Genomic DNA, 204,450 nt, shown 5'->3' with positions numbered 1-204,450 from the left:
TTTCCCCTCACTTTGCTTGGCAAAGTGTGTGTTTCGGTTATTGGATTACAACTTTGGACTTTAATATCTCATATTGGACATTGTTTTCCTGGACTATATTTGACCTTTCCTGAAAGGTCTACTTCTGAACTATATTCTACACTTGTTTTTATTAACTTTATATATTTCCTTAATAAAGATATTAGATAGATTCTGGTCTCTGCGCATGGTTATTGGTGTTCTGCAGCCTGGGTCTTGACAGTTTGACTCCGCCACCCTAAGCACCAATTAACCTAAGGCCAGAATGTCTACGGGAACCGGGGCGGAAGACCAACCGCTCAGCTACACCATTTCCAAGGAAGAATTCGACCGGATCCGAGATACTCTCCGAACACAGGAGGGTGAGATTCTGGGCTTGAAGGAACGTGGAGTGCGCCTCCCTGCCCTAGCGCTTCCAACCAAGTTTTCTGGAGAAGCCTCCAAGGTTCATGTTTTCCGTCGCCAGTGCCAGGCGTACATAGAAGCCCGCCAAGCTGAATTTCCCCACAAAGATGTCAAAGTGGCGTGGATTTATAGTCTTCTGGATGGACCAGCGGCTAATTGGGCGACGCCGCTGTATGATGCAGGTTCCACGCACCTAAGCTCCGCGCAAGGGTTCTTAAACCATCTTAGGAGGACCTGGGGAATCGAGGACAACGAGGAGGCGGCCGGCCATAAACTCCGACGACTCCTTCAAGGGGACAGGCCGTTGTCCCGGTACATAGCCGAGTTCTGGGTGCTGGCTCAGAACACCGGTTGGAACGATATCGCCCTCAGAGGGCAGTTTCGTGAGGGCCTTAACTTCGAGATGCAGGAAGAAATTTCTAAGGTGGATCCCCCAGAGACTCTTGAGAGACTCATTAATCATTGTCTACGAGCCGAAGTCCTGCTTGCCAACAAAAAACAGTGGCTCCGAGGTCAGAGTGGAAGAGCCGGGGTGAGACCCCCCGCTTCTACCAGTATTCAGCCACGACCAGTATGGAAATCTCCACCGCCAGCCCCAAACCCCATGGGAAGCGAGGAAGAACCAATGCAGCTGGGCAATGTGCGCCCCAGACTGGATGTTGCCGAAAAGGCCCGCCGCCAACGTTTGAATTTGTGTTGGTACTGCGGAAATGGGGGCCACCTCGCCAGAGAATGCCCAGCCAAAAGAAAGCCCGCCGCCCGCCTGGCAGCGGCGTCCTCCGTGGAGCCGGAGACGGCCGAGGCGGCTGGAGCCAAGCCGGCGGGGGAAGCCAGCGACCAGGCGTAGAGAGGCTCGCCAACCCGGTCAAAAACCCCACTCAAGAGCCGCAGACGGGGGTCCTATTTCTCCTAGTGGTCACGTTGTGGTCAGAGAAAAAGGGGCCCGTCATGATCCATGCCATGATAGACTCAGGAGCAACAAACAATTTCATTGATAGAGAGTATGCCGACTCTCTGGGATTACAATATCATGATTTCAAGAATGCCCGAGTGGTGCAGGCTATAGATGGTCGTCCCCTAAAGACGGGTCCAGTGAGTCAGTGGACCGAACCCACCAGAATGTGGATAAGGGAACATATGGAGGAGATTTCCTTCTTCGTCACCGAGGTGCCCCACTTCCCTGTGATTTTGGGGATTCCATGGCTGACACTCCACGACCCAAACATCTCCTGGACCAACAGAGAACTACAATTTGCTTCAAAGTATTGCCAAAACCATTGCCTAGTAGCCAAGGTCTGCCATGCCACAGACGCAGAGCCCATCATCACCTTGCCCAAAAAATATTCAGACTTCTGGGACGTTTTCAATGAAAAGGAAGCCGAGAAACTACCCCCACATAGACCCTACGATTGTGCCATTGACTTGGTGGAGGGGGCCCCGATCCCGCGAGGACACCTCTACTCCCTGACTGAACCAGAGCAAGAAGCTCTCAGGGAGTTCATAGAGTCAAATCTTCGCAAGGGATTCATCAGACCCTCTCAATCCCCAGCTGCTTCCCCGGTGATGTTTGTGAAAAAGAAGTCAGGGGACCTACGCTTGGTTGTGGACTATAGAGCATTGAATAATATCACAAAGCGGAATCGCTATCCCCTGCCTTTGATCTCGGACCTATTAGACCGGCTTCGAGGGGCCAAGGTTTACACCAAGCTGGATCTTCGGGGGGCTTACAATCTAGTTCGCATCAGGGAGGGGGACGAGTGGAAAACCGCCTTCCAGACCAAATTCGGATTATTCGAGTCCCTAGTCATGAATTATGGTTTATGTGGAGCTCCCGCAACGTTCCAGCACTTTGTCAACGATATCTTTCAGGACTATCTAGATCGGTTCTTGATCACCTACTTGGACGATTTTTTGGTGTTTTCTAGATCACAATCAGAACATGAGAAGCACGTCAGAATGGTGTTACAACGTTTGCGGAATCATGGACTATATGCCAAGTTGGAAAAATGCGCCTTTGATCTTGAAGAGGTTGATTTCCTGGGATACCGTGTCTCGCCACAAGGGCTCTCCATGGACCCGGCAAAGGTTTCAGCAGTATTGGAATGGCGGGCGCCAACCAACAAGAAAGAGGTGCAACGTTTCTTGGGGTTCGCGAACTACTACCGCAAGTTCATTCCAGACTTTGCCTGCTGGTCTGACCCAATCACCAGCTGCATCCGTGGAAAACAGCCTTTCCGCTGGACGGAGCAAGCAGAGAAAGGGTTCCAGCAACTAAAGAAATTATTCACGTCCCAGCCAATTCTACAGCACCCTGATCCTAAAACCCCTTTTGTTGTGCAGGCTGACGCCTCCGATGTGGCAATTGGGGCTGTACTCTTGCAACCAGTGGGAGAACATCTTCACCCTTGTGCCTTTTACTCCCGTCAACTAACAGCCCCAGAGAGAAATTACACTATTTGGGAGAAGGAACTTTTGGCCATAAAAGCAGCCTTTGAAAATTGGAGACATTGGTTAGAAGGGGCCAAATTTCCCATTGAGGTCCATACTGACCATCGTAATTTAGAGCATCTAAGAACTGCCCGCAAGTTAAATCAGAGGCAGCAGCGCTGGGCTTTATTCTTTGAGCGTTTTGACTTCCAGATCCATTATGTAACCCCAGCTCAAACCAAGCAAGCAGATGCTCTATCACGGAAACCAGAGTATGCTGCAGGGCGCAGAGAGACCTTTGAATCCCAATTGCTGCAGCCCGAGAACTTTGCCACTCTCACAGTGGGAAACACCAAATCCACTCCAATTGAATCAACTCCCTCTACTCCAGGGCCCCTTTGCGCTCAGGAAATTAGAGCCAGTCAACAGGCGGATGCCTGGGCTCAAGATCAAATTCGCCAAGGACTACGTTTCCCTTTCTCACTTAAGGATGGATTACTATGCTACAGAAATCATGTCTACATCCCTCCAGGACCAGGCAGAGAAAAGGCTCTTCGCCTGTGTCATGACTGCAAGCCAGCAGGGCATTTTGGACTATTTAAAACCATGCATTTGATCCTAAGAGATTTCTGGTGGCCCAAGATCCGCAAGGATGTGGAAAAATATGTCAATACCTGCCCGGTATGCCAGCGTTCCAAGACAAGAAGGGAGAAGCCCTCAGGGCTACTGCATCCCCTTCCTACTCCATCTCGTCCATGGGAGATAATTTCTGCGGATTTTATCACTGACCTACCACCTTCCCTTGGATTCACCACGATCCTAGTGGTGGTGGACCTTTTTACCAAGTTGGCCCATTTCATTCCCTGCGATGGCCTTCCCACGGCCAAGGAGACTGCAGATTTATTTCTTCAACATGTTTTCAGATTACATGGATTGCCCAAGAGTTTAGTCACAGACCGTGGATCTCAGTTCACCTCTCGTTTCTGGAAGGCACTACAAAAACTATTGGGCATAGACTCTTGTTTATCTTCGGCTCACCATCCCCAAACAGATGGGCAAACTGAACGCACCAATGCCACTTTGGAACAATACCTTCGCTGTTATGTAAACTACCAACAGGACAATTGGGCTTCCCTGTTATCTCTGTCAGAGTTTGCCTACAACAATGGTGTTCCGGCTTCCACTAAGGAAACCCCGTTCTTTGCAAACTAGGGCTTCCATCCACGTTTTTTTCCTCCTGTCATTGAAACCTCAGAAGTCCCCGCAGCAGAGGACTGGCTGCAAGAACTCACAGCGGTGCAATAACTATTGCTCCAGCAACTGGACCAAGCCAAGGAGGACTATAAACGCCACGCTGACAGTCATCGCCAGCCGGGCCCCGAAATCAAGGTAGGAGATCGGGTTCTTCTGTCCACTCGCTTTTTGCCCTCCCACTGTCCCTGCCGGAAGCTAGATGCCCGTTTCATTGGTCCCTATCCAGTGGTGGCGCAACTTAACCCCGTGACTTTCAAACTCCAACTTCCGCGCTCTATGCGCATTCATCCAGTGTTTCATCGCTCCCTGCTCCTTCCGGCGGATGGTGTGCACCCTGATACAGACCGGCCGGCCCCCACTCCTGTTTTGGTGAATGGGGAGGAGGAATTCGAGGTTCAGGACATTTTAGATTCCCGCTTCCACTGCCGCCGCCTTCAGTATCTCATTGACTGGGTGGGTTTTGGCCCCGAAGAACGCTCTTGGGAAGACGCTTCCACAGTCCATGCCCCCGATTTAGTCCGCCGCTTCCATCAGGCCTACCCTGCCAAGCCGCGGCCCCGCACCTCGGGAAGAGGGCCCATTTTTGAGGGGGGCCTTGAGGGCGGGGATAGTGTGATGACTCATGGGCCATGTAGTCCCGTTCCAAGTACTATTGTGGCAGATGAAGAGTAAAACTTGGGTTTCCCACCGTTTCTGCCAGATTTGGAGCCCTTGCACCTGCAAGATGTTTGCCCACAAGAAGACAGCCAAACAAGCCTTGAGCAGAAATCTCCCCCATTTTCTCGCCGGGTTTATTATAATCAAGATAGAAGCGCTCGAGAGGCGACTCGCCGGAGCGCCAGGATAGCTGCCAGACAATTAGCTGATTAAGTCTACTTCCCTTGGGAAACTTTAAGGAGTCATGCATCTGGACAGTATAGGTTTCGTTTCTTGTTCCCCAGAGAAAGTGTTCCTTGGCGGGAAAACAAGATCCTATATAGGTGTTTAGCCGCAAAGGAATCCTTGCGGAGTCAATTCGTCAGCTTCGGGAGTAGATTGTGTGTGGACTACGCTACTCCAGTTTCCAGGACCTTGCTCTTGTTCCAGCCCTGCCTTGTTCCCCGGACCTCGCCACGGATTTCGCCACGGACCCTGTTCTTGCTCCTCGCTTCTTGTTGCCTTGAATCAAGCCTTGTTTGCCAAGAATCTAGTTTGCTCCCCAGCCTTGCATCAAGCTCCATGGACTAAAGGACCTTGTCATTTCCCCTCACTTTGCTTGGCAAAGTGTGTGTTTCGGTTATTGGATTACAACTTTGGACTTTAATATCTCATATTGGACATTGTTTTCCTGGACTATATTTGACCTTTCCTGAAAGGTCTACTTCTGAACTATATTCTACACTTGTTTTTATTAACTTTATATATTTCCTTAATAAAGATATTAGATAGATTCTGGTCTCTGCGCATGGTTATTGGTGTTCTGCAGCCTGGGTCTTGACACAAATACATTTAAAATGATGAAAAAAAAGGAAATCACAAGCAACTAAATAGTTTTAGACCAAAAACGGGCAACAGCAACCGCATTGTCCGTAGCATTAAACAACTCCTCCTCCGTGCATGAGGCAGGACATTGTGGGCAAGCATACATATGCGGAGTTGTTTGTTCTGCTCCACAGTCACACAAGGTGGAGGATTCCTCCAGGTAATGCCACCTTGCCAAGTTGTCTTTAGATCTGCCCACTCCACTTCTGAGTCTGTTCAGGGACTTCCAAGTTGCCCATTCTTGGTTTGCCCCTGGGGGCAGACCCTCATGGGGGGCCATCCAGTTAGAATTGCCAGGTTTAGCTGCCCAGAGGGACACCCTTGCTGTTGCTGGAGGAACATCAAGAGGAGTGGTGGTTCTCATGAAGCCCTTCCTTGATTTGAGTCCGGTGGGAGGAGGCTGATAGTCATGCAGTGGGTGGCTTTCACAGTGTTCAACCTTATTTCTCTCACCGTTAGCAGCAACTTCCCGTCGCACGTCAGGAGGAGCAATGCCAGCTAACTTGTAGAGTTTATCAACAGGTGTAGGTTTAAGGCATCCTGTGAATGATTCTGCATGTTTCATTTAGTGCTATGTCCACCTGCTTCGCATGGGCAGACTTTTGCCAGACAGGACAGGTGTACTCAGCAGTTGAGAAAGACAAGGCCAGGGCTGATGTTCTTATTACTTGTGGGTCTGCACCCCATAAGCTGCCAGTCAGTTTCTGCAGGATGTTGTTGCGTGCAGCTACTTTGTGCTTGGTGTTCATGCAGTGTTTCCTATATGTTAATGTTCGATCTAAGGTGACACCAAGATATTTAGGATGGAAACAGTGTTCGAGCTCTTGGCCTTCCCAAGTAACTTTCAGTTTCCTGTTGGCTGCACGGTTACGTAGGTGGAAAGCACACACTTGTGTCTTGGAGAAGTGCAATCAGTATAAAGATCGAGGATATAATTATGATTATAATGAGGATGGACGATCTTAACCAAAGGCCTGCATGAAGAGCCATGTTTTCAGGCTCTTCCGAAATGCCATCAGGGTGGGGGCTTGCCTGATCTCCCTAGGGAGCGAGTTCCAGAGCCGGGGGCCACCACGGAGAAGGCCCTCTCCCTCGTCCCTGCCAACTACGCTTGTGACGGATGTGGGAGTGAGAGGAGGGCCTCCCACAACAAACAAAGAGATCATGAAGGTTCGTAGGGGGAGAGACGATCACAAAGGCAGGTGGGTCGCAAACCGTTCAAGGCTTTGTAGGTAATCACCTGCACTTTGAATTGGGTCCGGAAAGTGAACGGCAGCCAGTGGAGCTCCTTAAACAGGAGGGTTGATCACGTTATGTTTGTACAGAAAGCAGATCTCAGAGGGCCCCCTTCCCACACTTGGCAGTAAAAATGCAATCCTAACAATAAAAATTACAATTTCCCACATTTTCACGCCACTCCAAAGGGCTGCCCTGAACAACCACCTCATCTAACTTTATGGTAGAGCAGGCCCTACACATCAAAAGGCTTAAGAAGCACTCTTTACTCATAAAAAAGCTCTTCACATTTACTTTTCTTTGTCAATAGATATACAGTAATCGCCCTGAGAGCCTGATCCACTGAGGGGCTAGTCAGAAGAGGTTATGAATCAACGCTTCTTGTGTAACAAGATACCATACAGTTGTTGATTATGCAAGACCAGGACACAGAATATAACGGAAGATGCCCAGAAAGCTTACATATGTTCCTTGGCTGATTAGAGCTGAACTTGCTTTAGCTCTCAAGATGCATACACATTCCAGCTGTCCTTGTTTGCAGGGAGAGTAACAATTAGCTCTCTTTCATCCCACTTTTTTCAGGTGCTCTTTATATGTCTCAATTTCTTTTCCCTCTTCTCGCTTTTCTCTATTCCCAGCTTACTTTGAAACAGAATTTAAGGTGCAAAAATAGCTTGTAATCAACTCAGCAGAGGATGGAACAGAATCTTGCCCTTCCCAATAGGGTCAGGCAAAGACATACTGCAGTCTCTCTTTCAGCATGTCGATTCTCCCTCATTAATAACTTTTATCCTCTTGACGTACACTCTGATGTTGTGTAGCCACATGTCATGATTTTTACCTGTGAAATGTTGGTATGGTTAATGTATTGTCGAAGGCTTTCATGGCCAGAGTCACTGGGTTGCTGTGAGTCTTTCAGACTGTATGGCCATGTTCCAGAAGCTTTCTGGAACGTGGCCATACAGCCCGAAAGACTCACAGCAACCTATTGGTATGGTTACATTAGGATGTTACTCCAGAGTCACAGGTCTCTGTGTATATAGGATACTTCCTTCCCCTCTTATTCAAATCGTAAAGCTATCATGATGACAAAGTCTGACTTCTGCAAAAAAAAGGTCTCCGCCTGATGAACAAAGGAAGAAGAAACAACACATTTCTCCTGGGGTAGCCAAGGTGTTTTTGTCTCAAAGGAATTAGGTAAATTGCAGACAGAACCAGGCAACAGTCTGTGGAATTGTTTATATCTGGAGCTGTGCTTACTTGACCTCAGCCAACCTACAGTACATGGACATTCTGGTATTTTATTTAATCCTTGTAATTGATATGAGGAAATAGATGTAATAAGGACATTAAGTAAACTTTCCTCTTTTCCTTTAACCCCTTCCTTCTTTGTGATATATTTAATATTTGTCACGGTTTAATCTAATAACCTTATCCTCTCCCTTGAGCCGCAATGGCTGCTGCTGGAGCTGTTGCTCACTGGCTTGGTCTAATCCACAATGATTTTTCTGGCTGGACTGCTGACCTAAAGGTTGGCTTGCTGACCTGAAGGTTGCCAGTTTGAATCCGCAAGATGGGGTGAGCTCCCGTCTGTCAGCTCTAGCTTACGGGGACATGAGAGAAGTCTCCTAGCAGGATGGTAACACATCCACGTGTCCCCTGGGCAACATCTCTGTAGACGGCCAATTCTCTCACAACAGAAAAGACTTGCAGTATGTTCTCAAGTTGCTTCTGACACGATTAAAAAAAATCCTCTCCCTTTTTGGGACATTTTTTCTCTTTCCTGTTTTCCCTTTTTTTCTTCTTTTGTTGTATAAATTGAAAGATTTATACTTCCAGCATTTTTTAGAAGGAGATTGAGAAGCTGGAACCTATTAAGAGGAGGGCAACTAAAATGATCCAAAGTCTGGAAGCCAAGCTCTATGAGTAGTGGCTTAGGGAGTTGGGTATGTTTAGCCAGGAAATTTAAAGGGTTAAGAGAGGGTATGATAGCCATGTTTAAACATCTGAAAGGATGACATATTGAAGGAGGAATGACTTTGATTTTTACTGCTTTAGACAGTAGGTCATGAAGCAACAGGTTCAAAGTACAACAAAATAGAAAACATTAAGGACTTCCTGACAGTAAAAATTGTTTGACAATGGAATGTGCTTCCTCATAAAATCATAGAATAATAGAGTTGGAAGAGACCTCATGGGCCATCTAATCCAACCGCCTGCCAAGAAGCAAGAAAATCACATTCAAAGCACTCCAACAAATGGCCATTCAGTCTCTGTTTAAAAGCCTCCAAAGAAGGAGCCCCCACCACAGTCTGGGGCAGAGAGTTCCTGTCAAGAGTCAGACGCCAGTTAACTTACAAAACAGAGTTTATTCCGAAGATAAGCCAGAAAATAACATAAACACAGGAAATATCCTTGAAACACTTCACTTTTCAGTGTTTTGAGAGTAGATTGGACAATAATAACTCAAAAACGAGTCACGCTAATTTCCCATGCTGGCATTCAATAAAAAACTAAATAACGCTTCAATTCAGCTTTGGAAAACAAATAGAGTTAATTGCTGGAAAATAAACAAACTAGAAAAGCAATAAAGCTGCTTCCACGGTGCAGATAAGCCGAAAGCCTCAAAGGGATGATGAATAGCCGTCGTCAGAAGAATCCAAGGTCAGGTCAGGAGGCAGCAGAAATTCCGAAAGACAAACCAATAGTCAGAAGCCGGGAATAGCCGTCAGTCAGAGGGAGTAGACAGAAGCCAGGTCAAATTCAATCCAAAGTCCGAAGAGGGTGCAGTCATCCAAAACAGGTCCACGATAAGACACAGCGAGAGCCAAGCTAGGTGATATCAGCAGATTCAAATCATAGTCCAAGTCCAGTCTTCATGGAAACACAGAGATCCCAATGGCGCCTCAGCAACACCTTGCCACACGCAAAGTGCAGTGGCCAAACATTCCCATTTTATTCCCCTTCCTCCTGGGTGACCAAACACTCACACCCAAACACCAGGTGTCCCAAATCTACTCAGAGTCTGAACTCCACACAGCTAGAGCTTGTGGATCTGGAGTACCTAGCAATTCGTCGGAGTCCCAATCATCCTGCCCACACTTAGCCCCATGAACACTTAAAGAACCATCCTCCCTTCTCCAAGCATCCCAATTGGGATCAGCTCCTGCAGAAACCCCAGGTTCAGAAGTATCCATAGGCCCAAATCCCCAGACATCTCCGGTGGCTGTGCCCATTCAGTGCCCGCTTCCCCAGCCACCACCTGTTCCTCAGCATCCATCTCCCCATCTGAATCTTCCTCAGAAGATCCCCCATATAGCTCTCTAAGTCGCTTCCTGCGCAACTCCTCCAGTGAACCCTCATCACGAGGGTTTTTTCTTCCTCTTCGAATTCCATCACCATCAACCATAATCCCCGAAGGCGCAGTCACAACAGTTCCACTGCTGAACAGTTCTCATAGTTAGGAAATTCTTCCTAATGTTCAGGTGGAATCTCCTTTCCTGTAGTTTAAAACCAATGTTTTGCATCTTAGTCTCCAGGGCAGCAGAAAATAAGCTTGCTCCTTCCTCCCTATGACATATTTATACATGGCCATCATGTCTCCTCTCAGGCTAAACATGCCCAGCTCTTTCAGCTGCTCCTCGTAGGGCTTGTTCTCCAGATCCTTGATCATTTTAGTCGAACTACGAGGGATCGCCTAAGTAAGTACTTCTATTGATATCTGTATCTGTGCATTTCATTTTTTCTGCCTAAGTGGAGTATTTTGCATTTGTCCCTGCTGAACTTCACTTTGTTAGTTTCGGCCCATCTCTCTAATCTGTTATGATTGTTTTGAATTCTGCTCCTGTCTTCTGGAGTGTTGGCTATCCCTCCTAATTTGGTGTCACCTGCATACTTGATAATCATGCCTTCTAACCCTCAAAGTGTGATGGAATCTACTTAGTCCAAGATTTTTGAACAGAGGTCATCTGTCAGGAGTGCTTTAATTGTGTGTCCCTGTATGGTGGGGGGGGGGGGGGCAGTTGGACTGGATGGCCCTGTGGTCTCTTTCAACTCTATGAGCACTGTTGTGGTATCTAGGAGGTTGTATTGGATCAATATTTCCATTTCACCTTCCACTTTGAAGGGACGGCTGTATTCAGCTAGTTAACAGAAGTCTAAAGGAATCACACCAGCTGGATAGTTATTTCTTTAAAAAACAGTGCTTTCCACCAAATAATTATCTTTAGTGTTGTTTGAGTGCAATAAAACATGGCACTAATTCTGTGCAACAGCAATAGTATTAAATTCCATCTGGACACATCAGCTCTCTTTTGGGTAATAAAAAATCAGATAACTATCAATAGCCAAAGAGAATGTGTTTTTAGTGCTCTATGCATTGCAAGCAAACCCCTAATGGGGATGGATATCTGGATTTTATTTGTGTTTAACATGTATCTGTGTTATTGTTACTATTTATTCAAACTCTGCTAGTTTTGGCAGAGAGGTATTCCCAAGGGCATACGGTCAGTGAAAGCTGCATTGCAAAAAGCATCAGTAATTAAACTACAAAGACACCAGCTCAGATGCAGCTCAGCTCCCAGGGTTGGTATACCAAGGACCCATTTCAAGGCTTTGTGGAGGCACAAACTAAGTGGACAAAAGAGAATAAAATCAGTCCTTCACATTTGCAGAAATGATTATTTGTGGATTTGATTTAAAATGTTCCCTCCAGATCCTTCAGAACCCAGATTTTACTGCCAGCTTCTGCTGGAAACTGATCACAGTCGTGTTTTTGTATACTTACATAATGAGCTATCTTGAGAATGGGAACCAAATCGAAACAGGAAATTCATTTGTTTTATATACGCCTTATACCAGGTGGTTCTCAAACTGTTCTCGGGTTCAATGAAAAATCTTTTAAATCTTTTAAAAAAATGTTTATTAAAGTCCATGCCAGAGTATGAAGATCTTATTCAAATTCATTGTACTTGGGTACTTACGTACTAACTTAAGCAATCCCTCGTTGTCCAAGTTTGATGGCCATCCAAGTGTAGTGTCTTGGCAGTCTTCCACAGTGAGGACATCGGTCTCTAGGTGAAAGACGGTCCTGGTCAGGGTTGGCTTGATGCGCCTTTCTCTCAGCACGTTTCTCCCTTTCACCCTCCATTTGTGCCTCTTCAAATTCCACAGCACTGTTGGTCACAGCTGATCTCCAGTTAGAACGCTCAAGGGCCAGGGCTTCCCAGTTCTCAGTGTCTATGCCACAGTTTGTAAGGTTAGCTTTAAGCCCATCTTTAACTCTCTTTTCCTGTCCATCAACATTCCATTTTCTGTTCTTGAGTTGGGAGTAGAGTAGCTGCTTTGGGAGATGGTGATTGGGCATTCGGACAACATGGCCAATCTAGCAAAGTTGATGGCGTAGGAGCATCGCTTCAATGCTGATCCACTGAATGGCTATTGGTAGGACTAATAAACATATAGCTTTCAGTAAACAGAAAGGCTATCCAAGCAGTTCCCCTTCTATTAATGCCAGTCAGGCATTTTAGCTTATGCTTATCCCAAAAGCAAGGAGCCCTTGGTGGCACAATGGGTTAAATCCTTGTGCCAGCTGAACTGCTTATAGAAAGGTTGGTGGTTTGAATCCGGGGAGTGGGGTGAGCTCCCATCTGTCAACTCTAGCTTCCCATGAGGGGACATGAGAGAAGCCTCCCACAGGATAGTAAGCATCACAACATCTGGGTGTCCTCTGGGCAACAAAGCAACTTGCAGTTTCTCAAATCACTCCTAACACACACAAAAATCCCAAAAACAAATTGGATTTACATATTCAGCTATTGGACATAAAGCCCAACTTAAAAACTATTTTAACTGCAAAAATGAAACCATTTCATTCATCACTTTATGTATGAATCCAATATTTTCTTCTGACAAAATAAAGGTGTGTGGTTATATTTAAAATGTTTTCCCTTTATTTCCAAACCTACTACATTATGTAAAATACCAGGCAATAGGAGGAAATAAAAGAAGGAAAAATCTTGTGGGCCAATGCTTAGGGACAGAGATAGGGTTTCAGGGCAGGGGGAGGAGTCTTCTGAAGGGGAAAAGTTGGGGGACCCCTGCCTTATACACATAGGCTGAAGGTAAATTTATACAGTGTTTTAAATATTTTCCTGCATGAAACAAAATTTGCATAGGAAAGAATCATCAGTCATTCAGGCAACTCGTGTCCTCTGTCTTAATGTCTGTTTTGTGTAGTTTAATATGTATTTTATAGAAATACATTTTAATATGTATCATTTATAGAAATACAGTAGAGTCTCACTTATCCAACACTCGCTTATCCAACATTCTGGATTATCCAACGCATTTTTGTAGTCAATGTTTTCAATATATCGTGATATTTTGGGGCTAAATTCGTAAATACAGTAATTACTACATAGCATTACTGTTTACTGAACTACTTTTTCAGTCCAATTTGTTGTATAACATGATGTTTTGGTGCTTAATTTGTAAAATCATAACCTAATTTGATGTTTAATAGGCTTTTCCTTAATCTCTCCTTATTATCCAACATATTCGCTTATCCAACGTTCTGCCGGCCCGTTTACGTTGGATAAGTGAGACTCTACTGTACGTGCGTATATAATTTTTATGTTTTATGTGTTTTAACTATGCTCCCTCAAGCCACAAGGAGAGGCGGGTTAGAATTATTATTATTATTATTATTATTATTATTATTATTATTATTATTATTATTATTATGGGATGCTCAACCTGCATTAAAACCATCCAGAGCATCTCTAGGGGTGTATCTACACTTCAAAATCCATTAAGTTTGGCAGCACTTTAACTGCAATGGATCAATGCTATGGAATCTTGTGGGTTGCAGTTTGGTAAGACAGAGAAAGCTAAAGACTGGGTTGCTGTGAGTTTTCCAGGCTGTATGTCCATGTTCCAGAAGCATTCTCTCCTGACGTTTCACTCACATCTCTGGCAGGCATCCTCAGAGGTTGTGAGGTATTGGGAACTAGGCAAGTGGGTTTTATATATCTGTGGAATATTCAGGGTGGGAGAAAGAACTCTTGTCTGTTGGAGGCCAGTGTGAATGTTGCAATTGATCACCTTGATTAGCATTGAAATGCCTTGCTGCATCAAAGTCTGTCTACTCCCTACCTGGGGGAATCCTTTGTTGGGAGGTGTTAGCTGGTCCTAATTGTTTCATGTCTGGAATTCCCGTTTTCAGAGTGTTGTTATAACACCTCCCAACAAAGGATTCCCCCAGGCAGGAAGAATCCAGACTTTGAAGCTGTAAAGTCATTCAATGCTAATCAAGGTGGCCAATTGCTCCATTCACACTTGCCTCAAGCGGACAAAAGTTCTTTCTCCCACCCTGAACCTTCCACAGATATATAAACTCTACTTGCCTAGTTTTCCAACAGACCTCACAACCTCTGAAGATGCCTGCCATAGATGTGGGCGAAACGTCAGGAGAGTATGCTTCTGGAACATGGCCATACCGCCCGGAAAACTCACAGCAACCCAATGCTATGGAATATTGTGGGTTGTAGTTTGGTGAGAGAGAAAACTTGTAAAACTACAATTCCCAGGATTCTATAGCATTGAGCCACGGCAGTGAAAGTGGACCCAAACTGCATTAATTCCACAATGGAGTTGCAACTTAGTGGAGCATCTACGCTGTAAGGTGAATGCAGGGCTCAATGTTATGGGATCTTTGGAGGGGGGGGGGGGGAGTTGCAGTTTGGTGAGGCACTAGCAGCTCTCTTTGGCAGAGAAGGCTAAGACCTTGTAAAGCTACAGCTCCCAGGATTCCACAGCGTGGAGCGCTGGCAGTTAAAAGTGGCGTGAAACCGCGTTCCTTGTGCAGTGTAGATGCGCCCTAAGTTCGGCCTGGGGCGGAGGCGGAAGGGGAGCGCCTATCTCTGCTCCGCCCTGCGTTACACAAGCCTGCCTGGCTCTTGGCGAGTCCTCGCCCTCCTCTGGCTACTATCGGAGCCTGCCTGCCTGGGCGCCGCATTGTGTTGTGTTGTGTAACCCGACACACCACAGCCAGAAGCGGAGGCTCTCCAGTGCGAACTCAAGCCGGGAAAGGTAAGGGCAGCTCCCAGCTGTAGCACTTTGTCAGACTGGTATGGCTTCCCAAGACTTTGCTCCCTTGCAGGCATGGGCAAACTTGGGCCCTCCCTCCAGGTGTTTGGACTTCAACTCCCGCCCTTCCTTTTCGCTTAAGCAGCCGAGGGGGAAAAGGAAGGGGCCTGAGGCTGTCAGGAAGGGCGGGGGTTGAAGTCCAAAACACCTGGAGGGCCCAAGTTTGCCCATGCCTGGCCTAATAAAATAATAATACATTTTTATTTATACCCCACCCCTTCTCCCCAAAGGGACTCGGGGCCGCTCACAACAAGTAATAATACCCAAATATGAGCAATACATGATAATTTTTTGTGTGTCAGGAGCGACTTGAGAAACTGCAAGTTGCTTCTGGTGTGAGAATTAGCCGTCTGCAAGGACATTGCCAAGGGGACTCTTGGATGCTTTTACCATCCTTGTGGGAGGCTCTTCTCATGTCCCCGCATGGAGAGCTGGAGCTGACAGAGGGAACTCATCCCGCTCCCTGGATTCAAACTGCCAACCTTTTGGTCAGCAGGCCTGCCGGCCCAAGGATTTAATCCATTGCGCCACTGGAGGCTCCATGAGCAATACATGATAAAAAAAAACAATAACCAATTATAATTTAGTGTAATTTAAAATACCATAAATATTAATAATAACAGTTTAAAAGCAATTATCATATAAAAACAATCTAAGTATATATCACCTTTTAACGAGCTATTCCTGCTATCAGGCTACCCAGGGTTATAATTAACAATCTCATGGCCATTCCAAATCCTGTCTAATGGTTGATAATACAATCTTAGCCATTCTTAAAAGCTTGCTGAAATAGCCAAATGTTTAGTTCCTTCCTAAAAGTTAATAAGGTGTGTGCTTGTCTTATTTCCTTAGGGAGAGCATTCCAGAGCCGGGGGGCCACTCTCGAGAAGGCCCTCTCCCTCGTCCCCACCAACCTTGCTTGTGAGGGAGGTGGGATCGAGAGGAGAGCCTCCCCAGCTGATCTTAAAGTCTGGGCAGATTCATAGGGAGAGATGTGGTCACGTAAATAGGCAGGACCCAAGCCATATGGGGCTTTGTAGGTAATAACCTTCACTTGGCACCGCTAAAGAATGGTGATTCCATAACAAACTGCATCTCCTGGGATTTCGTAGCATTGAGTCGTGGCAGAGAGTCAAAATACATTCATTCTGTAATGTGGAGATGCACCCACCAACAACAGAGCAAAAGAGAATGTCATTCCCTCCCAGGTAGAACCCCAGCTAATTGTGACGAACTTGGCCTTTCTGGAAATATGAGAGTGTAAGGATGCGTCTGCATTATAAACTAATTGCAGTTTGACACCCCTTAAACTGCCATGGCTGAATGATGAGCAGTCCTGGGAGTTGTAGTTCTACAAAGTCTTTGGCTTCCTCTTTGCCAAATAAGGCTTGTGCCTCACCAAACCACAGCTCTCAGCTAAACTGGTGTCAAACTAGATTAAAACTGTAGTCTGACACCAGTAGTGTAGATGCTCCCTTAGATTGCTTCTGCAATGTGAAATTAATGCATTTTGACACCACTTTAACTGCCATGGCTCAATGCTATGGAATCATGGTAGTTGTAGTTTTACAAGGTATTTTGCCTTCTCTGCTAAATTGCTCAACTGGTGTAGATGGACTCATAATCTGGGCTGAGCTGCCAATGCATGAAGGACTGCAAATAGCAAATACCAAATTTGATAGCCATCTTCTCCATTTACAAGTATTGTGTGACCATGCCATATCCCTCAGCTCAAAGAGCAAAAGATATTGGGAATCCAGCAACTTTAGAGTATGGAAGTACATGGAAAACAACATCTCCCTACAATGGAAATATCACAAATTCTTGGTTTGATCTCCCCTCTTTCCCACCCATGTGTGTTGTGTCTCACATCTAAAGGTTTTCTACATAGGCTATGAAGAAACTTTTCACTCTCATATTTTATAAAAGAGGACAACCACAATATTGGTTGCTTGAGAAGACACCTGTTGTCCTGCAAGTCCGGGGACTTACTGTCATGTCTGAGAAAACCTTTGGTTATATTTTTCACTGGTTTATGACAGTAATAAATACTAAGAAATTGAAGGTTTTAATCCTAAATATACTTGGAGTCAGTGGGCCAACTTCTAAGAAAACCCTGTTTAGATGATCCCTTACATTAGACATATGAAAGCCACTAAAATAGCGGAGAATAATTATTTGGTTGCTTCAGTCATTCCTACTTGCTTTAACCTATCAAATGAAACTCAAAACATATTAAGTGATCATAAATACATGGCAATGGGAAGTAATGGTGTTTGATTATTGGTTTTCCATTTCAAAGGTGCTGAAGTTCAACAAGAAATTCCTTCAGTTGTCTGGGAACTGGATTGAGGATGTTGATTCACGTTGTTGGCTTCACAGCTTTTCCCCATCTGGGTGGATTTTTTGGCTGGTTCTTGACCCGGAAAGAAGTGCCCACATGGTTTGAAAGTCTGAACAAACCATCATGGCGTCCACCCAATAAATTGTTCCCAGTGGCTTGGACAACACTATATTCCAGCATGGGGTAAGGCTTTTCCAGTATGTCCTTCCTTGTCACCTCAGGTTACAATCTTTAATACGTTTCTTGGAAGGCAGCCCAGTGGGAGCAAATATACAAAGAAAACATGCAGAGAATCAGATTAAGAGTAAATTAAATCCCATCAATTGCTTCCATTGCAACTTTGCAGTAACTTTTTAATTACATTTGTGCACATGATATAATTACTGTTGCCAAAATTACTTCCAATTCCTTTCCAATCTGAAATGCAGGAAGAGAGAGTCACTATACAATTGGCTCTCCACATTCAGTGATACTAGAGTCACAAGACCCTCATGAAATGAAGAAAAAAAATAGAAACAGTGCCTTTTTTAACCGAAGAGAATAACTCTCTAGGAATGTCACTGGAAGGTGACCATAGAATCATACTGGAGGACCTATATATTCTTAGAGAGTTGTTTTCTCAAGGAATCTCTAGGTCCTCCAGTATGACTGCATGGTCAGCTTCTGACAGAAATTGACCATAAAGTCACACTGGAAGACCATGATTTTAATGAAATCTAAAAATGAGATTATAGAACATGATTTTTGTTCCTGAGTTAAAATATCACTTCCTAACTGGTTTTATCATAAAACATGGGAAAGGTTTATTAAACTGCAAAAACATCCTGCAGCACCTTTTGCTATACTTTTTCAATGAATGTCTCATAAAATCTCAACCAATTCAACACAGTTTGTGGCAGCCACAAACACAACATTTCTTGAGTACTGTATAACAACTATTTTCAAAGTAAATACTGCATGATTAGTCAGGAAACAACACTTTCAAACCAGGAACAGATTTTGTTTCCAAATTTTGTTACATAATGTTATTGTTATTCACTGGGTGAGCCAGGCATATGAGAGAGAGAGGGAGGGAGAGAGAGAGAGAGAGAGAGAGAGAAACACCTCTATAGCTTCCCATTAAAATTGTGGTGGAAACCTATTCCCAAGTTCAATAATGGTTTTCAACCACAACCGACAGTTCAGTTTTGAATTAAAAAAATAACAGCAACCCCAAAATCAATAGCTTGCAGTGCTAAAACCTCACTTGCATCAGTTCAGCTAAAAGTTCAGATAAAATTCAATATCTGGTGGCTTCTACGCCTGCCAATTTCATACAGAAAACAACAGCTTGTTGATTTCGCAAAACTGTCAGTGGAATTTATTAGAAACTGATTTTTTTTCCAAATTTTGTTACAGTGTACAAATCCGCAAAAGTCAAACCCACAGATGTGAAAATCCAGCTGTACTAGAGTCCTTTCCACTAGCGGTTGTGTTCAAGGACAAAGAGTAACACTAATCATAAGATTTCCAAGTAACCTCTACTAAAGAACTGTGCAGATAGTTCTGCATAGAGACAGGTCTGGATTTTCAAGGGAGTGTGTATTGTATATTCAAATAGATTATCAAATGTCATGGCCTTTCTTGATCCTTTACAGTGAACCTAGGGCCACTGGGATGTGGCCTGATGGACTTAATTTGTTAGTCTGTTAACCCTCTTTATGTAGCATTACAAGGCAATATGCAAGTAATAAGACTTTTAAGATCCTTAGCCCCCCACTGCTCCTGCTCACTTTCCTAATCTTTCTTTGCCTGATGGAATAATATATGGGTCCAAAAGAAGGCACAGACATATTCTGCTTCCTTGATTTGACCTCATGAAGTTATTGCCACAGAATAAGTTGGGTGCTATAATATTTGTCATTTGAGATAGCTTGCAACAAGGTGTCAAAGGTCAGTAAGTCAACTTTTAAACTGTAATCAGCTGGAGAAAAGCTCCTTTTCAAATATTTGTTCAAATGGGGTGTCCAAATGCAAATGACTAAACTGATTTCTTTTTCTCCAGGTATGCTTCCTACTTGGTATGGAAGGACCTTGGTGGCTTCAACAGTAATGCTGTAGTCCCCCTGGGTCTCTATGGAGCTCAGCTTGCCCTGAACTGGGCATGGACTCCTATATTCTTTGGGGCTCATAAACTCAAGCTGGTAATGTTCCCCTTCCAATTTGTAGGACTACCATACTGTCTTTAGTTTATATACCTAGCTGCACACCTTGGACAAATAATTTTTGGACTTCAACTCCAAGAATCCCCCAGGCAGAATGGCCTTTGGCCATGATGATTGGAAGACACTAAGGATTGTAGTCCAGAAACATAACCTTTTTACACTCTGCTTATTTGGAACCTCTTAGGAAAATGTTTAGGAATCTGGGCATTGAGATTTAGCATTCTAGATTGTTAATTTAAGTATTCAGGTATTTTCTGAGTTTCTGAAAAAATAGCAGGGAGATTTCTATTGGTAGTTTTGGTAGTCCAAAACTTTTCAGTTCCTGACAATTCTCGGTAGCTCCCAATTCTTGATTTCGTGTCCGTATTCCCAAAGGAAGGCAAACTGTACTTCCTCAGAACAAAGCCTGCCGATTAAACACATTCATGGATAATTGTGGTGATAGTGGTGATAATTCGTGAGGTTTTCTGGTTCCAAAATGTTGGAATTGAGATTATTTATTACAGACTTGCATAACTAAAGCAAGAAGATATTTGACAAGCCAAAGCAAAAGGCTTGCATTACTTGTTTGTCAAATATTGCTTCTGCTTTCCTGGCAGTAATATCTTTCCCTTGCAGTTGTGTTTGCTCTGAACATAAAGCAGATGTGGCTGTACAGTGAAGGCTGTGAAGTTAGCAATCTCATGATCTGCATGCTTCAGTTTTCCTTGTTAAGAATTGTGTGTTTCAGATAAACACTTCAGGCACCTCCCTTGACCTAAGGGAGCAGATACTAAATTGTCAGCATCAGCTTGTTATTTCTATGCAGTCGTACCAGCCAAATGACCTTGGAGGTGTCTAAAGACAACACCAGCTCTTTGTTCTAGAAATGGAGATGAGCACCAACCCCCAGAGCCACATGACTTAGATTTAATGTCAGGGGAAAACCTTTACCTTTACCTACACACACACACAAATGAAACCTACCAGCATAGAATATTTTCTTCTTGCCACTGACTTGATCCAAAACCTGTTCTTAATATTAGTGGCAGACTCAGATTGTAGTACAGTTTGACTAGAGTTGAGAGAATAAATCTGAAAATGGGAACCCTCTTGGATTAAAAAAGCTTCCCCCTTCAATGGACATTTTTTCTACTGCGGGGATAATACCTCCTGTCCCGTTTCAGCCCTGTTATTTGGACTGCTACACATTGGTGAAAAAACACAGCACCTGGAAAATGTCTTCTAAAATTGGCAAATGTCTTCTAAAATTTGCTGGGAGTATAGGATATAACTGTCTTATTCATACCTTGAGTCAAGGGGTCATAGTTCTCTTATAGTCTAGCTAAACAAATGATTTTTTCATTATGCCAAATGTTTTAATCACATGGACATTTCTCTCTCTCTCTCTCTCTCTCTCTCTCTCTCTCTCTCTCTCTCTCTCTCTCTCTCTCTCTCCTCCAGGCTCTGATTGACATCGTAGGTTTGTACGGTCTTGTGGTGGCCACTATGTACTCCTGGTATCCGATTAACAAAACTGCCACACTATTGATGGTGCCTTACTTGGCTTGGCTGACCTTGGCCTCTTCTCTTACCTACTGCATCTGGAGAGACAATCCAGAAAAGGGAAAGAAGAGAGAATAAGAAAGGATTGGGTAACATTGGATGATGCAGGACTTTGATCCTTTTGAATTGTACTACAGAAGGAAATGAAAATACAGACCCAAGAGCATTGCCCATTTCAGCACAGTGATAGGCAACAGGAAGGGGGCCATGTTTGTCAGACTGCCGCACAGCTCAACCCTTATTAGGACTCAACATACTATCTTTTATACATCTACTAAAAATAATCCAATAGGCCTTGCTTCCAGGTACATAGGAGCAAGAATGCAACCTCAGCATCACATTGTGTTGATATGTATGGTGATGTATTTAATGAAGCTTGAGATTAACTTTGATTTAATCTATCATTGTGTGTAGAGAATAGCATCAAAGGGGGAAAGGGGAATTTTTCTGAATGCGCATTGTACTCAGAATCTACTTGTATGTGATCTTTTTTTAAAGAAAAGTGAAAATGTGTTAAAGACATGAGGTTTGCTTCACTCACTCTTGTTTGCAGATTGTATACATTATTACATTTTCCTCTTGTCATTTACCCCCACTATGAACATTTACTTGTTTGTCTGATTGAAAAGACCGTATACATTCATATAGAAATGAATGTATTACATATGTACCTAAAAATGTGAAATATTCATGCAACAAAACATAGGTTTGCCAGCCCCCTTGTTTACACATGGGTCTATTTCTAGGAAACTGGGGCTGATCATAGTTCCCTCTTGTTTGGATTCTTTGTGCCATAGTTGTGTTTGCTCCAAAGATGAAATATATGACTAGGATCAGATGCTTGAAATGAGACATTAGTTCTTTGCATCTGAATTCATTTTATGTTCTTTCTTTGTACAAGCCATTTACTACCTGGATTGGTACTTGCAAATAGTATCAGTGATGAAGAAAAGTTTCACAAGCAGATATTAACTTTGAACCAAAGGAATCCAATTTTATTGCCAGAGATCATTTTGCTTTATACTAATAAAGATTGCCTTACTGTGAATTGTGGACTTTTTCTGAATGTATCAATGTGGCTGCCTCTGATTTTAAGAGTGTATGGGGGGAAAACCAGTGATGTAACATGAATACCAGGGATTGGGAAATTTAGTGTTAGCCCTGTTGTATTCATATCAAATAATTAAAGAGACATAATGTGTTAATATAAGTTGTGCATCCCTTATCTGGATTTCTGAAATGTAAAATACTCCAAAGTCCCTCTCTGAACAAATTCTGCGAAGAAAATCCTGTATTAGGATTACCATAAGTCAAATGACTTGAAATATTTTATTTTAGCCTCTCACTCCACAAGGTAAGCTTATAACCCTCACAAGGGGATAGAGACATATTTTTTAAAAAATTAATATAGCAAAGATTCTATAGGTTCTATACTTGGAAATCTATGGGGGAAATAAAGAATGAAGTTTTTACTGACTGGTAGCAAATCATTTTCTCTGGCCTAAAGTGTTTTTGTTATTGTGTACCTTCAAGCAATTTTAGACATGATTTAATGTCATATGGCCAGTCTTCCTTGACACAACTATTAGAGAGCTGTAGTGCCATCTAGCGATATTAAGAGAAGCAGACATTACTACTTTTACAATTTTGTGCTGTCACATCTGTGCCCAATATATCCTAGGGGTTTCTTAACAAGATATATTCAGAGGGGTTTTTCCAGTCTTTCTCTGAGGCAGAAGGAGTGTGACTTGCCCAAGGTCTTCCAGCTGATTTCTTATAAGCTGGAGTCTTAGTTCAACACTCAAACTACTACGCCATGCTGGGTTCATTTTCTGCCTGTTGGGAATTTATTCTTGATAAGAATTAAGATACTGTACTCATGTTACCTCATGGGTAGATCGACCCAGGTTTTTTGGGTTAATTTTTTACTTAAAATTTCTAGATTTATATATGAGTATATAGATTGTACTGTCAGTCACCCATATGAACAATTTTGGAGTATTTTGAATTTTGGAATTCTGGATAAGACATGCTCAACCTATACCAGTTTTAGTTGCTGTGTTGAATATACCCTCTCTTCAGAAGGCAGGCCTTGAACATAGTAATGCTGTAGACCAGTGGTTCTCAACCAGTGGATCCCCAGGTGTTTTGGCCTGCAACTCCCAGAAATCCCAGCCAGTTTACCAGCTGTTGGGTTTTCTGAGAGATGAAGTCCAAAATATCTGGGGACCCACAGGTTGAAAACCACTGCTCTAGCAATATGAAAACTACACAACTGTAATGTACTTATCACAAGGCTGTCTTGAAATGTGTCCAGGATGTTTAGTTGCTGCAAACTGCTGCCAATCTATTGTTTGAAGCTGCCCCGCTTTCCTCTCAGTTTCTGACAGGGTGCATCTATACCAGGCATGGGCAAACTTCCATGTTTATAAGGTTTGTTGTACCTTCTCTGCCTAAGAGCATTATCAAACTGCTAATTCCAGGATTCCATAGCATTGAGCCTTGGTAGCTAAAGTAGTATTGAACTGTATTAACCTTACAGTACAGATGCACCTTGTGTTTTAACATGCTGATTCTCACATTTCAAGTCCTAAACATCTATGAACTTTAAGTACTTAAGTCACCTCCTCAATGTGAGAACTGACTGAGAATCTCCATAGATTCAACCCTCGATAGAAGAAACAGGAGCTTTTATAGCATGAATCATACTTCTCAAAGATGACAGCCCCATACATTGTATCACCTGTACTTTCCAATGCCTATAAAAAGGCCCTTAGGGAAAGCTGAACTCATGATTGCCAAGATTCTGGATCAGGTTGTGCCAGGTGAAACTAAACCATATCTCCTCCCTCCCCCAAATCCCATATTTTAACAGCTACAGCCTCCAAACTTGTCCATTTACTATCTGGTAAAAATTGACAAATGGCAGAAAAATGCTCTGCTGTGTTCCTATAGCAGGCATTCTCCAATGGTTCCAGAGTTCTGCAGATACCCTGGACTCCAAAAAGACAAATAAATGGGTTCTCAAGAAAATCAGGCCTAAACTTCCCTAGAACCCAAGGTGACTGTCATACTTTGGACATATCATGAGCGGACATATTGTTGCATGCTTCTAAAGTCATTTCCAACTGATGGGAACCATCATGGGATTTTCTTGGAAGAATCTGTTCGTAGAGGGATTGCCTTTGCCCTCCTCTGAAGCTGAGAAGACATTATTTATTTGAAAAGGCAATTATGTTTGATTAGAAGACAGTAAGAAAAGAGGAAGACCACATTACAGATGGCTAAGATCAATCTAGATAGCTAGGCTCAATCAAGGAAGGTATTGCCCAGAATCTGATGACACAGTGCCTTGGAAGTCTCTTATTCATAGGCTCATCATAAGTTGAAGTCAACTTGATGATACACAGTTATCAACAACAAAGTTACTAGCAAGATGCCAGCCAATCTCTTGCAAGCCTTGATTCAGTTTCTGCAGCCCCCTGTCTCATGTTGTTTTTAATACCTGACCATTTGATACTGACATGCATCTGAAAGCATCACATTCTGTTTCTGTCTCCACAAAAACCCCACTCATGAGCTCATGAACTCATGAACAGCTAACTTGATCCTTCACTTGATCATAGTCAAAAGCCAGCTTCCAAATTTGCAAGCTATTAAAAGATTTTTACATGTAAATGGTCTTTAGCCATTGGCACCAGTCTTATCCCATCTGGTGCCTGGTATTCTGCTCAGCAATGTGTGTGTAAAGCAGAGCTTGGAAACATTCCCTTTTTGGGACTACACTTCCCACAATTCCTAGCTACCTTGGCCTCAGGGTAATTGTAAGAGTTGAGCTTTTTAAAAGTAATTTTTCTTCACTCTCATGTTTCTGTTTGAGGGAACTGGATTTTACTTGTTGAAATTTTAATGTTGCTTGTTCCTCCCATATCATATATATAAAACTTTGAGATAATACAGTCCTATGCTTACAGTGGAGCAGGTTAAGCCGCTGAGCTGCTGAACTTGCTGACCAAAAGGTCAGTGGTTCAAATCCAGGGAGCTGGGTGAGCGCCCACCGTTAGCCCTAGATTTTGCCAACCTAGCAGTTTGAAAACATGCAAGTGTGAGTAGATCAATAGGAAGGTAACGGCGCTCCATGCAATCATGCTGGCCACATAACCTTGAGGTGTCTACGGACAACGCTGGCTCTTCAGCTTAGAAGTGGAGATGAGCACCAACTCCCAGAGTCAGACATGACTAGACTTAATGTCAGGGGAACACCTTTATCTTTATCTATGCTTACAGCAAGTCTACTGCCATTGCATTAAGGATAGATATGAGAATCACATACATTGAACCTACATAAATATACATAGGTTCAGGTTGTAGGAACCTAGGACCAAGCATGAAGAAGCATGATCACTCCCAACATTTTTAAATTTCTCAACTCTTGCTTTCCTTTTTCCGATCCATAAAATAACCCATCAAAGTTTTAGATAGTGATTAGGTTGCCTCTGAGCACATAGCCAACAAGTTGATAAAACATTTACATGCTGTTCGACACCACTAGATTAACACATTTGCTTGCCTTCTGAAAATCTTAACAAGGAAAACCAATTAGGGGGTGGTTTTGGCATGCAACCAATTAGGGGTGGCCTTGGCATGCAACAAAAAAATATGCAGACTAATTAGATCAGTCTATGCAATGAGTCACTGCATCCTTCTCCTTATATCTCCCCGCATACTATTTTGGTGATTAGTCCTGTTTGACAATATGGAGCAGATCTATACAACAGTATACAAAGTCAAACCAATTTGCCCATTAAATTACTGGAAAACCTCCAGATTTAGAGCGGGCAATGGGTTGCCATAATAGAAAGAAAAAGCAAACGATGTCATCTAAGTTGGTACTAATTATGTTTGTTTATTGTTTGTTTGTTTTGCAATAGTCACAACAGAAGGCACCAAGGAATGGCTGCCAGACAACGTATCCAGGGATATGTTTTGTTTTGATAATCAGCTGTCCTATTTATTCATCCCTGTCTCCGCCTGATACCAACAGTGTCTTATTTCACCTTTGCTTCTGGCCAACTAAATATTTCCTGTGCCTGGGACTGCATATTTCACTTCTTGGTAACAATCAAACTAGACTGAATAATGAATGGAAATAAGAAATAGAAACTATGCTGGAGGGGCACAGTCAGCTGATGTAAAACACACACATAAAAGGAAGTGCCTTTTAAAAGGAAGTTTACACAATCCTTTGAAAGTTATTAAGACATCAATCTCCAATTATAAGAAACCCTGTCAGCGATTGAGTGGAGCTAGGGGCTCATCTTGACTGTTATATGACACTAAATAAGACAGTGATTTATAAAGTAACTTCATTCACAATGGGAAAGACTGTAAATTATGATTAATGACACAATAAAATGGTAGCAATTACTAATGATTTTAATGTGTGTTTGAAGTTAGTGGCACTGATAGGTATATTTGAAGCATCACGGAACAACTCTTCACTATGCAGTAAAAGAGATCCTGATTAATATTAGATGTATACAATGACATGATGGAAAAACTGTATAGAGTAAAAGCTTTTTAAAAAGAACTATAAGCAACAACATCAAAGATCGCTTTGGGAGGGCATAGAAACATTTCAGAGAGGCAATCCTATCACTAAATTTAAATGCAATAATATCTCTTCAGGGATTTTGTTATCATGATTGAGATCCTCTTTGACGCTAGCAAAACATAGAACTCCACCAGTGTACTTTTATAGTAAATTTACAGATAATAAAACTTTATTTATAGACGGTCTTATCTCTCCGAAGGGATAGAAATGAGGGAAATAAATAAATAAATAAATAAATAAATTTTCATACCCATGCAGGAAAGAACTAGAAATTTTAAAACGTGAACATAAGTGAAACCGACATCTGACATCTGGCTTAAAGTTGTCACCTTTCTTCAGAGGAACTTCTTACCATCAAAGTTTACATGATAAGACACCTTAAAGTCTTCTCTCTCTGTTGGCTAGTACCTACACTAGAATTCACATACAAAAATTACAAATGCCATTGAATTCAGGAGGGACAGGCCTCAATGTTTAACAAACAAATGGAATTGACAAATTTCCCACATGTGCACTCCAGACCTTTCTGTGCTGCACGAATTTGCAGAGCATGGCATCACTATTCTCCATCCTGCACGCAATCTTTGTTGTTGCTCTACTACTACACACAGCCCATGGTGGTCTGCCTATATGAATGCAGAGCACTGCCCTAGAAGGAGTTCAGCAGCAGCTGGGAAAGAGAGAGAACCACATTCCAGAGATTAGATTAAAGCTCCGCACTGATCTTTGCAGAATGGCTGGCTCTGGGGAAAGTTTAAAGCAGTAGGAATGACGGGACCCTGATTAATCCAGCAGTCAAGAGCTTCCAAAAATAAAGTGGGTCAGACAGACAGGAGGAGGAGGACAGAGGAGCTATCATTCATCGGCTCAGGATTCCCATCCCCACAATTCCTCCCTAAAATGTCAAGGGTTGGGGTGTTGGTATTTCAACATAGTTACCACTGTGGGGAGAATAACAATACACTTTCGAAGGAAAATATTCCATACCATTAAAATAATCCCCCTGTGCATAAGATGAGAGCTAATGGATAGAATATCCTATAACCTTTGTTGTCACTGTCTCATCTGAAAAACAAAACATCTGAGCAGCAGTATATCAGTTTTACAATGTCTGTTTGTCAGGCCACAGCTCTTTGTTGCTATATGAGTCCAGCTGCAATAAAATGAATGTTGAAGAAATCTGGAACATGCAAATAAGCGGTCTTTTAAAAAAATTATTATTGCTGGAACTACAGGTTGACCACCTCACATCCAGAATTCAAAATTCTCCACATGAATGGCTGAGATAGTGATATTTTAATGTGCGTAAAGGTTGTTTCACACGAAAAAGCATTCAAAATCATGTATAAAATTGCCCTCAGGCTTTGTGTGCAAGGTGTGTATGAAACATAAGCAAATTTCATGGTTAGACTTGGGTCTAATCTCTAAAATTTCTCATTATTATACATAAATATTCCAAATCCAAAAAAAAAAATCCAAAACATTTGTGGCCCCAAGCATTCTGGATAATGGATAATCGACCCATATTAAAAGGAAAAGTTAGAGGTGTGAACATGTGGGCCTCCAGATGATATAGGATTACAGCTCCCATCATTCTTCATTGTTAGTTTGGAGCTGATGGGAATTGCAATCCAACAATATTTAGAAGGGTTGTTGTATGTCTTTCGGGCTGTGTGGCCATGTTCCAGAAGCATTCTCTCCTGACGTTTCGCCCACATCTATGGCAGGCATCCTCAGAGGTTGTGAGGTATGGAGAAAACTAAGCAAAGAGGTTAATATATATCTGTGGAAAGTCTAGGGTGAGAGAGGTCAGTATGAATGTAGTGTAGTTAATCACTTAAATTAGCATTGAAAAGCTTATCTGCTGTCTTCTTCCTGCCTCTGGGGCATCCTTTGTTTAGAGTCGTTAACTGCCCTTGGTTGATTCATGTATGGAAACCCTCTGTTTTCAGAGTATTGCTTTTTATTTACTGTTCTGATTTTTGAGTTTTGTAATACTGGTAGCCAGATTTTGTTCATTTTCATGGTTTCTTCCTTTCTGTTGAAGTTGTCCACATGCTTGTGGATTTCAATGGCTTCTCTGTGTAGTCTGACATGATAGTTGTTAGAATGGTCCAGCATTTTTGTGTTCTCAAATAGTATTCTGTGTCCAGGCTGGTTCATCAAATGCTCTGCTATGGCTGATTTCTCTGGTTGAATTAGTCTGCAGTGCCTTTCATGTTCTTTGACTCTTGTTTGGGCGCTGCGTTTGGTGGTCCCTATGTAGACTTGTCCACAGCTGCATGGTATCCGGTAGACTCCTGCAGAAGAGAGAGGATCCCTCTTGTCCTTCGCTGACCGTAGCATTTGTTGGATTTTCTTCGTGGGTCTGTAGATAGTTTGTAGGTTGTGCTTCTTCATCAGCTTCCCTATGCGGTCAGTAGTCCCCTTGATGTATGGTAAGGACACCATGAATTTCATATAAATATGAAAAAGTAGCAAGACAAAACTATCTTTGTTGAAACTAGGCTACCAAATTTTCACCAGTTTTATCTAGGTATTGCAGCTCTCTGTGTAATACTCTATATTGCTCTCAGAGGACACCACCAGGATCAGTTTGGAGTTGGGAGAAAAGCCACACAAGGGTCCTTTAAGATATTGGGATAACAAGATATTAACACCTAAGAAATAGTGTGTGGAAGGGGAGAAGGATGAAAATCTGAGGGAGCAAGGTTTATATCTAGATACAGTATATATAACACAGGAGCCCCCGGTGGCAAAGTGTGTTAAAGCCCTGAGCTGCTGAACTTGCAGACCGAAAGGTCCCAGGTTCAAATCCCGGGAGCGGAGTGAGCGCCCGCTCTTGCTCCAGCTTCTGCCAACCTAGCAGTTCGAAAACATGCCAATGTGAGTAGATCAATAGGTACCGCTCCGGCGGGAAGGTAACGACGCTCCATGCAGTCATGCCGGCCACATGACCTTGGAGGTGTCTATGGGCAACGCCGGCTCTTCGGCTTAGAAATGGAGATGAGCACCAACCCCCAGAGTCAGACATGACTGGACTTAACATCAGGGGAAACCTTTACCTTTTATATATAACACAAATGCTGCTTTCTATTATTAATATGGTTGCATACATGAGTGGTGGAATTAAAAATCTTTATATTCCAAATCCTACATGAAAGCCATTCCAGAGAGTCACCATCTTCAGAAAGGTTTGAGTAGCTAAGCACAGATCAATACAGTTATTCCAAAGGTATGCTTATAAAGCTATGTAGTCTAGCTGTGTGCTCTGTATACACTTTCAGAATGAACACATGCCTTAGTAAAGTTTCAGTAGCCAAGATCAGCTCACCAAATCTTCCCTCCTCTCAGGTCTAGACCCAATCTGCTGCATTTCAAATCCATTATATTTTAAATAATCCACTTACCATATTTCCAAACCAGCTTAAGCAGACTCCTGTTCTGGTGAGCAGCATGATCTCTACCTTTTCACAATTGTCTGCACATTCAGAACATTCATTTTAATAGCTCCATAACTGTAAAAGTCCTTGATGTTTAATATCAACTAAGCAAAACATAATGTGATGGACTGTACAGAAGCAAGACAAGCACAAACATTTCTAATGTTTCTTTTCAATAAGTGTGATCACCTTGCAAATACAACAGCAATGTTGGTAACTAGGCTGGTGCAGTAATAAGAGTGGTATCCAGATTTGAAAACGTTAGGTTCCAGCTTTTAAAAATAAGTATGTTTTGACAGTCTCAATTTTTCAGCATAAGCCAGATCGTCCAGCCCAACAGATTTGCTAATGCATGAAAGAGACTAAGAAAAAGACCTATCTCAGTAGCAACTGGAATATTATTCCACAAATTAGGAACCCCCGATGGCACAGTGTGTTAAACCCTTGGGCCGGCAGGACTGCTGACCGAAAGGTAGGCAGTTCAAATCCGGGGAGCGGGGTGAGCTCCCGTCTGTCAGCTCCAGCTTCCCATGCAGGGACATGAGAGAAGTCTCCCACAGGATGGTAAACATCTGGGCATCCCCTGGGCAATTGCAGATGGCCAATTCTCTCACACCAGAAGCCACTTGCAGTTTCTCAAGTGGCGTCTGATAAATTTTTTTTCCACAAATGGGATAATTCAGGTGTTTTGTTGTATGATATTGTGTGTTCAAATCATTTTTGACTTATGACAACATTAAAGTGAACCTAACTGCTTGCTTTTCTGGGGCTGAGAATGGGTGACTTATCAAAAATCACCCAATGGGTTTCCATGTCAGAATAGGGAATTGAGCCCTGCTCTCCAGAATTATCGACCAGTGCTCAAACCACTGGCAAGGCCATGCTGGCTCTCTTATTGTATGACACTGGTGTAAAATTAATACTGGCTCTTAGCTTTAACCAGTATTTTAAAGCAGTGGTTTTCATGAGAGGAACACAAAGGAGATCTTAATGCCATATCAAGCAACTGACAAACCAATTAAGAAAAAAATGGTAGTGGCATTGCACCTGCCTCTTCCTCTCTACCTTTGAAGGAAGGGTGTTCTCTCAAGGGCAGCAGGAGGGCACCCTGGCAAGTCCAGAAACATATAGCGGTGGGTAGCTTTCCAACTTTGGATGCAGATTCCTGTCATGGCTGTGGATATATAGGTGGCTTCTGTCTCCAGGATTTTCCACCCATGAGTTAACCCACCCACACAGACCTGTTCGCTTCATATTTAAAATAAAGGAGGGCAGAAAGAGGCCAGGGCCAGAGTGAGAACGAGGGAAAGGCGACACCCGAGATTGCTGGGGTCATCCTAGCCTGCTCCCACCCCAGCCAGGGCTCCCATTCCATATATAGCTCCTGACAACTGGCACCTCTAACGTTCCCCTCAACCACTCCTCCTGCTCTCACATATCTGCTTCTGGAGCCTGAGCAGAGAGAGCTCTTGGCCACAGCGGGGGTCTTTAAGCATCCACTGCAACAGGATGGCTGAGAAACAAGAGCAACCCGCAGCCTCCCAGAATGGTGAAAAAGCAGAAAATGCAGAAGGAGCAGAAAATGCAGAAGGTGCAGAAAATGCAGAGGCTGAAAAGCCAAAGTTAGAGCCTCTGCCACCATTTGAAATTGTTACCGGGTAAGAGAGTGGTTTTCTGTTTGCATTAGATGGAAGCAATGTGCATGAAAAGCAAAAGAAACTTTCCTCGCTTTTGCTCAGGGTTTTACAGGCCAGCATGTTGTTTGCAGGTTTGCTTGGAAAGAGAAATCTGCCTCAGGTTCAAGGATTGAGGTTTTTTCCCCCCGATTAAATGGGGGACATAATTTCTGAGCTTTCCCAAAAAAGGTTTGTGTGGATGTGTGCCTTCAAGTCACCAGTTGATATGGTGATCCCAAGTGTTTTATAATTAGGCAAGGAATACTCAGTGGTGGTTTATACACATTCCATCCTCTGGTGGTGCAGCGGGTTAAACCACTGAGCTGCTGAACTTGCTGACCAAAAGGTTAGCAGTTCGAATCTGGGGGGTGGGGTGAGCTCCAGTTGTTAGCCCCAGCTTCTGCCAACCTAGCAGTTCAAGAACATGCAAATATGAGTAGATCAATAGGTACTGCTTTGGTGAGAAGGTAATGGCGCTCCTGCCAGCCTCATGACCGTGGAGGTGTCTACAGACAATGCTGGCTCTTCAGCTTAGAAATGGAGATGAGCACCAACCCCCAGAGTCGGACACGACTAGACTTTATGTCAGGGGGAAAGCTTTACCTTTACCATCCTCTGAAATATAGCCCACAGCACCCGATATTCATTGGCAGTCTTTCATTCCAGTACTAACCAGGGTTGATGCTGCTTAGCTTCCAAGATCAGACAGAATCAGGTTCCTTTAGGGTACTTAAGCCTAGAGAGCCATAAATGCTATCAAGCAGGATAAGCGCAAAGCACATTAGTGGCAAATCCCTTAATTTTATTATCAATGCCTCTGAAATCACTAGGGGATTTAAGTCATATAGCAAAATGTCTGTCATGCAACATCCTACATGCCTGTGAGAATATCATGCATTTATTTAACTATTTCCACACAAGCCACCCCATTAAAAAGAAGGAAAGACTAAAGAGAAATTCTGAACATTTCTCTTTCTGAGTAGGACTGGAAAGAATTAAGATCTAATTCAGTTCCACAACTGAGAATAATAGCTACCACTTGGACAAAAGGAAGATTTATGCAGACATATATTTTAAGCTGCTCTCCTTAATTATTACAAATATTTGTCTTAATGAAATGCACATGGCATCAAGTTTTCAGTAATATAACTTTATCTTCATTCCCTTACTATGACTGCTTATCCATATTTTTCATTCCGAAGACAAATCTGAATTGGTTATAAACTTTAATCAAAGACATACATGCAATTATATCTTAGCTGGAAATTTGGGTCATCCTCTTTGTAACACCAAGCTCTTCACTGTCTCTCTAGCCATTTTGATCTTACTGGAATTGCAAGGAACAGAATGAGTTCATCCAGAATAAATGCTGATGAAAAGATCTTTCAGCTAACCCTAGAAATCAAATTGTATTCATTTTGTACAATTGCAAACAGTAGCAAGTTATAGTTTTGGACCAAATTGCAAATGTTAACTTCAACAGCACAGATGACTAAATCATTTGAAAGTAGAACTCCTGACTGCAATCCTATAAAACAACATACTTCCCTAGCAACACAAAAAGTCCTTTTGAAGCAGTGGAACTTTAAGGGAACAATTGCATGATCATTAAACCTGTTGCAAAATATTTTTCAAATGGGCTATTGGCAATTGCTTTTGGTAAACTGAGTCATGGCTCAGGATGGCAAAAGTTTGAAGTGTTTAGCTTTGTCAGAATTGTTTACACTGCTAGAAAGGAAAAAGAGCAAAACATTTCCCTGTAACTGAAAATAGGAGATGTTTTTATTTGTTTATGGAATTGCTACTCCATCTTTCCATCAAAGAGCTCAGGATGGACTAAATGATTTGATCAACCCTTTCTTAACCCCATTTTATACCCATAAAACCACAAGGGAGGTTAGGTTGGCAGTGAAAGGTCCAAACATATCTGGTAAGAATGTGAAGCTGGGTTTCACCAGTCAGAGCCTGACATTTGAACTAACCACTACCAGGACTTGGAAAAGTTAGTTTTAGCCAACCAGAACCAGAACCTCCAACCAGAAAGTTCTAATATAAAAAGTAATATCTTTGAGCTTTACTGTTATACCATAAAAAGGAAGGGGAGATGGGGCAAGGGGAGGATCTAGGAGCAATGGGTTATTTCAGAAAGAATTTTCATGGATTACAAGTCACAGGTATGTAAAAACGACGACATGGTTGTGGTTACAGTACATGATCATAAAAGTGGACAAGAGGATAAAGACAGGTGCATACTCTCACACTGGCCATAAACTAGGGAAGCAACTGGTATTTTTTGTTGTTGCATCCTGTTGTACTCTGGAGGTTCTGGTTGACTAAAACAGTATTTTTTCCCACAACACTAACTGTTCTACTATTATATCTGAGTCTTCAGTACTGTAATCCATCAAGCAACTAAAGAATTGGATTGAACCTCACAAACACCAGTGTAGTAATATAGTAGAGTCTCACTTATCCAACATTCTGGATTATCCAACGCATTTTTGTAGTCAATGTTTTCAAAACATCTTGATATTTTGGTGCTAAATTCGTAAATACAGTAATTAAAACATAACATTACTGCGTATTGAACTACTTTTTCTGTCAAATTTGTTGTATAACATGATGTTTTGGTGCTTAATTTGTAAAATCATAACCTAATTTGATGTTTAATAGGCTTTTCCTTAATTCCTCCTTATTATCCAACGTATTCACTTATCCAATGTTCTGCCGGCCCGTTTTTGTTGGATAAGTGAGACTCTACTGTAACTGTGCTGCTATATTATGTTTCTGAGATGTTTGGTGTATGTATGTGTTTTGGCGAAGACTAGAGCTAGAATAGCCTACTGTACAGTATTTAAACAACTTCAACTATAATTGTTACATTTGTTTGTGAGAATTAGCCTCATCAGTTCCGAGACAAAAAAAATACCATGAAGATAATTCAACATTTAAAATAATGCATTAAAATTTGAGCCTGCACACTTTGAAGACAAATATTGCTCTGCCTAGAATATTTTTCCAGTGCCATTGAATTCAACACCTCCAGATAGTATTTTAATATACTTGCGAACTCATCACAAAGGGCTAAAATTGGCGGCATATGCCAATTTTAGTCCAGGTCACTCATGGAACCGCGCGACTCCCATCAGACGATGGAGGGCAGAGCCGGCGCATGCCACCGCCAGGGCAACACGTGTTGCCATAGAATCCATGGGGGGAAGCTGCGAGCTTACGCTCCCCCCCCCCCCCCCCCAATCTGATCACCCTTGGCTGGAGCCAGGCAATGCTGGCCACGGGGTGCCGGATTCCCCACACTCCTCCACACACTTCAGAGAGTAGTTGGTTTTAGTTGATCCTCACAGCAAACTTGCCTTTCAGTCAGTTACAGCTTAAAGAAGGCAACTTTCCAAAGCTCTGAATATTTCCCACATTTTTAATCACTGAGACCTTTCTTTCCTATGGGGGAACTAATGACCTCATCACACTAGAGCAGTGGTTCCCAACCTTTAAGCCTCCAGGTGTTTTGGACTTCAACTCTCAGAAATCCCAGCCAGCTTACGAGCTGTTAGGAACTGTGGGAGCTGGTCCAAAATACCTGGAGGCCCAAAAGTTGGGAACCACTGCACTAGAACATGGATCCACTTTAAATGTAATTGATGCCTCATGCAAAATTCTGGGGCTTGTAATTTAGGAGAGGGGCCTTTAACCTGCTCAGCCAGGTTAAACTACAAACCCCAGAATTCTGCAGGAAGCAGTAACTGGATTTAAAGTACAGTAGAGTCTCACTTATCCAACATAAACGGGCCGGCAGAATGTTGGATAAGCGAATATGTTGGATAATAAGGAGGGATCAAGGAAAAGCCTATTAAACATCAAATTACATTATGATTTTGCCAATTAAGCACCAAAACATCATGTTATGCAACACATTTGACAGAAAAAAGTAGTTCAATACGCAGTAATGCTATGTAATAATTACTGTATTTACGAATTTAGCACCAAAATATCATGATATATTGAAAACATTGACTACAAAAATGCGTTGGATAATCCAGAATGTTGGATAAGCGAGTGTTGGATAAGTGAGACTCTACTGTATACCCATGCTCTAGTGTGATGAGGCAATAAGAAACTCCTACCTGCCAAATGCCACTCAGAGTGCATCTACACTGTAGAATGAATGCAGTTTACCACCACTTTAACTGGCATGGCTCAATGCTGTGAAATCATGGGAATTATGGTTTACAAGGTCTTTAGCCTTCTCTGTCAAATACTGCTGGTACTTCATCAAATTACAACTCACATGGTTCTACAGTATTAAGCTATGGTAGTTAAAGTGGTGGCAAACTGCATTAATCCTACAGTATAAATGCACCCTCAATGTATCCACAGCAAAATGACATTTGGACCTAGACTTCTGTTCCAGTAACTGTTCACTGTACCAAATTGCTTTTAGTTGGTAATTTCTATTTCATGCATTTAGACTGCACAAGATCACTTTCGCGATTCTGTCCAAACTTTGAGCATCTTCAACAGGATAAACTTTTTCCATTTTTTAAAATGCAGTAGCCAAAAAGTAACCTCTATAGCTGCAGGGAGGAACCTCTGTTCAAATTTATCTTCAGCTTCAATCTGACGAGGCCACTAATCCAGTGAATGAAGGAATTAAAAACACTAAACTTAACTGGCATTTTGGTTTAATTATCCCATAATAGTTCAAATGTTTCAGTTGCTATCCTTGGATTAAGAAAGCTTCATGTTGTGTTGCCTTTTATTTTTTAAATGTTGCCAACAGACAGGTGCAGCTATGGAAACTGTTCTGGGAATTTGACCAGCTTTTCCAATTAAGCTCCTTTCTGGAATGTTATGATTTCTTGTTAGCATAGCTAAGTAGATATCATGAGACTCCAAAGGATGCATTCATTTAGAACAACATTCTTCTACAACGGAAATTAAATTTATCTGTCAGTAGCTATAACTCTTTGCAATTGCTATCAGCCAGATATATAGTCATGAATACTTTTTAAGCTTTAAAAAGCATTTTAAAGGTTATTTTATTCACAATGAGAGTACACCACAGAGCAATATAAAGCAAGTAGACACACAGACTCTAGCTACATTGGGTAAACAAACATGGGAAATTACATTTCACTCAGCATTCACGCACATATACATATTCACCCATCATCATGCATACATTACCATCTCTTCTTACTTCTCCTGGAAAAGAGACCTCGAACTAGGCCAGATTGCGTTCCCAGCTATTCTGCAAATACACCATCTTCCTCCATCCCTGGGAGAAGATGGGGAGTGGACCAGAAGATGGCGGGTGGTCCTCCGGTCTACTACAATTTTTGGAATGGTAAAGTGTCTCTTATATAGCAATATTTCTGTTGATGTGGCTCTGAAAGTTGTAAATGAATGACAGGTGTTTTCCAGCTAAGACATCCTAACTCCATCAGATCCTGGACAGATGTTGGTTTTCCTTCTTAAGGAACATTGTATTCACTTCCTTAAAAAGAGTCATTGTATCTGGTAATGTAAACATGTTGTTTTCCACCAAGAGTTAATCATTTGTCTCTGGTCATCAGTGTCAGCAGCTCATCAGCTTTAATTACAGTTCATGAATTCTCCTTTTGTAGTTTTTCAGGCTTCAATCTTAAGATGGCATCTCCACCCCAACCATACATGTTCCATACAATTTCATTCAAACCACTTATCATATTTGTCACAACAACACAGTTAAAAACACATAATTATAAAGTAAATATATTTAAAAAGCACAGAAGATTAAAATGCAGTAAACAGAAGACATGAGTTTTAAAATTCATCATTAAAAATTGACTAGGTAGGCCTGCCAGAAAAGATGTGCCTTCAATTGTCTCTTAAATTCCAACAGCTGATTTAGTTGTCAAGCTGTTCTGACAGGTTGTTCCACAGTCTTGGGTTGGCCGATGAAAAGGTCCTCTGGGTGACAGTGGCCAGTTTGGTTCTAGCTGGTTGGAGTAGCCGTCCCCCAGAGGGCCTACATGTTCAGGGCGGATTGTATGGGAGAAGCAATCCTGTAGGTAACCTGGACCCAAACCATGTAGGGCTTTAAAAGTCAAAACCAGCACTTTGTACTTTGCCCAGAAACGAATTGGCAACCAATGGAGTGACTGTAATCAAGGATGTAAAATGCTCACTCTTTGATGCTCCTGTAACCAATTTTACTGCTGTATTTTGAACCAGCTGGAGTTTCTGAACTTCTTATAAAAGTAGCCCAATGTAAAGCACATTGCAGAAGTCCAACCTTGAAGTTACCAATGCATACACTATTATTTTAGGCCCTCTGACTCTAGGAAGGGGCACAGCTGGCACATCAGCCAAAGCTAGTAATAAGCACTTCTACTCGCATCTACCTGGGCTAACATTTGGAGAGACAGATCCAGGAGCACTCCCAAGCTGCAAAAGCAGTCTTTCAGGTGGAGTGTAACTCCAGAACTGGTTGATACGGTCACACTCCCACCCTCAGATTAGGACCCTTGACGGCAAGCACCTTTGTTTTGTCTGGATTCAATTTTCATTTGTTTTTCTTCAACCAACCCATTACTTCCTCCAGGCATTTAAAGAACTAAAGCTGTTTTTGAAGGCACAGAGAAATATATTTGGTTGCATTTGCATACTGATAGCACTCCATCCCATACGGAAGGAGAGGAAGGCCACGCCTGGGCGGAGGGCGCTGTGGACAGAGGACAAGGAGGGAGGCCCAGGTGTGGCCTTCCTCTCCTTCCACTGCTTTGTCCCCGCCGCCTCCGCCTATTCCGCCTCCTCCTCCTCCTGGCGGCAGTGACTTCTGGGGAGGGGGAGGAGGTCGGAGGGCACAAAGAGGGTGGGGGAGCCAGGAAGGGGGGGAGAGGCAGGCTACACCCTTCCAACTCATGGCGCCTTCAACGACTGCGTAGTTTGCCTAACGGTTGAACCGCCCCTGATCCTATGCCTAGGATTGTTTTGCAAATGCATCTCAAATCATTTGCACAAACATAGAGCCAAAGCCATTTGTTCTGCTTAAATGTGGATGTTTGTTCTACTCCTGTTGTTCATAAATTTTGTTTAGAGAAAAGCCCTTAATTCCAATGTCTGCTAATGCAATTGTTGCCAAGTGGTCTTAGACTCATCTGATTTGGCAGCACTACTGTGAAGATGAGAACTCCATTAGGACTAATATTTCCTATGCCTAATTGGCACATCTTACTACATTACAGTTTTAGAATGACAGAGTTGAAAGGTACTAGAAGGGCCATATACTCTTGCCATAGCTCAATACTATGGAGTCACGGGAGTGGTCATTTTATGTTGAATTAAATAAATGTTGAATTGCAACTCACATGTACTATTTAGGATGACTTCATAATTGTTAAAACTGGAGATGTGGGCAGAGACATCACCCAAGGGGCATCACTTTTAAGAGCATCCACAAATAAAAGGCTGCAGTTCACATACACTGCTGTATAGACAGAAATAAAAAAGGAAGCAAATACCGTATTTTTCGCTTTATAAGACGCACTCCCCCCCCCAAAATAGAGGGAAAAAGTCAGTGCGTCTTATAAACGCAATATGACTGGGAACTGAGAGCGAGCGGGGGGAAGGGGCCATCCTCCTCCTCCTCCTCCCCCCTGGCTGCTGAGGGCGGGCCTCTCTCGCTCTCTCTTGCCTTCGCCTCCCTCCCTTCCCTCCGAGGCAGAAGAGGCCTGGCCGGTCCAGGCCGGGACTGAGCCGCCGCCTGGATTTCTCGGAGTAGGCCCCGCAGGAGGCGCTGGCGGCGGGAGGCGCCCCTCGCTTGTCGCCACCACTGCTGCGCCTGCCTTCTCCTCCTCCCGCCTCGAGGCCGAGCAGCCACCATTGCCAGGAAGCCAGCGGAGGAGGAGGAGGAGGAGGAGGAGGAGGAGGAGGAGGAGGAGGAGGAGGAGGAGGAGGAAGGGCTAGGCATGAACCACCGGCCCCCACAGCAGCCGGCGGCCTCGGCGGGGAAAATGCCCGCCCCACAAGCACCCGCCAGCGGGGAAGACGCGCTGCTCCCGGGCCGGCGGAGGAAGCTGGAGGCAGTTCACAAGAAAGTGTGGGTCATCTTTTAGTTCAAATTATTTTTCCCCATTTTCTTCCTATGAAAACTAGGTGCGTCTTATCATCAGGTGCGTCTTATAAAGCGAAAAATACGGTAAGTTGCCTTTAAATCTATGATGGCATTCTTACAGCCCTTCAGATGTTGTTGGACTATAACACCATAAATTCCTTGCCATTGCAGCTGGAAATTATAGCCCAGCAACCTCTGGGATGTGGGGCATGTGATTCCCACGCTTGATTTAAACAGAAGGATGGGAAGTGAGCAACACTACAAACAGCTACAGTAGAGTCTCACGTATCCAACACTTACTTATCCAACATTCTGGATTATCCAACGCATTTTTGTAGTCAATGTTTTCAATACATTCTGATATTTTGATGCTAAATTCTTAAATACAGTAATTACTACATAGCATTACTGCATATTGAACTACTTTTTCTGTCAAATTTGTTGTATAACATGACGTTTTGGTGCTTAATTTGTAAAATCATAATCTAATTTGATGTTTAATAGGCTTTTCCTTAATTCCTCCTTATTATCCAACGTATTCACTTATCCAACGTTCTGCCGGCCCGTTTATGTTGGATAAGTGGGACTCTACTGTATTTCCAATGGAAAACACTTTTTTAAAAAAAGAAGAGTTTCCAGATCAAAGTGAGCATACTACCATAGTTCTTCAATTACCACAATTCAGTACCACCGACAGAAATAAGACACACCCTGTTTTTAGAGATGTTGATATGGGGAATAAAGTGTGTTTTAGAATTGAAGATTATCTGTCATATCTTTAAATGTGTAAATCCCACTGAACTCTTCTTCTAGACATGTACACCCTTGCTCTACAAGGGTATCCATTTTAAAAACTCAGTGATGCTGATTTGTAGATATTACCGATATTTACTTGTAATCCATAGTTTATCCTCGCAAAGAGCACTATTCAGAACTCTTTTCATATGCTGCTATATTGCCTATTTATATAGCCTTTAATAAAATAAAACATCTTTAACATCATATTTTTAATACAAAGACACCTGATGGTCACTGTTGTTATTCTATGCTCTAAGACTACATTGAGATTGTGTACACTGTTCTCCAGTTGTTCTTGCAGTTTAAGCGGACGCATTATGTGTATTAGAGATGAAAGTCTGAAAGGAGATTACCAACAAAATTAAAGCTCTATATCTGACAAAGATGACTAATTGTAACATTATTTATTATTTCAAAGAGAGGCCAGAGTCCACAAATGAAGTTCAAGGCTGGAAACTCAAGCTTCAGTTAGAAGCACAGCTGCTTGGTTTAAATGATAGATGTAAAAGACACAGCAATTTTTCCATGGAGACAAAGCCTCACAAAATATTGCCAAGTCTTTCATCCTAGGATATTAAGCCACTGTACTAAGCACTTTCAAAACTTAACTTACTCCACGGGCGCTTCAAATATGTGGAATAATTTTTAACAGCTTTGGGTACAGTGTGAGAGATAGAACATGGAGCAGTACCTATTATTTCTTTAAACATTTATATCCCTTTCTATAATTGAGGATCTTTGTCCAGCCTACTATAAAATAAAATGAGGACAGTAAACAACAGTAATAATAATGTCAAAAGACTAAAAATAAAACGATTCCTTAAAACATTTTTTAAAAAGTTAAAATAATGCTGATCATACCACATGAACAAATGGGGTAAAATCAATTGGAGCCCAAAGGCTTTAATAAAAATTAATGAGGGCTAGAAAAGCATTAGTGTTGACACCAATTGGGACTCTATGGGGAGGGTACCCTACCCCATAATTAGTGTGCTACAACCCTCCCAAAATGTATCGTCCCCACTGTTGGTATACAAAAGAAGCCACTCTAAGACTTCAATTTTCATACAGAAATATAGAGGGAGAGATGCTTCTTTTATTGAGATCCCAAGCTATGGCAATAAAATTTAGAAGCACCTAAAATACTATCACCCCACACAGTTCGATGTGGAATGGAAAGATCCTGGTTCACATATCATCTCAAGAAACTACCAATGAGCCTTAGAAAAAGCTAATTATCAACCTCAGCAGTATAATTTAGTGTTGAGTAACAGGAGTGACTCCATTTAAAGGTGTTGTACAGTTATCACCCCCATGCAAAGGATTGTTACCTTGACATGGTGCTGGGGCTTGTGTGCCTCAATGATGCCATAAGCTAAACTGTGAAGGGCCACCCAAGACAGGAAGGTCATGGCAGAGAGGTCAGACTAAATACAATCCCTGGGGAAGGTAATGGCAACCCACCCCAGTATTCTTGCCATGAAAACTACATGGATCAGTACAACTCCCAGGTCAGAAGATGGTCAAAATGCTACTGGGGAGGAACAGAGGACTAGTTCAACTAGCCCCAGATGTGATGATGCAGTTAGCTCAAAGCTGAAAGGAAGGCTAACGGCCGACGGTGCTGGAGGTGAACGACAAATCCGATGTTCTAAAGATCAGCACACTACAGGAACCTGGAATGTAAGATCTATGAGCCAGGGCACACTGGACATGGTTATTGGTGGGATGTCTTGGACTGCAAGAAGATCTAACCAGTCCATAGTCCAGAAATAATGCCCAGCTGCTCACTGGAGGGAAGGTTATTAGAGGCAAAGATTAAGTATTTTGGCCACATCATGAGATGACAGGAAAGCTTGGAAAAGATCATGATGCTGGGGAAAATGGAAGGAAAAAGGAAGAGAGGCCGACCAAGGGCAAGATGGATTGATTGTATCCTTGAAGAGACTGGCTTGACCTTGAAGGAACTGGGGGCGGTGACAGCCGACAGGGAGCTCTGGTGTGGACTGGTCCATGAGGTCACGAATAGTCAGAAATGACTGAGTGATTGAACAACAACAACAAACAGTTATCACAAAATGTATTTGAAGAATGCTGAGCCCTTGGAAAAGCAAAACAGTGGGCCCTTGGTGAGATCTGATTCATGGACACCCCACACAAATACCAACATTGTGCTCAAGTCCCATTATAAAAGCTTGCTTTTTTGGATTTTTTTAAAAAATTGTTCAAGCTGTAGATGGTTGAACTGATGGATACGCAATGTATGCATACTATCACCATAAAGCTGAATTGCTGCTCTGCTCATTATATTGTAGGTTATTCCATAGCCACATTCCAGGACATGTCCAGTTTACCTATGAATTATTCCGAAGACTCAAATCTTCATATAAAATTGATTACATTAAATTATTATCTAATTATTACAAATTATCTATCAATAATCGAGGCTAGGAATTTTGTTTTAAGAGGAAATGGGCACCGACAGAATAAACCGATGCCCATCAAGGGATAATGGATGTTGACACAGTCCAACAAAAAAGTTATTGTTGTCTAGTTTTTCACCCTGTTCCTGGGGTTATTTGGGGTGCTGATTCAGAAAACTGCATTGGATAGACGACGTAAGTATCAACTCTAGTTTCTTAGATACGGTTATCATGAGTTTTTATGAGCAAGCAGATGAAGACTGGTATATGGCATATATTTTGTATCTCAAAAACTAGAGCTGATAGAGGAAAACTGGTGCAATTTGTGGAATCAGCAGGTCAAATATACCCAGAAACAGGGGCAACAAAATGTATGTTGGCCAGTGTAACTGAATTTGACCAGGGGATTTTGTGACTTGTGGTCTAACAAAGTACTTTTTCCACTTTCTAAATCAAACCTTCATGTACCTTTAGTTATAAAGCATTCCATTTGACACTACCAACTTTCATGTCTAATGAAGTCTACAAAGTACATACTTAAAAATGTATTATGTTATACAAATTTACCTCTATGAATTGGTTTTATCTCAGTTCTACATAGAACATAAGCATGAATTTCACATTTAAATGTCTCCACAATACTAATAAATTCTAAACTCTGTAACATCAGTTAAAACCACCTATATATTGAACATTAGGAAAATTCCTTCTTAAAAGATCTAGGCCAGTCTGAGCTAATAGGGAAAATGGTCATAATAAGCATGAACTTAACTCATATAGAGCTTACAAAACCAAAATAGTTTGCTTCTATGGATCAGAAAAATAACAACCACTCTCTCAGCTCCAAAGAGTAGTGTCCAGGGAAGGAAATGCACTGTACAGGGACAATGATGACACAGACAGATGCCTCCAAATCCTTGCGTGCTCTAATTTGTACAGCTGAACTGCAATGACAACTGCTTAACATGCTGGGAACAGGTGAATATCAAGGCAGTGTTGACAGCTTACTTTCCACTATGAAAAATGCTGTACTTTCCTTAGCAGCTTTCTATCTGGAAATAGTAAGGGTGAAGTGAGGTGTGGGGAGAGAAGAGATTCTCGGTGGTCAAAAGGACATATTCTAGATCTACAATTGGTGCTACACAAGATATGCACATTCAAAGCACAAAGAGAAGGCAGAATAAATTCTATATTATTACAGATCCATTGGCATTTATCTTCAAGGAATCAGATGGGATAGCTCATTTATACAACTCATTTCTCCCCAATGATAAATGGGCTGTATCTGTTTCACATACATTTCACATACATATATACACATACATTTTCACTCTTCATTTCCAAACAGAAACACACATACATAAGTTATAGAAATAATCATCACACAAAAAGTAAACATATCAAAAGCACTCAGCTAGATCATGTCTTTCAGTACCAGAAATCCAGTATACTATAAATTTGGATTTGCTGTAAATTTTGAGTTTTTGCTGGTTGAGAAATAAAGAACTATTTAGGAGCAGTTGAAAAGCATGCAAAACTGTCTAAAAGGCAACTGTCTGTCCTCTGTGTGTGCATGTGATGATTTATAGTACATGCAGCTTCTTTTCCCCTTGCCCTTTCAATGATGAATAACTAAGCAATTCAGAGCCACAGGGTGAATAAGCCATCTGGTACAAACTGTGATTTCTGAGACCAGAGACTTCAAAGTCTTAGGGCAAGTTCTAAGGTCTAAACAGTGCATGTGGGCATGCACATGCACACACAAGGATTTGTACACTGTGATTACAGTTAATTGCAATACAACAAAAATAACACTGATTGTTATACTACATATACTATGCTTTTTTGGCTGCATTGGTATGCACAGTGAACAAACTGTACTAACACAAAACCACTTAAAACTCTAGTTTTTCTGCTTTGTTTTAGATACACACTGCAGTCACCTAAATGGTTTTTGTCTATTGAAAAATCTTACCATATAGATATTTAAGTATTTCTATGCCATCTCCCAGCTCACAAGGACTCCCAAGACAACAAAAAAAATAAAAACAATTAGAACAATATAAAAATAAAATGTTTTGAAAACACATTTAAAATTTTTAAACCCAGTCTAAAATGTGATTTTAAAACAAAGCAATTTTAGAAGCAAACTGGAGTTCTTTCAATATGTGTGTTATATAGTCTGTAACATGTACACCCAACAACGCTCTGGTTTTTGCATTTTGCACTAACTGTAATCTCCCCAACACTTTTAAGTGCAGCCTTGTTTATGTGTATTTCTCTGACATTTGATCATTTGTAACTTTGCTGTAGCACACTTTTACAAAAGGAAGGTTGTTGGCAAGATACAAGGCATTCTCTTGTAGAAGCTTCAATGACATTATTCCAACTCAATGCTTGTTAACTTTATCTAAGATCAGCTTTCTAAGATCTCAGTGAGATGTCTGTAGCATCATTTGCTATCCAGTCCATTAGGGTACTGAACCTAGGACTTTCTCCATACAAAGCTCATGTTCTACCAATAAGATATGTTACCATATTTGCACCAGAGATCTTCCCACTAGGCAAAAACTAACAAACCCTGCTGCTTCATGATAGTAGCATTCATAACCTCCCTGAAACAACAATCTCTGTTCCCTCCATGAAAGATATACCTGTGTCAGGTCTGCAATTCTGAGACCAAAATTTGGAAGATAAATAAGTCAGCAGAGCAATTCTTAAACTTGACAAGGAGACAATAGCAAGAAATGTCAGAAGTAGGATCATGAAAATGTAAGAAGGCTTTCTGGTGAGCACTTCCATATTATTGTCCTCCCACTACAAGGCAAAAACCATTTTATTCAGATAATTTTGGCATCTAATTGGGTTTTACTTGAAATTGGTTGCTGTGGTTTTTCAAATCTGTTTTGTTCCCCCCTTGTTTTATGTTTCAACTGTATGTATTCTTTATTTCAATAGTATTGTTGCTAGTTAATTTGAGGATCAGTTTTTTGCAAAATAGAGGGATATAAACTGACTAAAAATACCAAATGCAACTGATGACACATATCCGAAAGAACTACAAAATGGCTATCATATAACAAGTTGATGTACAGCTGCAGAGAAAATTAAATATAATTGCAGTAATACTCCTGCATGAAATTCACTCCTTACTTTAATAAACTTGCAGAATGAATAGCTTTTGCAATGTAATGTAGATTCCAACTAAGAGGCAGGTTTCCAAACTTTGACTCATCTATGACTCAAGCAGAATCTGTACCCAAGCTGCAGAAAGGTCAGAGAAGATTCTTATTCCTAAGGGCAAGGAAAATATGTATTGGGATTAAGTGCTACCTTGCGTGAGTTGGAATGAAGGAGTGAATGGCTGTAATTAATGAGCTGTAATAAAAATGGAAGAAGATACCCATCTTAATATCAAGTTAAGTTGATGAGAATACATTCAAAAGGATTAATCTTATCATTCGTTGTTACTATGTGCCTCCAAATCAACTTTAATTTATGGGATCTTATAGGGTTTTCTTGACAATATGTATTCAGTATTACGTTTCGCTATGTAACTTGCCCGAGACTACCCTTTTGGAAAATAAAAATAGAAGACGGTGGGTGAGCAATATTTGCAAGTCTTGTTGGATTTTTATTGCAAATCTTTATAGATAAATTTAGTGTCTTAAAGCTTAATCTGGAGATATGTTCAAAAATCAGAACAAAGTACTGGTGAAGGACTAATCTAGAGACACACTTTTAGTTTCTATTTGATTGAACACATATCTATCAAGAGACACAACATGTTACTTGGTGGTTTTAGGAATCTAAGACCACACATAATGTTTTTATCCTAGACACATATCTTGAAGGCAGAAAATCTAATTACATTGTGACTAAGCTTATGTAGGCAATTTTCATTTCATTATTCATCGCTTTCATTGTAACAACACCATATTAGATGAGGGAAATGTGTTAAATGGATATGCTTGAACAGGTACAATTGTGTAAATTTACCAGGGTATCACAGATGGCAAAAAAATCCGGTAGAAAATAGCCAAACCAAAACACATCCAAAGTAAGTATACCTTGTAATATTTTAATACCATTGACATTTCAGAAGAAATAAAACACAAATAGTAACGGCATGGGAATGAATGCAGATCGTTGTACCAGCAACCTAACAACAGCTCTTGCAAACACACCCATTAGAACAGTTTGTCCTGGTCTGCTGCCTTCCTGATGTACTGAGTTACAATTCCTATCTCCCCAGCAAGTATGAGCATCAACCTGGACAGCTACTTTAGTTGGAAATAAAACAACCTGGACAGCTACTTTAGTTTGAAATAAAACAAGTGATTATTTGCTGAACTAGTTATATGCTACTTTGTATCCATGGATCTCAGGCAAAGCAATCAGGCTTATAGCATATTACAAAATTTAATACTTAAGTTTCCAACAACTTTGATTAAGAGCCATGTTTTCTCTCACTGTCAAAATGGCCCCAGCTGTCGTGATACAGCCGCCTCTTAAAGAGCCACACACACAATAAAAGTTCTTAAATGTTTATTAGATGATGTTTTAAACTCAAAAACACTTAACTGCAGTGTTTCTTTTAAAAGGTAAAAGTCTTAGTTCAAAAGAAGACAAAAAGCAAGAACAAAAGGATAATCTGGATTATCTGGCTTGATAATCCGCATCAAACATAACACAAACGCCACCAAAGCTGACGCCACATAATGCTGTGGCTCAAAGAGCTAAAGAGGAGCTAAACGCTCCCAAAAGGCAGCAAACAGAAGCGTAGTCGAAAGCCAGGCCGAGTTTCAAAGACCAAAGGAGGAAACTAAAAACGCCAAGCCAGGAGCAAGCACAGACGTAGTCAGGAGTCGAACCGGGTTCAGTAACCAGAAATGCCGAAGTAGAAATGCCAAAGCAGGGACGCCAAGGCAAGTACGAAGCTGGAAGCGCTGAAGCAGGGTCGCCAAAGCGAACATCAAACTGGAAGCGCCGGAGCAGGAAAGCCAATGCAAATGCCAAACTGGAAACGCCGGAGCAGGAAAGCCGAAGCCAACGCCAAACTGGAAACGCTGGAGCAGGAACGCCAAAGCAAACGCCAAACTGGAAACGTCGTTGTCAGGAGCCGAACAGGAGTCAGAAGTCAGGAACACTGAAGCAGGATTCAATCCGGATCATCAGGAAGCTGTACAGCCAGGACCCAAGGAGAACAGGCAACTGCTCTCTATTAGCCCTTTTTCTCCTTCTAGCTGTTTCACCCATAGAACCATTACTGCCCCTTGGCCCAACTACAACACCAGCACTGGTACCAGTTGAACATCTGGGAGGTTGTATTGTAATTTTCTCTCGCAGTAATTCCTCTTGCTCTAATTCCAAGCACAAGCCTCTGTTATTTTCACCGATTTCTATCCTAGACTTCCAGGTAACCTGAAATGGTATGGTGGTTTCTACACACAGAATTAACACACTAAGGACATTTAGCTATTGCCCAGGTCTTATCTTTTTTTTGTGTATCACACAAAGCAATATTGAGAAATTATGTTAATGCAAAAAGAAAGGAAAAAAGAAAGATACCTTAAATTGACCAGTAATGGCTCTCAAGGATTTCAAGCAATAATCGTTCCCTAGCTCTGCCAGAAAATCCCTTTGTCTCCCACCCCAACAGTGAACTTCTGAAAGCAATTAAGATCGGATGTGTTCAGATCAATATATGCTACTGAAAAAAATTATGTATTACAGACTGTGTGGCTATAAATAGTGACTTTGTCTCTTCCACAGGGAACGTCTTCCAGCCTTCTTTTTCAAATTCCAGTTCAAGAATGTAGAATACAGCTCGGGCAGGAACAAGACCTTCCTGTGCTACATCATAGAGATGCAAGGCAAAGAATCAAAAACCTTACGGGGCTATCTGGAAGATGAACACGCAGCAGCCCATGCAGAAGAGGCATTCTTCAATACCATCCTGCCCACCTGTGAGCCTGGGTTTCGCTATGAGGTCACTTGGTATGTCTCTTCTAGCCCCTGCGTGAGCTGCGCTGAACGGATAGTAAAGGCTCTGAAGAAGAACAAGAACCTGCGTCTCTCCATTGCAGTGGGCCGTCTCTTCATGTGGGAGGAACCTGACATCCAAGCAGCCCTGAAGCAAATGAAAGCAGCCGGCTGCAAACTGAGGATCATGAAGCCTCAAGACTTTGAATACGTCTGGAAGAATTTTGTAGAGCAGGAGGAAGGGGAGGAACCAAAGGCATTTGCTCCCTGGGATGACATTCAAGAAAACTTCCAGTATTATGATGAAAAACTAGCTGAGGTTTTACATTGAGATTCATGTAAGTATATGACCTCTGGGAATTTTATTTCTACTTTTTAACATTTCTCTTTTTTAAGGCAGCTTCTCAGACAACCTAAATACAGTTTGGAAAGGTGAGCCCAAGATATTCTGCTGAGTTTAAACAACAAACTGTGACCCAGTTTGCAAGTTAAGGAATATAGTAATAAAGGCTATATACCTTTATTTAGTTATTTTGGCCAAAAGTCCCACCAAAAAAATGCAATTAACTCTAACCTAAAATGAGCTTCTTGAAACAGCCACTGTAGCTTTCACTCTATTGGGCCATCTCTGCATTTTGGTTCTGCCCAATCTTAAAAACAAAAGTTTAAGATGGGCAAAAATGAGAAGACGCATATTCCCACCACCCCATTTCAGAAGAGTCATGCTATGGCCTGCCTCATAAATAATAGACAAAACAAATGCCTTCGGAAATGTTCCTCATAGCATTAATACCATAAACTTCCTGTTAACATGTGGAAGCACTATTGTTCCAGCATATGGAATCAATTTTTCAGGTAATGTCAGTGTAAGTAGCACAAAAGCATTGCAGCTGCCTCACACCGAGCTGGGACACTGGCCCATTTAACCCTTCATTTGGTTGTGACTATATAACCAATAGCTTGTCACCATCTGGTCATGCTGTTTGGGGCTGTCTATAGCCCAACACCATCTGGAGGGCCCTGGTGTGACTCTCCTGAGTTTTAGAAAATGGCTAAGAATACCCCCCAGAGATCAAATGTAGGACTCTGCACACAGAGCCCATACTCTACATCCAAGCTATATTTAGTATATTCTGCACAATATTTTATAAGTTAGAGGTTCTAGATGTCTACTTCAAGAAGTACTGCCTTTCCCGCAGGACAAAGTTAGTGCTCCAACTCTCATCAATTTATATCAGGCAATGAAACAAAGAGGGAAGCTATTTTTCACGCCACATTTTAAATTTATGAACAAAACCCATGGAATCACTACAAACTTCATCTGAAACTTCAACAGTATAAAAACTATAGTCCCACACCAGCCTGATTATAAAAGTCTGAAGAAAATCTGGAAGAGTTATACAAGCCCAAAAGGAATTCTCATTTTCACATGAATATTTTTTCGTATTTAGAATGAACACAGGGGAAAACGTCTAATCTTCATCCCCGCTTCCCTTCTAAATAAAGCAGTTTTGTATCATTTTGTCCATTTCACAATAAGCATAAACTGGTAAGAAATTGATTATTTTGAGTCACAAAACTCCAGACATTTTTAAAAAGTGAAACATCAACTTAAGTTTCCCTTTCTCTCCCCAGGAGAAATCTGCCAAAACTGTGGAGACAAGCATGATATACTTTGACATCTGGGACTTCCCATTCAGTCCTCCAGAGCCAATCTGAAACAGAAAAAACACTATTACAAGTCTCTGGTTGACATGCCACTATGCTGATAGACTAAAAATACATTTACTGTGCTGCATGTAGGCATTTGGGTTGTTGGAAACACATAAACCAGCACTACTGCTGTTCATACGGAATAAAAAATGGATTATAAGATGAAATGAAGTTAAAGAACTGCAGTGCAAAACCCTTTCATCATTGCATTATTTAGATTACCAAATCAAGACAAATTTAAAAGCTCCTTAAAATAATGCTGCAAATTAAACAAATTTAGCCAATGTTTATTTTTAATGAGATTTTCAAGACCAAAGAAAATCAAGTATTAAAAGTGTGTTACTCTTTCTTTTCATAATGCATAATTAATATCCATAGCATATTATGAAGGTTAATTGTGTCACAGCAAAAAGAGTTTGATATTAGTTCTACCAGAAACAAGCTTATGGTTGAAAATAAAATTAAAAAACAACATATTACCCTTACCAAAATAACCTTCAGGAAACATTTTTCAGAAAATAGTAAAAGGAAAATCAGTATTTCAGAGGAATGTTCCAATTTTTTTGCCCTTCTTCCACACAGGTTCACAAGCCATTATGAGAAAAATTGTGATCAGTACCAGTTTCTATAATATCAATGCCAAATTTAACCTGTGTCCCAAAAAAGTGAATGTAGTCAGTTCTGTTTACTGCATTCAAGGCAGCCCATTAGGTATGTGCCTGCATAACTATCAAATCTGCAGTTCAAAAAGCACCCTTGTTAGCTTTGACTATGACAGACATTGTAGGTTCGTCTAGGCTCCAAATAAGAATTTCATTCTAGAAATTTGTAGAAGATATTGCCACCTCTTCACTAGAAAATCAATGAACTATAAAATCTCCTCAATTAGCAGCCTCCTCTGAAAGAATGAAACCTGATTTCTGCTAAAGTTTTGACAAATAGGTATGGTATGTGTGACTCCCCATTTGAGGATGGGAAAGGGGATCTGCTTTCTCATGAGTTCCTTTTAGGAAATGTACATGAAAACAACCTTTTGCAGTTATTGCTTACAGAACTTTTCCCTTATACACATGCCCTACAAGATCCCCAAATCTTCTGAAGCCAATTTGGGGGTGGAATACTATTGACGAAAGTTGTTCCAGTAGTGAACATGAAATATGATCCTCAGAGTTTCTTTATTTTTTAACATTTCTGTTCTCCTGACCCTAGATCCCCGAGGGGGCAGAATATAGTTAATAAGGGAATAAGATAAATGGATACTATAGATATATTCATGTATCCATTCCACACACATTTTCCAATATGTATTATGCATAGATAATCGCTCTAGAAAACACTGATGACATATTACAAGATCAAATACTGGAGAGGATAAGATCGTATCTGGGAAGATTTGGAAAAAATCTTTATATTTAAGTGTTGTCTAGGTATGATTTCTTTGCTATTTTCTTATATATGACTTTAAGAGAACTTTCCAAGAATTCAATTTCATAAGTGGAATTGGCTATGCATATTTAGAACTTAGCATTTATCCAGTGACTGACAGTGCCATTGCAAATGGATAGAAAACAAAATAAAACACTCATAGTTATTTAACTAATACAAATTTATTGTTTTTAATTGAACATATACATCTGTAACAACTAACCACTAAAGTGTAACACTTTGGGGGGCTTAATTCAAAAATATAAGACAAAATAGCAAATTATTGCAATGCATTTTTTTAAAACAAGGGTGTACCTGAAAACTAAACAGAAAAGTAAGAAATGGCTGCAATTATGGAAGAATGATAGCATTAAAATCATACCACCAAATTCTTACAAATCAGTTGTAGGTACACAGTGTAGCAATCAAGACAGAAAGACAATTATTGCAAGAATTAAAGAGTATAAACTGTAATATAAACGTCTGTACCCTCAAATACTTCTTCAAGCATTGTTGAAACTCTCTCCCAATCCAGACGATCAAGTCCACAGCCAATCCTGGAAAATAAAGAATCCAACTGACTTGGTCATTTTTGTTTGAGATGTACTCAAATACAAAGGCAATGTCAAAGTAAATATTCCATACATGTTCTTGTCTAAGTCGAAGGCAGATTTGGGGGCCAAAATTATGGATTTTCATATAACCCGTGGATAAGTCAAGGGTCATTCTATGGAAAGGGGAAATCAACAATTCCACCTCAGGGGATCAGCCATCTCTGGCCATCACCAACACTTATTGGCTCAGGCATTAAAAAGCCTAGCACTGCCATACTGGAGAGAACAGAGTGAGGACTAAGCTCTTGCCCTTTGCCACTCTGCTCAGAAAAGGGGATGGTTTCCTTTTTGATAAGAGTTAAAATATACTGGTAGTAATCACACTGACCTGAGGATAAGTTGACTCAGGTTTTTTGGGTTGATTTTTTTGACTAAAATATCTAGACTTATGTATGTGAATTAGGTGAAAATGTGGTTATGGAAATAGCACCACACTTGTACAGTTACACATTTATATCTCCCAATTCATTATACAGATATATCCTCAAAACTTCAATGTTTACTCTGAAATTTACCTCATCTATAGTACTTACTTCTTAATAAATACTATTGTAACTTTGGTTATAATAAGACCACACGGGCCATCCAGTCTAATCCCCTACCATGCAAGAAAAGCACAATTAAAGCACCTCCAACAGATGGCCATCCCGCCTCTGTTTAAAAGCCTCCAAAGGTCTCTAAACATAAGCCTTACAAATGTGCTTTCACCTCGAATACCCTAGAACTGTCAACCAGGAATCAATGCCTGTCATGTCCATAGCACATTCCTAAGGTCATTATTCCAATATTCTGAATCAGTTGTTCTTTAGGTTGAAAAAGTGAGAAATAACTAGACTATGCAGGAATTGCCATCTGTGCCTCACACAATTCCTTCCCCTTCCCTATTGTGTGTCATTCTCCCAGGCTACACTGTGGTTTAAGTTGCAGCACGATCAGAACTGAGGAGAAAGGTCTAAAGTGTTCTAGAAATGTGTGTTGCAAGGGAGTGGGGCTTCCAACAAAATGCTGCAAGAGTTTTAAAAGTTATATAAGAACATCAATGAGCCACTTGTGTCGGTCACACTAATATCAAATAAGAACAACATGGATAAGAGAAATCATGGATAATAATGGCAAACACATCCAGTGCCTATGGAACTGTATGCTTTTAATCACATTTCAGCACCAGCAGCAAATGTATCATTTCAAGATCTGTAGTTAATTACAGTACATGCACACACTCACATACGTATCTCCATACGTATCATAATAATAGTAATAATAATAGCTTACTTAGGCATAGAAATACGAGTTACACCATTTTCAACACAATGGAGTTTCATTGCGTCCAAACTCTTTTGCAGATTATCATAGGTAGGTTTATGAAAATATTTATTCTTGGTAATCTGAAAGAAAGTGTAAAATTAAATGAGTGTTACCTGCATTTCGAATCAACTACATTGTATTGTAAACTGTACATTTATTCAAAAATAAACCTAAAGGAATTCAGCTTTAGATCAAGAGTAGGTCCCATTGAATTTAAGATGGATTTAAGTTTTACTGAGGTTTGACTACTCATGAATATGAATTTGTTGTTAAAACTCCTATACGACATTAGATTATATCCCCCCCCCCCCAGAAAAATATTCTGAAAAGCAAACCTTAATTTTCCCACTTCATATAAGCAATACCATTTTATTACATCACTGTGTATAATGGGACTTGAGCATTCACAGATTTTGGTACCTACAGCGGTTCCTGGAACAAACCACAGTGGATACCAAGGGCCACTATACTACCCAAACTGGGATCATATGAACATACTACTGTAGATTGAGCTAATTGCTACATGAGCATATCGTTACATGGTAGAATACACAATAATTATAACACTTAGGTTGAAATCTGGAAACAATATACTTATAAACATGCTAATGTCAACAAAAATGGAAATTGCACTGTTAAAAATACCAGAGTGCCCTCTACTCAACGTTTAAGAGATTAGAAATAGCAACCCTGAATTACATATGTCAATGCAACCTGATAGGATGAATGCATGAAGGTAAGGTTTTATTTGTCATTCATAAATGGACATGATATGTCTCACACCTACCAGATAGTACACATATCGGTTATCTCTTTTCAGAACAGCCACGTCTCCAGTCTTCTTTTCTAAGACAGAGTTAAACCCATTTTAAATGAATTGTTGATGTTTTGAAGCACACAAGAAATATACACTTTCCAAAATCTGGAGGACAGATCCACTCTAGAATTATGAGCCATATTTAAAGATGCAGTTACAGTAAAACCCCTCCTCTTTTCCCAATGGATTGGAAATAGGGAGAAGGAACAAAAAGGCACAACTAAGCCTTTTTGACTATAGCATGGGAACTTTAATTTCTGGAATATTACATACAGGATCAAGCACAACAATTTGACTATGCTATGTGGACTACTGTGCCCCATTCAAGCACATTACAAGTTGCCATGATGTCTAAAAACTGTTTATGTGCTTATTATAATTTCTCCTTCATATATGACTCCTTCTAATTTATGGACTAATGTAACTGTTTTTATCAATTAATAAGACATACCTCTCAAAATATGCATAGCCATGCAATAATTTAGCCCTCAAACCTGTAGAGGATTTAATAACTATGATATTGGGAATAATTTTGAGAACTATGCGGTCAGGAAACAGTTCCAAATGTTCTTCTTATACATGGTCTTGATTAGACAAGTGACTACCAACTTCAGAGATAAAAACAACTACATACAATTATTATTGAATTCATTCAGAAAAACAGATTAGCTGAAATATAGACCAGCAAGCCACATTTTTTTCAAATTGTATTGCTAGCCAATGGACAATGTTATTACTGAGTCAGCTGAAGGAGTATGTATTAAAAGGCTAATTTAAGTGCAACATGCATTTCACAAAACACACACATTAATTAAAATATAAAACCTGAAACTTACAGGATACTGATGGATTCCAGCTCCATCAGTTGAATCCTTTGAAGTCACAGATACAGAGTATGGTTAGTTAAATCTAATGTATAGTTCTTGCATCATACTATTTAAATACATTTTCTGAATAACTCCTGGAGCCACTTTTGATACATGTACTGTAATTACCAATTGAAGTATTGGGGGGGGGCTGCTGATATCTTGCAGTTCCAAGTTAAGAACATATAAAGGCAACAGAGGCACAAACTGCACACACAGGTATGAATGCAGTATGTAAAACTGCAACAGCTCAAAAATGGGATTACATCTAGTTCACAAACCCATTTGTAAGTCAGGGGGTGTTGTGGTTTTTAGCTTTGAATATGTTTTAATGGATTTTAAATGTGTTCTTTTTAATATTGTTATGCTGGATTCTATTTTAATGTTTGCATATGTGTATATTTTAAATTGTGTGGTCATACTTTTAATGTAAGCCGCTTTAAGTCCCCTTCAGGAAAGATAAAATGGGGTATAAATAATAATAATAATAATAATAATAATAATTCATATCATTTGAAATCCAAGAAGCACCAAAATTATGTCTAGCCTTGCAGAAAGCGGACTAATATAAAAATAAGCATATTTTTCTGCAGGATTGGAAATGTAGCCTTAACTGCCAGAAAAATCAGCAATATCTTGAATTTTAACATTCCAACATAAGGGCAGACAATAATATTTTAATAATTTTCAAAGGTGACATAACCCAAAATATTCCATTTTATTAAAGTTATATTTAGACACATTTAAAAAGGGTTAGAAGATTTGAAAATCATGTAACACCCATTCTCTTTAAACAAAACTTAATGAATTGCACTCATTTGACTATGTCACTTACGTTGGTTCAAAAGCTCCTGAATACCTCCAAATTTCTTCTTAAAAACTGCAGCTATGCCGGCACTCATATGACAGTCCTCACTGATACAGTGAGCCAAGGCATCTGTTTCTGGACAGGTAAACAGGTCTCCCTGTCTGTACACAATCTGATTTTTTAAAAATGAATGAGGGTGTAAGTATATGTGTTAGAACAATATATTAGATTACAGTGGTTCTCAACCTTTGGTCCTCCAGGTGTTTTTGAATTTCAACTCACAGAAATCCTAACCAGTTCACCGGCTCTTAAGAATTATGGGAGCAAAAGTTCAAAACACCTAGAGGACCAAAGATTTAGAACCACTGTATTCGAATATTCACTGCTATAGAGTTCCACAGTCTCAACCAGTGATTTATTCCTTAAAAGGAAATGCAATACTAATACAGTCCCGCAGGCTCAGCCAACAGCCAAAACCAACAGTTCTGAAAGGAAGGCCTGGAGTTCTGTTTATGTGTCTACAGTAGAGTCTCACTTATCCAACACTCGCTTATCCAACGTTCTGGATTATCCAACACATTTTTGTAGTTAGTGTTTTCAATATATCATGATATTTTGGTGCTAAATTCGTAAATGTAGTAATTACCAAATAGCATTACTGTGTATTGAACTACTTTTTCTGTAAAATTTGTTGTATAACATGATATTTTGGTGATTAATTTATAAAATCACAATCGAATTTGATGTTTAATAGGACTTTCCTTAATCTCTCCTTATTATCCAACATATTCGCTTATCCAACATTCTGCTGGCCCGTTTACGTTGGATAAGTGAGACTCTACTGTACTTAAAACTACTAAATACAGATGGCAGGAAGCTACTGAAATCACATGCAAGAGTTGTGGTATGTTTGTATTTTTGAAGGAGGATGACTGCAGCAAACACAAGTAGGTGGCCTTGTTGGAAGACAAGGTCCAGCAGTTAGAGGCCTGTGTATCTATTCTTCAGCATATTAGGGAGAACGATGTTTTAGGTGATCTTTCTAAGGAGGATATCAGTTTTCAAACATAGGGGACAAACATCTGTGACATGTAGAAGGACCAGAATCCATTCTGTAAATTTGGAGATACAGAACTGATTCAAAGCTATCTCCAGCATCAGTGATGCTGATGAGGAATAGGAACAAGAGCAGGAATGTCACTCTTCAGAAAATGTGCAGATGACATTGGAAGATTCAGCACATGAAATGGCTCCTACCAAACTTCATAGGACATACTTGGTGGTGGTAGGGGACCTCCTGATGAGAGGAATAGAAACAGTAGTTTGTGAGACTGACAGGATGTCTAGAGAGGTATGCTGCATCCTTGGGGGGGGGGGGGGGCAAGAATTCATGAAGTATCGGGATATTAGGCTTCTAGGTAGAAAGCTGAAAGACTTTGATGCTCAGATTGTAATTTCATCTTTCCTCCCTGTTGAAGAACATAGCCCATAAAGGGAGAGAATAGTGGTGGTGAACAACTGGCTCTGCAAATTGTGCCACCAGGAATAGTTTGACTTTGTCTGCAGTAAAAAATGGCTTCTTGTGATGGACTGCACCTCACAGCAATTGTCAGGAGCACTTCTGCTATAAGTGTCACAAACCTAATCAGGAGAACTTTAAATAAAGGGAAGAGGAAGATAGTATTCTTGAGGGAAGGAGTTCATCAACTGCTAGAGAATACCCTGGTTGTTATAGAGAATAGGGCAAAAAGTACAAGAATCCAACAGTGAGAGGAAAAAACCCTTACATAACAAGGAATGCCCCATGGCCTTAGATGTATTTACACTAATGCATGGCAAATAAACAAGATGAACTTATACTCTTAACACAGCAAATATGATACAATAAGCATCACTGAAACTTGGTGGGATAAGTCTCATTTTTGGAATGTAGAATAGAGAGGTATAACCTATTTCTGACCAACAGATCAAAAAAGGAAAGAAGGACAAGTGGGCATTATATGTCAAGGATGTTTATACCTGTGAAAAGAACCATGACTTAAATTGTGAGAGGTAAGCTGAGAGAATCTCAGTACAAATTAAGTGGAAGGGAAACAACATAGGTGTTGTTGCAGCAGTCTACTTCAAACTCCCAGGCTAGACTGAGGATTTGGATGATGCCTTCCTGGACAAATGGCCTTAAATTCAGAAAGAAGGTACCGTATGTAGTAATAAAAGTGATCTCAACTATGCTGTTATTTGTTGGAAATCAAACTCTTCCAAGAATATAAAGTACAACAAAAAAGACAGATTATTTAAATTTATTCCAAAACAACTGGAATTTCAGAGTTTAACATGTATTATTTAGTACAGCATACACAGCTGAAAAAGACCCTTATCAAAAATTAATCCAACAAATTTCTATGATAATTTAAATGTATACATTCTCTCCAGAAAGTAAACAGCTCAAATTAAATTTTCCTACACCACTGGTACAGACCAGATTTCTGCAACGACAGATAAAACAACAATCAACACACCAGTGAAATAAAATTATAGCACATAAAAGAAACTCCACTACATACCCTTTCTTCTTTTTCAGGATTGATGCTAGCCATGATAATATGGGAGACCTTTTCAGGATTCCTTCAGTTTCAAGACTAGAACAAAATTTAACATTCATATTTAAGAAAAAGCAAAATAAATTGGAAAGATCAGTGAAGGAAAATATAGCTTTTTAATAAAAAAATGAATAAGATCAGAACACTAGGAAACACTATGGCAATCTTGAAAACAGAAAATGTGTTTGTTTACTTCCTTTTTATTTAACAAATCACAAACATGTTGTCAAAGAGACCCTACACTTATAACATTCTGGGATAAAAGCATGAGAAGGGTGCCTGCTAAACTCTACTTTGAGTAACAACATTTTTCAGATATCAAGTTTAGTCTGGATAACGGGCTATGGATATCTTCAAAGCCCAACACTCCTTTTCTTGTAGGGCTCAAACACTTGTGCATGCCAAGGGGAAGGTGATCATATTTGGAGGCTTTGCGTTTGAATGAATCAAGAGTCCCAATTTTCCCCTCTGGATGTGACAAGTGAACCACACTTGATCTTCCAGAGAAAGTTTCTCTAGCCATTCCTGGATGTGTACCTCTTGGACCAAGGCATGGAAACTAGGCAAGTGGGGTTTATATATCTGTGGAATGTCCAGGTTGGGAGAAAAAAAACTATTGTCTGTTTGAGGCAAGTGTAAATGTTGCAATTGGCAAGTCTGATTAGCATTTAATGGCCTTGCAGATTCAAAGCCTGGCTGCTTCTTGACTAGTTTCCAACAGGCCTCACAACCTCTGAGGATGCCTGCCATAGATGTGGGTGAAACATCAGGAGAGAATGCTTCTGGAACATGGCCATACAGCCTGGAAAACTCACAGCAGCCCAGTGATTTCAGCCATGAAAGCCTTCAACAAGACATTTTTCTAATTGTTCATGCACAATTTTTCTTGGTCGTTTGATGCTTGAATTTGCCATTGCTTTTACATATGAAGCTAATTAAATTGCTTCTCTGTTACCAAACAGATCTTCTTTCACGTCTCCTTTTGCCAATCTTAATTCATAGGTGAACTTTTCCAATATGGCTTATAGCTCACATCCTGTTTAACCAATAATTTATTGGTAAATTCTCTAGGCTTTTCCAGATTCTAATTATTTTGAGTCTTACTGTGTATAAAATGAGTAATGTGAGCATTTTATCAAATCTTTATTCATACTTCCAAATACAGAAATCACAAGGACAGCTTACTCCCATACCTTGTAACGACTGTGGCAGCTGAAGGGTGTATCTACACCAGGCATGGGCAAACTTTGGCCTTTCTAGTGTTTTGGACTATCGGCCATTAGAAATTGTGGGAGCTGAAGTCCAAAACACTCGGAGGGACGAAGTTATAATAATAACTTTATTCTTATATCCCGTGACCATCTCCCCGAAGAGACTCGGGGCGGCTTACAGATAGCACAAAGTGCCTAAAAAAACAAACAAAAAAATGAAGCACAATATAAAATAAATGTACTCTACAACTAGAATTGCAAGCTGCAACTACTGGAGAGAGGGCATAGGATAAAGTGCAAGGATATGCAACTACTGCACAGAACTAGGGAATAAGCATTCTCAAAAGCCTGTTTGAAAAGCCACATCTTCAAATCCCTCCCAGAGGAAAGTGTAGGGGCCTGTCTAATCTCCCTAGGAAGGGCATTCCAAAGCCGGGGGGCCACCACCAAGAAGGCCCTCTCCTTCATCCCCACCAATCGCATTTGTGCCCACACCGGTTCACAGAGGGGGATGCAGTCATGAAGATAGGCAGGATCCGACCCATTTAGGCCTTATAGGTTATAACCTGCACTTTGAATTGGGACTAGAAACTTTTCAGCAGCCAATGGAGCTGCTTTAATAGGGGCATTGTGTGCTCCCTATAGCTAGCTCCAGTTAGTAGCCTGGCTGCCAATCTTTGCACTAATTGCATTTTCCGAGCCATCTTCAAAAGCAGTCCCACGTAGAATGCATCGCAATAATCTAACCTAGATGTAACTAAGGCGTGGACCACCATGGCCAATTGAGACTTTTTGAGGTATGGTCACAGCAATTTTTTTGTGTATGTCAGGAGCGAGTTGAGAAACTGCAAGATGCTTCTGGTGTGAGAGAACTGGCCGTCTGCAAGGATGCTGCCCAGGGAACGCCCAGATTTTTGATGTTTGTACCATCGTTGTGGGAGGCTTCTCTCATGTATCCGCATGGAGCTGGAGCTGATAGAAGGAGCTCATCCGCGCCCTCCTCACGTTGAATTTGAACCGGTAAAATTCAGGTCAACAACCCTAACTTCAAGTCAGCAGTCCTGCCAGTAAAAGGGTTTAACCCACTGCGCCACCGAGGGCTCCAATGGTCACCATTGGCAAACAAGATTTAACTGTGCAAAGGTCCTCCCGGCCATCACCGACACCTGAGCTTCAAGCATCAGCACTGAGTCCAGGAGGACTCTCAGACTGAGGACCTGTGTCCTCAGGGGGAGTGTAACCCCATTGCACAGGTAACCACTCTATACCCCAATCAGCCTCACGACTGACCAGGAGGACCTGTCTTGTCTGAATTTTCAGCTTGTTGGCTGTCATCCAGTCCATCACAGCTGCCAGGCACTGGTCCAGAATCCAGGGTACTTCCTTGGATGTCAGTGGAAAGGAGTAGTAGAGTTGGGTATCATCTGCATACAGATGGATAGAAGTTTGCCCATGCCTGGTGTGTCTACGCCAGTGCTTCCCAACCTTTTTTGACCAGGGACCACTTTGACCAGGAAACATTCTCCAACATTAATACCAAAAGGGTTACAAACCAGGTTTTGGTCATCTTTAGATTCGGTTTGGTTATTTGGGGTGCTGATTCAGAAAACTGCATTGGATAGACCACATCAGTTCTAGTTTCTGATATAAAACATATGCCATCCAGTAGCTGCCATCTGCTTGCCTCCGGTGGCATAGTGGGTTAAAGCCTTGTGACTTGAAGGTTGGGTTGCTGACCTGAAGGCTGCCAGGTTTGAATCCCACCCGGGGAGAGCGTAGATGAGCTCCCTCTATCAGCTCCAGCTCCACACGGGGACATGAGAGAAGCCTCCCACAAGGATGGTGGGAAACATCAAACATCCGGGCGTCCCCTGGGCAACGTCCTTGCAAATGGCCAACTCTCTCACACCATAAGTGACTCAGGTTGCTCCTGACACACACACACACACACACACAACTGCTTGCCATATTTAATAATCTAGAGCTGATGTGGTCTATCCAATGCAATTTTCTGAATTAGCACCTCAAATAACCCGAGGAACAGGCCTAAAAACAAAGACACCAAGAAAAATTTTTTTGTTGGGCTGTGTTATTATACATAGTAATAACGGTGAGGCCGCAGACCATATTTTAGTTCTTGCAGACCACTGGTAGTCCACAGACCACAGGTTGGGAATCACACCGGTCGACACCACTTAAATGGCCATGGAATCTTGAGACTTGCTTGGTGAGACACCACCTTTGAAAAGAAAACCTCCCAACAATCTATAGCACTGAGCCATGGTAATGAATGTGCATAAATCTGACAGTGTAGATGCGCCCTTTGTACAGGTACAATTCCCATGATTCCACAGCATTGAGCCATGTGCCAGTGGTGTCAAAAGGCATTAATTTGGTAACGCAGATGCACCCTAAGGCAGTCTTTCCCACACTCTGGCCTTCCATGCGTTTTGGGCTTCAGCTCCCAGAATTCCTAATTAGGCAAGGCAGCCGAGGCTTCTGGGAGTTGGAGTCCAAAAAAAGCTGGAAGAGAAGAGCTTGGGGATCCGAGTCCCGCTTCAGCTTCTCACTGCTGAGCCCGACTGGATGGCTTCCCAGCCCTTTCACGACGCCGGAGAAAATGGCGCCCACCCCTCTCCTCCCCACAATCGGCGCCCGGGAGAAGCCAGGAACGCTCTTCCTCCCTCACTCTTGGGGGGAAACCCACTCTCCTTCTTCTCTTCGTAAAACGGAAGCCACTAGGTATGCCCATCTAGGCACTGGACTCTTTGGTATCACCCCACATAGTACAGTATGTACTGTATTCTCAGCCGAAGAAAGGGGCGCGCCAGTTATCATGACACACGCACAGACCCTGCCTTGCACATGCGTAGTAAGTAAAGCGCGAGGAGGCTTCAAAGAGAACAGAGACTGACCAGCTGCTAGCGAGCGCAACGCGGCAGTTCCTAACGGCTCCGGCGCGTGCGCGTTGGCTTTCAAACCAGCGCGAGGCTCTTGTCAGGAGGAGCTTCTCTTCTCTGCGTACTGCGCCTGCGCTCGGAGTGTGTGGGGAGGGGCGGGGGGAGGGAGAGGCCTTTTTTCTTTTTGTTGGGCGTCGAGGGGTTGGGCGCCATTTTGCGCGGCGGCTGAGTGGAGGCGCTGATTGGGTTTCGGGGACCGGCGGCGGAGCCAATCAGAGCGGGACCCGAACCGGGGGAGCAAGGCACGGTGAGTGCGAGCAGCCAATATGGAGCCCCCGAGCGCCGGCCCCAGAGCCGGGATTGGCGGGGCCAAGTGGCCAGTCAGGAGGCCGCGCGCGGGCTAGGGCTGGGCGAGCAGCAATGGCTCAGGCGGCGAGTGGCTGGGGCCCGCGGGCTGCTGGCGTGAAGGGCCCGGGGAGGCCGGCCTCGCGGGCTGAGGGCCTGGGGCCTCTGGAAGGCCCGTGTGGGGTCGCATCAGGAGAAGGGCCCCGAGGCCTCTCCTTGAAGGCTGCAACTGGGGCCCTTCGCCGCCCCAAGCTCGCCTATTGGCAAGCTGAGACCCTGGACTGTAACCGAACACCACCAGCCTCAGCGTCCTGCCTGCCAGCCTCCCGCCCAAAATCATCGCCTTTGTAATTAAATGGTGGTCTACACTAGTTAGTGCAGGGCCATTTAGGTGGTAGAAAACTGCCTTACAGTCGCGGTCCAGGTGGGACCAGAATTGCCCTGTGGTGCGAGAACTAGAGTTTAGGAATCTGTGCCTTGGGAAGAACTGGGGCAGACAAAGGATGCATCTCCACTGTAGAATTAATACAGCTTGACACCACTTTAACTGCCACGGTTCAATACTATAGAATCCTGGGGTTTGGCAGAGAAAGGTAAATACCCTGTAAACTACAGCTCCTCTGATTCTATAGCATTGAGCCATGGCAGTTGAAGTACATTAGAACAGTCGTTCTCAACCTGTGGGTCTCCAGATGTTTTGGCCTTCAACTCTCAGAACTAAGCTGGTAAACTGGCTGGGATTTCTGGGGTTTGTAGGCCAAAAACATCTGGGAACCCCCAGGTTGAGAACCATAGCATTAGAAGCACCCTCTGATGACCTCTAAGACAGTGGTTCTCAATCTATGGGTCCCCAGGTGTTTTGACCTACAACGCCCAGAAATCCCAGCCAGTTTCCCAGCTGTTAGTTCTGGGAGTTGAAGGCCAAAACATCTGGAGACCCACAGGTTGAGAACCACTGCTCTAGGATCTCCTTGGGTGGAATGGCTAAATGGGATCCCCAGCCTTTGGATACAGTTGCAATTTTCCCACTTTATGTTGGATTTAGTGTGCCAAAATAATTTTTTCTTTCCGTATTACTGATGACTGGTGTCCATAGCACCCGTGGGTGCATCCACACTGTAGAATTTATGCAATTTGACACCACTGTAATTGCCGTATCTCAGTAAAGTGTAACTTGGGGATTTATAATTTGGTGAGATACCAGCACTCTTTAGCAGACCAGGTTGAAGATCTCCTAAAACTACAACTCCTATGATTCCATAGCTTTGAGCCATGACAGTTAAAGTGGTATCAAACTGCTTTAATTCAACAGTGTACATTTGCTGGATATGTGTTGAATGGCATTGAATTGTGCCTTTTTGTGCACTGTTCTGAGTCCCTTTCCGGGTGAGAAGGATGGGATATAAATATGGCAAATAAATAAATGCACTCTATGTAGATCTCCAGCACTGGGTTCCTATGACCATTGATTCACACCTCACAGAAGTAGCATGCATTGTGTACACCTATAGTATTTCTCATAGCCTGAGAAGGATGGCTTTCTATCAACAGGTTTTAAAATCATTCTTAATTTTTCTGTTGACTATAAGTGTAGCGAACTTGTGAATTCTCTGAAGTTGCTCTTCATGTCCTCGGAGCAAAAATAAAATACATGTGATTTCATTGGTCTTAAACATTTATCTTTAAATGCCATTAATAGTGTGATCCGTCATCTACCTGAACTACAAACTGGAAGAATGGTGGTTTATCATTTCTAACATCTGATTCTATGGTCCTGCGGTTATCTTGTAGGTATATGATAGAGAAAATCAATGTCATTCAATATCTGTGTGAAATATAATGTACAGTTTAAAATTTAGAAATGACAAGAGTAGCTTTAAATGTAAGTGATTCTGTTACAATATGCAACTGTCATTCACTTACCCTATTAAATTGATAGGTTTGCAGTGTAAAGAAAGAGGAATGTGAAGCCGTGATACAAAAGTCTCATGTTTACTCTTGACTTTAAGCTGGCTCAAAACAAAGTGCAATTTGATACATTTGATATTTGCTTGGATGTGTTAATTGTGCCAGATGTTTTCTCTAAATAAACATCTTTATTTTCTCCTTCCCTTGTGAAGTAATATGAATACTTCATGAAAATATATTCCTCAGCCAACTAACATACCATTCTGATCTTGTTGCTGCTTGTTCACAATTTATGCTGTAACTTGCCTCTACTGGAGGATGTTCTGCTGTCAGTGGCGTTATGTTGTTCTACAAACCCAAACATGTAGAAATGCAGATCACTGTTTGGGATGGAGGGGAACTACCTTATCCAAAGTCCTACAGTGCAAAGGGCAGAATGCAGAGGGCCTTGATGTTTTTGATTGCTATTTTTTTGACTAGCTCCCATAGGTTGCTGTGAAAGGAAAGTCGACATTAGTGTCACACTTTTTTCGTGTCAGGAGCGACTTTAGAAACTGTAAGTCGCTTCTGCTGTGAGAGAATTGGCCGTCTGCAAGGATATTGCCAGGAGCCCCCCATATGTTTGATGTTCTACCATCCTTGTGGGGGGTTTCTCTCATGCCCCCACTTGGGGAGCTAAGAATAAATAAATAAATAAATAAATGGGGAGCTGACAGAGGGAGCTTACCCGTTCTTCCTGGATCGAACTGCCGATCTGTCAGTCAGCAGTCCTGCCGGCACAACTGTTTAACCCATTGTACAACCAGAGGCTTCACGCTGATACATTGGGATGGAAAGGCAAAGCTATGGATCCTTGGGTTTCTCTTAGGCTAGCCATAAGGGACAGGCAAAATTCAGGTGTGCATTACATTCAATGGCACATACTCAGGTAAATATGGGTATTACATTTTCAACAAAAGATTTCTATTTTTACTTTGAACTGTGATTTTATGACACTTATTTAGAAGAAGTACTGTTTTTTGAAAGGTAGTTGTAGAGTGCATGTGCATGTAGTTCAGCAGTAAAAAGTTTGCATGTTTTTCTGTTTGACTTTTTTTGCATTGAAGACGAATACAGTAGAGTCTCATTTATTAAACTTTTGCTTATCCAATGTTCTGTATTATCCAACGCAATCTGCCTTTTAGTAGTCAATGTTTTTGTAGTCAATGTTTTCAATACATTGCGTTACCATGTATTGAACTGCTTTTTCTGTCAATTTGTTATAAAACATGATGTTTTTGTGCTTAATCTGTAAAATCATAATGTAATTTGACATTTAATAGGCTTTTCCTGAATCCCTCCGTATTATCCAACATTTTCACTTATCCAACATTCTGCCAGCCCATTTATGTTGGATAAGCAACTCTACTGTATTACTTAGCAAGATTAATGTCTTCATTTGCTATCAAGGAAATAGTGGAAGACAAGCTTTTTATGCAAAAAATGCAGACAGATAATGTAAAGTAATTCAAGTTTTCAAAAAGTTCTTAAACATTTCAGATCATGCTTTTGCATGCTAAAATTTCCTTCTTTTCAGTTTAAACATGTCCAAAATAAATTCACTCAAATACCTTTCAAGGATGTTCATTTCTGTGCATTTCTCAGATGGGAGGGAATTTCAAAGCGATGAAGCAACTACCCCATCTCTCTGTTTACATCTGAAGCCAGAGTACCCCATCTGACCCTATTCAGAGTACTTCTGGTCCTGTGCCATGATGTTTTTCTCAAACACATAGATTTTGCTTATAATGCAGGATTATCCAAAATTTGAATTATTTTTAAATGGCTCTCCCAAATCACCACTATCAGCTTTTTTGTTGTATCTAGGTAGCACTGCAATATCCTCATGCAGTATCAGCATGGGATATAAGCCTAATTTGCCTTGCATGAATACTAGTGGATATTTACCACTAAGGAGAAGATTCACTCAAATGAGTATTTAACTCTTCTTGGGAAGATCATACTTTGCAAAAGGTTATGATTATTCCAAAAAGGTTGAATGCCCATTAATCTCCAAAAGGGTCACGCTTCCAAAAGGCTATGGAGATTCCTGGTTTTCCAGAGGTTATATTTAAAAGGTCATGCCTTTCCAAAAGATATGAGGATCTTAGTTTCTCAGTTGTTAGACTGATATACCTAGTTATCTCTCTGAACTGTTAGGAACAAAGATATGCCAATGCACAAATTATATAGCAGATTTTCAGAAGTGTTATTTCAGTTGCAAAAAAACCCTACTCTCCCATAAAATATATTACTTTTAAATCATGCTCTCAAGAGACCAAAAATAGATAGTCTTAGTTAAAAGAATATAGTTGATTTACTTACAAACCTCATGTATTCAGCATACAGGTACATTTCTTATTGATTGGGGGTTTAAACAGTAAGTTCTCTAAAGCATTCTGTTTCAGTCTCTTTACTGCATACAGACTAACTCTCTTCAGTCTAATACAGTGGTTCTCAACCTGGGTCACCCAGGTGTTTTTGGCTTTCAACTCCCAGAAATCCTAACAGCTAGTAAACTGACTGGGATTTCTGGGAGTTGTAGGCCAAAAACATCTGGGGATCCCTGGTCGAGAACCACTGGTCTGATAAATTACTGAACAGTGATTCAATAAAGACTGACTATACACTGCCGCATATTGACACCGACTTTACACTAACACTGACAATTGCATAATGTACTGATTGACTTCTAATTGTAATGTACTGACTTCTAAAATGCTGTCTCGGTGAATAGTCCCAGGTCTGATCACACGGTCTGCAGTCCCACCCACAACCTCAAACAACATAGAGTTAAGGGGAAACTGCGTATCAGTATATACATACAATATATTACGCAGTCACAATTATATACATAACAAATAACTAGTATAGAAGGCTTGTAGAAGTTCGTTGTTTCCAACAATATCTTCAATAAGATACCAAAAGAATTACCCTCAGTTCACAAAACATTAGAAACAGAAGTGTAATATTATTTATTAATAATTTGGCAGCGTACATTGCCAAAATTATAAAAGATGTAATTATTTGTGCGGAAAAGAACAATAACTATAGTTCAGATAACTAGTTTCAGGTTGGTGATGGAGGTCATGAAAACAAATTAAGTAATCAGGGTTAGGATGGTTTTCTTAATGTGATTTTACCTTTTGGTATTGGGTGCTTTTTCCTTTTTAAAGAACTCCACTCCTTTCCCCTCCAACAGTTCACTGCGTATTGTTTTTTCCCATCCCCATTTCTTCCTTCCTTCATTGTAGTGGAGGCCAGTTGGCTCCAAAAAATAGCTCCAGTTGTCTACCACTTTAATGTCAAAAATGTCACTTTAAAGTACAGTATGTCCAAATTCAGACTAACATTTATTTTTTTGAAAAAGTGGAAAACAGTTGGAAGGAGCAACAACCTCATGAGGAGGTGTTTTGGCAAGGCAGATTTAGGGGCACATCAGGGGCCCATTCACACTATCGAATTGCAGCACTATTGTTCCACTTTATGGTTCTGCACTATGGAATCCTGGAATGTGCGGCTTGGGGGGAGGCCTCTAGAAATGTCATCCAGCATACTCCAGTGCATAACCAAGCTACAAAGTCAGGGGCCCATATGATGGAGCCATGGAAAATAAAGTGGAATGATGATGAGAACTGTAATTGTTTAGCGTGAGTGGAGATGAGAAGAATGATGATGCAGATAGATGTGTCTCGCTATTTATAGCCTTTCCTGTGGACAATGGCACTCTTAAATTCTTTATTTTGTTAGCTCACCATTTGCGGGAGGGGGGATCTATTTTGTTTCATGCCCTCAAGTTGCTGTTTCCGTACCCATTTTAACATTTATGATTTAGTGGTTTGATACAATTAGTAGATACAATTCTTTGGGTGATTCTACGTTATAGAATTCATGCAGCTTTACACAACTTTGCATGGCTTGATGCTGTGGAATCAAGAGAGTTGTAGTTTGGTGAGGCACCAGAACTCTCTTGGCAGGGAAGTCGAAAGACAGTGTAAACCTACAACTCCCATGATCCTATAATATTGAGCCGTAGCAATTAAAGTATTAAACCGTCAAGATGCACCCCTGAGATATTGCTTTTACATAGGAAAGATTGCTTAATGTGTTGTCAAAGGCTTTCATGGCTGGAATCACTGGGTTGTTGTGAGTTTTCTAGGCTGTATGACCATGTTCCAGAAGCATTCTCTCCTGACGTTTCACCCACATCTATGGCAGGCATCCTCAGAGATAGAGGGGTCTATTGGAAAGCCTGCAGTGCCTTTCATGTTCCTTGATTCGTGTTTGGGCGCTGTGTTTGGTAGTCCCTATATAGACTTGTCCACAGCTGCATGGTATACGGTAGACTCCTGCAGAGGTGAGAAGATCCCTCTTGTCCTTTGCTGAATGTTGCATTTGTTGGCTTTTCTTAGTGGGTCTTGTAGATAATTTGTAGGTTGTGTTTCTTCATCAACTTCCCGATATGGTCAAAAACAGGGGAATTCCATACAAGAAATAATCAGGGTCAGCTAATCATCTCCCAACAAAGGATTCCCCCAGACAGGAAGCAGCCAAGCTTTGAAGCTGCAAGGCTATTCAATGCTAATCATAGAATCATAGAGTTGGAAGAGACCTCATGGGCCATCCAGTCCAACCCCCTGCCAAAAAGCAGGAAATCGCATTCAAAGCACCCCCAACAGATGGCCATCCAGCCTCTGCTTAAAAGCCTCCAAGGAAGGAGCCTCCACCACAGTCCCGGGGAGAGTTCCAGTGCCGAACAGCCCTCACAGTAAGGAAGTTCTTCCTGATGTTCAGGTGGAATCTCCTTTCCTGTAGTTTGAAGCCATTGTAGTTTGAAGCCATTGTTCTACATCCTAGTCTCCAGGGCAGCAGAAAACAAGCTTGCTCCCTCCTCCCTATGACTTCCCCTCACATATTTATACATGGCTATCATGTCTCCCCTCAGTCTTCTCTTCTGCAGGCTAAACATGCCCAATCAAGGTGATCAATTGCAACATTCACATTTACAGTAGAGTCTCACTTATCCAACATAAACGGGCTGGCAGAATGTTGGATAAGTGAATATGTTGGATAATAAGGAGGCATTAAGGAAAAGGCTATTAAACATCAAATTAGGTAATCATTATACAAATTAAGCACCAAAACATCATGTTTAACAACAAATTTGACAGAAAAAGTAGTTCAATACGCAGTAATCTATGTAGTAATTACTGTATTTATGAATTTAGCACCAAAATATCACGATGTATTGAAAACATTGACTACAAAAATGCGTTGGATAATCCAGAATGTTGGATAAGAGACTCTACTGTACTTCAGACAAAGAGTTCCTTCTCCCACCCTGAACATATCACAGATATATAAACCTCTCTTGCCTAGTTTCCAATATACCTTGTCACAACCTCTGAGGTTGCCTGCCATAGATGTGGGTGAAATGTCGGGAGAGAATGCTTCTGGAACATGGCCATACAGCCCGGAAAACTCACAGCAACCCAGTGATTCCGGCTATTAAAACTTTATAGACAACACGCAGCCTGTTTTATTTGCAGTGTATGTCTGTATGCCTCCCTGTGTGATCCAGTATTTTCTGTTACTCAATTTGGAGTACTAAGACCGACCGTGTAACTCACAAAAACCTTCTAAGTCCATTTTTCTGTTTTGGGCGGCGGCGGGGAGACGCTTGTATAATATCCCTATTCATGACGTTTCAGATCTTGCAAAAAGGCGCCTTCTCGTGAGGCTCAATCTCCTTTACACCCCGAAGTTTGAAAAATCTCGCGGGCAGCCTCAAAACGCAGGCAAATATCGTAACGGGGAAGCAGAGCTCGCGAGATAACAAATTGGATCGGCGGGCGCGCTCCCCGGCCCTGCTGGGGAGAGGGGGCGGGCTCAAGCGCTCCTTCGCGCTTTCTTTGCCTGCCGCTGTCGCCGCAAATGGATTCCCTGCATTTGGGACGCAGAAATGCACCTTTGTAAAGCTGGCAGGCCAGAGCCCCTAGTCAGACTCCCTGTGCTATGCAGTAGTTCTTTATTATTGGTATTGACCAAGGACTCCAGTGGAAGATCTTTTGTTTTCTTTGGCAAACCATGGGAACTCTGAAAGAAGATAGTGTAGACCAGGCATGAGCAAACTTGGGCCCTCCAGGTGTTTTGAACTTCAACTCCCACAATCCCTAACAGCCTCAGGCCCCTTCCTTTTGCCCCTCAGCCGCTTAAGCTGTTAGGAATTGTGGGAGTTGAAGTCCAAAAACACCTGGAGGGCCCAAGTTTGCCCATGCCTGGTGTAGACTCTCAGTTAACTGGAACTCTCAAGCAACCGGCCAAAATCGATGAAATAATATTTAAATTAAAAAGCTGTTTTTATAATACAGTAAAACATTTAAATTGTTACACTAACTTTGGTTTGCCATTATATGTCTTAATTTGATTTTGGTTACTGTATTTTAGTATCCATATCAAGTCAATCTAGAGCTTATGGTCTGGTAGGATATGGAGCCCCCTGGTGGTGCAATGGGTTAAACCGCTGAGCTGCTGAACTTGCTGACCGAAAGGTCGGCGGTTCGAATCCAGGGAAGCAGGGTGAGCACATGCTGTTAGCCCCAGCTTATGCCAACCTAGCAGTTCAGAAATAAGCAAATGTGAGTAGATCAATAGGTACCGCTCTGCTGGGAAGGTAACGGCACTCCATGCAGTCATGCCAGCACATGACCTTGGAAGCATCTATGGAAAATGCCAGCTCTCCAGCTTGGAAATGGAAATGAGCACCAATCCCCAGAGTTGGACACAGCTAGATTTAATGTCAGGGCAAAAACTTTACCTTTACCTTAGGATATGGGATATACCGTAGTATTCATTCAGCCTATTTTTAATAGTAACTCAACCAGAAACTACATTTATCAGGCATCTACCAATCCCCATGCATTCCAGTAAAGTGAGAGCTCACTGTAATTGGGTTAAGGTGGAAGAAGCAATATTTGCATGTCATGGAAAACGCAAAATGTTTCATTAGAACTTCAAATGAAATGTACGTATATACAATACGTTTATGCCTGGGTAATCTCCAAGCTGATGTAAGCCAGCACATGTTGAGTATCCTTTATTTGAAATTCTTGGGGCCAAAAGAGTTTTGGATTTTGTTGTTGTTATTACTATTGTTATTGTTATTAATTATTATTATTTTGGGACACCTGATATGTATATATGTACATAATGAGAAACCTTGCTGGTGGGACCCAATACATTAATATGCACATAACCTGTAGGTAATTTTATACACAATACTTTTAATAGTGTTTTACATGAAATAAAGTTTACATTGAGCCATCATAAAGCAAAGTTGTCAATATCTCAGCTGTTCATTTGTACAATATTGGATTCTTTAGAATTTCAGAGTTATAATAATAATAACAACTACTTTATTTTTATATCCTGCCACCATCTCCCCAAGGGGACTTGGCGTGGCTGACATGGGGCTGATATTATAACAAAACAGTTATAATAAAAATTGCATAAAAACAATTCATAGCATAAAATAGTATAAAACAACAATATTATCACAATAGATAATGACATCAACCAGCAACCAGACGCAATTTCTGTTTTCTTCATGGGTGAGTAGACCGAATGCAGCAATACAGAATAGGTTAATAACTAAAGTGCATAATCATGTGACAGAAATAAGGACCGTAATAAAGTGCAGGATTAATAGATTATTAATTCCATTTGGGGTGGTAATCTAATCGACTGTCTATTCAAACGCACGACGGAACATCCAGGTCTTTAATTCTTTTTGGAAGGCGGACAGGGAAGGTGCCAGCCTAATCTCCTGGGGAGGGAGTTCCAGAGCTAGAGGGCCACGGCTGAGAAGGCCCTCTCTCTCATCCCCATCAGTCGTACTTGGGAAGAAGGTGGAAGCGAGAGGATGGCCTCCCCAGAGGGTCTTAGAGATCATGCAGGTTCATAGGGGAAGACGCAAGCACGAAGATAGGCAACTCCCAAACCGTTTAGGGCTTTATAGCTAACAACCTGCACCGGAACATTATCGGCAGCCAGTGGAGCTGCTTAAACGGGGGTTGACCGCTCCCTGTAAGTTGCTCCGACCTTTGTACTAACTGCAATTTCCGGGCCGTCTTCAAGGGCAGCCCCACGTAGAGTGCATTACAATAATCCAACCTTGAGGTAACTATGGCGTGGACCACTGTGGTCAAGTCAGACTTCTTGAGGTACAATCGCAGTTAGCGCACCAGTTTTAGTTGTGCAAATGCCCTCCCGGTAAGTTCCGGATAAGGGACATGGCTAGCCTGTATGTAATTGTATTGTCTGAGCACAAGATTGGCAGAAAATTGATATGGTTTTGAATAACTTTTCAACGATTCAGTCTTTGACAGGGAAAATTAATTTGTTAAGATACCCTCATTTCAAGGATTAATTTTGTTTCTTTTGTAATAAAATAGTTTTTGTCTTGATCCTTTGTGGAACTAATCTTTCTTTTTCTTTTAGGTTTTCAGTTGAGGATTGAAGAGAAGATTGGCTTTAGAAAACCATGGAGCAGTACACAGCAAACAGCAACAGCTCAACAGAACAGATAGTTGTGCAAGCTGGACAGATTCAGCAACAGGTGTGGAATGGTTTTGTTTAGTTAAAATATGGTAACAATCATATCTTACCAATGAGCAGTATACCTTAGATCTAGGCCATACCATGGAATATAATGTAGCAGTGTATGGGTTGGCACCCCAGATTGATGTAGATAAGATTAGGTGTGTTTTGAGCAAAGTCTGAAGACCACAATATGGAGATTGTATTGAATTTTGCATCATATGATTATGGGAGAGTCAGAGTTATTATTTAGAATGCAGAACCTCCTATCATCTCGTTAGATCTGATGTGTTCCTCCCAAAATCTAAGATTTCTTATTCAGAAGCTTTCATGCTTAGTATTGAGGCAACATCGTCACTTTCTGTCTATAGCTGTGAATATTATTCATACCAAACACTGGAGGGTACATATTAAGAGTGGGCCAATTTCTCCCTTCTTCTGGAGCACAGCATCACCCCAGGCTAAAGGTTTCTTGTCTTGAGCTATTCTTTTCCTACTACAAAGTTTCAAGTGCTTCCTGTTCCTGTTCCCAGCAGCAGGGCGGTGTCACTGCTGTCCAGTTGCAGACTGAGGCTCAGGTGGCATCTGCCTCAGGCCAGCAAGTCCAGACCCTCCAGGTAGTGGTGACCTATCTGTTGTATTTGTGTGAGCACTGCATGAATCTACCCCTCCCCATCATCCCACATCCAATGCTGTGTTTGCACTGGGGCTTGAAATAGGAAGATAAAAAATAGTGGCAGTTTTAATGCTTCGTAACAGCTATGGCTTGTGCTAACTGTAGATGGATAACAGTAACATTAACAAAAGAGTTAAGAGCCAGTCTTCTAGTTAAAATGCATGTGGCAAACCGGGTACTAGCAAGCCTCTCCCATTGTGAATATGGAGATAAGAAATTGTGGGGCAGGGACGAGAACTGTAGACTTGCAACCTTTAATATAACTTCTCTTTAAAAAAGACAATCTATGAAAAGTAAGTTGTCTGTAAGGTTTAAAAAAATGAAATCTATTGAGGATATTTCAAACCCCAATTTTTGTGAAATAATAATGTTGCAAAGATAATCTTGCTTGATGATATATTTCTAGACTGTCAAAGGCATTTTTTTTATTGTTTGTTGTCTTTTGTAAACAATAAGTGTTATGAAGTACATTGTTAATCTTCATCACTTCATACCTACAAGAAGCTTTTCTGTGGCGTTTTATGGTTTGGCTTGCTTTTTTGTTTACTACATTATTTAAATTAAAATTCAGTAGTATTCTAAGTTATAGAGCGATTAAAACTGCTTGCTTGCACGGAGTTGATGTAGCTTGGATTTTTTATTATGAAATTCATCTATTTTGTCTAAGAACCTTGAAAAACTGTACTTGATTTCTCCAACATACATATTTCATCAAATGTATTTTAACTGTCTGTCTTTTGCTCCAACTGTTCATTTATTTCCTAAATGAATTTCAGCTCCTCATGAATTAGTCCACATTCATAAACATGTAGGGACTTGCATAAGACCGGTGGGCTATGAATCCTAGCAACCTCTTTTCCACAATGACATTTTTAAATGCATCACAGTACACATTGGGCAGTGTCCTGACAAGTGCCTACTTGGTTGCCACCTCTTCTGTCAGAATCATTTAAAAAGTATATCACTGTGGCTTCCTGATTCATTTTGGCAGTTGAGGAAAATAAAGTATGTTCATTTAATGAACATGAAAGACAAATTAGAGCGTTGTGCATTTATATTCAGGTCAAAGCAAGAAATTTCTTCTTACTACATTTGGACACTGTCTCCCAACCCTCTCTTTTACTAGGATTAATGAGTTGACAAATCAGAGAGATAGTCTGACAATAGGATTGTGACATTTTTTTCTTCACTTCATGCCCCTGAGAGCTACTTGAAGTAAATATACCACAGGCCTTTTTCTCCTGCTGTCTTTCCCGTCTCAAAGGCGGATGTTACAATGTTGTATTCTGCTTTGTTTTATAAATCTCTACCTCACTTTTCCTAGCCAACATGGTTGAGAACTTAAGTATTTACAAGGAATTTGGAGTTGCTGCTGAAAGTAATGAAGCAAGCTGTGGCTTGTCAAAACTTATATGCCATAGAACTTTCAGGTGTTCACAGAATTTGAGAAATTAACAAAATATAAAAATTGAATGGACATCTTGACTTCTCTCCAGGACTTTTGATTGTATTTATTTACCGTCAATATGCACATTTTGTGATAGATAATTTTTCCTTGGACATGACACTTTTTGTTAGACTGAAATGCAGAAGAATAAATGAAAAAATTCTGAGAAGGAAGAATTGTAAAGCCATCAATGTTGGAAGTCTGAGCCTACAGTGTTGCATGAAATAATGTTGCGGCTGGATTATGGCCTTTTTACACAATATCCGAATGAGTAGCATGCAATTCCTGGTTTAGGTGGCATGTTGGACTTTTGTTTCATTGTTCTTTTTCCTCCCATCTTTTAGGTACAGGGTCAGCCACTGATGGTACAAGTGAGTGGAGGCCAGCTCATCACATCAACTGGGCAGCCAATTATGGTACAGGCTGTACCTGGGAGTCAAGGTCAGACTATTATGCAAGTCCCAGTTTCAGGATCACAAGGACTTCAGCAGGTCAGTATATCCAGGTCTCATGGTCCTCAAGTTTTGCATAAAGGAGCAGTGACTTCTCTTGGAAGAAAAGAAGTAAAATAAACTTTTATTTGACCTAGCAGTGTTTTTATGGGTTCTTTCTATTATTTCAGTAAGCTAATCAAGTTGCTCTGGTTTTTCAGCTCTTTATAAGGAAAAGAGGCATCTGCTTCTACAGACTATGCTACAGTAATTCTTAGGCTTGCTCAAATAATTCGTTTTCCCCGTTAACCGTTATTAATTCGTTATTTTCGTTTGTTTTGAAGCAATTTTGAAGCATTGGTTGTCCACACGTCTGGATATCGCGGTTTCGAATCGCGAGAGGCCGTTTTTCGTTATGTCGTCGTTTTCTTCGTTAGGAAAAAAAAGCTTTTGCAAATCACCCAAACCATTCAGGCCCTTTCCTTTTGCCCCTCAGCAAAAGGGGCGTCACGGGCTCAGCCAATGGGAGGGGGCGAGGGGGAAGGAGGCCGAGGAGGAGGAGGAAGACGGAGGGGGGAAATGGCCGCCCTCGCCTCAGCTCAGGCCTGGTGTCTCTCTGAGGCGGGAAGGCGGCGGATGGAGCCGAGACCGAGAGAGACAGAGAGGGGCCCGGCAGTGAGGTTTTGACGTCTGTGCGAAGCTAGGCAAGTGGGGTTTATATATCTGTGGAAGGTCCAGGGTGGGAGAAAGAACTCTTGTCTGTGGGAGGCAAGTGTGAATGTTGCAATTGGTCACCTTGATTAGCATTGAATAGCCTTGCAGCTTCAAAGCCTGGCTGCTTCCTACCTGGGGGAATCCTTTGTTGGGAGGTATTAGCTGGCCCTGATTGTTTCCTGTCTGGAATTCCCATTTTCTGGGTGTTGTTCTTTTACTGTCCTGATTTTAGCTTTTCTGTAGCTAAAAATGCATATAAAATTGATTCTATAGGGAGGATAAATGATTGGATTTCAACTCCTACAGCTTGGCTTTCTCTGCCAATAATGGTACCCATCTTGGATATTGTAAGGGATTTATTATTATTATTATTATTATTATTATTATTATTATTATTATTATTAGACCTTGCTCCCAGGAAGGTGCCTTCGCTGTGGCTCCCAACTTATCTATCTATCTACCTTTCCACATATTCTCCACATTGTGTGTATGTGTATGTATATTATATATACATGAGCCCCGATGGCGAAGTGTGTTAAAGCACTGAGCTGCTGAACTTGCAGACCGAAAGGTCCCAGGTTCAAATCCCGGGAGCAGAGTGAGTGCCCGCTGTTAGCTCCAGCTTCTGCCAACCTAGCAGCTTGAAAACATGCCAATGTGAGTAGATCAATAGGTACCGCTCTGGCGGGAAGGTAATGGCACTCCATGTAGTCATGCCGGCCACATGACCTTGGAGGTGTCTATGGACAACACTGGCTCTTGGGCTTAGAAATGGAGATGAGCACCAACCCCCAGAGTCAGACATGACTGAACTTAACGTCAAGGGATACCTTTACCTTTACCTATACACACACACACACACACACACATATGCAGGGACTATATATATATATACACAGTATATATCACACACACACCAATTTAACAAAGTTTCAGCCACAAAAACAAAGTTTCTGAAGTAGAACAATGACTTTCACAGTAAAGACAACCCAATTTAACAGGAAATAAGACTTTCAAACCAGGAACAGATTTCTGCAATTATTAAAAAATGGTTTATTATAAAAGCTATGAAAAGGGAAACGTTCCAAATTTTGGTGAGCTATCAGTGTTAAATGTGTTCTACCACTGTACCAAGTTTGAAGAAGATCACTCAAAAAATGAGGGTGGGAGAGTCCTGTAAAGTCCTCTCCCTCTGTGCTGTTTTTGGGAATTGCGCATGCGCGTCCGCCATTAACGAATTAATTTAGAAAATAACGAATTTTTGTTAATTTTGAAATTTTTTGGGGGCAAAATTCGGAAATACCTTCAAAAACGAAACACTGCCCCCCTCTACTTTTGCAACGAGTTTAGAATCAAATTTTTCGTGGATCGATCAAGCCTAGTAATTCTACCTTTCTCTCTCTGTTCCCACCTCCACTTCCAAGAGATATGATGTCTTGTGCATTGACTGCATGCTTGTTAGAGCTTAGAGTAAGAGCTCTTGCTTTATATACCTGAAATGTGGCAACATTGTAATTCCTTTTGCCATATTTGCTTTACAATGTTCCTGTTGCAAACAGTGGATTAGGTGGTGGGATGTATAGTAACATGGTCAAGGCTCCCTTTGGCATTAGCTTAACTTTTACCAATTATTAGAGAAGCTGGCTTTGGTCTCTGTCTTGAAAGATAGTTTTGATCTCAAATAATACATATATCAGCAGTGCCAATATTAGATTCAGATGGATTGTATCTGACTGTCCCATTTATTTATTTACAACATTTCTACCCCGCCCTTCTCACTCGAGGGGACTCAGGGCAGCTTACAACATTTCCCCCATCCTTTATTTATTCTTCCACAGATTCAGTTGGTCCAACCTGGTCAAATTCAAATTCAGGGAGGTCAGGCTGTGCAGGTTCAAGGTCAGCAGGGCCAAACCCAGCAGATCATCATTCAGCAGCCACAGACTGCAGTTACTGCTGGGCAGACACAGGTAAGCATTGAATGAAGGAAGGAGATTTGTAGAGATACTGTGGGGACAGAAACCTTGGATTCTTAGTCGGATCCTCTGGATTCCTCAGATAGTCATGACCTCTTCCCCATGGCACCATCATGAGGCGACTTCCCAGCTTTTCTACAGATTTCCCTCCATTATAAGGGTTCAAAACTCAAGTGACATTATTTGTAGACCCTCTTTTACCTTTGGCTCTTCCCAGCACTAGAATGTGGTTCCCAAGAATATATCTGAAATTAGGCTGATAAGGGATCTCAACCATTGGGAAATTGGGAAGCCATATTACAGGTTTATGTTATTTAGTATTTCATCTAATGGTATATTTGCACTTGCAGACCCAACCACAAATTGCAGTTCAAGGACAACAGGTAGCCCAGACAGCAGAGGGCCAGACAATTGTCTATCAACCAGTGAATGCTGATGGAACAATCCTCCAACAAGGTATGGATTTCCATGCCACAATCTCTTGTGGCATTTTCTAAAATAATGCTTGCCATTGACAGAGCAACATGGTAATTACTTGCGTTTTAGTTTTAGACAGAAAGGTGACACGGTTAAATTTAGTGGTGAACAGTATTAATCCTGTTTGTAGTTGCTACTGTGGTACTCTGTAGGTAATCAGGGAATTTATATGGCAGTTGAGGACTTTGTGTCAGGACTAAGGAGTATATGATTTGGTAGCAAAGAATGGGCATATGATGTGTCCCTTGCATGATTTCTGACATGAAACCCAAAAGTGCTAGTTTCCTGAAATACTCAGTATGTATTTTCATGAAAGTTAGGTGTTCCCAAGTTTCAGCAAAAAAAATTAAAATTAAATCGTGAAAGTCCTAAATGCGGAGAGTATAAGGATGTAACAAGAGCGTGCTTTGTGGTTATAGTGTACAAATGAAAGATGCAAGATGGAGTGTAGGTGATCTTAGCCACAGTTTTAGTTTATTGTTGTATGCGGTTTGTTTTTAATTTGTTTGACTAAACAGTTGTATGTGTCTTTTGGGTTGTGTTGTCTGCAGTAATGCATGCTAGAACTGAACTCTTAGTAACAAAAAGTACTTTTTCTTACTCCTAAGGCAACTATTAAAAATATAATGGCACTTTTGGTTTTGCTCCTGAGGAACTGATATTCAGGTGTAATATAATTGTGGGTGAATTTGCTCATTATCTCTGCTACAATCTCCTGAAAAAGTAAATAAATCTGCAGATATTTTTCAGGGCAGAATGGAAAAATCTGAAGTGGGACTAATTTTGTTCCCTTCATCTTTTGTGTATGTTCTTTTGTTTTGTTTTGTTTTCATTTGTTAAAGTTACAGTCCCTGTTACAGGCATGATCACCATCCCAGCAGCCAGTTTGGCTGGAGCACAAATAGTCCAGACTGGCGCCAACACCAACACGACCAGCAGTGGACAAGGCACCGTAACCGTGACACTGCCTGTCGCTGGAAATGTGGTCAATTCTGGCGGGATGGTCATGGTACGTATTATGTTTTTCTAATATCCCTTCTCCTGCTGGGTTTAGTTAAAAGAACAAATTATTCCTTGTTCTGCTTGGGAACCTCTTGCTTTGCTTATAAATAACTAGCCTTATGTATGGTTGTTGTACTTGGTGTTTGACTTGTTGAGTGTATATTTCCAGTTCAATTGAACTAGCTTAACAAATGCTTGAACTGTGATGCTTTTGTATCTTATTTCAAGACTGGAAGAAATCCCTAGTTCAAAATGTTTTTCCAAAGACTTTCAAGTTCTGATTTCTGGGGATCTAACTCTTATTCTATTCACAGTTCTTGAATGTGGTTTGTAATGAGTAGTGCATTAATCTAATCAGTGTGCTTCCCTGTTTTGATGCAGATGGTCCCAGGTGCTGGATCAGTGCCGGCAATTCAGAGGATACCTTTACCTGGAGCAGAAATGCTTGAAGAGGAGCCGTTGTATGTGAATGCAAAGCAGTACCACCGGATTCTAAAGAGGAGGCAAGCAAGAGCCAAGCTGGAAGCAGAAGGGAAGATTCCTAAAGAGAGGAGGGTGAGGTCATAATTTTAACATCCCCAAGGTGCAGAATATAGTGGCTCTTTCTGATGCTCCATTGCAGCTGTTTTGTATTCCCCTTAAAGCAGAACTTCTTCCAATTCATCTCTGGACTTTTCTTCCACTTAAGTTATAACAGGCATGATGTGCAATGCTGGACTCAAGAGCACATTATAGTCAAATTGTAAAGTGGCTCACTCAGGCAATGGAAGCCTTCTATAATAATAATAATAATAATAATAATAATATTATAATAATAATAATTAGTAGTAGTAGTAGTAGTAGTAGTAGTAGTTTATTTGTATAGTCTGAGATGAGTCAAACTTGGACTTTAGTAAGCCGTAAAAATAAGGATTGATCAGGAAAGCCTTAGCTGGCATTTTCTGGAAGAAATGGAGTGATTGCCTGAGTTTTGAAATACAATGTAGTTTTGATGGTGAAAAGTTTTCCTGGAAATGATGAAGGAGAATCTTCATTGATTTCAGAATGACTGGATCTTCAGTGTGACAAATCTTTAGAAACAAGGGCAGAATCATTTTCATAAAGGATAGGCAAGTGTCAAGGCACTAAGATAATTTTGGATACTTTTCTCAGATTTGACTGGTTTTGATTAAAAAACAGACAGGTGTCATATCTGACTAGAAGTAACTGATTAATCACCTGTGAGTTGCTTAGCTGCTTTGGGTCTTTTTAAGAAAGAAAAGGTACCATGTAAATATAAAAATAATTGAAGATGACACAGACTGCTGCAAACCTGTTTTAAAACAACTCAGTCTTAATAGGAGACACTAGTTAAGTAGGTTTGGTATGGCCCTTTACAAGCAATGGTGGGGGACTTGGAATTTTTGGTTCTCTAAAGAGTTTGCTTCAATTTTGTGAAGCTTTGGAGATCTTCATAACTGGAGTTGTATATTTGCTAGCATTAAAGAATTTATTTTATTTTTTTACAATTTGATGGTCTTGTCTCCAGAAATATCTGCATGAGTCTCGGCACAGGCATGCCATGGCAAGGAAGCGGGGAGAAGGTGGACGCTTCTTTTCACCAAAAGAAAAAGATATGGTAAGTAAAATATTCCTCATTTGTTTTTCCGTGTTTTAGCTAGTGTTTATATGCATGTGGTCTCTCTTTCTCACTAGATGGGAAACCACCTGTCATTCACATTGCTAACCTTCCATTGCTGGTGTATGTTACTTTATCAGGAACTGGTATACACTCTCCGCTCTCCTTGAACCCTGTTCAACCCCAGTCAGTCTTATGGTAATAGTTGGACTAATATACTTCTGTGAGCAACAAAACTGTACAATTCCTGACTAGTAATGATAGCATTAAACCCAAATTGCAAAATTGGTAATCTAGAGTCATAGAGTTGGAAGAGACCTCATGGGCCATCCAGTCCAACCCCCTGCTAAGAAGCAGGAAAATCACAGTCAAAGCATCCCTGACAGATGGCCATCCAGCCTCTGCTTAAAAGCCTCCAAAGAAGGAGCCTCCACCACACTCCGCGGCAGAGAGTTCCAGTGCCGAACAGCTCTCACAGTGAGGAAGTTCTACCTAATGTTCAGGTGGAATCTCCTTTCCTGAAGTTTGAAGCCATTGTTCCATGTCCTAGTCTCCAGGCAAGCAGCAAACAAGCTTGCTACTTCCTCCCTATGACTTTTCCTCACATATTTATACATGGCCCTTATCATGTCTCCTCTCAGCCTTCTCTTCTGCAGGCTATACATGCCTAGCTCTTTAAGCCGCTTCTCATAGGGCTTGTTCTCCAGACTCTTGATCATTTTAGTCGCCCTCCTCTGAACACTTTCCAGCTTGTCAACATCTCCCTTCAATTGCAGTGCCCAGAATTAGACAGTGTGATTCCAGGTGTGGTCTGACCAAGACAGAATAGAGGGGTAGCATGACTTTCCTGGATCTAGACACTATATTACTATTTATGCAGGCCAAAATCCCGTTGGCTTTTTTAGCTGCCGCATCACATTGTTGGCTCATGTTTAACTTGTTGTCCATGAGGACTCCAAGGCCTTTTTCACACGTACTTCTGTCGAGCCAGGTGTCCCCCATTCTGTATCTTCGCATTCCATTTTTTCTTCCAAAGTGAAGTATCTGATTATATTTGGTTTCTGTAATGGCTTTAAAGTATAAGACACCGTTCTGGTATTTAGTAGACTAATGATTGTAACAATTCAGAGTAGAAGCTGTGTACTTTACATCTCCAATCCATTGCATAGGTAAGTGCTGGTGGAGCTGCCCTTAAGGATTTGTCTGCAAAAGGGTGAGAAACCTGAACTATAAAAAGTAGCACAGGTTTTCCACCCTTCTTCCCAATGTTTTTCACACAATACTTGATAAAAGTGTTACTTTATGTTATGATAATTAATTATAGAATGCCTGTAAGCATAGAAGACTTTGCATTTATCTGTATATTATTTCCTACCGAGTTTTCCTGTCACAGTGTGATAATGAGGAGCCTTTTTTGCCCCCAGTGCACTAGTTTGTGGACTGCACACATGTGTAGCCACTCTGAGTGCAGACACCTTTTTCTCTCATAGCAGGGGATGTTGATGTATCCTTTCCCTTTGTTCCCAGATGAGGGAGCCAATTGAAAGATGGATCCTGCCAATGTACTTGTTCCTGTCCTTCATTTCAAAGATTCTACCTGAAGGGGAAAACATGCTTCAACTCAGCAGGGAGAGCTTTTCCAGCTTCCTAAATGTCAAATCACTGTTTGCTGGACTAGGAAGAGCGCTAGGGATAGAGATCATTGGGGGGGAGAAAGATAATACCACATTTACTTAAATCTAATGCTAACCTTTTTTTGGCTAAATTAGGTTGCCAAAAGTGAAGTCCACATTAGATTCCATTGTGTATTGAAATCACACATATAAACCCATCTGAACCCCTCCATCAGGCCAAGGCTGGCAAACTTACCAGCCTCAGCCTAATAGAGGGGCACAGCTTACCAACTGGCCTCATTCATGAGGCCTTCAAAACCTCCCCTTTGGTTTTGACGGCCTCCTGAATGAGGCCTTACGTGGGAAGCTGCTACCTTTCCAGCATCACCTTGTCTGTCAGCCATTCCAAGGCGGGCAGCAGAACAAGTCTTTTTATTTTTTTCCTTTCTTTTCTTGCAATGCATATCTTTAAAATTGAAGTGCACATTACAATCGATGATGCATTATATTCAAGTAAATATGATATTTGTTGTTACTCCACCATTATTAATGGTGGGGGAGTGGCTGTCTGTTCCCTGCTACTTGGTTCATAGCTGAGTTGTAAGGGAATATGGGTAGCAGTCCTTGGGCTTTAGAAGAGAAAACTAGGGCAAAGTCCTGTCCTGCCCTCTTGCACTCAACATTTAGACTGTTTGTATTTAGTTGCTGAATGAAGTATGTGGATAACAAAACCTTCCTCTTGCCCCACACAGGATCCCAGCCAGGCAAATGAAGAAGCCATGACACAGATGATCAGAGTATCCTAACAGCCAGTTAGGATAACATCTGGACAAATAGCTTTTGTCTCTGCGACTGTTCCCTATTTTACCTACTGGACAGATTTCTAAATGGGAAAAATTGCCATCTGCTCAGCCTGTTCTTTTTCAGAACAAATATTACACTCAGTGAGTGATTCATTTTTAGGTTTTTAATGTCAGTGGCCTCAGCCAACAGAAACCACTGTGAACATTGGTTCTCCATCCAACCAGGTCACATCAGAGAGCTGAGAAGTCTGCTTAAACACACCTTTTAACATCTGTAACCTTGGCCCAGCTTGAAGATACCACTGTCTCAGCAATAACTGGCTATCTTACATCATTTGGTAGCCATGATTCTTCAACCCCACAGTGAACATTGATGTTTGAAGCAGCCAGAGCTGGTGGTATTTTGAGGTTTTTTTATTATAACCTTTTTGCTCTCAGCTGAACCCTCCAGCCTCAATAGTAAAATCTTTTGACAGCACAACTTCCCACTGCAGAAGCATCTATACAGATAAAACTGAAATCACTGAACATGTTTTGAGGAAGTACTACCCAGTACTTGTCTCCAGATATACACCTGAATACAGTGAAATCTCTTATCTCAAAAGGACTGGGGAGAATATGACCTAAAGTAATGCACTCACGTTCTAAAGGATAGCTATATGGTGACCCAGGGTGGGTCATTGGTGGGGAGAATAGGCTGGTGTTGGAGTTCGTAATGTGTGTATTAATGCACCAGTGGGTGATGGTACTCGTCTTGGAACCCTCTGGCTTGCTCTTCCCATAAGCAAGTGAATGCAGGTTGTGATTATTTGCAGATAGGTAAAGTGGAACTGTCCTTGGCGCAGTTGTCTTCTTGAGGGTTGGAGGATTAGGTGAGGATTACTCAAGCTGTAACACCCACATAATTGCCCAAACCAAACAAATATTACATCCCACTGTAGCTCAGACAGCTGTGTACTGGAGAATTAATGTCAGCTGTCTTTTCAGCGTTGATATTTAATTATATTTGTAAATTGAGCACTTAACAGTTCTGTAGCTGTCATTTCTGGTGTGAAAGACACTCTGTCCTTTCCCTTTTGTGTGTCTGCCCCAAATAGTTTTTCTAACTGGATGATTACTCTCTATGCAGAGGAGGAGGAGGTTTGCTTTTTGTTTGTTGGGTTGTTTTGCAGTCTCATTTGATAACTCCAAAAGTTAGAACGCAGATTCATTCTGGCACGTCTCACATTTCTGCTTTTTATCTGTTGCACCCTTGTTTACGTCATACAGTACAATTCAGCTGCCACTGTGTTATACCATTATTTATTCAAGCTTATCACTTGAAAGATGATGAAAGTAGTAGCAAGGCAGAAGTGATGCCTGGATGTTGACCATTTCGTTTTAAAGAGGGACCTTTATGTTCCTAAGAGAAATCACTGCTTGGCCATAGTTCTGTCCAGTGAAAAAATGAACTAATTCTTGTTGTGACTGTGCCATGGCTTGGAGGAGATCACCTTCACAAGATTCAGTTTTATTACTCAAAACGGACAGCAGTTCTAGAGAGGACTTGAGAGACAAAATGATTGGTGTTAGTAAATGAAAAGTTTAGATCAGTGCTGATTTCCCACAGGAGACCAATGGAATGAATTTGATGAAAGCCAGTCTGCAGAGAAGAGTTTTAAATATGGTCATGTAGAGTGCCAGTGCTGTCACTTAAGCTGGAAGTGAATGAAGTATTATTCCATTTAACATCATAGACATGTAATTTCTAATTAAAACAAAATCTCTGCTACTCTTTCAATTCACTCTAGCATTTTCAGCATCCCAGTTGCCTTTGATTGCCCTTGTGGCATTCATCATCTGACTGGTTGAGTATCTTACAGCATTTCTCCTCACTGGAGTTTACAATAAGTATCCAACCTAGGGTTTCAGTGACTGTTTCGGGGAGGGGTTGCTTTTCAGAATTGCTGTAAATATTTAAATCTTTGGTACTTACTGAAATAGCAACGTGCACAGTGAGGGGGGGGGGGCACTGCATAGTCTGGATTCAAGATGTTCTTACATGGTTCCCCTTTTCAGCTGTTAGTTTTATAACTGCAAGCAGGGATATTGAGAGAATCAGTGTTCCCTAATTCTTGGTGTGTGTAATATCATAAGACATTTACAGCTGAAAGACTTAGTCATCACTATTATTCCCCATATTAAAAATTGAATAAAATTGTTTTTTGTGATACCTATATGTAGATAATGCTGACATCTATTTAATTTTTGGTCTCTAGAGAAGTCCTGTAGTTAGATTTTCCTGTAATGGTGTAAAATGACTGAATAGGATCAATAATACCAATGGTTTAGACTTCATGTGTGTAGGTCAAACCTTTTTAGAAATATTTGTTAATATTAAGAGTCTCAAACTGCAAAATGTGATAAAAAGATCAGTTCCTGGATAAAAATGAATTAGAAGTAAATATTCAGACAATGATATAATAGAGGACAGACCTGTGGCGAGTTTGAGAAACATACCAAATCTTCTATTGACCTAAAAAGCACTAGAATATTAAACCCATTTAAAGCAGTTTGATATTTAATGGGGTAAAGTAGCAATCTCCAAGTGATACTAAACTTTTTTTTTTTTTTGAAATATTTTGCATGTAAAACTTATTGGGCTGGGGGCAGTGATATTTGTGAAACTGTAAGGAAAACTTTGTACATAGTTCAAAAGTTTATAATTTTTTATGCTGCATTTTGAAGTGTATTTTGTCTTCAATAGATACAACTGTAAGTACTGTGTACACTATCCAGCCAATAAAATGTTTGTAAAATATGTTGAGATCTAGTCTAAACATACTTCTGGTCTATTTAGATATGCAAAACTTTCATTTAACTGTAAAACACTTAAAGAACAAAGACAGCTCTTTCAAACAGTTGTAAATGTGAGAGGCACTACTACTCTGTATCAAATAAAGCCATCATCCCCTTATAGTTGCATAATGAAGGCTACACATATTAATCTCTGTGAATCAAACTGAGTAACTTTCAGTTTTGTAGCTTCAAGTGGCTACATAGAACATTAAGTTGGCCTGAAATGTTTTTTATTATGCCACAATACCTCTGTATCTTGTTCCAAATAAGCAGTACATTCTTGCCTAAATGGTGCATTTTTGCCATATCTTTAATAATCATTGACTCAAGCATCCTCTTGCTTGCAAAGCTGATGTGTTAGACAGAATGACAATTGGACGTTTAAAGTGGTTTCAAAGATAACACTGCTAACACCTTTTGGTGCCTCAAATGTTAGACCTAAGAAACTAAAGCTGATGTGGTCTATCCAATGCAATTTTCTGAATCAGCACCTGAAATAACCATAGAAACGCCTAAAAACCAAGAATGTTTTTTGTTGGACTGTGTAATTTGGCTTAATTCTAAATTGGAAGCAGTTTTCTCAACTTGATTGAGCACCAAATTCAGGCAGAACTTTCATGGAACTGTATATCCTGGTTTGAATTGCTTGGTGGCAGAGAATGGTCTGGGAGGGCATCATATGGAGAATTTCTAAACATTTTAAGGAAGTACAGTAAGCCACCCATGTAAAACCGATGGGATGCATACTGGATGTTTCCATATATCACACCTGCTGGGATCTTAGTAGTTCCCAAATGGTCAAATGTGAACTGTTTGGATTCTGCATCATTCCATTATACAACGTACAAAAATGGGAAAAGTCTTCCGTTGTACCAAGAGTTCAGGCATGCTTTACTAATGTGATTGCATGGCAAAACTCTTCCTGGACAGACCACTTCAGATTCTAAGTGGTAAAAATTTGCATATATTAAAACGGCCTACATGCGAAATGAATTTCAGCTTTTAGTGAGCATGGAGAGTTTGGAGTGTTGGACATGAAATTGGACATAAGTCCCTTCCTTGTTAGCCTGATGTAGTATGGTTCAAAAAGATAAAGTACATTGCATATTCTCTTCAAATAGTATGTCAACTTACAGCTCATCCCCTGTTCTTAGGTGCCCTCAGGTGAGCATAGACTTAGGTTTTGAGGCATTTAAGAACAACAGGGGCTGGGCTTTTAAGATACAGAGCTATAAATAAGATGATCCCGATTTTCTCAGGTCTTTTCAGGTCTTGGCAAACTTTTCTGACTCATCACTTGTAGTTCTTATACTTGGAGAAAAAGTTGAGTCAATATTTCCTTCTCCGTGCTTTTAAGACATACCGTATATCAAGGCCTCAGAGTTGCTCACACTTGTTTTATATATCACATACAATGCTTGTAAGAACCTACTAAATGAGCTTGCTGTTCATATTTTTAATGGCTGAAAGATGTCATATCACTATGATATATGGAGGTATATTCATTTTTATAGAGTATTGCAGAATGGCCTGATCTTATTTATGTGGTTTGTCACTCCACAAGCCATCATAAAACATAGATTGGAGGCAAAAAGTTTGTAAATGGCTGCCTTGAATTTCAAGAGTTTGAAAAATTGCTTCTGGAATCCAAATATTAAAACACATTGCAGCATAGTGCTACAACAGTGTACTTTAACAAGACTTGCCCTCTTGGAAAAAATATATTGACCTTTCATTTCTATAACTGGCTTGAAAAGAAGGAATCACCAGAAAAATACTAGTTAACAAGAAAAATAATACAGTATCAATTAAAGTGAAAATTATGCAGCTATAGTAGATCCTGCATTAGTTACATCTCATTTGTACTACTGTGGCATGCTATAAGGCTGCCCTTGAAAATACCCAGAAAATTTAACTGGTAATGTTGCTATTACTTTTTTAATGTTCTAATTATATTAATTTACCTGTATTAGAAGTCATTTTCTGGCTTTGAAGAGTAAGATATCAATACCTAAATGTTTGGGAACTTTTTAAATGGGGGGGATAAGGGTGAAATATGACATTATATACATATATATGTAAATCTCTAGGACAGTGGTTCCCAACCTTTTTTTGACCAGGGACCACTCTCCAACACTAGTACCAAAAGGGTCACAAATCAGTTTTTGGTCAACTTTAGATTTGGTTTGGTTTTTTGGGGTGCTAATTCAGAAAATTGCATTGGATAGACCACATCAGCTTGAGTTTCTAATACAGAACATATGCCAGCGCCCACAAAAAAAAATCATCTAGAGCTGATGTGGTTTATTCAATGCAGTTATCTGAATCAGTACGCCAAATAACCCCAGGAACAGGCCTAAAGACAAAGACACCAAGAATTTTTTTTTTTTGGTTGGGCTGTGTTATTATCAGTAGTAGTAACGGTGAGGCCACGGACCATGTTTTAGTTCTTGCAGACCACTGGTGGTCCATGGACCACAGGTTGGGAACCACTGCTCTAGGAATTTAATAAACATTTTTCAACCTTTCATAGTATTAAAATCATGTCATCAATTGAAGTTGGATGGTGAGAGATTTTGTATAGATAGCCCATAAGCTGGAACTATCAGTGTTGTTGTTTATTCATTCAGCCATTTCTGACTATTTATGACCTCATGGACCAGTCCACTCCAGATTTTCCTGTCGGCCGTCGCCACTCCCAGTTCCTTCAAGGTCAAGCCAGTCACATCAAAGATACCATCCATCCATCTTGCCCTTAGTCGGCCTCTCTTCCTTTTTCCTTCCATTTTCCCCAGCATCATGAGCTAATAAAATGTACCAATAAGTACTATCAGTACTTATTATTAATTATCAGTAACTATTAGTAATACTGACTTCCATTTTTGCAGGTAAGGTGGGGGGGGGGCATACATTTGTGGACCTTCAACTTACCTGTTGACTTAAGGTGACCAGGCCTAACCCTGCTGAGCTTCCATGATCAGATGGGATCTGGTGCTTTCAAGATATTTTAGGCCACGGGTTACTAGGGATAATGGGAATCAATGCTTGTGTGTTTACAGTTTTCCGTGGGCTGACATTGGGACAAAATACTGTATAAGGCAGGCCTTTGTTCTGATCCTGTACAATTCTTCCTATTTAACAAATCCCCACAATAGTAGATACTCGAGAACAGTGCTTTCCTCCAGAGTTGTCAAGTAGCCTTCTCATGGCACCTTTTAATTACCTGCAGCATAACGGCAATTAGTAGTAGTAAAGAGACAAGTTTGTATATAGAGAAGTTATTTTAGGATGGACCTGTTAAAGAAACCAATCATTTAATCAATCCTTTTAGTGGAATACAGGTTGAGAATTCCTCTTCCAGAGTTTTGAAATCCCAAATCCTCCAAAATTGTGCCCTAATATAGTGACACCTTTGCTTCTGATGGTTCAGTGTACACAAACTTAGTTTCCTGCATAAATTATTCTAATCAGAAAGTCCTGGCAAATTTAGAGAGAATTTGGGAGAATCAGACAGAAATCTGCAGCTCTTTCTTGAGCTCCTACATCACGTCGTTTCCATTAAAATGAAGCTCCTCTCCATTACATTCACCAGAATAAATCAAAGGCAGAACTTTCATATCTCAATACCTTGGCTCATCATAAAAAGAGATCTGTTTTCAGAAGAATTCTCACTTTTGCATGTAAAACAATTATGGAAGAGCACCTCAATCCATGTTGCAATATTTATCTGTGCCATTTCAACTAGTCAAGCACATATTTTAATGCAGCCTTGAGCGCATCTCATCAGTGCCATATAGTTGTACAGTGGGATAGTGACTATGGGCAATTGGAGCCACGCCACAATCAACAAGTCATCTTGAAATGAAAACCAGTTAGTACTAATCAGCAAAAACGACTTTAAAAAACAAAGCCAGTGCACTTTAAGGAATCAACATCAAGAAAAGACTAGATTGTTTATCTTCTAATTAATGTGTCTGGGAGGCTGACTCCATTCTTATTACCAGCTTGAAATAGTCTTAATACACTTTGAAGCTCAAGGTTAAGGCCATCATTTTGTTAGAGCTAGTAAAATAATATTGTTATCCTATTTCTCATCAGAGTCTATTTCCCTTTTCCAAGACAACAGAAAACTGGACTAGCAACCTCATAGCCTAAATATGAGAACAATGTTTGAAATAAGGGTTTGTCTCAATAATAATTATATTGATTTTTATCTACATTAGTAGCTGACGGTGGGTCAGTGCTGAACTGGTTTAAAAGGCAACCTACAGTGAAAACAATAATGCTATGAACTCCTTGATAGCTGGGCTTGCAAGCTCCAGGCTGCATTACTTTCTAGGGACGCAACCATTTTTACCCAAACCTTTTAACACAAAATATAAACATTTGAGTTTTTTAATCCCAGATAGACTTTTTGTTTGCATTTTGGGGGATCAGGCCTTGTGGTTTTCATTTCAACTGCTCTGTTGCTTTATTCCATTACATGTGGCACCAAGAAAAGCTGGTGGCTTTGTGTGTTTAGTTTTTATCATTGAATATTGGAAATAATTTTTCTGGGTTTGTGTGCAAAAGTGTAAAAAAAAGTCTGCATTATAAGAGAATGCCACTGGAATGAAGAAGTCAGTGGTGAGCAGCTGGTTCTGAGGATTTTGTTTTCAGTGCAGCCTACTGCAATGCAGAGTACTTATAATTTGATGGTAATTAAAAGGAGGTGGACTGGTGCAATCGCAGTAAAGGTGCGGTGGTTAATTTCACACGTTTCAGCTACAGAAAACAACAGCACAAACATACTGTTGGGACATGAATTCATCTGATTGTTTTCAGCCTTTGCATGGCAAATGATTATGGTGAGATTTCCAGCTCATCTTCTTTCCAGTCTTCATTATCTTCATTATCCAGCTGTTCAGACTTAGTGATTTTGCCATGTTTTCTTTCACCAGGAGTTTTCAAGAACCTGGAACATTACAAAAAATCACTCTGAGTTCTGCCATATGGAAAAACAAGATACTTAGCTGCTTGTATGAAGGATGGTCAACTTGATATTGAATGGTTTGAACTCTTGGCATATACAATGAATTGTACTCTGAACCTCAGCATTACTTTAAAAATTGATGTATATTCTGAGCTCCCCAACCTAAATTACTTTAGGACTCCAGACTTCGAGGAGGGATATTATGCTCATTGGGTTTGTCCATATCCTCATTTAACTCACAATTTTCTAGTGTTTGTACTTTTAATCCCATTTGCCAGGGCCATGAGAAATGCTCAAAGAGGTGTGCTTAGCCTGGTCATTTTATTCTATAGAAAAAATAGCTATGGATACCAAATCTGGAATATGGCCCCACTCCAAAAGTGGGGTGGTTGGCTAGGTTGGAAGTCTGCTAAAAACAATGCCCCATCTTGGGTGCTCTCCAAAGTAGACAGGATTTTGAGGGACACAAAGCAATCAGGTAGTAGGTAATGTTTTCTAGAATGCAAAAGCCCAATCCAGATTGGGACCTAAGCAGCAGCTTGATTTCCAAAGACTTAACACACTTATTTGAACACTGACACTAGACATAGCTCAGAACACAACCTCAACCCGGATCACATGCCACCAAGGGGTTCAAATTTAAGGAAGACTCTAAAAACTCTTTCACTTTGTTGTCTTTTTTTTTTTACATCTTTTGTATACTAAAACTGTTCCTCAAGAAAGGTCCTCCAATTTGACAGATTTTTAGAAGTCCCATAACTCATTTTTCTTCTGTCTTGAGGGTGGTCAGTGAATAGTACCATACATCTCATATAGCCTCTCTTCGCTGGAGGTGTGATAGGTCCAAAGATTGCCCAACATCCTTGGCCACTATTAGGCAAAGCATTTGCTATAAGGTCCCAGGTTTCCACCAAAGCATGGAACACCTACAATTGACTCTGCTGTCATGCTATTCTCCGGCAACCCTTCCCAATGGATTTACCCAATTTTATTTTCCACACCTGAATAGAAGTTTCTGTCCAGGTTCCTTTTTAATAATGTTGAGTTTATAGTAATGTCTCAGAGCTCTTGACATCTTCTCATATGTCATGTTCCTACGGTTCTGAAAATTCAAAGAATAATAATTTTAAGCCCAATGGGAAATTCCTTTGAATATAATTGATTTGTACTGGATGAGCTAGAGAGCACAATGAAATTGAGATGCAAAAATCTTCAGTTCATCAGGAGTATGCTGTGGATGTTGGAGAACCCTAAGATCCAGAGTTCAGAAACATTAATTTGTACTATGCAACCTAAAGATGACTTTACAAATGCTATTTATAAGTTATTGCATTGACTTAATTGTTAAAAAATCAAGGTACCATGGAATTTCTCTTCTGTACAACACTCACTTGCTGATTTCACTTTTATAAGGAATGGTTTAAACCAGTAGTCCCCAACCTTTGGTCCTCAAGGGGTTTTGGACTTCAGCTTCCAGAATTCCTTCTGGTTGGTCAAGCTGATTCGAGTTTCTCAGAGTTGGAAGTCCCAAACACCTGGGGAACAAATGTTTGGAAACCACTGGTCTAAACAACTACTTTATTGGGAAGCTGCAAACATCAGGATGTATATAGTAGTATGGGAATATGTGGCCCTCCAGATGGTGTTAAGCTGAAATTCCCATTAGCCCTGACCAGCTCACCAGTTGTTATGGTTGAGCCTTCGGGCTCCGGTAATAGAAGAAGGGGTCATAAGACTCCTCGAGAGTCAGACTCCTTCGAGGAGCGTGAAAGAAAGCGGCTCCGGGATTTGTTTGCAGCCCCGACAGATGAGGACTCATTTGAGGGTTTTTCTGAGGGTTTGGAGGAAGAGATGGCCAGCTCGGAGGAGGATGACATGGAATGGACTCGTGTGAGGGAGGATTTGGGTGTTGGGGAAACAGGCAATGAAAGCATGGGAGGTGATTGGCGGGTTGCAGGATCAGACCCATGGACTGGCTGGAGGGATGGAGCGGGATCCACAGCTGGGGATGCTGTGGGGCGTAGTCAAAGGTGCTTAAGCTCTGATGAGGATGATGATGTTGGGGCGCCTGGAATTGGGATGGCAGCTGACAGCGATGATGAGCTTGAACTGGGATAAAATGGGGTTTGGGATCAATGTCTAATTGCGTTGGGCAAGGTAATCTGGACGGACGCTTGGGCTTTTGTTGGGGAACTTCCTGAAGACGGGTGTGATTCATTACTGGATACGTAAGTTTACCAAGGACACTGGGCATCGACGGCGGGAGGAACTGTGCGGGGTTTTTCTCTGTGCAACTTGTGTTTAATCTCGATAGCTTGGACCTCCGTCGTCTTTTTGACGGGCAATACCTACTCACACTGGATTGACGCTGGACTGACTGACTTCGATTCCGGATTATCCCTTCTGCTGGCTATCGGTGAGACCTTTGGATTCCTTGATGACTACACTTGGCTAAAGACCTCTGGACCGGATTGGGACCCTGCTGACTGCCGTTACCCTGACTGCTGTGCCTGGACCTGGATATCGTTGGCCGCTGAATCTTAAGCTGAATCCTGACTACGACCACGCTTTTCGTTCGCTGCAGGAAGGAATAAACAAGCCTGGTTTATTCCCCTGCTGTTTCTGAATAGCAGAGAGGAATCTGCCACCAGTCTGTTGTTTACATTCTCACTCCTGCTGATTCTCTTTTGTTTGCATTGTTTGCCAGGCTGAAGTAAGCACTTTTGATTTAATCCGGATTATACTTCTGTTTAACCCGGTTTATCCATTTGAACTATTTAAGCTCAAACTGAGCTGTTTTTTTGTTACTTATCACACTGAAGTCAAGTGTTTGCCCTGTTCTTTGTTTCCTACGGGCGTTTTTTAGTTCTGCAACCTCAATAAACTGAGTTTTGTTCTACTTGTTGGTGTTCTGTCTCTGACACCAGTGGTGAAGTACCATGGAGGCTGCAGTGTGAAACCATCAAGAGGGCCACAAGTTGCACATCCCTGCTGTATGCTCTCAAACAATATCTTAGGTACCTTGTGATTTCCCCAAAGTCTGGCAAGTCCATTGGGGTCAATGACTCGAAAGACCTTGGATTCTTTGTCTTCCCATTTGATGAATGATTCATATCGGCTGTCACAAAGAAGCTGGTACACATAATCCCAAAGTAACCTGCAATCTAAGAGTCAGTAGAATATGATGTTAAAATAGTTGTAAAGTTGTGTTCATGACAGTCAGCTCCACTGTTCTATATCAGTGTTAGGAGGAGATGAGCATTTAATTACAGTCAGAGCAGACAATAATAATACACTTATTGTTATTAATAAGCTCCAGTGACCCACTGCAGTCTCTGGTCTCTCTGCAAAATCAGAAGTGACCAGATGTTCAGTTTCAGTTTTGGAGAAAATCACCAGTCTTTCCTCTAACATACACAAAAGAGCAGAACCAATGCTTCTGGGAATAGCAATCCAACTTTATCAGCTTAAATGCCCTCTCCACGAGGTGGTGGTGTTAGCAGTCATATATAACTTTTGCCCTCTGCTAAAGTGCTCTGAGCACTTAGAAATGGTATCTTATTTATCTATTCTGTCCTCCTTCCTGTGATATCAGGGATGCATAAAATTAAAACAATATAAATGATTTTAAACAATTCCAGATCAAAACAGAATAATGTAAATAGGATAAAAGCATATTTAACAATCCTCCAGAAACTGATAAAACGATCAAGACCATAAACATGTATATGTTTTAAACCTGTCACCTAAAAGAAACCAACATAGGCTCAGACTTCTAAGATGAAGCATTATATTCATACGGTGTCATACTTGAGAAGGCCCTCTTCCATGAAGTTTCATGTTCACTGCTGGGACATGGAGAAGGGCCCTCGAGCATATCTCAATTATCAGGCAGCTGCATACTGATATTGGAGTCCCAAGCTTTGAATGTCATCACCATCACATTGAATTCAGACCAGAAGAAAATTGGCAATAAGTGTAGCTCCCTTAAGATAGATGTTACGTTTTGTTCAGATGGTACTTCAGTTAACAATCTCACTGTCACATTTTGCACTAGCTTTAGGTGGCACGTCATCTTCAAGGACCACCTAGTGTAGAGTGCGTTACAGTAATTTAATATAGTTTGGAGTCAGTGCCAGATGTACTATTGTGTTTAAGCACATGACTTGTTGGCCAGGGGCGCCAATCAACCTGACAAAAAAAATTACAATGGATTTTGCTTATGTTGTGCAATTCTAAATTTGAAGGAGTTGTTTTTGAGTGATTCCAGACATGATGATAGAGTTGATAGTCTATGGGAGTGTGCCACAAAGCAGGTCATGTAGGCCTACTAGACCTACCTCCTTCAGGGGCCAAAGAAGGGGTCTCATAACTTACCTACCACAGGGTCTCATTTGTCCTAAACCCGGCATTGCTGGGGTCCCATCTACACCTGACCATTTAATGCACTTCAAATCTAGCTTTGAAGAATTAAATCCCTTGAAGCTAGATTTGAAGGCACACAACAACAAATGTAGGCTAAATACCACTTAAATCACCTGTGAGAGCTAACAGTCAGTGAAAAAGCACACCTACCTGCAATTTTACCATTAACAGGAGATGGTGATGTTACAGGAAAAGAACAATCATCTGCCCTATAAATTATCCCAGTGCTGTGGTGAGAAAGACAGGTTGCCCCAGGACTGTAGAACGTTGTCGTGGGTGATCCAGGTTGCTCTGTGTGGCTTGGATGGTCAGTACTGACGACCAAACATTCTGTACAGAGAATAAGACCATCGGCTGAGAAAGCTTCTGACCTGTATTTCAGATCTGACTATTTTTCAAAATTGAATTAGGAGAGTAAGCCCCAAGATCACACATGGCCAACACAGACAGTAACTATGGGGTTTTGGAGTTTTCAAAAGGTGAAAGGAAATTTGCAAAGCCATGATTTTCAGTCACTAGAATATCATAAAATGACTTGAAAATAAATAAGCCAAAACTCAAACAAAACATAACAACTCAATGGATGTGGCAGAAATCCATGGGAGATCTATTACCAGTTCCTAAGGCCAGCAAGATGCTATCTACATGCCAACCTCAGCAAAAAAAAGCAGTGCTATTTTCTCTTCTTCTTCCCCTTCTACTATCGCAGTGGTTCTCAACCAGTGGGTCCCCAGGTGTTTTGGCCTACAACTCCCAGTAATCCCAACCAGTTTATCAGCTGTTTAGGATTTCTGAGAGTTGAAGGCCAAAACATCTGGGGACCCACAGGTTGAGAACCACTGCTCTATCGTACTCCTGTCAGAGGAATTAACTACTCCTGCTACTGCTCTATCATACTCCTGTCAGAGGAATTAACTACTACTATTTGCCTGCATGGTTTCCTGTCATTTCAGAGGGGCACAGCAGGGCAACATCCCCCCTATGTTTTCAGCATAGCTTGAAAATGCTACTTTTTGAGTGACAATTACAGCTTCCAGCATCCTTGAGCCAACATGGCTAGTGGCGATGCCAGGTGGGAAATTCTGGATTACAGTCCAAAAAAGTAACATTTAAAAGCTGCCCAGAAAGGATCCCTGGCGGCGGATCAGTTGAGGAGGAGGCAATTTGGTTGACAGCCATCTTTTTAGGGAGCAGATGCTTGCTTCTTTTCTGAAACCATATCCTTTCCGAGCTTTAATCCCTTGCAACTGCTTAGGCATTAGCACCAGTAAAGGATTATCTCAGGATAGGAGAACATAGTGGAAAGAAGTTTGGGACATTGAGATTTTTAACTATGTTAAAAATCTATTGACCAATAAAAGGAGGGAGATGAATGAACTCCTGGAAGACACAGTGTTCCTTTGATATAAAAATGCATGTTTGACTTTTCAATTTAAGATGTTGGATCAAACAGAAAATAGTCTGCAATAGAACTGCTGATGCTATGCCAACATGGACAAATAAGTCTTTTGGAGGAGAGATGTGAGGAAGCCTTCAATAAGAGTGGCATAAACTGAAACCCTACTTGAAACCCAACACGTCCAAGCAGGAATATGTTTATGATGCTTATGAAGTCCTTTCTTCTGGCCCTCAGCCCTGTCCTGCCTCCTGCATTTCTCCTCCATCTGCTTTCCAAAAGTAATAATGGCCCTATGGATGCTAAACGTAATCACTTTCAAGATCTCAAATACCTTATCTTGAATCTGTAGACAAGTTTAAATCTTTTGATTTTGCTCAAATTGTTTTAAATATTTCAGACTGTTTTAATTTATTTTTTGTCTGTACACTGCCTTGAGATTTTATGATACAGGATAGTATATCAGTACGTTAATAAATTACATAATTAAGGCATAAATGTAAATAGTGTGCAGTTCATGAAAAAACTGGCCAAGATGAAATGCTAAGGATTCTACATAAAAAGAGGGTTTCTGTGTCCTAGGACCTATCTTCTCCATTCCTCAGGGTGAAAATGCTGCCTTGAAAAGTGTGGATAATAGATATTGATTTTCCCTGTTTTAAATTTAGAACTTTTTCTTTGAGTGGCACATTCTGTGCAACTGTGGCTGATACTAGCATGCTTTACGATATCACCCAAAGTTTCCCCTTGTAACAGCACCAGGGACTGAACCCTTGATATCACAGAAGACTTGTCCCTAGCTTTCAGGTTTTAATGCTGAATCTTATTACAGTCTTGACTTGGCAATCCCATTTGGAAAGACATGCTAAGCATGCGCTCACTAGTGAAGTGTCTTCCCATCGTAGTGAAACTCAAGATACAGCCTTTGGGGTTCACGCTGCATATAACTTACCTAGGTGAAGCCACTGCCTCATTGTACTCAGAGCCGGCCCTAGGTACTTTTTAAGTGTAGGCGAACAGAATTTTGGTGCCCCCCCCCAAAAAAAACCCAATCACTGAAAAATAAAAGCGTTGGATAAGCAAAACTGTTGGATAATAAGGAGGGATTAAGGAAAAGCCTATTGAACATCAAATTACATTAAGATTTTACAAATTAAGCACCAAAACATCATGTTTTACAAGAAATCAACAGAAAAAGCAGTCTCGACTGCGCCCCTGTATGTTTTGCACCCGAAGCGACCGCTTAATTCGCCTCATTGTTGGACCGGCTCTGATTGTACTCACCTTCTGCAGTGCCTTGGGTCTGTGTGAATTTCACCTCCCGAAAGGGAGGATTAAAGAAAGGACTACAAACAAGGGCTTGTCTCTGAGTCTTAATGTATTGGAGTAATTCATACAAAACATCTCCTGAGTGGGAAAAACAGAAATCCATCCCAGTTCTTGTATATAACAACAACAACAACAACAACAACAACAACAACGTGTTGTTGAAGGCTTTCATGGCCATAATCATGGGGTTGCTGTGAGTTTTCTGGGCTGTATGGCCATGTCCCAGAAGTATTCTCTTCTGACGTTTTACCCACATCTATGGCAGACATCCTCAGAGTCCGGCAGAGGTCAAAACATCAGGAGAGAATGCTTCTGGAACATGGCCATACAGCCCGGAAAACACACAGAAACCCAATAATAATAATAATAATAATAATAATAATAATATTTCTTACCCACCTCTTCTTACAGCTCAAGGCGGGTTACAACATTGTATATATATCCTTGGAATTAATTGCAACCCTTGACTAATGATGTAAGCCTTGTGTGCAAAGCTAGTCTGCCATTTTGTGATGTCATTTCATTTTGTTTCACTTTCTTCAGCTTCAGGAATTTCTAATTTTTTGCAAGCCAGAACTACACTTTCCTGATGCAGACTAAGTGGGGAAATGACACTTCTAATTCAAAGCCACAAAGTATGCATCTCAAGTAGAATGATTAATTCATGCCTCCAGTCTTGTAATGTTCTGCTCTACAGAGGCAACATTGAGAAATGTACTATCAAAAAGGAGACCAAAGGGGCACTGGAGGGTAATTGACTCCTCCTAATAATACACTATCTTGGCATCTGGCGCACAGTGCTTTATGAGCCTTGGTTCAAAAAACATGGCACTGTTTACACAAGAGGACAGTTCAGAAGAACAACCCAGATGAAATCATGCTGATAGTTTAATTAATTTTTTGGATCTGCTCTAAACATGGCAGTCGAACCTACATATAATTAAATCTAGCCCCAGCCCTCAAACAAGATCACATTTATGCAAAATTTAGATGTCCATAATAAGATGTAGCATATAAATTCTTATTCACTATTCAATTCTTCATTCAAAAGAAATGTGATTTTGGAAATCCTGGAAATTCCTGCGAGGAATTAGGAACAGCATCGCTAACCTGAATTAGGAGCCCGGAGCTTGAAGTCTTCCTTGGTGAGAATGCAAAGAGCTTTCCCATTCATTTCAAACTTGCTTTCGTCTGACTCCCTGAGTGAGTACTCTTTTTCTGCCCATCGCAACCAGTGAATCACATCATCCTTGCTCCACAGAGAGGGCTGGATTCCTGAAACGAACCAGACTAACACTGAGAATAAATGTCACAATATATTTCAATCCATAAGCTAACTAAAGTATTTTCTAGTAAAAATAAGTCCATAAAATGAAATATATTGCCATAGTACAATAAAGACAATGACTCTGATGACAAAAGGAGAAAGAGGCAGAAAATCAAGGACAGAGAGAAAACAAATGAAGTCTGTTGTGATTCTAGCATCCCGTATTTCTTGTTTCAAAAAGACAACTGTCATCTCATTTCAAGGAAGGATGGCTTGAAATCCCATCTTTTTCTCCTGAATGCAGAAAGCTTCTTTAAATCAGATAACTGATGTCCATCAGCCCTGTATTGTGCACTTTGCCTGGTAATATCTCTCCAAGATCTATGTAGAGGTCTTTCCCATCACCTGCTACTTTTCAGTGGCAATGCCAAGAACCAAACTGAGAGTGTCTGCTTGCTAAGCATTCTAAAGTATGGAGACAGCTCCCCTCCTAAAATAAACATTTGAAATATATGTGCTCTCATGTCCATCATTCTAGACAGGAATCTTCCACTCACTGAGTCGGCCGGGCAATGTGCAGATTTGTCCACAATGAAGCGGTTTCAATGATATCACAGGTGTGGACGGTAGGGGCAAAGCAGCCTTTGCCACAGGAGGTGAAGAACCCGTTACTACTTCATCCTTAAGAGAGGAGAAACATATTAGTGCTATAGCCTCGGCTGAAATAATCTCAATTTCAGTTTAACTTATGTGTTATTTTCGGCTAGACAGATGCAAGTTCAAACCTGGTCAAAGTATAACAATAGAGAAATATAACTGAAGAGGTAGCGAGGTGTAAAAATGTGTTAGGTGGATCCAGGTTCAAAATCCAACTTAGCCATACAGCCATGAGTGATTCTGGGTCAGTCAGAGTCTCTAGCCAAGAGTGGGGGAAAGTACCACATGCAATTTTTTAACCTATTTTCAAACTTACCTTCTAGGGCAGTGGTTCTCAACCTGTTGGCAGCAGCCCACTGGTAGGCCGCAAGACATAAAATAAGATCTGTGAAACATGCAGGAAAAATCAGCTCTAGAATATTAAATATGGTTTTCTGTGGGCGATCAGGTGGAGATTACTGGAGGGCATATATTCTGTATCAGAAACTAGAGCTGATGTGGTCTATCCAACACAATTTTCTGAATCAGCACCCCAAATAACCAAATCAAACCTAAAGTTGATCAAAAACTGATTCGTAACCCTTTCGGTACTAATGTTGGAGAGTGGTCCCCAGTCAAAGTGGTCCCTGATCAAGTAGTCCCTGGTCTAAAAAAGGTTGGGAACCACTGTTCTAGAGGCATGGAAACAAATTTGCCAAATATCTCTCCTTTCTCCAACCATGAAGCTTTTTTAAACAATTAAATAATTTTAAAACCAAATATACCATTGGAGGCATGGCATAAATGAAATGCAATTCTCCAAGATTATTATCATTATCATACAACAAAGGTTCCAGCATACTATTTATTATCTCCAGAAGCTAATTTAAGGTAGTATGATGTACTTTAAAAGAAGAAGAGTAAATAGGAATTTATATTTAGAATCTCTTATATATATATATATATATATATATATATATATATATATATATATATATATGAAAATATAAATTCCTATTCATTTTTTATTTTAAAGAAGGATAGAAGAAAATAAAAATACATATTTTGGGTGCCAGGTTGCGACACTGTGTAGTTTCTGCCTACAGTAGGCAAGTTAAACAGCAGCTGCCTGCAAAATCCCTTACTGGTAAAAAAAAAAACCCAAAAATCAGCCCTGAATACACTTTGGAAGAATTCGGGTAGTCTTTCAAAGGTTCAGGATGTTTTTATTTACTTAAAAATACTTATGGAATAATTGCTTGACCTGGTTGTTTCATTTCATATGTACATGTTGTTTGGTTTGAAAAAAAAATTACATTTTTTTTGAACTGCTCATTTTTTGTGGTGTAGGAACCTATCCCTATCATTTCCATATTGTTTCTGTCTCTGGTAGTATATTTTCAGTTAAAAGAAGTTGCTTCCAGGAACACATCTGCTTTGTTAGCCAAGTTCTATAAAACTGGGAACTCAACAATGAAACCGCACAGACACATACAAAGTGTTTGAGATTTATTCTGAACCCCATGCAAGAGAGAAAATAAAAGTGAAAGTTGGCCACCACACATTTTCCCCTCATGTCAATGCCTTTTGAAGTCTGTACACAATCAGTAAGTTGTTAAAAAACAATGTTTGGTTTAAACAAATGCAAACAAAGTTAATACTTTTTCTTCTTCTTTGCATTTAAAAAAGTTGCATATCTATCTTTTACTTCCTTATTTATTTATGTAAAGGATTTCTATATTGCTTACAAAGCTGAAAGGGCTCCTGAAGTGAAGAACAAATAAAACCCAATAAAAACAACACAAAATTTAAGACATTTAAAAAACAAATTAAAATACTCTTTAAAAACTACTAAGAGCAGATTAAAAATATGCTGTCATACAGCCTTGAAATAGTTAAGATAGCACTTTCAAATACTGAATGTTGAATAGCAGTGTTTTAAGATTCCTGCTGGAAGTTTAATAAATGGGATGGGGGCAGCCTGACTTCCTTTGGCAGGGAGTTCCATAGTTGAAGCCCTGCTATAGAAAAAGCCCTATAATGTGTGCCCATCAAGGTGTTGGGACATGCATGGATTCCTTTGAAGATTTCTGGCAGGCTCACAGGAGAGGAGGCAATCTTTCAGATCTTGGCCTCAAGTTGTTTAGGAATTGTGGGTCAACTCCAGAACCTTCAACTGAGCTCTGGAAGCCAGGAAACTTCTTGCAAGACCAGTGTTATATGGACTCTGTAATGCACCTGCCTGGCACCGATTTGGTTGCTGCATTTTAAGGTCCCAAACACTTTTCAAAGTTCATGAAGAATATGTCTAATTGAGAGTAACTAAGGCATTAACTATTGTTGCCAGATATGCCTTGCTTAAGAATAGGTGCTGCCGAAATTGGGCAAAGGGGCTCCAGGCCACTGCAGCAACCTGACTTTCCAAGAATAGCGCTAGGTCCAAGAGTACCCCCAGGCTATACATCTGATCTTTCAGGGGATGAGCAACCAAATCCAGGATGGGCTGTGATCCCAATCCCATTTTAGTTGTTTTACTGACCAGCAGCACTTCTATCTTGTTTGCATTACTCCTTAGTCTTTTCAATTACATCAAATATTTCACTGCATCCAGACAATAATTTAGCCTACCGGTTGTTAGAAATTGTGGGAGTTGAAGTCCAAAACACCTGGAGGGCCAAAGTTTGCCCATGCCTGGTATATACCCAATCCCAAACCTCTGGGTGACCTCTTCCAGCAGTTTTGTGCAGATGTTGAAAAACGTAGAGGATAGCAAATTATCTAGTCTGTTCTCACACCATTATTCATGTTCTTGACTTTCCCGGCCACTGTATTATTTATTTATTTACTTCATTTATACCCCGCCTTTCTCACCCCACAAGGGACTCAAGGCGATTTACAAAAGCTGGCAAGAATTCAATGCTGTATCATAGACATTACAATAAAACCAATATAACAGTAAAACATATCCTATGAAACTATAAACAATTAAAGCAAATAAAGTCAAATAAAGCACATAAAACAATGAAACAGATTAAAAACATATAATATATTAAAACATAAATTGCCGAATCTTGATTTTATACTTAGTAATTAGTCCATAGTCATTATCCAAACTGTTGAAATCGAATTCCATGTTAGCCAAGTCTCCAAATGCCTGTGTACAAAGCCAGGTGTTTAGTTTTTGTTCTGAAGACCATTAGGGATGGGGCATGGCTGATGTCACTGGGAAGGGAGTTCCACAGCTGAGGGGCCACCACTGAAAAGGCCCTGTCTCTCGTCCCCAACAGCCATGCTTGCAAAAAGGGTGGGACCGAGAGCAGGGTCTCCCCAGCCAATCTCAAAGTTCTTGTTGACTCATAAAGGGAGATACGTTTGGACAGGTAAGTTGGACCAGAATCGTTTTATTGTGCTGCTGGGCATTCTACATTGCCTAGGACAGAGCTTTCCAAACTATGCGTACTGACACATTTGTGTGTCGGCTGCAATGAGTAGGTGAATTGGATGAATGTAAGAAGAAACTTCTGGATCTATGTGAAATAAGCAATTTGTATATTTAAAAATATATAAATGAAAGATAGTCATGAGATATATTGTGTCCCTATCCATTTCATTGTAGCAATTCATATAAAGTGCCTCTTAGAAGGAGTTGATGTAATTTCCAATTTGCTGGCATAACTGAATTAGTATGTTGCAAAACAATATATGTCTAAAAATTGTATCACCAACATGAAATCTCTGGTCTGGAAATATATGACACATAAAACCAGTGGTTCCCAACCTGTGGGCCATGGCCCAACACCTAAAATAAAGTCCACAAGACATGTGAGGAAAATTGGTGCCGGTGGTGCGCCACCACTGTTGGAGGAGAACGAAAGAGAGGAGGAGAGGAAGAGAAGGAAGAAAGGAAAGAGACACCAGCGCACCAGCACTTTCTCAGCCTTGGGAGGCTTCCCAGGCTATGATGGAAAAGACTCACCCGGAGGTATGAGTGAGGGAAAGAAGGAGAGTCCCCCAAAGTTGTTGTTGTTGTTGTTATTATTATTATTATTATTATTATTATTATTATTATTATTATTATTATTATTATTATTATTGTAAGCTCCCGTTGACACACATCAGTTATAATGCAAAAGCAGCCCTTTGGTCCCCCAAAGAAATTATTATTATTAAAACCATTAGGGACAGTTTCTGGAGTCTCATGTTCCGCTTTTTGTATTTTTTTTTCAACCTCAGCCTGCTCCCCTTCTTTTCTTACATGCAAGTTAACAAAATCCATGGATAATAACACAAACCAACCAAAAAAAAATTTTTTTCTTGGTGACTTTGTTTTTAGGCCTGTTCCTGGGGTTATTTGGGGTGCTGATTCAGAAAATTGCACTAGATCGAGGACATCAGCTCTAGGTTATTAAGTATGGTTTTCTGTGGGTGTGCAGATTGCGACTCCTGGATGGCATATGTTCTATATCAGAAACTTGAGCTGATGTGGTCTATCCAATGCAATTTTCTGAACCAGCACCCAAATAACCAAACCAAATCTAAAGTTGACCAAAAAACTGATTTGTAACCCTTTTGGTACAAATGTTGGAAAGTGGTCCCTGGTCAAAGTGATCCCTGTTTTTTTTTAAAAAAGTTGGGAACCTCTGCATTAACCATTGACGCCAACCAAGTTCACCATATTCCAGACAAAAATCCTCTTTTGGAGGGGACACTTCTTAAAACTCCCTGAAATCGTGAGACTTCAAAGGACCCTTGAACTCACTTCTTACGAGAGTGTTTTGAAGCACCCTCCCAAATCCGGACAGCTGCTTCAGGCCTTTCCCTTGGCGAACTGAGCGTTGGGGGTTTCCAGAGCCTGTCTGGAAGGTTTGATGCTGTCTCTACGGAAAATCCATGGGGATTTGAAGACTGGGAAGGCTCCCAAAACAAAAAGCGAAAATTGAAGGGCAAAGGCGGCAGAATTCCACGTGTGTGGGGACGGAGGAGGCGTAGGAAGAGAGAAGGAAGGAGAGAGAGGAGAGAGAGAGAAAGAGGAAGGAAGGAAGGAAGGAAGGAAGGAAGGAAGGAAGGAAGGAAGGAAGGAAGGAAGGAAGGAAGGAAGGAAGCTTTCCAGACTCCTTACCTGTCTCTTCCTTCCTTCCTTCCTTCCTTCCTTCCTGTCCCGAACTTGTCCCCGGCCTCCCCGGTCTCCGACCTGCTCTTACCTGCATGACAGGTGGAGGTGGCTTTGCTGGTAGTATGATTCTCTCCCGGGATCCTTCGGCTGCGAAGCAAGCGCCTGCCCAACCTCCCTCCTCCCTTGGCCTCGGCCCCGATGTAAACTCCCGATGACTCTCCTTCCGGCAAACGAAAATGAAACGAAACAAGACCCGAAAGTTACTGGAGTTTGGTCCCATCCGACGGGGAAGAGCTCGCCTCCGGGCTCCTGCGCTTCGGTGCCCGCGCCTTCCTTCCTCTTCTCTATTTCTTCTTTAGGAGGAGGCGGCGTCCCGAATATCTGCCCAGGGCGAGGACTTGGCGTCGCAACGAGCCCAAAAGGACACCCTACACCTCCAGAGAGCCTTGGCTTTGCGGGAGTAAAGGGTCTCCTGGGGCATCCACACCAGGTATGCGCAAACTTATTTATTTATTTATTTATTTGGACTTCAACGCCCACCATTCCTGGCCCCTTCCTTTTCCCCCTCAGCCGCTTATGCCATATAACCTGGAAAATTCACAGCAACCCAATGATTCAGGCCATGACAGCCTTCAACAACACATCCTAGCATTTGTCCTTTATGGAGGCTTCTGCGTTATTTGGTGGAGGAGGCTAAAAATCTGGTAGAACTACAATTCCCATGATTCCTTAGCATTGAATCATGGCAGTTCAAGTAGTGTCAAACTGCATTCATTTTCCAGGGCTGATGCACTCAATGAGAGACTAGTGTGATCACTTATGAATAGAAACAGGCAAGGATGGAAGAGAAATGCACCGCTCTCTTTCCAAAAGAAAGGGCATGCATAAAAAGGTGCTTGTGCTAATTTGTATATGCCTAAGAATGAATTTCTAAATTATTGGAATTCAAAGGGGAATGCCATACATCCTCCCATCATAGTGGGGAAGACCTGTGTGGTTGCTGCTCCCATTTGCTGCCCTCCTCCTACTCCCTGCTCTTATGGGACAAGCCAGGGGCTCATCTTCACTGCAGAATTCATAGAGTTTGACACCACCTTAACTTCCATGGCTTAATGGCATAGAAGCATAGGGTTTTTAGTTTGGTGAGATGCCAGCCTTTGTTTGGCAGAGAACACTAAGAACCTTGTAAAATTACAACTCCCATGATTCAATAACATTTAAAGTGGCCGTTAAAGTGGTGTCAAGTTGCATTCGTTCTAGATGCAACATAGGTTCCAAACAGAAGAGACCTTCCTGAAGAGCACAAAGTGCCCTTTGAGTTGCATTTGCCAAACACATTCATCTCGGGAGAGACACTCCCTCAAGAAGGTTCAGGTTGCATCAGTACTGCTGGCTGAATGTGAAACATGTTTTGCCCCAAGCACAACTGCTCCTGCTTTCCCTTTCTGTTCCCCTCCCAGTTTGTGCTTCTTCTGTGGCCACAGAATCCCCAAAGTCAAAGGACCTTCTATTTCAGGCATGGGTAAACTTCATTGTTTTGGACTTCAACTCCCACAATTCCTAACAGCCAGTAAGCTGGCTGAGACTTCTGGGAGTTGACATCCAAAACACTTGGAGGGCCAACGTTTGCCCATGCCTGTTCTATTTGGTGTCTATCCATCGGTGCAACCTAGCCTCCAGAATGTCTTTAATGTCCAGAACATAATTTACTTACTGTTCTCGCAATGTGATATATGTATGTTGTACTATGCCAGCAATGCCCCTCTAAACTCTGTGCATCACACACGCACACAGGTCATTCCCTATGCAAAAGGTTAAAAAGTAACAAATGTAACTAATGTAACACAGCTTTTAATGTGATCTGTGCTGTATTTACTTGAATTCACTGTATCTTTTGAGTTTTGAATGTATATACAGTATGTATGTCATATACCCAGTCAATTTTAAGTTGTGAATTTTAATTTGCATTGTATCAGTGGATTTTAACTTGTATTTTAATGTTGTTGTATGTCTTTTAATAGTGTTTTTTTTCTTGTTTTCATTATGTTGTATTCCTGTGGCTCAAGGTGGGTAATATATTCTATATACTGTATATATATGTTTATGTGTGTGTGTATCAGTGTCTATATAGACATATTAATATACCATATGCACTGTCTGTTCACCTTTGTTCCATTGCTTTTTTATTTACAGTAGAGTCTCACTTATCCAACATAAATGGGCCGGCAGAACGTTGGATAAGCGAATATGTTGGATAACAAGGAGAGATTAAGGAGAAGCCTATTAAACATCAAATTAGGTTGTGATTTTACAAATTAAGCACCAAAACATCATGTTATACAACAAATTTGACAGAAAAAGTAGTGCAACAGGCAATAATGCTACATAGTAATTACTGTAATTACGAATTTAGCACCAAAATATCACGATGTATTGAAAATATTGACTACAAAAATGCGTTGGATAATCCAGAACGTTGGATAAGCGAATGTTGGATAAGTGAGACTCTACTGTATTTACAATAATACAATAGATAGTTGAAATAGGCAACTTGAAAGGCGCTGAACAGATTGCGCTCTGGAACCACGAAATACAGAGCTAACCTTAAGAAATGGGGCTACAAAGTGGAGTCCACGAGATGCAAGTGTGGAGAAGAGTAAACCACAGACCACCTACTACAGTGCAACCTGAGCCCTGCCACAGGCACAATGGAGGACCTTCTTACAGTGACACCAGAAGCATTTGAAGTGGCCAGCTTCTGGACAAAGGAAATTGAGTATAATGCCATTTTTTTTAACTTTGTGGTTTTTCTATACATTATAACTGTATTCTCAATTCGCTTCTGGCACGATAAATAAAATAGTTGAAATCACAACGATCTTAATTATAAACATTTTGCTAATTTGAATGTATGGAAATGGGCTGACAACATTGGGACCACTGGGTTAAATGGACACACATCTTACAAATTGCAGTCCTTGATCAAGAAAATGCTAAAGGAAGACCAGAAAGTGAAAGAGTGGATTGAATTATATTCATAAAATTAAATCCATTGGCAGAGGTATGAACAACAGCAATCCCTTCATGCCCCCCTACATGTATTAGTATAAGATTCCTCACTGCTGCACATACAATACAATGAATATTTTTAAAGAATTTTCAACACAGGGACACTGACTTTTGGATGCATTGCTTCCCAACATCAACACTAACTGATCATTCTCAAGATCTAAAAGACCTGTATCACCTTGCCCAGCCCTTTGAACACTTAGAAAAAAAATAACATTGTTTAGAAAAAGGGACATCTTTCCAGATCCTATTATATTCTATCCCACTCCCACAACTATAAAAATATGTTTTAATATCTGAGGCTTTAATATCACTCTGTAATGAGAGTATATGTGTAATGTAAGTATACGTGTTAGAATAATATACAGGCAATCCCCAAGTTCCGGACAATATAGGTTTTGTAGGTTTATCTTTACGTTCAATTTCTGTGAAAGTCGGAACAGGTACATTTTTTAAGTGTAACTCCAGCCAAATGTGTGTGTGTGTCGATATATATGCTCTGTGGCATTTGTTTTGCTGTCTCTGCCCCTTTTCAGAAGATTTCACCTCACTTTCTGTCTTTGTGATAATTGGAATTTGAAAAAAAAATGGCTTGCTGTGAAAGCAAGGACAGGTGAGAAAGCTTCAGTGGAGACACCTTTTCTCCATGATAACTTTTCCAGGAGTGGATTTCCCTCCTTAGAGGTAGATTTATCTCACTTCCTGTTGTCTCAACCCTGGTCTTAACTATGAGTCAGATGTTTGTAACACTGAGACTTCCTGTATATCCACCAAAGCTCACACGAAAATAAAGAGATGCCAATACATTATTTTTTTCATCTCCCTTCCTTGTTATCACTGAGCAAAGACAGATAAAAATATGTTTTGATCAAATGTCTGAAGAGGAGCCTTGCCAGGAAGCCAGTCTGTATGATATGTAGATGGGAAAGTATTGTGTCATCATTTTGGAGGTCAAGAGACAGACGTTGGGAGATTTATTTGAAGCCTCCGCAATGGAAGTCTATTATAGGCTGTGTAGTCAATCTGCTCTTTTTCCTTTGTTAGTTCTGGTCCACCACAATTTACACTGTTGACAAACTTTGTTGGACTACAACCCCCAGTAGGTTCAGAGAAGAATTCTGGAGCTGATAGTCAAGAATTCTAAAGGTTGTTGTTCAGTAACACTTGAACAGCACTTTGCCCATCTCAGACTCAAAGGCACAATAAATCTATTCTTCCAAATATGGCATTCAATTATAATGTTCCTCTTTTTGTGATTTTTCCTTTTCTAAAATCATTGGGTAATAAAATACCTTGGTGACTGCAGAAAAGAGACATTAAACCATTGAGCTGCTGAACTTGCTGACCAAAAGGTCAGCGGTTCAAATCTGGGGAGTGGGGTGAGCTCCCACTCATAGCCCCAGCTTCTGCCAACCTGGCAGTTTGAAAACATGCAAATATGAGTAGATCAACAGATATCGCTCTGGCGGGAAGGAAATGGTGCTTCATGCAGTCATGCTGGCCACATAACCTTGGAGGTGTCTACGGACAACACTGGCTCCTTGGCTTAGAAATGGAGATGGGCACCAACCTCCAGAGTCGAACATGACCAGACTTCATGCCAGGGAAAAACCTTTACTTTTAGTATAAGATGTGAGTTACATCTTATGCAATGTTGTAAACATTTCACTAACATATAATAAATCCGATTAAAGTCAAACACTTGTCTATTACATGAAAGCCTCCAAAAAATAAATACTTTTTTGTTGATGCTGCATGACAAAAAAATGAAGAATACCAAAATTTATACCAAAATGGATATTTCCATCAGTATCTGAGTAACCAGGACAACATAAGCAAGCCCTCCCAAGCTGATGTTAAATCCATGGTGGGTCGGTACTGGAGAAGGTAGTTTTCTCCTCCTGGTGTCCTGACCCTTTTTATATTTTATACTAAAGTGATAGAGCAGTGGTTCTCAACCTGGGATCCCGAGATGATTTTGACCTACAACTCCCAGAGTCCCAGCCAGTTTATCAGCTGTCAGGATTTCTGGGAATTGAAGGCCAAAAACATCTGGGGACCCCAGATTGAGAACTACTGAAAAAGAGCAATGAATCAATCAATGTTTAACTCAAACTCATTTCTAGATGTCAGATAGGTAGATACTCTCAAAATATTATCCTGTTGGCCAGCACAACTGCACTGGAATAGGTGGCAATGGGATATATATAGAAAATAATGAATTAAAATCAAGTATGTTATTATTAAATATGGATATTTTCTAATGAAAGAAGGCAGATTTTTTAACCAAAGTGGTTGGTTTCAATTGAGATATTGTATTAAAAGAAAGTACTAAAGAGCAATCCAAATGGTGGTTTCATGGATTTCTGCAAACCACCTCTTGCTACTGTGAGATCTGCAGGGCTAGACAATTACAGTGTAGGTCACTAGATCAAAAACTTACTGTAGCTCATAATTTAAGTTAACAAAATTAATTATTTTTAAACCAGCTAATAATAAGGTCAATTTGGAAAGGGATAGCCTTTACATTCAGGGTTTTGTTCCAGGCACTACACAGAGTCCTCCTCTGTCCTAAGGTATATCTACACTACAGAAATTAATGCAGTTTGACACCACTTTAAACTGGTATGCTATGGAAGTTTTATTAGGTCTTTAGCCTTTTTTGTCTCAACAAACTGCAACTCCCATGATTCCAGAGCATCAAGTCATGATGTCAAAGTGAGGTCAAACTGCATTAATTCTGTAGATGCATCTCTAGAGGATATCAACCAGTGTTTCTAATGGTTTGAACTATGTGACTGATGTGTGTTTAAAGAGTATAACATTTGATACTATAAATACTTTTATAAGGACATCTTAACTGAACTAAAAGGCAAATTGTTAACTGACTAAACCTTACAATCAGACAGAAAGATTGGTAGAGAAGAATTGAAACAATAATGTGAAAGCCATATTCTGAAAAGCCAAGTGTCAAATCCCTGTTCACTCATGGAAACCCACTGGTCACCTTTAGCAAGTCCCATTCTCTCAGCCTTAGAGATTGGCATTGGGAGACATCTTCTGAATAAATCTTATCAAAGGAACCTGGGATAAGGTTACTACAGATGTGTGTCAACAGGAAGGCACATAACAGCAACAAAATACAATCCAGTGAGCAATCTTACACTACCTATTCATACACTGTTCCATAACAGGTAATTCATCACCGAAAAATAAGAGAGAAGAGGATACAGATACACATAAAATTAATATGTGCTTGAGGAGAAATGATGGAATAATTTCAATAACTTCAATTGCAATCGAATCTCAGTAGTTTCAGTTAAAATTGAGATTAAATATATACTTTCCTTAGTTAGACAAATTGTAAAAGGAGCTTGTTCTGTCTGTTGTCCAGGTGCTGGCAACTCAAGGGCAATTTCAAGCTCTCTCTTTGGTCCTTTATCTTTAGAGTACTGTACTTGGAACGATCAAACTGTCAGATAATAATATTCCTCCATTTTAAAGATTAAAAATAATATGTTTTAAAGATTACTCCTCAGCCATTTGATGTAATTAGTTAATTAATTTAGGGAGATAAATGTCAATAATATCTATTTAATCAATCTGACTGATACATCCAGAACAATATTTACTCCTGGTTTGTATTTCACTTAGTCATTGTTGCTGTTTACAGCCACTACTCCACACATTAACATGCACCAAAATCCTTTCTCACATTAAGCATCCTATAACTTCATGCAACACAATCACACAGGATTAATATGTTAATGTCATTAACAAATTACTTATTCTTTCAGTGGACACTAGTTTGTTTATTCTAATTTGAGTTTGTGAAAGTATCCATAAAGGCAGAAGAGTTGGCAATTGTTTCCTGTTAATTAATCAGGAACAAATGGATGTTTGTGGAATTGTTTGGGAACAGTTTCAGGTGAATTTTAGGTGCATCTACACTGTAGAACTAATAAAGTTTAACACCACTGTAACTGCCATGGCACAATGCTATGGAATCATAAGAGTTGCAGTTTTGCAAGGTCTTTAGGCTTCTCTCTCAAAGAGTGCTGGTACTGCACTTGCACCAAACTACCATGCCCATGATTGCCATAGTAGCAGTTAAAGTGGTGTCAAACTGCATTAATTCTACTGTGTAGATGTACCCCATGAAAGATGTGTTAGTTTGGAAAGTCAGGAAAATCTTAATTGTTTTTGTGATATTGAAGTCGAACATGACCCCCTCCCCAATAAAAGATAGTAACTTATAGTTTTGCTAAGGACAGGGACATCAGGCTAGATGATAAGGGTTAAGTCTTGGTCAAATTGCAATGACAACAACAATAACAACAAGGGCCCCTCCCATGTTAGATAGTGTGTACATTTTAATCAAGGCTTTGTGTCCTATATTTCATATATTTATAGCAGAAGGTAACCGAGATATTTTACTGGAGTTTACTACAGTTTACTAAACCCCTGGTACAAAGGGTGTTTGACCTTTTAGCCTGAGGCAAGAGTTAACGACTCTCCTAATCCTTTCCTACACCAGTCAATGACTCACAAACAAAAGGACTCCCTTTTGTTTAGAGACATATCTAGGCTGAAGGTTAGCAAAAGGAAAAAAGCCAATTTTAAAGAACATGCTTTACAATCTTGCCCTTATTTTCTCAAAATTTGAAGTGTATTCTTCTGCTTATCTTTCTGCCTCTCTGTATCACCTTTGACACACATTTTTCTGTTCCTTTAGACTCTACTGCTCATTTTTGCTCCCTTTCCCTTGCCATTCATTTCCCCTTTTATGAACTTTTATAAACTTTTAGATATCAGGGACCCCCCTTCCCCCTCCTCCTTGCATGCTCCCCATTTCCCTTGCATTGTTCAAGTCTCAGGTATCCCCAGTCAGCCTGTTATCGACCGCGATTCGGTGTGGATCAGCCCCGTGAGGGAGATCTGATCCGTCTCCCAGATGAGGGAACAAACCTTGGCGAGCCGACCGAATAGTAGAAAATAACCCGGAATATAATTTACCTGAGACCGAAAGGAAAAGGCTCTGCCAAGTTGAAGGAAAAACCATCAAAGTGTTTATTAAAGCAATTCAGCTGAAAAGGACATCAAGCCGCGATAGATCGACATCCGAGATGTAACAATACATTGAAAATAAAGCCATTTTATACATTTCTAAGTTTGAAGTCTGCTTGAATTTTCTGCCCCGTCCCTCTGCCCATCTGGCTGCTGATAGGTCGAGGGCGCCGCACTAGGCGGGAGTTTGATTTCCCGCCCCGCGCCTTGGCCAATGAGGAACAACCTTCGCCTCTGTCAGGGCCAATCAGGTTGGGGAAGGCGGGAGTCAGCTAGACAATGGGTTTTGGTGAATGAATAATTGGAGTTATCTTTATGCAAAGCAATTACCTGAGGCTAGCGCCTTCTAAGATAATCTAGGATTATGGTTGCTTTGAATAGAACCATCTGGAATGTCCGGGGTTCTTTACGCATGTACACAGTTCATGAATACCTGAGGTGTGACGGAGATGACAGCAAATATTGACACTATGGAATTATGGTGGCAGGACCAGCGGGAAGCTTTCCTAGGGCTCCCCGGGGGTCCAGGATGGGTTTGTGATCAACATTACCATATGAGATTTTATCACCCCGGGGACTGCTCCGATCTGGGGTGGGCCAATCTCTCGCTATGGGCCATGCAGATGCAACATAGATTAAATCTTATGGTGACAGTTTATCCTCTTTTGTGTGTGAAGCCCAGAATATAGGGTGAAGGGAAGGCGGGAATCTTTGGGGTTAACTGGAGTTCAGGCTATGTCTTCATTGATTAAAACATACAAGGGAATGATATCTAAAATAGCAATTAAAAATAATATCTAAGATATGCCATACATTCACTGAGGGGAAGTTCATGTAAAGTATTTGGGGAATTCAGTGTGTGTACCAGCAAATTCATAATATAGTCAAAGTTCATGCACAGAGTTCATAGGCGATAGAGGAAATTCATGGAAATGTGGGTCATAGTTCATGAAGAGTTCATAAGCATCTCAGGCATTTGGAGGTTCATAAAAATAATAAAGTGAAGGAATTCAGGTTGATTTCTGTCCTTGGGAGCCCAGCAATCCATGAAACTGTAGGTAAGTATATGAATGAGGAACCCGTTCATTCATAAAAATGAATGAATGAACCAAAGAAATTCATCCAGGGAGCTCTTGCTGCCGTCGAGATCACAGCTGGTCCTTGGAGAAACTACACTTCTCTCCCAGGGAATGGCAGTCCACCACCAGCAGCCCTGGGAGAAACTTGTGTCCCCGCAAAAGCAACCCACCAGCCGCGGGAGCCGAGAAGTGGCGCGGGGCTGCAAAAGAGCAATTGGAACCGGCTTTTTGACAGTCAGCTGTTTTGAAGTTTTAAAATGGACCAATTCTGGTACTGTTGGTTGTCCCGGAACCAGGAGCCCCAAAAAGTGTTAGATATAAAAGATAGGCATGCTTGGAATATTTTTGATGAAGTTATGGGTCAATTTGTTCCGTTCGCCATGTTATTCAATGGCAGGGAGAGCGCGACTAGGTTAATGGAGGGAAGGAGAGAGGAGTTAATGGAGGGAAGGAGAGAGGGAGTCAAGAAAGGATACAAAATAACCACTTGAGAGGATTTCAGGTTAAAGGAGAGGATACTTTTTATTCAAGGATTAATTACAATGTCAGGGCTGGGGATAGCAGTGAAAAGAATTTAATAATAATTTGTTGCGGTCAGAACATCTTCCCACTTCGCTGGTGATCCGGATCTGTGGAACTCCCCGCCGCAGGTCAGATGAGTTTAAAAGCGGGGGTCTCCGCTATCAAGCCCATTTGCCTGCCTGGGCCAGTGGGGAAAATTCTGGGATTCCTCCTTAACCCTTATGAAGATGCGGAGGGGGATAGAATTCCCTCCAAACGGTCATAAAGAAGATTGTGTTTGTCTACCTAAACCCATAAGGGATGCTGGACTCCATATAATCCTCCCCACATGGGTTCCTACTGTATCTGCTATCATTTATTATTATTAGTTATTATTTTGTCTTTATTATTTACCTTTATTCTCTGTATAATATCCTTCCCCTTATAAATGGAGCATGGTAACCTTAACCTGAACTCTGGCCAGCACACCATCCTGCCCAGACAACATCAGGATGCCTCAGGGCTATGTATGACAAACATGTGTTATCAGAAACCACCCTCTGCAAAGAAACAATGGATTTTTTTTTCCTTCCTGGACCTCGGAGGGCAAGATGCCAGACCATCTAGGAAGAAAGGAACCTTTTGGACATTTAAATCACTCATCATAAAAGACTCATCTTCCTGGAAGGGAGAGGCAAGGCTTGACAAAAGCCACCTTTTCCTCAGACTTTGAGTCACAGATAATCCTATCACCGATCCTATGGACAAACCAGCAGGTGCCAGACTCCCATTCATGAATCTGGACAAATCAATCAATGAAACCATAAGCCACATGTGTACTTCTTTGTCTCTCCTGTTGCCGCACCTCCATCTCCCCCATTGGCCAGCGAGGGAGTGAGATCGCAGATGGGGCTCACTCTCTCATTGGAGGAGGCCCCTAGTGGCTCCCCCTCAGCTCTGACGTCAGAGCCAATCAGGACAGAGCCAGCCGGTGGGCGGGAGGCGGGAAATTTAAAACTAGAAATGTATTAAAAGTGCTGTTTTCATTGTAAATGTATGCCGGTTTATTTCTGCATCATATTGCGACCGTCATCCTGTACCAGCTGGACAGAATAAAGGCTTCTGTGCTCTCTGCTTCACAAGACTTGGGTGAGATAATATTCTTTGACAGGGAAATTCTGATTTGCTTCTCGGAAGGTTCACCAGGTGTTGCGCAATCCTCCTTGCTGGCTTTGCGCGGATCTGCTCAGCTAGGAGAGATCCCCAAATTCTTTGATCGCGACCTCAATACGACTACCCCTGATTAATAGTGGCATGTGTACTTGACCTACGTAGTTTATTTGCACAATCCTGTGATTCTTTGCTTTTGGAAATTAATCCTGTTTCGGCATGTTTAATAAAAATTGCTTGCTTGCTTAACAGTGTTTATATCCCACCTTTCCATTAAAAATAGTGCTCAGGATGGCTAAGAACATCCTGCCAAAAACTCAAATTAAGCAATGGGTGCATCTACACCAGGCATTTACAACAAGTGTTTTGTGTGTTGTCAAAGGCTTTAATGGCCGGAATCACTGGGTTGTTGTGAGTTTTCCAGGCTATATGGCTGTGTTCCAGAAGCTTTCTCTCCTGACATTTCACCCACATCTATGTCAGGCATCCTCAGAGGTTGTCTCTTTGAGGTAAGTGTGAATGTTGCAACTGGTCACCTTGATTAGCATTGAATAGCCTTGCAGCTTCAAAACCTGCCTGCTTCCTGCTTGTGGGAATCCTTTGTTGGGAGGTGTTAGTTGGCCCTGTGTTTAGTTATTATTATATATTGCCTGATTAATTCATGTCTGGAATTCCCGTTTTCAGAGTGTTGTCCCTTATTTACTGTCCTGATTTTAGAGTTTTTTTAAATACTGGCAACCAGATTGTGTTCATTTTAATGGTTTCCTCCTTTCTGTTGAAATTGTCCACATGCTTGCGGATTTTAAGGGTTTCTCTGTGTAGTCTGACGTGGTGGTTGTCAGAGTAGTCCAGCATTACTGTGTTCTCAAATAATATGCTGTGTCTAGGTCGGTTCAGCAAGTGCTCAGTTTACCAGCTGTTAGGATTTCTGGGAGTTGAAGGCCAAAACACCTGGGGACCCAAAGGTTGAGAACCACTGTTTTAAAGGTTTTATTTACCTTTTTGCAGCAGGAGTGGGTTAATAAAGCAATCAAAAGAGAAAGTGTGGATGGCAGGAAAAATATATTTGTGAAGACACAGAGGTGATTCCACTTCCCAGAATTTCAGCAAAATCAGAGGCTGGCTGCAGGAATAATTCTCCCCATCTGTTTTCTCTGTGCTTGGATGATCAGGGACTCTTAGTTTGAAAGGAACCTATGACTCACCCCCTGGGTTGAGAGCGGGGTGGAGATTATGCCTAAGAGGAGCTCTGCTGCACAAACACATTTCACGGTCAGCTTTTCTGCTGCTTGGCTTCGTCCACTTTCCCCACCAAAGGTAAGTTTCAAGATTTATTTATCCTTGTCTCAGATAGACTTGAGAATTAGATGAATGGAATGTATTTAATTTGTCCTCCAAATAAATGCATTTTGTCGGTAGGAACCGGATTCCAAGAATAGGGCTTGACATTAAGTAGGTCAAGGTTTCCATTGTGTCTAGTTGTTCTTGTATGTACATCTTTTCCGATACATTTGGAGCAAAACGTGTTTTGAAAACCAACCTCTGATGTTTCTGGAAGGTCAAATGCAGATTATATAACCCAGATGTGTACAAAATTTCAGTATGAGATCCTAAAACTAGTATTAGAAAACTTCAGATTATAAAGGCAGAATCATTGTTTTAGGGCATATATATATTATTTACAGCAGACTCTCAGTTAACCGGCACCTATGGGGATTGATAGATGCCACATAAATTAATGTCTGGTTGCTTGAGAGTTACTATTAAAAGAGGCCTAACTAATACTATATACCATACTATACCATACCATTAATTCTGTATTGACTTGGTATTAATATTGAAATACAGTAATTAAAATCAAATTAATAATAATAATAATAACAGTAATAAATTTTATGTATTACCTGCCTCTCTTCATGGTTCAAGGTGGGGTACAACATACCTAAAACACAGTTAAAGATAAACTCAATGTACCACAGTTTTACTGTATTACATTTTTTTTAATTTAAAGTATTATTTCTTTGATTTTTACATTTTAAATTTTTTTGCTGGTTGCATGAAGATTCTTATTGATAATGTTCTGGTGAACTGAGTGTTTACTGTATATATATTCAGAATTAAATTATGTTTGAAGGAAGCCAGCTTTCTATGTTTAATGTAGGCCTCTGAGTAGCAGGAATTATGCTAAACTTTCCTTAAAATGGAAGGTTTTTGCATTTTAAAAATATACTAAATGAGTGTTTTCCTTTCTTCAAAATGTAGACGTTAACTCAGGCAGAGCCGGCCCTAGGTATTTTTCAAGTGTAGGCAAACAGAATTTTGGCGCCCCCCCCCCCCCAAACCAATCACTAAAAAATAAAAGCGTTGGATAAGCGAAAATGTTTGATAATAAGGAGGGATTACGGAAAAGCCTTTTAAACATCAAATTACATTAAGATTTTACCAATTAAGCACTAAAACATCATGTTTTACAACAAATCAACAGAAAAAGCAGTTCAATATCTTGCGAAGGCAGACCGCAGGAGACAGGAGTTGCCTTGATGGCGCCCCCAACAAGATGGCGCCACAGGCAACTGCCTAGTTGGCCTGGTGGTTGAACCGCCTCTGAACTCAGGCCAAGAGACTCTGTTGGGAGTTGTACTGCTGTGAAGTGTTTTAGGCATGTGAATAGGCTTTTAATGGTTTTAAAGGTTTAAACTGTTTATTTTTAATACTTCCAGTGTTTAATCCTCTTTTAACGTTTGTATGTTGTTAGGTTTGAAATAATATATTCCTTTGTTTTTGTGTTGGTAGCTTTGAGTCTCTTTTTAGAGGGAAAAAGCAGGATAGAAATAATAAGTAGTAGTGTTGGACTTGCTGTTTTCATATGTTTACCTTCAAGTTGTTTCCGACTCTTGGCGAACCTGTATATTTGCATATATTCAAATCATAGAATCATAGAGTTGGAAGAGACCTTGTGGGCCATCCAGCCCAACCCCCTGCCAGGAAGCAGGAAAATCGCATTCAAAGCACCTCTGATCTAGTCCAACCCCCTGCTAAGAAGCAGGAAATCGCATTCAAAGCACCTCCGACATATGGCCATCCAGCCTCTGTTTCAAAGTCTCCAAAGAAGGAGCCTCCACCACACTCCGGGGGAGAGACTTCCACTGCCGAACAGCTCTCACAGTGAGGAAGTTCTTCCTCGTGTTCAGGTGGAATCTCCTTTCCTGTAGTTTGAAGCCATTGTTCCGTGTCCTAGTCTCCAGGGCAGCAGAAAACAAGCTTGCTTCCTCCTCCCTATGACTTCCCCTCACATATTTATACATGACCCTCATCATGTCTCCTCTCAGCCTTCTCTTCTGTAGGCTAAGCATACCCAGCTCTTTAAGCCGTTCCTCATAAGGCTTGTTCTCCAGACCCTTGATCATTTTAGTCACCCACCTCTGGACACTTTCCAGCTTGTCAACATCTCCCTTCAAATGTGGTGCCCAGAATTGGACAGTGTGATTCCAGGTGTGGTCTGACTAAGGCAGAATAGAGGGGTAGCATGACTTCCCTGGATTTAGACACTACTCCTATTTATCTAGGCCAAAATCCCATTGGTTTTTTAGGTGCCACATCACATTGTTGGCTCATGTTTAACTTGTTGTCCACGAGGACTCCAAGATCTTTTTCACACGTGCTACTGTCGAGCCAGGCATCCCCTGTTCTGTATCTTTGCATTTCATTTTTTCTGCCTAAGTAGAGTATCTTGCATTTGTCCCTGTAGATTCCAGTCTCCTTATTACATCATATTAATGACAACATGTAATAGAAAGGAATGCCGTTTAATAAGAAGCTCAAATCTAGCTAATATTTCCAATTTTGCTGACTGTTTTACTGTATTCAGCACTTTTTTAAAGCTAGAAAGGTTTTGTCTAATTTTCAGACATTGTAACCTTTATTACAGTAATTAGATACAACAATTAATTTGTTGGAAAGTTTCTTCCCACGATTTGTTTCAAACTGGTATTTCCTGTTTTTCTGTCCCTCAGACACAACCACTTGTTCATATACATATGGGAAAATAAAAACAGCTTACTGAAGTACTACTTATCAAAAGGCCACGGTGCTAACCCTAACCATAGAAACCCTACAAAAGAGACAAATAACAATAACCTAATCACACTGAACTTGATAGAGGTAGCGAATTTTGCAGTGAAATAAATATGGAACCAATTAGTCAACCAATCAACCAATCAATGGAAGACATACTGTTAATTTGTCATGCCTAATTAATCACTTGGCATTTGCTAGCTCTGAGGTGGGTTCTAGTACATTTAGTGATATATGAAAATATAGTAGACTCTCAGTTAATTGGAATTCAAGCAATTGGCAAAAAAAAAAAACCCAGGAGAAACAATACTTCAAATAAAAATTAAACTCAAATAAAATTTTAGCAGACCAAAACTATTATTATAATACAGTAAAACTGTGTTACATTAAGATAAGTTTCCAGGGCTCTGCGGCTGGAAAAGTTTGAGAATCCCTGATCTAGGGTATTTAAGTGTACATTTTGTTTAAAATAAAGGTTTTATTTTTTATCCCATATGTACTAATGTATTGTCTTAATGCATTTTTAAAATATGCATTAATTCCATAATGTAGATGCACCCTGAAAGTACGAAATGATTAGTATATCTGTTGCAGAATGAATGAGGTTTTGCACCACTTTCTGCCTTGGCTCACTGCTATGGAATCATGGGAGCTGTCATTTGGAGGCACAAGCACACACTGTCAGGGAAGGCTAAGTGCCATGTAAAACTGCAACTCCCATAATCCCTTAGCTTTGACTCATGGCGGTTAAAGTGGTGGCAAACTGCATTCATTCTGCAGTGTAGATGTTTCCTAAGACGACTTCCTCAGAGTTGCGAAAGCTTGTTCTACAAACTTCATGTTCAGTCTCTAAGGTTCTATAAAATCCCATTGTATTCTGAGATTGCAACATGATCTCCAAATTTGTGTTAATGATGTAGAGCAAAATTGTGTAAATTATCTCATTCAGTGCTCACTGGAGATAACGTCAAGGACACCCATCCAGCAAGGAAATTGAGAAAGTCGCCTGGACAAAACATGCTCAGAATGCAGGGCTCTCTCTTCCCCCCCCCCCCCCCCCCCCGGCCCTTTTTTTTTTATCTGAAACATTCTGTACTTTTTCTGTTCCTTTCAAGGAAAAGCTTTGTAATTGTGTTTGTGACAGAGGGATAGAATTGCAGCAGGAAGGAAAATTCTGGGTTCATCAACACTTCAGAGTTAATGCAGTTTCACTCCACTTTAACTGCCATGGCTTAATGCAATGAAATTGTGAGAGTAGTAATTTAGTGAGGCATCAGCTGTCTTTGGCAGAGTAGGCTGAAAACTACAGGGTAAAACTACAGCTCCTGTGGTCTCTTAGTTAAAGAGGTGCCAAACTGCATTAATTCTGCAGTGTAGATACACCCTCAGAAAAAATCAGGCAGAGATGAGCTGCCCTCAGGAGAGCTCAGAAGATGGAGGAAGGATGCAGTTAGGAGAAAGGAGCAAGAAAGGCCAACTGCTTGAGCAGCTTCCATTCACAACCCCCCCCCCCCCCCACACACACACACACACACGTCTGGGTCCGGGCCCATATAGGTTGCAAATCAACACCAAATCTTAATAGAAAATTAGTATTTTTTGGTTAGACAGATCAAATGTCCCTAAATGTTCTCTATGGAGCAGGGGAGAATGTTTAGTGAGAGAAGAGCATCATAAATTTGTACTGAGGTAAACAAATTATTTTATGGTTTCTTGACTTATCATTGGGAAGAGGGAGCCAGCTTGTTTGCTGCTGCCCTGGAGACTAGGATGCCGAACAATGGCTTCAAACTACAGGAGAAGAGATTCCATTTGAACATTAGGAAGAACTTCCTAACTATGAGAGCTGTTCAGCAGTGGAACTCTCTGCCCCAGAGTGTGGTGGAGGCTTCTTCTTTGGCGGCTTTGAAACAGAGGCTGGATGGCCATCTGTCAGGGGTGCTTTGAATGCGATTTCCTGCTTCTTGGCAGGGCATGAACTGGATGGATGGCCCACGAGGTCTCTTCCAACTATGATCTAATACAAATATGAAAGATCTTATTTAATAAAAAAATTGATATTCTCTTGGATGTTTAGAAACAATCAATGATCCATGCTGTTTTTGTCTGTTGTTCTCTTAGGCTAATTCTGAACTTCATTATATGGCCCATATCAAATCATATAATGCAGTTCAGTGCAGTTATTTGGCAGTGTAGAACTAGCCATAGACACAATTTCCTATTGTGAGTCCATATGCACACACATACTAATACAGCAGAGCTCATTAGCCAAGAATAGCCCTGATGTCAAGCAGGGATAAGAGAAATGATTATTGGAGGCGGAAATTCACGGATATAGAGCACATCATTAGACAAAAATCCACTCCAAGCCACATACGTTTTTTCTTCCAGACAGCAAATATTGTGATTGTTAAAAACAAACTGGTGGCATTTAGATGAAAACCTCTAACTCTGCCCTCCTTCCCCCAGTAAATGCTACCTGTTTTTAGGCTACAATTTCAAGATTCTATTTTCAGAAACTGGATTGATTTTGAAATGGGGATAAGTTAAATCTATAATTAGGGGTCTAGCCATGTGGTCGCTTTTACAACTGTTTGTATTGAAACTGCGCAGAGGAGTCTTGTTGCCAGAATCTGAAAATGTCCATTACAAAATGATGAATTCACGCATTCATCTGCACCACAAAAGGAGTGGGGAGGAGTTGGTTTGGATACATTCAGAGTTGGTGTCTCATAGTTTATTTTGTGGATCAGATGCCCCTTGTGCTATTTCCTGGCACAGAAACAGGGAAGGAAAGGAATGTTTGTGGTTTGAGTTCCCTGCTGAAATTATCCATTTCGCACTTCTTTAGGCTTCTACGGAGAAAAAGCATACTTTTCCTGCGAAATTTGTATATTAATAATAATAATAATAATAATAATAATAATAATAATAATAGTACTTTATTTTTAACCCACCCTCTTTCCCCAAGGGGACTCAGGGCTATTTGTAAGGCATTTCCCTGCTCTGTCATCAAAATCCAATGGGTGACCTTGGACAAGTCACACACTCTTACGCTCTATCTATACTGGGCATTTAATGCAGTTTAAAATTAACTTCAAGCTGAGGCAGCCAGACAACAACTCCCAAAGTTCTCACAAAAGAAAGCCCACAATGCACACCAGTGTTCTGTGGTTTGTGTAATCACCATCTGGACCTCAAACTGGTTCCTGGATTTCCCATGTAATTATCTGCATCATGTCAAAACCGTTTTGTTCAATACCGGCTGTAAATTACATTAAATGATCAGTGTAGAGGGGGACATCTTTCCCAGAAAATGCCATGATAGGTTCTCCTTGGGGTCACCATAGAATGGAAATTATTTGGAGATCAACAACAGCAACAACAACAACGAAACAAGTACTTACAGTAGAAAGTGTGCATTTTTGTTAGGGGACCTTTAAACTGGGTTGTTGTATGTTTTCCGGGCTGTATGGCCATGTTCTAGAAGTATTCTCTCCTGACGTTTCGCCCACATCTATGGCAGACATCCTCAGAGGTTGTGAGGTATGGAGAAACTAAGCAAGGAAGGTTTATATATATCTGTGGGAAGTCCAGGGTGAGGGAAGAACTCTTGTCAGTTGAAGGCCAGCGTAAATGTTGCAGATAATCACCCTAATTTGCATTGAATGGCTACATCTACCTTCAAACGTTTCATAGAATTTTAGAGTTGGAAGAGACCTCATGGGCCATCCAATCCAACCCCCTGCCAAGAAACTCCAACCTTCAAACTTTTTTCAGGCTGGAGCTACACTGCCCTATATCCCAGGATGTGATCCCAGATTATCTGGCAGTGTAGAATCGTATAATCCAGTTCAAAACAGATAATCTGGGATCAGATCCTGGGATATAGGGCAATTTAGATCCAGCCTCAGTACAATAAATCCAGATCACACTGAGAGGGGTTTCCCCTCCAGATCTAACCTTCATTATATTATTTTTTTACTTAACAGAACCTTCAGATACTCTCAGAGTGCTTTACGGATAACCCAAATGAGTGCTAATCATCATGCCAGTGGAATGGAAAAATCAAGCGATCAAGAATCTCTGCAGTTGACTGAAAACCTTACTACCTGCACAACCCATGATCTGGGGGAAGGCAAGTCAAAACAGAACAGCCACACTCTTACTATTTCTCCACAATTCAGAAATCACGGTAAGGTCAAAGAGTGTATTGTTTACTTAAATGTGTAACATAGAACTCAGTGCTATGTTTATGTTTTGAAGCCAAACTACAGGCTGGCCATAAATACATGGAACAGAAAGCTAAGATTATAGTGCATCCTCGCTTAAGGCTGTTACTGCTTGCACAATGACCTAAACAAACCAGAAATAAATTATTTATCAAGCCAACCAAATGGAGAATCCTGGCTTGTTGCTATCTCTATGAAACCTGACTTGTTTGGAGGGAGAGAAAAACAGATAATTTGGTATCCTGGGTGGGTATGGCATTTTTTATTTGTTTAGGAATTCATGCTAATAGGACCAAGCTTTGATTGGGTGTCTCCTGCGACCCACTGGTGCACTGGCGTCTCCCAATCCCCAGTTGCCTTCCCCATAGCTCTCCCATGGTGTGGACCTAATATGGTCCCATTACGGAAATGTCAGCATTATGTTTGAAATGTGCTAAAAGATGTGGTTGATATTTTTATGGATTGCTGGGAAAAAAAACCCCAGAATGTTTGCAACACCCTAAATATGAATACATTTTATGGACTCCAGCCCACTTCATTGGAATGCAGGGCCCATGCATAGGATGAAGTTTTAATTATTACTCCATAAAGCTTAAGACAAAATAAAATGTCTTTAAAGTGTCAGAATATTCTTGTTTTTTCAGCTATAACAAACAAAATCAGTTAACCCTCTGAGAATGAATACATCATAGTACTGTGCTATGTTAACCTGTGAACCAATTTGAATACAATTTCAATAAAACTCTAGTCTAACATATTGGGCATGGACAGGGAAATTTATTCTGCATGGGAACTTTTTTCCAATGCCAGCTAGAAGCTTTCAGGGTTGGTGGATTGGATTTCATTGGGGCATATAGAAAAGAGAGGAAAGGGTTAAAAAGAACCACTTTTCCCCATTATGATCCTGATTTTCCTTACTCTTAAAACATTCACACAAAGTTCCTATTTAAATGCATAACAAGAACCAAGTTGTGTATTCAGTCTATTTTGGTAGTGAATTTTGTAGCTGGGGACATAGACCTATTTGACACCATCTCATTTGCTAGATGACATGCTACCATTTCAAGGAGCATCTGACTTTGATTCAGGCTGGCCCAATAGTTCTTGAGAACTAAACTATTTACATACTAATACTGTGGCCTGTGATGCCAGCAGTTTGTACATTTGGATCGACAAACATACATGTGCATTAACTGATCATAAACTTACATGTATAATTAACATGGCATAGCAGCTGGGTGCAAATACGTCAAGGATTTTTGATAATTTCTTTTAGACTTACTAAAGTCTCTTCCACACAGTTGAATAAAATCCCACATTATCTGCTTTGAATTGGAATATATGGCAGAGTGGACTGCAATAACCCAATTCAAAGCAGATATTGCGGAATTTTCTGCCTCTATATTCTGGGTTATATGGCTGTGTGGAAGGGCCCTAAGTCAACACAGTACCTCTTCTTCATGTCAGACTGTTTGAATGTTTATTTTGAATTATAGATGAGGGTTGGTTTGATTTTTTAAAAGGGAATGAATCATGCCAGTTTCTCAATTGCTGCTTGTGTCTGCTGTGTTTAGACACAGAGCGCAGATATTCCTCTCATCCAGGAAGTCCACAATGTTCAAATACTCCTGAAGAAGCTCAAGGCATTTTCTTCCAAGCAGGGGGTAAACGAAATCAAGACTACTATACTACCCAGGATCAATTTGGACATAGTTGCAACAGCGTGAACACCAGTCCACAGTTCCAAGCACCAGAGAAAGTGACTCTTGTCGTGGATGGCACTAGATTTGTTGTAAATCCCCAGATTTTTACAGCTCATCCTGATACAATGTTGGGACGGTAAGTGGTGTCACTGTTTCAGATGGAAATAGAGGGTTGTTGGCTTCATTCATGGAAAGCACTAGGATTCAATAGAGCCTCTGTGGAGGACAAACAGGACAGAACAGTAGCTTTTATATATTTCTCTTTATTATTTTTACCTCCTGAATCACCCCTTGGGTTCAAACCACTTTCCGGCCATATAGAGGTATGGATGGAAGGAAGAAAGGAAGGTAAGAAGGAAGTCAGACAGATAGATAGATCCTCTACAGCTCCAGAAGCAGCTTTTCAAAAACATATTGGGCTACAGGAGGCAGGAAGAATTACAGACGTTCTTTTCCATGAGTCTCCTAGGCACCACTGTTAACCCAAGTCAACATATAGCTGCAAACATCTTGTTTCTTCTTCGTGGTATCTGTGAAATTGCAGATATGGATGTGCAGGTGCAAGACAGCTCAAAACTTTGTACATCCCCTCCCATCCTCCCCGCTGTTCATCATGCCTCAGTTTCTGTAAGCTGCTGTCATAGTGGCCAAAGAACTGGGGTGCTAGCCTCACCTGACTGCTGTATCCTCCAGGGCAGGGTGGGCTATAGAGACGCTATAGAGAATTTTGAGCTGACTTGTATCTGCACATAAGACCCATACGTGTCACTCCACAGATAACCACTCGAAGAAACATGGTTAACAGGTAAGAAACCCAACCATCTTACACTAAGCAAGGAAATGTTACTAATTTAGATTTCAGCTTTATCTTGGGCAGCATGATCAGTGGTCATTGGAGAAAATCTAGGTGTTTTAGTCCAAACTGAAGGAATTCTAGGGATTTTACTGTGAAGAATAGCTTTCCCAAGACCTGGTTTTACATAAACTGATACTCATTTCAAAAGACTTAGATTTTCAGGGCAGGTTTTTAAAAATGCTGGGCATAATGACACCCTGGAATTTGGATAACATTCGAGTTATTTTCCTTTTGGTTTTGGAAACTAATAGGATTTAGTTCAAGGTAAGAGCATCTATGATTTTTTCTGTGGACTCTGATCGGATGGATCAGTTTATGGTCCATAGAAAAAACCATAGATGTTTTAATTTTTTTGCCAATAGAAACATCTATCAGTTGAGCCCTTTGAGGTGTCGTCTCTGCATTTTTGGTAGTATTTCAGTTGCAAAAAAACCCAAACATTTTAGGCAGTAGGCCAGCATAACAGGATGTTAATGCCCTTCCCTGTGCCAAAATCTTGATATGGATTAGGACTATCTGTATCTAGATTTTCTAATCTGAATTTTGACTAGTAAAAGCACATAGTTAAAGTCATGCCTAGTGATCAAATTCAAGTTTTATATTATTGTTTATTAGCAACAGAAACCACAGTTTCCTGGTGTGGAAAGTCCTGAAACCAAAGGGGTAGAAAACAGTAAGGGAAAAGAGTACACGAGCACTCATTCATTCTCGGAATGATAAGCCATGGTTTGTTGAGACAAGATTATTAGGTCTGAACTGGTCCTGATCTAGATCTACACACCTTTCTTCAGGCAACAGAAAATACTATCTCTTCATCAAAGATCCTCAACCGTTCATGATACCTAAAGGCACACACTGTCACCCCCTATGGGATCATTGAGGTCTTCCTGGAGGTTTCATATGAATCTGAGATCTTGAGAAACCTCCAGGAGTAGGACTTTCCAATGAATGCCCTTCCAATTACCGGTAAGATGCAAAGCATGGGTCTATGCTTCTCTATTTTTGGTCTCTAATGAAGTCCTTTCTTTACAGAGAAGCATTTTCTGACTGATACATTCCATCCACAGTTTTATTAAGTTACTGATTTTTGTTATAATCCCTCTCCCTGATACTTTCCTGTTGTAATCTGTGATATACCTCAACAAACTCTTTGATATGATATCATTTATTAATGTCATAAATAAGTAATGAGTATAAAACTAATAGTTTGCATTTATCTGGATAATTCGTTCTTTAGCTGCTCTTAATGTTGTTTGTCTAGCTGTGTGCCAGTATAGATGCCTTAAGAAACCTTGTTCTCTTTCAGAATGTTTGGGCCAGGACGAGAATACAACTTCACTCGGCCAAATGAGAAGGGGGAATATGAAATTGCAGATGGAATCAGCTCCACGGTTTTCCGGACTGTGCTGGTGAGAAAGCTCACAAAGTTGGAGAAGCAGTGCTGTTCCTCCTGTTTGTTACATCCTTATTCTTCCTTTCAAGTTCAAAAGATTTTCAGCCTTCTCAAATAAACATGTTCCTTTCTATTTATAGACCTTGGGGAGATTTTTTTTCTCATTTCCTTCCCATTTCCTGTTTCAAAAATGGTGTTTGCCTTGTATCTTATTGGGTGAATATCTTCTAGTCCCGTCCCATCCCCCAAATCATGTTTGCCATTTGCGGACTTTGGGAACAGTTTTGACACAAACTTCTAAACCTGAAAAAGTTTAGAGCAGGGCTGAGAAGTGTATTTTTAGACTCCAGCTCCCATTAGATCTAGCCAGGAGAGAAAATGCTGAAAATTGCTGGGAGTTCAAGTGACACAGTATCAAGAGCAGGCATGAGTAAACTTCAGCCCTCCAGGTGTTTTGGACTTAAACTCCCACAATTCCTAACAGCCAGTAGGCTATTAGGAATTTTGCAAGTTGAAGTCCAAAACACCTGGAGGGCCGAAGTTTGCTCATGCCTGCTGTAGAGGATTGTATGATTCTCACCTTGTTTTAGAGTTTGAGAAAATGTTGACTGGGGGATTCTGGAAGTTTAATTTTTTTTTTTTTTAAGGAATGTAAATTGTAGATTTTTCCACTCACACCCGGAGGCTACTGTGCTGGGAATTATTGAATGAGAAATTGTCCAGGATTCATTGTATGTCATACTGATATTTTTGAAGGAAGAAAAAAAGAATACAAACATGTAGTAGTCATACAGAAAATACTGTGTCTTTTTTACTTTCAGGATTATTACAAAACTGGAGTCATTAACTGTCCTGATGGGATTTCTATTCCTGATCTCCGAGACACGTGTGACTATCTTTGCATCAACTTTGACTTTGACACAATCAAATGTCAAGATTTAAGTGAGTGTTGTGCAACTTAAAGGAAAGATATTTCAGAACTCTTCATATGTCTGGCCATTCTACTACGACTTCTGTTGTATAGATAACATTATGAATTTAGAAAGTGAAATTGGTAATGTCCAGTTCTATGCAAAGGACTCATGCATGGTTTGTTTCCTGCTAGGTGCATTATTGCATGAATTGTCTAATGATGGGGCTCACAAGCAGTTTGACAGCTATCTAGAAGAGCTCATTCTCCCTATAATGGTGGGCAGTGCCAAGAAAGGAGAACGAGAATGCCACATTGTGGTATTAACTGAAGAAGACATAGTGGACTGGGATGAAGACTATCCACCTCCAATGGGAGAGGAATACTCACAAAGTAGGTGATCTATGTGTGAGAAAGGTATTTAAAAATACATTAGATTGTAAGCATAGTTTATTGTATTATGAAAGGCCTGAGATAAAAAGCTAACATTTTATTATATAAGAGATTATTTTTACAAAGAAGCTGCTATTCAAACACACAGTACAGTACTTCTCACAATGCCAAAAAAAAACCCCACATTTGTTTTGTTTCATTACCAATGAATGTATTACCAATGTAGGGATATAGGTTTTCATAGGAATCTTTTAATTTGAGAATTTTTTTTTTTTTTTGCTGTGTGGAGACTGATTTCCAGGAAGCCGTTTCTGTTAACTGTGGTATGCTATGCAAAGTAGGTTTCAACAGTAGCTAGGAGTGCTTTTCCACAGTTAAAGCCGATGTGCCAGCTGCATCCTTTCCTTGAAATGTCAGACTTGGCACACACATTAACATCCCATTTAAATTACTGTAACACACTTGGTATGAGGCTGCCTTTGAAAACTGTTTGAAAATTTCAGTGCGTACAAAGTACTAATACAGTAGAGTCTCACTTATCCAAGCCTCGCTTATCCAAGTTTCTGGATTATCCAAGCCATTTTTGTAGTCAATGTTTTCAATATATCATGATACTTTGGTGCTAAATTCATAAATACAGTAATCACAACATAACCTTACTGCGTATTGAACTACTTTTTCTGTCAAATTTGTTGTATAACATGATGTTTTGGTGCTTAATTTGTAAAATCATAACCTAATTTAATGTTTAATAGGCTTTTCCTTAATCCCTCCTTATTATCCAAGATACTCGCTTATCCAAGCTTCTGCCGCCCTGTTTAGCTTGGATAAGAGAGAGTCTACTGTATCAGAATTTATGCTTTGGACTCTGTTTTCAAACAGTTTTCAAAGGCAGTGTCATATTAAGCTGGTTACAATACTACAGCTGGTTATAGGAGACAGATAACTCCTTTGTTGTATCAGCTTCCCTGGCAACCAGTGATTTCCAGCCATAAGTCAAAGTGAAGGTTGTAACCCAGTAGTTCCCAAACTTTGGTCCTCCAGGTGCTTTTGACTTCAGCACTAAGAATCCCAAGGCAGTTTGACCAAATGTCAGGAGTTCTGTGAGCTGTCTATCAAATATCTATAGGACCAACATTGGGAACCACTGTTGTAATCTATAGAACTCTATACAGCTTTGACCCCGACAATCTGAAGGATTTTATCTCCCCATATATGCCTGTTCTTCAAGTGTTGAGATCCTTGGAGAAAGATTTCTCCTTATTTCACTTATTTCCTTTTCCCTTATAACACCGTCACAGGCACATTGGAGAGGTCTTTCTTGGTGGATCTCTCCCAGAGTATGCAATGCTTTCCCATGAGACGCTGGGTGGCTCCCCTTGCTATGCTCCTGCTGGCAGGCAAAGATCTTTTTGGGTTACTCTGAATTTTCAGGCTGGATGGCCATGTCTCCTGCAGCATTCCCTACTAACGTTTTGCCTGCATCTGTGGCTGCCATCTTCAGAGGTTCTAATCTTTTATCACACACCATCCCTTTCCTTTAATAATAGACATCTCTGCATCCTTCCTCTCACACCTTCTTCATCATTAACTGTTCCCCAAAAGTAGGATTTTGTGGTGGTGGAGACGGACAAATTAACTAAGAGACGCACAAATGACTTCTTCCCATTAGTTTCTGTGGACTTGGGTTAAGGGCTCAAATTTGTGTTGGTTTGGAATACTAGGCACAAGAAGGTGGCCCTTCGATTCTAACCTTTTTCCTGCATACAATAAATATCCCACAGTTATAGTTTTTCTTTGTAAACCGAAATGCTGAAAAAAATATGTGCAGCTTTGTTGTTTTATATATAATCTGTATTATAAAATGAAAAACATTTGGCACTGTCACATTTCACAGTGCAGACTGACAATTTTCTCCCGTGAATTATAATTTTTTATTCCCTATTCTCTCACTTTTAGTATGCTTTTGGTTGAAAAATTGAATGCTGATACTTATTTGTAAAGGCTGTCAGCCAGTTAACTCCTGTTAAATTGTCAGAAGGTGCACTTTTTTCTACATTATTAGTTATGACTCCTTCTTTCCCATTTCCAAGTTGTCTATAGCAATAAGCTGTATAGATTCTTCAAGTATATTGAGAATCGGGATGTGGCAAAAGCTGTGCTGAAAGAACGTGGCCTGAAAAACATTCGGATTGGCATTGAAGGCAAGTATAGTACTTCTTAATTACTGGTTTCTAGGAAGAAGCCAGCAGGAGTTTCCTTTTAGACTAAGGCAGACAGTTGTGCCTTTGCAGATGTCTCTAGACTGCAGTTCTCATAATTCTTCCCATTGGCCGTGTTTACTAGGGTTATGAGGGGAAACTGGAAGTTCACAATTGACATCCCTCTTTAGAAGTTCCTAATAACTAATTCTATAGGCCAAATGGTTCTCAACCTGTGGGTCCCCAGGTGTTTTGGCCTACAACTCCCAGAAACCCAGCCAGTTTACCAGCTGTTAGGACTTCTGGGAGTTGAAGGCCAAAACTTCTGGGGACCCACAGGCTGAGAACCACTGCTATAGGCAGTAAGCTCTGTCAGTCTGTGTTCAAAGTTTTCCGCTTAATGGTATGATTTGCTGTTGTTATGTGCGTTCAAGTCATTTTTGAATTTTAGTGATCCTAAAGTGACTCAAGTAGGGATTAAACTTGTTCACCATAATCTAGTCCAATATTCAAACCATTATGCCATGCTGGCTCCATGTTGGCATAGTTATACCTCATGATCTTTCCACAAAAAAACCAGTGCTTTCCATGGGTCATTGGTATAGAGCGCTGCAATACTTCACTTCAAAAGCTGTGGTTTCTTTGTTGTTGATGATAAATGCATTTGTGAAATGAGAACTTATCTGCCTCCTCTTTAATCCCAAGACTCTACATGTCCCAAACAAGCATTTGAATTACTGCCTTTCCCCACATAAACCTGCCTATTAAAACAGTACAGTTAGGTCTTGCTCCATATCCTCCAAATTTTAATTATAACCTGCTGTATTGTTTTATTATAATTTTGTTTATTGTTTAAAAGACAAAGATAGATTGAGAATGAAATTGTAATTTGTGACTGTTTGTATTTGCAATCCTTGTGTATTCGCTAGTTTATGAAATAGATAGGCATTTGAGCATGAGTAGCAGCAAAAATGAGATAAGAATATATGACCTACTGACAGACCCCACATGAACATGGAAAGCGCCTTAAATGTATATTTAAATGTATAATTATGTATATTTTAATGGCTATTCTTAATTTTATTGTAATTTTTAATCTTGATGGATTTTTAAATTTGATGAAAACTGTTTTTAATGTGTATGGTTATACTGTAAGCCGCCCTGAGTCCCCTGATGGGTGAGAAGGGCGGGGTAGAAGTGATGTAATAAATAAATAAATAAATAGGGACTGTCAGAGTCCCCCAGTCTCCATTTATTGAGCAGCTGCTGCAAATGGCTGGTTTCTTTTCCCTTTTTACTGGGAAGCAGCTGACTCATGTTTCCATCCACCCTCTGTGTGTGGGGTAATTGTGATAAGGGCCCCTTTCTGCCTGTTGCACCAGAGATCACTCACAGAAAAGGGTGTGAATGTCAGTTGTTGTCTTCTTATCCATACAGAAACAAACCCTTGTTGCTCACAGGAGGGTGATGCCTCATAAGTGAAGATTTGTGGGTGTTGGGCTGGAAGATAGTACTTAGCTACATAACGAAGGTATCTGTTTAGCTAAATAGGTGGTGCAGAATTCCAGCTGTTGTACATGAGGCTTTGAAGTGTACAAATAATGATTTTGGGAATCCTTTCACTTTCCTGGATACATAAGGGAATGCTTATAGAAATCAAAACTAGCCAATGATGATAATGATGCCAAAATAATTGCTTTCCAGGCTATCCCACCTGTAAAGAGAAAGTGAAGAGGCGTTCTGGAGGGCGCTCAGAAGTTATCTACAACTATGTGCAACGTCCATTCATCCAGATGTCTTGGGAAAAGGAAGAGGGGAAAAGTCGCCATGTTGATTTCCAGTGTGTTAGAAGCAAATCCTTAACAAACCTTGTGGCGGTGGGTGCAGATGTAGCAGAAGACCAGGAGATTGTGCTCCATCACCCTCCCCAGGTAGATGAACTTGACAGGCTAAATGCCCCATTTTCTCAAATGGATTCTAACACTCTACCAGATTAGTATTTTAGTTTACTGCAAAGGTGTCTCGACAGATTTGGTTGATGCGCTGGGTCAGAACTAAATACCCAGGGTATCCTGCTATCAGTCGTCTTGTAACTGGATCTTTTATCAGCTATTTTATTCATGAGTGGCTTTAAACAGATTGGACTGATATAATTTTGCCTGCTTCTGAGCACCCTAAGCATTCTCCAAAGAGCACCTGGATCTGAGACTCAGTTCATACTTCATCCTTGACAACATAAGCAACTCAGCTGAAATGGTATGTATTATCAGCATCAACTGAAGATGGTGGATTGGATCCAGATTGGTCATTCCATGAATGGAAAGACTTTCTCTTCCTTGGAAAGCCCTGGATTTTGATGGAAGCAATGTCCATTCGCTCCTCCTCGTCCCTGCAGACTTCCATACTTTTGTAGAAGGATCCCTCCCGCCCCCCACCCTCTGATCAGTTTTCAGGAGCTAAAAGGCATTGCAAGGGGGAGACCCAAAAGTTACCTTCTTGCTCCTTCTTTTTTGGGCAAGGGTGGCAGAGTTGGTGGGTGTCAGATTTGGATTGCAGCCTGGCATTTTGAAGGCATGTAATATATACTGGGACCAAGCTTTATGGTAGTTGTGATATCCGTCCCCCAATATTTATGAGGCAGAATTCCAACTTGCTATTTCAATCTCCATTGGGAGTCCTGTCTCCTAAATGGAGCAATAAAGATTCTGAGGGAGGATGCGAAGCCTTGCGACTTCTTTCAAGACAGATTAGTCCTATGGGTTACAATGCCCCATCCCTAAAGGTAGATGGAACTCGATTAAACTTTAATTCTGATCCAGTCCTATTAATTTTTTCAGCATTGTTGCATTTTAATTACACAGAATTAATTCAAGAAATCCAGAGCTGTTTTCTAACTTTACTCCTTCAGCAGCTCATATGTCAATTTTATAGACTACTTAATCTCAGGGAGATGCTGACTAGATAACACTATGTAACACGATTTTGTTCCTGGGTTATAAATATCATTTCCTAATTGGTTCTGTCATAAAAACGTGGGAAAAGTTTATTAAACTGCCAAAACATTGTTTTTGTGGGACATCCTGCAGCACATTTTGCTATAGTTTTTCAATGACTATCTCATAAAATTTCAACCAATTCAACATAGTTTGTGGTAGCCACAAAAATGAAGTTTTGGGAATATAACAACTACTTTCAAAGTAAGTACTAAACAATTAAACAGGAAATAACCCTTTCAAACCAGGAACAGAACATTTTTCAAATTTTGTTACATAGTGTAATGAAAGTGCATATGCAGTGCAGATACAGGGGCGCAGAATCTCCTAGTCTTGGCTTGCACAAAAAAAAAATATGAGCGGAATACATTTACATCTTTTTTTGCAAGCTTCCACTGAACTTACATAAGCTTTGGCTCTTTAGGATGGAGAGGGTAGGTTTCAAAGAACCAAATGCCAGACTGCGAAATGCTGCATTTTCAACTCAGGGCAAAGTTATTATTGTCCGTGTAATCTACCTGTATTATATATATATGACATTTTGTATACAGTGACTTGTAAATCCAGGCAGAAAGTGCTGAATTAGTGAAACCTGCAAAATACTTTTGATGTATACATGTGCAAAGAACATCTGTATTGTTGTGTTGCAGTCTGTAATTTGTCCTTTCTTTCAAAAGTCCTGTGATTAAATAATACTTTAAGGTTACTGCACCTTTGTGAACCAAAAGACCAGGTGCTTTCTTCTTCAGTGAAGGACTATCTCTTTGATCTTCTGAAATAGTTGCACTGGCATAAAAGCTGATAATGCAGATGCGTTGCTTAAAAATTCTGCTTTTTCACCTGCATATCCTGGTCACTTCTTCCATCTATGTTGCTTCACAGCTTACATCTTATAAAAGGAAGCAATTTGTTCTTGTGTTGCTTTTCCCAGCTTGTAAGGCAGCATTGATTATCTGAATTGCTTCAGTATGGGTGCACAGCATGGTTCATAGAACAGCTTTATTTAGAATGCATGCAGGAAAATGTTTCCCATTTTAAAAATCCTATGGATGAAAGCTGGTCACATATCTTGCTACTTTACATCTTTCCCTGTATAAGGTGTATTCTAATGGGTAGGTTTAAAAGAAAATGCACATTCAGTAGGTCATGTATGAAGGTTGTTATCAGATGGCCTGGCTGAATGTTTGACCTGGCTGTTCTGTAGTGTCACTGTAATCAGAGCTATCATTCTGTGCTTGTCACCGCATAATTGTTAGTTCTAAAACTCGATCACATAGCATTTTCGGCAAAACAAAGAAAAAACATTTTCTGATGAATAACCTTTCTTTTGAAAAAAATCTAAAGTGTAATCGGAAACATAAATGATTAGTGTTGGAACAAAGTATATGCTGATGAATTTGGAGACTTCGGTGCATCAAATTAGCAGAATTACAAAAATACTTTTGGAGGGGGGATGTCTGCAAGCACCTCAATTTTGCAGACTGAAAAGAACATCTGTTTAGGATCACACCTGAAACTACTTGATTTTGCCAGATACTGAAAATAGTTTTGCAGACACAATAGGGGGGAAAACCCAATTTTACAGTTTTTGAGAATGAGTTGTCCTAGGCTCCTGTTATTTTCAATGAGCTTATAGTCTCTTTCAATTACTATTAGATACTCATGTATAAGTCTAGAATGTGTAATCAAAATCAGCCTAAATGTTTGGGTTGATTTATGCATGGGTCAATGTAAGTGCTGTATCTCAGTTCTTAGTGAAAACGGAACATTCTCCTTCTCTAAGTGGCAAAAGAGAAGTGTGTAATCTATTCTGGAAAAACCTAAAAGCAGCACTGGCTCCCTGTACTCTCTCTGCTGCTGACATTTTGAAATCCCTGGGCAGGAAAAAGGCAGCAGTGGTCAGGTGGCTGAATTGAACCATTCCAGTGTTAGATTAGAAAACAAAACCAGATTAAATTCAATATACTAAATTGGCAAAGTACGCCAGCTTCAGATTTGGTACAATTGCTCTCAAAACACGTTAGCCATTAACTTCAAGACTAATCAGCAACAATTATATAAGTCAGTTTTTGATAGACTGGCTTGCCCTGCTTCTCTTTGGTAGAAACTAATTCTATGAACACCGCTAACCTCTTTTTCTGGGATTTGAGAGAAGCCATAATTTTTCCATATAACTTTTAATTAACGTTTTACCCAGTAATTGTTTGCCAGGTCTACAATGGTATCTCCAAAAGCAAGTGTATGAAGAGTCAGGTGTACATTTCTAAAAAATATATTAGGAAGCCCTTCAAGTATAGAATCCTATAATGTTCTAAACATGTCTGGTTTAGGATATTTATATTATAGACAACTATCCTAAAATGTGTACAGTAATGTTACATTGTATATCTGCTGCAATAGCTAGTGTTGGCACAACAAGCATAATCGTCTGGATCCATCCTTAAGTGTTTGATCTATTAGTCTGCAGCCAATCAATTTTTTTGTAACATGCGAAGCAGTTCTCAAAATAGGATTACAAGAAAGGTTTTCATGCAAGTGGTTGAACTTTAAATTTGAAGTATTTAAAGCTTAATGGAAACGCACATGTGACATTGATACAGTCAGGATGACTGGCAGATTGAGGGTATCTTGGTAAGATTCTATTTTTCTTAATTAAGTCAGAACTTAGAAAAACAGTTCATACAGGTCCAAAGTTACATATATTTTGCTTTTCTGCACTAAAGACATTTTACTATTTACATGAGAAGGTAACTTTACCATTTTTATGACAAAGTCTACTGAAATTGAGCATAGATTTGGTACAGTTGGTCATCTGTGCAGATATGATTTAACATTTCTCTCTAGTAATCTAGATACTGCAGTGATTGTTTGGTCAACTTCCACGCTGGAGGACTTAAGAGATTCCTAAAGAGAACATCATTGTAGGTCTTCCAGTAGGATTCTCTAGTCAACACCCAGCAGAGGAAAGATCATGCTGGAAACAACCTAGAAGTTCTTAGAAAGCTGCTGTCTCAGATAGGTGTCATCGCAACCCTAACTGCAGTGAATGTGGAGGGCTTAATGTATTTCTGTTAAGGGGAAATATTACATATGTACTCCTTAACTGCCTTAAAGTACAAATCAATATTTTTCATTTCAAAATTATTTCTATATTCCGTATTTACAAACTCATAATTTCTGTAGTTATTGTTAATGTAAGAGCAGCTCACATGCGTTTTCATACTCTTAATAAAGTACTTCTGACCTGATATTTTATGTTTCTACTTCAGTAATATGTCGCACCCCCGGGACACTTGTTGCTAAAATAATGGAGGTCTGCTTACTGTATGAATGTGGAGAATGTGAATCACTTTATTTTCAAAATTAAAAGTATCTGTTGCTGAGCTGAGCATGAGAAGCAAGACTTCTGTACAAGGGCAGTCTCTTCCTTCATTCAATGCCATGTATCCCTTTTCTTTTGCTCCTCTAATTCGATATTGTGTTTTGTTTTGTGGGGTTATTTTTTCCTTTGCAGTAATTGAAATTTTGCAACCAAAATACTTATTTCTTCTCACACTTAACTCACTCTGAAGATGGTACCTTTTTGTTCACTCCAAAGAACTCTCAAAGGATTAGCAAAACTACATTTATTGAAGAGGAATTTTAAACAGTCATAATGAAAAGATTGTTCCATAAAGAATTGGTCTTCACACAAAATTAAAGGATCGCATACAAAGAACATGAAATTGTACACTCCGTTAGTAACAGCCGCATTTAAATTATTCAAAGTTGAATTTCTCCTGCCAAAATAAGGCAGAATGCAGGCACATTGAATAACCGTATAGGTTGAGTATTCCTTATTCAAAATACTTCAGACCAAAAGTATTTTGCTTTTTCAAATTTTGGAATACATGCATTTGCATACATGCATATAATGAAATATCTTGAAGTCAGGACCGAAATCTGGGTATCAAATTCATTAGCACTTAAATTACATAGGCACCTTATACACATAGGCCTAAGGTAATGTTATATATTATTTTAAATAATTTTGTACATTTAATGTGTGCGTAAGAGTATAATATCTTAGCTATCCAAATTGACACTTTTGGATTTTTGAATTCTGGACAAGAGATGCTCAACCTATAAGTGCAATACTTTGCTAGGGATGATAGACAACTGGTAGCTTTACTTATTAATATGAGTGAGGAAATTTTATTTGTCCCTATAACTATGCAAGCCAATGCTCATATTGTTAATCTCTCAGGAGTTATACTGAAAAAAATACCAGAATGATGTAGTATTGCAGAGAACAACATATATATCTGCATAACCAGTAGGCTGGATACTAAACATTTCATGATTTATTACATGATTTGTTATGGCTTGGGGCAAAGTAACAGAACAAATGAATTGTGGATTGTGCATGTTCACCTGCCTAAATTGGGGTTAAGCATCCACACTGACAATGGAGGTTCATCAGAGTTCTTGCTTAACTCAAAATTTAGCTAATGATTTGAAATCCCAGTTGAAATAAAATTTGAGTTTACCTTAACGGCACTACAACCTAATGCTTAACTATGATTAAGACAGGAAGAAACTTCACTGTAGACACATGGCCTAGTCCCTTAACTGTGGTCAGCATCACACCTGCAAATATACGATCATCTGATAAGCGCCCCTTTAGTATTCTAAAAAAAGCCAGATAAATTGTACTCTAGGGTGCAGTTCTAAAAAAAAAAGTCCAGTCAAGACTTTAATGTTCCAAGTTGCATCTAATTTGTTTTAGTTTGTTGCTGCATACTGTTCTTATTTGTGAGTAGCTTCTACTAATGGCAATCGAGCATCTAGACAGCTGACAAGTCAACCTGATCTTGGCTATTGCTGAGACTAAAGGATTTAAGATTAGACGTCTTTGCAATAATGTGGTCCATTCATTCTACACAACACACAAAGCAAATTATCAATAAACTTCATAACAGTACAAAATATTCACACTTACAATCCTACAATCCAATTTACTCATGCCATACAATACTTGCGCTTAGGATCTGTTGTACTGTGGCACAGAATGCTTTGCTATATCTTCATAACACAGAAGAATACATTTTGTGCAAGTTATTGGCTAGTTTGCTCTCTAGGTAATTGGATCTACACTTTTTAAGGCTTTATAAATGCATCAGTCATGTATGCTACATATTTCAGCAGGCACCAGAAATGTAACTTTAAACCCATCATTAAAGTAAGGAAAATCTAGTCCCACCAAGGGTGGGACACGTCGAAAGAACACAGTAAAAACTGCAAACTAGGCACAAAAGGTTATGAAAACAAGAACAAGCATTTATTCCCTCTTTCTAAATACATTTCTTGGAAAAAAAACTATATGCAAAACATTTTATTATCTTTTGCATTGAAGCTTCTATCTAGTTCTGCATCTAGAAAACAGATAAAGTCATTGGCTTTCTCAGTATCAAGATAGATAACAAAATGATGGCATGATAATCATGACAACCAAAAAAAAGATGGGGGACATATTCTAAACTTGCATATAAGACCATCTGGAGAATGCATGGGACACAGCACCTTGGAAACATGTCACTCTTTATAATACAAAGCAATACTACTTATTATGTGGAAACCACCTCATGAACTCAAAAGGGACGAGGTCAGAAATTGGCTAAAATAAAATATATCTTTTAGGAGAATGACTGGAAGCTGTGATTATTTCATTCCAAGCTTCACCAGATTTTCTTGAGGCAGGATATGATGATCTTTGACCAATGTCCTCTAAATTTTACAAGTAGTGAGTCCTGGTCCCTAAATTTTAAGTAAGTACTAGCACTTAAGTGGCTTTCAGTCTAGTTGCATAAGAATAAATAAAACTGCCAGGATGCTTTACTAAAGGGAAACTCAACATTTTTATGAAATTGCCCAATATAAATATTAATGTACCTGGAAAGTCCCCAAACTATTCAAGGTCCCATTCTCTGGTTTTGCTTTATGAGTTTTGAAAAGTACTAGATTCATTTCTATACAACTAACCCTGCTGTATGGTGCTTCTGAAACAAGTCATCGTGTATATTTCTAAGATGGTTACTTTTGAAGGATGGCAAGTGAACGAAATACTCAACAGTGGAAGTATATTATCATGTGTCATGCAGAAACTTGGAAGGTAGGGATTCAGTTGGACAGTCTGAATGATTTTAAAGAAGTACCAAGGCCACCTGGAGAGGTGTCTGGAACATAAAATTGCACCACACAGAAATTCTAAATGAACAGTTCCATTACGCAGACCTCTCCAACCTGTAGCTCTCCAGGTGTTTGGGCCTCCAACTCCCAGAAACCTTAACCAGCTTGTTCAATGGACAGGAATTCTGGGAACTGAAGCCCAAAACACCTGGAAGGCCACAGGTTGAAGAAGCCTGCTTAAGAGTTGTTTCCAGGTAGCATTTAAAAGGCACTTAAAGAGTTCTCAGGCTCCCAAGCTTCAGAAGTATGAAGTTTCAAGTATCCCAAACTACTAGTTAAAATCTTACATATCATAATTATCTGCTTGTATCAACTTCCTGGCTCTGTTTAGTTAAAGTCTGGAAGTTAGGGAGGAGAGAAGTCATTTTCCCCATATTGCTACCAAACTGTTACAAACAGGCCTCCTTGAAGGTATTAGCCCTGGGAAGCTTATAATGTTACTATACGTGATTTGTATCTTTGCAGAAATAATGAAACATTGCATAAAACAGCTTCTCCAAAAAATTACCCCTTGTCATTGCCCTGAACATTGCTTATAAAAAAGATAATGTTCCACAAATCTGTAACGTAGAGGGGGGAAAACTCTTAACATTTTAAGTTCACTATTTTAGTACCAACAGTAAAGTGCAACAGGTTTTGAGGTTGAAAAGATGCTATATCCAAAAAGCTTTTGAACAAAGTATAAAAAGACTATAGTGATCTTTAAGGCAATATAGGACCTGCCCACCTGTGGGATAAGTTGCTGAGAGTTTTGTCTACCTCATGCTAATTATTGCTTTGTTTCTTCTACAATAGTGTAGCCCTTGGAATCGTGCTGTATTTTCATGAAGTACTTGTGAGACAGAACACATATGAAAAGTACAGTTATGTTATGCTTTGCTATGTTAGTAAATAAAAGCTAGTTCTTGCCTCCCTCTTGTTGAAGTAACAGTCATAAGAACTTTAACTGAAGCCAGAAAACATATAATCTGCAATAAAGGCAGACAATAAGATTGTGGAAATTTTCCATAGATAAACCCACTGTAATGTAAATCACAGTGTATATTATGTTATCCAGCATTCTTCTCAAGAGTTCACAGCCCTCAGGTAAAGCTTTGAAGTGCAGAAGAAGACAATGTGTGTTGACAAACTAAAATGAGGGTCCGGAAGTCCAACTGTGAGTTACTACTTTCCATCTTTCATGTAGGACGGTATTGCGCCTCGAGCAGTCAGGCCTTCAAAACGCTTGTAGGTATAATTGATAAAGACCCAGTCTTTATTCTTGTAGTCTGTCTCTGGGTGGTTACTTGTGGTCACTAGAAAAAACCAGCACACAGAATTTAGATTAATAATGAAATAACATAAGTAAAAGAGAATATATTTTGTCCAGCATGTTCTAGACGTGCTAATGGAATGGGAAAATTATGCACTCCTATTATATCTCCCTGGGCATGTTTCAATGACAGGAACATGTAAAACAGATACATAATTCCTCTGCTGTTAAATAATTTCAGGAACCTCCTGAATTATTATTATTATTATTAAAAATAATTGATATTATTATTATCATCTATTATTGTTGTTGTTATTATGTATTGATGTGGCTTTGGTTTGGGGCTAAGTGATGAGGAATGTAGTCCCCAAAACTGAGATAGAGAAAATTCATAAGCAGGAAGCCAGCATCTACCAGTGTTGCTCTTCCCTTTTTCTCTGAACTGATTCCATCAAAATCAAATTTAAAACATACTGAACCTATGAATTAACTCTGATGTAACAAAACCTTTCCCAAGCCAATTTAGAGCAGAAGTAGTAACAGAGGGATTTGCAGGACTAGGCTAAGGATTATCTTCTATGAAATAGCCAGTTCTTGGAAAGTTAAAGTTAAGATGCATATAAAAATAAAAAATTATAAAGACCAGAAAATAATTAAAAAAAATTACCTGCTGGTTTAAGGATATCAGATTCTGGAAATTCATCAAAGTTTGATGTATCATCTATACTTTTGATTTCTATAGGTATTGCAGCTGGTCTCTCTCTGATAAAAAACATATTCATGATTAAACGTATTGTACAAGAAGAATCCTGAATGCGGTATCAAATTTGGAACACAACTGCTTCTAAAGTCCACATTCTGTCTTGCTCATATCACCTATCTTTCTCCCCATTCATCCCATTGCCAGAGTAGAAAACAGAGTTTGAATATATAGAAAGAAAAGGATATTTTACCTGATATGCTCCCAGTCAACTCCCTCAAAAAAGGGATTTGTTTTAATTTCCTCGACACCAGGAGCACCAATTCGATGTTCCCATTCACAGCAAAACCTGTGCAGAGAAAAAGAAGCAACATGGAGAATCCAAAATTTTAAAAAAGCACAGTAAATTACTAAGAGGAAATGGAACTGTCTGACATTACAGAGGGATTCTGGCATGTCTGGCAATCAGAACTACTGTTTCTGGTTTAGTTCAGGGGAAGGCCCTGGGCCATCTTCCAGATGTATTTGGACTCCAACACCCGATTGTCTTAGTGAAGCAAATGCCAGTTGTGAAGAAAACTGAGGTACAATTCAACATCTAGAGGGCCAAATGTCAATATTCCATTGACTAGGATTCTATCGAAATTGGGACAAGATATCAGAAAAGGACAGCCCTTACTACTGCAGACTGAATGCTACGAAATGTAATTTGCACAAGAAAGTCTGTCTATGTCATGCTCCAAGGACATATTGAGAGCAATTGCTGATGTGGTGATACCTTAGAATAAGATCTTTGGCTCGTTCAGAGATTGGTACCTCTGGAGGGAATATAAGCGTCTCTTTCCAATTCATCACCTTCTTATATGTTTCTTGGGGTGTCTCTGAACAGAAGGGAGGGTAACCTAAGAAATAAATTAAGACGATCACGAGGAATGATTAATGAAAGATGTAAATAATGGTTATCTCTAACCACATCAAACTGTTTTTCAGATTCATGTACTTCAATTGCAGAGAAGCACCAAGATAAGAAGTTAAACCTAATGCAGTTGTGTGGTGCAGTTTCAGTCTTCAACCCCCAGATTCCCCAGACAATAGACTCAATGAAAAGGGTCTGTGGGAGTTACAATATGAAAATTCTGGACAGCCAAATGTTCCTACCAATGAGCATCTCATACATGATGACCCCAAGCGACCACCAGTCACAAAGTTTATTGTAGCCTGTTTGCATGAAAACTTCTGGAGCAATGTAATCTGGAGTTCCCACAGTAGAGAAAGCCTGCAAATAAACGAGGTGTGTTATATATGTCCAGAAAAATGTTAGCAGTGAAGAAATCAATCAAATCTTCAACATAAACCATATTCTTTTGGCGGGGGGAGGGAGGTTGATATCCCCAATGACACAGAAGGAGAAGGATAAACCAAAAATCCAGCTCCTTTTACTCTTGCTCTTCTGAAGGCTCATTCAATGACATTTTCATGACTTTAAACATCCAATTTAAACACAGAATCTCTGCTTAGAGATTGCAGCTGAAAAAGAGATGAGACTTTAGGGCTTTCCCATCAACTCTACATCTCCAGAAAGTTCCTCCTCTCCCTCTATTGCTTTTCTTCAGGCAGATCATTATAAGAACTAATGATTGGTCCCTGGATCATGATCTTATTGTCTTTATGTGTTGCATTTTTGGTAAGACTAAACAAACTGTCTTTGTGGCTAACCTCACATAACATGTTAAAAAAAACCTTAGTGACGTGAAAGCTGGGTAAACACCTTTTAAAACAAGCTTATTATTTCTAACAGCAGTACCTACCAATTGCCGTCTGTTTCTTTTCCAAGTTTCTGCTTTCCTTTTAGAGTTCATATTCTGAAAGGCTGAAAAAAATCAAAGCAGAAATATGATTAATTTTTTAAAACTTTTATTTAATAATATATTGATGTTGGCCCAGATTTTTGGATAATCGTTTACTGCATTTTATTTTTTTCTTGTGGCATCCAGGGACCTCCCTACATACCCAATAATCCAGACAGAATAGACAAAAATAGGATGTCATACCATAATTTAAAATAAGGTTGCAAATGAGTGGTGGGCGAATGAAAATAAAGTATAAATTAACATTTATTTTCAAAAGCAGCTCATATTTTAACGTTTTCCTTTTTTTTCATTTATGGATAATTCAGTATAAGGAATTTATACCATTATGCCTTCATTTTTTGTGAAAATGATACTTTTTCTCCTATAATACAGCTCTTGTAAAGTGCATTTTTAAGGTGTAAACCAGGAGGACAAGGACTGTTCTTTAAAAATTGCTTGATTTGTCTGAATAAAAGAGTAAAAGTACTTTAAATAAAGTAAAGCAATAAAATACTTGTGTCACAAAGCAACAAAAAAAATTGTATAATCCAACATTTCTCCAGCAAGGCTCACTAATAAATAGCAAAAGGTTGACAGACCAAATTAAAAAAAACCCTGACTAAGGTTGCCTTGCACAGATTAGCATTTTGGGCAGTTAATAATAATAATAATAATAATTTTATTTATACCCCACCACCATCTCCAAGAAAGGACTCAGGGTGGCTTACAGAAGCATATACAAGTGTGGTAACACATAAAAATAGAGGTAAACAATAACAACATCAGTGAAGATAAAAACAACACATTACAAATAGTCCAATTTAAAAATCAATAAAATCATCCTGTTAATAAATCTCCATTTCTGATACTTTGTACACATTGTTGTTATGGGAACTGTGTATTTTCCCAGCTTTTGCTGAGATTTCAAGTTTTCAAGATGGAAATAATAATATTATTACTACTTACTAAAGTCACTAGGCAGATTGTGGCTCAGGTTTCTATAAAACTCTGTTCTATGTGCTTTCTTTAGTCCAGTGCAGAGACCAAAGTCTGACAGTTTCACGTGTCCCTAGAAAAAGACAAAAACAAATGGAAGATTTTTTAAAACACCTAAATTAATTATGGATTAATTCGTGTCCCACCAAGTCTGTTTGAAGACAGCCACATATTTAATATTGCAAGAAGTATGAGAACATTTAACTCACAGCTCCAAAAGAAACTGTTATGCGTCCACTTCAAAATCTAAAACCCGAACCCTGATCCATGTACTAAATCCCTAGATTTAGTACCTTTTATCACAATTAAGTCTTGCTGAATGAAGGGCTGACTCACAGATTTAATTTCATCTAACTGCTTAGCCAAGTTCTTCCATTTCAAGCTCTTTAGAGTTTCCAAAGGAAATAACAGTGCCACGACATGAAATAAGCAACTGTATTTCTACCAAGTAATATTAGAAAGTGCTAGCCTTTGAAATACTCTTACCTTACTGTCCAAAAGAAGATTATCTGGCTTGATATCACGATGAATAAAACCCAGCTGGTGAATTGAATCAATTGCTAGCACAGTCTCTGCTATATAAAACTGAGTCTCTTCTTCTGACAGAGTATCTTTTTTCATCAATAATGTCATCATATCTCCTGTATGTACAGATGATAAAGGGGGAAAGGTTACATTCAGCTCCTTTGTAAGCGTAACTTTTAGTAAATTTTAGTTCGGGCTGAATTCTAACATCCACTTAACATATTATGTACAGCACCTTTTCCCCTCCCAGAACAATTTGATGAACTTCTAAAGTATATTGATGAACTTCTCAGTACAAGTGAATAAATAAGGCGAGTATCTTTAAGAAGTCATTTCCTGAGTTTATCCCAGCAGTTCCCAACATGGCATCCTTCAGATGTTTTAAATTATAACTTTCATTAGATGACAATCAACAGGTAATTTCAATTGGAGTAGATTTTTAGAATCAATCAAGTAATGGTAAATTAAGACCAATATCAATCCCATTTATTCTATGGGTTTATTCTAGTTGGGATTCACAAATGACTTTATACCATTGTTCACAAACAACTGCCATGCTTGCACAGGATGAAGGCACGTCTTGGAGGATAACAAAAGGGGAAAGACTGGTTTACACAGATTTGTTCAGGATGCCTTTTGACAAAATTAAATACTGATTTTGAAAATACCTTCGAATTGCCAGTAAAAAAACCTTGTATCAATCTAAAGTAGATGTAAATTTGATCGCAATGATGCAAACCTATATTAAAATGGCATGCACATAATTTCACCAGTTCTATGGCCTTCCACCATTTTAGTATGCCCTAATAATTGCTGCTTAAACAAACAAAAATAAATTTTATCCAAACCTCTGAATAAGCAACCTTAATTTATTTTCATTGTTACTAAGTAAAATACTAGTAAATTGAATCCTGGTGATTATGGTCCTGAAATAGTAATTATTGAATAATAATGCTGACTGGACATATAGACGAAAACAGTTCTACTTCTCTTTTCTAAAAAAAAAACACATGTACATTATTTCGAATTTGATTACCAGTATTCTAGACCTGCTGCTTAGCTACGTAACTGCCTTAGATATATAGCTAAGTAACAACTCCAATGCTGCACTCCCCTATCTAATTCTGACTGACTGGACAGCAGATGCTCCCAATCAAAAGGGCTTGTTTCTGCCATCAAATGGAACATCTCTAATGGACATTCTTAACCTCATCCCACAAGAAATCTCCAGTGTGACAGTCAGAAGCAAGATCTCTTCTTCCACTTGAGGCTACTTGGAGAAGGAGGAGTCCATCCCACGGAAGCTGGAGGCTGTGCCTGATCACACTGAGAGTCCCTTGGCTTGTCTGTTTAGACCTCTTCCCCTCTCTTGCCTCCATCTCCTTGCAAGAGGAAGATGTATACAATCATCATGTCTCCCACCAATGTTGAGCTCAGTGAAGTTTTATGCAAAAGCAACAAGATGTTGCAAGTCTGGGGGAACATGTTTACTGCTTCCTAATAACAGGAAAAACAAGCTTTTGGTTCCTGCCAGAGAGATCGGACAGCTAAATGAGCTGTTGGAATTTTAAAACCATTTAAAGACCTATTTCTTCTGGCAGGTCTACCTAGACAGTTTTTAAACATTAATTTTAAACATGTATCCTTTTTAAAGCTATGTTTTGTATATTTTAATATGTATTTTATAGAAATACATTTGAATATGTGTATTGTGGTATTTTTACAATGTTTATGTGTTTTAATTATTCTGTAACCTATCTCGAACCTCAAGGAGAGGCAGGTGGTAATAATAATAATAATAATAATAATAATAATAATAATATTACTACTACTACTGCCCAGTAAAACAGGACTAGAAACTTTTATTATACCTCTGTATTCTATGCATTATTGAACATGTAGGGCAGAGCTTTCCAAACATTTCATGTTGGTGACACACTTTTTAGACATGCATCATTTCGTGACACAGTAATTCATAAATTGTAACAATGAAATGAATGAGAACACAACATATCTCATGAAAAACATTCTTTTGTATTTTTAAAAATACAAGATTTATTGTGTATTTCACAGATTCATTATTTTTGTGCAACACACCTACACACTGCAGCTGACATTAACATGTCACAACACACAGTTTGGAAAGCTCTGGTGTAGGGACTGTGAACATGAATCAGTTATGAATGCATAACTCTATGTGAATTCCAGCCTATATTATAGACACAGGAATAAAATTGTATTCCATTCAGATTGTTAATTACAGATCATGACAAACTTCGTTCTGTAATGCATTAATCACCCAAGCATGCATTGAACAGCTCAGAATCAGAAACCATGCACCGACAGAATGAAGTAGGCATATGTACAAGCCATATCTGATGAAAATATCCCAACAAAACAGTACCCTATTATTTAAAAGAATTACCTCCAGGTAGGAATTCCATAATTAGATACAGGTTTAGCTTATCCTGAAAGCTATAGAACATTTTTACAACCCACAAACTATCTGCTTCCACTAGAATGTCACGCTCTGCTCGAATATGGCCAACCTGTAAAGAGATTAAAAAATTCATTTTAAATGAAATTTTCTTTTCTTTTAAACTAGGTTTGTAATGAAAGAAACATTTTCACATATTTGTTAGATCCCTAGGCACTAGGGCAGTAGTTAATGTTAAAACACTGGCTATGGTTTTATTTTAACTGAACAAAGCTTGCCAAGGCCAGCAGCATTACCCACTCACTTGCACTCAAGAAAACCAAGATGGAGGGCCATAGAGTTGGAAGAGGCCACAAGGGCTATCCAATCTAACCTCCTGCAGGAAAATACAACCAAAACAACCCCAAAAGATGGCCATGCAGCTTCTGCTTTAAAACTTCCAAAGAAGACCCCACCAGACTCCAAGGTAGCACATTCCACTGCCAAATAGCTCTTACCGTCAGAAGAACACAAACTTGCCCCCTCTTCCATGTGACATCCTTTCAAATATTTAAACATGGCTACCATGCCCCCTCTCAGCATTGTTTTCTTCAATCTAAATATACCTAGCTCTAACTGATGCTTTAGCCCTGTTTATGCAAGTATGAACAGCATTTATTTTAATGAAACACTGGTAGAAGTCTCGCATTAAACGGTTCGGGGCCTGCCTATTTTCGTGACCGCATCTTCCCTTATGAATCTGCGCGACCTCTAAGATCATCTGGGGAGGCTCTTCTCTCGCTCCCACCCTCGTCACAGACACAGCTGGTGGGGACGAGAGAGGGGGCCTTCTCGGTGGTGGCCTCCCGGCTCGGGAACTCCCTCCCCAGGGAGATTAGGCTAGCACCTACCCTGTCCATCTTCCATAAAGATCTAAAGACGTGGATGTTCCGCTCTTGGCTAGACAATCCCCTAGATAATTTGGCCCTAACTAGGACCCTAACTAGGCTGCTCACTGGAGGGAAGGATATTAGAGGCAAAGATGAAGTATTTTGGCCACATCATGAGAAGACAGGAAAGCTTGGAAAAGATAATGATGCTGGGGAAAATGGAAGGAAAAAGGAAGAGAGGCCAACCAAGGGCAAGATGGATGAATGGTATCCTTGAAGTGACTGGCTTGACCTTGCAGGAACTGGGGGCGGCGACGGCCAACAGGGAGCTCTGGCGTGGACTGGTCCATGAGGTCACAAATAGTCAGAGATGACTGAGTGAATGAACACACACACACACACACACACACACACACACACAACTAGGACATAAAATCGGCCTGGTACTAAACTACCGTTCTCTACCCAAAGATATGCTCCATGTTACATTGCCCTTCATCCCTAATTTTGCCGTCTGATCTACACACTTTATCCATCAGCCCTACCCCAAAATTGATTTGCACCAATCCACCCACCCATGGCCAGAAACTGATTGTTATTTCAGGTTCATTGGTTGTTGGTTCAATGGTTGCCTAATACTCTGTTATAATGTTGTTGTTTTATTCTGTTTTATGATATTGTTTAATGTATTTCAGTGTGTTATTTTAATTATGTTGATCAGACTCGTCCCCATGTGAGCCGCTCCGAGTCCCTCCAGGGAGATGGAGGAGGGGTATAAAAATAAAGTTATTATTATTTTATTATGACACAGCAAACAAGATAGATATGCTGGATATCATATCACAAAATCATAAGTCGAACACTTCCCAAGTGTCTAGGACTGTGTATTTTCGGATGATGCGCGCAGATCCCAGCAGGGTGGCCTTTTGCAGCTGGCAGATCGTAATTTTGTCAATGTCTATTGTTTCCAAATGCTGGCTGAGATCTTTTGGCACAGCACCCAATGTGCCCATCACCACTAGGACCACCTGCACTGGTTTCTGCCAGAGTCTTTGAAGTTCAATCTTGAGTTATTGTTATCATTATTATTATTATTATTATTATTATTATTATTATTATTATTATTAAAAGTTATTATTATTATTAGTTATTATTAGTTATTATTATTATTATTAAGCACATCCACTGAAAGTCACACAATTTAAACCTCATGGCTTGTAGAACTTTTAGACCCTTGGGATAATGTTTCAAATGTACTAATACATGTGTGCACACTTGCTTACTGGTAACACAGCCCTTAGGAATCTAGGACTGCCTCTTCCCATATGCATTCTGCTGCCATTTTTGTTTAGCAGCTCCCAACATGGAAAAACCCACATTAGATCACCTCTGTTAATGTTTGATAACTTTTCCATCAAGCCTTTAGGATATTTCTGCTGTTGACATTTACCTTTTAGAGATAAACTTTTAAATCTACATTGATGATTTGCATATTTTCTTGGTACCGTCATCCATTTATTTGGCTGTTTTTTGCATCTTGAGTTTTAAAAGGGCAGTAGCATAATAAAGGTCTAAAAGACATAATACTTGCACACGTGTGGACAACTGAAAGATGGAGATCCAGAAACGACATTCATAGTACCAGAATCGCAAATCATAAAAAGCGCAAAAGCATACAGATCACTGTCATAAAGATACTTGCAGACAAACTCATGCACAATCCATCCTAAAACCTGTAAATTGCTAAGATTTTGGGTTTCCGTGAGTTTTTCGGACTGTATTGCCATGTTTCAGTAGTATCTTATCCTGACGTTTTGCCTGCATCTGTAGCAAGCATCCTCAGAGTTTTGTTCAGAGGTTAGGCTTTGTCTGAATACTCAAATCTCTCCAGGGAATCTCTAATAGAAGACTGCAGAACTAAAGGTTTGTCATCCTCTCTCATGTTAGAGTGCCCCTTCCTTGAGGACCTATCTTGTTACTTGTCTCCACTTGGAACTAATGCCTTCCTCAATGTACTAATCAATAAGCCTTTGAGCTCACCTCTGTTTTCATCTGATAGACAATTTCTATGCTCTTGGGTGCTACTGCTCTTGAAAACAGACTCATTGGACATGCGCCTGATGCTGCTCACTCATAGTGTTGCTGGCCCTTTTTCTACAATACATACTTCTAGCTTAAGAGCTGCCTTGGTCAGCATTATGAATACCTGAAGACATACTGTAGTAAAGCCACTCTTCACTGATGGAAAAAACTGACTCTCGCCTCATCCTGACCTTCTCTATTCCCCACTCACCCATTCTGTACTGCTAAAGGATATGATAGGGCATGTAAATCTATTTTAACAGCCTGTTTTAGGTCCAAGAGAGGCATTTTCTTTTTCAACAGTTACTTCTCAATTTGAAAAAAAAAATCCCCATGAGGGGATGGAGTGGAATAAGCTTAAATTTACTACTATGTCTCCTACATCAGTGTTTCCCAGGCCCCATGATCAGTGTTGACTCATAAAATGCAGTTCAATAATGCAATTTCAAACTGCATTATATGGGAGCATAAATGGGGTCCCAGATTGATGTGGATGACTAGCACTTCCGCACCCTAGTGTGCTAGGGACTGACACGATATGTGTGTCTATTGGCTGTTTTCTTAAAGCTCTTCAGGGACTGGCAACATATGATTCAGAGACTGATACCGGTCCACCAACTTCCACTATGACTAAAACTGCCTTTGACAGCTCAATTAGCTGTTTTCAGTCTAAACAAAAAACGTGCAAGGCGGGCTATACAAGACTTGCATGCAATCTATGAGCTCTCAGTCCACCCTTTTATAAAAATAAAGAGCTAGAGGACGTACAGAGGTAAGCAGTTCCTTACAATACTCATGTCATCTACACAATGCTTAAATCAGCCAAGATACACAAAAAGTGCTCAGTCCCGCAGCTCAGTGGCCAATTCCCCTCTGAATCTGTTTACAAGGAGTCAAAAACTAGGTTGACTAATGAGATAATTCTGAAGTCTGTTCTTCACACCTCTATACACACAGCTGAATGAAAATTTGAATCAGGAGATATCTATTCAATACGCGTTGCTTTGGCCTATAGTAGTATTTTTCCCCCTCTTTTACCCTTTTCACCTCTCTCCGCCTCCTCTTAGTAATAATAATGATGATGATTCCTTCACTTCTATCTTTTCCCCATTCCTTCTTTCCCTTTCTCCTTTTCTTTCGTTCTTTCCTTTCTCTTCAGTTCTTCCTTTTTATTCTTTTCCCCCTTCCTTCCTTCCCATCATTCTCTTCTCTTTCTCCTTCCCTTCGTTCCTTTCCCTTTCTAGTTAAAGCACTGGCTGCTGGCTCCACGCATGGGAAAGACACTGTTGTGTTCTCTCCCCCCTCCCCCATTCTTCCCCCTTTTCTTTCCTTCCTGGGTGGGAAGGTCAAAGGCAACCGGGGTCCCCGAGGCCTGGACCTGCTTGGCGGCGCTTTTCCTGGGAGCTGTGTATGTTTGCATATGTGTGTATGTGTGTGTGTTGCTGCTGGGCACACGCGCACTCCTTCCCTCCCTCCCAGAGGTGGACGGTTACGTGCCTTTATGAGGGGGGGACGCGTGGGGCTCTCCTGAATTCCCTCACACCACCGCCTCACTTCGAAAAGGGGAAGGAGAAGCGAGAGGGATAAACGTGCCACCTTTCCTTCTCTCTCTCAAGTGTCCCTTATCTTGGCTGTTTTTTTTCTCCCCTCGTGCAAGAGGTGGGTGGGGCCATGGGAGTTGTTCTAACACATACGCTGTAATGTCTTTTAGATTTTTTGGCTTTTAAAGTTCGTGCCGCTATTTTAAAAAAAATGTTTTTAGAAGTGATGTTCACTAGTTGGTCTGTTAGATGTATTGTGTCTCAATTTCGTGTCAATCCGTCTAGTGGTTTTTGAGTTATGTTGGTCCCACAAAAGAACATGACATTTTTATTTATATGGATTTGATGGTTACAGCTTTAATGAGACTTACAATGCCATATTGGGTAGATTTACAAATAAATCTCACTAAATCTGGTAAGACCTACTTACTCCTAAGTATTTTTTAAAGGGAAAACTATTTCAGAATAAAAAGGGGTCTTTAAGACCAACTAAGTAATTTCAGCATAAGCTTACGAAGAATGGGCTGGAATTCACAAAAAACTTATATTGAAATCAATTAGCTATTATTATAAATGCTGCATGGCTCCTCCCTTCTTTATACACATAATTCCAGTTATTATGTAATAAAACAAGATATCTTCAGTGATAGTTAGATAACAATGTATACGTGAATGCAATTAAAAAAATTAATCCTCAATGATATCCTTAAACTGGGAAAATCAATACCATCAAACTGATTATTTGACATATTTGATAATCACCAGGATGACTTCTTTGCTCAGAAAATTTTCCTAACCTAGAAGTCCTGTTTTTCCAATAACAGTGGTAATTCAAGATATATATTATCAATCTAATTCCTCTAATAAAAAGAAAGAACACTTCAATCAATCATCAGGAGTAAGAATGTGCTGCCATTACCATTTATAATCTCTAATTACCTGCTCTTTTTCAAGCATGTCTGCTTTGCGCAAAATTTTCATTGCATACACGTGTCCTGTATCTTTTTTCTGAACAAGCCGTACCTAGAAGTTGGTTGGAAACAATATATGCATTAAGACCCATTTCAGCTACTTTTTTAATATATGGAAAAGAGGATATACTGTATATTAGGAAGTGGGAAAGAGCATTGGCATAACTAGCCTCACTGCCATGGCCAACTCCAGCAACACTGTCAGCAGACTGGCAAAAAAGCTACATGCAGTATATGGAAAATTAACATAGGTGATGATAAAACCACACTTCCTTTCTCAAACTGTATGCCATTGCGTAAGACAAGTGCATATCTGCCAAGGGTTGTAGAGTTAGAATCAAACTTTTTTAAATTTTTACAAATAAAAACATATATATATATATATATATATATATACACACACACACACACACACACACACACACACCTATATATATTATATGTGTAAGCATGTATGTGTGCTCTGAACTACTTTTGCAAGCACACATAAACTAGAAAAATAGGGGGAAAGACAGAAGAAGTAACAAAAGGTTATTTTAAAAATATTTTTTTGAGGAAAAATAGGCTCAGGCTTCTGGCTTTGCACAGCACACACACAGAAGCCAGAATAATAATAATAATAATAATAATAATAATAATAATAATACTGTAATAAACTTTATTTTTATATCCTGCCCCATCTGCCCGAAGGGACTCGGGGCAGCTCACAACAGGGACAAGCCCGAAACAACGACACAACATATTTGACAAAAACTTAAGAAGAAAAATAGGATTCAAAGAGGTGAACTAGAAGAAGAAAGAGCTTTTTATTTTTGAGGAGGAGGAACTGCTGGTGCAGGATAGAGTACAGAAGCCAGAAGGTAGGGCTTGGGAAATCCACCCCCCCCCCCACACACACACACACACCCCGTGAGCACTCAAGCGAGTCAGGCTATTCCCTAAACCTATCCCACACCCAGTCAATGTAAAGCAAAAAAAAAAATAATCCTAAAATATTTAAACAAAACACACAAAAAGCCCTTTTAAAACTCACAGCCCCTTCCCAATGCATGCCCACCCACTCCTCCTTAGCAAAATTACAAGTAAAATAAAATGACTATACAAAAGATATTAACTAAGAAAATTTAATGCAGAAGGAAAAGGTTGGAATTCTCAAAAAGCAATCCCTAAACACTAAGAAGCAGTGATTATGGCATGGAATGACATAGAAGGAAAAGCTCAAGAGCAGATCTAAATCAAATTTTAAAGTGGAGAATAGAGAAGGAGAAAGGGGTTTTGGTATGTATATATAGGAAATTAGTAGAAAAACATATAATTTGAAACATATATTGATTGAGGTATGGAAAGAGGAATTCAATAGTAATGAGAAAAACATTGAAAATTGGATAAACACAGTTAAAAAATACACATTTAAAAGATTAAGGAAACACAATGGAAAATTTTGACAAAATGGTATCAAACCCCACAAAAAAACTAGCCCATATTACAAAAAGTACATTAAAACTATAAATGTGGGGAAAGAGTAACCTTTACACATATGAATATGTGATGGGACTGAGATAAGTTACAAAATTTTTATAAATAAAAAGTGAGATGGATGAAATATTAGGGATAAAATTAGAGATAAATAAAAAACATTTTTAGCTAGAAATTAGAAGGAAAAGGTGGGAATAAAGAATGGGCTGAAATTACAAAATATTTGACAGAACCTACAAAAGTAGCAGTTACCTAGGGGTAGAAAGAGCACAGAAAATGGGAAATAAAAAAGTTGTATGAATATGCTATATGCTGCAGGATTATACTGTGGAAAAGAGAAGTAAATATACAGTCAGATATCCTAAGGGAATTGGGACTCTAAATGGAATGAGCTGATAACCAGAGTAAAAGGGAAAGGAAAATTTAAGGCACAAAAGTAGACCATCTTAAAGATTGAACAAATAAAATAATATTTTTAAAAAAAATTAAGGTACAACTGCTCTTGGAGGGATGGGAGTGAGAGGGAGGGAGGGAGAGAGGAAAAAAACAGGTACAAGTAGTATGCAATTATAGTAATGGAAACTCTAAGAATGGTATGAGTAAATATGTAAAAAAACTTTCTTTGTCTTTTTCCTTTTTTTCTGTAATGCGAATATTTAATGTCATTCTCTACTTATGTAATCTAATAAAAAAGCGAAGGTACTAAGATAGAACCCACGGAGCGAGCTAGCACAATCTCTCTCTAATGCCAAGACGCCACAGAAAAATGGAGGAGCTCGCCCTGGTATATATAGACCAACTTGGCAAAAAGACACATGATCTGCTTTCTTCTTCAGATTGGCTGTGGCAAGGCTAATGGCGGGGGGGGGGGGGGGGGGAGAGAAAAACCATGAGTAGCTGCTCTTCTCACATGTCAGCCAAATGCAGCCGGGTACATCCGAAGGGCGGATGCTACACGTTCCATTATTGCTGGCCTACGGCTCCACACACACACACACACACACACACATGTGCCGCCACCGCCCCATTTCTGGGGATCCTGCTGACAGATCGCCCAGATCCCCTGAATATGGTATATCAAACAATACTGTGTACACCTCTAGTTGAAAGCAATTTTGAGTTTAGCTGGAGTGGTAGAAATAGAAATAGTTTGTATTTTGACCTCAGAAATAGTTTGTATTTTCAAATACAAACTATTATAACAATATATGAGAAATACATAATTTGATATTTATAGCTTGCCTTTAAATTTTTTATTAAATGTCTTGTTTGTTACATATTTACTCTCCTATTAAATCAGAATTTTCTTTTGCTCAAAAATTTTAATTAAATAAACATAATTTATGTTCTATCAACTTAAGAGACTTGATGATTCATGAGACGGTGATGAAATGTCCTGTGCTGCCATTTTATTACAATAGATTCGGCATTACTAATTGCTACACATTATGACAGAGCTGGGGTTAGATGATAGGAAAATTGGTATTGGAGTCAAAGTCTTAGTGTATTGACTTCACAGCCCTGGGTTTGGCATTTGACTCCCAGTGTGATTGAAGACTAATTCCAGATGGTGTCTCAGCCCTTTGGAAGTTTAGCAATATTCCTGGTGGTGGGAGTAGTGTAGCAAGATAGGAAACGACACCTCCTGGTTTTGCTGACAGAACGAGATCTGTCAAAAAAAATCATCTATTTGGATTCTACTTACTAACAGATCAAGGATGCCCAGATGTCTGTTTCCTTTAAGAGGATTATTAAATTTTCAAAATTGCAAACATTGACCGTGCTTATGTAATGTATATTGTATACACTGAAAGCAAATTATGTGGTAGGATATTTTTCTGCTTTTTATGGGAAGATATAGTTTTGTTGTAATTAAACATATGATTAACAATGCAGAAGGACAAAATGTGATTGGTGGTATTTGTTTATTTTAAATCTGTCTTTCAACTCTTACCTCTCCAAATGCTCCTCTGCCAATTACTTTTAAAGACTCAAAATCTTCCAATCCAAGTCTTGTCCTTTTTAGGCGCAGAAACTCCGTTTCCTTTCGGGCATGTGCGGACCTTCTCATCCTTTTCTAATTGTTTTGTAAAAAGCAATTCAAAATAAATAAATAAATAAATAATGTATTAAACAATCACACCCTAATTATTCACAGTGTATGTTTATTAGAATAGTTTTTTTTTGAAAAGACACCACCAGAAAACAAGATATTTATAAAATACATGCAATACCTCTTCATCTCTCAAGCCTTCTTCTTCCATCACCTTTTCTAGCTTCTTTTGTCTTAAAAACATAAAAATTGTTTTGTCAATGGAGATGTCTCCATATGTTCCTGTCAAATACAACTGTATATTAAAAGACTGAGAAGTATAATTTTGGGTGCTCTGTCCACATTCTCAATATACACGCCAATGAAGACAAAGCTTCAAACGTTTGTGAAATGACCAGGATATCGATCCATACCATATTTTATATTACATAATAAAAGAAAAAACAAAAACAAAAGACAACTACAACTGACTTGGGGCATATATAATAGCAGAATGGGCAGAGAAAAATGTAAATATTATACAATGAATAATTTCTACAAATCCATCAGATCTGATTTAAGTCAGCCACCTATCACCTTGCTAATTGGGTTTAAAATGGGCTAGTAATGGAAAAGAGTCTTCAGAAACTGGAAAAACAAGTTAATTGCATAAAAGACTCAATTCACAACGCACAACACAAATGCACCACTCCAATACAAATGCATCATAGAACAGAGTGGATGCCACAATGTATAATAAAAAAGCAATAACCCTACACCAATTCTACATTAATGAAATTATAGAAGAACAAAGATGTTATTAAAAAATGAATAGCATTCAAACTAGTTTTAAATGCTTCTCAGAATATATAATCCACATTTCTGTTTCCATTAAACAGGGCACCACACTCATCTCTTTGCGACCATATCCACAAGCTTAATGAACCTGATGTTGTTATGCCTATTTTTTTATTAATCAATAACTGAAGAAATGTCCTACTTTTTCAGCCCAGGGTTACTTTACTTTAGAAAGAACTAACTCAACTGCTATAATGAGGGCTACATCTTCATCCACTCACTACACAAAGCCCTCTCTTGGTTACATCATACAGCCGTTACACACCAGAGCACAGAGGGGGTCACGGTGAGGCTCTGGTGCTTCTGAAACAGAATAAACTGAAGACAGGAAAAACCACATTTCTGAGACATGCTTAGACTGGACTAGATATAAAAACAAAAACTATCACCATTAATAAATGAAAGCAAGCATTTAAGAATTTCTAATTATGACAGAAACAACATACTGAGATTTTAATAACAATTCTAATCAAATCAAGAAGCACAAAGAAATAATTACAAACTGGTTAAACTTTAAGGAAAACTAAAAATAGTGAGTATCATGCACAGGAGGAAAAGTTTAAGGTTATCTATACTTTAAAATCAATAAATTTCATTAATTCAGTTGCTTCAGGGAACATTTCCTAAGGACCTGGAAAAGAGAAGGTGAAGAGGTGACAAGATAGCCATGTTTAAATATTTGAAAGTATGCCATAATAAAAGTGGAGCAAGCTTGTTTTCTGCTGCGCTAGAGACTAGGAGACAGAGCAATGGATTCAAACTACAGGAAAAGAGATTCCACCTAAACATCAGAAAGAACATCCTGATGGTAATAGCTGATTGACAGTGGAATGCATTCCGTAGGATTGTGGTCCAGTCTCCATCTTTGGAGGTGTTAAAATTTCAGCTGGATAGCAATTTGTCTGGAGTGCTTTGATTGCATACCCTTGCATAGCAAGAGGTTGGATTGGAGGGCCCTTGTGGTTTCTTCCAATTCTATTATTCTAATATTTTAGTCTGCTGCACTCACGGTGAGTAAGTAACTACCCAAGGGGAACTGACAAAGCTAAGAGCTTAGAAAGTCATTGTTCTTTTCAGAGTTGAAAAATGGTAATTTGCAGCATACATCAACTGCTTATCCTGGTTTTCAAACAGAAAAAGCTAGCAAGAGCATTACCCTTACAAGCTTTCATCTTAAAAGAGAAGAGGACTACAGTAAAATTGCCATTTTGTATGCTGTCTCACATGGCTCTTTAAGCACTACAGTACTCTTTCCTACCAGACACAAGCCATAGCTGCAGCAATAATTAGTACTAAGAGGAAGGAAGAAATGGGTGAGTAGATAGCTGGTGCTAGAGTAGAAGAGAAAGGGCAGGAACATGTTGTTTCAATTACTATTTCCAAGCCTGGAATACAGGGTGGGGATAACAACTTCTAGAGAACTACAGAATCTCTCTTGAAAACAGCATAAGGGCTCACATAATGTGTTTTTGAAATAATTGTTTTCCATGCAAAAATTTGTTAAAGATGCTTAATGCTTTTTCCTCAAAACTCAACTGCATAGCTTCTTCAAAGATTTGTTTTCATTTTTCAGTCAACATTTCAGTCACATGTAGCATGGCGCATCTTGCTCGTACTCACTTTTTCAGGGAACAAGCATCTAACCCAGTGGTTCTAAACCTGGGGTCCTCAAATGTTTTTGGCCTACAACTCCCACAAATCCCACTCAATTTACCAGCTGTTAGGATTTCTGGGAGTTGAAGGCCAAAAACATCTGGGGACCCCAGGTTGGGAACCACTGATCTATCCAGAGGTCTCCCATCCCTTTTGGCATTCACAACCTGCTGTGGTGGGTGTAGCAAAACATCTACACCATGCAAAGGCTGACTGGTATGACTAAATAATAAGGAGGGGGGGGGGGAGTTAAGACTATCCTAATCCAGGAATGGGTGATATGTTGCATGTGGCCCTCAGGGAGTAAAAAAAAAATGGTCCCTAAATGCCTTCATGTGTATATGATGGCAATTTCACCAAATTTCTGACCCATCCTGAACCTCTTCAGGTCCAGGAGGGCCTTTAATTAAAACAAAAAAAGTGACTTATGCATTTGGAGGCAACAACATTCTGAATATTGTTGGGAGTACAGCAGCCCTTCAAGGTCTTAGCCGAACCCAAGTGAACCCATGATAATGTCTCAATTGCCTTTTGCAGTTACGCTCATCCTTTAGCTATCCTTGTTTTATTATACTCAATTCCAGTTTCCCTAATAACATATTGAAGCCATGAATTACCAGAGTGGCAATTTCTTCTTAACTTGGGTAAAATAGTCTTGGTAAGCTCGTCAAAATAATGTACAGACGTCCAGCTGTCTGCTTATTTCCTTAGAACGTATGTGTTCACATGGAGCCAGAAACATTTAAGGGAATAAAGGCCAGAGCTTCACTTGAAACACTCCCAGCTACCTCAATCTTTTAAAATAAGGATCCTCAGCAGTCAAAAGGCCCATGGGCACCCACTGCTTCTCCCTGATCTAGGAGATATTATCTCATGTTTTAAAAGAGATTATAAAGTATTATACTGAAGTATAGAAACTTATAGGCTACAGTCTGACATATTTGTATCAATATAATTTCATTTTTCTTTTGTTTACAAGAAAAAAAAACCTGAACCATTATATTCTAAAAGTCACTCATAACATTTTGTTATTATCAGATTTCTGATTTAGAACTGGGAATCCCAGGTATGCCTCTCCAGCTACAAAAGTCAGTGAAGCAATCTTTGGCCAGACAGTCCTTATTCATTTTAGAGTTCCAAAGAATAAAATAGGAGGTTGTCAGACCATCATATAAACGCATTTCTGAGTTCTCAAAAAGTGTATGCTGAAACGATTTCCTCCTAGAAGCAGATGGTGTGTGGCAATTCACATATGTAGAGTACTAACAAGGAGTAAAGTCTTGTTAGCAAAATATAAGTCATGTGACATTAAAAAACTACTATCTCCAATGGGGCTTATGAAGCCATTCAAATATTAATTAACCTACCCAGTCCTGACAGAAATATGCAGATACAAACTGTATATACTATGAGCATGTGCATATTGGGACTGTAGAAATACGTTACAGAAACAAGAGATAGCCAAAATTCATGATGAAGTTTATGGATGATTAATGTTGTAAACCAAAATTGTGACAGTTATATTCTAAATGTATGTTACTAACTGCAGTTTCAGAAGTCTCTTAACATGCAAATTATTCTAATGTGAAACTGAAATCTGTCTACAACAAATATTAAAGTAACAGCGGAACTTTTTGACACATGTTAAAAACATTTTCTTACACTTTTAAAAATTTAAATCATTTTAATCTTTATTTAAAAACTGAACACAATGTTTCTCTAATATTTTTATTGCATCATTTTCTTATCTCTGCTGATGCTGCAAGCTATTTGGAGTTCTTCTAGACTGAAAAGTAATGTGTGTATTAAATATCCCAAACAAAAAATAAATCTGTACTGGAGTATTTTAAACACATTTCTTTTTATAATGTTGATCAGTGCTTTGTAATAAAACACAACTAATACATATTTGAAATAAATGTAAAAAACAGTATTTAAAAGCTAGTGAAGACCAGAAAAGACTATAAAATGGGTTTGGAAAAGCTGGCTTTGATTATCACACATTCAAGTGAGCCAAGTGTGTTTCGCAACACAAATTATGTTTATACTGGACATACTGAAATCGAAAAGAAATAATGAACTAGAGAGAGAAAAACAAAGTTTTATTCCAGGAAAATACTTCTGCTGTTAATAAAGTGAGCCACCAGAAGATAGTAGTCTAAAAGCAGTATAGTATTACTGGTTTTAAAGTTATTTTAAAGGCATTTTGAAGGCTTGAAATACTGCAATGAATTGCTAACAAGAATAAGAGAAGCACCTGCTCTTTAAAAAAGATCACAAAACCAGCATTTTTTCAATATTCATGCAACTGGAACTTTACCTCATTTCCCGTTCTTCATGCTGTGCAATCAGATTACTGTAGAAATTTTCTAATGTCACTTTTGTCATTGTAACTCGCTCCTTCGTATGGTTGCTCATAGATGAGCAAGGTGCTGGGCCGGTCATTGCCATGGTTTCTGAAAAGGTGGAGTAAAATAATTAGAATGTAATCCTTACATTATACTTCAAATAAAAAGTTACATGATGATTTAAATTGAAGACTCAAGATAAACAAACACAGCTATGCAAAAATGCAATATGATCACACATCATAATACAAACTAGAAACTAAAAAGAGTAGAAAACCACAATGTTACAAAATTTATTGCACAAGTCAGACTTCCTGTTTTTGTCTTTTAAGTTACATACAAGGAAGAAGGAATGTGATAACAGTTATGCCCCAAATTACAGTAGAGTCTCACTTATCCAAGCTAAACGGGCCAGCAGAACCTTGGATAAGCGAATATCTTGGATAATAAGGAGGGATTAAGGAAAAGCATATTAAACATCAAATTAGGTTATGATTTTACAAATCAAACACCAAAACATGTTATACAACAAATTTGACAGAAAAAGTAGTTCAACACGCTGTAATGTCATGTTGTAATTACTGTATTTACAAATTTAGCACCAAAATATCACGATACAGTAGAGTCTCACTAATCCAAGCCTCGCTTATCCAAGCCTCTGGATAATCCAAGCCATTTTTGTAGTCAATGTTTTCAATATATCATGATATTTTGGTGCTAAATTCGTAAATACAGTAATTACATCATAACATTACTGCATATTGAACTAGCTTTTCTGTCCAATTTGTTGTATAACAGGATGTTTTGGTGCTTAATTTGTAAAATCATAACCTAATTTGACGTTTAGTAGGCTTTTCCTTAATCCCTCCTTATTATCCAAGTTATTCGCTTATCCAAGCTACTGCCGGCCCGTTTAGCTTGGATAAGTGAGACTCTACTGTATATTGAAAACATTGACTACAAAAATGCATTGGATAATCCAGAACCTTGGATAAGCGAGTCTTGGATAAGTGAGACTCTACTGTACATCTAAAAGTTGTATTATATATATTAAATTACTCATATATTCAGTTCTGGTGTTTAGATTCCTACAAACATGTTAAACTTCTTGATACAATATACACAGAAACATGTTACATGTTCCACTTATTTCAACAGAACTGGATTCTGTATTGCCAACTTTAACAATCCAATCTCAAGCAACTTTTTTTCAGAAGTATGTCACAAAGGTCTTGACAGAATTTAAATAAAATTGCAGCACATTAATTACTTTTTCTTGCAAAAGGGAAGAAACTGAGTTCCCAGCCATTACAATGCTGCTACTGTACAATCCAACCTATTGCTTGTAATTCAGGAAAGTTACAAGTGAAGACATGATGTGTCACTGTTTTGAAAATCTTCAGAATCTAACTAGATGTTTTCCTCAAAATAGCTCTACAAAATCTAGATAGTTTTTTTTTAAACAATTGAATGTATTAGGTAGCTTATAGTTACATAGTTCTTTGAACCCAGTAATTTAAAAAGGGTCCATTCCTTTCTGGGGGGAAAATGCATCCCATAGTACAATTTCTTTTTCTGATGCAAAGCAACCATAGATCCTTTTCAACAGCTAAAAGTTTCTGTTCATAAAATGATGATACCAATAATGATGAAACAAAACTAAAATGTCATTGGGTGAACAGAAAGCAGAGTTTCCTACTCTGCATGCTGACTGACAAGACACACAGGAGCCTGCTATCCTAAGCACATTTGTGAGTTTATTCCCAAAGAAGTCATTATTGTCAAGAGTAGAGGTGAAATCACGAATGAGATCAGGCTGCATGGTTCTCTTACAGGTTGAGCACCCTCTTATTCAGACTTCCAAAATGCACCAAAATTGTCCATATGGTGACTGAGACAGTGACACATTTACTTTTCAACTGTTCAGTGTACCCAAACTTTGCTTCATGCACAAAATGATCAAAAACAATGTGTATAAAATTACTTAGGGCTAAATACAAGTGTATATGAAACATAAATGAATCCAATGTTTAGGCTAGGGTGGCATCTCCAAGGTATCATATTAGGTATTGCAAAATACAACCAAAAAAACCATCTAAAAACCAAAAATACTTCTGATCCTAGATATTTCGGATAAGGGAAACTCAATCTGTAAAATTATCTTCAGAATGTGTGCATAAGTTGTGTAAGAAACATAGACTTGAGTTCCATCTCCAGTGGTGCACTGAAACTGTAGAATTAATGCAGTTTGACAATACTGCCATGGCTCAATGCTAAGGGATCACAGGAGTTATAGTTTCACAAGGTCTTTAGCCTTCTCTACCAAAAAAAATGGTGGTGACTCATCAAACTACAACTCCCATGATCCCACAACACGGATCCATGGCAGGTAAAGTGGAACCAAACTGTACTAAATCTACAGTGTAGCTGCATATTTGGTGTGTCTCTTCAAACCCTGTTTAGATGCACCCCAAGTCTATGTAAATATGCCAAAATCCAAAATTTAAAATACTGCTGCTCGCATGCATTTCTGATAAAGGATATACTTTACCTTTTATGTGTGTGTGTGTGTGTGTGTGTGTGTGTGTGTGTGTGTGTGTGTGTGTGTATATATATATATATATATATATATATATATATATATATATATATATATATATGCTTGGTTAGCATAGGGAAGGGTTAACATCCCTGATGTGTTTGTTTTGCTGTCTGTGTCCCTCTTCAGAACATTTCACATCACTTTCTCTCCCTGTGATAATTGGATTTTGAAAAATTTGCCTTGTTATGGAAACAAGGATTACTGATACAACTTCAGTGTGGACATCTTTTGCCATGAAACTTTTTAAGGAATGAATTTTAATTCCTTGGGGTAGATTTCTCTCGCTTCCTGTTGTCTCAGCCCCATTCTTAAGTATGAGTAAGTTGGATGTTTGTAACTCTGGGACTACTTGTACTTGCCTATACACCATGAGAAATTTTGGAGATGGCAGCCAAGTCTAAACCTGAATTTCTGAATGTAATATATACTGATTTCCCCTTGACATTAAGTCTAGTCATGCCTGTATCCCTGTATCGCTGTCTGTATCCCTGTTCAGAACATTTCACCTCACTAGAGAGAGAGAGAAAGAGAGAGAGAGCTACACTATTTGTCTTTTTTATTTCTTTGTTTTGATTTAACCTTTTTTGAATGGTATGTGTGACTGATATTATGTACATTGTTTCTTGTTCTAAGCTGCCCTGAGTCCCCCTGGGGGAGGGATATAAAGCATTATTATTATTATTATTATTATTATTATTATTATTACTACTACTACTACTACTACACATACAAAATGTACCTGTTCCAACTTACATGCAAATTCAACTTAATAACAAAACCTACAGAACCTACCTTGTTTGGGGACTGCCTGCATTCCAAAACACTTCTGGCCCTAAGCATTTCATATGAGGTTTATTCAATCTGAATATGTGTATATGGCAGGGATGGGCAATCTTTAGCCCTCCAGGTGTTTTGGACTTCAACTCCCACAATTCCTAATAGCCTCAGGCCCTTTCCTGAAGCGGCTGAGGGGGAAAAGGAAGGGGACTGAGGCTGTTAGGAATTGTGGGAGTTGAAGTCCGAAACACCTGGAGGGCCCAAGTTTGTCCATGCCTGGTATAATGGTATATATGAAACATACATTAATTTTGTGTTGGGACTGAGGTCCCATCTTCAAGCTATCTCATTAGCCTATGTAAGTATTTCAAAATAGGAAAGGAAGAGGGGAAAAAACTAAAATACCACACACTTCTGGCCCTTTTATAAGAGGAACATTCAACCTGTAACAACTGTGGGAACTTGTAAGTTTAGCTTAGGGAGTTGTGCATCATTGGGAAACGAGTATTATCCAGCCCAAAAAGTTATGTGAAGAGCCAAGCAGGTGTTATAGAGAGAGAGAAAGAGAGCGAAAGGAGGATAGGAAGAGTTTGGAGAGGCCAGAAAATTTGGGGGGGGGGGGGGGACACGAGCAGAGGCGAGGGCCGAGGAAGACTCAGAAGCTAGGCCAGGTTGCCATGGAAACGGAGGGCCTGAAGGGGCAAGAGCTTTGGGGTCTGGGGAGAGAGAGAGAGAGAGAGAGAGAACAGGAAAGCTGCAGAAGAGGAGGGGACAACTTACCAGGGACCCCGCCTCTCCTGGAGCAAAGGGGTAACGGCAACAAGGTGTTGAGCAGCCAAAGAACTGCAGGAAGTGGCTCCCTCAGGCCTGCTCTGTCAGCCCCTCGCCCTCTTTTTTTTCATCCCGCCCCAGGAAAGCGCGAGCTCGAAGCCCGAGCCCAGTGCGCATGCGCAAGGGCTCTCCTTCTCCCTCTGCTTGGGTCCCATCCCCGTCTCGCTTGTGGCCCGAAGGGGCGGGGACGGCCTTCCTTTGCCTGCGGGGTAGCGGTGCGCATGCGCCAACCTCTCTCCGTGTCCTTCTCAGGTCGGAGTTTGGTTAGTTAGCCTGGGCTTGTACGTAGGAGGAAGTTGGGTGGGATAGAGAAAGAGTGGGCGTGGTGTATCCACGCGTGGATAGAATGGGAGATATAATAGAATGAGAGGTAGAATAGATAGCATGGAATTGGTGGAATGGAAAGTATGAGAATACAACTGTAATGTAATGTGTCTTAACATTAGATTGTATTTGAATGTGTTTATATGTATGCTTATTTTAATCTTAATGTAACTGTTTATGTTATACTAGCTGTGCCCGGCCACGCGTTGCTGTGGCGAAGTATGGTGGTATGGGAAATAAAGTATTGAGGAATTGGTGGTAGTTAAGGTAAAGGGTAAAGGTTTTCCCCTGACATTAACTCCAGTCGTGTCTGACTCTGGGGGTTGATGCTCATCTCCATTTCTAAGCCGACGTGCTAGCGTTGTCTGCGGACTCCTCCAAGATCATGTGGCCGGCATGACTGCATGGAGCACCGTTACTTTCCCGCCGGAGCAGTACCTATTCATCTACTTCCATTTGCATGTTTTCGAACTTCTGGGTTGGCAGAAGCTGGGGCTAACAGTGGGGGCTCTCTCCACTCCCCCAATTCAAACCTGTGGCCTTTCGATCCAGAAGTTCAGCAGCTCAGCGCTTTAACATGCTGAGCAATCAGGGGATATTATTTCCTAAAGGTTGTGAATATACAATATTTCAGATTTTTTTTTGTCTGTTGGAGGCAAGTATGAATGCTGCAATTAGGGGAAATGATTAGCAGCTTTAAAGCCTGGCTGTTTCCTATCTGAGTGAATTTTTTGTTGGGAGGTGTTAGCTGGCCCAGATTGTTTCCTGTCTGGAATTCCCTTGTTTTCAGAGTGGTGTTGTTTGCGATATTATATGTGCTTCTACTGTCTGTGGCCCTCAGAAAACAGAGGATTTGGCAGACTTTGGTGATGGGAATACTTTGTTGGGAGGTGTTAGCTGGCCCTGATTGTTTACTGTGTGGAATTCCCCTGTTTTCAGAGTGGTGTTGTTTGCGATATTTTATGTGCTTCTACTGTCTGTGGCCCTCAGAAAACAGAGGATTTGCCAGACTTTGGTGATGGGAATACTTTGTTGGGAGGTGTTAGCTGGCCCTGATTGTTTCCTGCCTGGAATTCCCTAGTTTTCAGAGTGGTGTTGTTTGCGATATTTTATGTGCTTCTACTGTTTGTGGCCCTCAGAAAAGAGAGGATTTGCCAGACTTTGGTGATGGGAATACTTTGTCGGGAGGTGTTAGCTGGCCCTAATTGTTTACTGTGTGGAATTCCCCTGTTTTCAGAATGTTGTTATTTAGTGTTCTGATTTTAGAGATTGTATTGTTCTGTTTTAATATACCACAGAAATTTTTATATATTCTGATTTTAGTGTTTTTGAATACTTGGAGCCAGATTGTATTTATTTTCACAGTTCACAGCAACACAATAATAATAATAATAATAATGACTTTGGTAATACACACTGCTTCACTCCCTTTTCAGCTTCCTTTATGGAAGAATTGTTTCTTGGGAGATGTTAGCTGGCCCTGATTGTTTCCTTTGTAGAATTTCCAATTTCCCTGCTTTCAGAGTGTTGTTCTTTATTTACTTTCCTGGTTTTAGAGATTATATTTTTCTGTATTATTCTATCACAGTAATTATTTCATATTACAGTAGAATCTCACTTATCCAACATTTGCTTATCCAATATTCTGGATTATCCAACGCAGTCTGCCTTTTAGTACTCAGTGTTTTTGTAGTCAGTGTTTTAAATTCATTGTGATATTTTGGTGGTAAATTTGTAAATACAGTACAGTAGAGTCTCACTTATCCAACATAAACAGGCTGGCAGAACGTTGGATAAGCGAATATGTTGGATAATAAGGAGAGATTAAGAAAAAGCGTATTAAACATCAAAATAGGTTATGATTTTACAAATTAAGCACCAAAACATAATGTTATACAACAAATTTGACAGAAAAAGTAGTTCAATAAGCAGTAATGTTATGTTGTAATTACTGTATTTACGAAATTAGCACCAAAATATCACATTATATTGAAAACATTGACTACAAAAATGTGTTGGATAATCCAGAACGTTGGATAAGTGAGACTCTACTGTAATTACTACATAGCATTACTGCGCATGGAACTACTTTTTCTGTCAAATTTGGAAATCCCTCCCTAAAGAAGCCCAGGTGGCGCCTTCCTTGCTCTTCTTCTGAAGGCAGGTAAATACACTCCTATTTCATTTCAATTCTTTATAGATTGATGACAGCTAGACTGCCAATGCTGCATGGTTCCATTTTGAAGATTTTTGAAGGAGTTCCATATAGTTTTTAATGTATTTTAATGTTTTTAATGTTTTAATTTGTTATCTGTTTTACTTGCTTTTTAGTCTTATATTTTCATTATGATTTTTGTATTGTTTGTAACTTGTATTGTTTTTAATATGTTACTATCTTCCTTGAATCCAACTATCAGGAGAAATTTCCTGATTATGTGACTTTCAATCGAAAAAACCTTTCTCAGATTAAAATATTAACACATCATATTTATACATGTTACTTTTACTGTTTTCAGTGAAATAAATAAATAACCAAAGGATAATAATAATAATATCGTTTCTTCCTCTTAAGTATGCTTACATTTTTTTAGTCACACACACGATTTTAGGTGTATTTACAGGGAGAAAAGTCTCACAATTCAATGAGATGTGTTGTTTCAATATAGAAATTAATACCTGATTTTTCAAAACTTGGGGGATCAGAGCTCTGATAGTATAATCCTTATTATATTGCAGTTCAAGAGAAAATATTGCTTCATCTTTTGACAATTCAGCTTTCTGTCACAAGGCTCTCCTCCCAACTTCTTTGAGAATGCATGAAAGTAAAAGCTATGATTCTCAGAGTTTTTATCAGAGGGTAACTCAAATTATTTAAACATTATGAATGGTACTGTGGAAACAACCGTGTCAGATTTATCTAATGCAGTTTTCCAGGCATTTCATGTTGGTGACACACTTTTTGGACATGCATCATTTTGTGACATGGTAATTCAGTTTTATTAGCAAACCAGAGATTAAATCAACCCCTTATAAGAGATATGGATGCATATATATACTGTAATCATGAAATGTAGGGGAACATAATGTATCTCATGAAAACCTTTCATTTATATTTTTAAAATATATGATTTGTAAGATAATATGTCATATCCCATTCTGTTCACATGACACACACACTGAAGCTGACACACTAATGTGTAGCAACACAGAGTTTGGAAAGCTCTGACTTGTGAGATAAACCTGGCATAAGCTTACGTATGGTACAATGAGAATCTTTGTTGTTTATCCTGCAAAAGGCTAATATGGGTAAGATTGACAAATCATATACTTCATTAGAACACACTTTTGTCATTCCAGGAAAAAAAGGGGGAGTAGCTAAATTCTCTGTCTTGATCTTCTCAGATTGACAGCAATAACAAAAAGACTGTGTAGACAATGGAAAGATGTGCCTAATGAACATAAATGTTGATACTTGCCACTAGCCTTAGTAACTATGTATGACTCTCCTGAATTTCCTTTACAGTTTCTGTAAAGACTTTCAGTTTCTCAGCAAAGCAGTATCTTGTATAACTTCTTTGGAACTGCTTGTTAATCACGCTGGTGACCTTAGATTGCCATATGTCTACTTCCTGAAGTAAAATTTGAATTCTATTTATGTGATGAAACATCATGGAGACGTCAGATTTGACATTTTGACCTTTCAACTTGCATTTTATCAGTTTCTCATATTAAAGATTTCTCTTTTGAAGTTAAAGAGAATTGTGTTGGAGTTTCCTAGAATTAATAATCATAACAATTACTAACATTTTGGACCTAAATGTGACACTTGGATGAGGAATTCATGTCTGCTTCTAAATCCACCTATAGTATGATATTGCTGAGGCGATGATGATGACAGGGAATTTGTCCATGACTATGGAAAGCATTACCTTGTCCACACTGCCAAAGCCAAAGGCACCCAATAACGTTTTTACCGTAACTTTCATTCCACTTTCTTTAAACACATGTAGCTGGTAACGAAATATAGCCTTGCTTTATTTTTATTTAGATGGCTACAGTAAACAAAGTACAACATTTTGATATATTCCATGCAAATAGCATATACAATTGTATATTCCAGGAGACTGAGATGTGATGTCTGTCTATCTATCTGTTCATCAGATGATTTTTACAGAGCTCACATCTTCATTGGAAGTGAAACATTGATATTGCTGTTGACCTGAAAAACAAAGCGATATCAATACTGCATTTGTAGTTGAAATGTGTATATATACATTTAGCATTTGTTTACATTTAGCAAGTGCCTTATCAACCTACAAATCACAGAATTCTAGAGCATTGAGACATAGCAGTTAAAATGCTCTCACACTGTATTTTGACCATATAGTTGCATCTTTTGACAGCCAGAATATACAAAACAATCAGATTATTCAACAAATGTGGAGAAGATTCTAGTAGTAATATAATGATTACAGTGCACCCCTGGTAAGCTTGGTAAGTATTTTGTAAACCTTATGCTACTCAGAAGGGGAAATTCTATGCCTTGTATGGTCTGGATGCTAAAGTCAAAAGAGTGGAGGAAATGTCTCTTAATATTAATTAGTAAATGGCACAAACAAGCATATTTTCTTTATAGTTTATAGTTGACCTTTTTTTGGTTCTCCCTTAAAATGCCACTGTGTATCGCAAATAACAGACAGAATGCAGGTCAGATGAAGAAATCTATGTTTGAGCACTGAGATTTCTCTTGCCATCTTGATCTCCAGCTTGAAATAAATCAGAAAGATCTTGTATATCCTGACTATCTTTTACATTCTTTAGATACTGTAACACATTTGTTTTCCTCATTGCACTCAAAGGTGCCTCTTCCAGCCGTCCCAACAACAGTTGTTTTATCACATCTGATATCTCTTCCCTTCTGATGTTATCGTAGATATCAGCAGGGTCTTGGTTCTTTGGTGAAGTCCACATAATATGTGCTCGGGATACGTGCCCTCGGTCAGTGGCGGTATGCACTCCCATCATGGCATTGTGCAGCCACATCAGCCTCTTTAATCCTTGAAGAGCCCCCCCTCTGTCATTCAGGAGTTGATGCTCTGTCACTGCTCTTTTGCTGAAATTTGAGAAGCAAATGTTGTTGGAAGAGACAACAAAGGCCACCCAGTAGTGCAGTAGTATATTCAATGCTTCTCTGTGTACCCTATTTTCTAGTAGAAATACCATACTTCTCACAGAAAAATATGAACAGAATTACCAATACTTTTAAAAATTAGGAAATTAAACATAGAAAGGAGTAGTACTCAGCCTTACTGAAATGTCTGGCACTATCTACTGACTTGCATAAGCATTACATGGTATGTCTGGGGGCTAAACTGGAAGTACATGGACCACTATTGACCTGTATAAAATCTGATCCCTGTATTCATTACTTTTAATATAAAGGATAAAGGCAGGACATGAATAAATAAATAGAAAATTGATAAATACACCCAGAAACCCAATGGGAATATGCCGCTGTCTTCTCAGTCACTATAAGACACCTCTTTCTACGTTTTTATCTAGAATGAAATTTTTCAAGACTGCCACATCTTCATGCAGATCTGGAAGTGAGTTTTACTAGCTATTACCTCATGTACAGGATCGCAGTATAAATCTGCATACACCTATTCTGAAATATTCTCTGAATTAAGAATGACCTTTCCAATAAGAGTGTATAGATTGTTACTGTCAATGGGTCCCGCATCATAAATTTTAATGTCCCTTGTTAACGCATTTAGACATTTTCTGAAACTTTCTGCTGTCATTTATCAGTAAATTTTGCATCCAAAAGGCAAAGTAATAAAAACACTACATTCAAATAATCCCATTCAGAATTGTATCTAAAATATTTCTTACTTTTCAGATTCTTGACATGTTGCAAAGCAAGCAAGCAAAAAAATGGACAAAACTTTCACCATTGGTATGTATCTTTGGGACAAGAACATCTTCTGTCTTGTAAACTGTTCAAAGAGATGAAATAATAGCTATTGAAATACCATTGTCTTATATTCCAATGGAATTACAAGTAATATCATAGCAGCAAATTAAACTAATATTTTTTTAAAGATTAATCTTTGCCGTCTGATATTGTCAAACACCAAAATTTGAGAATGCAATACAGCAATATGTTAATGGTCATAGAATTGTATTGTAACATTCATTTATTTTATAAAAGTAAGAAATAAGAAATATTTCAATTTGAAGTTGTAGAAAAATCTCATTTTAAAAAGATATCCACAGTATTCCTCTCATAAATATATTTGTGTATTTTTAACCTAGGCTCAGATACTACATGAAAATCCATGTCGTAGAATGTATAAAATAATATAACTGCAAAGCATATATTGTGATTCTGAAATGCCACTGTTTTTCAAGTAATGAACAGATACAGATCATATACTGAAACTAAGACACAAAGTGCCAGTTCCATTTTTTCAAATTCTATAATTGCAGATTTTGTCCTGTATGTGATTAATTTGTTATACCAAATAAATACTAAAAGAAAATCAGCCTAAAGAATATTACCCAAAAGGCACTTTTATGAAGAGTACTTACTATTTGTCTTTCAAGTAGAGTATAGTTAAGCTGAGCTGTTGGAGTCCTTCTTGTTGTTAGTGGAACTACAGTGAAACTGTAGTGCTATGACAGTGTGTGCCTTCCCAATTTCTTTTATAGTCCACACTAACAATAGAAGTGAGTGGTGCATCAATGTCTTTTTATTCCTGTATGAACAAAATACGTGCTTGCCCTGAAGACCATAAATTTGGATTCATAAAGTGTGCTGACCAGCTGGTGATTAAGGCACCAGAGTCTCTTATATTTGAAATATTGCTCACCCTGCTATCTCCTGTCATTTTCATAGGAATATAAAATGGTACAATAGCAGTGTGGATCAATGGTAGGACAAGAGAATGTGCGAATTTGCTATCTGAAGGATATAAGGAAGTATATGAACTGGAAGGAGGTTGTTATGACAGTTATCCAAAATAAAAGTATTTTTAATTACTCAAATAATTGAGGAGACAGAATATAATAGAAGATAGGAAGTTGTGATTACAGCCAGCCCTCCACATTGCAGGTTTAGCTTTTGCAGATCCAATTATTTTTGGATTTGATTACTGTGTTTTTTCTAGATCAGAGTTTCTCAAATTGTGCCCCCCCCCCAGAAGTTTTGAACTTTAATTCCCACCATTCCTAACAGCTGGGAAGCTGGAGGAGCACAGTTTGAGAAACACTGTTCTGGAGCCTCCAGGACAACTATATGGTCAAATTACAGCAAATGCTGATTATAAAATAGAGATGTTCTCTCACCAAAAAACCAGTTTTATTTGTGGTGGGGATTTTTTATCACTTTTGCAGGGGCCCTTCACCAGTAATCTCAATAAAAGTTGAAGACTTATTGTACTTGGAACTAAAGCATTAGCTCAATTATACTAATCTGGATATGATAAAGCAAGACTGTCATTTCAGGGTGGGAAATGGGAACTTTCTATGGAAAGTGATAGCACAGAAGGTATTTTCTATGTAGATGTGCAAAGGAGCATTCTGTCGATGAACTATATCCAGCTCCTATATAATCACAGGCTAAATTATGTAATGTGTTAATTACATAGCATGAAGCTGGACCTCTACTGTTGTCACTTAAGTGTGTGGGCCCTAGTTCAAACTAGAACCACTACGTGTAGGTAGAGAATTTAAGCTTTTCACATTTGTTCTTTTAAATTGGACCTGGTTAAGATAAAGGAAAAGCAATTGGCACCAAACTACTTCTTAAGGAAGCTGCAGCAAAGAACGTTATGTAATAAGCATTTCCAAAGGAAGGAACTAGTAAAACTATCCCTGAGTATTCCTTGCCTTAGAAAATCCAATTAAATTTATGGGGTTTTCATCACTCGGCAGGAAATTTGAAGGCATACATACACGCCACCGGAGAAGTAGTCCTATTTGTCTATTTTGAAAAGACAAAAGGTCTTGGTCCAGAGGCTTCTGACTAAAGTCTGTTTTCCAAAAGTCCCTTTTGCTGTAGTGGCATTAAGCAATAAACTACAGATTCAAGGACAATTTAGCAGAAATACATGTATAAATACATTGCTATCTTGGTATAGATATTGTGTCTCTGATAACATCTGTGTTTAAAGTTTGGATGTTTAAAAGTTAACGGCAGTTGCCAAATGACACAATTAATTCTTCCTTGTACCATTTATTGTCTAGGATTACTTAATAGTGAATTTATTGTATTTCTCTACTTTTCCTAATTTTGTAATCTGACTTTCACTTGTTAGCTCAAGAGCCACTTATAGCAAAGGTCAAACCAGCAACCAATTAAACATTTAAATAAAGCTTGCTTAATTGGCAATCTTGTGGACACTCTTTAGTTTCCAGGATACCCATAGAACTGAAAGAAATTATGTCTGAAAATAGAACTTCCTAGATACTTCTTCCGAGACTAATAAGCACTGGCCAAAGTCAAGTCTAAAACATCTGGTCTAATTGACTGTTCACTTTTATTGTTCTTTTAATGGGCTTTAATTGAGGGACAGCTACCATTGTCATAAGAACTACAATTGCACTCATCAGCTCAAGGGAATGTAAGCTAGAGAAAATGAAAGATGCTTACTGAATGACCATTAAAGCATTCTGTTATGATCCAAGTCTACTGTCATGACTACTCTTTTCTATTGTGCTTTAGAAATTGCATTTATCCCCCAGAAGGCTTAATACGTAGTGATTGAGTGCTGTCTCCAATGTTTTCTGTCACTATAGAAAAATGATGAATGCTTTAGACTGGGCCACTTACTTTCAAGCCAACAGCAAGGACCTAGTGGATTGCAAATATGTCTTCTTAATTAAACGTAAGAATGTCAAAGGAGCAAGACCACCTACTTCTGGGGGGATATATATATATATATGTGTGTGTGTGTGTGTGTGTGTGTGTGTGTATGTATATGTGTGTGTGTGTGTGTATGTGTGTGTGTGTGTATGTATATATATATATATATAGGGCACAATGGATTGGGCCACCAGAATCACAGGAGTCCATGACATAGGTTTGTTTCAAAGCATAAACGTTAGATATTTCAAGGGTTGATATCCAATTATTTCATACCATCCTTTCTGGAGGCTTATTGCCAGTCATCATAACATGAAAATGATTAGCTTTGAATTTTGCCATAACCCCTTCACCTCATTCCTGGGGTAAATCTGGGAATCTAGTAAACTAATTTAGTACTGTATTTATGTAGTGAATCAGGTATCCAGAATGGAAAGGAGTAGAATGAGGGGAGTATGACTACTTAGAGATGGGGAAGCACAGGTTTAGTCAGTTAAGCATTAAATTAAGTTCAAACATTTACATTATTTATGTTGTACCTGTACTAGGTTTTCTCATCTGTTACAAATACCTCAAGAATAAAAAGAACAAATACTATGACTACTCTCACTATTACTTCCTCCTCCTCCTCTTTTCCTCTACAATAGAATCAAACAATTATGGGCACTAAAATTAAAATGTATAATTAAAATGTTAAAAAGTAAAGTGATTTTATTGCACCTTCTACCCTACTGTTTACCCACAACAATGAAAAATTGGTATAAAATTATATATAAAATATCCTCAGTTAAAGCACAACATAATAATTTCAGTATCAACTATTTGTATCCCTATTCTGGGGCACATCTACCTTTATGTAATACAGCCAGCTCCCCACATTTGTTGAAACTAGGACCCCTGTGAAAGTAAACAAAACATAATTTTAAAAATACTAGTATTTTATTTACCTGAGAAACACCTTTTTAAGAATTTCTAGGCCCTCCAGCATGGCTGTATGGTTAACTTCTGCTAGAAGCTGATTGTAGAATTGCACTGGTATTCCCTCTAAGGCCCCTTCTACATTGCCATATAATCCAAAGCAGATAATCCACATTATCTGCTTTGAATTGGATTATATAAGTCTACACTGCCATATAATCCAGTTTAAAGCAGCTAATCTGGATTTTATATGGCAGTGTAGAAGGATCTTAATAGGCGTACTCTCTCTAAGAATCTCTGGATCTTTCAGCATATCTCTGTGGTCAACTTCCAGAGGTATCATACCCAGAAGAACTAGAGATTCCTAGAGAGAATATTTTAATCAAATACATTAATAATCAAATCTACAAAAGCTAAGCCTAAATATGCAGAGGGGCAACTGTTTTCAGGTAGTACAAAAATGGTTTCTTTTCTCACCACTAGGTGGCAAAGTCAATCAGTGTCACATAAGTGCAGAAAAATTCAGGTCCCATCTACGCTGCCATATAATCCAGTTTGAACTACATTAAAATGGTCCGTGTAGACTCATATAATGCAGATTGAACTGCATTACACGAGTCCATACTTTCATATAATCCAGTTTAAAGCAGTTAACCTGCATTTTGAAACTGGAATATAAAACAGTGTAGATGGGACCACAGAAGGGTCCAGTAACAACTTCAAGACTTAACTAGAAAGAAATTTCGAGTGTTAGCTTTCATTAACATAGTATTCACAAATGCTTATATAACTAAGACTTTTCATGTACAATGGCCTCCTAATAAATTGTGTTATTAAGTGTATAATATAGGAAAAGAGCTATTAGAATTTAAATCTCAATATAAGCAGTGGATAAAAGCCCCATCAAATAGGCAATGGGCAACAATATTCTATGTTTCTATGATGAAAGTAAAAGATGGAGAATCCCATGTAACCATTACTGTATTCAGGGTTCAAAGAAGGAAACACCAGGGTTGGGTTAACCATTAAGCAAGATAAACACATATTTAGGACATTCAGGGAAGGGGAGGGAACCACAGAAATTTCCCATTGCGGGGTTTCATGGACCATATGTTGCAAAACTGAAAATGGTGCAGCTGAACCAGGTTTCCACATAATGGTGTAATGGTTAAGCTAGGACTGTGGATAAGAGGATCTGTGTCTGGGTAGCATATGCTAAACCAAATGGGCCAGAGCAGAAAAATAAATTAACCTGGTTTAATACAAGCCACAGAGGTTTAATTCAATTTGACCAAAAGTGATGCAAGTACAAGCAGGATGCTTCAAAATGTAGAAGCATAAACATACAGAGAAAGCAAGATGTCATATACAGTTCTACAGCTATTCAAAGCTCCCGCTCCGTTCCCTCATTGGCTGAAAGAGGGGCCAGTCAGGATTTGCGCCCTGATTGACTGGGAGTTCCACTGACATTCCCGCTTTCAGGCAGGGATTCGCTTTGGCAGGGAAATGATGGCTAGGGATTGGCTGGCCGAGGAACTAACTAGTTGATGTGACACCCTCCTGGGAGGAGGCGTAATCCAGAGAGACAATGTCAGTGAAATATTAATGAGATCTTGGTTAGCTCAACTGTCCAGTTTCATAAAGAACAATGATAAGGGTTTCCAAAGCCAAAGGTGCGAGGCTCCTGGAACAAAAGGTGATGATCTTGGGCAATCAAGGGTTTGGCAATCAGTAAAGAAGTTTAACAAATGCACATACCCTGAGCTTCTGTTTCCAAGGGCAACAATCTCTCAGCTTCAAGGAAACCATATAACTATACAACCAATTTTGGATTATCTGGGCTGACACGGGAAGTCACCTATCTCTGCATATACATAAAAAATGGACTTGGTGATTACCAGGCTTGGGAAAAACCAGAGGGGCTTGCCCAACCTTGTCTTGATCTATATATATAAAAGGGTAATGAAATTTCGGCCTAGGACAAAACAACAAAACTACACATCCCAGAAACACTAAACTTGGCAGCACAACCCCTCATCCATGCCTCTACATTCATACAACAAAAAGAAAAGAAAAATAAAGTTCTAATTAGAGGGAGAGAAATAATTGTTTTTATCCAATTGTTGCTAGTTAGAAGGCTAAGCTCTGTCCACTTGGTCTCCTAGCAACCCACTCAGCCCAGGGGACAGGCAGAGTTAGGCCTCACTTAGGCCTCTTCCACAGATTATCTAATTTGCACTGGACTATATGGCAGTGTAGACTCAGGGCCCTTCCACACAGCTATATAACCCATTTATAATCTTATATTATCTGCTTTGAACTGGATTATCTTGACTCCACACTGCCATATAATCCACTACAGTGTGCATTTTATACAGCTGTGTAGAAGGGGCCTCATATAATCACTTCTAAGCAGATAATATAAGATTATAAATATACAGTAGAGTCTTACTTATCCAACATAAACATGCCGGCAGAACGTTGGATAAGTGAATATGTTGGATAATAAGGGATTTAGGAAAAGCCGATTAAACATCAAATTAGGTAATCATTATACAAATTAAGCACCAAAACATCATGTTATACAACAAATTTGACAGAAAAAGTAGTTCCATGCGCACTAATGCTATGTAGTAATTACTGTATTTACCCTTTACCTTAACTACCAACAATTCCTCAATACTTTATTTCCCATACCACCATACTTCGCCACAGCAACGCGTGGCTGGGCACAGCTAGTTTTACTATATAATATTTTATATTTTGAATTAGATATATTTGGGGACAACAAAATCTTTTAAGTGCTTAGGGCCTCTAAAGGTCTTAATCTGGCCCTGGGAAACAAAGAATTCTAAAAATCACCAAACATCATAAAAACGGCAGAGAAGTGATCAGCATCTACAACCAATTGCAATAAACTTATGGTGTGTCGGTGATATGAGGGAATTCAAAATGAGAAAGGTGTGCTTCCAGGAAGCTGCATCACAAACCATGCAAAATGCACCACAGCAAAACCTACTCCACAAATGGCAAGATTTCCAAGATCCAAAGAGAACCACTGTACATTCCTTTTTCCGTTCTCATTTTTTATGTAAGTTTTGAAATAAGGGGTGTGGCAAAATAGCACAATTCCAATGTAATTTTATTAAGAATTAATGCTAAAAAACATGGGGTTCATGAAAGGTTTAATGACAAAATAAAGAGTAAATATACAAAATCCTAAGGGAGAATATACAAAAGCAGGACTGGATGAGTGTTGGTTTATGGAAGGAAAACATTTTTAAATAGTGGAAGCCCCATGGTGTGTGGTGTTTTTCCTGATCTGGATAGGGAGTAAGGGTGGTTGCATAATAGTGTGATTACAAAATCATACAATTACGGAATCTCTTTTAAAAACAAACATCAGTCATAGAGCAGGAACAAACAGGATGGTATAAATGGTGTTGTATTTCAAGTTTGAGAAAGCAAGCTTGGGAACTAATGTCAGTGTAGTTTAAATGCAGCAATGGTGAAAGAGTGCACTGCCATTTCACTACCTGAGTACAAAAGAAGAGGTTTTCAAACCGAATGATGCACAACAACTGACTAGTGCAATAAGCACCTTAGATGGAACCGCAGGCACAATTGATAGCCATGTTTGGCATAAGGCTGAGGAAACAGATGGAAGTATAATGTCTGTCTGCAGTATTACATCCTGGACAGGAACACTTACGTCAGGTTAGAAAAGTAACTCCTGCGATTCAAACCCCACACTGCAAAACCCCACAAAGCAATTCCTTCTCAGCCACAACAGATTAGCAACAAATACATTGTGGGATATTTGTCTACCTTTCTGCTCTGTCTCACTGTCATCATCCAGTCAGAGACAACAAAAGCTGCAGATGGTGCCCCAGCTGTATGGGGAAAACAATACAACACATAGTAGAGATCACAGAGGTATATGCAGGGGTGCATCTACAATGAAGAATTCATGCCGTTGGACACCAATTTCACTGCCATGGCTCAATTATATAGACCCAGAGTGCTGGGAGCCTTACCAAACAATAACCCCTAAGATTCCATAGTCTTGAGTCATGGCAGTTGAAGTGGTTTCAAACTGTATGAATTCTACCATGCAGATGCACCCAAGAATGCAGCCTCTTACCTCCATAGTGGGTATGTCCACACTTTTGGGAAAAGCTGACCTCATGCTTCCTAACACCACATTATAAAATGAGCTACTGGGGCTGATGGAGGGGGGGAACCCAGGCTTGTTTGTGGTGTGTTAGGGGAGTCCCCTGATTTTTGTGAGTTTGGGTTTCATAATTTTAATTGCCTTCATTGGTTGCGTTCTTTTCCCACTGGTTTTGCTGCTTATCACATCATGCTATAATATTGTTATAGCAGCGGATTAATCCCAACTTTTCAACAACCTTATCATACAATGTCATATGCTGTTATGTTATAGTATGGTTAGGAATTTTAATTTTTAAATAATCAGTTAAATAATTTATTTCCCGCTATGGTTCAGTAACCAGTTGGCGTGTGTATATGTCACTGTGAAAATAATTGCATTGTGGGTGTGGTATTCGTGCTTGGGCAAGGAGGAAATGACTTCCCCAGATAATAGCTTTGTTTCTTGGTCTGTATACTATATGTGCTCTTGAAACCTCTGAAATATTTTTTTCTTACATAAACGATTTGTGTTATAATGCAATAACAGTGCAATCCTGACCTGTTACCCTATAGATACCACTATTCAGAAGTCACCTTTACAGCACAGGCTCCCCCCAAAGCTCTCTCTTCTGCTTTTCTGTGATACCACACACCACAGTAGCACCAGTAGTGTTACTGTTCAAAATACAGTTGACCCTCTCAATTGATTCAATCATCCATGGCTTGATTTTTTAAAACCCAAAAACCAAACCTTGACTTTGCTATTTTATAAAAGGCAGACTATTTTACTATGCCATTGAATATAAAACTTGAGCAGCCATTGATTTTGGTATCCATAGGGGGTGCTGGAACCAAATTCAAAAAGATACTAAGGACCCACTCTGTTTTAATTATTATTAATTTCATATTTCAAGACAGTATTATTATACTGCTGTGATGAAATCCTATAGAAGTGCGATTTCATCTTAATATTTTAAAAAAATAAAGGGTGTAAATGCCATTGTCGGTATTAAAGACTTCATGGAACAGAACCAATACAGTAACACCAGGTGAAACAAGCAGGATGGTTATAATGGTATTGGTGTGGATGAAAAAGAAAAAAATTGCGTTATAAAACTGCCAATATGACATGGATGTTATACATACACTGTGTGTCAACAATCAGCTATCATTGTGAATATAGCTGAAGTGCCTTTCAAATGGAAGAATATGGTATAATAAGATAGTGTGATAAAGACTTTCTTGTTTTGGATTTTTGTTTCTTTTTATGCAAATTTAAAAACCGGTAATTTAGTGAAGTGCTATAGGAACCCACATCATTAAGTTGCTAAAAGTGCATTAAATGATTGAATCCTTTTTAAAAAGCTGAAAATTAATTTGAGAATCCTAAATCTATAATAGCAAGTGACAGCGAACAGCTTGATATAAATTTGAATTCACATGAAACTCTCTCTCTCTGGGTTGTATGTCTTTCGGGCTGTGTGGCCATGTTCCAGAAGTATTCTCTCCTGACGTTTCGCCCACATCTATGGCAGGCATCCTCAGAGGTTGTGAGGTATGGATAAACTAGGCAAGGAAAGGAAAAATATATATCTGTGGAGAGTCCAGGGTGTGACAAGAGTCCTTTGTCAGTTGGAAGCCCGTTTCAGTTAATCAGCATTGGAAAGGTTTGTCTCTTGCCTGGGGGGCATCCTGTGTTCAGTCATTAGCCATCCTTGGGGCTCCTCTGCCCTGAGAGTGTTGCTTCCCATCTACTGTTTTGATTTTAGAGTTTTTTAATACTGGTAGCCAGATTTTGTTCATTTTCATGGTTTCCTCCTTTCTGTTGAAGTTGTCTACATGCTTGTGGATTTCAATGGCTTCTCTGTGTAGTCTGACATGATAGTTGTTGGAGTAGTCCAGCATTTCTGTGTTCTCAAATAATATACTGTGTCCAGGTTGGTTCATCAAGTGCTCTGCTATGGCTGATTTCTCTGGTTGAGTTAGTCTGCAGTGCCTTTCATGTTCTTTGACTCTTGTTTGGGCACTGCATTTGGTGGTCCCTATGTATACTTGTCCACATGTGCATGGTATCCGGTAGACTCCTGCAGAGGAGAGAGGATCCCTCTTGTCTTTCACTGACCGTAGCATTTGTTGGATTTTCTTTGTAGATCTGTAGATAGTTTGTAGGTTGTGCTTCTTCATCAGTTTGCCTATGCGGTCAGTGGTTTCCTTGATGTATGGTAAGAACACCTTTCCCCTGGGTGGATCTTTGTCTTGACTCTCACGACTTGTTCTTGGCCTTGCAGCATCCACCCAAACATCCAATTCACGATGGAAAAAGAAAAGGAAGGAAAACTGCAATTTCTAGATGTTCTGGTCATCCGCAAACCCAATCAACAATTGGGCCACATAGTTTACAGAAAACCTACACACACAGATACCTTCATAAAAACTCCCAACCATCACCCAAGTCAAAAAGAAGCACAATCAAATCCCTGACAGACCGTGCACAAAGAATCTGCGAACCTCACCTCCTCCAAGGTGAACTAAACCACCTAAACTGGGCTCTACAGGCCAATGGATACTCCACCACAGACATCAGAAGAGCTGCACACAGCCCGAAAGACATACAACAACCCTGTGATCCCGGCCATGAAAGACTTCAACAACACAACAAACTCTCTCTCTCTTTCTCTCTCTCTGAGTATATGGCATTGTGTTTCACCTGTATGTTTTAACTTTGTTGTATCCCATTCCCATCTCGAGCCATGGGGAAAGAAAACAAAATCATCATTTAAACCTTTTTGTCTTATATGGATAAAAAGTGTGATACATAATAAATAAATGTAATAAAAATAAAGCATTAAGACTCAAATAAGCCTTGTAGGCTATCCATATATGGTTTCAAATTGCAATTTGTTGCTATAAATCATATTTTACTTTAACTTAACGGCAATTGTATGCATGAGACACCCCCAAAAGCTCCGCTCAGCAACTGCTCTGCTGAGTTCTTGCAAATTCAAGTGCATTCACTTTCTTGATTGAATCAATCCACTTTTAGAGCAGTCTTCCTCTTTTAAAGCACCACATTAGCACATTAGCAAAGTACCCTATTAAGCTGTATTTGCAACTGAATCAGACTGAGAAGTTGTTTCCTTAGCATAGAGCTATGGTTTCCAAATGTAGGTTGGAAGGTTTATGGAGCTGCTTTATTCAATTGAAATTTATATGTTTTTAAAAATATTTTAACGATGTTTTATCTGCTTTTACTTGTTTTTAGAATTTTATGGCGAATATTTTAAATAGTTTTGGAAGCTGCCTTGCGTCCCACTCCAGGTGAAAAGCATTATAAAATGCAGCAAATGAATCCAGATGTTTGTTTGCCTCCTTGCTTATTTAAGTGTAACGTATTTTTTCTGCTTACCATAGTCTTCAAAACAGTCTACAATGAAATAATTTAGAAACAGAACAGAAGCATCACATTAAACATGTACACACAGAGAGATTAACCACAATAGTAAGTGCCCAAGACATTACAAAACGTCTGTCAGAAATTTAACAAGAATTGAACTAGCCTGACTTCATTTGGGAAAAAGTTCCACAAATGATATAGTGACCAACAAAAAGCCTGGCCTTGTATTACTTACCAACTTAATATCCAATGCTCAGATAATTCCATAGGGTGCTCTTCTGTGGTGCATTTCCAGGGGACTGTTAATAATCATAACAATAGGGCAAAATATACCAGTGACACACTAAAAGAGTGCCAGTCTGCCACATCAGATAGCTTCAAAAGTACTACTTTAGGCATTATCGCAACCATGGATGACAACAGATAGAGTGACAATTGAAGCAAGTTCATTCCTGCCTTTTCTAACTTAATAGAAACTAGGGGTGCATCTATATTGTAGAATTAATGCAGTTTGACACAACTAAGGTCATGGCTCAGTGCTATGGATTCATGGGAGTTGTAGTTTGTGTTTTTTTATCATATCAGAAGCTACTTAAATAGCATACTTCAAGTCACTTCTGGTGTGGGAGAACTGGCTGTCTACAGTGACGTTGGCCAGGGGATGCCCAGCTGTGCTACCATTCTGCTGGGAAATTTCATGTCCCTGCAAGCTAGAGCTGACAGATGGGAGCTCACCTCATCTTGTGGATTCGTACCACAGGTCAACAACCCAACCTTCAAGTCAGCAGTCCATCCGGCACAAGGGTTTAACCCATTGTGCCACCTAGGCTCCTTGTAGTTTGATGAGGCACCAGCACTCTTTGGCAGAGAAAGCTAAAAACCTTGCAAGACCACATACCCGATTCCATAGGATTATTATGCAACTAAGATACAGCTCCCTGCAAAACGATTAACTTCGAAATTGATACTTGCCCCACTGACAAAATGGGCATGTAACAAACGCAAGTGTGGGAAAGTGGGGGCCTCCAAAGTGAGAAGGGATATCAATTATCTAGTTATATAGTCTAGCCATCATGCAGGAATACACTCAAGCACCCCTCAGCTGTCCAATCTGTTTTCACACCTCCAGTGAAGATAGTGGATTGCAACTGCCATAGTCTAACCAACAGAAATAAGGGATGATGGGAAATGCAATCCCTCAAGATCCTACACGCCCCTTATTCTTATTTAAAAGCACTGGAGCAGGTTCTAGCATATATTTCGATATGGAAAACTTCCCAATAAACTCCCGATAGCTGGATTCTAAATATATCTATTCAAAATTAAGCCCCACAGGATTTGAATGGACACTCCTGGGGGTAACTACACAAGATTTAATACAGTTTACCACCACTTCAACTGTTATGGCTCAGTGCTGTGGAATCCAGGGATGTGTAGTTTGGTGCACTAGCAATCTGGGACAGAGAAGGCTGAAGACCTTGTAACACTACTCCCAGAATTTCATAGTATTGAGCCATAGCAGTTAATTAAAGTAGAGTCGAAGTTCATTAATTCTACAGTGTAGATGCACCCTTGGTTAAGAACAATGTATGCATTGTGTTGTCGAAGGCTTTCATGGCTGGAATCACTGGGTTGCTGTGAGTTTTCCGGGCTGTATGGCCATGTTCCAGAAGCGCTCTCCTGACGTTTGCCCACATCTATGGCATGTATCTTCAGAGGCTGTAGGTGTTGGAAACTAGGCAAGTGGGGTTTATATATCCGTGGAAGGTCCAGGGTGGAAGAGAGAACTCCTGTCTTACCAGAGGCAAGTATGAATGTTGCAACTGGCCAGCCTGATCAGCACTGAATAGCATGGCAACTTCAAAGCCTGGCTGCTTCCTGCCTGGGGGAATCCTTTTGTTGGTAGGTGTTAACTGGCTCAGATTGTTTCTTGTCTGGAATTCCCCTGTCTTCTGAGTGTTGTTCTTTATGTACTGTCCCAATTTTAGAGTTTTTTAAAATACTGGTAGCCAGATTTTGTTCATTTTCATGGTTTCTTCCTTTCTGTTGAAATTGTCCACGTGCTTGTGGATTTCAGTACCTTCTCTGTGTAGTCTCCACCCAGGCAGGCAACAGCCAGGCTTTGAAGCTGCCAGGCTATTCAATGCTAAAAAAAAAAACCTGGCCAATTGAAACATTCACACTTGCCGCAGGCAGAAAAGAGTTCTTTCTCCCACTCTGAACATTCTACAGATATATAAACCCCACTTGCCTAATTTCCAACAGACCTCACAAACTCTGAGGATGCTTGCCATAGATATGGGCGAAAGATCAGGAGAGAATGCTTTTGGAACACAGCCCGGAAAACTCACAGCAACCCAGTGATTTCGACCACGAGAGCCTTCGACAACACATTGTTCAGAGGCGGTTTGGCAAAGCCTTCCTCTGAGGCTGAGAGAATGTGACTCGCCCAAGGTCACACACGGAGCTTCCTTGGCTGAGCGGAGATTTGAATCCAGGTTTCTAGAGTCATAACGCAGAGCTCAAACCACGAAATTGCGTGCCATAGAAAGGCCTAAATCTGACTCCTTCCCGCGCCTCTACGTAGGCCTCGCCGAAGCCTCCCTTCCCCTTCAGTGATTGCCATGGTAACCGCGCCCTAGCCTGCAGTCGGGGCAGGAGAAAGGAGGAGGAGCTACCACGCGTACGGGCGGAGCTGAGTTTCGAAGACGTCGATCATTGAAGAGACGGCTTCTCATTGGTGGATAGTCTTCCCACGTGATTCGATGGGCAGGGCGTATATAAAATCAGGGCCGTGGGGTTGCCGTCCGCCATTTTGTCCAGTGCGAAAGAGTTGAGGGTGGTTAACGGCTCAGGCCTTGGCGGGAAAGAAGGCGAGGCCGAGCGCGCTTTAAGGGGCCGAAGGACAAAGCGAAAAAGACGACGAAGGAGAAAAAAAAGGCAGCGGTAGTTTCGTGAGAGGCCCTTGGCGCTCCTAGCCCGGCAGCCGGTGAGGGAGGGGCGCGGGCGGGATGGCAGGCCTCGCGGCCCTGACGGCGGACAAAGAGCCGCCGCCATTTTGTGGAGCCGGAGTCACGCCAGGCCCCGATCGAGGGGGTGGGCCCATGGATAGAAGGGAAAGCATGGCTTCTTCAGCACGGGGACGCTTTTCTTTTTGTATACCTGGCTTTAACAAGAAAAGGGTTGAAGTAATGGGTGCCGAAGGCGGCGTTCTTTACAAGCCGTTATTTTCTTCACTCGGCCAGTTTGTAATTCCCCGACCGACCTTACCATGAGCTGCGTTATTTTGAACAGTCACATAACGCAGTCCCTTGGAAATTTTCAAGTGTTTTGAAGCATTTTAAATGCAGAAAAGACACCCTATTTATCCATTTACTGCATTTAAGCTTTCCGAACTCACATTAGCGGATTCAGGAAATGGCGGTTTATGGCCCTACCGACACTGCCATATAATGCAGTTTGAAACTGCATCATATGGCCAGTGTAGACTCCTTCATTGCAGTTAAACAGCATTATGTGTAGATGGGCCCTTATCTGTAGACGGACGAGTGTTTATAAATGTACATCCTGCCTTAAAAGTCTGCATTGTAGGAAATGTGGGGCCCCAGACCCTGTTTGATTTTAGACGTTAAGCAGGGTCAGCCCTGGTAAGCACTTGGTTGGGGACACATCTAATCAGGACTGTAGCCGGGGGGGGGGGGGGGTAAAAAGTTAAACCCCCCCCCCTCAACCATCTAAGCTTGATTTATTCATGAATTTTAACTGGTTAACCAATTCATGAATAAACTAGGTTTTTAAAAACCTAACACATACCGAGGATTTTTGGACTTTTAACCCCCCCCCCCCCTCCTCTGGCTACGGCCCTGCCTCCAGCAAATACCAAATGCTTTAAGGCAGTGGTTCTAAACCTGTGGGTCCCCCGATGTTTTGGCCTTCAACTCCCAGAAATCCTCACAGGTGGTAAACTGGTTGGGATTTCTGGGAGTTGTAAGCCAAAACACTTGGGGAGACCCACGAGTTGAGAACCACTGCTTTAAGGTATATTTCAGAGGAAGGAATTTTCAAACCACCGTTTAAATTTTTTTTCTCCCTCTCTCCCCATGAAGTCTGCTAGATATTCAAACCATTTTTAAAATTCGAACCATTTTTAAAATTCCCACTTCCTATGCTCTTTTCAACCCAAGGCCACAGTTGCTTGGGCAGTGACTGTCATGTATTTTATATTTTATAATTTATAATTTCTGCCCAATCCTTAGTGTTTTCATTCTTGTCTAGGTTCTGGGTGAAAAATTCTATTTTATTTCACACTGATTTATGCCCTATTCTTCCATTTCTTTACCTTGTTATAAAATGTTTGTACTTTATCACATTCCCACCCCATATGCATATAGGAGCCTGTTTCTCCACATCTGTGCCAACACAATTTTGAAAATGATTTAGTTATATAAACTAATTTAATTGGGGTTCTATACCATTTAGTCAGCATTTTCCTTTGTGCTTCTGTAGTCCTTATGTACTTGATTTTTTTTAATTGGGCAAACCACCTTTTGAATATTATTTCTCCCAAGAAAACCCTATGTAATCTGTGGAGTTGCTATACATCAACAGGAAACCTGAAGGCACATATATTGAAATGAACTGTCTATATTCATGCTGCATTTCCTCACTGTGGGGAAATGAGTATCACTGTGGGTTTAGTATGTGCTTATAGTGGAAGCTTGACAATACTTTTCTCTTGATCATGTTGTAGAGATGCATCGTGACTCGTGTCCACTGGACTGCAAGGTTTATGTAGGCAACCTTGGGAACAATGGCAACAAAACTGAACTGGAACGGGCTTTTGGCTACTATGGACCATTGCGAAGTGTATGGGTGGCTAGGAATCCTCCTGGCTTTGCTTTCGTTGAATTTGAAGACCCACGTGATGCAGCTGATGCCGTGAGAGAGCTAGATGGGAGGTAAAAAAATCCAGCCTTTTACATCTTGTAGATGGGTTCTGAGGGCATATAGATTAGTCAAGGTTAAAATCTTGATTTGTATGTTACAGAAAGATTTTATAATACACAAAAACAATTCAGCATTGTTGAAAAACACTGAAATAAGGCTGATAACATAGAATGGGAAGTAAGAACGTATTAAATCAGTATGAAATATAATTAATTGCATAGGCAAGGAGAATTGTTTGGAAAGCAAATCTGCAGTAGTTTAGCTTTTAGTAGTTGCAGTTCTTTTAAATTAAAATGCTGTTTGGGAACTGCTTTCTTGGATTTATTTACAGTTAATTATTAAGTCTTCAAATACTTTGTTTTGAAGGCCAATGTTATATTGGTCCAGACATTTGTTAAACTGTAACCTGCCATAAGGAGAGGTGGGTAAGAAATAAAATCATTACTATCATCTCCAGAAACAATGGAGGCTTGTAATACATTTTAGTTTTGTTGTAGGTTGAATTTCTTGTTAGTAGTTGGTGTATTTGGAATAATTAATGCTGGTTATTTGACATTAATCTTATTTCGCAGAACACTTTGTGGGTGTCGTGTCAGAGTGGAGCTGTCCAATGGTGAAAAACGTAGTCGAAACCGTGGTCCTCCCCCCTCGTGGGGTAGACGTCCTCGAGATGACTATCGCAGGAGAAGTCCTCCACCTCGCCGCAGGTATCTGGCATAAAAAAAAACTTGAACAGAGAATTTGCAATATTAACATTTTGGCATAATAGGCTTTTGAAAGGCTTGTGGATGTGTGTCACTATTGAATCACCAAATTCTAAATTCCCTAAGTATGTGTTAGAGGGATATACTGTTGAACACTGATTTTTATCCTTAGGTATCTATACCAGTTCATAGTTCCCTCCAACATGGATTGTCATCTTTCTTCCTGAAGTCTGTTCATCTTCTAGTTGCTTCTTTTTCTTCCCAGTACTCAAACTTGATTTTTGGTTTTCTTTATTCCATTGTTGATAAACATTACATTCAGCAGCTTGGCTTTTTCCACTCAGTATGATTTCTGTTGTAATCACAAGTGATGCCAGGCAAGCAACTGTTTTAAAAATCCTAAAGCAATCAGTAGTTACTTGGCTAGACTTAAGAGTATCACAAACAGTTGAAATATGACTTCCCATTGTAGTTCCTCAATACTAAATTCCAAAATAAAGATTTTTTCTCTCTTAGTGACACAATCAATGATCCAGACAGGTTTGTTGGGTGTTAAGTATTCACTACAATATTTAAATCCAGATTTCTGGCAAGGGCAGAAAGCTTAGCCTGTTGCAAGTGAGAGCCATTCAAGATAGAGTCAGCCATATTCCCCTTCACTGTAGAACACAATAGGAGTATTTGTTAGCTAATAGATGGTTGTACTGATGGCTTGTTTTTCATTTTTTTATGCTTTTTGGTCCATCTATTAATAAAAAATGAACCCGTTACAGAGTCACCATCATGTCTCTTCTCACCACCCTCTGAGTCTGCATTAGCCAGTCAACTAGCCCTTTCAGCGTCATGTGACCAGCGCGCCCCATTCAGCTTGGCTGGTGTCGTTTCACATGACCCAGGCATGGCCAGTCGTCAGGTTGCACCGCCCTTTGGTTCCCGAGCATGCTGTTTTCTCTCAGCCTTCTCTCCAACCTTAACCAAATCGGCAGCAGCCACCTCGACCGCCCACACATTCCCGGCCAATCAGCTCAGCTGTTTATTTACCAAATGTCTTCACAACAACTACAGCAGCAGCCTTCGGCTAACAAAAAAGCAGGAAAAATCCACAACACCCCCTTCGCCAACCAACTAAATACAACGCAACATCTGGCAAAACCTTTTCAGCAAATTCTTCTTGGCAGTCAGTCCGGCAGCCTCACCTCACCATTTCTAGCTTGTTGAAACCAAAAACTAGTAAGTTTTTCCTGCTTATACAGTTTACTGCTGGTTAAAATAAGGAGTAAGCGGCTTATAAGTAATTACTTTTTCTCAATCAAAGGCTGGCTGTGCTTAATTTCGTGGTAACATACATATGTTGCTTGAATAAAACTTTTAAGGGTGCTAAGGAAACTTAATGTAAATAACTAAACAGTATATTTGCATGCAAGATGGCAACCACTTAATTGCTAACTTAGCTTTTTCTTGCAAAAATCTGCCAATTCCTTTCACCTTTAAATTGTTTTACTAACAGTTTCAGAACTTAAAACAATTTAATTTTTTGGGATTAAATTGGGCAAACTACGATTCTTCTAGACCGAGCACACTGTGACAATTAAAATTTACATTCACAAATGATTCAGTTTTGATGGCTTTGTCACTGTGTGTATTAGTCTTTCACCAGCTACCTTATGTCCTGTTAAGGATTCAACCTTGCATGAGTTCCAAAATACTAGTTTATGCTAATTTTGGAACTACTTGTGGGACTTTGGTATAGTGTTCTAGGCAGTGGATTTAGTTGAGATGGAAGTGCTGCATTGGACAGGTTTGCTATGACATGGAATTAGTTAAAGCAAACTCATGGTTGGAAACATTCTGATGACGCTGAGTTTTTAATGCCCTAATCTCTCCATTTTGCTGGACGATGGGTGCTATTTGTCTTGGCACATTCACTGGGCCCAACAGTGACTTGACAAGTTGGGAATTGCCTCACACCAGCAGTGTTGGATTGATGAAAAGACTCACTTTACTGTTTTTGATTGTAGATCTCCACGAAGGAGAAGTTTCTCCCGTAGCCGCAGCAGGTAATCGTTAATATTGGATATTGAATATGAGTTCTATAAAAATCAGATGTTGAATTGGGAGCTTTTCTCACTACCTTAAACTGAATATAATATTACATCAGAAAAATAAATCAGATATTAAGTTATTGGAAGCTCTTCAATTCTTAAATGTGTAACCTAGGTGGTCCAAAAGCTGACTTAACCAAAATGTGTAATTTTGACATTTAATACAAAAAGTTGACTTTTTAGAGATCATAGTCTAATCTGAATTCACTCTTGCATATTTCTGAGGGTTCATTAGTATAAAGAGAAGTGATAAATCCCAGGGGGAGAAGAGCAATATATAAATAAAATAAATAAATGATGGTGCCTTGGGTTTGAAATGTTTTTAAAATAAAAATACTGAATTACTCTTCAAACAAAATGTAACTAAATGGTCTTTGGAGAGTGGCTAACACATTGAAGCTGTGCACAATTCAGGTACAAAACATCACCATTGTAATATTCGTCAAAATTGTTTAATTAGCAATTCATGTAAAATATTTAAAGTAAACTAAAGTGAATGGAAAAATAATTTTTTCAAGGTCTGCCAACTTACATGTCCTACTGAAACAATATTAGAGTATTCTTCCATAAACAGCTTATTCTTAGTTTCATGCATTAAAACAGGATATTTTCATTCCTCAAGTGTCATTTTGTTGTGTAATTCACATAGAGCTAAACCTGCATTCTCTACCACTCATAATTTCAGCAGTTTGAAGTGTGCAGTTTCTTTCTTTAAAATGTTTTGCTTTTTCCTATTGGGAGTATGTATTTATTTCAGCCAATCTAAAGTATTGGAGCAAAAAAGTATGTTAGCCCTATTTCTGGAAAAAAATGTTTTCATTGTGGGAATATTGTGGAAACGTCATTAGGGTAACATAATTCTAGGCACAACTTATAGAATTAATAACAAGTACATTAATATGTTAAAATATATTTTAAAATGCAGAGCACACAATCAAAGGTTTTAGTTTTGCTGCGTGAGGGCTAATGAGAGTTCTCTAGTAATTCTGAATATGTGTCTTGTAGGTCCCTTTCAAGAGATCGGAGGAGAGAGCGATCACTGTCAAGGGAGAGAAATCATAAGCCTTCCCGTTCGTTTTCCAGATCTCGTAGGTAAGAACATTAGTCACTATCCTAACAGTAGGACAAGAAATTTATTCAAAAAGATGCCTCATTAGATTAATTTCAATAGTGTAGTTATTCAAAATTATTTAATTGTATGTGTACGTTTTTGATCAAGATGAATTTCCGGATGTCAGTTAAAACATGAATACAGTCGCATAACAAGGTTTTTATAATAAATTCTGTTGATGAATTAAACTTGTATTGTTTAACTGAAAATCTTTAATGTGTATTTTGTGTAGCCGCTCCAGGTCAAATGACAGGAAGTAAGACAACAGGAAGAGACTTGTACAGGAAGTCACATTCAATCTGAAGAGAGGAGTATGTACAGAACATTGTTTTCTTTAAGACTTCATGAGCTTGGTGCATTTTTAAGATGTTTTAGCTGTCAAATTCTGTTTTTCTTGTCTCTTGTAACCGGTGACAAATGTAAGTTGTGAATCTGTATATGGTTCTAAGCAGGTCACATGAAGTGTAATAAAACTTGTTATTTTACAGTGTACCCTTAGGCATAACTTTGATTTGCATTGATGTTATTAAATCACCTTGCATAGACCTACCAAATAAAACCTCAAAAGCCATGCAGTGACAAATGTTCTTAAATCTTTTAGACTGGTTTGGCATCTTCACAGGATTTAAACTTGGAAAGAAATTTTGCAACACCTGAACTACTAATCATGAGCATTTGTCACAATCACAGCTGAGCAATCTATGCAGAGTGGGACCCAGAGGTTTAATTAGTTTGCCAGAGTAGTGGACAGGTATATGCCAATAGCACGCAAAGTGACTTGAAAGCCTTGTAGTTAGATTTTCTAAAAAATGTTTTACAATCCTGATTTTATACCAGCTTAGTCAGAGCTGTCTTCTATTCTGTAAAGTGTAGATTAAGTTTTGTACTTTTGTGTGGAGGGCTGCTTTAACTTTAAAATGTTAATGAACTGTTGCTCAGACCAAAATAAGAACAAATGACTGGGTAAAGGTAGATGCATAAGGGTACATTGTAGATGCAAAAAACATCCTTTTTGTGCATAAGTTGTCATGTCACTGTAAACTCTTGGAGATCTTTGGATTAAAGTTTTGGTTACAAATCGTTCTAAGTACTTTTATATCTGACAAATATAAACACTTAGGTGAGCTTTAGCTCTGTTGCTGTGACCACTTTGAAGCTATAGTTTTACTGTTTCTGTATTTGGATAGTCATCTGCTAGGAGACTGCAGTTTGCCCTCCACATTCACTGGAACATAGGTCTCCAGTGAAGGTGAAAAACCACAAATAAAGAAATTGGGCTTTTTATCTGAAGAAAAGCACACCTCTAGAAATTCTAGATCTAGCATGACCGGTTAACTTCCATTAGAAACCGAACATAGACCCATATTGGAGGATCTGGAAATTCAAATCCACAAAAGTCAAAACAGAAAGTGTGGAGGGAGGACTGCATTTGTATTTAAGTGGCCGTGGACATAGAGCTTCTATTGATCTGTGTCTGATGTGAAGGGAATTTCCTTGCTCTTGATCACCCTGTTAAAATGTTACTATCACACAAGCTACAGTAGTGGTTGTCTTAGCATGCTTACATCTAGATGAGCATTCATTTCAGTCAAGAAGCACTCAGACTTGTACGCCAAAAGCAAACATTTTACGTAATTGAGTTAAAACACCAAGCTTTGCTTTCTAACGTCCACAAAGCTGTCAAACATTAAATGTTGCATGTAGTGTTTAACCACAACAGAAGCCATTTGTGGCATGTGACTATTATGCCAAAATGTCCATCAATCTTGTACTCCAGAAAAAGACTGCTTTTGTACGTTTGGATTAAATTCATACATGATCATCCAAAGCCTGAACTTTATAGAGTTCTGATAAACAGAAGAATTTCAACTGGGAAATGGCAACTCTTCATTAAAGATTTGTATTGTGGAGTTTTTGTGTGCCTTGTCAAGTTGTGTAGATTGTCTTGAAGCACAATGATAGGATCATGGTAATAAGAGGCCTATGTGAGTGGTGGCTCCTTGGCAAGTATGTGTAGTCTGCCAAGTTTTCAGAAAAGAAAAAAAACTTGAAATCAAAGCACAAATATTTATTTCCTATTGAACAGTGGGACTGTATTTAGGGAACTAGTATGGTGTAGAGCTTGGAGCCTACACCATTGTGTTAAAGTGCTGAGCTTCTGAACTTGCAAACCGAAAGGTCCCAGGTTCAAATCCAGGGAGCGGAGTGAGCGCCCGCCCGCTGTTAGCTCCAGCTTCGTAAATTTGCATACTTGAACTGGCCTTGAAAAGCAAAGATACAAGAACATGTTCTAAATAGTAATGTGTGTGTTACAATAACAACACTGATCAACACACATTTTGGTGCCTCAAATGTTCGTTCTATTTCTGGGTATATTTGATGATTTGAAAAATGGAGCCAGTTTTCCCCTATCAGCTCTAGTTTTAGAAATACAGAACATATGCCATATACCAATCTTCATCTGCTTGCCCATAGAAAATCACGATGACCATATCTAAGAAACTGGAGTAGATATATATCTAATGCAAATTCTTGAATAAGTGCACAGGCCTAAAAAGCAAGACATCAAGATTTTTGAGGTTGTTGGGCTGTATAATGTTTGTAATATGTCTACCAAAAGGGGGAGTAATGTTCTTTAGGTGATGGGAGTAGTTACTAAAGAAATGATATCACAATACACTTTGTAGAATATTATAGTTGTGTGTTTTTTGTTGCCATATTTCTGTTGTGAAACATATTACTTGTGAGGATCCCAAAATGATTTGCAGAAGAGCCATAAATTTTAAAAGAAACAAAAGCAGCTGTATGACAAGAGAGAGGTAACAGTTTATAGGTGTGGAAATGCCAAAGAATGCTAAGGCCTGGCTGGGGTGGGGTTTTGGTGGTACTTTTTCATGGGGCACCACTGCCAAGAATACACTTTTCTTTGTCATTGCCAAATAGAACACTACATATATCAGCAGTTTTTAGTCTTTGTACAAGATGAAAAAAGCCCCGGTGGCAAAGTGCGTTAAAGTGCTGAACTTGCAGACCGAAATGTCCCAGGTTCAAACCCCGGGAGCGGCGTGAGCGGCCACTGTTAGCTCCAGCTCCTGCCAACCTAGTAGTTTGAAAACATGCCATTGTGAGTAGATCAATAGGTGCTGCTCTGGTGGGAAGGTAATGGCGCTACATGCAGTCATGCTGGCCACATGACCTTGGAGGTGTCTACGGACAACGCCGGCCCTTCGGCTTAGAAATGGAGATGAGCACCAACCCCCAGAGTCGGACACGACTGGACTTAACGTCAGGGAAACCTTTACCTTTCTACAAGATGAAATAAGTGTGTGGTTTTTATGCAGAGTAGTGTCCATTTTTTTTCTTGGGGCTTATATTCATGTAAATTTTTGTATAAGGCAACCTTTGAGAACTTAGTGCAATGTTATATTTACAGATGCGTTTAAACTGACTTTGGCATCCTTCCTTCGTGGCTTAGTTTGTGTTTGTGAATATACTAGATACCTGTGGGTGTGATGCATAAAATCTTTGTGATAGCAACAGGTCTCTCTTCATTCTCAAGCTATTGATTTCAGAGCAACATCAGTGAAACACGGCTGATCAGTTTGCGAACACATTGTTTCAATATCGCAGACTTTCTATGGATAAATGGGAAAAGGATTGAGAGGCATATCATATTAAGCGTACAAAAGAGCTCTACTGTATCAGGTGTCAAAAACTTGTATCTTAAGATTTTTTAATGAAAATTTTAATCCACATTGTGACTGATTGCTGATTTAAGGGGCTTTTGAAGTTCTCTTGAACACAGTGTTGGCTACACGAGACTTTATTGTGGTGATACAAAAAGCTTTGAGCTCTAATTGGAAATAGATCCTAAAAGTACAACAACACAAATTATATTATCAAATCAAGATAGTATTGTATTTATTTGGACAGCCAAAGTTTGCATATATTTAAACTTCACAAACTTAACCTAATGTGAGATTCAAGTAGCAGTATTATAACTTCAGCATTAAACCGAGATGAGTTCCAGCCCTTGGATTTTGTACACTTTTTTTATCCAATGAGGGGACTTTTCATAATCATGCAAGTTCCTGATAAGGGTTAGGATTTTAGTCTGCCCTTAGAAAGCTTAGTGAGTCAACACAATATAAGCATAACCTATTTCTAACTTTTATGTTATTAATCAACTAATTTAGCTACAGCATGGTATGTGAAAAGGGCATTATAGGTCCTGCAAGGTAAGGTAAGAAGACTAAGAGTGAAACCAACTGGACTGGCAGTGAACTGGGAGAGAAAAGACTCTTCCGTCAGTCATAGACACCATCCAAAACACTGTCCCTTTTATTGTGGCATTGGTGAACAGTTTTAGTTTTACCATGTGGATATTGTGCAGGCCTGCTCTAAATAAGCCTGCATTGCTAGACATCAGTTTGTCCTGAGGTGTAAGTGCTTGCTAGGATTCACAGAATGGTCAGGAAGGTGCCACTGTAGAAATATCTGCCATATATCCTATCGCTGTCCCATTCAAGTCTTGGAGAACAGTCTACCCATTCTTTTCACAGTTGCTAATCGCAAGGGCAAAGAATTAGGTCAAGTTGTAAACAAGTCATGCTTGCGGACCCCGGAAGAGTGTATATTTAGTAAATGAATCTGACCCACACACCTACCATGAACAAGACTTGTCCCATCCTAGATGTGATCTCACCGGCAAATTGTTTGTCGGAAGATACTGTTTTTTCAGTAATTGGTAAATTCTGAGATGGGGAGGAATCTTCCCAAACAGGCCTTCTGTATGTGTGGTTCACTTTTAACTACCCAGCTATCCCTAAACACTAATATTCTTTGTTGTATCTTCAAGTCATTTTGTTGCTGAACACCAGTTCCCCCCTCCATATAAAGTGAAGACTCAGTATCCATGGGAGTTATAGTGTTCTGAGGGCGGTAGGCCTCGATGAGTTGCCACGACCCTCACCCTTCCAAGTCTCCCTATTTACACCCAGCAACACAATCCTCACTTTCCCCAAAACCTTGCTATCTACACATCCGGCTCGGCTGGTTTACCAAGATCGCAGCAGCAGCGCACAAATGGAGCCTGGAAAAGCCAGCCACCGCTGTTGTCAGAGTACCAACCGCTCCGCTGCCGGAGATACACTCATCTTTCTCCCTTGCTAGACTTTATTGCTTCTCCCTCCCCTTTGTCCCACTCTCCATAGCTATTTTCCTTTTATTATTTTCCCCCTGCAAATCTACACATGGCGCATCCTATAAATATAACCAAAATAAGGCAATCAGCTATTTCTCTCCCCAGCCAGTCTTTTCAACCCCATCTGAAATAAACCACATTCTCTTTTTATTTCTTTTTATTTCTATATGCTTTATGAACTAAAAACATTGAAGGTAAAACTCAAGTGAACTTCCAATAACCCCTGAACAGTCTCGCTCCAGGACTCCTCCACCAGGAGCCAGGTTTCGATAAACCAAGGTGACAGACCCTCCAAGTCTCCTATTGACAGTACTCTGTCATTGTCCTCCTGGGAAAGTATTTGGGTCTCGCAAACCGCGATTGTGCCTGAATCCTGGACTCGATACCCACATAATCCACTCATTCGGTTTTCCGGACTTTCATTGTCTTTGGATTAACATTGCCATGTCCCGCAGGGCGGACCTGACCTTTCCGCCTGGAGCCCTCCCTCACATCACCATTGGAAGCCCCAGGGCTTTCCCAGCCAGCTGGTTGGGGAACCCAAGCCACATCACCGCCTCCCTGTCCAATCGGAGAGTGACCTGGCAAGGCCCCACTCCTGGACCAATCGGGCTTGGAAAATGCCAGCCAGCTTTTTCGCATGGACCAATCTAGAGAGCTGGGAGGGAATTTCAAGCGGGTAGCATTTTATGTGTATAAAGATGCCTGCCTTTTTCATACTCGCTATGCTTATACACTTTGATCCTTTGTTGCCGTGTGAGCATTCCTTCTGCAGATCGAATAAAACTTCTGTTTGCCTTCACACTGGTGATACCCTGATTTTCATCTCAGAACATTTGCGGTTAGTTCAACTCGCTAGGCTTTCCCCCTCAGTATCCGTGGGGTAGCTAAAACTTCAGATTTTCCGGCTTCCCATTTCCAACCTATGTCAACACTAAGACATTCCTATTGTAGGGTTTTCTGGGCAAGTTTTGTTCAAAAGGGGTTTTATTTTGAAACAAGGAATGTGATTTGTCCAAGGTCACCCAATTTCATGGCCAAGGGGATCTGAACCCATGGTTGTCTTGGTTGAAGTCCAACACTCAAACCATTACACCACACATTTTGCAAAAGAATAAGGATGCTACTGCTAAATGACAGAAGACTCGAGTCCTCAAGATGATAGATTTTACTCAAGAGTGAGTCAAGTATTTAATGTGCAGTGAACCTGAAGACCCAATAATTATTAAAAGATAAAATTTATATTGCAATTTAGTACGTGTCCTGAATGATTTTGAATATTTGGGGGATTCTAGATGGAATGCTTTCTGGTGACCTCTGTTAATCCTTTGGTGGTGACAGTGCTATAAGGATGCTTTATAACTTCACTGTCAGTTTTCTATACTGCCTTAACAGCATTGTTCCAGGAAGCTTCAGGAAATTAAAATGACAGATATAGCTGCCATTCAAATTTCCTATATTGCTCTTGTGGAAAATTGATATGTCAGTTGGTTCCAGAACCAGCTTCCTGGGGGGAAGATGAATGGGCAGCCCATTGAGAGGCACAGGTGTGGAAATGGCTCCTGGCAACATGGCAAGATACCAGTAACTGCCGAGAAATTCTGTAATTGGTGTCAGGCCTGTAATTACAGTTCACTTAGATACAGAGCCATCATTATGAGCAGAGGTTCCTGTATGAGAAGTTCCACTGTACCTCCTAAGCAGGTAGGGTTCATCTTTGAAAACAAGGAACATGGCTTTCCGTTATTGCAAGAGATAAAAAACTGGCTGATGTACTTGGTAAAATAATTGTATCCTGCAATACATCGAAATATCTTCACTATATCCTTGTTGATAAACTTGGTGATTGACTTAGCCTAGTACTCAACATGTTCATGGAAGCTGATTAATAGAGCCAAACTAGTTCAGACTTGCCCTTGCCAATTAATAAAGATCAATGATGCATTCTGAGTCTCTGGGATTATCTGGATATGGCAGGCAAAAATAAATAATTGTTATCTGCATCCCAGTCCTTTAGACACAGAGGAGGAGAGGACTGTGGCCACTGGGAGGGGGGGGGGCACTTTTCCATGTTAAGTTAATTAATGCCTGTATTTTGTAAAAGCCTACCTACAAAATGTTGTATTTTGTTAAAAATACAACATTATAACTAATATATTTTATTTGAATCCATGTTTTATGTTATATGGTGGATGTAAACCCCCCTGCTTCCTAAAAGGAGAAATTGGCTCAATTGCCTTTTGTATAATCTAAACCCAGTACACTTTAGTTCTACACAAAACCTTCCTAAACTACAGTTTAAGAATGTTAGAAACTGTAGACCTAGAGAGTTTTCTGCCAACCGTCTTCGCCTGTCTGTCTCTGATGGGGTGGGAAAGAATATTGTTGCATTGCATCTCCTAAGATCCTTCAACAATAAGCTGGCTAGGACTGCTGGGGTTTGCAATTCCATCAACATTAACAAGACTAAATGATTCCTCCCTTGGATGTTAAGAATCTATTCTATTTTAACTCTACATTAGAAAATTATCCTGTTCCTTATCTGTAACATATGGAAGCCAAACACAAAGTAATTGATTTATTCTATCATATAGTGCATGTATATAGGTGTTTGTTGGCACAATAAATACAGTGTAGATGTGTGCTCATTTCCCTGTTTGTTTTGGGTGATCTCCGCCTTCTTTACCAGCTAAACCTTACTTACTTTCTTAAAAACAAAATGTCAATTTAAATTTTTCAAAATATCCAAAGCAAACAAGAAAACACAAATATTCGGAAACTTCTGGGTTGATTTAAACTGACCTAGAAGGTTAAATTGAAAAATCTTTGAGAATATAAGGAAGTATCTTGTGACGAAGTACATTTTCATGGGTATATCCAAGGTAAAATTGATTTCAACAGCACAAAACTGGGAACTTCAGTGACATTTTTCTAAGCCAAAAGAGCTGTCAGATTTATATGAAGTACCATCAGGGAGGAATGACATTAATCTGAGAGCACAGAGATTCAATTCTAAAGCACAGCAACCAGATAGACTTTTGTTTCTTCTTTCATTAGTCAGGTCAACCCTCAACCCTCATGTGTAACAAGAACTTCTGCTGATAACCTGAAAAGCGTGGGCAGATTCATGTGATGGGAAGCAGTCTTTTTGTGTCTCCTGGTCCTAAGAGCTTTAAAGGCCATTTCCACTACTTAGAATTAGATCTGGAATTGGCAGTCCGGGAAGGAAATGCCTTCTCCAGATAACTGACTGCAATCAACTGTCTTCAAGCCCTTTTTTTGGAGCGAGTGAAATGTCTGGTTGAAGGCAAACCTATGTTGAGGGCATTATAATTAATACTGATGTAACAAAGATATCTATGACAGGGATGTTCTCTAGAACCTGACATAGCCATTCATCAGCCTGAGCTGGGCAAAAGTGTTCCTGGACACAGCTACCTCTTGAACACCCAATAAGAAAGCTTGATATGCCCTCCAATGGGCAGACCAATTCTTCAAGAAATGCAGCCTCATATTCTTAATTGGTTGCTTTACTAATGGGAATACTTCTGTTTTGTCCAGATTAATCTTCCATTTGTAAATTCCCCTCCAGTATTTTTTGATGTCAAGCATCCATTTCTATAATCCCATAGATCAAATAGAAAGGAATTCAAGAGTGGGGTGTCATTAGCACACCAATGAGAGATAACCTCCATTCTGATATAATTCAGCCACTCAGACTAGAGCAGTGGTTCTCAACCTGTGGGTCCCCAGGTGTTTTGGCCTACAACGCCCAGAAATCCCAACCAGTTTACCAGCTGTTAGGATTTCTGGGAATTGAAGGCCAAAACATCTGGGGACCCACAGGTTAAAAACCACAACTAGAGATACTAGCATTTTTGAATCTTATCTTCAAGTATGAAGATAAGATTTAAAAATGGCTGAGAACCACTGAACTAGAGAGTATGAATAAGTATGAATCTTAGGCAGCTTTTTTGAATAAAGAGAAGTTACAATATTATTTTTCATTTTTCTGTAT

At 39.8% G+C, this 204,450-nt stretch overlaps 8 protein-coding genes and 1 long non-coding RNA gene across 22 annotated transcripts; 6 read left to right on the top strand and 3 right to left on the bottom strand.

Moving 5' to 3' along the window:
- The first annotated feature begins 14,730 nt into the window (after positions 1-14,730).
- tspo2 (translocator protein 2) lies at positions 14,731-22,150 on the top strand. The gene is made up of 4 exons (XM_003220397.4): positions 14,731-14,952; positions 17,312-17,536; positions 19,398-19,536; positions 21,001-22,150. Exons 2-4 carry the CDS (start codon positions 17,364-17,366, stop codon positions 21,178-21,180), a joined length of 492 nt encoding a protein of 163 aa, XP_003220445.3. The 5' UTR covers positions 14,731-14,952; positions 17,312-17,363; the 3' UTR covers positions 21,181-22,150.
- Positions 22,151-31,551: 9,401 nt separating this feature from the next.
- Positions 31,552-52,873, top strand: apobec2 (apolipoprotein B mRNA editing enzyme catalytic subunit 2). The gene is made up of 3 exons (XM_003220349.4): positions 31,552-31,817; positions 48,945-49,492; positions 50,790-52,873. The coding sequence occupies exons 1-2, from the start codon at positions 31,669-31,671 to the stop codon at positions 49,483-49,485; spliced, it is 690 nt and encodes a 229-aa protein (XP_003220397.1). The 5' UTR covers positions 31,552-31,668; the 3' UTR covers positions 49,486-49,492; positions 50,790-52,873.
- On the bottom strand, positions 52,455-63,558 carry oard1 (O-acyl-ADP-ribose deacylase 1). 2 transcript variants are annotated; one of them, XM_003220350.4, is made up of 6 exons: positions 63,429-63,558; positions 59,267-59,341; positions 56,730-56,874; positions 54,999-55,057; positions 54,179-54,291; positions 52,455-52,849 (listed from the first exon to the last, which is right to left on the bottom strand). In XM_003220350.4, the coding sequence occupies exons 2-6, from the start codon at positions 59,297-59,299 to the stop codon at positions 52,747-52,749; spliced, it is 453 nt and encodes a 150-aa protein (XP_003220398.2). In that variant the 5' UTR covers positions 59,300-59,341; positions 63,429-63,558; the 3' UTR covers positions 52,455-52,746. The 2 variants fall into 2 exon arrangements, with proteins under 2 accessions (XP_003220398.2, XP_062834527.1); XM_062978457.1 differs by lacking the exon at positions 63,429-63,558 and adding an exon at positions 63,221-63,241.
- A 24-nt stretch (positions 63,559-63,582) lies between these two features.
- Positions 63,583-87,860, top strand: nfya (nuclear transcription factor Y subunit alpha). Of its 9 annotated transcripts, none has more exons than XM_062978455.1 (10): positions 63,583-63,720; positions 74,205-74,322; positions 74,840-74,920; positions 76,771-76,917; positions 79,410-79,541; positions 79,898-80,003; positions 80,867-81,033; positions 81,408-81,581; positions 82,555-82,644; positions 85,010-87,860. In XM_062978455.1, exons 2-10 carry the CDS (start codon positions 74,248-74,250, stop codon positions 85,061-85,063), a joined length of 1,026 nt encoding a protein of 341 aa, XP_062834525.1. In that variant the 5' UTR covers positions 63,583-63,720; positions 74,205-74,247; the 3' UTR covers positions 85,064-87,860. The 9 variants fall into 9 exon arrangements, with proteins under 9 accessions (XP_062834525.1, XP_008107948.2, XP_016848793.2 ...); XM_008109741.3 differs by having other exon boundaries at positions 74,840-74,923; XM_016993304.2 differs by having other exon boundaries at positions 74,837-74,920.
- Positions 87,861-91,195: 3,335 nt separating this feature from the next.
- On the bottom strand, positions 91,196-107,316 carry etv7 (ETS variant transcription factor 7). 3 transcript variants are annotated; one of them, XM_062978449.1, is made up of 8 exons: positions 107,125-107,316; positions 101,845-101,968; positions 101,131-101,295; positions 99,976-100,098; positions 97,446-97,625; positions 95,892-96,034; positions 93,872-93,972; positions 91,196-92,852 (listed from the first exon to the last, which is right to left on the bottom strand). In XM_062978449.1, exons 1-8 carry the CDS (start codon positions 107,314-107,316, stop codon positions 92,741-92,743), a joined length of 1,140 nt encoding a protein of 379 aa, XP_062834519.1. In that variant the 3' UTR covers positions 91,196-92,740. The 3 variants fall into 3 exon arrangements, with proteins under 3 accessions (XP_062834519.1, XP_062834521.1, XP_062834520.1); XM_062978451.1 differs by lacking the exon at positions 93,872-93,972; XM_062978450.1 differs by lacking the exon at positions 99,976-100,098.
- Positions 107,317-107,399: 83 nt separating this feature from the next.
- On the top strand, positions 107,400-139,925 carry kctd20 (potassium channel tetramerization domain containing 20). Of its 2 annotated transcripts, XM_008109748.3 has the most exons (9): positions 107,400-107,526; positions 119,095-119,239; positions 125,989-126,191; positions 127,803-128,067; positions 130,094-130,196; positions 131,002-131,122; positions 131,286-131,483; positions 133,577-133,687; positions 135,389-139,925. In XM_008109748.3, exons 3-9 carry the CDS (start codon positions 126,029-126,031, stop codon positions 135,679-135,681), a joined length of 1,254 nt encoding a protein of 417 aa, XP_008107955.1. In that variant the 5' UTR covers positions 107,400-107,526; positions 119,095-119,239; positions 125,989-126,028; the 3' UTR covers positions 135,682-139,925. The 2 variants fall into 2 exon arrangements, with proteins under 2 accessions (XP_008107955.1, XP_016848795.1); XM_016993306.2 differs by lacking the exon at positions 107,400-107,526 and having other exon boundaries at positions 118,915-119,239; positions 127,890-128,067.
- Positions 139,926-140,288: 363 nt separating this feature from the next.
- stk38 (serine/threonine kinase 38) lies at positions 140,289-168,813 on the bottom strand. 2 transcript variants are annotated; one of them, XM_003220352.4, is made up of 14 exons: positions 168,655-168,812; positions 164,468-164,603; positions 159,839-159,890; positions 159,559-159,681; positions 156,097-156,180; positions 150,654-150,777; positions 148,190-148,344; positions 147,674-147,776; positions 146,666-146,727; positions 146,016-146,133; positions 145,636-145,759; positions 145,111-145,206; positions 144,825-144,919; positions 140,289-144,200 (listed from the first exon to the last, which is right to left on the bottom strand). In XM_003220352.4, the coding sequence occupies exons 2-14, from the start codon at positions 164,596-164,598 to the stop codon at positions 144,070-144,072; spliced, it is 1,398 nt and encodes a 465-aa protein (XP_003220400.1). In that variant the 5' UTR covers positions 164,599-164,603; positions 168,655-168,812; the 3' UTR covers positions 140,289-144,069. The 2 variants fall into 2 exon arrangements, with proteins under 2 accessions (XP_003220400.1, XP_062834518.1); XM_062978448.1 differs by lacking the exon at positions 156,097-156,180 and having other exon boundaries at positions 168,655-168,813.
- Positions 168,814-168,910: 97 nt separating this feature from the next.
- LOC103278717 (uncharacterized) lies at positions 168,911-185,848 on the top strand. The gene is made up of 2 exons (XR_010005470.1): positions 168,911-174,988; positions 185,260-185,848. It is a non-coding gene; the product is annotated as an uncharacterized LOC103278717 (long non-coding RNA).
- A 3,317-nt stretch (positions 185,849-189,165) lies between these two features.
- srsf3 (serine and arginine rich splicing factor 3) lies at positions 189,166-197,139 on the top strand. The gene is made up of 6 exons (XM_003220354.4): positions 189,166-189,354; positions 191,116-191,323; positions 191,885-192,019; positions 194,035-194,073; positions 195,124-195,210; positions 195,462-197,139. Exons 2-6 carry the CDS (start codon positions 191,118-191,120, stop codon positions 195,487-195,489), a joined length of 495 nt encoding a protein of 164 aa, XP_003220402.1. The 5' UTR covers positions 189,166-189,354; positions 191,116-191,117; the 3' UTR covers positions 195,490-197,139.
- The last annotated feature ends 7,311 nt before the right edge of the window (positions 197,140-204,450 follow it).

This window comes from Anolis carolinensis, chromosome 4 (assembly GCF_035594765.1).
Source record: "Anolis carolinensis isolate JA03-04 chromosome 4, rAnoCar3.1.pri, whole genome shotgun sequence".
NCBI lineage: Eukaryota > Metazoa > Chordata > Lepidosauria > Squamata > Dactyloidae > Anolis > Anolis carolinensis.
This window is presented reverse-complemented; position numbering and strand designations above follow the sequence as displayed.

What these genes read in the sequence shown, in the direction of transcription:
- tspo2 (XM_003220397.4), top strand. Translation starts at nt 17,364, where the DNA reads ATGTTGATTCACGTTGTTGGCTTCACAGCTTTTCCCCATCTGGGTGGA. An exon ending in ACACTATATTCCAGCATGGG is followed by an intron (nt 17,537 to 19,397) that starts GTAAGGCTTTTC and finishes CTTTTTCTCCAG; the next exon opens with GTATGCTTCCTACTTGGTAT. An exon ending in GGGCTCATAAACTCAAGCTG is followed by an intron (nt 19,537 to 21,000) that starts GTAATGTTCCCC and finishes TCTCTCCTCCAG; the next exon opens with GCTCTGATTGACATCGTAGG.
- apobec2 (XM_003220349.4), top strand. Translation starts at nt 31,669, where the DNA reads ATGGCTGAGAAACAAGAGCAACCCGCAGCCTCCCAGAATGGTGAAAAA. An exon ending in CCATTTGAAATTGTTACCGG is followed by an intron (nt 31,818 to 48,944) that starts GTAAGAGAGTGG and finishes TCTCTTCCACAG; the next exon opens with GGAACGTCTTCCAGCCTTCT.
- oard1 (XM_003220350.4), bottom strand. Translation starts at nt 59,299, where the DNA reads ATGGCTAGCATCAATCCTGAAAAAGAAGAAAGG. An exon ending in ATCCTGAAAAAGAAGAAAGG is followed by an intron (nt 56,875 to 59,266) that starts GTATGTAGTGGA and finishes TTAAAAAATCAG; the next exon opens with ATTGTGTACAGACAGGGAGA. An exon ending in ACCGATATGTGTACTATCTG is followed by an intron (nt 54,292 to 54,998) that starts GTAGGTGTGAGA and finishes ACTTTCTTTCAG; the next exon opens with ATTACCAAGAATAAATATTT.
- nfya (XM_016993303.2), top strand. Translation starts at nt 74,248, where the DNA reads ATGGAGCAGTACACAGCAAACAGCAACAGCTCAACAGAACAGATAGTT. An exon ending in CTGGACAGATTCAGCAACAG is followed by an intron (nt 74,323 to 74,836) that starts GTGTGGAATGGT and finishes TCCTGTTCCCAG; the next exon opens with CAGCAGGGCGGTGTCACTGC. An exon ending in AGATTCCTAAAGAGAGGAGG is followed by an intron (nt 81,582 to 82,554) that starts GTGAGGTCATAA and finishes TCTTGTCTCCAG; the next exon opens with AAATATCTGCATGAGTCTCG.
- etv7 (XM_062978449.1), bottom strand. Translation starts at nt 107,316, where the DNA reads ATGGGACCAAACTCCAGTAACTTTCGGGTCTTGTTTCGTTTCATTTTC. An exon ending in GACCCAAGGCACTGCAGAAG is followed by an intron (nt 97,626 to 99,975) that starts GTGAGTACAATC and finishes TTCTCTGTACAG; the next exon opens with AATGTTTGGTCGTCAGTACT. An exon ending in GGACAGAAACTTCTATTCAG is followed by an intron (nt 92,853 to 93,871) that starts GTGTGGAAAATA and finishes GTAATGTTCCAG; the next exon opens with GTTCTTGAAAACTCCTGGTG.
- kctd20 (XM_008109748.3), top strand. Translation starts at nt 126,029, where the DNA reads ATGAGTGCTAATCATCATGCCAGTGGAATGGAAAAATCAAGCGATCAA. An exon ending in TCCACAATTCAGAAATCACG is followed by an intron (nt 126,192 to 127,802) that starts GTAAGGTCAAAG and finishes TGCTGTGTTTAG; the next exon opens with ACACAGAGCGCAGATATTCC. An exon ending in CGGTTTTCCGGACTGTGCTG is followed by an intron (nt 130,197 to 131,001) that starts GTGAGAAAGCTC and finishes TTTTACTTTCAG; the next exon opens with GATTATTACAAAACTGGAGT.
- stk38 (XM_003220352.4), bottom strand. Translation starts at nt 164,598, where the DNA reads ATGGCAATGACCGGCCCAGCACCTTGCTCATCTATGAGCAACCATACG. An exon ending in ACATGCTTGAAAAAGAGCAG is followed by an intron (nt 150,778 to 156,096) that starts GTAATTAGAGAT and finishes ATCTCTTTACAG; the next exon opens with GTTGGCCATATTCGAGCAGA. An exon ending in GCCAAAGATCTTATTCTAAG is followed by an intron (nt 145,207 to 145,635) that starts GTATCACCACAT and finishes TTCTCTGCACAG; the next exon opens with GTTTTGCTGTGAATGGGAAC.
- srsf3 (XM_003220354.4), top strand. Translation starts at nt 191,118, where the DNA reads ATGCATCGTGACTCGTGTCCACTGGACTGCAAGGTTTATGTAGGCAAC. An exon ending in GTGAGAGAGCTAGATGGGAG is followed by an intron (nt 191,324 to 191,884) that starts GTAAAAAAATCC and finishes CTTATTTCGCAG; the next exon opens with AACACTTTGTGGGTGTCGTG. An exon ending in AGTCCTCCACCTCGCCGCAG is followed by an intron (nt 192,020 to 194,034) that starts GTATCTGGCATA and finishes TTTTGATTGTAG; the next exon opens with ATCTCCACGAAGGAGAAGTT.